We start from the raw sequence: 236,820 nt of genomic DNA, 5'->3' as shown, positions 1-236,820 counted from the left end.
GAGCAACCTCCGCATACCACACACCGAGGCGCTCAGCAGCACCATGTCGTCTGCATAACTAATGTTGTTAACACAAACTCCGTCTACATGGCACCCGACATGAGTGCTACTGAGCTCCTCGATGAGACCATTCACGTACAGGTTGAAAAGCGTTGGTGAGCTCAACCCTCCCTGCCTCACCCCACATTCCAACCTGTACTCGTCTGACAGCGCATTAGCCCATCTGACGCAGTTGACCTGGTTTCCGTACCAGTACCTTAATATACGTACAGTTTCCGGGGCTATACTGGTTTGTGATAATTTCCCCCACAGTTTATCATAAGAAACCAGGTCAAAAGCCCTGGAAAGGTGGAGGAAACATGCAATCACCGGGGTCTTTCTCCTGGTGTAATACCTGACAGTATGCTTCATACACAATATAGCAGACTCTGTTGACAAACGGGGTCGAAAGCCAAATTGGTTGTCGTGCAGTTTAACATGCTCAGATAGCTGTGTATTAAGCATACTGTCAAATATTTTCGCAATCACAGTCGCCAGAGATATCGGTCTGTAGTTGTTTTTGTCTGCTAAATCTCCGGTTTTGTTTTTAACTACAGGAACGACGATCGTACGCATCATGTCATTAGGCAAATATGAATGCCTAATACATAGCGTAAAAAACATAGCTAACACCCTAGACATGTGAGGACCAGCATTTTGGAGGTGCTCGATGCTGAGTCCGTCATGTCCCGGGGACTTGCCTCTACAGATTGATTTAATGACTTTGTCAATATCCTTGGCCGTAAACCCCGGGCCTGGACTTTCATTAGTGGCCTCAGACACAAGTCCCCCCACACACGACGCACCCAAGGGAGAAGCCTCAAAGAAAAGGTCCTTAAACAGGTTGGCAATACTCGTAGGCTCTGTTACGCCATCAACACTAACAGGGTGGCCAGCCACAGGCTTCATTTTACTTGCAGACTTCCAGAAACCACGAAAATCCTTTTTAGAGTACTGAGAGGTGATAATATCAAGTTTAATTTGGTTTTGATGATTTTGGTATCGGATTGGGTCGTCCCCTTACTTTTTGATAGATTCTTAAATTCGCCTCTTTTTTTCGTCACTTTCGTGACTTTCGTCGGTGACCTTGTCATATCTGTTCATATTTGTTGTTTATCTTTTTTTTCCTCTCATTCGTTATTCCTCCTATAGTCTTCGGTCTTCTAAGTTCGTAAGAATCTACCACTAAAAAGCACAGATTAGACAGCGAACTTGTCCACAGAAAATTATGTCGAATACTGAAAATGCAGGAAAAAGAAAAATAAAACAACTAATATGATCAAAGACGCAAAGACTACTGAACTATCTACAGTTTTTCAGAATTTACTAATTTAGTAAGTATACCTAATGTAGGTAACTAACTATAGATAATAATATTTTATTTTTGGTTTAATTTTTAATATACTTAGTTATAACTTATTAATAGATAATTATAATGTATTATTATAATAAAATTTAAAATGACATGTAATAGGAATTATTATCAATAAACGAATATGAATATGAGAATATGAATATGAAGAAAGTGACAAATGAGTAAAGGGTAATGAAATCAGAATGAGACGAATTTAAGAACTTAACAAAAACTCGAATGTGAAGATCAAGTGCGATATTATCAAAGAAATCAGGAACGCATGGACGAGTCCCACGACGCATCGGTACTATTGATAGTACAGAAATAATACATTGAAATTCTTAAGTCAGTATTTCTTCATAATATTGCTAAACATAGTTATTATTGAGTAAGCCTATCCCGGTTCGGAAATATTGACCCCTAAAGTTTATCAATTGCAATTCATCCTCTCATGTTGACCGAAACAGTTGGAACTGAACAATATCTTGGGCCATTCACAAAACCTTCTTACTCGACAACGATCCTGTGTCTTTTATAATTCGAACTCTAAATACGAAGCTATGTGTATAGCAGAGAAACGACTTTATACTGGTTATCAACAAACAGGCGTTTGTTGTTTCGCCGAAGTATCATCCCTGGTCCATCGTATCGAGATATAAAACTAACTGAGAGACTACGGACCCCGCATTGCATACTCGGACACCGAACGCTACAGAACAGTTCGATTTTATCTCTGAACATTATCTAAACGTAAACATGGCTCCAGTTAATGAAAAAGTGTTGAACGGCGCGGAATACGTTCCTGCGAAGAAAGCCCTGCCTGAACTCCATTCGGATAATGGCAATGGAAATAAGGCCAGGTAAGTGACATGTAATAGTTATTTGTTATACAAGGGGGCAAAGTTGTATTTTAACGCCGAGTATGGAATTGAAAAACGAGCACGTGAAAGGATCCTATAGTTGAACTACGAGCGAAGCGAGTGGTTCGAGAATAGAATCCTGAACTTAGCGAGTTTTTCAATCGTAAAATAGATTTGCACCCGTGTGTAATACAAAACTTTTCCTCTCACTATAGCAAAGAAACTACAACGCAAAAAATGCGTTTATCACTGCTTCCAGTAGTTCCACAGGTGGTAAATCATCTTTATTACTAGATTCACCTACTTTTATCAATTTTAAAGCAGTTAATTTGACTTTATTCAAGGTCAAATTACTTTACCCACTAGTGGATAAAATGCGTTTTTACCCGCTGGTATTAAAGGACAAAACACGTGTTTCCGAGCTAGTGAGGGGAAAACATATATATTGTTGTATATTACTATTTAAGTATGTTTATGTAAATCTATTTATATTCTCTTATATGTGTATGTTTATTCAATTTGTGTGTTGGAAATTAGAATAATTATGATTTTTTATTTCGAAGCACCTACTCTTTTTGATTATGTTTTTTATTTCCGCTACCCAAAGGTTGTCTGGTAGAGATCGCTCTTTAGCGATAAGACCGCCTGTTGTCTGCCTCTATTTATAATCATTTGTTTTGTCTCCACTGTATCTTTTGCTGAGGTGTGCCAATAAAGAGTATTCTATCTATCTATAATATCCTTAAGATATTCATCATGTCCAAAAAGTTGTAAGTTAGTGATTTACTGAGCGTAATAAGTACTGCCCAAGTAAATAAATAAAGAGGTTACATAAACAGGAATAAATATATATTTTTTGTTCTGGATCATGCCTGTGTGGTGACGGGTTAAGAATTTCACCACCCCCTTTCTTCCCGTGGGTGTCGTAGAAGGCGACTATGGGATATGGGTTAAATTGTGGCGTAGGCGAGAGGCTGGCAACCTGTCACTGCAATGTCACCATGCCAAGAGTGGCACTGAAGCTTTAGTAGTTTCATGTGTTCTGCCTACCCCTTTATGGGATACAGGCGTGATTGTATGTATGTATGTATGTTCTGGAACATTGTACTAACATGATAAAAAATAGTTTCATAAATCATAATGTCAACTAGGGTTAATTGGGCGCAATCACAAGAACACCATATCACACTTGTATCAACGAGACTTTAATGATTTTGAATGTTATCGATTTATTGGAGAATACTTATATAAGTTATACTTTTTTATTTAAATAAACACGTATGTAGTTACATACTGGAGACGCTATTTACAGGGTCAATACCTGTAAAGTGTGTTACCAACAAGTGGGCTTTTTTAAAGGATCGTAATCTTACATACTTAGTTATTTAATTTAAGCCAAAATTAAATTAAAAATTTTGACTTTATAAACTTTCTAACAAAATTTTTACTGGCAGCAGTGTACAGCACACACACTTGTCAAGTGAGGGCAATGACAGCTCATAAGTATGAGCGATGTGAGTAATGACAATTAAGAAGTGCACGCGTTACATTGAATGTTGGGATTTCGGAAAATTACCTTTTCTTTTCAGTTAATTTAAATAACTATGATTTGCTATTATGCGCAAACGATTGCTAAATGACTGTATTAATATTCGTTTTAATAAAGGTCCGGGTGATGGTAACACACTGTATAGTTCATACTGAGTAGTTATTTACTATGTTCTAGATTCACGTAATAAAATTTACTCCCCCTTAGTGCGTTTTCACATTATCCGATCCGATATCGGATGTCGGACCGATATCCCATACATTACAGGCGCCATCTTGGATTTTTTCCATTGAAATCCTTCCGACATCCGATATCGGATCGGATAATGTGAAAACGGACTTAGAATCTGTCAAAGTCAGAAAGAGCTGGATCCCATGGCAACAGTGGCTCAGTATGACCTATATACTATTCACACCGTAAATTATTGTAGGTAAATACCAATATGACATTTTAATATTTTTTTTGTTCACACTACTTTTTTCCATTTTTATTTGTAATTTTAATTTTATTATTTCTTTTGTAACGATCATTATACGAATAGTAATATAAGCTGAAATGTAAATTTTAATTGTGTGAAATTTGTATAAACGAGATAAATAAACTAAACTAAACTAAACTAAACTATAAACCTGTATAATATTCTTGAGACTAGTTATCAGTTTGTCATTATGTTATTTAACCAGTATGTTTGCACCGGCAACTTCAAATACTGCTTCGTTGCCCATGATTGCCGTAAAGCCATTGAAAATCTAATAAGAATGTTGATTTTATTACGTTAAAACATTTCAGTTAACAATTGAATGAGTTTTTCTAATACAGTTATTACATCTGTTACACGTGTAAGAACTGAATATTGGTCAAAGAGGATTTTTATATGTATGTATAAATAGATAGTAATATTGCCGGTTATAAAAATGACACCCTGTACTTTGCATGACGTTCACGCTGTAGTAATTCTGTATTCTAAATCTAATGGTAGAGGCTCTAGGGTAAGGGTAACAGTTAGAATGTAGATATTCTGCAGGGACCTTCATCCGGAAGGGTTGTCCCTAGCTTTTTGCCTTCATTTTACTCATTCCATGAAGTTTGAGCTTAACCCAATGGCAGGGCCACCAAATTACTGAGTGATTATTGAGTGATTATCACTCAAGCAGAAGCTTGTACTTAAATTTCACTTATCTTGAGATGCAAACCGGTCGTGTCGTAAACAACAATAAAAATCTTAAAATAAACGTAAAAAATAACTTGAACCTACCTAAATGTGTGCAGCGCACAAACTCGGCATCACTTTATTTTATATATTTATTTTACACACTCATAGCTAGCTCAGCCAGCTATTCACTTGTTACTTTTGTGTTAGTCACAATGTCACCAGAAGTAAAAGTCCCTTTGCGGGAGGAATTCCCTAAGATTGAAATCAAATCAAAATGACTTGGATTTCCCAAAATTACTTTTACAATTTAATCATATTTTATTGCCTTCATAAGCTCATGTGCTCATTATAATAGTTACCCTCCTAAGTGCAACTAATCCATATGTCCAAGGTCCCAATAAACAAGTTCATGACGCAATAAAATAGCAATATGACAAACTGAGTAAAACACTGTTAAACAACAGTTTTCCATAACTTAGGTATGCTCTTACTTCTAAATTAAATAAAACTGGTTTAGATAATACCAAAAGAAAAACTGGCAGCAATTTAGTACCAATACCCTCAAAGGAATCTGGTCAATCACGTATCAAGTTGTTAAGGCCAGTCTCGACGAGAAGGTTGTACGGAAGAAATAACAAAATGACCATAATCACGAGAAATAGCGCATAGTCAATACTAAGAACTTTAAAAGAATCAAGGTAAATAAATTTTAACTCTAGCTTGTGGAGGATAATGTCGAATATTAGACGGCTTGAAAGGAAGTAATAATTAGATACAAGTTTGTATGCCTAGGCTAGGCTCTATCAAGTTATAATGATATACATTGTATTAAATTAAAAAATTCAGATCATCAGAAACTTGAAACTCCACGTGTATGGTGTACTTACTATTTATCTTCTGCCAGTAGTTAGGTATACTATACATATACTCTTTTATGATGGCAATAATCATTAAATAATTTAATTGCAAAATAAGCCATGATGGAATTTTTAAATTGTTTTGAGAGACAGGATATTCCTAGGTACTTACTGCTAATTTGTTATTATAATTAATATGTAATAATTTGAAGAGTATTATTAATTATTAAGTACAATAAAGTCACGAATCGAAACCCACCATCAGTATAATTTAGGTACTACATAGTTAAGTTTCATATTGGAACATTATTGGTGTGTGGATTGTGGCTAAAATACTATAATACCTCACAAGAAAAAAAATGTACGTAAAACCAATAATACACCTTTCCACTTACCTTTCAGTCATGATTATCTGTTTCCATACAATCTTTGCGAGTGATCCTCTGTGTAATTTTCTTCTGTTTAGGTATAAGAGTGTGTTTGAACTATTCCTTACTGTAGGTACCGGTAGGTACCTTTACTAAATTACAAGTAGATGATTAATATAGACGTGTATGTTTGGTTCCAGTTCATACTCGTACGAGACCCTCGTGGAAACCGCCAACTTCCTGCTCTCCAGAACTTCGATACGTCCTCACATCGGGATCATATGCGGGTCTGGGTTGGGTGCGTATTGGAAAGAGGGTATTTATTCACAACTTTTTAGGCATGCTTTTTGCCATTTTAGTTTAATTAGTTTCTTATTCAACCTAAAAGTAACGAGTAGATTAGTATCTACCATTTTTCTGTAGATTCTAGTTACCAACGCATGTTGAATGAGTTCCCTGCCTTTTCGGTTCTATTAGAATTAAAAGGACGTTCAGTTCCAACTAAATCCTATTATAAAGCTTATGCTGTTACGGCTCTACCTGAAATAAGTTGCTACAGGTAAGTAGGTACCTACTAGTATATAGTTTCCTGGAACATAGTCCAATATCTGGTCTATAAAATATTTTAGTTAAGTAGATGTAAGGATCATTTAATTTTAGGCACTATTGTATTAGGATTTACCTGTAAAAATAGTTGCTGTATTTAATAAATAATAGTTATTTGTTATACAAGGGGGCAAAGTTGTATTTTAACGCCGAGTGTGGAATTGAAAAACGAGCAAGTGAAAGGATTCTATAGTTGAACCACGAGTAGAGATGGGTAGTGAGTAAATACTCAAGAGTAAATATCGAGTAAATACTCAGTATTTACTCAAAATACCCGTATTTACTCGTTTTTACTCAAATTGGTGGGTATAAACTATTTAGCGTGCTGAAATGGAAATACAAATTAGAAATATTGGTGTATTTTGTTATCGGCTACTAAGTTAAGTAATCAAATTTATATGAATTTTATTTTAAAGACGTGCTCTCCATACATGTAACTATTTTTCACAAAAATAAAATTCAGAAATTACCAGTGTGTTATACATCATCTGATAGGTCTTTAAAAATTAATTGAATGTTTCTAAAAAAGTTTTTTAATAATATGAACAGTTTTGGAATAAAACGATAATTAAGGCCGAAATAATGTTTATACCTTTATAACTTTCGAATTCGTTGTTAGAAAAATATCCAGAAACCGTCAAATTATTGTCCATATAATACAAAACACAAAACTTGTACTTTAAACGTAATCAGCTGAGCCATTTTTAGGGTTCCGTAGTCAACTAGGAACCCTTATAGTTTCGCCATGTCTGTCTGTCCGTCCGTCCGTCCGTCCGTCCGTCCGTCCGCGGATAATCTCAGTAACCGTAAGCACTAGAAAGCTGAAATTTGGCACAAATATGTATATCAATCACGCCAACAAAGTGCAATAATAAAAAATGGAAAAAAATGTTTTATTAGGGTACCCCCCCTACATGTAAAGTGGGGGCTGATATTTTTTTTCATTCCAACCCCAACGTGTGATATATTGTTGGATAGGTATTTAAAAATGAATAAGGGTTTACTCAGATCGTTTTTTGATAATATTAATATTTTCGGAAATAATCGCTCCTAAAGGAAAAAATAGTGCGTCCCCCCCCCTCTAACTTTTGAACCATATGTTTAAAAAATATGACAAAAATCACAAAAGTAGAACTTTATAAAGACTTTCTAGGAAAATTGTTTTGAACTTGATAGGTTCAGTAGTTTTTGAGAAAAATACGAAAAACTACGGAACCCTACACTGAGCGTGGCCCGACACGCTCTTGGCCGGTTTTTTTGAGTTTTCTTTAGAAAACCCTTAATAAAAGGTCGTAAGTGCCACATTAACAATCACTTCCGAACGTCATGCCGTTATCTAGAACATCAATTTAATTTAAGTCTCATACTTTTACTGTAAATACCAGCTTTTTTAAAACAAAACTGCTAACTAAACATTATCACTATTTTTTTCTCACAATGATTACCTCTTTTTCAACAAACTAAGACTCCCATAAGCTTCTAATAATATAAATATCATTTAAACATGTCCACACAGTTAAAATAAACACGACTAATTACTTAAATCTCATTTTTTAAATTATTTTTAGGTAACAGTTTCTACTCACCCAAATGATATATATACGAGTATTTACTCGGTGCTTTGAGTAAATTACGGGTAAATACTCAGTATTTACTCACCCCTACCCATCTCTAACCACGAGCGAAGCGAGTGGTTCGAGAATAGAATCCTGAACTTGCGAGTTTTTTAACACACGAGAAGTAAAATACATTTGCACCCGAGTGTAACACAAAACTTTTCCCCTCACTATAGCGAGGAAACTACAACGCAAAAAATGGGTTTATCACTGCTTCCAGTAGTTCCACAGGTGGTAAATCATCTTTATTACTAGATTCACCTACTTTTATCAATTTTACATCAGTTAATTTGACTTTATTCAAGGTCAAATTACTTTACCCACTAGTGGATAAAATGCGTTTTTACCCGCTGGTATTAAAGGACAAAACACGTTTCCGAGCTAGTGAGGGGAAAACAATAAAATTCTACAAACTAACATTTTTAAAACTAATCAAGCTACTGGGCAGTCGTTAGTTTTAACAATCGAACTACATATTAAGGTTTTATCGCCAATCTCAAGTCGGAAATATTGTACTTACCTACTGTCCATGTCACAAAAGGACCAACGAATTAAGCAAAACCAATGTTAGTGAGCAAACTAGTACGACACTCACTTTGCGGTTTTTAAATACTTATACTGCTCACTTAGCACGGGTCGTTTCGCAATTTTAGGTTTACACTTAAATAGTTATGCATATTCCCATTTCCAGGCTCATTAGCAGAACACATCGAAGACCCAGACAGTGTAGACTATGAGGAAATCCCTAACTTCCCAGTGAGCACAGTGGAGGGCCATCATGGCAGACTGGTGTTCGGCAAGATATCCGGCGTCCCCGTGGTCGCCATGCAAGGCAGATTCCACTATTATGAAGGATACCCTCTTTGGATGGTACGTAAATTATATTCAACTTCGCATTGCCTTTGGAGAGCGGCGTTAAAAAACGTCATAGTCTGTAATAATTTATTTGTCATAAAACGTTCAATATTTTTTTCCTTGAACTTGTTTAACCAATTACGTTCCAATTTGATATTTTGTCGTGGATCTTGCTTCTGTCTTGGTATTGGTATGATGTTAAATGTTAATTTAAGTTTTCTATAAATACCTAAATACGCTAGGGACTGTGTGTATTAAATTTTGGGTTGCGTCTTTTGTTCTTAAACACCGTAATTCTTGCATAAATTCTTACATATTTAACACAAGTTTATTCACCGCAGTGCCATAAAAAATTTATGGCAACCTAATTGCAATGGCAATTAAGATGCGGTAGTAGTATAATTGAATCAATTCAAAGGTTGAATGGAAAATATTGTGGCTGATGCAAACCAATGTCGACCCCCAACCGCGGGGTTATCAGTTGTTTTTACTGGCATCACAATGAGACGGTAAACATTATCGGAGAGATAACGCTCTTGCGTCAGTATATTTGGTTATTTTTTTCTTAAGCCAGCTGTTTAGAAAATGATGGATTGATTGCGTATCTGCGGAAATCCCATTACAAGTCTATTTTTCTTTAAGACGATACGATACAGGTCAATTCTCCACACAAACGCTCTCGACTATTTCCTCCCTGGGGCCCATTTCTCGAAAGGTACAAGCCTTGTATTACAAGTGTGTTTCCATGACAACCCATACGATTTGACAGTTCGCGCACTTGAAATACAAGGCTTGTACCTTTCGAGAAACGGGCCCCTGGTTTTTGAAGATAGAGAGCAATGATTTTTTCAACAGAGATTACAATTATTTTTATCTGTGCCGGACCGTTTTGATTTTTTTGCTATTTTTATTTTAAAAGACGCTAGAATCTATCAAAAATTTCTAAAAACGGCCTTTTTCAATATGGCTCAAAAAAAGGTGTGATACTCAAGATCGGTAACAATTAGCCAAAAAATCTAAACGGTCCGACACAGATTATTTCTTTGTTATTCAGATTCTCAAATTTCGTTCCGTTTAAATAAGTTTAGAAGGAGGAAACAGTCGAGAGCGGAACCTCGATTTTAAAGATTTTTCGCAATATCTTTTAACTGAGTTGTTCTTAATGGACATTTTTTTTGATAAATCTAGTTAATGACAGTAGTATATTTAAATGAAATTCCCAAATTGAAAGGGGGACTCCTTTCCATTTTACCATTTTCGCTCCCGTAGCGTCTTAAAAAATGGCCATGCACATTTTTCTTAAATACTTATAACCGTTTGTACAGGGTCAACATGACATGTAACTTACTGAACGTGTTTGTCTCAAATCACTAAGAAACGATAATTCTGTAACGATAAATGTATTATTTATGCTCGACAATCAATGTTGACTAGAAAGATAATGAGATTAATGAGAAATCGCAATAAACTTTAATCGGCGATGCGGAAGACGACGGAAAGTAACCACGCCAATAGATCGCTTTTAAAGAGTAGATTTAGCACATAGCAGTAACATAATAGATATACTTACATCAATAACTATACAACGATGTACTTTATTCCATTCTAGTGCTGCCTACCGGTCCGTGTGATGAAACTCCTGGGAGTGAAAACTCTGATCGCCACAAACGCCGCTGGCGGGCTGAACCCCAACTACAAAATCGGAGACCTCATGATTGTGAAAGACCACATCAACATGATGGGCTTCGCTGGCAATAACCCCCTGCACGGACCTAACGACGAGAGGTTTGGACCACGCTTCCCTCCGATGAACAAGGCGTACAACTTGGAATATAGGAAAATAGCCAAAGAAGTAAGTAAGATAACAAACAGTAACCCCCTCATTCATAAACGTACTCTAAAGTTATCAAGCCGATAAAGTTCGTTTGTCCTTTTCTATCACACATATATGTCGGAAAGGGACAAACGCACTTTATCGGCTTGATAATTTTAGAATACGTTTATGAATAAAGGGGTAAATCAACAATCGAAAGAACGTACGGAGCTTAGCAGTACATGTCATCTTCTTTAGCTGGCAAACATGAAAGTCACGACGATACAATCGATACACATACATGCCCCTCTGGCACGGATAAGAACCATTCCTTCGTGGTTGATGCAACCGCAAGTCCTAAGAGTAAGTTCGAGGTTATCGAGGGTTACTGCATCTGGCACACTTACATAACATAACACAACAGCTTAATATCTTCAATGCGTTACTATAGGTTCGGAAGACCGGTATCAGTTGCTACGTTGCTAGTGAATGATAAAACGTTCTGGAAATGAGATAAGGGCCATGACATGACCATTGATGAGACAAAATAAATTTTAGATAGAAATTCTTATCTATTCTACGTATTCCGTATTCGTTTTCACAACAAAGTAATGTTGTTAGATAAGTACGATTCGTGGCTATCATGCCGTTACTTTACTACTTATCTGGGACATGTACCTACTTAGATATACCTAGATAGACTTTCATAACACAAATTGTGCTGAACAAACTACGTTGTTGATTATAAATCTGTCTAATCTAGCTCCATACGGAATCCGGTTCCATACGGAATCTAAAATATTTTATGTAGGTATTTTTTTCTATATCTTATCTTATACTTTTAAACGAGCAATTCTTGTATATTTATTTATTTATTTATTTATATATATATTTATTTACACTGACGATCTCGGAAATCGCTCTAACGATTTCGCAGAAATTTGTTATGTGGGGGTTTTTGGGGGTGAAAAATCGGTCTAATTTATCCTTAGGTCCCGGAAAACGCGAATTTTCGAGTTTTCATGCGTTTTTCTTCGCGCGCCATCTCGTGTGCAGTAGTTGTACTGTTAAGACAGAATTCTTTCGGTCGATGTAAGTACTATTTATTGCAAACACTAGATGGCGACACAGGTCAAGGCTAAAACGAATAGAAAATACACTATTTGAGTTTTTGTGGCGAAATGCGCGCCATCTCGTGTGGAGTAGTTGTGTTGTTCATTTTTGAACTAGATGGCGACACATGTCAAGGATACAAAACAGAACCGAGCGAAGCTCGGTTGCCCTGATATTATTGATTTAAACTAACACGATATTAAATTAAATTAAAGCAGGACTTAATCGCGTAAAAATTACGTTTATTAACCCGACGTTTCGAACATGACATGACATTACGTCCGTGGTCACGTACGTGGTGGTGGTGGTATTTTTTTCTCTTAATAGTCATCTCAATCGTACTGCATTTTAAGTTAATCTAACTACTTATATATCTACTAATAAAAATTGAAGGTCGATCTAAAAGTACCTATGTAAGTAGGTTGCTGAGGTGTTCCAAATATAAGTATTAATAATTTCCTTTATTATACTTCTAGGTAGCGAAGGAACTTAACATAGACAACATCGTACGCGAGGGTGTGTACACCTGTCTCGGAGGACCTAACTTCGAAACTGTAGCGGAATTGAATATGTTGAAAATGGTGGGAGTCGACACTGTGGGCATGTCGACAGTACATGAGGTAATGGAATTGCATGTAAACATAACAAGTTCTTTGTCCCGATCAGAGGATACCCTGCTCTGCCACGAAAACCTATTTATGATTGAAATGACTTTAGGTCAGGATCTATATCTTGAAAATACACAATAGGGGTAGGCTCCTGTTTTCATCACTTTTATTTACTTTTAGCAGTACCTATAGTGTTCTCACTGATGGTCAAAGATTAGACCCGGTCCTGAACCGCTTTCAAACTTCGGTCTTGCTTCTATTCTGTACCTTAACTATATTCTGTCAAACAAGTCTGTCAGTAAATAAGAAATAAGAAAACTATAGGTATCCTTTTCTCTAGCACCCTAAAGAAAAGGATGCATATAGTTTTCTTTGTTCTTATTTACTGACAGACTTGGTTGACAGAGTATAGTTCCCTAATTGGCATAATCCGTATCACATAATGAATAAATCAACTTACCTATTACTCGATATTTTCCAGGTTATCATCGCCCGGCACTGCGACATGAAAGTATTCGGAATGTCGCTGGTGACCAACGAGTGTGTGACGTCCGAAGACGCAGCGGACGAAGCCAATCACGAAGAGGTTCTCGACGTCGGTCGCATGCGGCAGGAGATTCTTCGCAAATACGTTTCCAAACTAGTGGAGCGATTCGCCGCAGTTGATGGCTTAAATTGAGTCTCATCTTACCTCGATAAATATGTAACACCTCATGGTTCGACTGACTGACCAAACTTAGGCGATTTTCCAGCTTGAAAACGCTACGTGAATTGAGTGACGACATCGTCAATCTTCTGGTTTTATCAGAATAAATACTTAAGATTAAGTTCTTTCAAACCTGGCTGTGAATGTTAGCCAAAATGGCCAGAATATTAAACCTGCGGCACAAAATATGACAACAGTTCAATGTCTCTTGATATGAAATATAAGTTTATATCATCAGTTATTTGTTCAAAATATAAGTAAAATAGCAAAAACTACTTACTAGGTAGTATATAGCTAGTGGAAAGGCACGAGCATATTAGTTCAACGTGACTTCTACACGTGAGGTTCTGTATGCGCCATCCAATTGTCTTGTTATCAGATTGGGTCGTTGGGGTCAAAGCAACATATTGTGAACTGATTATTCTCATGTCACACTTGGCGATCAGACGATCACCTTGTAATGATAAAGGATGAAGGTATAAGAGATAACGAAATGTAAACTCGTATAAATATTTAGCTACAACTTAGGTAAAACTGAAACTTGAAATTACTTTTTTTTAATATATACCTATAATACTTAACAGATCAAATTAAAAATCATGACAGAACATTTTAGAATAATTATGGATGGTTAAGCGTTTCTATAGGTAGTGATTGTGCGGCAAAAAAGTACTAATTTAAGAAATATATATATAATATATTATGTGAAGTCCAAAGGCAAATGAATGTTAAAATGTTATACCTAGATTATTCTATTAGGGCATAAAATAATGTAAACAAAAAGTGAGGTACCTACCTTTTAAGAAAATGCCCATGATTTTTCAGACGACTCATTTAGTTTTGTACCTATGCCTTGGGTACATACATAAATAAAGTTGTATACTTATGCACATACATAAAGTTAATGGTTCTAATGAACTGGATTTTACTACTCATCTTAGTTAGGATTATAAAAGCTCGTAATGATAATTTAAACAGGTAGCATAAGTAAATCAATTATTAGATTTAAGGTTATGATCATATTTATTTTTAACTGTATACGTGATTTCAAATATGTAATAAATGTTTTAAGATGATATTGTTTGTATTTTACCCAGTTAATATAGCGAAAATAAATGCCTTTCCCTCAGGTGTGTGTGGCGTTTCATACCAAAACGGTATTTATCCTTCATCGACAGTAAGGAAGAATTTATTTTAGCAATATAAATGAAAACGTCCTTTAGCACTTGAAGCATAAGGACTCCCTATGCTAGCCACAAATATTTATTGCATTTAGATATTTTATTATATTATAGTACTACTTATTTAGATACCAATTATACTTGTAGCTTAAGTGTGTGTCTGTTTGTTTGTCCGTCCTTCACGGCAAAACGGAGCGACAAATTGCCGTGATTTTTTAAGTGGAGGTTGTTGAAGGGATGGAGAGTGACATAGGCTACTATTTGTCTCTTTCTAACGCGAGCGAAGCCGCGGGAAAAAGCTAGTCTATAATAATTTAATCTGCTAGACTTTTTATTTGAAAACTTATTTTAAAATCATACCTACCTACTGAAATTGCATCAAGAATTTTACTATTCTCTAACAAAAATAAGTAATTGAAAAATAAAAAAAAAATTGATAAGAAATAATAGAGCTCACGTATAAAATCTAACAAGGTACTTTAATTTCTTATTTAATTACATTATAATAAATTAAACTCTATAGAATATATTACCAAGTATTGAAAATATTGCACAGAAAACAAAATCGAAAGTACTTAGTAAATATACCTATGTTATTTTGTTTCGTTTGGTGGGATTTCCCATTCTCAATTAATGTAATGAGCTAATGAAGACATAATTCATGATATTCAAAGACGAGATGACTTAGGAAATGCAAATAAATAACAGACAAAAAAAACGTTTCTCGTATGGTTCACATTGGTTCACTGTACAGTGTACAGTCAAGTGCAAAAATACGTATCGAAATAATCGTCTCATAAATATGGTACTGCGCTCTTATTACACCGGACTAAGATGCTATAGGACATATTTTTGAGTAAGATGTGTACACCCATACTTTTACACTTGACTGTACTGTACAGAGTGTACAGTCAACCAATTGGAACCCTAGGCCACTCTAGAACCATGTTAAAATGACAAGCAGTAAGAGATTTCTTACAATCTGATTTATATTATATAGAACTGGTTCCAATTGGTTGACTGTACACAATCTTGGTGAGATGAATTTGAATCTAGCTTAAGACTAAATATCCAGTAAATAATTACTAATATTTTAAGCTGCCGGTAATTCTGAAAATGTACTCTATTACGAATAATTAAGGCTTATCTTCGGACTCTCTGAAGTAGGTATTCCAAATTACCCGAATCTTACATGATAAGTTTGAATTCCCTTGTAATAAGACATTTGAAGGCTTAATATGATATTGCTATTAAGAAATTAACAGGTACGTACGTTTTAAAAAGTCATTTTCATGATTTCCTGTATGTAGCCCTACCACAAAAGTGGCGCGACAATAATATTTATATCGTCCGCGAAACACAGAAAAAGGCGGATACCTACTCTAGCGCAACTTGCCTAGTCGAGTGAGTCCATACTTGAAGCGCTTGATGTATGGACACAGAGTATATAATAGTACAAGTACAGAAGGCCCACTGCTTTGATGTTCACGAAATGCCGCCTCTTTAAATACCTACAAAATTCTTACAAAGAAACGAGCCGCACGTGCGCGGCGTCCGGTGATAGGGTTATCTACCAATGGACTCAAACGAATTAATACTCACATAAAATATACTATTATATTCAAGTCTTGGGTACTTTCTAGGTACTTATATATACTGTATTTATATATTTTTGTTCAAGTTCCAACATCACAAGCCTTATTGAACTTTTCCGTGGGACTTAATCAGTAGTAGATCTGTGTAAGAATGTCATATGCCTCATATGGCATTTATTTTATTCAATATGTCTATTTAACTAAGTATTATTAGCTATTCCAAACGCGGACATCGCTTTAAAAAACCTCGCGACGTAAAATAACAATAGAAAGTGCGAACGTGCATTCCGTGAGAACGCACGCCACCCCTGAGTAGGCCGCGAACTCGCGGCCGCCAGGATGTACTTGTAGCGCGGCGATAGAATCGCGGAGTGAGCCGCCCCTGTAGGCCTAGCACATGATGGCCGCGGGAGTATGTCGCCGCGAGATAGACTACCCGTCCTTATGTCATTAATACAGTTAGAAGAAGACGTGGCATCTATCTCGCGGCGACATACTCCCGCGGCCATCATGTGCTAGGCCTACTGGTATGGACTCGCGCGCGACAGGGCAAGTTGTGCTAAAGGGTCTAGTCAACCTCGCGAGTGAGATACTGTCGCTTCTTCCCTAAACTTGTTATGTACTATAATAATAAATTACATAACATTCTTACTTGAAGATGCAATCTTGGTGTTACTGTATATGAGTATCCAAATCACACTTTCATTATTTTAGGTAGTCATAGAAGATCCTGTGTATTGTCCCTTATCTGGCATCATGGTTGTTCAGGGTTTATCTGAGTAGATATATAATTTCCGGCAACAGACAGTATGCTGGTCATTGATATATTTGAGATTTCAAGTCTGAAACACAAAATAGTACATTGTGCAACAAGGGGAGGAAGTTGAATATTACTAACGAGAGTAAGTTACTTAAGTCGCGACGGCTTGCCGGAGCGATTTAAAGACTCGAGTTAGTAATATTCATATTCCCCGAGTTACACACAATGTTTTTCATCACACTCGCAATGTAAAAAATATGTAAATAGATGTAAAAAAGTTAAGTACTGTACAAAAAAATTCATTATTCCCTTGGGAGAACGATTTTTCTATAACTCACGCTCCGCCTGCGTGCAATAGCACATTTAAAGTGCTGGTGTAATGAAAAAAAATTTAAATTAGGTACCTATTTTACAACAAAAGGATCCCTATACATTATAGTACCCATTAGTAATAGATATCCGGGTCCACACTGGCCGCACGCCTTGCGACGCAGTGCCTCGTGGCACGTAATTCGTAATTTTCGCATTTTCATTTGAACAAGGATTAAAAAGAAACGTAAATCATCACGATTCACGGCAATACATATGTGCTCTCGTGCAGAACTATTTTGAACAGCTAACCGCCATGCCATGTTTTCCCCGCGACATGTGCGGCCAATGTGGGTTAATCACGTAATTTTTGACATTGGGGACGTCACTACAAAAGCTTCAACACATACCTTCTCAATTTTCAGGCGCTTTGTTCCCTTAGGACTCTAAAGACTCTTCTTAGGAAACAGATGTGCGACCTCCTTGCACGCGTCATCCAGATTCTGGTACTTGTACTCGTATCCGAGTTCCAGGACTCTTTTGGGTGTGACATGCTGCCCTTTGGTCAGCAGCATGGCTCTCTCGGGGTTGAGCAGAACATTTAGAATTTTTTCTGGTACAGGAAAGAATGCTGGCCGGTTTAGAGCTTTGGCAAAAGACTGAAAAAAATATTAAGTTGTCATTTAAACTGGCAAGCATTTATGATGCATTAATTAAGTAAAAAAGTGGTTCTATTGTAAACTGTCAGTACCCTATTAGTTTTTTAATTAAATAGGGTAAATTGCCAATAACTGGCTCTCTCGAGAACTAGTCACTCACCTTGCACTAAAAATGAACTTTTCAGTACAGATGTTTTTTTTTTACGCACTAGTGTGAGAAGTTGTTCATTATACGTCAGGTCGAAACTTCGGAGGGCCACCTGTACTGAAAAACGTCGTACGATACACGTGCGAAAAGGAAATTCGTAACTCGTGTCGATTTAACCCACGTGGTCCGACCAGGTGTTATAACACCGCCTGTTCCTTTTTCAAATTTGAACTATATAAATACATATCTACAGCTCAATACAGAGTCAGCAAAAAAATAGTTTTAGGTGTATCTGGGTTTTAACCGAAGGGAGTGTTTTAAAAAACACTCCCTTCGGTCGTGTTTTAATTTATCGCCACTCGTTTCGAACTTCCTTTTTTATGCACTTGTATCGTAATGTACTATTGTATATTGGTATCAGAATTAATTTTAGCATAACATGGTCAGTTGTAGAGAGGTGGCCAGTTATCCAAATTTATTGGATGCTGGGTAGTTACTGGCAATTTACCTACTTCACTATAGTTAAATATGTAATTATTTTTCTTATCAGATGTTTTATCAGATTATGTCATTCATAGTATCTTACCGCTGTAAAATCCTGATTAGTAACAATGTGAGGAGATACACCATTTAGTATTCCATCAACTTTTTCATTTTCTATTGCAAATTTGATTATTCCTGTGAGATCGTCCACATGTATCCAAGGCAAGAACTGCTTGCCGGAGCCAATTCGCCCACCTAGGCCTAAGAAAAATGGCAGGATCATGTTCTTTATCATTCCACCTTCACGGCCAATCACTACACCGGATCTTATTATAACCTGAAAGTACAAAACAGCAACATAAAGTTTGAAAATTCAGGCTCATACTGAAAACTGTAGAGACAGTGAACTGTGCTCTCTCTCTCTCTCTCTTCAGCCTGATTTTACCCTTTAGGCGTCCTTCAACAACAGTCAACCGTGCTATTCTAGCTATTCATACTGTTCAGACAAGACAGTAATTGGTGTTGATCTTTGAATTTTTTTATGAATTATCAGTACTCACTTGATATGATATTACCAAAGTAGGAGGCAAAAAATGGATGGTGGCGCAAGGGGCCGAGAACAATGGTCATCACTGGAGGAGGCCTTCACCTTCACAGGAGGGGTTCTTACAGAATAACTTTATGATAATTAAATTTTGTAATGTAATTAATGTTAAGTACCAAAAAGTAAGAAATAAAAGGCTTTTTTATTTATTTTATTACTCACAAGTCTTACTGATGGGTCTACTTGGCTGGCAGCTCCTTCCCAGTCAATAGTTAATTTAGAAAAGAAGTCAGAGCCAGTGACCATGCTGCTTTCATCATATACATTATGTTCTGAAGGCTCGTATGCACCAACTCCGGTTACCACAACCAATACCTTAGGTTTAACCTCTGCTTTGTTTATGGCTTCTACTAGTGACTTAGTAGTAAAAACTCGAGAATTCTGTATATTTTGTTTAAACCTAAAAAGAACAGAACAAAATGTATATAATGTGTCAATGTCAACACGTTGTTTTGCTGTTTTGATGTAGTATAGACATGTGAGGTCTCAATAGTGTCTCAAAACGTTGAAAAATTAGAAAGTCCTGAAATATACATTACCTTAAAGGCTCTTTAATTATTATTGGTAAATCATTGTCCATCTTTGGAACTGTATCAAAAAGTTTATGACTCTTAACAAAACATACCCAGGCGTCCAGGCCTTCGTAAAGTCCATTAACTGTTGCCCCGCTAGGTTGACCACAGCATGCGTGCTCTCAGGCAAACCTCTCATCGCTATATCCGCCCAGCATACATTGTTTCTGCCCGGCATTCGAGAAACGTTTGTCACATCGTAACCGTGTCTTTTAATCAGATCGCCCAAACGTCTACCTATGAAGCCGGTGCCCCCACCTAAAAAATAACCAAAATAATGAACACCGCTCCTTCAGTTTCAGAGGGCAACAATAAAAATAAACTAACCGATTAAAACTTTCAAATTTGTCATTTTGGTATTACAAATTATGTAACGTAAGTAACACTTTAGTAACAGTAAACAGATTTTATATTCGCCTCTCTGGGTTTAGAGGAATCGACGTGATTGATATAAATAGACTAGATTAAATCGTTGGCCGGTATTTTATTTTTCATGTAACTGCATCAAAGAGCAGCTGATAAAAATAAGCTGAAGCAGATGACATCTGATTCTGATTTTTTTCAAATGTCAAACTGTGCAATGAACGTCCAGACAATGTACAGTCGTACTGTCAATTTCGAATGAATATTTGTTTCCAAACTTTCCAAAACATACAATTTTCCTCATGTATGCCTTGAAAAGTCGGTATTTTTTAACACAATAATATTATACTATATTATAATGTAAGACAAATATTTGATAAACGTGTTAAATCGTTCGATCCTGAAGTCGTGTGTTGCCTTGCATAGATGTACAATATTCTCAAAGGTGTCAATCACACGTCAAGTCAAACGTCACTTGTGACTTGCCGACTTGTTTGCTTGTTAAAATATTTAATATTTTCTCCAAAAGAATATAATTGAGGCATTTTCCTGATACGTCTTTCTAACATAATTATTGCTATGATATCACTATATGTGGAAAAAGGAGTTGCATACGTATGGAATGCAGAAGGTTTGTTAAATTAAGTGTTAACTATAATTTCCCTATGTTTACTATTTTAAATTGAAAAACTTAAAATATATTTTATGTGATCTCAGATTGGTTTACCCTTCGTACGCAACATAGAATATGCGGCGCACTTGTTGGAACTTTGCCTTCTTACCCTAGGCAAAACGATTTCTTAGGTGAGTGTGAAAAGAGTATTCAAATCCTCTATTTACTTGTAAATATATTGCTTGTACTCAATGTATGAACCTTTCCAGGTCTGCCAGTGGCTTTGATGTCGGAAGAAGCAGCATTGTTAGTAAATAAGGGCATTTGTGAATTATATGAACTTCCAAAAATTACATCCAAACCTGATAAAGCAAGCATACAAGATGCAAAAAGTATGGAAGAAAAGTAAGCGCCCATGCACCTTATTTCTTAGATTTATGGCTATATTGTTATCTTAAAAAATACCAAATTATTTTTTTTTTCTATGGGAAAATTTTATCTTTAAGTTATTTATTCCAGTAATGTTCAATCATTTTATTGAATTTGAACTGCATTTTCTTGGCTATATGTAAGTACCTAATTTGAATGCATTAATTATGAATTTGCAGAGTATTAGCAGAACAAACTGAAGCCTTAAGAAAGCGAAGAATTGAACAATTGTCACAGAAAATTGATATTATAGTTGCTGGGAAAAGGCAGAAACTGATTATGAAAAAAATGACAAGTATTATTTTGTGGATCAATATTATTTAATCAATTAGTTTATTATTTCAAAAGTTCATTTCATTTAGGCGTATCCAGAGTATTTTTTTAAATTGGATATTCCTAAAAATCATTCTATGTAACATGTAACATGAAAAATTTATGTTTGTAATTATCCATAACTTTTTCATTGTTCTTTTCTTTTGTAATTACCTCAATAAACTTGTTTTATGGTAATAGTATTTGTCATTTATTAAAACAAAATTTATTTTTGCAGTTACAGAAGAAAATTTGAATAAACAAGCATTATTGCAGGAGGAAATAGACAAACTACCTCCTTTGTTACCAGCTCATGTACTAGTGCATTTGCCAACACAGCACCATACAGATACAGGTGATTACTATTTATAATGGTCATTATTTAGAGATGTATAATAAACTAGCTTTTGCCCGCGGCTTGGCTCGCGTTAGAAAGAGACAAAAAGTAGCCTATGTCACTCTCCATCCCTTCAATTATCTCCACTTAAAAAAATGACGTCAATTCGTCGCTCCGTTTTGCCGTGAAGGGCGGACAAACAAACAGACACACACACTTTCCCATTTATAATAATATCTGGGCAACCGAGCTTCGCTCGGTTCTGTTTCGTATCCTTGACATGTGTCGCCATCTAGTTCAAAAATGAATAGTACCTACATCGAGCGAAAGAATTCTCAGCCTTAACAACACAACTACTCCACACGAGATGGCGCGCATTTCGCCACAAAAACTCAAATAGTGTATTTTCTATTCGTTTTAGCCTTGACCTGTGTCGCCATCTAGTGTTTGCAATAAATAGTACTTACATCGACCGAAAGAATTCTGTCTTAACAGTACAACTACTGCACACGAGATGGCGCGCGAAGAAAAACGCATGAAAACTCGAAAATTCGCGTTTTCCGGGACCTAAGGATAAGTTAGACCGATTTTTCACCCCCAAAAACCCCCACATTACAAATTTCTGCGAAATCGTTAGAGCGGTTTCCGAGATCGTCAGTGTAAATAAATATATATATAAATAAATAAATAAATAAATAAATATACAAGAATTGCTCGTTTAAAAGTATAAGATTAGTATGGATTGCACCTTACATTCTTTTGAAACAATGTATAAATGCTTAATTTGGTTGACTATGTCAAGGATTTGCTAAATAACAAATAAGCAGTATTTTATAATAAGTTTGTACAATCATAATAATGCTGCTTTGTATAATGAAATGATTAATACATAGATACATGAGCATTACAAGTATATGTTTTTTACTAGAAAAATAACTACGGACACTTCCCTTACAACAAAATTATATTCATCTAAAGATTAAAAATTTTTATTGGACATTAATAACATACATTTAGTAACAAAATTGTTTGTAATCAGCTGCATTAGTATAAACTGTGTCACAGCTATTTACGCCCACCTCGGAACATAGTGAATTCTGCAAATGATTACAGCTCAATGATAAAATAATTTTATTTATTTCAGAAAAAAACATAGTTGGCTTAGATGTTCTGTGTCCTAGCGTAGTGCAAGGAGATGGAGCTCTGCATTTCACTGTTTTTCTTGATCTTTGGGAAAAAGGGCATTACATTACAAGTGGCTCGAAGTTTGGATCAGATTATTTAGTTTATCCAGGTAAATATTTATGTCATGTTGTTTAAAATATAAAAAGGCTGGTTGAACTGCTATTGACAGTTTGATCTCTATGCCTATTCTACTGATAAAGTGAGTGTGCTATGTATAATATTGTTTTTTGTTTGTTCACAGGGGACCCTGTAAAATTTCATGCTATGTACATGGTTCGCTGTGTTAGGGATGATAAGGCCTCCTTTAGACCTATCAACCTAATTACATTTGGAAGATTATCAGTAGCTGTTAATAAAATTGCCCTATTAGCGTTTTGTAACCTATATGGACAAGTTCAATACCAAACTTTACAATGGCATGATAATACTAATTAAGTGAAATATCAATTTAAAGTGGTTTTATTTGTGTAATTTTTGTATTTATAAAATAAACAGAGATTGCAATGCAAGATACTTTCAAAACCTGACCAGAAATATATGACTATTGTCAAGAGGGCGCTGTTATTATAATGTATGCTATGACAGTTCAGTATAGTATGAAGAAAATAGTTCTAATTAAATTCCGCAATATGGCGCGTAGTTATATATTTCCATAGTATATTTCGGGCTTTACATTGGTTTGGACCTTTTAATTTTAAAAATTACCGCTATACACACTCGTACATTATGACTCCTACCGGACCGCATGAAATAGCAGCGTTTTTATTAAGGACTAAAGCTAGGAACACACTACGCGGACGTCCGTCGTGATGCGACCGCGGACGGGAATCTGGACAATGGAAATACACATGAAGCTAGGAACACACTACGCGGACGTCCGTCATGAATCGACCGCGGACGGGAATCTGGACAATGGAAATACACATAACCGTGCAAACTATCGGTCGACGGACGCGGACGTGGCCTTGAGCGCACGGACGTCCGATCGAAATCTGGCTCTCTGGATGTTTTGTTCCGTTCCGTGCAGACTGATAGGTCGCGGTCGCGGTCGTTTTACGACGGACGTCCGCGTAGTATGTTCCTAGCTTAAAGCTAGGAACACACTACGCGGACGTCCGTCGTAAATCGACCGCGGATGGGAATCTGGACAATGGAAATACACATAACCGTGCAAACTATCGGTCGACGGACGCGGACGTGGCCTTGAGCGCACGGACGTCCGATCGAAATCTGGCTCTCTGGATGTTTTGTTCCGTGCACACTGATAGGTCGCGGTCGCGGTCGTTTTACGACGGACGTCCGCGTAGTATGTTCCTAGCTTCAAACACGTTAAAAACCGGCAATTTGACAGTTATTTAGTGTTGTCAGCATAGTGTTCTTTTATATTTATTTTGAAAATCGAGTTCTTTGACCACTTCATTTTTATTCATTAATGTAACGCTTGGTTTTAATGTAATGTAAAGCTTACAGTTGGTTACCTTTGACTTGAGTATCAATCATTCAAAGCATTTTTGATTTTTGCAAGCAATAGCAAGAATAAGAAATGTAAACGTAGTGCGTAATTTCGCGATTTGGGTTTTAATCCACTGGCAACACCATCTGTTTTGCCGTCGACCGAGTTGAAACTGCTATCAAAAATATAATTTTCAGAATTTAGCAGTAGAAGGCAACAAATTTCGTTAATAAAATGGCAGATCCAGAATTAGAACAAATCAGACAACAGCGTTTAGCTCAGTTACAAGCTCAACATGGGGTATGTATTGTGATTTTTACTTTAATTGAGGTTAACTATTCGTAGTAACAACATTCCGTCGTGAAATATTTTGATATCGGTCCGATTTGTTTATTTTAAATGGAAATAATGGTTGGTTATTCCAGGGAACAGGCGATCCGAGCCAGGCTAAGCAGCAGGAGGAGAGAATGCAAGCTATGGAAGAAGCAAAACACACGATTCTTACACAAGCGCTTAGTCAAGATGCCCGGGCCAGATGTGAGTCAGAGTGAATATTTACAAAGAAATTAAAACTTGATTGTGCTTTTTACTTTAATATTTACTTCGTTAACACCGAAATTACGGGATTCAATACCGATTACTTCATGAAAATGTTGATATAATTACTATTGTGAGAAAGTGATTAGCCACAGAGATAGAGTATACATATGTGAAAATAGTGAGTACCTACCTGCTTACACTCAAATATGACAACATATGAATATACATTATTTTGTGAAGTTCAATCTATTATGTGGCACAATAATTATTAAGTTAGAAATGTTTGGCATCTGTTTTTATTTTTATATATTTTCAATTAATTCTAACTAGAGATATGATCATAGCCAATAGTTATGTTTTGAGGCAATAGTTTGCTAGGATTATAACAATTATTATTTTTACATAGCAAGTTAGCATTCATTTTTAAAATTTCAGTGAACACAATTAAACTAAGCAGACCAGAGAAAGGTGAGATGGTGGAAAACATGATCTGTAGAATGGCTCAAATGGGACAAGTACGCACCAAGATATCCGAGCAAGAACTGATCCAACTCCTTGAGTCAGTCAACCAGCAGATGGGGAAATCAGCTAGTACTGTTAAATTTGACAGGAGGCGGGCAGCACTTGATTCAGATGATGATTTGTAGCAGATTTGGCCTCGCTTAGTTATGTTTGTTTAGGTAGTTTAAAACAATGTAAACAAATAAAATCATCTTCAACTTGTAGTCTTAAGCATGAGTTCAATAATAAAAATTGGTAAATAGTTTTATCATCCCGTAGAAAATTTGCGCACTTTACTACTGATGAACAGAGATAGTTGGCCTGTTTACAGCAAAAATAATTGTTCTTGATTCATGGTGAGGTCAGAAAGAGTTGGTTTTGTTTGTTTACATTATTTTAACTGAGCAGGCTATAAAACTTTTGATTATTTTAATCACATATTACAATAATTAATATTGCCTTAAGTCTTGACAGAAGGATTAATAAAATAGTACAATAGATTTTATACAGCAAAGCTATATTCATATTATCAAATCTAGCAGTAGATGTACTACCTTGATATTTGTATATTTTTTACAGTGGGTATATCATGTATTTAAGCCATTAAACAAAAACATTGTATCATGTATGCTTCTACACCACACAAACATGGTTCATAAAGCTGCATCACACACTTTAGGTGATGCATTCTAAGAGGTATAAAAATACATTGTTAAGCCTTTCATTTTTAGTAGTCATCTCATCTAAAACAACTATGCTTTTAAATTATATTTTTCCTACTGAATCTATCAAACTTACATACACAAAACCCATACATTATAGTAGGTGATACTTGAGGAACTAAATTAATAAAACTAGTTGCATAACCATTTTGCTATAAGTATTTTTACCATGTGCCGCTAACATATATGCTAACGTTCATGTACCAATTATCTTATTAATTTTTATGCATCTCGCTCATAATGACATGCTGGTCGGATTGAGATCAGAAAGGAAATTATGTAACTAGTGGTAAGGCTATACGAAATTACAAACAGTCTTAACAAGAAATTGTATAATTTAAAATGTGGCAACACTGTACTGTTTTCCTTGAAAATTGGAGGACACTACATTGTTGAAACATTAATTTATACGATTTCTTGCGAGTGTATTTTGCAGTCACAACATTTTTAGTTAAATTTTGTTTGGATTCCTGTTAAAAATTATTGTAAAGAAAATTCGCTTTAATTCTTCGTTTAACTGTTTTTATTTAATAATAAAAGATCTTAATTGTAAATTACAATATCTTTTATTTTATACTTACCTACTTGAGTTGCTTAGCATTTCATGTGTTTCGTGTTTTTGTTTTTATTTCGGACGGTCTAGAACGCAATAATTATGCCTACAATATTTTTTCCGTTTTATCTTAGTTAACTTTAAAGCGATAACGACGGAGCCCGCTTCTGCTTCTCGGCTCCGCCTCGGCCGACAATTACATATTGAGATCTGAAACGTTTTTACTTTACAGGACCTAGATCAGACAGAATCTACTAAGTAATTTGAAAAAAATTTTTTTTTTTAAAACGACCGATTTTCATGAAACATGTCTTTCTAACACTCCCGCCTAACTCAGCTTTCAAACAAAAAAAAAACGAAACCTACACCGATTCATCCGTTCGGGAGCTACGATGCCACAGCAGACAGACAGATACGACAAACTTATTAGTAGTAGTTTTTGCGTCGGCGGGTAAAAAGCGACAGTTATAAAAAAGTGTCGCAAAAAATTTCTTGTTCGAACCGTTATCAAAGCTCTGTTTTAACGTCGTTATTAGGTAGTGATTCAATGCTCTTTGGTCGTTAAGGTTGACATTAACAACGCGCATGTGACACCTGGCGTTGCCGGACTCCATAGACTACAGTGACCGTTTACCATCAGGTACCCGTATGCTTGTTGGCCATCAACATACTTAGAAAGAAAGAAAGAATACTCTTTATTGGCTCAGCAAAAGATACAGAAAAGAAGATACAGTGGAGACAAAACAAATGATTATAATTTATAAATAGAGGCAGACAATTTTATTTATTTATTATTTATTTTATCTACCAGGAAACCTTTGGGTAGCGGAAATAAAAAAAACAATCAAACATTAAAAAATCATAATTATTCTAATTTCCAACACACAAATTGAATAAACATACATATAGTATAAAATTCTGCTCGCTGCATGGAAACGCACTTAAAATCACCTTGGTGATACAACAGGTGTCCAACCATGTGCGGTAATCGCTTATCAAGATTCTGTAAGATTATGTGTGATAATGTTATTAATTAATCTACAGTCGGGGCGAACTATCGCTAGGCTAAGCTGGCTAAGTCTACTCATGAAACCAAGGAAGATATATGTACGTGTGTTTAGTAAAACGTCCCAGATTGTCGCTTACCATAAATACGAGATTTACTTGTAGTTATCTTTAAATAATAAATAAATATTGGGGACACCTTACACAGATCAACTTAGCTCCTAACTAAGCAAAGCTTGTACTATGGGTGCTAGGCGACGATATACATACTTAAATAGATAAATACATACTTATGTACATAGAAAACATCCATGACAGGAACAAATATCTGTACTCATCACACAAATAAATGCCCTTACCGGGATTCGAACCCAGGACCGCGGCTTAGCAGGCAGGGTCACTACCGGCTGAGCCAGACCGGTCGTCAAAGAAACTGTCAATGCGGCTTTATAGCAATCGATAAAGTGGGACGTTTTACTAAATACACGGCCCACTTTTTTTTTTATTTAGGGGGGGAAAATGCGTTCCGCATACCACTCGGGTGCGAGGGGGGACCCGAGTGGTTATGTGGGACTCCCGTATTGGCTAATGAGGCCACGGTATACCCGCCACTAAAAACCCCCCCACATGCCACCTCGCCGCTTTGTTGGCGGGGTTACCGGAACACTTGCGCTCACAACGGCGATCCCGCCGGCGGCAGCCGCCCACGTGCAGCTCCTACGTGGATGCCCAACGGCCTTCCACAATGAGTGCGCCAGATGTCAGGGCGCACCTTCCTCCTCGGCCACTTATGGGTACAGTGACGGACCCCCTCGAGTCCGCCACAAAGAGGCCATGGGCGCCAGAAGAGTTCCGGCGCCCAGCGGTGGAAGTGGTCTTTGGTTCCACCGCTAACCAAGTCGGCCGCAAAGGATAGGGAGAGCGGCGCACCGTAATACCGGCACTCCTCTTCCCTTGCGGCCCCACCAATGCTGCTACAGCGGAGCGGCCCCGCCAAGGTCGCAGGGGGTAGGGAGAGTGGCGCACCGCTATACCATCACGCCTCTCCCCCTGCGATCCCACCTCGGCCGCCGAGGACAGGGAGAACGGCTCACCGCAATACCGACACTCCTCTTCCTCGACGGTCCTCCGCCAATGCGTCACAAGCGGGCTTATGAAGCCCACTTGGAGCACCCTCCTCGGGCCAGCTCGCCCAGCAACAAGCCGGCCCTGGTTGCCTCTTCGCTTCACCGTGGGTGACCAAGCCACGGTTACTAAGCCCCTCCACCACGACAAGGTGAGCAACCTGCGGGGGGAAATACACGGCCCACTTGCACCAACCACTTAACTCAGGGTTAGTGGGTTGTCAACTGTTAAATTCCATATAAAATGGCGGGTTAACTCTCGGGTTAACCCTCAATTTTCGTTGGTGCAAGTGGCCCATTAGGTATATAATTATCACTGTGCCCAACAGAGCATGGGCATTATGTATAATGCCCGGGCAAAATTCAGCTATTCGGTGTGGTATTATTACTTTGCCCAACAGAGGATGGGCATTATGTATAATGCCCGGGCAAAATTCAGCTATTCGATGTGTTATTATTACTTTGCCCAACAGAGGATGGGCATTATGTGTAATGCCCGGGCATTATGTATAGTGCCCGATTTATCACTTGGTCCATAACATATATACCGGGACTAATAATTTATCTCGTACAAAAAAGTATAGTGTACCTACCCCTGGAATATATGGGTCTTTTAGGGATAAAATTAAAATATCACCGTTTCGCAGCCTGGAAGTGGCATAAATCATATTATCCCCCAAATATTTTTGTGTTTTTAATTTGTTATGAGAAAAAATTACATATTTCTTTATTTTAATATCATGATATCACGTCAATAGTATTGAGTCAATACACATTAAAAAAAATTGTAGGCCTCATCAGTGTAGTTACAAATGGAGGTACGATGCTTATTAGTATGAACATAATTGTCATCCATCCATCCATCCATACTTAATATTATAAATGCGAAAGTAACTCTGTCTGTCTGTCTGTCTGTTACGCTTTCCCGCTTAAACCACGCAACCGATTTTGATGAAATTTGGAACAGACAATCTTTAGACCCTGAGACAGAACATAGGCTACTTTTTATTTCGAAAAAAAAGGGATGAAGGGGTTGAAAAAGAGGTTGAAAGTTTGTATGGGATTTCTTAATTTTAAAAGATAAAACCATGAAACTTTATATTTTAGCACTTGATAAAAAATCATTAAACATCTTGATAAGGTCGAACGCGATTAATTAACATTATTTTTACCTTTTTTCTTTTTTTTTTGTGTGTCGTGCGGTGGGAAATAAACATTAACTAAAAGCGGGTAGATTATATTTATTTGTCTACCCCGAACATTTATATAAATTAATATCGGGTAGTTTTGTGTTGTTTACATCTCCGGTGACATTTTGCTGGGACGTCAGTCTTCCGCGACCACGGCCAGTGCAATCTGGACGAAACGTTGGGAAAAAAGATAAAAATAATGTTAATTAATCGCGTTCGACCTGTATGTGACTTTAAATATGTGTACAAAGCGCGAGAACTTAAAGTGTTACCTTAATAAGGGATAGCGATAGGGATAGCGATAGCGATAGGGATAGCGATAGGGATAGCGATAGCGATAGCGTTAGCGATAGCGATAGGGATACGGATGCGGATAGCGATAGGGATAGCGATAGGGATAGCGATAGGGATAGCGATAGGGATAGCGATAGCCATAGCGATAGCGATAGCGATAGCGATAGGGATAGGGATATAGGGATACGGATACGGATTCGGATAATATGGGTATCGTTAGATACGGATAATCGGTCGGCGGTCTCTTACAATCAATGTGCTCTAAGACGATCGTTGTTTGCTTGCTTGAAGATTACGTTTGCGATAAGTATAAGCAAAATGTAAAAAATTGTAAGGGATAATAGAAAAAAGTACTTTTTACCCACCGATCATAGTGTCGAAATACGGGCTATGTGGGATGTTTATAAAGGTTTCCCCAGCGTATATAGAATTACCTACGCTGTGGTCGATGTGTAATATTTCTACAATCATTGCAAGCAAAAGTATTATGTGCAATCGAAATAATCGCAGATAAATATACCTACAGAGAAACCTAAGGATCCAAAAGAAAATCTTAATGAATACTTTTATTACGCGGGCGAAGCCGCGGGTAAAAGCTAGTCCTTTATAAATACAAATCGTCCTTGATGAAACAAAACTATTACGAGTATGTTACATGGAAACAGATTAATGATTATTTACGTCCCTACTGACGAGGACTGGTGGGAAGACTTCAGGGGATAGGGATGCGTGGAGGAATTTGAGGGAGGCCTTTGCCCAACAGTGCCCTTTGCCCAACTTTAATTCTCAAATCAAAATATTTGATAAAAAACAATTAGATTTTGATTTGTTCCCGGAGTTGTCAGTTATATCAGTTAATTAGATAATTAATTGACTACCACCTACTACGTATGTGACTATTTTGATAAAAAAACATCGTCAGTATGTTATTATATTTATTATCTTTTTTAATCTATTGCAATAACAACAATTCTGTTATTTAAGGGAACGTAGGTTTTATTCAGCAATTAAGTCTGTATAATGTGTTCACATAACATAGGCCGGTGAGCCCTAGGTATATGTTTAAAAATTCGAAAAGGCTATAATTAACCACAAAATATATAAAATAATAGGTACAAGTGCTATAACTTGAAAATAGATTAAGTAAATTGTGTAGTTTCTAGGGAGAAAATGTACTTAGTCCTAATAACTGTCCTAAGGCCACCAGGCCCCGTAGCCGAATGGCATTTCTGCGACGCGAAACGAAATCGAAACGCTGAAGAAAGGTAGTCTGGCTCTGTCGCGCCAATACGCAAGAGCGATGGAGATAGATAGCTACGAAAGAGATATTATCGTGAGCGTTTGTGCATTCGGCTACGCACACAGGCCTATCTCCACCGGTATAACTAGGTACGGCCAGAGAAAGGCGACCTTATCCTACCTCTAATATGCAATATTTTCTATGTAAACTTAGAAATGTAAACAGAATTACAGAATAATAATAGGTAGTATAGGTACTTATATATTATATTTGAGGTAATAGGTACTTACTACTTATTTGAGAAAAGATCCTACAAAACGGTAAGTAACTAATTATACATATGTTAATTAATTATAGCCAACTGCCAAGTGACCTATTCCCTGTAGTCTTACCGCATAGTTTTACCAGTTGAACCATTGGGAATTTTCTTCCCAATAGACTTACTGATTGTGAGACTTTGCTTTTTTGTACGTAACCAGACGCGACAACTGTTTGATGGAGCCCCGGGGCTCCTATTTAGAAATAGAAATATTTTTTATTCATGGCAAAATAATACAAAAAAAAGACACACATAAATACAGATTTACAGATCAACAACAGAGAATTATTTACACACATAACATCACAAAAAGGTAAGTAGGTACCTAGTGTACCTACACATAATTGCATAATTTATATTTGCATAATTTTCTAGATTGTTTGCCCTTCGGGCATCTATAGGTACCTAACAAACCTAACCTACCTATTGCCTAGCCCTTACTATCAGTAAGTACGAGGTGCGGTTAGGGTTTGAGATCCGGATATCCGGATATCCGAATTATCCGGATATCCGTTGAATTTGAGATCCGGATCCGAGGTCTCATAGGATCCGGATAATACGGATCCGTTAAATATGGGTATCTATTCACGCCAGAAAGAATTTTCGAATAAAATTTATGAATTATTTCCTGCATATTGTCGCCTAAAATGTTAATTTACATTTATTTCATTCAAATACTCCAGAATATCAAGCTAGGTTAGGTTTGGTACATTACGCCATGCGATGAATCCATAAAACTATATGGATTCATCGCATGGCGTAATGTACCAACTAAACTCCACTCCACTAAACATAAATCTTTTTGACCCTTTACACGTCTAATACGTGTAACACAATGATATTATATTATTTTATCTTTTTTTATACACCTGAAATTTCGCATGGATGTATTTATTGGCTGTGGTTATGGATAGACGCCCCAGTAAAACGGAGGTATTAGTGAACAACACTAAATTACCCTGCATTAGCTTATGTATGTTAAACAAACATATTGGCCTACTGTTTAATGTTATATGCTGTACTGTACAATGGGAGTGACATTAATTGTGTCTCTTAACTTCAAACTCGGTTAAATCCATTCTGCGTTTTTTGTATAATTATCCTTAAAACTGAATCGATTTACGCGAGTTTAAAGTTAAACGACACAATTGTATGTTAAAAGTTCGTCTAAAAAGTTTTGAAGCAAAAATAGACCGTATTTATGTCGTTTTGTCAGTTTAAATTATTTTATTTCGGTAACAGCAGCTTTGATTTGACGAAACCCCTATAAAAAGTGACCTTTTCAACACGGATCCGTTTTATCCGAAATATCCGGATATCCGGATCCGGCAAATCTTAAGATCCGAAATATCCGGATCCAAAAAATCGGCGGATCTTGCAAACCCTAGGTGCGGTCCAAATGTCTCCGGCCCGACAAATATGGCGGAAGAGTTTAAAAAAAGTATGGAATTCATTGTGTTCGTCATTTATTCCACTTTTTTGGTGTATAGTTTCTTTAGATGTCTGTTGGCTATAGGTTTTTTTACGGTGTTTAGTGCTAGGTTAGTGCCCAAACTTTTATCGTGCTTACAGCGAGATGAGTGAAAAACCGTGAGTTCATGAAACTTGAGACCAGCATAGACATCGCGTAGCGAGTTTTTTGAATGCAATTGCTACTGTAGATGAAACCATGGTTATGTAAGACGATACTCTGTACAAAAGAAAATTAATGGAGTGACAACGTCATGGTGAAAAGGCGCCTAGAACAACCTCTGTCACAAAATGCACGAAAAAAGATAAAGGCTACGGTATTCTAGGGTTGTCACGAAATTCTAACGATTTACATAAAAGAAGGGTAGACTACGGTAAATAGCAGATGCTACGCAATATTTTTTGTCCAATTACGATAGCAGATTATGCAGAATAGTCTTTAAAAACTTAGCAGAGGCACAAGGGCATCTCCGCGACAATTTCCCCGTTCACGCTGCTTCATTTTACAAGGTTGCTATGACGAAATGTGTTTTCAAAAATATTCGGCACCTACCTTATATTCGAGACGTGACCCCAAGTGATTATTATTTGTTCTAAAAACTTAAGGTAGACTGAAGTAGAAAAAAAAATCTTCGTTTGACGAAGTGACCCGAGCGGTTTAAGGCGATTTTGAGGACAAAAATCTTTATTATTTTTATTAGGTGATGGAGAAGCTTATAAAGAGATTTGAAAAGTGCGTTGTTACAGAGGAAGACTATATTAAAAAATAAAAATAAAATTGTAAAGATATGTAAGCCCTTTCTTTGTTAGGCCGGAAACTTTTGGACCGCACCTCGTATATTGGGAAGAAAATTCCCAATTCAACTGGTAAAACTACGCGGTAAGACTAGAGGGAATAGCCTTGCCAAGTATAGATGTCTAATATCGATTGCTTATAGAATAAATACGTACATCGTAATTGTCACCAATAATTGATCTAATACATACCTACCCCTTAACACTAATCTAAGCAAATCCTCATATCAGTTTAGCTGCCGTATAAAAACGGCAACTGGTTTACACAGGTGTCCATGATTTTTAAAATTGCGAGCATGTGGATAGGACTCCTACTATGCGCGGGCGCTGTGCTTGTGGCCAACGCCTCGCCCCACGCCGCCGATATAGAACAACTCATTGGAGATAAGAAGTTCATCGGTAGGATCTCGGATAACATTTCCGAAGATGCTAGAATGGATGTGGTAAGTGATTATAATCAATGTGTCCGATTTGAATCGTCAAATCTCTTTCGCCGCGATACCAGACGAAAACTTTATTGTGATTAATGATTAGGTACTTTCGTCACATACGATTCGATTCGATTTCGTCACGATTAACGCTTTTGATTTATAAAGTAGGTATATACCTAGGTACTATAGTGCATCTAATTGCCACATTGTGGAGCTTTTTTGAAATTGTTTTAAAGACCCTTACACAGCCGGGGCTATCGTGCGCGAGGAGTCATCATGAACCTTCTCAAAGTGCACAAAAGTTTATATTGTGTTCAACGCACGTCATTAGTTGATGTTTTTGGCAGTCAAATTTAAGCACGAGTCACTGTTTCAGCCTGACCTGGTCGCGAAGTACCGCTATCCCCTGGAAGTTCACAATGTCGTAACCAGGGACGGTTACATCCTCACCATGCATCGCATCCCTCACGGGCGCGACCAGAACAATAACCCGAACGTCAAGAAACCCGTTATCTTCCTGATGCATGGCCTGCTGTCTTCTTCTGCTGACTGGGTTTTGATGGGACCTGGTTGTGCGTTTGGTAAGGGCCTAACTTGAATCAGAACTTATGTAATGATTAGAGTTTGCATTATCCGACGGATTTTTAATATTCGAATAATTCGGATAATACAATTTTTATTATTCGAATATTCGAATAATTCGGATAATTTATTAAATGGAACAAAATTAATGTTACAGGTGCGTATAAGCGTGGAATTGATAACGGCTGAGATAGATGAGCGCCATAATGCAACATTTACCTACATTTTTATTTATTTTTTGCGTAAATCAGCAAACTGTAGAAATTAAAACACACCTAGCTCTCTATCTTTAGTTCTATGACTAGAATCTTGCAATCAGATAGTGAGCTGTCGATATAAGACAGTTAGTAGTAGTGATTAGTTAGGTGTTAGGTATAACGAGAAGTTTTTCTGACAACACCTTTACCTTGGAAATGGATGGTAGAGAGGATGGCTTGTGTAGAGTGGAACGTGAGACAACATCATTGGATATGATGATGGTTATAGGCGATACAGCGTTGTCATATTATCCGTTCCGATATCGGATATAGGAAGGATGTCAAAGGCAAAAATCAAAGATGGCGCCTTGAATGATTTCGAGAATGTATAGGAGTCGGTCCTTCGCTCGATCGGATCGGATACTCATCTTATCTTAAATCTGCGGGGCCCTTCCGGATACACTTCGACCCATCGGGATCTTTTGTGCAATTACCCCCTTAGATCTTAAGATCCTTCAGCTATTCAGGATCTTCTCGACCATCTCCACGTATCGGATGATGAGGCTCATGGGTAGCTCTCTGATGTCCTTTGGTACTAGGTAGCCTGCTCCAAAGTTCTTCATTCTTTGTCTGGCGAGGGCGTGACATTCACACATTAGATGTCTGACGGTCTCTTCCTCTTCGCCGCACATGCGACAATCTGTGTAGTCAGCGTGTCCCATCTTGGCCAACATTCCTTTGATCCCGTAATGGCCTGTGAACACCCCCGTTATAATTTGGAGTTGTCTTTTGCCTAGCTTTCCTAGCTTTTTGCTCCATCCAGATTCTACCTTCCGCATAAAGAGCTTTGAATGCTTCAGACCTACCAGGGGATCCCACTCTTTTTGGTGATTAGCCTTTGTATGGTCCTTCATAGCCGTTTTAATGGTTCCTTATGAAGCCTTCGTGCCCCGGTATCCATACCAGTTGCATCTTGTTTTGCCTTCCAAGCTTGTTAAGAGCTTGGATGCCGTTTAATACCAGTCAAGAGTCACCTCTGGGCGATGTGAAGGCTTTGAGTGCCGCCTGACTGTCGCTGAGTATATAGATATCCTTTCCTTGGGTTTGTCTAACTATATTCTTATGTACACAGGTAATTATTGCGTATGTCTCGGCTTAAAAGACAGTGGCATAATTGCCCATGCTGATACTACCACTGTAGTCACTAGTCATTTGCATAAATGCCTACGCCCATACCAGATGCCATCTTAGACCGGATCGGATACTTAATATAAAAAGTTGAAAACTCTTTTCGTAGGCTCTAAACAAAAGCGTCCTGGTTAGGGTCTTAGAACAGGAATAAGCAACTGAGCATAGGTACTCGTTCAAAACAGAATAACCAAAAAAAAGAAGACCAATTAGTCGAAGACACTTCCTATCCAGGTGTGGATCATTTTAGACCTTAGTTGCACAGTGGCTGGTACCAAAGTACCAATGGAAGGGGAGAGGCGATAAATAAGTATTGTACCACCAACATAAAATATACAAGACATAAAATTTAAAAAAATGAAGAAGGAGGAGGTACAAAGGCGAACTTATTTAAATATTCAAATCCGAAACGCCTCAAATTGCTCGGCAGCAATTTGATGGGTTTTAGTTTCCAAGCTGATCAGTAGATCGACTAAGATTTCAAAGTATAAGTAGTAATAAGACCGATTTTTGTGTATGAATGTAACTAAGGACTTAAAAGGAAAATGCCTTATATTTCTTAGTGAAGTGGAGGGAATTCTGGCGTACTAAATTGCCATGGAACTGATAACAGCTAAATTCGGAGTGAGGCGCTAAATTTCAATTTCAAAAAAACAAGGGACCAGGAAATCTAGGTATAAATCTCCCTTATTAAGTACGGTTTTACAGATAACTTCACGTTAGCTATTAGCAGTAATGAAAGTAGGTTGGGGTAACGTTTTCATACTATAAAATAATACTTGAACGTTTTTCTGTTTTTTTAAATCATCCAATTAATCGAATATTTGATAAGAACTGAGTGCGTGGGGTGAGGCATTCTGCTTACTTCTTGTCCACGAATGCTTTCTTTGTTTTGTAAATATTAGTTTGATTTTGAAGATAAATAGGTGTTGACTTGTTAGCAATAACATTGTCCGTATTAAGAATTGATCGAAATTGGTTTCAGTGACGTCTATCTATTAAATATATTACTTATAAATAAAAAATAATGTTTATAGAAATTATCCGTTTATCCGGATAATTTCACTTGGATTATTCGAATATTTTCGGATAAAAATATTGGCGGATATTCGAATAATTCGGATATTCGAATATCCGGATTGCAAACCCTAGTAATGATAAGTTCAGCATTTTCACCGATTGGTTATCCTATATAACTATACGTGCTTCTGAAATTTAGCATCAGAATAAGCTAAATCTGCATGACTTAGCTTGACAATCACGTTGTTCTATTGAAGTATGTGCTAAGACTGACTATTATGGTCAATCACGAGAGCGACATAGTTTATCGTTATGGTAAATTGATAATTATAATTGTATGCATCAGTTCTAGGGTTTGAGATCCGGATATCCGGATATCCGAATTATCCGGATATCCGTCGAATTTGAGATCCGGATCCGAGGACTCATAGGATCCGGATAATACGGATAATACGGATCCGTTAAATATGGCCATCGATCCACACCAGAAAGAGTTTTCGAATAAAACTTATGAATTATTTCGTGTATTTTGTAGCTTAAAATGTTTATTCACTTTTATTTCATTCAAATACTACAAAATATCAAGCTGTTAGGTTAGGTACATTACGCTATGCGAAGAATCTATGAAACTAATATGTATTAAGTACTTAATGTTTCTTAAGTTTTAATGTTTCGACGACCGGTCTGGCGCAGTCGGTAGTGACCCTGCCTGCTGCGCCGCGGTCCCGGGTTCGAATCCCGGTAAGGGCATTTATTTGTGTGATGAGCATAGATATTTGTTCCTGAGTCATGGATGTTTTCTATGTATATAAGTATTTATATATTATATATATCGTTGTCTGAGTACCCATAACACAAGCCTTCTTGAGCTTACCGTGGGCCTCAGTCAATCTGTGTAAGAATGTCCTATAATATTTATTTATTTATTTATTTATTAAGTAAACGAAATGAACAGTAAACCATCGTTTTTAAAACTGCCGTCGTTAGTCGTTACTAACTGGATGCGTCCCGACAGGAATAACGATAAATTATTAATTTTGTATATAAGCAGAAACGAATGAAATGGATGCTTTTAAGCTTAAAGAGAAATTAATTACTTTTATAAAAATGTTATAGGCTGAATCCAAAGCAACTTTTTTTTTATGAGATGGGAGGCTAACTAACAGGCAGGTAGCCCGATGGTAAGCGATCACTCCCGCCCATGGACTCCCGAAACGCCAGAAGGATTGCAGGTGCCTTGCCAGCCTTTAAGCTGGGAGTGCTGTACGCTCTTTTCTTGAAGGTCGTATTGCTCCGGAAATACCGCTGGCGACAATTCATTCCACAGTATTTTGGAACCACTCAGCCGATTTCTATTAGTTTTATATACATAATAATGGAAGATTGTTCTAATACAGCCGGATTTAATGAGCTACGAGTATTAAAGGTTCAGGAAGTAGGCATTGAAGCGTAATTTCATGAAATTGGTACATGATAACTAAATATGTGTGACATATTTTACAAGTGTAATACTTTTTGTGTAGTTACATATTGACACTCCCTCGTCCAACGATTATTTTAACTTTTTTTCCTACTTCTGCATGGATGTATTGGCTGTGGTTACAGAAGATTGACGTCCCAGTAAATATGGAGGTATTAGTGAACACTAAATTACCCTGTTATCTTATGTTAAACAAAAATATTGGCCTACTTTTTAATGTTATATGCTGTAAAATGAGAGTGACATTAATTATGTTTAAAAAGTTTGTCTAAAAAGTATATTTATATATACTATATTTATATTTATACGACATAAATATACTATATTTATGTCGTTTTGTGAGTTAAAATTATTTTATTTCAGTAACAGCAGCTTTGATTTGACGAAACCCCTATAAAAAGCTAACTTTTCAACTCGGATCCGTTTTATCCGAAATATCCGGATATCCGGATCCGTCATATTTTAAGATCCGAAATATCCGGATCCGAAAAATCGGCGGATATTGCAAACCCTAATCAGTTCAGTCAGATGTTGCATTAGGTAAGTAAATTTTTCCGTTGTTCCTTTACCAAAAAATTAATAATTAATATTGCTATTTCTCAGGGTATATCCTGGCTGAAGCCGGTTATGACGTCTGGATGGGCAACGCCCGTGGCAATTACTACTCCCGGCAGCACCTCCGTCTGCGCCCTGATGCCCTGTTAAATACCGACTTCTGGGAATTCTCATGGGATGAAATAGGAAATATCGACTTGCCCATCATGATCGATTATACCTTAAAAACCACTGGCCAGGAGAGGCTTCACTATATCGGACATTCCCAAGGAACTACTGCGTTCTTCGTTATGGCTTCGCTCCGGCCAGAGTATAATCAGAAAATTATTTCCATGCACGCTATGGCCCCGGTAGCGTACTTGGCAAATAGTGCAAGTTTGCTGCTAAGAGCTATTGCTCAGTTCTCAAGCCCTCTTGATGTAAGTTTATAGTTATTTTATAGTCAAGCAGTTGTATTAGTAGAGAAACAGACTAATCCAACACTGAGAGAAATTTGCATTGTGAATTTAACAAGTTCGACTTGTTGCGGGTTTATCCATTTGAAACAAAAGTAGGTATTTTAGTATGCGGAATAAAGCACAATATTGATGATACAAGTCGAATTTATTCGAACAACAAGATCAAACTCGTTAAAAGATATTTGATTGAATCAGGCAAACATCTTTAAAACAATATGTGTCATATTGTTTTTATAAAATCCACTTGTTGATTCAAATATATTGTTGATTCAACTGACGAGTAACTTGTAGAATGTACTACTTACACTTAACAAAATCGAACTTGTTGTTTGATCCAAAGAGCACGTAGGCGCTATTTTAACCGAAAAGCTTGTTGAACGAACATGAAAACTGGTTGTTTTTTTCTCTCAGTGAAGTATTTATAATGGCCCTCCCACACTGCAGGCTGTTATATAACGTTATATAACACGCCGTGACAGGGACAGCGCGCCATCGTGAGTGTGGGAGCACCATTATTAAATCATTACGGCTTAGTTTCTAAAGTTCGAGTCAACCGCTGATGGAGTAGTGGCCAAGCGGTAAGAGCTGTCTGCTCTTACTTGGATGGTTCGCCGGTTCGAACCTCGGCTTCTGCTAATAAGATTTCAGAAGTAAAATTTTATATTTGCCAGCCGCCTTTGGCAAAGAATAACATCATGAGGTAAACGTAACAACTGGCGGCCAATTCTTGGGATTGGTGGGCCCATGAGCCGCAAAGAGCTGGGATAACGTAAGGAAGATTATGAGTTTTCAAAGTTCGTTACCAATCTTATAATTTTTCAGAGCCTGGCTCGCCTTATCGGTATGGGTGAATTCCTGCCTAACAATGCGATCATGACTTGGGCCGGCCACGCGCTGTGCATGGATGAGGTCTCTATCCAGCAGATCTGCAGCAACATCTTGTTCCTCGTTGGAGGCTGGAACGAGGCTCAACATAATAGGGTAAGTACCCATAGTTATATTTCGTTTTAAAGAACTTGCTGACAATGCTGACGTCATATTTTTTAGGCACATTTAATCTTTAGTATAGATTTCTAACTCTCCCCATGAAGCCAGACCTGATATATGTATATAACTAATTTGATACGATACCTATCTAGATTGTAGGTACTAGCCAATCGAACAAAATATGACTCATTCTGTAAAGCTGCCTTTTCACTTACCAAAGAGAATCGAGTATTATAGAGAGTTACTGTCAAAGTAAAATGTGTAATCACGTGCATAGACTGCCATCTCTCGACGCAGGCTTGAAACTTTTGAACCTCAGTTTTGACAATTTGGCCCATATTGTTAGCTTGACATATGTTAAAATGTCAAATATTAATATTAGCGCCATCTAGCCGAGCGTTCCCCAAAGGTGTAACGTCATCTAGGCCACCGTACCTTTTTTTCTAGGGCTTCGAGGTACGTTTTTTTCTTAGACTTTATCAGTCTATACGGAGTTACATATATTATGTCGTTGCACTTACAAATAGTGCGATAGGGACGGCCTGATGTTTTATATCGTTTATCACGCGACCATCATGATTGCCTGCCAGACACCTGCCAGAACACTAAGTGAAAACGCAGCTTTACCTACATGTCCATAAGTTCGATGTAGGTATTGTGATTTGATAAAAATGCTTATAAAATACTTTTAAGTTATTGTAATGTTGAAAACCCATCATGAAATGGATTGGGATTTTATCACTACCTATAATATTCATTTTCGTTTCAGACAATGCTTCCAGTCAAGCTCGGTCACACTCCCGCAGGTGCTTCCGTAAGGCAATTCGTTCATTACGGTCAAAGTATAGCAGACAAGACATTCAAGCGTTTCGACCACGGCAGATTGAAGAACAGGAGAGTATACGGAAGCTACAGGGCGCCTGCTTATGACCTGTCCAAGATCACAGTACCGGTGTTCCTCCACTACTCCGCTTCTGATCCGTTGGCGCACGTCAACGATGTCGATAGGCTCTTTAGGGAACTCGGCAGACCTGTAGGAAAGTTTCGGATCAGTGACCGCAGCTTTAGCCATTTGGACTTCTTGTGGGGAGTCGATGCGAAGCCACTCCTATTTGATCGAATTATAAACCTTGTCCAGGCTATGGATGTGAATGGTTTCGATGACGTTTCGGATCTGAGGATTTAGTAAAACATTTACGACGTCTGGCAATTGATAAACTTGGCATGGAAATAAATAAATGATTTTTAACGTAGGTAGTACCTAATCCATGACGGTGATTTGTGATACATATTTTGTTCAGATATTTATTTATCGAAATCAAGTAGGTACCTATTACTTGATCGTGATCAATGGTAAGTGGGGATAGAAAGGATCTGAAAATGGGTATTACTTGAATCAGTTAATTACAGGACTGATTCATTATCATAATATTCCGATCATTAGTTACTTACATTATCCTCTTTATAGAATAAATTATCTATGTAGGTATGCTTAGCAGAATCATTGTTATGTGCAATAGTTACCTATGTTATTAAAGTTGACTTCAGTATTTGTGTGCTCTTATTATTATTTAACCCTAGATTAATTTAGAATGTTAATTTATCGTCTCTAGCTAGTTAGCTCTATTAGGTATATAGCTACCTTACTCTTACCTACAGTATACAGCGTGTGTATTCCATACGGGCGAATATCTTAATAACGATTAGTATCGGACCTAAAGAGCCTGACTACATGTTTTTTTTTTAAATAGATGAGAATTTTCTTTTCATACATAATAATTCAGCACGCAATGTATTACGTCCACACCAATTAGCGTACCTCCTAAACGTCATTACGACATGACGTTTATGTCATGTAAAATTAAGTTGGACGGCGTACATTGCTGCTTGGTCAGACTAAAGAAATTAGTTACTCTTAATTAATAACACTTTTTAACAAAATTATTATCCTATACGATTCGTATAATCAGATACTATAACATCATACATTATTCGCCCGTATGGAATCCACACGCTGTATAAGTAGGTCATAGCCCTCGTAGCAAATCTTATTACACATTCGTAAGGTTTTCAATTCGATCCGGAATAAGTAACGTGTTAAAAGCATAGGTGCCCAATAATCAATCAAATAATTTTTAAGAAAAAAAAACCGCCTTCCTTTGGGGTTCTGGTGATAAACACTTTCAAATGTTGGATTATGTTATCAATTCGTCTGTATATTTTTTAATGTTTGTTATTCGATATCTCCGCCATTTCTGAACCAATTTTGAAATCTGGATGATTCTGAAGTACTTACAGATGAGAATGATTATCAGAACGGAACTCTAACCAGGGGCGGCTCACTCTTCATCAGCAGTTCCACTGCACCAAATGTCACTGTTCTGGACGTAAGTGCATGCTGTTCTTATAAAAATACCAAAGTCACTATAAGTGTGCCGTTCAGATTTGAGGAGTTCCGTTCTGACCATCATCAGCAGTTCCACTGCACCAAATGTCACTGTTCTGGACGTAAGTGCATGCTGTTCTTATAAAAATACCAAAGTCACTATAAGTGTGCCGTTCAGATTTGAGGAGTTCCATTCTGACCATCATCAGGAGTTCCACTGCACCAAATGTCACTGTTCTGTACGTAAATGTATGCTGTTCCTTTAAAAACACAAAAATCACCACTTTCAGATTTGAGGAGTTCTCTTGATTTCTCCAGGATCCCATCATCAGAACTGGGTTCTGAGAAAAATGAGACCAATCTGTATGCATATATATTCAATCAAAAAAAAATTTTTCAAAATCGGTCCAGTAACGACGGAGATATCGAGGAACAAACATTAAAAAAAAAAAAAAACAGACGAATTGAAAACATAATCCAACATTTGAAAGTATTTATCACCAGAACCCCAAAGGAAGGCGGTTAAAAAAGGAAATAAGGATTCAGTCGTAAATTATTAGGTTGGTATACTTGCTATTGCTAATTATAGTATTACGTAGTACCTGCGTCTATTTAATAGTACATATCTAAAGGTCAATTAAATAAAATATAATATAATACATTGTTTGGGCCGGAACCCAAACAGTAAATAAAACAGTTTTAATTTTAAATATTTACCATTTTTAATGGATTTTTTTACAATAGGTTCCGGTTCCAGTCTAGGAAACGTAGTTGTTCAGCGGGGCGTCTTCAGGTTGGCTGTCCTGGATAGTGTTGCCATGTCATGGCGTTAACTTACGTATATGCATATGTAGTTTTTTAAATCTAGATATCGTTTTAATACCTTACTTTGATCCTAAATATTAATAAAAGGTCCCAGTAGATGTACACACATTTTGGGAGCAAAGGCGGTATACTCGACGTACCTACAGCTTGGCAAAAAAAAAGAGTACAAATAAAAAATGGCAACATCGTAGTCCTTTCGTTTTCTCACATTGGCTTAAAGGTCTCGTAACCAGGCCATAAAATCCTAAAAAAAAAGTTTTCTCACACAAATTGCTTTGAAAAGGACGATTCTACAATGTTGCCACTTTTGTATTTCTACTCTTTTTTGCCAGACTGTAGAGTCAGCCCACGATATGTTTGCAACAATTTTGACAGCCTCACCGGTGCAACAGGTATTTTAAACATCAAACTTCAATGAAATGATGATGTTTACTTAACCCTTACAGAGGCAGAGCTATCAAAATCGTTGCAAACTTATCGTGGACTGACTCGAGAAAGAACCCACCATTGATTACAAAAGCTCTACCAGGGGCCCGTTTCTCGAAAGGTACAAGCCTTGTATTACAAGTGTGCGAACTGTCAAATAGTACCTATGGGTTGTCATGGAAACACACTTGTAATACAAGGCTTGTACCTTTCGAGAAACGGGCCCCAGGGGCCCATTTCTCAAAACTGAAAGTTACAAGTTACAAGCGGAAGTCTCTTTCCAACTTGTCATATTATTCAATATTATTATTAGACATTGACTATCGTTTGTAAATTGTAACTTGCAGCTTCGAGAAATGGGCCCCAGACCAGTACCAGCAAGCTTATAGGTAGGTGGATCAGACAGTGGTGAAGAGGCGTTTTTCGGATTTAATACACAGATTTAATAAGTAAATTCATTCCAATACGTAAATTAACAGTAGACATTGACTATGAATTTTTATCGGCCTTATTCTTACCTAAGTACCTAGTTGAATACCTCTCAGATATGTACCTAAATAGTCATAAAACATTTAGAGAGAGGTTGAAAAAACTGGTTGCCGGTTTGAATTTCCTAACTTTCGGAATGATGATTATTATAATAATTCTACAACGCATTTTTTACCAGAGCCTGGTACACCAAAGTTTGAGCTATGCCATAGGGATGACGACTACATAAAAAAACCGGCCAAGAGCGTGTCGGGCCACGCTCAGTGTAGGGTTCCGTAGTTTTCCTTATTTTTCTCAAAAACTACTAAACCTATCAAGTTCAAAACAATTTTCCTAGAAAGTCTTTATAGAGTTCTACTTTTGTGATTTTTTTCATAATTTTTAAATATATGGTTCAAAAGTTAGAGGGGGGGGACGCACTTTTTTTTCCTTTAGGAGCGATTATTTCCGAAACTATTAATATTATCAAAAAACGATCTTAGTAAACCCTTATTCATTTTTCAATACCTATCCAACAATATGTCACACGTTGGGGTTGGAATGAAAAAAAATATCAGCCCCCACTTTACATGTTGGGGGGGGTACCCTAATAAAACATTTTTTTCCATTTTTTATTTTTGCACTTTACAGATATACAGATATACAGAATTTATTGGTAAATAAGTACATTTACAAGTCATAAATTTCATTAAAACAATAAAGATTATTATTAACAACAATATGTTAGGTATTAAGTTAGGATTATGGATCAATGATCATTTTTCATAGACAATATAAATTCGTCAATTGAATAAAAAGCCTTTTCGATAAGCAACGATTTAAGCTTTTTGTTAAAAATTGTGTCACTTTTTGATTCCTTTATGTTAGTCGGTATTAAGTTATAAAGTGTTGGTCCCATGACTTTGAGTGACTTTCGTGACTTAGCAAGCCGGCACTTTGGAGCGAACAATATAGGCGACCTGCGGGCTGGCCGACTGCGGTTACATGCACTGGATTTGTACAAATGTATATTTGTTCTGCAATACATACACGCGGTTAGTATATACATACATGGCAGAGTTAATATTTTGTGCTTTTTAAATAAACCTTGTGCAGGATAGTCAGCGGGTTTGCCGTCAATTATGCGAAGGGCGCGTTTTTGCATTTTGAGCAGTCTATCGCGGTCAGCAGCAGTAGCCCAAAGGTCAACACCTGGAGAAAGTATGGCGTGAAAATATGCGTAATATGCAATTTTCAAGTTCTCAATGGATAAACTGGGTGCTATTCGAGATAACGCAAAACAGGCTGATGCCAGTCTGTCGCAGGTGGACTGTATGTGTGGGGCCCACGTTAGTCCTGAGTCGATTTGGTATCCTAGGTATTTTACGGTGTCAACCTGTGGGATTTGGGTGTCGTTTACTATAATGTCGAGTTTATTCGTATTAGTATGTTTCAGTTGAAAATGGATAATATTTGTTTTATCGAGATTAATTAACATACCATTAGCAGTGAACCACTTTTCCACCAAACTTGCCGCGTGGCAGAGTTTGGATTGTAAATTGTTGAAAGTATCCGCCTGCACAATAATACAGGTGTCATCTGCGAATATAATGTATTCCAAGTCAGGGCATGCCGCAGTGATGTCATTTATGAGGATCAAAAACAAGTTATTACCAGCTATTGAGCCCTGGGGTACTGCGCAGTTCCCTGTGGATTCCAAATCAGACTTAGAGTTTAAAACGTAAGTGCTCTGTTTCCGGTTTTTTAGGAAAGATGAAACAGTGTCGTGAAATGTACCCGCTATTCCATACTGTGACAGTTTTGTTAGAAGGAGCGAGTGGTCAATCATCTCGAAGGCACGGGACAGGTCACAGAATATGGCTGCGACCTGCCGCGCGTCCTCGAGATGACCGAGCACCCGCGTCACTACGTCACGAGCCGCGTCCGTGGTCGACCGACCTGGCCGGTAGGCATATTGTTGGTTATTCAAAAGCCTGTTGGAGGTAAAATGCTGCATCAGTCTGTTACTTAATAGTCTCTCGAACACTTTTGAAATAACGGGTACCAGCGATATCGGTCGATAAGACTTTAGCGAGTTCAAATCACCCTTACCCTTGTAGACTGGTTGCACTTTTATTAATTTTAAAATGTTAGGATAAACACCCGCACTGACGCATTCGTTAAATAAGAAAAGTAACAAAGATACAACCACCGGTGGTAAACAATCAAGAATATACGTCGACATATCGTTTATATCCTTTGAGGTTTTACGTTTGATTTTTTTAAAAGTGTCAATCATTTCACTTATTGTGAACGGGTTATTCACAAAGGCTGGGGCTGGTTTACCCAAATAAGTGTTTAAGAACTCTAAAGCAGTATGAGTGCACGGTTGAACATTACTTACGTTAGGGTGGGCATAGTAGGTATTGAGGCGCGCGGCGGCCGAGGCCGCCCGTGCGCTTGCGCAGTTACCCTCCGACCCGCTCACGAGTATGTCGATTGCGCGATTGCCTTTGTTATTGTTATTGCATGTTTCATCGGATATTATTCGCCAGATGCTTCTACTCATGTTTTCGCCGCTTTTCGATATCTTTCTATTTATGTAGTCACTACGTACGCTTTTTAAAAGGGCCCAATACTGTAGTTCTAATCTATGAAGTTGGGAAAGTGACTCAACATCATAAGGATTGTGAGAAAGTTTAATCTTAAGTTTACGTATATTATTACGTTTAAGTTTTACTAGATCATTGATCCAAACATCATTAGACATTCTTGCAGGGTGGTACTTAACAGGAAAGTTTAATTCAAAATAGTGCTTTAAAACATTCAACAACAATTCCATTCTTCCACTAGGGCAGTTACTTTTCGAGAAAATAGAATCCCAATCATATAAATCAAGACAACGAGTGAAATTACGTTTGTTACAGTCAGAAAACTTTCTTTTTAAGACATGACATTTTGGTGGGACCTTTTTATTAATATTTATAGCTACTTTTATAGATAAGTGATCGGATAAGTGAATGTCATTACAATGTACCTCCGCTATATCACGTTTAGGTATGTTAGAGTATGCGTGATCAATGCAAGTTTTAGACGAGTTTGTTATCCTTGTCGGTACGCTAACTAGACTTTTAAAACCGTTTGCCTTTATCGTGTCAATTAGATTTTTACTATTGTTACAATTTATCAATAAATCAATGTTTATGTCACCAAGTATTATAACATTATTATTCTTAATTAAATTTAAATTCAAAATTTCGTTCAATTTAGACAAATACAACATTATATCACCGCTCGGTGGTCTATATATACATGTTATAATGAGGTCAAGGTCGATGCACTCAATTCCGCACGCTTCGAATTGCATTTCAACTGACAAGTCTGCTACTTCCTTGCGCTCCATTGTGAGGATCTCCGGTCTTGTATATATACAAACTCCTCCTCCTATTCGTGAGGGCCGGCAGTAGTGGGTTTGTAGCTGGTAGTTGAGTATGTTTACTGATGTAATTTGATTTGATTCGAGCCAGTGTTCAGATAAGCACAATATATCTATATTTTTAAGTAACTGTAGCTCACTTTCCAGTTTATAGGTTTTATTTGCAAGGCGATTCATGTTCAAATGTAGTAAGTTAACCTGTTTTTTGCTAGGGTTGGTTTTGGCTGGACGTGTAGTTGTTTGAGGGAGACCGGGTCTCCCGGGGGCGGAGAAACGGCTGCCATTCCGAGATGCTGGTGTTTATCGGCCAAACCGATGTCACAAGAAATTTATCAAAAACAGCTGATGGGATACCGATTTTAAAAGAATTGTAACTGTCACGTTTGGACTGTATTTGCTCCACGGTATATTCTGCTTCATTATGGATAGTTTTTAAATGATTAATAACACTATCAGGTGTTGAGTTCTTATTAAAATAACATCCGTGTAGGTACCTATAGACAATTACTCCTTCCAAGGACGTATCCGTTGCGGTTCCTTTTATCAACAAAGTAGATTTGCGGTTTTTTCGGCGATTTTTACGGGTAGTAGCCGTCTCCCAGTCATTATCAATCGTTTCAGGCGATAATGATGATTTCGTATCAGTTGCTACAATGGTAGTTGGCATAGTAGGTTCTAATGATTTTAAGTTATTTTTGCAGTCAATTACACTCGTAATTTTATTCGTATCATTATCCATAGGTGCGGTGGGTACTGTTCGCAGCGGGTCGTGTTTCGCTGGCAGGCTGGTTATCTTCGCCCGTGTCGTTGGTTTAGACAGAGAAGCTATTTTCTCTTTTGTTCGCACGGCAGTCGCCCGCTTCGCGCGGGTTGGTGCGTGCGAGGAAGCAGGACGGCTGGTCGGTGTTGACGCGTCGGAATCCGAAGCAATCGACGGTGTCAGCGGCGCAGGCACAGTTTTTGGTTGACCTTTGTTTACCGGTTTAGATGGGCCATCTTGGTTTTTCGTTGAGATATCGGATTTTAATTCACATAAATCACTGTTTAACTTGTCAAGTTTTATAAACATTTCATTTAATTTTAGCTCTATTGGTTTAAGTACACTCGCGAGTATTGTTTTTAGTTGTTCACTGTTGTTAGTGGACATTTTGTAATATTAATTCGAGGACGACAATAGCGCGTTATGTTGGTCTAACCGCCCGCAGACCGCGACTTTGTTGGCGTGATTAATATACATATTGGTACCAAATTTCAGCTTTATAGTGCTAACGGTTACTGAGATTATCCGCGGACGGACGGACGGACGGACGGACGGACGGACGGACGGACGGACGGACGGACGGACAGACAGACATGGCGAAACTATAAGGGTTCCTAGTTGACTACGGAACCCTAAAAATTGGTTGTCTGTAAAGTCGGTTTACGGACGGTAGTTTAACGTGATAACGTCAAACATTACAGTAGTATAGACAGGGGCGGTCAGAGTATAGCAAAAGGGGCCCGATTCTGGGACTTTTTTTACGTTTTTTTATTTATTTATTTATTAAAAATACACAAAAGTTAACAGTATTTCACCAAAGCACTTATGTGGTAATATAATTATGTACATGTTAAATTGACATAAATAAAAGCAAACACACTTAAAAGTTAAACTATGGTTATTACATTAATCACCTAAGGAGTGTAGAGTCTATGAACCTTAAGAGTTTTCTGTAAAAACACACCAACACTATCAGCAAATATGTCAATATCGTCTGTCTCCAACATGATGCGGTTAAGAGCAGCTCGGGCTCGAGCGGTGCGCCGGCCGCCGCGAACAGGCGCCGCCGCCGCCGCGCCGGCACCGCGCCCGGCATGCCAACCACCACATTCGCTCTTGGCACTTGCAGCCCCATTCTCTCAAGCACGGATGCGTCATCTACTCTATGGTGAAACAGTTGGCGGTAATGCATAATATGCAGCAGTTTCCGTCTGGTTTCTAGAGTTTGAAGACCAACCATTCCTGTTACGAATAGAGATGGATACATATATGGGTAATATCCGTACAGTCGTTTGTAAATGTGCCTACAGAACTTCCTCTGCACTCTTTCTAGTGATTTGCCAATAACTTTTGGGAATACTGGTGTGAGTAGATAGATAAAAAACCTTTAACACAATTATCAAAAGTGAATACTTTACAATCTTTCCTCAAAGCTCTTCGCTCCATCCATTTACCGCAATGATGGCAATGTTTGCCAAAGCAGACCAGATTTGGCTATGAAAAAACATACGTATATATAAGGTCCTAATTTATTAGTTGCAGATATTTTAGCACATGATACTTTACATTAAAATAATTAACTTTAAATATAAATTAAGAAATCTTTTCATGTAACTTTTTTGATTTCATTTTCCTAACAAAAAAATTTATTATAATTTCGTCTAAAAAAAATCATCATGTGCATTATCACATGTCACAATAACACTGTCTGTCATGTCAACAATTGTTTGTTGTAAATGTCGTAAAGGTTCGGCGGGAAAACTGCACATGTCATTGAAGTGGCCAGTTACAGTTAAGTGGTACGTAAAAGAGGAACTAGAATCTGTTCAATGAGTTTTCATTTAATAATCACATAAACAGGGTGTTTTTACGTAGCAAATTTGTTTTTCCGTTTTCTCCAAAAAACATCGTAAAAGCTATAATGTTTCACGGTTTAATATACTCCAGAGACCGAGTACTATCAGCTGTAAAAATATCTGCATCTAATAAATTAGGACCTTATATATTATAATCCTTAAAAAATATATGTTTTACTATAATAGAAAGTAATATTGCAAATACTTACAATTTTTGGCATTGTATGACCATTTCAATTTTCAAATAAAACCTTAGACCTATATATAGGGACCCGACATGTTGTTCTATGCCATAGATTTATATATATTAAGCTAGATTGAGTTGTTAAGCCAAAAACTTTTACTAGTCTGACAAGAACGCCTTTCTGCACCGGTGATAAAGTTCAATTTAGTATGGCAAAAAAGTGTGAGCTCAGTCCCTATTGTACCATGTTTAGCGGCCCAAATGTCATTGTCAGTGAGTTCCAAAGACAGGGGACAGCGGAATCACGTTTTTTGCCATACTAAATTGAACCTTATTACTGAGACAAAAAGGTGACCGTTTTCGCTATTCTGAACCATCGAAAACGGTCCACATGAGAGGGCATTGTTTGGGCTGGTGTCCCTCTCGCACGTGTGGCCAGTGTTAATGAGCCATAATAGTAGTATATATATATATATATATATATATTACCTGACTTTATAACTTCTTATATTATTTTAGTGTTATTTTAAAACTAGGGTTTCGATATATTTCAAAGAATTGGAAAATAATTACAATGTAATTATTTTGATGCCAATAAATCAAAGATTTGTATAATTAAAAACGACGTTCACTGAATAATGTTGACATTGTCAGTAAGTGCGAGAGGGACACCAGCCCAAACAATGACCTCTCATGTGGACACACTTTTTGACCTAACTACACAATCTAGTTTAATAATTCTAAATCTATGATGAGTTCAGACGGGATATGTTCTGTAAAAAGTCGTATAAATTAAAATAATTAATTTTGTAAAGCTGAGTTTAGACATGCAAGTTATTGCTGCAAGTTTTGAGACAGAAGTATATGCTAGAAAGAGATGCAGATATTTGCCACTCACTCTTACCTATAGTTGCGTCTCAAAACTTGCAGCAATAATTTGCTGGTCTAAACTCAGCTTAACGAGAACAACACACGGGCGCGCCACCTGTCCCAGCTGTGGTGCTTTACTCAGGCCACACGCTATAACCATACCGAGCGCATCGATCAGCCGCTTAGTTCCAACGCGCGCCAATAGATGGCGCTAAAGCTATATTGCGAAACGGGACAATGACGTCATCTTTTTCGTGCATGCTGCCCGTAGTAACGAGTTATTAGACGTTATCACGTCAAAAAATGGCATTCTGTTTACGCCGTGTCTTGCGTGGGCGACGGTCGCGCGACCGTCGCCATCGCGTCTCATACTTCCATATCGATAAGGTTTGATTTCGTATGCGTCGCATCGCCGTCGCGCGACCATCGCGCGGCCGTCCCCCACGCAAGCCACGGCGTTAGTCCGTCAGTTAGATCGTCAAAAATACTGAACACATATTTTTCGCTTTTTCTAATTAATGAAAAAATACAAAGATATAGAGCATCAAAGTTCCGGAGTGGGGCTAGTGACGTCACTTCTAAGTAAAAAATGTACCTATGCGTGACGTCACGCGATACTTCAACGCACTGTACCGTCGTCATTTTTCGTTTTTCGTTTACGAGAATAAAGAAAAAATACGTGTCTAAAATATTTGATAATCTAACTGACGGACTAATTTTTTTTTAGTCGTCTCGCCTATTAGGTAGGTACATGCATTTGAAAATAAGTACCATGACGTAATCCAGCTTTTTCGGAATTAATCCTCCGATCCTCCTCAAAACATTTTGTTTGGATCTAAAGAAAACAATACAACAGTGTTTGGGGATTTTCACGGAGTGAGCAGCCGGGACTTGTGGGAGTTGGGACAGAAACGGAGAGAGTTGGGCAACTAAAGGGATGATTTTGGTAGGTATTACGTACGACCGGGGAGTGTGGGAATGAGTTGGGGTTTGTTGGCAAGGGTTTTAACTTGGAACGAAAGATAGATAGGTATAATAGATAAGTATCTAAATGAATCATATAAAATATTACTATGATGCTCGGCGTAAAAGTACATTTATTTTCACCACCCCAACTGGTAAAGGCTTTCTTTGATATTCGAAAACAGATAGCAAAATTGCATTTTATCCACAAGAGTGCAAAGTAATTTCATGCAAATTTTAACTTCATGTCTGTTGGCTCGCAGGTTTGCTCGTTGTAGTAGTGAGGTGAAGGTAACGCTTTTTAAAGCGTACTGCACCTCGCTGTACAGGCCCCGTAGCCGAATGGCATTTCTCCGACGCCAAACGAAAGCGATACGCCGCTGGCTCTGTCGCGCCAATACGCAAGCGCGATAGAGATAGATATCTACTAGCGCTTCGTTTCGTGAGCGTTTCGTGAGCGATTGTGCCATTCGGCTAGCCACCCAGTACACACAGAAGGCGTACAATGAATGCTCTCCGCGTCCAGTCCAGTATAATAACGCGTTCAGTCAGAGCGGTGTTGGGGTTACCCCGATACTGTAGCGCCTCGGGAATGTTTGCGGTCTGCGGAGGCCCGCACGGCCTGTTTCCACACCACCATGCGATTGCGCGCCGCTGCAGCGCGTGAGGGCCAGCTCTAACACTGTCTTGGCGATGATTGCTGGCCGTCTTGACTGCCCGTACATAGTCCACTGTTGTAACAGGCATGTACGGACTGGATTGGACTTTTTTTTTGATGTAAATATAAATTGTTTTTCATTTAATTTAATTTAATTTTTAATTGGTTAATTTTATGTTTTAATGTTAATTTAATGTTTAATTTATTATTTTTTATGTTTAAATGTTAATTTAATTTAACATAATTTTAATTATAATTTTGATTTTAATTTTAATATTTATTTATAAACATGTAATCAAACTATACGAGCAATAATTGTCTTGAAAGAAATGATTTTTATTTATTTATTTAAGCGGGTTGGTAGATTTTACTTGTAAATGATAATTTTTTGAATCATAAATAATGAATTATTTGATGGATTTGATTTAGTTTGATGTTTATAGTCAGTATTTTGTTCGTGTTGGTGTGGTGAAAAAGTTTGTGTTTCACTCGGTGGCAAAGTTTGTTTAACCTTCGTGCCTTGAAACCCTCGCAACGCTCAAGATTCCACTTTTTGAACCACTCGCTACGCTCGCGGTTCAATATTGGAATCTTTCGCTTGCTCGGGTATCGATATTTTTGTGTGGTTTTAAAGGTGCTAAATGCATATGTAACATACATATTGGTATGCAAATAAAGATCAATTCTATTTTAAGCATTCTTAAAATAATTACCGATTTGGAATCCAATGGTGGACAGTCACAGTAGTTGTCATGGGTGTCGTTAAAATATAGGTTTTCGAGGGTAGTTACTGAATTCAAAATTGATAACCAATTTAGAATCCAAACCAAATGACATTCATGATAACCTAAACAAAAAGTCGGTTAAGTAGTCGGAAAAATATGTCTTATTCCAAAATAAAAGTTTAATATCGTGACTGTGATTAAGCAATATCTAACACATCTATCATAATGATCAATTATAATAATTGCTATCTTATTTGCGAAAATTGTATCTTTATCTGATACCTATAACAGTATAAATGCTGTGATTTGTTGAATTATGTAGAACTTCCGCGTTACCATGTGGGGTAAAGTTTTCGTGTTGTGTGTGGCGGTGGTAAGCGCCGCTGCAAGCCGCTTGCCCAATGCCGATGAGTTAGAGCTGCTTCTTAAATCTAGTGAATTTGGTTTAAGACATTCTGATAATATCCTTGAAGATGCTCGTTTGGATGTGGTGAGTTTTGGACTTGGATTCATTAAATAGGAGATTCTTTCTCTACCTTGATTTATTAGTTATTCGTATCACGTATTAAATATGTATATGCTTGTAATAGTTGCGATAAATACTTAAACAATCATTAAATCAAGTTCAGGTTTATATTTGGTACTTTTAACTTTTATAACTTTTTTTAGACCTTCCTAGATTGCCTAGTTTATACTAATATTAATCCCGATTCTGTCGATCTGTTTTAGCCCGGACTTATTGAAAAATATGGATATCCCTTGGAAATCCATACAGTCACGACTAGCGATGGCTACATCCTGAATATGCATCGTATTCCGCACGGTCGGGATCGGAACACGGACCCTAGTGTTAAGAAGCCGGTTGTTTTCTTGATGCATGGGCTGCTTTCATCTTCGGCTGATTGGGTATTGATGGGACCTGGCACTGCCTTTGGTAAGTAGTTGGTAGGTGTTTTTGCTAATTTAGGTTAAATTATTTAGGTATTGTTTTTCTTCATCCCAATGTGTGACATACTGTGTCCCAGTATAAAAATACAAGATGTAAAAAGAAAATCAATTAGCGGTTATGTCGGATTCTCAGACGATTTCCGATGTACTATTCACCTACAATACGACCGTTATCGGTCAAGATCATACAAACTCTTACTTTGAAAGAAGAACTTTAAAAATTCAGTCCCAATACTCCCAATAGTAAAGTTTTTAGTGCTGAAAGTCTCTCCCAGAAATCCTCAATTGACGTTTAAATACATTAACAATATTTATTGCAATTTAAAACTGTTCCTAGATCATTAGATCGAGTTTACTTAATTACCAGTTTGTTCCAGGTTACCTTTTGGCTGAAGCCGGTTACGATGTCTGGATGGGCAACGCCCGTGGAAACACATATTCGCGCCGGCATATTAGGCTTCGCCCCGATGCCATATTCAACACGGATTTCTGGGATTTCTCTTGGGATGAAATTGGAAACATTGACTGCCCTGCCATGATCGACTACATACTAGCACTCACTGGCAACGACAGACTTCACTACATTGGCCACTCCCAAGGAACTACTTCTTTCTTCGTTATGGGTTCTCTTCGGCCAGATTACAACGATAAGATCATATCCATGCACGCCTTAGCACCGTCTGCGTATTTCGCCAACAGCCAAAATCTCTTATTGAGAGCGATTGCTCAATTTACCAATCCACTAGATGTAAGTCAAATTTCCTTTCTTTATTTTACTGTGTGTTCTATTTTGGATTTTTTGGCCATTATGACAACGCCTTATTTATCATATTTCAGAGTCTGGCTCGTATTATCGGTTTGGGTGAATTCATGCCCAATAATGTCATTATGGCATGGGCTGGTCAGGCCCTGTGCATGGATGAAGTGATTTTCCAACCGATTTGCTCCAACATTTTGTTCCTATTGGGTGGGTGGAATGAATGAAGCCCAGCATAATGCGGTAAGACTTGAATCCCTATTTACAGTACTATTTATTGTACTATTGTGTTCAACTGGTTTAAAAAAGGCACACTTAATAGCTGTGCTAATTATCTGTTTGCCAGTATCATAGTTACGATTACGAACGAACGAGTTACGAGTTACGAGTTAGTTACGATTTATGTAATCGGTCAATGGTATCTTCAGAAGTTTAAATTGCCTCAATATCTAAGTACTAAACGAATGCATAACGTTTTTTACATAAATTTTCTTCACGACAAACAAAACAAAATCTAAGGAGTTGCGGGCGAGAGATCAGAGTATACGTATGTTAAGTCTTAACCCATTTTATTCCAGACAATGTTTCCAGTGAAGCTAGCCCACACTCCTGCGGGAGCTTCTACGAGGCAGTTAGTACATTACGGTCAAAGTGTGAAAGACAAAACGTTCAAGCGTTTTGACCACGGTTCGTTAAAAAATAGGAGACTTTACGGCAGCTACAGAGCACCTGCGTACAATCTTCGAAGAATTACAGCCCCGGTCTTTATTCACTACTCTACCTCGGACCCGTTGGCACATGTTAACGATGTTCAAAGACTGTTTAATGAACTTGGCAGACCCGTAGGCATCTTCCGGATTCCTGATCCCAATTTCAGCCATCTTGACTTTATTTGGGGAATAGATGCCAAAACTCATGTATATGACCGAGTTATAAATTTGCTACAATCCATGGATATACACGGTTAACGACAAGCTTCCGGGCGATTTTACAATCGTTTAGGAAAACGACGGTGAATTCAAAATCTTTTTGAGTGGTCAAGGTTCCACCTTTTAGAGTTTACCGTTATTTTCTTCTAGGTTAACTTTCATGTTGAAGGTTGATGATTCGCCAATTCCAGAGATGTGTTGGATTTAATAAATACTTATTGTTGATTTACAATGCTATTTTTTATCAAGTGCTGTTAAGATAACAGTACACATATTGTAAGATTTGTAAATACATTTTTAAATCCTGATCATTATCTTAGGTACTCACTGTTGCTCTTGATTGCACTGCACCTTACGTCCCTGGCCCCGTAGCCGAATGGCATTTCTACGACGCGAAACGTCACCGAAACGCCGCCGAAATGTAGTCTTCTCTGTCATGCTAATACTTCGATAGAGATAGATAGCTACGAAAGATATGTTATCGTGAGCGTTTGTGCATTAGGCAACGCACATTGGTTTTATTTCACGGATACAAGAATCAATGTGTTGCCCATTCTGAAACGTGACCCAGACTAAATCCAAAAATATGATAAGTACTAAGTATTTATGGCAAATTGAGAGCTTGTTTAAGAAAGATAGGATATTTTTTATCTTTAAAGTAGGTACTTGGTAGTAGTAGTAGTAGTAGGTAGTAAGTACCTAAAACACTTTTTTCTACTCGTCGACTGTAATCTGTCAATTAGGACACCACAGACTAAACTATAAGTGCTAACTTTTCAGTGTTGGATGGATACTCTATGGCAGTTCCGACTCAACTATAATGATATATGTTATTACAAACAATTGGTTGCTAGGTAATTCGATGTTGATACAAAGGTGAATGACGCTATTAACATTAATTTTAACTTGCATGAATGATGATATTTCCGTCCATTGATGATGATGATGATGACTCGTAGAAAAAGTATTGTATACAATAGTGATATAACTAAGCTTTTCACTCTCGTACTATTAGGCCACTCAGCAAGCTTCGTGAATCGTGGCCTAAACATGGTTCTCGACTGAAAAGCTTTGCATTATATGACGATTGTATAAAATACTATTTAATTACATAAAGTACACAGAATTTATAATTTCTTTTTTTTTAAAGGCTGTACAGTGAGTACACAAGGTACAGTGAGTACACGTGATACCTAGAAACGATAAAATAAAACTTAGAATTACTTATAATAATAAAATAGGTAATGTAGTCTCAATAAAATTGATTAAAGTATACTAAACTAGATAATCAGAATATTACCACTGGCTAGAGCCAGTGCGTGAATGGGAGTTAAGGCACTGGTCCCACCGCGAGCTAGTAAATATGAGCTATCGGCTATAAAAACGAACAAAAGATACACAGAACAACAGAAACACAAAAAACACAGAAAAACACAGAAAATATACACTTCTGTGTACTTGTGTGTACTGTGTTCTTCGGGTTAACCCTCCATTTTCGTTGGTGCAAGTGGCCCTTAATCTTATATCTATCTGACTTGTATTCGTCTACTATGATATCACTACAAAGATATCTTAAAGTTTAATGCACTTTAATAGTCATTAACTTAGGTATAAAAGGAATAACTTTTAGTCTAGACCTATTTATCGCCATGATTACATTGATTGTAGTCTTGTTTTGTGGAACTGCAGTGTTGGTTGATGCGGCTCTTGGGCGATCACCACACGCTGATGAAATTGAACAGCTATTTCAAAGACCTGTCAACGCGAGGATATCCAACAGCATTCTTATTGATGCTGTTTTAGATGTGGTGAGTAAAATATACCTTCATTTTATAGGGATAAATTAAAAACAAGTCCCACCCACTTGAACCCTGGAGGAAAGACTGGACTTGCGTTTCTGTGGTTATGGGTTGAAGTTCCATCCAAGACAGGTTATTCCACTTTTAATTTACTTACCTTACAGTTTAATAGCATCGTCTGATGAATTTATCCTACAGAACCCTTTTTACAACTAGGCGTGTATCTCACTGCCTCATTTTCATTTGTGTCTTTGTCTAATTTTCAGCCACTATTGGTCAGAAAGTATAGATATCCTCTGGAAGTGCACCACGTGAGAACCACCGATGGCTACATTCTGGGCATGCACCGCATCCCCCATGGCCGAGGCAGGAACAATGGCGCTGACTTAGACAGACCCGTGGTGTTTCTGATGCACGGCCTACTGTCGTCTTCGGCTGATTGGGTTTTGATGGGACCTGGCAGTGCATTTGGTAAGTCTAAATGTGACTTTCCATGCCTAAAGAGTTCTTACGCATCGAGTGCAATAAGGTCTTTTACATACATAATTCCGATAGAAATCCCAAATGAAAAGGTCCTAATTGGCACATGAGCATAAAGCCCAAAGGAAATCGTCTAAATGTCGATGTTTTGACTAGGTCAGTTAGCTGAAAAGTCCCGATTCTTCTCGTTGCGTCACATACTTTACCTAATGCTGAGGGTCGTGATTCTCTCGTCTTCTTCGTGAGCCACCTTATTGGACTGCGAGTACTGCGACGTCTCGGACTCTTTCCGTTTACGCGGACTGTACCATTTATCCATAACAACAAATAAAAGTGCTTTGTTAATGTCGATTCGATATTAATCCTATTGCAAAAACTCACTATCGATGGCATGAAGGACAGATTAATTAATTTAGGTAGGTATTAGTACGAGTAATAGAAGTATGATTATGATTAATGATAAGGATAACTTTCATAGGGGGTAGTATGATCCACTATGACATACTTAGCGTGTTTGAGCTTGGCCGCATATTCAGCGGCTTACTCAAATCTAAGGAGAGGAAGTGTAAAAGTGCCTACTGTAACCTGTACATACCTAATCTACGAGTACAATAGTTCGCTCCGAACGGAGAACTAGCATTTGTCGAAAACTATCTCGTAGGTTTTGATTTCCAATTCCATCATAACAGCGATACCTATTTATATTATATACACGTTAAATACCCAATTTTTTGCTTACCCATCATAACTGACGCAACGACAGTCCATCTATTTATAAATCCTATCAGTCTCGATTAATAACATCGAACAACCCACCGGATGTGCCCCTTGCCAGCCGTATTAAATGAAATGTAAAAACTTCGCTGCGTGTGACTTGCTTTCGACTAACTCCTATAATTTTATTATGGTTTCAGCTTACGTATTAGCCGACCAAGGTTACGATGTTTGGATGGGCAATGCTCGGGGTAACTACTACTCAAGAAACCACACCATACTTAACCCAGACACTGTTCCACTATTTTGGAATTTCTCTTGGGATGAGATAGGGAACATTGATTTACCTACAATGATTACGTACGTGCTCAGGCACACCGGGAAAGAAAGACTTCACTACATCGGCCATTCCCAGGGCACCACGGCTTTCTTCGTCATGGGTTCTTTGCGACCTGAATATAATGAAAAAATCATATCAATGCATGCTTTGGCTCCAGTCGCGTACATGGCTCATAGCGGAAGCCACTTAATAAAATCTATTAGTGAACTATCGAATCCACTTTACGTAAGTAAACACTATAAAGTACCTACCTATATCATAAAAAAATCTATAGGGCATTTAAATAAATATGACTCTTTTGATTCTAGACTCTTACACGTATGGTTGGTATCGGCGAATTCTTGCCCAATCATAAATTGGTGACATGGGCAGGACAAGTGCTGTGCAGAGAGAAAGCGATATCTCAACCAATGTGTAGCAATATATTGTTCCTCTTGGGTGGATGGAATGAAGATCAACATAATGCGGTAAGATTTTCCATGCTAAATAGTACCTAAAGTATTCTCATCTGCGCACGCCCCCTGAAGGTCCGGAACTTTATTGTTCCGTGATGAGAAAGACAAAGTACCTACATTATAATATTTGTAATAAAGGGAATTGTTACAGACTATGGTGCCAGTAAAATTGGGTCACACCCCAGCGGGAGCTTCCGTGAAACAATTCGCTCACTACGGTCAAAGTATGTCAGAGGGGCAGTTCAGACGCTTTGACCACGGATCACTATTAGGCAACATATTACTTTACGGTACCCCGCAGCCCCCTCGTTACGACCTGTCTAAAGTAACCAGTCCCGTTTTTCTCCACTATTCCCCGTCCGACGCCCTTGCGGACGTTAGGGACGTAGACAGGCTGTTCGCGGAACTGGGAAGGCCAGTGGGGAAATTCAGGATTCCGGATGATCGTTTCGGACATCTTGATTTTATTTGGGGCATCGATGCGAATAAGATCGTTTATGAGAGAGTTATAAACCTTCTTCGGGCTATGGATGTGCATGGTTAATAACAGTTAACGAGATCCGTTGATTACATTTTGGGTCTTCTTGGTAAGTTGGTAGGTATTATTCAGGTAGTGATCATACTATGCTCAAAAGGGCCACTGTACGAATCTTTGTATAAGGAGGCAAGTGTCATTATCAATACTCTGACTTTGCTACTTGGTTCCCATAAACACAAGCGTTGCTATATTTGATGATTTTTATCGAGTACTAATAAAATGAGTAGACAAACATCAAAATGCTGAATAGAAATTTTCAAATAAGTAATCAGAAATATTTAATCACGTATATTTGTTATCTGATATTGATATTATACATGTACCTATTGTAGTTTTGCTACTGGTGTTTTTCACAAGAACAAATAATTTGCTGATTAGCTGTTAGATATGATATCAAATCACTGCTGTAAAATATAAACAGTCGATTTTTTTCCGATTATCATTTGATAATGTTTCAAGATTAATTTATAAGTACTTACCAAAGAATAAGCTGAAATTAAAAAAAAAAATGTTTCATTTAGGTACGTAGTAGTAGTTTACGTAAATCAGACGTTGAGTAAGAAACATTTTGGCTTGTAATTGGGTTGAACTGAACTAGATCTTACATATTTTGAAATCTCAGATTGTGTGATTAACATAATTTTTCAGCAAAGGACATATAAGCCATTTTACAATTTAATATGGTATATGTTTCGGATACAAAAACACAACTACTAATACGTAGGTACCTACCCAACCTTTGATTGAACAGGTTCCTACTGTTCCTAGTTCAAGTAAAGCAAGTTCGTGCATCTGCTTTAATGTATTCTGATTGAACTTCGTCGAAACCTTATCTGCTGCTCAGATAATTGGTATCTCCTGTAAATAACGCACGGACTTATAAATAAAATTACTCTAACCTCGAGTTACTTATTTGGATACTATATTTTATGCTCCATTGTGGGGTTGTGTTCGTTCCCTTAAATGCATTTTTTTATTCGTATAATAAATGGCTTCCTTCTACCAGGCCAATGTCAAGGGATACATACCTAGATGTATAAAATAGTATTTTCTCAAACATGGTATGAAATATTAATGTTATGTGTAGTTATGTGCCTTATAATTGGCAGCGAAGTATGACGTTGCAGGTGCGGCTAGGACGATTGATAGATAATGGAATTTCATACAAACCTTGCAGGCCAAGGCCGGCAAAGTCTTCTTTTTTAATTTCCAAACACAGATAATTGTGACATAACATCCAGGTATTTAGCCAATTAAAAAAAAACTATAAGGGGCTTTATAGACGTGCCGACTGCAACTGGTACGGGCCCTAGACAATATTTGATTTTGGGTGCGTTTTCATACAGAAAAAAAAATTTTCGTTTTTTTTGAATTTTTTTTAACTTTTTGTTTTTTTATAAGCGTATACGGGGCATCAAAGGGGAACGAAAATTCGATTATTTTTGCGCTACGACGCACTGTTTAGGAGATACAGCCATCCAAAGTTACTATTTTCAGTAGACTTTATTTATTTCATACCATGTTTGAGAAAAGCACTATACATACCTCGGCGGGAAATGGGGTTGCCCGCCTCAGACCTATCCGTCTATATGTCTTCGGCCGGCAACCCCCTTTGTCCCGGCCTCTGTAGTAATGTACTATTAAGCTTCTTCAAACGAGGCCTTCGCGATGCACTGGAGAATAGCTGGAAACATAAAACATAGTGATTCAATGCTCTTTGGCTGGAAAGAGACCACGAACTGCCGAGTGATGTCCGTAGAATTGGTTATTCGCATCTCCAAACGAATTCTTGATTAACTGCACCCTTTGTGTAGGCTATTCATTGCATAAATATCCTATCAAAATTAATACATTAAGCAGCAAATGCAAAAAATATATTTGGAGGGCGATCCGCCATGTTTCATGGATCAATCGAAAATCCCTACAAACCTACAAACTACTTTAATATTTATGACATTGACACTGACACTTGTCTATGACAGCGGCAAGAAAGGAAACATTCTGTACGCGCTGTAATATGTGATTGCAAAAGAAGAAAAGATCGCTGCAAAATTAGTACCTACCTATTAGAAATCGTGCATTGCAAGACTCGCTCTTTCTTAGTTCCAAATAAGGGCTATCGTCACAATGAGGAATAATCGTGGCAAGATAAAGAAATTTATTTCGCCAATAAACAAACAACTAAATTAATCAAGATGTAACTACAACCTTCACCATGGACTCAACTAGTACAAATTCACATGAGGTAATGACCTCCAATTTAAAGCAAATAATCAACCACAAAGGAAAATCCTTCATACGGGAAGTGCTTTTGGCGGATGCAAATGTACCATACAAATTGACTGTAGACCGAAGTAAAAACAAACTGTTTTTCTGCATAAATGCCGACGACTTCTCTGACCAAAGTTTCCATTTAGTAATGTTAGATCTTGAGACAGGGTCGCCGTGGGTCATCCCAGGAATACGCAATGGGTTTGCGAGCGCTGTAGACCCCGCCACCGGTATCGTGTATCTGGGAGGAAGCAATGGCATCTTCAAATACAATTACAATACCTTAGCTGCTCAAGGTCCCGTGCTCAACAGAGTCGATGTCTTCGATATGTTCTTCAAGAATGAACTCTACTTCGTTGATACAGCAACGCAGGCTTTATCTATTCTCAGAAATTGTAGAAAGGTTCTTGTCAAAGCTCTAAAAGGCTACTTGATTCAGCATTTCGTAATAGATGCCAAAGATGATTTCTATTTCACTAATTCAACTGGTCTTTATGTTATAAATCACGGAAGTCAAGCTGCTACTTTTATTCCGTATAGCGATACCATGAACTTCAGGGGGGCGGCCGTGGATACTGAGGGACGCGCACATTTCATCACTGAAGATGGCGTTTATCAGATCGACAAAAATTCCAATCACCTGCAGAAATGGTTATCTGTTCGGAACGGATATGGAATAGCATTCGATAAAAATAATAATATTATTTATAGCGATGAGCGATCTGTTAATAAAATTTATCCTTTAGAAACTACTAACGACCCCTTTAGTGACGATTATAATTGACAATAAAACCACGCAGGAATGCCTAAATATTCGTTTTATTTGCTTACCTAATCGTGAAAACTAAATTTTAAGTAACTAAGCACAAAGTTATCTCACTGATTTAGTTTTCAGTTTTTATGATTGGCATAAACTGTGATAATGTGTTGACAATGTTGGAAGAGTTAATTTTAACGATATCGGTCCAATATGGATACTATTCTCATACTCTATCGAATAAGATGATAAAGTAATCTACTCGTAGGTTTGAGGTCCTGATAGAAAACCATCTAATAGTTCTATGTTTTAGGTACAAAGGGGAAAAGCTGTTGTTTAACTGCACGCGCCATTATTGATACCCGAGCAAGCAAAAGATTCCAATATTGAACTGCGAGCGTAGTGAGTGGTTTTAAAGTGGAATCTTGAGCGTTTCAAAGCATGGAGGTCAAACCAATTTTGCCACCAAGTGAAACATAACATTTTTCACCGCACTAACACAAGGAAAACAAACTTCAAACTATATCAAATTCGTCAATTCGTTCAACATTCATTATGCTAATTTATTTTTTATAAATGGTGAATTGTACAAGTCATCATCGGCAACAATAGCCTTTTTTGGACATCAAGGAAAAAAATCTATGAGATTACTTTGCACTCTTAAGGATAAAATGCAACTTTGTTATCCGTTTTGGAAGAATTAAGAACAGGTGCTCTGGTAAAAGTTTACCAGTTAGTATGCTGATTAATTATTTTAATTGTTATTCATGAAGTAAGGTAGTAAAAATAAGAGGACGTTCATATAACCCGGCAACCTTCAAACCAAGGGTGAACAGGCATCTTCTGGGCGAGCTCACTCCATCGTAGGCCACGTCTTTGCCTTCGGCTAGTCCGTGGTCAAGAGTAAGCCCATTCATAATAAAAAAAAGTCTTAGCACAGATATAAAAATTTATATATATGAGCACCTTGGAGCGCGCCTTGGCTGCTTTCATAAAATTTGAAGGGACTCAAATGAAAATAAATTGCTTTAAGTTTTACAAAACTTTGCCTAATGCCTAAAGTGCCTACGTTTCTTTGTACGTTAATGCGACTATTATTATCATCGGCCAAGCGGGGGTCTTTTAGCTGACAAGGCGCTCATTTTGCTAATTTTTTAATAAACAATACGCCAACGTTTATGATAAATTTCACTCAGATGTTGTTGTTATTTGGGTGAATCAACTTTTTCTTGCTTTTTGCAAGAATTGCCCATGGTTCGTTCTCAAAAAAGTGGCACCGTCAGGGTAAAGTGAATGAAAAAACCGGCCAAGAGCGTGTCGGGCCACGCTCAGTGTAGGGTTCCGTAGTTTTCCGTATTTTTCTCAAAAACTACTGAACCTATCAAGTTCAAAACAATTTTCCTAGAAAGTCTTTATAAAGTTGTACTTTTGTGATTTTTTTCATATTTTTTAAACATATGGTTCAAGAGTTAGAGGGGGGGGGACGCACTTTTTTTTCCTTTAGGAGCGGTTATTTCCGAAAATATTAATATTATCAAAAAACGGTCTTAGTAAACCCTTATTCATTTTTAAATACCTATCCAACAATATATCACACGTTGGGGTTGGAATGAAAAAAAAAAAATCAGCCCCCACTTTACATGTAGGGGGGGTACCAAAATAAAACATTTTTTTTCATTTTTTATTTTTGCACTTTGTTGGCGTGATTGATATACATATTGGTACCAAATTTCAGCTTTCTAGTGCTTACGGTTACTGAGATTATCCGCGGACGGACGGACGGACGGACGGACGGACGGACGGATGGACAGACAGACATGGCGAAACTATAAGGGTTCCTAGTTGACTACGGAACCCTAAAAAATGAAAATGGTTTTTTGTACCTTTTTGGATTTAAATATGTTTTTGGGTGCATCAATGATACGGAATTTGCAGGAGGGAACGAAATAGTCGTAAAAACGTAGAACTTATAGCGAGTTGAAATTTTAGACATACAGGAGAAAGTGAATAGACAGGGTAGCAGGGAAAACGTGGCAGGATAAAGAGAGTTTGAATAAAAAAACAAGTTTACCACTAATAATTCAACGTATATCGACTATTATGATTTCGTTGGGATTCAATTTTTTTTCTTTAAGTAGAAACAAAAGCAAAAAAAAGTGTTTTTTTAAACAATATCCATTATTTTTTATTCAAAACAGTTGAAGTACAGTAAGTGATATCTGATTATTATTTTCAGTCACGATGCCTGCAGTGTTTGACTGGTAGAGAATGCCTTAAGGCATTATGTACACCATTTTGTACTTTTTTATGTGCAATAAAGAATAAATAAATAAGTACCTACAATCACAGTCTTGTAAAACAACAAAGCACATATCATGATTCACAATGTGAGTTGTACTTGTGCATGTAATGCCTGCAATGGCTGCCCCAGTGGAAGAGTTGGTTCGTCTCCTTGATGTCTCCTTGGTAATAGATGTCGAGATAATGAGGTCAGTATTTAAAATGAGGGCCACTCTAGGGCCGGACGGTGTGCCTTTTGGCTCTTTAAACATCTTGGAAGTAGATTACGTGGCCACATTGACGACTGCCTCCGAGAGGGTATAAATTCTCGTTGGAAGGTAGGCAGACTGTGCCTTTCGAAAAAAGGGTAGTCCAGCTGACTGTCCCTTAGGATACCGTCCCATTGCCCTCCTAGATGAAACTGGCACGATGTTGAGCGCATCATCGTAAGTCTCATCTACTGCTGTGCACGCATTTTGAAAGACACGTGCCCAAACATCAGAGATCGGGTTCTGGGAGGAGCGATAGACGCAATTGATGCGCTGCATAAATACAGCGGTCTGGTAGCAGAGAAAAGGCAGGGAGCTATCGCAGTATCTCTTGACATTGCCAATTACTTCGGCTTTCTTCCTTATGTGGTAATAAAATAGGCGCATTGCTTCCACGATGCGCCTTTCTATTTGAAGATCATCATTCACCATAGGGCATTACCTTGCAGATAGAATATTGCTCAATGAATCAGGAGGAAGATGCCTAGAAAGACGAATGGAGTGTGGTGTTCCTACCGGCTGCGCCATATAAACGTATAGGGACAGGTCAATGAGACTACGTGCTCAAATCAAGACTGACTTCTTTATTCTTCTTCTTACCCACATGCATATTCATAATAATCATAACCTACCCACAGTTTTCCACAGGGGTCGGTACTGGGCGCCTGCTCTGGAGCATTGGCTTTGACTTGGCTATCAGAGTAGTCCAACTTCTCCGCATGATCACCATTTGTTATGCCGATGACACAATAGTAGCCGTGAGGGGAAGAAAGTACCAGGATAATAAGGAGAGCCACAGTGGCAACTGAGCTCACAGTTAGGCGCATTAATTTGTTTGGGCTTGCGGTGTTACTTGCCACGACCGATGACGTGGTTTTCGAAGGAAAGGTTGGCTTCTGCCCGAAGAAAGTGATTGCTGCCGACCTAGCCAAAATGATAATCGTTGACGCTATACGCCGATCGAAATGCCATCTGGTTCTGTAATGCCTATATGCAAGAGCGATAGGGATGTTGCCTTGCCTATTGGCGGTGAGGCGGTCCCTCTTACGCCCCAAATTAAGTACTTGGGCTTAAATTCAAACCAAAATTGGTACTCCGAGGAACATTTTATCAAATTGGTTCCTAGCCTCGTCGGGACTGCTTCGGCGCTGAGCAGACTATTGCCCAATATCGAAGGACCCAATGCCCCATATCGGCGCTTATATGCGAACGTCATCCGCAGCGTGTATACAAAATTTCGGCTCAGTCGGTTGAATATTTCTGCTTCAAATTGGGTTGCAAGATTTGACCTCAACATACATACAAACATACATACATACATTGCAAGTTAGTAAAAACCATGTCAAAATAGCTTTTTCCCCTCACTAGCTCGGAAACACGTGTTTTGTCCTTTAATACCAGCGGGTAAAAACGCATTTTATCCACTAGTGGGTAAAGTAATTTGACCTTGAATAAAGTCAAATTAACTGCTTTAAAATTGATAAACGGAGGTGAATCTAGTAATAAAGATGATTTTATCACCTGTGGAACTACTGGAAGCAGTGATAAACGCATTTCTTGCGTTGTAGTTTCCTCGCTATAGTGAGGGGAAAAGTTTTGTGTTACACTCGGGTGCAAATATATTTTACTTCTCGTGTGTTAAAAAACTCGCAAGTTCAGGATTCTATTCTCGAACCACTCGCTTCGCTCGTGGTTCAACTATAGAATCCTTTCACTTGCTCGTTTTTCAATTCCACACTCGGCGTTAAAATACAACTTTGCCCCCTTGTATAACAAATAACTATTTTTTTACTTGTGTTTCTTTATCCTGTCAACAGTCACTTTACCCTGCAGAGTGATGGCAGGATAAAGTTACACAGGGTGTAGTGAAAATCCGATTAACTAGATATTATCTCCGAAACTGTTGATAATACAACTGTCATAATTTTAATATACATAGTTATACTTCAATACAACATTAAAATGTTATTGGTAAAAAAACTGCCGTATTAATATTTTAAAATAATCATGCCAGAATAAAGTGGACATACCTGTTACAAACTCCGAACGTCACACTTTGAAAACTTCTAACCACAAGACCGCAGCACCTCACACACAAACCTTTACACCGGTGGCTAGAACCATACTGGCTACGTGTTTTACGTATATTAGGGCCTCAATAAGACTTTCTTTGTGTGAGTGAGGTGCAATACCGCGGACGCACAGGATATGGAGAAAATATCGCTGGACAAACTTTGAAGGTGAAAATTAGTGTTCAAAAGTAATCGAAACATCCCGTGCAACGTATATTTAAGAATATAGTAATCTATTCTCTACAAAAAACGATATTGTATTATCATAAAACTGCAATTTAATAATCTATAGAGCGAAAACTTGAGCAGTGTCGCGTTGTGACAAGGCAGGGTACAGTAGAAAACGGTCTTCTTTATTTTTTTTTTACAAAAGTATTATATTTATAGAAAAAATATGTGTTGGCCTCGATGTGTCACGTTAATGCCTACTTATGAAAATTTTAATTATATGTGAAAATTATATATTTCGCATACTTTCTATTCAAAAACGTGATGGCAGGGTACGATGCCACTATTTTGAGAATTACCCCCAAACTTATTATTAGCTCTACTTTTGTGAGTTTTAACCTGGCCATCGTGAATAAAGATCCTTATTTTTATTTTACATTAAGGGAATAATTAAAAAAAAAACCATTTACAATTAAATCTATATGTGACCCGGTGGAAGAAACACTTTTTTCATACAAAAGTGAGGGACAGCTATGTCCACTGGGTCAGTGCTCGAAATAAAGTAATAAAATAGCAAATCCTATAAAAACATGATGTATTGCATAGCTTGTGTATCTGTTTTTAATATAATAAGTATAAACTAATTACACTAAATACAAATTAAATTTTCTGACCACATGTAGTCGAAGTATGCGTAATTTTGCTGGCAAAGAAAAGTTGATTCACCCATTTGCTATATCGTTCACCACACCAGCTCATAAAAGAAATGCACTTTATTCTCCAAAGATACATTACTTACATCGTAAAAATCTAACAAGCATTAAAAAAACTCTACGAATCCTAGTACCAAATTGTAGGCGTCTGGACGCATTAGCCAAGATGCCAATCGTTTAAGCCGTAAGCGAAAACCTTATTCCACGGAAAAGAGGCTTAATATAATAAAAAAAAAAAATACTGTTTATTTCAGTCATTTTTATAGAATTTTACAAACAAAACTCCTAATCTATTATTATTTAGATTCTAATTGAGTTATTCTAGTTGAATTACTTTAGCTCGTCTGGTGACGGGTTAAGAATTTCACCACTTCCTTTCCAATTCCTTTCTTCCCATGGTTGTCATTGGCGTAAGCGAGAGGCTGGCAACCTGTCACTGCAATGTTACAATTTCCTTTTTTTTTCAACCCCTTCATTTCCAAGTGTGGCACTAAAACTTGAATATTTATGACTCACATGAGTAATATCTTGCTACCCCATGGAGTCTACATTAGTGTACCATTTATTCTTCAATTTAAATATAATCGTGGTGTCATGAAATCTAGTAATTATTTATACGCATTTTCTTAATGTGAAGGTTATGAAAATCGGGCGTTGAACTTGTGATAATCAGATAGTTAGCAATTGCGTAGAAATTATTTTCAGATTCAAAGCATTTTAACGTGTACCTATCAAAATAAACCAACCCAAAATTAACTTACCTAAATACCTATTTGTTGAGAATTTTTTTGAGGTGTAACATTTACACCCTACCATGTTATTATTCATTTGCAATAGTACCTGCTATACTTGATGCGATTTAAGATCGCTGGTTCCTAACTATTACATAAGCAAAAAAAGACATTATTAACAAATTATTTTGATATCGAATTAATTCATTTCCTATCCTTACAAGTACAAATAATAAAGGTAGACTATACGTGATTGTGAACCCACCCCGCAAGATGAATGTATTTCTGCCCAATAATACAACCGACCGTTATGATTACCTGTGGCCTTCAGTCACAAAGAAAGCTCTCCAGAAAGGGTTTGCATTTTGTTCAGAGAATCGAATGGTACTTTTTTGTGCTATGTTCGCCTGTTTTCTATTTACAATAACGCGGCCGCATCTCAACAGGGCACGTAGCCGAATGGCACAAACGCTCACGAAACAAAACGCTCTCGTAGATATCTATCTCTATCACTCTTGTGTATTTGCCCGACGAGCCAGACTACCTTTCGCGGCGTTTAGTTTTCGTTTCGCTTCGCAGAAATGCCATTCGGCTACGGCACCAGGGATAGCACTTGAACGTCTCGTTAAGAAACGGCACACGTGTTCGGCGAATATAAAATAAAGCTAATAAAATTCGCATCTGGGAGCGATTTGGTTTACGAAAATTACCTACGAACGTGGGGCCTAGATGTGATCCTGTGGGCTATGCTACAGTGAGATACAGTTACAGCAGGTAGTGGTCATTTCTCAAAAAATTGGCACTGCCATTCATGTTAGAACTTTTTTTAACATGAGTCCTAATAAGGAGAAGGGGGAGTAGAATGGATATACAAGTGTTGGAAGCTTAGTAACTTATATACAAATTGTACAATTGACATAATTATATTAATTATCTAAATGTAATTGAAATTTAATTTGTTATGTGGCCGCACTCTCTAAAGCACACTTTTTATGTGATGGCGCGATAGCATCCGTTACATTCGTAATATTACCGATTAAAATAGGAGACCTAATAAAGTAAAATATTCATACATGGGTATGATTCCATTATAGTTTCATCAAGTTTAGAAATAGGTCCTTAGACGAAATGACCTAGAATTAGCCGTGCCATTAAAGCTAATCCGCTTAGTATTTTATGTAGAAATTAGATAAAGGTTTTGGAATAAAACTCTTATTCATTGAGGGAACGTCTTACAATAAATAGGTCGGGTACAGAATAGACGACATTTTGTATTTCACTATTTTTATCAAGCGCCACTAAGCTCATTGTACCTTGTCTTTGTTGCAGTGAGCCTTAATATGTTTTCACAAAGCTCATGATAAAGCCTACATCTTTCCCACGGTAAACCTACGCAAACAACAAACACCTAGAGGCGAATTTTGTATTTATCGGTTATGAATTAGGCTTGAATTTCAAATGATTAGATAGAGCCAGTCAAAGTCAAAGGCTGTTTGAAGCCGATGGCGAAGAGGGCTTTAATAACTCGTGTATGTAATTCTTTTGCCGCCCATGATATACACAATGTTTTTCATCACACTTCGCGAAGTAATAACCAAATTTGGTCGTGGAAGGCCCCACCTAGGTATTCACCTTACCTCCCTAGGGCGGTAAAATAGCTCGTTATGTATCAGTATGCAGGCATGTAATAACACCGTCTACGAGCGAGTGTGATGAAAATTACTTTAACCATGAAACACATTTTTTCTCTTCGTCGACTGTAATCTGTCAATTAGGACACCACAGACTAAACTATAAGTGCTAACTTTTCAGTGTTGGATACTCTATGGCAGTTCCAACTCAACTATAATAATCTCATTATAGTTGACTTTTAGTTAACTGTAATAATTTCAAAAATAAAATTTCATACAATTTCTATACTAATTTGCGATACCTGGCAAATTTTTCTGCATTTGAAACACATTTTTTTTTATCTGTCGCGTTATCGGCCAATCAGAGACGGTTATTACAAACAATTGGTTGCTAGGTAATTCGATGTTGATACAACGGTGAACGACGCTATTAACATTCATTTTAACTTGCGTGAATGATGATATTTCTGTCCATTGATGATGAAGCTGATGACTCGTAGAAAAAGTATTGTATACAATAGTGATATAATTAAGCTTTTCACTCTCGTACCTTACTATTAGGCCACTCAGCAAGCTTCGTGGCCTAAACATGGTACTCGACTGAAAAGCTTTGTATTATATCACGATTGTATAATAGTATTTTATACAATCGTGATATAATACAAAATATAGTACGGTACGAGAGTCTTCTTCTTCTTCAGGTGCCATATCCTCTTCGGATGTCGGCTACCACAGTTCGGAACTCCTCTCTATTTGCAGTTTTTCTGCCTAGCATGGCAGCGTCTATTCCCGTCCAGCTCCTAAGGTTATCCATCCAGGTTATTTTTCTTTTTCCTCTGCCCCTTTTGCCTTCGATTTTTCCTTCTATTATACCTTTAACAATTTTGTATTGATGAGAGTGAAAAGCTTAATTATATCACTATTGTATACAATACTTTTTCTACGAGTCATCATCTTCATCATCAATGGACGGAAATATCATCATTCATGCAAGTTAAAATTAATGTTAATAGAGTCGTTCACCGTTGTATCAGGTATCAACATCGAATTACCTAGCAACCAATTGTTTGTAATAACCGTCTCTGATTGGCCGATAACGCGACAGATAAAAAAAAAATATGTTTCAGATGCAGGAAAATTTGCCAGGTATCGCAAATTAGTATAGAAATTGTATGAAGTTCTATTTTTGAAATTATTACAGTTAACTAAAGTCAACTATAATGAGCTTATTATAATTGAGTCGGAACTGCCATAGAGTATCCAACACTGAAAAGTTAGCACTTATAGTTTAGTCTCTGGTGTCCTAATTGAAAGATTACAGTCGACAAGTAGAAAAAATACTATTTCACATGATCAATGCAACCATCAAAAGACGTTAAAATGAAACAATTTCTGTTTTCGCCGTTAAATTTAGCAAACAGGAATTTTATTTATTTACGAGTAGACACGTAAATTGTATCTCTATCTGAATCTGAGGGGCATTGTCGTTTAAACTTTTAATAGGATTGCTAAATTCGGACTTTGTGTAAATGAAGTCATTTATTTCTCCGTATTGTTTTGGTCGTTAACTAATTCCATGGCGTATTGTTTTGTAATAAACAGGGAAATAAAGAAATAAGTTGGCGCTAAGAGGAAATGTTGAGGTTCGGTAAGCGCGAAAAAATCGCGAGAGAAGAATTTAAATTCGAATATAATAAGGTAGTACTTAAGAAATTTAATATTCATGAAATAAAACTATGGAAACGGATTATATCGCGTATAATGAATTTACAATTCATCCCGACGTTTGAACACTTTACAGAATTCGTGGTCAACGGGTGACAATATTATATTGACGGGGGTAATATTGCTTTCCTTATAATTGTACATTGAGGCTGATACCAACTCAGGTTCTACTTTTATTTCAGCTACCGTATATATATTCCAATAATTCCACTTTTAGCAATTAAGGGGTGGAAAGAAAACTAAATTGTGTCATGACATTACCAAGACTGCTTGTCAGCCTTTTGCATACGCGACTATTGTAGATGCCCATATCCCTCATGGGTTTAAATCTCGGTAAGGGCATTTATTTCTGTATCAAGGATATTTTCTAATAATTAATTGCATGTTATGAGTGTATTATTCTCAGAGACTATACTAGTCTTCTTGCGGTTTCCCTAAGAGTTCTTATAATATTTATTTACTTATGTTATGAAATTGACAGCAAGTTAATTTTGCAATAACAAATTCTAAGATGGAAATGGCGGGCTGACCTAGACTAGGCACATAATTAGAAGTTGAGGAAATCAAGGAGTGAGACCTTTGCCTCGCAGCAGGGAGACACCCCAACAGGCTAGTAAAAAAAATGCTTTCTAAGCAAATTTGTGTGTTAAACTTTGTTTTATTTGCATACTAACGATACGAAAAAGATAGCGTAATAGATAGCGTAGCTAGGTAATATAGACGGCAGCTACTTGTGGTTGTAAGAACCCCGAAATGAGGGTAGCTGATTAGAATTCAGTGCGAGTCTACCCCGCTTTCCTTGCCCCTTTTGGAACTTATTAACACGTTTTGGTAGCTCTTTTATCGTATGTTGCCAACATTAACATTACTAAGTAAGTTAATGTAGAAGTGCGGCACTTAAAATATCTATAAATAAACATACCTATTTACAAATACGATATGGGCTGTGACCAAATTAGTCACGGATATTTTAAGGGTCGTTAATTAACATCAGAAGTATTAACTTTCAGTAGAAATTAAAACAAAATTTTCATGATTTTTTTGTTTTCATTTTCTTAACAAAAAAAAAAATTCAATTTATTTTCTAAATAACAGTAGCTGTAATGTAATTGCCTGTCAAGATGTTTAACACTGTCTCTCATGTCACGTTGACAGGGTCTTTTAGATATCTCATTTAATTATTTAATTAACAGGGTGTTTTAACATAGCACATTTGTTTCCTAGTTTTCTCCAAAAAAACATACCAAGACCTATGATGTTTCATACATTAATTTACTCCTGGAGCGGAGTACTACATACATAATTTGGTAACACCTTATAATATAAATAAATAAATACATATACAAGAAAAAAAACTGTTCGGATTTCATAAAGTTTAGGTAAGTACCTATTCGAATCCAATTTCAAAAGTATCATAACTTTCTAACTCGTAATCTCCAGTTGTTTCTTAAAATATAAAAAAAGAAGTAAAACAACAGTCTAAAAAATTTCAGTATTATATTACTTAAATGCATTAAGTAGGTACTATAATTTGAAATGTAACTGAAGTATACATACCTACGTAGGCACTCATGCCTGCTGATGGGTCTCCATATGACTCAAAACATAGTGCACAGTCACGATATAATAACGTGACGTGACTACATTCGTTTATTTAAATATTTCAATATGTATATCTCAGGAAAGATTAATGTCTATTATAGGTACATACTACATTATCGAGGAATATATTAAATTAAATTAAAAATTAAAAAATTCAAAATTATTTATTTTTAGATAACCAAGATCCATATATTGTTAGTTAAACAGAACACTTAAAAACTATATTAGTAAATTACCTAACTAAAAATACCTAAAATTACATTTTCTTTGGCCTTGAGACATGTAGGTCGGTATATCGGCGAAGAATATCCGAATCCCACCTCTCTGCTATCATTCTCAGAATACTATTTGCGCTCGCCCTCATCCGTAACGACCGTAACACCACTGATGCCGTCTACTTCCGCACTATGGCATAAAAGTCATCTACACTAGCATCGGCAAACATTCCAGAGGCGCTACAGAATCTAGGAAGCCCAAACAGCATTCTGAAAATGTTATTATATTGGATACGCAGGGTGTTATAGGTCTTCAGCCTGAAACTGGCCGACAGGCCGCACGTATAGAAACTCTGACAATAAGCTCGAAATAAAGTTAGTTTCACTTGAGCACTACAGCGTGCGAACCTGTGCGCCTGTATTCTAAGACGTCAAAACTCTTGCTAGGAGCTCTAATGCTCTTATGCTCATAACCACTATGGTCTACCTACTTGTATTTTTATGATAATAGCGCCATTGCTCTGCAGGAGACTTGTCGCTAGTGACCCAATAATTCCAATATAGGTAATAACAAAAAAATATCAATAAGAAGGCATTGGCCTTCTTTGTTCATTCATTCAATATTAAACTTATTGTTCCAGATTTGTAAGTTCACATTTTTGACACATTTGTTAACCGACTTCAAAAAAAGGAGGAGGTTCTCAATTCGACTGAATTTTTTTTTTGAAGTATGTTGCGATGTGGCTAAGACGTATCGTTTGCCAAATCTAACGATTAATTTCGAGTTGGTTGAATCGATTAGGCCCTATGTACAAGGAGCCTTAAACAAATATACGATTTCTACCAACTTAATGAAATGTCATTTGAATCGAAATGACAGACTCTGCCACAGCACTAGTTTAAAAATAAAAATGAATGATAAATGACATAATAAGTAAATCCTGCCGGTCTATCATGCTTCCAATTTTATCACTTATCCACGCGGATAAGACAACTGTCACTCTCACACTGACATACTTGCCAAAGCGTGACGGATGCTTTATCCACGTGGATAAGTGATAAAATTGGAAGCATGATACGCCGGCTGGGTGATAAATTAATATCGTAAAATACTCACTAACGAAAATCCGCAAAAATGTAACATGTGTTAGATTTAAAGATCGTTATCAGCGTGCTGTATCGGTGGCAGCGTATGGTTGACAAAAAAACAAATACACAAGTATTTAAAACATTATATGGGCCATTTTTTTCAAAGTTGTCCACCCCACTTATTTTGTAACATGGGTATTTTTTACGCGATTAATACTCAGAATCGCAAGCTCTTTCGATCCTGATAAAAGAAAAAAAAATGTCCCAAGATATCCATACATTTTTTCGAACCTTCCATTCCGTTACCGCCATACAAAATGTATGAAAAAAGGGTAACGGAATGGAAAAAAAATCTGGGGACACTTTTTTTCTCCTATTAGAATTGAAAGAGCTCGCGATTCTAAGTGAAAACCACATACAAATTTCCAAATCCAAAAAAAAGTGGGGTGGACAACTTTGAAAATAAAAATGGCCCATATACTTAACAAATTATGAAATATATACATATTTATAATTACTTATCTAAATTACATTGAATAAATAACTAAAGTTTGTTCAACAGATTTGGCTTCGCGCATTACTTTTGACTTGAACTACTTGAATAACAATTCTAAATAGTCGTATCTAGAGTGCATTTGATTATTTGGATTAAAATAATATTATACACTTCGCGTAATGTATTTTTACGACATAATTTGACGTATTTTGTTTTAAAAATATACAGTTGGTTGGAAAAAGCTTTGTACAGTCACGTGTAAAAATATAGGTGTACACATCTTACTCAAAAATATGTCCTATAGCATCTTAGTCCGGTGTAATAAGACCGTAGTACCATAATGGATGGTGATAAGCAATAATGTGTCAACCCACAAAAACTAAAAAAATGAGATTTTAATGCCATGTTATAGCTGGATTTTTAAACTTCTATTTGCAAAAATGACCTTTTCATTTTGAAAATTTTTACTATCCCAAAAGTAAAAAAATAGGTTAACACAAATCCTATATCGTGTGTTGCCTGTTTTGCATTAATGTGTCAAGAATCTTAACTTATTATAGTAATTGGCAGAAGACATATTTAAATTACAATAATGTGTTATGAGGGTTGACTCAACGATTTTTTTACACTTGACTCATTCTTGCAAAACGCAAAAAATGACATAGTTACCCACTATGAGACTTGAATGATTATTGCAAAATGATATTTTATTCGTTGTTTTATGCTACGACCCGTGTTATAAAACATAAGTCATTATTGTTAAATTATATTCGGGTCATAAATTGTTCGTTTTTGGTGTAAGTACCATGACACTATATTGTAAAATATAACTGTTCATATTAATTTATGTTTGAATAAGTTATGACTTAGTCCATTAGTATATTTTTGCACATGAATAGTAAATTCAGTACGAAATTGAACATTTTAAGTCATGAATATACATATTCGTTATTATAATTTGCAAACATTTTTTACAAGTACGTGTTTATATAAAAATCTAATATAAGCTACTATTTTTTTATAATTACTAATTACATTAAGACGTATTAATGTATGCATAAAAATATTGTTTGATTTTTGAATACTTACTGAATGGTAGTTTATTATTTTGTTAAAGATATTTTATGTTTTGTTCTTGTACAAGTCATGAGTTATTCATAATTTAAATGACTTAGTCTATTTCTTAGCGTAAAAAAATATTTTGTTGTATATTTTAGATAAGTAGTTTGTTTTTTAAAAGATGATTATTTGATTTTTGTAACGATTTTTTGTTGAAAAAGCACAGATAATTTAAATATGTGTCTAGAAATGATCATTACTCTAATAGTTAATTTATAGTATTTTATTCAACAGGCGTTTAAAGGAGGTCAAGAAATATGAGTGGCGTACTTTCCACGAGTATTTTGGAGTCAGTTAAACACCATTGCATACAATACTTTTACAACGACCATGCACTTAGTTTTTAATAGTTTTTTTAAATAATTCTCGCGAAATTCACACTGTTTCCTGTATTGCAAAGGTTTGCACTGTCAGCTCAGCTGCCCAAAGCCTTCCCGCGCACGCACGCAGTATCGTTAATGCAATGCGTTGCCATGATTACAGAACCAAACAATGCGTTTTCAGTTTTTTCGATACGCACAATCCTGTAAATGACGGATAACAGTTCGGGAGTAGAAAAATCATTAAAAGTTTTGATTAATAAATAATGTATTGATTCCTACATGACGACCGGTCTGGCGCAGTCGGTAGTGACCCTGCCTGCTACGCCGCGGTCCCGGGTTCGAATCCCGGTAAGGGCATTTATTTGTGTGATGAGCACAGATATTTGTTCCTGAGTCATGGATGTTTTCTATGTATATAAGTATTTATATATTATATATATCGTTGCCTAAGTACCCACAACACAAGCCTTCTTGAGCTTACCGTGGGTCTCAGTCAATCTGTGTAAGAATGTCCTATAATATTTATTATTATTTTATTATTTATACCTAATAACATAAGTGACCATGACTGATATGTTACTTAACACTTATAAAGTTAAAAATATGCATAGGTAGAGTATTTTACAATAACAATTTATGTGCTTTAACATGTTTATTTAAGACTCATAGATATTTTTAAACAATTAGCAAAAGTGGGTTAAGTATCATAACACAGTCTTGAAAAAGTTTGACGTCGTCGAACAATTCGCAATAAAAGAAAAGGGCATTATTTCGTCAAATTGAAGTTTGTTTTGAAATTAAGCTACAATAATCACTACTACTGAACGTATTATAGCTGAAAAACACAACAATCTATATAAAAAACAATTTTTTTTATGAGAAACACAAAAAAATGAGAAAAAATCTTTAGACGCCATTTTCTCAAAATGGTTGGCGTGTGGGTTGACACATTATTGCTTATCACCATCCATTTATGAGACGATTATTTCGATACGTATTTTTGCACTTGACTGTACCGTAGAGGTGTAATCCTAAGAAGGAAAGCATTTATTTTGTAGTTAAGAACAAAGTGAATATGTATTTAAAGTATAATTGTAAGTATTTGTTTTTTTTGCCAACCGTACCATTTGCCACGAAAAGTGCACCTTGATAACGATCTTTAGACTTAGATTATGTTTAAAGTAAGCGAAATATTGTTTTTAAGTACTTGATTTTTAGGGTTCCGTAGTCAACTAGGAACCCTTATAGTTTCGCCATGTCTGTCTGTCCGTCCGTCCGTCCGTCCGTCCGTCCGCGGATAATCTCAGTAACCGTAAGCACTAGAAAGCTGAAATTTTGTACCAATATGTATATCAATCACGCCAACAAAGTGCAAAAATAAAAAATGGAAAAAAATGTTTTATTAGGGTACCCCCTACATGTAAAGTGGGGGCTGATATTTTTTTACATTCCAACCCCAACGTGTGATATATTGTTGGATAGGTATTTAAAAATGAATAAGGGTTTACTAAGATCGTTTTTTGATAATATTAATATTTTCGGAAATAATCGCTTCTAAAGGAAAAAAATGCGTCCCCCCCCTCTAACTTTTGAACCATATGATTAAAAAATATGAAAAAACTCATAAAAGTAGAACTTTATAAAGACTTTCTAGGAAAATTGTTTTGAACTTGATAGGTTCAGTAGTTTTTGAGAAAAATACGAAAAACTACGGAACCCTACACTGAGCGTGGCCCGACACGCTCTTGGCCGGTTTTTTAAATATTATTACAGGATTTTATTTAAAATTTCATTAGGTTGAGCGAGTTTACGTTTTGTGGTCGCTGTCATGTGTCAAAAAGAGGTTCTTACAAATCTGGGACAATAATGGCACAACTTACTCTTCAACTTACTTTAACATGAATCTAGCGCTACTGCAGCACGATTAAATTAAACAATAAAATTAAGCTACGACGATGGTATAAATAAGTAGTAGGTAGGTAAACGAATTTCCTACTCAGCAGGGTTACAATTACCAATTGAATAACAAGAGATCATATTAATTTCATCATTGACCATATTTAAATTTCATTCCTACGTATTTGCACACGTTAAAATGTTACCCAATCATCTTTCAAAATATAAATATGATCACTCATCCGAATATCGCCGACCCGTGTAACTTAATCAGAAATTGGTATTACATTACTAGGCGAGACAATGTCTCCGAAGAACTGTATAACTTTGCTCTCTGATTAGGCAAAGTTGGTAAAGATTTCTAGATCAGGCTATACTGTTCAGCCTGAGTCCGCCAGGATACCGCCGCGAATAATATAATCCTCTATGACGATCACAGCCTAACAATCTAATTTGTCTGCCTTTTGCCTTGCTCTGTGCCTACGGACGTAACGTCTTTATACGTAGATAAAAGGTAAAGAACGCAAGGTCGGACGTGTTTTGATCTTGCTTGATGTAAATGGAGACAATATTGTGCGGATTATAGTTAAACATATCTGGTGGGTACGTCTATATGACACAAACAAAACAGAGCCCAGGCCCCGTAGCCGAATGGCATTTCTCCGACGCCAAACGAAAGCGATACGCCGCTGGCTCTGTCGTGCCAATACGCAAGCGCGATAGAGATAGATATCTACTAGCGCTTCGTTTCGTGAGCGTTTCGTGAGTGATTGTGCCATTCGGCTAGCCACCCTGGCTACATGTTGTTGTTGGCGTCATATTCTTAAGGTATTGTACCTATGTTTTTTTAACCAATATTTTGCGTGTTGAAAATAATCAGGTACCTACGACTACTAAGTAGGTAACTTCTTTTCTTCAACTTAGCGTTTTCCGAGCCCCATGCCAGGGTCTGCTTTCCGATTCTTTCTCAAGTGCGATATTTTTTTCTTTCAAGACCAACGCCGAAAAAAACAAAAAAAAAAACAAAAAAAATATAATACAAATATGTATAAGAAGTATAATAAGTAGAAAGACACGATAAGGTTTACTTTAAAATCGTTAAAATTCATATAAAAAACTTTCTACGTATCATTTGTTCGTAATATTTACATGTAAATGCGGACCCCGAAACAAATAACTGATGAAAACTCAAGGTGTTCTTTTTATACACTCGAGATTAATAAACATTGATGTTTATAACTAATAATTACAAAAAAAAATCTATCTAGAAAACGTTAATCTAAAAAAACCGACCAAGAGCGTGTCGGGCCACGCTCAGAGTAGGGTTCCGTAGTTTTCCGTATTTTTCTCAAAAACTACTGAACCTATCAAGTTCAAAACAATTTTCCTAGAAAGTCTTTATAAAGTTCTACTTTTGTGATTTTTTTTTCATATTTTTTAATCATATGGTTCAAAACTTTAGGAGATATGATAGATTTTCAGATATAGATTTTCCTTTAGGAGCGATTATTTCCGAAAATATTAATATTATTTAAAAACGATCTTAGTAAACCCTTATTCATTTTTAAATACCTATCCAACAATATACCACACGTTGGGTTTGGAATGAAAAAAAATATCAGCCCCCACTTTACATGTAGGGGGGGTAACCTACTAAAACATTTTTTTCCATTTTTTTTGCACTTTGTTGGCGTGATTGATATACATATTGGTACCAAATTTCAGCTTTCTAGTGCTAACGGTTACTGAGATTATCCGCGGACGGACGGACGGACGGACGGACGGACGGACGGACGGACGGACGGACGGACGGACGGACGGACGGACGGACGGACGGACGGACAGACAGACATGGCGAAACTATAAGGGTTCCTAGTTGACTACGGAACCCTAAAAAAGAAATCTACCAAAGATAACATAGCCACACATAATTTTACTTTTTAAGTTACCTTTTTATTTTACCTCAGCTGTTTCAAAATCAAGAAGTTGTAAGTCCTCACGCATTTCGAGGGTGAAAACATATTGCAGTTGCAAACATTGCTGTTGACCCCGACGGGACATCCTGCCCCAATTAAGCGATGATCCGCATAATACAGGGTAAACAATATGAGGCGCTTATAAATGTGGGACGTGTTGCTCCAAAGATTATTCATCTCACTCAACAAAGCCCGTAACATGAGTTTTATTTATGCGTTTTTAATAGTATTACTCAATAGCATACAAATTTTTATTTAAAGTCACACACGCGATTAATTAACTTTATTTTACCTTTTTTCCGCGACCACGGCCAGTGCAACCTGGCCGAAACATTGGAAAAAAGATAATGTTTAATTAATCGCGTTATACCTGTGTGTGACTTAAAATATGTGTACAAAGAGCGAGAACTTAGTGTTATAAAAACTTATGTAATAAATTACTTATTTGGTTTCAGTTTGGAGGCGATGTTCTTACTCTCGATACAAATAAACTTATATAATTTTCAGTGCGTTCAGTGACGTTTACGGTATCGAGTAACGTCTTAAACACCCATAGTGGACATACTTATATTACTTATTCCTTACTTCGACGAGCCGAGAAGTCGTAATTCCTCACATAGCTCGTAAAAGTTTGAAGAGAAACATATTGCAGTTGCAAACATTCGAGTTGACCGCGACGGGACATCCTGACCCAATTAAGCGATGATCCACATAATACAGGGTAAACAATATGAGGCACTTTATAAATATGGGACGTGCTCGGGAAGTGGCGGAGCGGTTTGTACTGTTTGTAGCCATTGTTCGTAAGTGAGATTATTCATCTCTCTCAGTTCCTTTACCATGAGCTTGTGATCAAGGAAAATTAACTTACGTAATTTTTGGAACTCCCGAACGGATGAACCGATTTAGACTTAGTTTTTTTTTGTTTGAAAGCGGAATTAGTCGGGAGTGTTATTAGCCATGTTTCATGAAAATCGGTCCACTACGTCGGAGTTTTTTTTCAAAAAAAATTTTTTTCTCCATAAATTGTACAATAAATGTCCGTTTGTGTGACGTTATCGCCGTAAACTCTTAGTAGCCAAATTACAGAAAATGGTTTTGTACATATGTTTCTTAAATATTATTTATTTAATTAAATATTGTGTTGCCTTGTAAAAAGGCTAAAAAGCACTGTGTCACATGGTAGCAAAACAATTTCCACCTTAGGCGTGGTTTTAGTAGAAGCCGTTGCTTCATTCAGGATTCAATGTACGCCATTGCTGTAAATACGCCGTTTTGATGCTTTGTGACACAATCTACTATATCTTGATTTCCATTCCATCAATAGGTAAATGGGCCTGCCTGCCTACACAATGAATGATTGTTATTCTCTTTTTGTACTCGTCAGTTCGAAACACTTTTTTACTTGATACCGATTTGTTATCATTATTCTTTTCGAGAGTAAAATAAATGGTTCGCGGCGTCGCAGGGACCGCCAGCTACAATACATCTTACGACTTTGAAAGTCAAAATATCTAAATAACAACTCGGTGAAGGACACTTAGTCTTGATCATCAAAGTTCAACTATTATAAAATCGATATTTTAGGCCCTAGCTATACATATTATTAAAGAAAATGGGAAATAAGTTTTTAAAGCTATCTACAAGTATGTTTAGATATCAGAATAATAGTTATTTGTTATACAAGGGAGCAAAGTTGTATTTTAACCAAGTGTGGAATTGCAACACGAACTAGCGAATAGATTCTAGGGTTGAACTACGAGAAGCGAGTAGTTCAAAATTAGAATCATGAGCGTAGAGAGTGTTGCAATACACACGAGGTAAAATAACTTTGCATCTCGTGTGTAACACATAACTTTTCACCTCACTAAAGCGAGGAAACACGCAATAAAAACAACTGGAACATAATTGCACAGAAATAATAGTTAATTTGCGTTTGTTACAATTTCCACGATGCACCGACCGACACCACAAAAGTTTCAAATTAAGAATCAAGAAGAAAAATCTATTTGGGTGCGTTCCGTTTCACGCGTTTTGAGATTGCAAGGTGCGTTCTGAATAAGTACAATGGAAGAGTCAATTAAATACAATTTCTTGTACGATTTCAAGTGTTTTATGGTAAAGTCATGTTATAAAATTGTTTGAATTTTATGTTTTTAGTCGGATACAATTCGATATGAAATTATTTTTACGTTCGCATCACATGATTTGTTGAGACAATTTAAGCACAGGGAGAAAATTGTCCTGTCTGGGACATGCCTTTACAAGAAATTATATTTAAAAAAGTAACTAAATGACACGTTCGGATTTCAAATATTCTTTGCACTCTTGTGGATAAAATGCGATTTTGCTATCTGTTTTTACAGAATAAAAAAGTCCTTTTCGAGCTAGTGAGGTGAAAAAACACAAATTAGTGAAACAACGTTCATCCATAGAGTTTATTTAAAGCCAGGAACACAAGTGTTGACAATAGTTTACAGTAGGTACATACATCACGGCAAATTATATCACAAATGGGTTAACAATTTCCCTGATCATTTACAGGAAGTCTAAAACATGTTTCTGGGATTACAAAGTATAGCAAAGTATATTTATTAGTATATTAATGATTTATTTTGTATGATAGGGAGAAGTTATGCATACAAGGTTTACGTTCATTATAAAAATATGTGGCAAGAATAAACAATGAACAATGTAATTACAAGCTAAATCAATCAAATCGCTCAGTCAATCTGTGTAAGAATCCTATAATATATTTTATTTATTTATTTATTTATTTAAATAAAAGCTTGCCTTGTTAGTATGTTAGTTTGGGTCAAAACGTAGAAGCTAAATTTGACCCACTTCCCGGTTTCTGATTGATCTGAAACTTTGCACACATATGTAAATCACATTACAATGCAATATTATGGTATCATGGAGCTGATCTGATGATGGAGCAGAAAGGTGGTCATAGGAACTCTATTATGAAACGTATCCCCATCGAGTAAGGGGTTCTTAGAAACGCCTCGGAAAGCAGCAGATGACTGTTGAAAGAAAGGTACAGTCGGTGATAAAACCTTGTTCCAAAAATGACATTTTTGAAAAAAAAACTTATACTGAAGTAATTAACTGAAAATGTACACTGTTCCATATCTCGTCGTTGTATCCCTTATGTGCAACTACAGCTTTAAAGAAAAAAAATGTCTATCGGTATTTAGATTGGTAAAATTTATTTACTAGGAAAATATAGGTACTTATTTTCAGTTAATTCCTGGTTTTCTGTACCCACGGGGTGGGCATCTACATTCTATACAACGTCTATTACCATTTTTACATTTTTATTTGTTTCTATAGCATTTCTGAACTTTCTTTCACAAGGTATTTCCTTGTGAACGTAATGGTGATACTCGTGTTCTTGTATGCACAACTTTTCCCCGATAAAAGTATTTACGCCATTCGCATAACGAGCCTATTATAACTTCCAACCTTTTCAACCAGACCCTTTAAACATTGGGCCAGGAGTACAAAAAATCTTACTCATGTACTTTACAAGCTTAGTTCACTGTGAGGGGAAAATTTGATCCAAAATATGTTTGCTCAATGTAAAAGAATGTCCCTTCAAAAAGCCTATTTTTAAATAATTGACTCATGGAATGGTCTTGATTTTATTGAAAAGTTGTAAAATTTTGATTTAATAATACGTTTTCTGATTCTTACAAAGATACAAATGTGTGATTAAAAGCTCAGTGATATGGTTGTTGGTTGTTTGGATATGTCGACTTTCCAATGCCTTACTTGGTATCGTATTGGCACGATATAACCATGAAAAACGCGTTCATGACTGGTTTATAAAAATTGTCTTGAAATGTCTGTATTTCTTGTTATTTCAAACTCAGCATTAAATTATCTCGAAGTAAGAAAATATTGGATAATATACCTACCCTTTTTAATATAATTAGGTAAGTATTACAGCTAAGCACATATATTAGGTAACACATTTTCTACACACTGAGTAGTCTGACACGATATAGATCCATGTGAATGTGACGTAAAACTATTCCATTGTTTAATAGTAAGTATATGTAATAATATGTATAATCAATATGAATTATTATCTATGTTACAGTACACATCAATACACTTTCTTCTATAATAACAATAGGTATACTTGTATACATACGCAATAAACAATTTACACATATAAAATTTTGAATATCTTCATACAATAATTTTATTACACTAACGATGAAAATCAGTCGTCAAGACAATGTAAATAATCATTTTATAGATTACGATGACGGATACATATTTACGTGTGACACAAAGCTCTTTTTGCGTGGATTATGTGGAGATGTTTATTTTTATATAAATAAGCTTCATAAAAATTTAAGAATGGTTCGTTTAGGAGTAAAAGTGCGTAATAAAATAGATATTTTAAGTGACCAAATATGGAAGGAAGCCTCACTTATGTTTATCAAGCTCAGTGCAGTTTGTGTATAATAACATGATGTGCCTCTAGTGGTGTAGATGTACATATTAAAGCAGGTGTATATAAAAAAACTGAGTGTGAAATGTCTACGACGAGTCTTAAAGTACTTGGTCAGGAATTCTAATAGAGACTACGACTAGGGACATAAGCTCCGAGGGTGCATACTAATTATAGGTACACGTACACAATAAAATTCTCTCGTGAATGAAGAATTACACAGTCTTTGTAGTATATAATACATTAATACTGATGCGCTCGACATCTCTGTATACCTAATACTCAGGTTAGGAATGGAATAACAATGTGGTAAAGAAAAATATTTTTTTGGCAAATATATGGGGCAATCGTTACAACGCATACTTTGAAGTAAAAGCGCAGATTACCTATCATTTTTAACTTGATTTTAAAGCAACCACTATTATATACATATATAATTAAAGTATCAACATTTGTCATAAGTAGTAAAAGTTTTCAAATATCAAGCTGCAAATCAAATATTCGAAATCAGTTAACTAGACGTAGTAAAATACAACCCACCATTTGTTTCCCCTAATCTATAAATATTTATATAAATAAATAAATTTGATTTCATAAGTATTGAAAATTTGTAAAATATTCTTAATATATTGTCGACATTATAATGGACGTTGTGCGTCAATAGAAATTTCAATAAAATTAACTTCATTTAGTAAATAACAAAATAATGTTGACATTGTTTTTATATTATTTTACTGTTCTGCAAATCGTAACTTTTGTTTTTTGACGAAATCTATAGCAACTTTGTCCGTGGTACGCGACTCCAAAATTTGTAATATAGGATGATCTGTAAAAACCAACAACACACATATTAACATAATATATTCACTAAAAATAAATAATAACGTTATATCTCAAGTTCAAGCTATTATAACTCAAGTACTCAAGAAGGTGCAATCCTGACTGCAAGATAATTTGATTTAATCGGAAGAGTTTTTAGATTTCTGTGCCAGACCTAAGTTTATTGTATGAAATGTTTTTTATGCCACACTAGATTTTATGGAAAAACCAAGCTTCCCTTCGGCTTTCCAGAAGCTTCAATAACTTTCGAGCAAAATTTCAGGCACGTGGTAAAATATTCCTAAGTTTGTAAATGTTAATTTGGAATATTTACATCTTGTGGCATCCTGGAATAGCGCTGTATATTTTTGAAGGAACTGTTACCACATTTTTATGAGTTGAAAGAAAGTTGCTCACTGCAACATTTCAATATTGAATTGATTTTCTATTCACATAAAAAATACCTTTTAGAAAGAAAATATTTTACAATAGATCGGGGTGTGCTTCTAATTTAAATATTCGTTTTATTACCCAATGTCACAGTTGTATTTTATCCTCTTTTGACTTTAGGTTTAACTAAATTGGACACGTGAATGTGTCCAATTTAGCTAAATCTAAAATCTAAAGTAAAATAAGATCATTGCTAATGTTGCAGGTATTACATATCTTATTTTGTCGATAAAACCCAATCAACTAGGTACTTACTTCTATCATGTAGATGCCTGAGCGGCAACTCAATAGATCGCAGTGGGTCAGGGGGAGCGTTACAATTGACACCAGGGATCCTCGACAGCGGTACATAGGCTCGGAAGACCGGTAGGACTCCAGCGAGACCCCGAACTCGAAACACGCATCTATTATCTCTCACTGTTTACAATATTCAAAGAAAATGTACTTACTTCTATCATGTAGTTGCATGAGCGGCAGTTCAATAGGTCGTAGCGGGTCAGGCGGGGCGTTACAATTGACGCCAGGGATCCTTGACAGTGATACATAGGCTTCTCCGGCGAAATCGTCGGCGGTGAGCACGTCCCGGTCCCAAACGGACAGCGCGAGAGCGGCCTTGGGAGACCGGCAGGACTCCAGCGAGACCGCAAACTCGAAACACTCGTCCCATATTGGATTCAGCGTTTTCTGCGACATTCAATTGTATGTTATTTGATACTAGGGGAAATATTCTTGTAGATACAGGGTAAGTAGCTGATGGCGACGAAACGTTTTTGAAACAAAAACACATGTCAATCGCCGCGTAATAGTCACGTCATACTACAGTATTATGTATTGTGCGGTTGCCGCTCTAGAAAAAAATAATTTTGCGACCAACCAATTATTAAATAATCGTTACCATTAATAATATAGAACATTGCAAGTAATTTAGAATAGCACCAGATTTATTTATATAATTTGCGTTAACGAAATTCGTGCTCTATTTATTTGTTTGTCCAATATCAAAATGGATTGAAACTCTAAGTTTAAATTGGTATTCGGAGTTATTAATCCATAAGCCGCTAGTGTTGAATTTAATTAGATTTCGTAGAAAACATTTTAGATCGGTATCAATAAAGTTTGAAAAGACATTACATAGTATGACTAACCTTTTGAACATTAGTAACTTGTTCGTGCGTTTTTGGGAAAAGTCGTTTGGGCACCAGTTCTAATACGACGAACGGGTCACTCAAGCCGTTGGGATCCAGTGGTATGACGTCACGGGCTGAGAGCACTTCCACAGACAGCGAGTCGTGATTAAAGTATACCCTGCCAAATGAAAACCCCATTTAGTAAGTAACTTAATCATTCCTTTCGATGTAATTTACACCATTTTCCAGGCCCGGATCTAGGGAGGAGCGAGCCTTGCCCCCAGCGCCTAGTCCAAGAGGGGCGCCAAATTCGAATTTCGTCAAATCCGAAGGACACATTAGACATTTTTTAGTTTTTGCCCCCCATAGAAAAAGTCTAGATTCGGCCACTTTTACGCCAATTTCACGTGGAATAGAGCCTATCGCGTTGGCGCGGCCTTGTTGGTATTGCAGAAAGTGCGAAAAGGACGCACCGACACCATCGTTCATATCACGCTACCGTGCTGACACCACTGTATTTCTTTTCCATCGTAGGGTTATAAAACGAAAGAAATTCAACCATATTTCCTACACTACTAATTCCATTTTTTGTTGTAGGTATGTAATTATGTATAATAAGATTTAGGAGGAAAAATAAATGCCATTCCACGAGTCTTGGTCAATAAGGAAGGAATTTAAAAGGTTAATCTTCTTAATGAAGGCTTAGGCTTCAGCACGGGGATAAAACATTAATTTATTAAATAAGTAAGATAATCAGGACGTACCTGACTAATATCGATCCATAAGGCGATGGTAATGGCGTCCGAATTTGCTCAGCTAGTCTGTCCGCGAGCCAGAGCTCGAGTAACTCATCAGTCGGAGCCTGATGGTACTGCATCCTCTGTTCCACTCGTCCCCAATCCGAGTTGTGGACTTCTGACATCGGTAAACCTATGGAATTGATAGAAAACTTTGTTGAACAAACATTGAGCGTGACAGAGTTTTGTCCAAAGAAGTACAAAGTATTTTTGCTTTTTACCCATCCTCACTGAAGGCGTCACATTTAATTGTATTTTTTTTTAAACTTCACTGAGATATTAAGAATTTGAATTCTGACGCGAAACTAGGTTCGTGATAGTCATAAATATATTTAGATTCTTTAGACGCCATATTGCCACAATTAAATGACAATTAAATAAATTAATAGGAGAATAGTTCACCTTTTCCTTCAGCACGGAAAAACTCTGTTAACAGATCTAACGCTTCACGCAGTCTAGAATGGTACACCCTCGGTCTTTCAGCACCACCGGCGTCAGCTTGAGAAGACACCTCCTCTAGCACGGCGCTCCAGCAGCCAGCTAGGGCTTCAACGCACGCGGTAGCAGCCACCTGTTCACTTGTTCAGTGATGGTATGGCATCACAACAGTCTCTCATATATCGAATTGCAGAAATAGCTCACCTTTTCCTTCCGCGTGGAAAAACTCTGCTAGCAAATCCAACGCTTCTCGCAATCTCGAATGGTAGACCCTCGGTCTTTCAGCACCGCCAGCGTCAGCCTGAGAAGACACCTCCTTGAGCACGGCGCTCCAGCAGCCGGCCAGCGCTCGGATGAACGCCCGTGGTAGCAGCCATGTGTTCAGTGATGACAGATGCTGGTCCAGGAACTCCAAGAGTGGGGTTATGGCCTGTTAGAAAGAGATTCATTTCTGTAAATATTGTTCTCGGATAACCCAAAGGTGACATTAAGAGTTGTAGATAGAAATATCTGGTGAATAGGGCAGTACCTGATGGTTCAATTGTCTCGGATGTCAAGCTTAACGCTAACATACTAACATACTGTACCTTAGAATTGGTCAAAGTCGCCTAGTCTTACAAAGATGATATATAGAAGAGAAATGTCGACGGCTTCCGCTGTGACGGGGTGGCCTAGGGGTTCATGGCGTTAGCCCGGATTGCTAAAGACGCCGGTTCGAATCCGGCCTTCGCCACTGGTGGTGTCCGTCATTTTTTTCTTTAATAGATATGACATCTTATTTCGATTTATAATTTATATATAGTAGAGTGACTACTTAAAAACACAAATCAAAATACTTGTTAATAGTTATTTGTTATACAAGGGGGCACAGTTGTATTTTAACGCCGAGTGTGGAATTGAAAAACGAGCAAGTGAAAGGATTCTATAGTTGAACCACGAGCGAAGCGAGTGGTTCGAGAATAGAATCCTGAACTTGCGAGTTTTTTAACACACGAGAAGTAAAATACATTTGCACCCGAGTGTAACACAAAACTTTTCCCCTCACTATAGCGAGGAAACTACAACGCAAAAAATGCGTTTATCACTGCTTCCAGTAGTTCTGCAGGTGGTAAATCATCTTTATTACTAGATTCACCTACTTTTATTAATTTTAAAGCAGTTAATTTGACTTTATTCAAGGTCAAATTACTTTACCCACTAGTGGATAAAATGCGTTTTTACCCGCTGGTATTAAAGGACAAAACACGTGTTTCTGAGCTAGTGAGGGGAAAAATAATTTGCCACGGCGATGTTACGGCCATCACAGGGGCGGGGATATGATAAGTAAGTACCAAACTACCTTCGTAATTAATTACAGTGCCGAAAACATAATTAATTTCCGGGATGTATAAACAAACAGGCAACTAAAATAAAGCACATAAAGTTAAAGTTTGAATTACCTGAGGCGTGGGCAGAGTATCCGGTGACCAGGCGAGGTGGAAGACCGCCTTGCGGAGCGGCGGGCGGGCGCGTGTCGCGAGCGGGGCCGCTGCGCGAGCCGCGCGGGCGTCCAGCGTGCCGAGCGCCCCGCGCACTAGCTGACGCGCGCTTTCGTCGTTCGCCCTTAACATTAGATGACATTACATCAAACACAATATAAAAAAAAACCTAACCTAAGGTACCGCCAGGAGCGGGGCAGGGTCCAACCTGCCGGTGGTCAGGCCCCGTAGCCGAATGGCATTTCTCCGACGCCAAACGAAAGCGATACGCCGCTGGCTCTATCGCGCCAATACGCAAGCGCGATAGAGATAGATATCTACTAGCGCTTCGTTTCGTGAGCGTTTCGTGAGCGATTGTGCCATTCGGCTAGCCACCCAGATCTGCAGAGCGAGGAATCGACGTACTACTAATATGCGGGCCGTGTTCAAGATTACCGTTTTCTGCACTTGACCCCAGATCCATGTATCTATCTAGGCCGTTTACTGAAACTTGTCCATAGTCTGGACCCCACAGGATGGCGAAACAGACGAAAACCAAAACAGATATTACGAATGACATAAGAATCTGTATAGACTGGCGGGAATATGCATAGATAGGATTAAATGGCGACAAAGAAGGAAGCTTTAACCCGGCATCAGGGCGCTCGTATAGCCTAGAGAAAAAAAAACAAGACAATAACAATAACAATAAAATAAAGTAATTAACTGGAGGTAATTCTAGAAAAAGTCACAATATAGTTTTATTTTTCAGAGTTAATTGAATTCAATTCCAAGAATATATTAATATAAATCAATTGAAAATGGTTGGAATTAATAATGCCGTATGTATACACCCTGTTTTTATTGAATTCCGTTAACTTTAAGGGAAGGTTCTTTAGATCAAATACAATTACTTTCTCAAAGAAACTAGCGTCCTAACTCTTACGGTTATAGAGTTATTAAAAAAATAAAGATAATTACTGAACACGTGTGTGACAGCCTTTACCAATTCCTAATGTCATTTGTTTTGACATGTGCCGTCAATCACTTGACACTAACTTCAATGTTAATGTTAAGGGTCTCTCACACTAATAAATTCATTTATTATGTATGAAAATGACGAAAATTTTTTTTTGTGAATTTAACTTAAAGTGATATACAGGGTGGTTCCTGATAATGAACCTAGCTACGTGTCGAATTTAACGGAAAACAAAAAAAAACACGGTGTATACATATAATACACATATGTCACAATATTATCAGCAGCTTCACAGTTTAAGATTCATTCATTTTCAAAATTATTACCTGCAATGTAATATTTCGGAATGGAGTGATGAAATATAAATGCCTGATTTAATACCATTTGGAGCCGCCGAAAACAAATCACTATTTATAAGTATGTACTAATATATTACTTCGGTCAAAGACCTATATAACTTCGTAAAGACCGATAAAGTCTAAGAAAAAAACGTACCCCAAAACCATACAGAAAAAGGTACGGTGAGCTAGATGGCGATACACCTTTGGGGTACGCTCGGCTAGATGGCGCTAATATCAATATTTGACATTTTAAAACATATCAAGCTAAGAATATGGGCCAAATTGTCAAAACTGAGATTCAAAAGTTTTAAGCTTGTGTCGAGAGATGGCAGTCTATGCACTGTGATTACATATTTTACTTTGACAGTCATTCTCTATATACTCGATCCTCTTTGCTTCGGTAGAAGCACTGGACGATTTGTAATATAATACCAATTAAATCCCGCCTGAAAGTTTATTTATAAATCACGTGCCTACGAGTAAATGAACGTTAATTCAGCGTTATCAAGGTAAATTATTTGTTTGAGATATAACATAACCCTTTATCAAAACATTAAATAAATATCATATACAAAGAAAAAGTGACCAAAGCCTCCAGTGCTCCGAGCTGGAATCGAACCAGCGTACTCCGCTTACCGGGCGAATGCCAGAACCACTCGGCTAGAACATAATAGTAGTGTTACTACTTAAAATAACAAGTTAAAATATTTTCTATGAAAGTAATTTAATTTGTTCTTAGAGGATAACCCTTTATCCTTTAAATTTATCAGAAAAAATATTTTTAAATCTTAAAGCCATGCCTACGCTTGACCTTTCTTTGATAAACCAGTCTTAACGTTTGTAAACACAATTTGCCTTGTTTTGACGGCCTAGCCGAGTTGACAATCGAATCGAACAACGAATAGAAATCTCTCGATATTATTATATATATTATAAATATATTATATATTATAGGACATTCTTACACTGATTGACTGAGGCCCACGGTAAGCTCAAGAAGGCTTGTGTTGTGGGTACTCAGACAACGATATATATAATATATAAATACTTATATACAAAGAAAACATCCATGACTCAGGAATAAATATCTGTGCTCATCACACAAATAAATGCCCTTACTGGCATTCGAACCCGGGACCGCGGCGTAGAAGGCAGAAAAAAATAAAATGCCAAGACTTGACAGATTTGACGATTATTGCTATCAAATTCAGTTCAAAGTTGGCTTGCAAACGACTATTAGTGCGTTTTTACATTATCGGACCGTTATTCTATACATTTAAGCCGCCATCTTTGATTTTTGCATTTGAAATCCTTCAGACATCCGATATCAGATCGGATAATGCGCACTTATGCGGATGAAAACGCACTTATAATAGAGGTACTACAAGAGCTTTTCAATGGCGCAAGAAATTGCATGCGAATTTCATTACATAACGGTATTTGATTAGCGTGTTGAATCATGTAACCTCAACAGCTCGGAATGTAACTAAAATCGCATGCCACATCGAGCGCCGTGTAAATGGGCCCTAATGCCGTGAACACTATAAGCTCCACTTCACATAAGCGCACTTGCACTTCGCACTTACACGTGTTCATCGTCGTACTCGGCTAACGAGCGGCGCACGTACCCAAGTTGTTCACTATTGTGCATATCTCCTCCGTCGTTTTAAATTAAATATTTTGATATTACAAAGTGTAGGATGTGTTATTTTAAACGTCACAACTTTCATTTATTTGAGTTGCTATACAAACTCACTTTGAATTGCTAAATTATATATAACGCCCGTAAAACTAAACTCGACTCCACTTATAAGCGCAGCACTTGCGCTTCGCACTGTCTCTCTCCTGATCGGGCGACTCCATTCAACTCGCGTTGCTACGTAGCAATTAGGTATTGTGACTAGGACAGTCTTGTTCATAAATATGCCTACATTTCTTCAGTCTAACTCGTTACAATAAGGGGAAAAATGTACCCATATTTATGAACTCGACGCGCACGCAAAGGAATGGCACGTTGTACAGTCCCTCTGCGTGCGCTACCACAGATGAGAAGAATGAATTTTGACAACCCTAAATAATCAAAGGTCAATTTGACCCTGAATTGCCGTCAAACGGTTTTGTTAGGCAATGTCTTTTGTGTACGTAAATAGTATTAATTATTCTGTGTTGGCACTTACATGTGTTCATCGTCGTACTCGGCTAACGAGCGGCGCACGTACTCCAAGTTGTTCACGATTGTACATATCTCCTCCGTCGTTTTGTTTTGACCTGCATACAAATTATCCTTGTAATACACAACTTCGTTAAAAGGGGAACATTCTCATACAAACTCAGTTTTCTTTTCCCTCCCTGGATATTGAAAATGTGGAAAATCTTTTTATACAATTTCATGTGTTCGGCAAAATCGGTTTTTCGCTTCCAAGTTTTACAAGTAAAAATAGAATTGAAAAACCAAACCATAGCTGGGCGTTTTCCAAAATAAATATCGAATTTCACCAGATCTGGACGAGTCTGGGCTCATTCTTCTCAGAATCACGAGCTGATTCGATCCTGACGATAAAAAAATGTGTCCTATTTTTTTCCTTTTACGTCAGTGCGTGACGTTTTGGAAACGCCAATTTTGTATGGAAAATTTGGGACACATTTTATCGTCGGGATCGAATCAGGGGGCCGATTTTTGAATCTCGACCACTCGATTTCGTGAAATTCGTTCAATAATATCTCCACTACTAGCGATTTCAATTCTACTAACAGAATCGAAAACGAGTTTTCAAATTACTAGCCGTCCTTTTCAAAAATAGCATTACGTCGTAACGGCGAATTCGTGCGTTCGAAATTCAAAAATCGATCCCCTGCTCGTGATTTTGAGAAGAATGAGCCCAAACACGTCCAGATCTGGTGAAATTCGATATTCGAGATTTGACTTATTTTGGAAAACGCCCAGCTACGATTTCTAAGAAGAAGGCTACTTCTTTTCCTAATCCCATATACTCAGTATTTAAACAAATCTGAAAACTTTGAGCTTTATTGTGTATGTAGATGAAAACCCGCTAAAAGGTTGGACATTTAATTTTACTTTAATATAAGCGCTTCAGAAGAATCGTGTCACGACATAAAGGTATGTACATAAAATAACGTAAAAATATTTCCAAATAATAATGTTAATATCCAAGCAGGAAAATGAGAACTAGCGTTTGCATGGAAAGCCGGTTTTGGTTCGTCGTTCGTCCCTTTTTGTCTTAACATTATCTCTTGAGGTTTATACCAACTAAGCGCGACTCCTTAGAGGTTTAAAATGTAAAATAAATCCGCGAGCAAAGCTACGGTTAACTTGAATAAATCTTTATTTTTCTGCCTTAGTAATGAAGAAGTTCTAGTTATGCAAAAGTTTGTGCTTTTATTCATTTCTACTTTATTCGTTGAAAAGGCGAGAACGACATTAATAAGTCACGTATTTTGAGTGATTTAATTACAATAATTTAAAAAAAATGCAGATTGTTCTAGTAGATACCTAATTACAGATCTTAGTAAATATCTGTATATATGTGTATCACTATTATCTGGGATATTGTAACGTAGTACATTTTCTTGGTCGTAATTAATATTTTTTATAAATCTAAAATCGAAATTTCTTTGATTTTATTCTGTTTCAAATCCTGATTGGTGCAAAAATACTTGCATCCACACATGTATGCACTTTTCTGCATAATCTGTGCACGGGTTGCCAGATAGCTAAAAATAACGCGTTGTGCTGAGAACGCCAAATTATCACCTTGGGTGCCTTTACTGGTAAATAAACTTAAAGCTCCGGCTGTACAAAATTAAGGACACAAGTGATAATAATAGAAAAAAAATACGGAAACTGAAAATAATTAAAAACGGTGTCGAAATAAGCTTGCTAGGGGAAGTATATGGTGGAGATAAATAATTTAAGATTGTCTTTATTTTATAACATTTATTTATAAAGAGTATATTCTTGCCAAAGTGTTGTTAAATTGGTTCTTAATTTACTTACTGCGCTAACTGTGTGAAAACTGACCTATAATTCTCTTGTTCGACACCAATGAAATGTACAGAGCTCAGCGGGAAGCTAGGTCGCTTAAAAAGGTTCAAAGTAAATTTTCACACAAGTTATCTTAATTTTTAACTAGAAATTATACTACTAAAATACCTAGGTACCAGTTCTCAAAAATATTTTCTTGCTCTAAATTACTGACTTTATGAATTGAATCTAACTAAATTGCAGCTGACGCAGATACCCTGACCATTAGAAGGATAAATCGGACCGACCTCTAAAATGGCGAACCTTCGGGAAAGCAGTGGAACGTGTCACAGGACCTCCCGGGCATGTTGGCAGCTCTGCGGTGACTTGTCAACCCGGAACGCGTGCCACGTGGACACCGAGGCAAATGCGGCAGCGGCAGGCCATCCTCCAGCTAACAAGACCCAAAACGTGCGCCGGTCACAACGATTTCAAAGAAGGACTTCCATAGTAGTATAAGATTTGAAGATTCAATATTTCAAATCAAATTATAATAATCATAATTAATGATCATATATCTTAATTTAAATTTAATTTAAATCCCGGCTCCTGAAAGCGACATAAGAATACATTAGTCTAATGCTCTCAAGACCAGCATGACAAAATAGAAGACAATCTGATTAATTAGCTCACCGCTGAAGGTCAAAGATATTTCCTAGCGGAGCGCTCCCAATCCCACAGCAGAAGACAGATCATCCCTGTGAATAACCAAGCACATGGTTAGGAACAAACCCATAACGTTTCACGCCATTATGGAGATGATCTGAACAATTCAAATACTCACTCAATTTTGAGGATTATTGCAGTCCTCCTGCTTCCACCGTTTTGACCACCATGAGGTTGGTCTTATGGAGAAAGTGCGTGCGCACCCGAAAGGGTCAAAAAAGGAAATGGACCACCCATGATCGTTAACCTATTTGCATATCGAGCATCAAGGACATAGGGTGACAAACCCAGGAAGACATAATATATCGAATTAATATATTATATTTATTTGAGACTCCATCAGAGTCATGAAAGATTTACTATGATGTACATAGCAAGATTGTCACTCCAGACAGGCCTCTTATTTAGAGTATTTATATTACAGCATTTTGTTATGTATTTAAGATAATTTTCTGCATTATTTCTATATAATTATATTAATTTAATTTATCAAAATGTACTGGAGTAACAATTAAAAATCTCATACAACGCGTTATTTTTAGCTATCTGGCAACCCGTGCACAGATTATGAAGAAAAGTGCATACATGTGTGGATGCAAGTATTTTTGCACCAATCAGGATTTGAAACAGAATAAAATCAAAGAAATTTCGATTTTAGATTTATAAAAAATATTAATTACGACCAAGAAAATGTACTACGTTACAATATATGATGTATTATACTCATACTTACTATGCTTGAAGATACTAACAATTCTTGGGATATTTTTTTTCCCACTACATACATAGTAGAATCCACTGTATGGTATTAGACTTCAGGAAAAGTAATAAATAACATATACCCAATTCGAATTTTTGAGTCTGCCATATTAGATCATATCGTATCGTTTTGATGTATCTTAATGTCCTAATCGTACCGTTGGAATGCTCCACGATTTTTCGCTTGCCCAGTAACGACTATATACACAACTTGTACAATTTGTATAACCTATCTTGAGTTGTAATATCATTGGCTGTAAGCGCGAATTGTAAATTTACTTCTACCAGATGCCTACAAAAGTAATATCTGAAACATACACAATTACACACGCCCAGGATACAGTTATGATAAAACCACGCGCCACACGTGTGTCGTAAAACAGGCATAATTTTTACATTTTGTATGATATACCTCTTTGTTATTCTGTGAACTAAGTAATGAAGGCACCTATCTCATTCCATTTAATTAAGTTACGGGCCCATTGTACTTTATTTGACTAATGTTATGAATTCTTGTGATAATATGAGACATGAATTATGCTATTGCCGACCTGCCTGCAAGAGTGGAGCTGCTTACCACAAATGTATCTGCGTGTTAGTTTTATGTACATTTTACAGGCAGTCATTAGATTATTTTGACTTCATAAGATTTAACATAGAAAAGTTCACAAAATTAAGACAGCACGAATGGTAAGTAAATCCTTAGCAAATATAATCTTCATACATTTAGGTACTATTTCGACTAAACCATGTGTGTATTTGCTGTTGCGGTTGGCACGTTGGTGGCTAGCTGCCGCAAATGGAGTGAAAGGCATGTTGATAGCATTACAAAGCAGTTTGCTGAGACGTTGGAGTTTGCGGCCGGCCTAATCGTGTGTAGGTTATGTTATTACGGTCGCACTTAGTAGTACAGTCATTTGCAATTGTATATTACACTTTTAAGGCAGCAAACATAACATATTATGTGACGATTTGTGCACAAAATTATATATGTACGTCCATTATATACGGTAAAATAAAAAGGACCGTTCAAACTTTGCATAGTAACTTTTGAGGACATAATGAACTAGATTTACTGTGGGACTAATGCTGAAAACGCCAAAATACAGCTCATTTCTATGGAACAGCCAATTTTCTTTTCGTGATTTCAGCATTGGTCCCATTTAATAAAAGTTGTTCATTACTTTCGTGAGTTTGAAATGCAACACCAGAAAATCGGTAATCGCTAAGTCCACGATTGTTGCTGCTGCTTTTGCCTCATTTCTTAACTTCTCAACGCACGTTGCAGATTTAAAAAAAATCTAACAGCGTCTCAAAAAGTAAACAATTAAACATCCACCGAAAATGACACAGAATCACCAATTACGGTTGAAGGATACGGTTACGGTTAAACATTCTTTCAAAATGAGAGTTTTGAATGATTCACGGTTATTTTCATTAGACTTATAATGACCGGGATTTAGACGTTTCCGTGTTTTACGTGATCATGATGCATGCAACTGCGTCGAAATATCGGGAGCTCGACAAAAATCAAAATTGTAATCATAATCATGGTCTATATCCTGGTCAATATAAAAGTCTATTATTTCAAAAGTCAAATATTTCTATTTCCAGTTCACTTACCGTGATTGTCATAGTAGCCTTGGTCCGCAAGTGCGCCGTGCACCAAGTCGGCATAATGCAAGGCAGTGGCGCACGCCGCTTCCAGAAGTCGCATGCCGCCGCCCGCCGTGCCTTCCTCTACCGAACCGATCCCTCGCCACACCAACCGCATGTAGTATAAGCTGCCAAACACAAACTTCATATGGGAAAGTGTACATGTCTGTTTGTTTGTCCGTCTTTCACGGCAAAACGGAGCGATGAATTGGCGTGATTTCTTAAGCAGAGATAGCTGAAGGGATGGAGAGTGACATAGGCTTCTTTTTGTCTCTTTCGAACCCCCCACTTCCCAAAAATGGGGATTGGAAATTAGTATGGAGCATTCCACAACTTTCGTCGCGGGCAAAAGCTAATTTCATATATACCATATATCAAGAAAACACGTCTACTTAGCGTGCCCGAAATCAGACCAAACGTCAAGGTCCGTCCCTACTCAGCTTTCGCGTCAATTTTTGCAGGTTTCTTTTTTTTGTAGAGCAACACAACAATTATAAACACTATTTCCTGTTACAGGCCCCGTAGCCTAATGGCACTTCTGCAACGCGAAACGCCACCGAAATGCCGCAGAAATGTAGTCTGGCTCTGTCGCGCCAATACGCAAGAGCGATAGAGATAGATAGCTACGAAAGAGATATTATCGTGAGCGTTTCGTGAGCGTTTGTGCATTCGGCTACGCACACAGGTAAGTAACAAAACATTGATAGTGCAGAATATGACACGCTCAGCTCGTAAGAATTAAGGTAACTAAGTTCATACTTATATAAATAGATTAACTTATTTCTTTTACCTAAATATTATGTGCTGCCAAACATAAAAGGGTAATACAATTAAATCGAACCTAGAGCCGAGTAATGTGATTTTACGTCAAAGGTTGGGAAGGTCATGTGAGAAACTTAACCTTTCGTATGCCTTGTCGCGTTTACGTCACAGTCAAATTGAAATTGCGATTTACGATTTCAATATTTTCAACAGCAATTTATTATTCATGAGTACGATTTAAAAAAAAAACACACACACGGGTCGAACGCGATAAAATAACATTTTTATTACCTTTTATCCAACGTTTCGGCCAGCACGGGAAGCATGGTCGCGCGATAGACGATAAAATATCAGGCCGTCCCTATCGCACTTACAAATAGCGCGATAGGGACGGCCTGCTATTTTATCGTCTATCGCGCGATCATGCTTCCCGTGCAGGTTGCACTAGCCGTGGTCGCGGAAGACGGAAAAATGTTATATTATTACGTCCGACCCAAGTGTGTATTTAAAAAATGCATACGAATCGTTAAGCAATTTATTCACCTAATATGTTGGCACCATTCTTCACCTAGTGTTTCACTCGAGCCTCGAGCCTCATTCTCACAGAAAAGATCACAAGATCCCACCGGTGATGCTCATAGTCACACCAAGAAGAGTACGTGATGAAAGAATTATGTCTATGTAAGCGGTAACATCTTTATTTCTCCACGCAACCCATGTGCAAAGTGTACATGAATATCTATAATTTAATTCTTATTGCAAATAAATAACGCACGAGGATATCCATTCCTTATGCTTTAGGTATCTTATAATAATAGCCTGTAACATATAAGACGATTCCAGGTCAATAGTAGTAAGATAATTGGCTATTAGGACAGCATCCGGCACAATTGGATGCAACATAATATTGTGCTTAATATTATACATATGATACATTTATCATATGTTATTCATATGTTATAAATTATAAGAACCTTAATATTATAACTTGTAATATTAAGGTTCTTCTATTTCTTGCGTTATCATGACATTTTGCTCATGTGAGTTTTGTTTGCCTTGGAAATTAATCCCAGTAGTTGGAGTAGACACTAGTTTTACGAAAGCGATTAATATTACCATCTGAGCTTCTAACCCAGAAGACTGCTTAGCTAAGTTCTTTTAGGATTTATTCCACCTTATTTGAGAAAAAAAACGTCATATTGTAAATAAATAAATACTTAAATAAATATTATAAGACATTAATTATTACACAGATTGACTGAGTCCCACGGTAAGCTCAAGAAGGCTTGTGTTGTGGGTACCTAGCAGACAACGATATATATATATAATATAAATATTTATATACATAGAAAACATCCATTACTCAGGAAAAAATATCTGTGCTCATCACACAAATAAATGCCCTTACCGGGATTCAAACCCGGGACCGCGGCTCAACAGGTAGCGTCACTACCCGCTAGGCCAGACCGGTCGTCAAATTGAACTGTAGAAATACTCGAAAGAAATTACAGCATATAACAAATCTATTGTTGGAAAAGCACCCTGTGCTAAATATAAATTTAACGTCAGGTTATTTATTGTATGTAATTAGTAAAATGGTTATTGGAGTAAAATAATATCTTGGCTGTATTCTAAACGGCCGCAGCTTTTACGGGTTACTGTTTAAGTAATATTGATGAGTAGAATAAATCGTTCTGCCAGACGACTTGGAAAATTCGAGGTTTTCCATTTGAAAAGTCTCCTTAGGCTGTATGTGTAATAAGGATATTAAATTCCTCCTTAGAAAGGTCCGTAAATTCTGATGAGCCTTATGTGCTGGAAATTCACATTTATTTATGAGTTTAATATCCTATGATAAATGCCGAAGGCAAGTAAATACCCGTGCTTCGTTTAATTATTAAACGCCATAATACCTACCACATAATACTCTTATATGGAAGGTGACCCTCACCCCAGGTTCTTGTAACCATAAAGAATATTTCAAGTCTAAATCTTTTTGCTTTTAATTAAATGAATTTATTCAAATACACAAAACTTATTAGATGTAAAAAGTTTCAGCATTTTCTCCTGTATTAACAGGAGAAAAATGCTATCACTGAATGCATGAAATTGAATACGACAAAGAACTAAGCAGCGTTATGTCATTTTCCCTACATTAAGTTGATCACGTGCGTTCAACGATGCGTCCGCGTAAAGCAACCGCACGCTTAAAGGATTCCGATAAAGCATAGATTCAAATAAAGTTATTGAAACGAAACACAATACTCTTATCGGATAGTGGTTGGTTCCTAGTAACCAAATAATAGCATTTCTACAAGCGCGGGATGAATCTGGTTGTGTCAGTTCGAATACAGCAGGTATTGTTTTTATTCCGCGATCCGCAATATTGAATTTTAGTCGTTTGTTTGCGATGAAACTGTCGATACTGTCAGGGAAATTTTGGAGTTGAAATGTTATATCATGTTACTTAGATTGGCATTGCAGAGAGCAAACGAAATATGTTTCTGACATGTGTTTATTAAATTTTATTTCTGGTATACAATACCTATTCAATGAATATGTAAGGTATTTTTTTACGAATAGTGTTTTGTGTATCATGACTGGCAGGCAAAAATGCTTACAGTTTTCAAACCACATCATTTATTCCTTGGTAAGTTTAACATATACGCTCGAAAGTTGATTGTGAGACTAAAACGTCTCGGTTCTCAGTAGATAAAGTTTTATATACTTCACTAAATTTAATATGTACATTTCGTCTATCTTAGGACAGTTGCGTTGCTATTCGTTTGCAACATAAAAATAAATATCTTAAAATAGGCAATTTGTTTTCAAAAATAAGTACTAATGTTTATATGACTTAAAAGTTTGCAACTTGTAATTTACACCCTTTTCTTAGCAATGTATATTACTTGATGCCTTTTTGTAGGGGCAATCGAGGCTTTCTTTAATTTGCTAAAAAGGGTCAAACATGGTCATTAAAATATCTTCCTAACTTCTCTAACGTCACGTGTGTAAAGATCAGAGCTAAGTATACCAAAGCTTGGGCGAATCAATCGTATAAATTGCAGGCCATTGTCCATAAAACGTGACCGTGTACAATATGAAGACTAAACAAGCAGAGATAAAGCTGGGTTCTCACCAGGCGGCGGTGTCCACAGACGACGTGCTGTGCTTCACAATGTGCTCGCCCTCCACCATGCGGTCTGGAACAACGTTATAGGATCAAATGGACGTCGGCAGGAAAAACTGAAATATACATACTCTTATTACATGTTCAACATAACTATAAACCTAAAATACAGTCGGACTTCCACAGATCATATCTGAGATCGTTTTAGACGCCTTTATTTTAAAGCCAATTAAGTTTTTCTTATGGATGAACAAGGAATATTAAACGTAGGAGTAAATGAAAACTGATAGAATGAAAATATCTCCACGTGCAATGAACGGTCGGCGTAGCTCAAAGACGGTGCCTTAGCACCGTCTTAGCCCCCCTAAGCCTTGAGGCCCTTAGGCCTCGACGTGCCCTACGCTACACCGTAGGCTGAAGCATTGTGTGTGTCTCGGCAAATTTGTTTGCATATTGTTTCTTTTAGAAACCCGTAATTTAATTAAATTTTTAGTTTAAAAGATATTTGAATTCCGATATTCTTCATCACACAGCGCACTTGCTCGTATATACTGATACATAAAGAACATAAGTTGTATTACTGCCCACGGGCATAACAGCTTTTTTTAAAATTCATTATGCCGACGTGCGTACGAGTAACAACGGCGTTCGTAGCTCACCCACGGTGCTACGGGCCTCCACGTGCCCCGCGCTACGCCGTAGGCCCTATCTCGGCAGCTTTGTTTATATATAGCTTTTCCGGAAACCCACGGTTTAATTTAACTCAAAGCCTGAAGCAAAATTAGCTTGGGCATTTTTTTTCAAAGTGGTCCACCCCACTTTTTTTGGATTTGGACATTTTTATGTGGTCTCCACTCAGAATCACGAGCTCTTTCAATCCTAATAGGAGAAAAAATGTGTCACAAGGTTTTTCCCCATTCCGTTACCATTTTTTCATACATTTTGTATGGCGGTAACAGAATGGAAGGTTTGAAAAATTTATGGAAATCATGGGACATTTTCAAATGTTACAAAAAAATACAACTTTGAAAAAAAAAATGGCCCAGCTATAATAGTCATAATGTCATGTCAGCATCGAAAGTAAAGTTTCTTCAAACAATCGCATTGGGTAATTTTTAACACGGACATATCCGATCCATCTCGTATGTAGATCAAATCTTTCTCAATTGATGGTCTCGTCTGAAGATCAGCGCTTGCTGAGATACGAGTAAGACCATTTTGTCACAGTATAATAAAGAGTACCTACTATCGTACAGCATGGCCACTCCCGCTCCCCGCTGAAAGTACCGCCCACCTCCTCTCGGTTACCTCACAGTTACCACCTGTCAGAAAGGCGAGCAGTCGACCTCTCATATTTCACTCATACAAGCATAGGTAGTACGCCTTCACCTACACGAGCTTAGACTGTGTGCTAGGAACGCGTCACTTTCATATTAAGTAATATATAAACTGATTTCAGTGAAAGTTTGAATTGGGCTGTCAGAGTCTAAATATAGACAGTAACCATTAGTGAGAATAATAATTTATATTAATGGCACTAAATATAATTAATAACCACGCAATTTACTTATCAAAACTTTTATCTTGCTACTAATTTATAGCCTCAAAACATAAAATTATCAAGTCAGTTGGAAGTTGGAAATTACATTAGAACGATCATTTCTTGCGATAATATCGTCTACATGTACGGCCAATTACGGACGAAATGAACGGTAACTCAATAAATAATTGAGCTGATATATGTCTCACTGCTAGGTACAGTCGAGTTCATAAAATGTCTCTTATAGAGGTATTTAAAAAAAACATGTAGTTAGGCTCCTTAGGTCCAATCGTTATTATGTTATTAAGATATACGCCATTGCGCCCGTATGAAATACACACGCTGTATATCTATGAACTCGAGTGTACCCATAGGCTTCCTCACATGCGTGAGCTAAATAACGCATTCAAATAAAATTTTGATAGCAGTGTTTGTTCGCATAGACCTTTTATAATCGACTCACGTGACATGATTCTGATCGACATATAATACTCGTAATTATGAATAAATTTACAAACGGCTAGATAAACACTATTAGTACAAAACCCTTTTACGGCGTGTTATTAGTCTCAATTAACTACTTCGCTCTTTGGTACCTATACACGACTATAATTATGTATGTATAAGAGTTTAGGAGTTAATAGTCTCGGAGCACAAAAGAGGATTTCTGTAGTGACTAAAATGCGACAGATTAAGATACAAGTGATAGCCTGCTACCCTGTGGAATCTACCTTAGTCCGTTTTCACATTATCCGATCCGATATTGGAAGGATTACAATGGAAAAAAATCCTGTAATGTATGGGAAATCGGTCCTGTAATGTCACACTATTACACTATATACATCGGGTTGGCTCGCCAATACACACCGCACGTCCGTGCTCCATCGCACTCGGACACCGACTGCCATATGTACTCGAGACACCTATACACTACATCCCTTTCTTGTTTTAATTTTTTTTTTATAAATATTTAAATAATAGGTCAATTTAGTTTTAATTCAAATACTTGCCATGCTGTGCCGTGTATCTTTTTTTTTCTTTTTAATGAACTACGTTTCTTCTAATTGTCTGCCCACTTTCGTCATTCCTAACTTGATCATCTCCGTCTTTACCACTTAGTACTGTATGTGAAGTAGTTATAATTAGGGATTAATTTTCTATCTTTAGTCATATGTTTAGGACATTCCGGTCTGAGGGTTGACTCAGAGCGGACGCTGCACCACCACCTGCAGTGTATACTCAAACATACTTGTGTGTTTTATTAACTACAATTCCTAGATGTCAGTCTCACTCCTTCTTCTTTAAATCTGTTACCTTTTTCAATTCAGACTGTTTTGAAAACTAGATTAGTACATTTTTTTTTTTTATATACATATATGATTGTTTTTTTTTTCTTTCTTCAATAGCATACAATATAATTGTACAATGCAAGCATCGCACATTTCTCGCGTCAGCATTAAAATTAATATAATTATGACTTGATTAGAATTGCTTTGCATTGCTTGATTGCATTTGCATGCATTTAGTTATGTTTTATTGCAAATAAATAATGATTGATTGATTGATCGCTGTATTTGCGATTACGCTATACATCGATTTATGCATTAGTTTATGTTTATACGTGCTCCTAGCTAGTACTCAGTATACCTTGGTTATCAATAAATTTATAAGTGTATCAAAAATCAGTGTTTCTATCAAGACTACCATCAACCATCAAGAATCATATCATCTAAGGTGTACGGCTCGTACAATAATATTTCACTAATTTCATACCTTTTCATGATTTACATTATTATTATTTTTTTTTTTAATAGGTCGCTTGTCAGGCGTCTAATGTATATTAGGTAATTATTGATGATAACATTGATAACTGATTGTATCGGCCCTATAATTCATTATATGCACCTATTATTGCTAGTAACTAGTAAATAGTACATATAAGTATTTAGTTATAGAACCTAATGTATCTGGAGCCTCGTCTGCCGACAAACCATACTCTGGTTTGGCAGAAGATAAATTTAGTTGTAGGTTTAGTTTTTGAATAAACATTTATTTCATTTTATTTCATTTTTCATTTCATCTAATGCAATTCATAATACTTACGGATATTATAATGTTTAGTTAGATCTACTCATAAATTTAATTATAAATTGCAGTGCATAGTTATTAAAACTTTTACTGTCTACTGTTTTTTTTTCTGGATCGAAAGGGCTCGTGATTCATTGCATTGTAATACATAGAGATACTATATAGAACATGCATTAAAATCCTATTCAGGGTCACGTATCCACTTTATCGTTTTATTGATTTTGTTTCATCATGATCAGCTTTCTTTCTCGTAGATACTTTGTACCACACAAAGTAATCAACGATTAATTTTCTAAAATAGATAGCTGTTCATATACTATTTAAGAAGTGCTTACCCAATTGACCCAATTATACTAACATCCGATTTATATCTACACAGTATGTATATATTTTAGATAACACTTTTCTTTTAAAGTATTTTATCAACATCTTTTTTTTATTATTATTATCTCTTTATCTATCTTAAGATCTTAGCTCTTAGGCTAGGCTATTTTATAATATGATTATTAAAGAAATTACAAAACCACTAGTCACACCCGATGGAAGGTGAAGATATAGTCGAAGATGGAGCTCACCGATTCAGTAATACTTAGCATATATTATTCACTTTTATCTTAAAGAGACCGAGGTCGTATTTTTCTGGGAACATCTATGGTGGGAGTGCATTCCATTCCTTTGATAAAATATTATCTAAATTATTACCCAAATATTATCTCCTTCATTTACTTTCTTTGCGCTGTTAACCGAACAAATCAGCATGCCCATTTACAAGGCATCAAGTCATACTGAAATTGACCGGAGTAACAGGAGTAACAGAATACTTATACAGCTCACCGAACTACGAGGTAACTACCTCGTAGTAGGTAAGCACAGTGTTTCTCCCCAGGTACCACGATTTGAATTTGTTTTTGCAGCTGTGTCTTTAAATTCCTTCAGGAGATGTTATAATTATCTTGACAGACTCAGCGTTTATTTATGTGTCACACGGAGAGAAAAACAACTAGATTTAATGTTCGTTCAATATTTCTATTTTTTTTTTGTTAAAATTGCGCCTACGTGTTCTTTCATTCCAACTACAAGTTTGATGTTGTTAAGTGTAGTTACACTTGTAAAAGCACATGTCACATATTGATTTAAACATATGTTTGGCTGATTCAATAAAATATATTTTAACAAGTTTGACCTTGTTGTTTGGTTCGTACAAATTCGACTTGTATCATCAATATTGTGATTTATTCCCTTTACTAAAATACTATTGTTTCAAACAGATAAACACGCAACAAGACGAGTTTGTTAGATTCACAAGGCAAATTTCTCTCAGTTGTACCCTTAACTTCACATCCGTCTATCAATCCATTTATATATAGAATAGAATCATGTTCCCTAACTTCTAAATAATGTGCATTGTAAGTAGTTAGGTACCTAGATAATTGACGTGAAGCATTGAAATCTGTGATTATTTAACATTTTACAATCACTACAGACAAAGCTGATTCAGCCGCTGATTGTTGTCCTTTTGTTCATTTTCTTGACCAGACGAAATAAGGTCACTAGTGAGATTTATTTTATAAATTTACAAACTTAAGTTACTAGTTCGCTTGGAAAATCTTATACAAATTTAATATGTATTCACGAAAGAGAGACCACATTTCAATATCCTCCCGTGAAATTACGCAAACAAGTTCAGCATTTTTATTTCTTATTTTTTTTTTCTATATTAGTTAAATAGAGGCTCACAGATCCATTAGTTTATTTGTTTTAACTGGACACCTGACTTGTATGAGATTCACCTACATGAATCTCTGCAGTATGTACCTATTACCCTAACTGATAACGAGTACCTTCAGTACCAATATATTTTTATAATGATTTTCAACTGACGTAGATTGTCTTTGAAAATCTATCATAGATCAACTTAAATAGGCATGTCTTTCTCTTGAGGTCACCCATACTGACAAAGCCTTGTTGACGGTAAGCAGAGTTAGCAACTTCTTTTTTTTTCCGCGTTGTTGAAATGTATCAAGCGTTCGCTTAATTTTATTCAATTCAGCTGCACCACTACGTGTTTTTTTTATATACAATGCAATGTCAAACCAATGAACTGTCTTTATTTATTTTTTTTTCACTCTTTTCACTCTGATTGACGTTAGCGGCATCTAGGTATATAAAGAGTGCTCTTTTCCAGCGCTACCACCGAACTCCTACTGATGTAGGATCACCTTCGCTGTCAAATGCCTCCAACGACAATTAAGAAGCCATACTGGACTTTCTTGGGGCAACCTGTACCCAATCAATTTAATGATTCTAACTAACACAAGTCAAAATATATTATATTGAAAATATTTCAACTTATGCTATCTCAAAGTACTCAGTCATTGTACTTGAGTGTTTTACTGGGGTAGTTGTCTCAGACTCTCAGGCACTGGATGCCTTGGTATTTTTTTCTTTCATATGTGTAATTTATTTCGGTTTCAATTTAATGATATTTATTGACCGACGTCAATCTACTATTATGACAATTGAAGGCTCAGATAGCCTTTATCATCTGATCTAAGCGTCATTTAAGCGCACGTTCAACCAGTATAACCGTAATTTACTTCGTGTTTAGGTTATTATCATTAAGCTCATATTTGCAACAATTCAATGTTCAGTTTTTTTTTTTTTTAATTGCTGTTTAACTATGTTTACAACAATTTAATGACCAGATAAATATATCTGCCTTAACCAAGGTAAGTATTTGTTTTTTTTTTCATTTATTTTACATGACAATTAAATGTCCAGATTCAGTAATCTGCTGGTTCCACATATATCTATATTTATCCTCGTAAGGCTAAAGTCATGTCAAATTAATGACCAGATACATTTTATCTGCTTTGAATGAGCCGTGCACACTGTACAGGTCAGGTCATTGTTATTCTGTTACCAGTAGGTTTTTTTTCCATGACAATTTAATGTCCAGATTCGGTAATCTGCTGTATTAACTAGCTTAATAACCAGAATTTCTGTTATCCAATTCACACACATGACAATTGAATGTCCAGATTCTGTAATCTGCTGTTTCCAAATTCGCAATTTAATGCCTTATTTTCAGCCACAAATGGCATAAAATTTCATAGTATTTAGATGCCATTTAAATGGTCGATACTAAACAATACAATTGAATGTACAGAGTGCACCTCCATGTGCTGTTTCCAAATTCGCAATTTAATGCCTTATTTTCAGCCACAAATGGCATAAAATTTCATAGTACTTAGGTGCCAATTAAATGTTCGATACAATTGAATGTACAGAGTTGCATATCCTTTTAATGCCTCTTTTTTTTCTGCCGACTTTACTGACAAAGTAATTTAATACTTAAATGGATTTCTTTATTTATTATAAGTAGGTCTATTTAGCACTTAATGTGAACCCATCTAGTTTTCTGGTTTTTTAAGTAATTAAATACTCAGATAAAACTGCTCGAAATCGGCGTTAGGAATGTCGTATTACGTAAAATTACGTAAGTCAATCCGCGACAAGAGTATTAGTCACGATTTTATGGCATGTTCAATCAATTCAAAAGATTCACGTTCAAGTGATAATCTATCTCTAAATAAGTGTTACTTTCCCGACATATGCATAGATCCTTTCATTTGCAGCTGTAGTTCAAATAACCACTTAATGAAGTCGTGACTTACGTTACTTTTACGTAAATTCACCCCTGTAAGGAAGTATACTTAGGTAAGTATTTATCTAGTTTGTTTTGGTTTTCACCTTACTCTCAAACATCGACTAATGCTACCATAGGACATTTAAGTGTGATGGTTGTACAACATTTTATCATTCAAGTAAATGCCTTATTTAGGTAAATAGCTTAACCATTCATAAATTTAGCAACATCACATAATTTTGTGTATTAAACCAACCAACAGGTAGATGGTAACTTCACTAATTAAAAATAAATATAATTTCTTTTGGTTGGACGGAAATTATTGTAATGATTCCGGGCTGTGATTTATGTAAATAATAAATCCATTTTATAAACCCACTACACATAAACTCAAATAACATTTTGGTACCTAAAAACATTTGGCAATCTAGGTAGGTAACCAAACCGTTTACTAGGTAGGTAGGAGCCACACACCGACACCTGTATGTATAGGCATGACAATCTAGGAAGGCTGGCCGTATGTTGTCAATTGCCTCAAACATTTTATTAATTGCATCGTTCGGTTACCTGCTTAAGGTTTATATTCGCACGGTTGAAAGAAATAACATTTCATTTATTTTTATTTGGTTTTGACTTAATTCTTGAAAAACTGCCGTTATAATCATTTCGCTTTGTAGTATTTAATGAACACTTTCATTTAGCTTCATTACGTTCCGAAACTACTAAGAATGCCAGTAATTTAAAACGGCAGGTAACCAAACCTGTTTACAAAAAGATAACGGTGCATCATGGCGCATCGTTACTCGATTTTATAGGTTATGTTACTTATGTTTCTATCCCATCTTTTCCGAATACTAGATTCACGTGGTAAGTACTTGCTTTTATCCTCGTCGCCACTTGTAATGTCACGCTATTACACTATATACATCGGGTTGGCTCGCCAATACACACCGCACGTCCGTGCTCCATCGCACTCGGACACCGACTGCCATATGTACTCGAGACACCTATACACTACAGGTCCTACATCCGATATCGGATCGGTTGATGTGAAAACGCACTTAGGCACTATTAGCTGTCTAAGTTGAGCTCTTTCTTGGTGGGGTTCCACGAATAATTAATAAGATTGTGTTACTTTCGTCCGATTGTGTTACTTTCGTCCAAATCAATGCTTTAATTTATGCTGCTATCAAAATTGTGCTATTATTAAATCTGACAATTATTTTATGGTACATAAATGTGTGCAAGGAATTGTCAAATGAAGTAACACAAAAACTATATCATTAACTTTCCCTTTTCCACCAACCTACCACCAACATTTAAAACGATCTGTATATGTGAAACCTTTCAGACTCACTGGAAACGAACATTTTATATACCTAACCTTTGTTTTCCTATCGTCTATATTTTAATAACTATAGGTTTTTACGACTCTCAAGTAACTACACATTTACCACGGCGGTCTCCTCAGCTATGATGCTACAATTCTAATTCGAGGCTGTTTTGCCTCGTTGCTATCAATAGACTCACGTACCGGCCTAATTGAGATGGATGCATGCCCGCAGACAGCTAGCTAATTAAATCCGTGTCGCTTCCGATTACGACAGATCGCAAACTTAGTTTACATTCCGACCTTACCACATCAATCTTAGTTACAATAAAAAAAAAATAATAATAAATATTGGGGACACCTTACACAGATCAACTTAGCCCCAAACTAAGCAAAGCTTGTACTATGGATGCTAAGGGACGATATACATACTTAAATAGATAAATATATACTTACATACATAGAAAACATCCATGACTCAGGAACAAATATCTGTGCTCATCACACAAATAAATGCCCTTACCGGGATTCGAACCCAGGACCGCAGACAGGGTCACTACCGACTGAGCCAGGCCGGTCGTCAATACCAATTAATAATTTGAATTACCATTTACCATTATTATATGATATGCTAAAACACATATTATTACCTATCTAAAATAACACTAATGGAGAAATGGTCAAGAAAGCTCACTACTAGCGTTGACATATTGCTAAAGAAACCATAGCTTACCAGTTCGCTAGACGATCAGTCTGTCAGTTATTCGCTACTTTTGCGATTAACTGAGAGGGTGATATCGTCTGGAAAATTGGTGATCCGGCTGTAACTACCTCCCATTTAGGTAATTTAATATATTTTATTTATTCTATTAACGTATGAAACAAATAGTATTGCGATACATGAAGTCATAAATAATTGACAATATCGTTTCATTATATTAATTTATTCTCTTGCGTCTATATGAACCGAATTCGATACCATAAACCGAAGACAAGGAATAACTACTGCGTCTTAGGCCTGATTTAGACGGCGTGCGAACTCGCATGCGATTTTAGTTACATTGCGGGCTGTTGAGGTTACATACAATTTTGGACAGCCATCAAACACCGCAATGTAAGAAAACTCGTATGCGAGTTCTCGTACCGTCTAAATGGCTAAAGGCCTTATAAGTCTACCCGGATACTAAATATTCGTTCTTAAAGTTCTATCCTATTTTTGTCTTTTATCTTAGAATCTGAATAAACATGTAGAATCTAAATAATATTGTGAGTTTCTCCACACTCACGTCATAACAGCATTGTTAGCATAGCCAAGGTAATATCCCCGTCGCCGCTTGTTTGAAATGAAATAAGCTAAACTCCTGTCACGCAAAAATGCTAATATCTCGGCTTTATTGTGTGGGGAACCCTCTTTGTGTTGGTAATCGAGAAGACTTCGCGTTCCGTATTTTTAGGGAATCTTTAAAAAACAACGGAAAGTTTTGGATTTCGGCGTTTTATCTAGGCGCTATTCAGTTTATAGGCTTATTTAGTCTTACTCACAATTTCGTTTTCGTTTTTTATAATTTATAACATCATAATTGCTAAAAGTGGCACTGAAACGCTCTGTCGATCCCTTTTGCTAATACAGACTTATGCAGCAGGCAAAAAATAAGTCGATAGCAACGATAATTATTAACTGCGTTGAGTGCTAATAAGTTTTTAATAAGAAAACCCCATGTTTTCAAACAGGATGCTCTGTATAATTAAAACTTTGTTAAATTATTACAGACATATCCAAAGAGCTTTATGTGTTTGCTCTACAGCCAAGATTTAATTTCATATTATAATAAATTTAATTTCATGTTCGTGATACCGACCGAACTAATATAGGAAATTGTATTTGACTAGCAATTTGTAGAATAGCTACTGTGTGTTAAATACATGAATTATGAACTTAACTGTTGTTCATAATATCATGGACAACTATTAGTTTCAGTTATTAATTTAGTCACTGTGGAATTCATGGGTAATGTCATCGTAATTTAATGTACAAATAAATTAAGTTTATGAAGCACATTTGCAAAATAATTAGGTATAATGCGAATGAAATATATAGCCAAATACACTAAAGTGCTAAATTGTCCCAGTAACAAATTTGATGGGCTATTGTTATGCATTAAACATGTACACATACATTCGATCGACATCAGATTCTCCACGTTTTACTTATGTAAATACTATTGAGACACTTTTGCACTTAACTGTATATTTTCTCAACATTTCTATATTTCTTGGTAGCCAATAATTCTTGACCAATGGCAGTTGTACAACTACGCCTCAACACACTTCGTTTAATTTTGTAACTTATAAGTACGCATTAAAGCTTGTTTTTCTACTTAACATAGGGCTACGCGTGTTGGTCCGAAAAACCTTCGTGTTGGTGTATCGTTTAGATTACGATGCTTATCTAAATGCTTACCCAACCATTGGGTGTGAACCTTGGACCTTATTCTCTTTTACGGAACTGTCCGTTCGAAATTATATCGAAATTTTCTAAAATTTTACAGCTTACAGCCCCCTAGCCATAGGCATTTCTGCGACGCGAAACGCCACCGAAAAGCCGCAGAAATGTAGTCTGGCTCTGTCGCGCCAATACGCAAGAGCGATAGATAGCTACGAAAGACATATTTATCGTGAGCGTTTCGTGAGCGTTTGGGCGTTCGGTTACGCACACAGATAAGATAGTTGAATGGGCCAAAATTAATTCACCCTAATAGTAGCAAGGTGTTAGAGTAACATCACTTCAACACGACCCGTCCGTAACTACCTTTTATTTTATTTTTATTTATTTAAACTTTATTGCACAAATTTACAAAAAAAAAGTACAAATTGCGGACTTAACGCCTTGAGGCATTCTCTACCAGTCAACCATTTTTATAGGAAGATTCTTTGCTATAAGTACGATTAGTACTACTACTAGTACCTAGTAGGTACTGCGAGTATTATTTATTCTGTAGCTCGATCATAAAATAAATTCGTTGACACCGAGCGCGATACACTGCTCTATTGAATTGGTTTTTAACAGTTGTTTCTGAAAATGGTCACTAGAGCTCTAAACTCTGACCAACAGGCCCCGTAGCCGAATGGCATTTCTCCGACGCCAAACGAAAGCGATACGCCGCTGGCTCTGTCGCGCCAATACGCAAGCGCGATAGAGATAGATATCTACTAGCGCTTCGTTTCGTGAGCGTTTCGTGAGCGATTGTGCCATTCGGCTAGCCACCCAGTTTAGAAAACACTATTTCGTTTACCATAATACTTTACAATTTCTTGGAAAGCAACCTTATCTATTCGTGTTTCGGAAATGGTTGGATAACAATCCGCTACGCTGCTTATTCATACGATTACGATCGAAGGAAAACTTATTCGTATTTGATCAAATAAAAGTTTACTATAATATTAGGTAAACAAAAATACTGTTAACAATGCTGCCACGAAGTGGTCATTTGTACTATCAGCTGCAAAAGCTCATGGAGAAATTATGAATGAATTCATTCATTGATTAATTCGCCATGCACTTTTGCAGCTGATATTACCTATAGCCGGTCAAATAAGTTTGACACTAGAAAAAGGCGCGAACATTTTTTTCAATTGGCGCTTTCCTGTGAGTTTCCTGTGGATTAGAGGTTGACATGACATAACAGACTTTACACATTTTATTGAATCAGATGACATTAAAAAGCGCTGGTGGCCTAGCGGTAAGAGCGTGCGACTTTCGATCCGGAGGTCGCGGGTTCGAACCTGGCTCGTACCAATGAGTTTTTCTGAACTTATGTGCGAAATGTCATTTGATATATTTTGCCAGTCGCTTTTCGGTGAAGGAAAACATCGTGAGGAAACCGGACTAGTTAATTCCAATAAGGCCTAGTAACCTTTCGGGTTGGAAGGTCAGATGGCAGTAGCTTTCGTAAAACTAGCGCCTATGCCAAATCTTGGGATTAGTTGTCAAAGCGGATCCCAGGCTCCCATGAGCCGTGGCAAATGCCGGGATAACGCAAGGAGGATGATGATGATGAGATGACATTAAACTTTATAAATGAAAACCTACAATTCCTCATATTTAATGAACAAGAGGCTTCAAAATGTCTTAATACGTTGTCGTAATTTTGCCTCTCAGACTTATGCGTTGTTTCATCACCCCGAAACACGCTTTGAATAGCAATAAACCTAAAAAAAGTCATATAACATGAATTACATGAAACAGGGTTCGTCTTCTTTTAGAAATAAAAGATAATTCTTTTGGAACATTTCATTTGGTTATAGCTATCTTCAAATCTTAAGGGACGAACCCATACAAATGGGAAGGAAATTGTAATTACTTATTTACCTACTGATCCAGTTTTGTGTATCTTTTCTTTTCTTTTAAGTAACTCTATGGCTCTTGTTTATTGTTAAAATGTACCAGTCATTAAAAAGTGATGATATAGGTACCTATACTTGTTTTGTAGAACAAACATGGGTGTTTAATATAATTTCATTAATGTCAGGATTTCAGATTTCCTACAAGCATTAAACAACATACACGAATGTAGCTTAAAAGTTTCAAGACACTTTTGAGTTTTAGCGTTACAGTAATCTAAGCTATTTATAGGTACAGTATCACTCATCCTTAGTAAAGTTATAATGATAAAATGTTTCTATTATATTCTATTATTTAACTTCAGTATATTATGTTGTCTGACTTTTCAATTTGTTTGCAAACATTTCTTAAATATAATTTGTAACTTGCATTATCTATTTCAGATTAGGTACACTTATGGATACGTAATTTCGTTTTGTAAATGACAGTCTAAATTAATTGATCTGATAGAAGTAGGTACATATTATATCTTATTTTGTAGAGTTTGAAACGTTTTCAAAAAAAAACTCTAAACTTGTAGTAGATAAATCATATTTACAAAATCCTACAGCAGCACTTAGATTGTTAAACAAAATATTTATCTAAACCAAAACATAAACAATATTATTTTTCCAAGTTAATCTATATTAATGAGTCAAGTCACCTGTTATCCAAAACAATAGCGCCAGTTAATTAGAGTCAGTCACCGCTGGCGGGCCCCTAGCCCCCTAGCCCTGTAGCCCCCTTGCCTTGTAGCCCCCTAGCCCCCTAGCCCGAGTCCCGGGGCCCGCCATGGCTTATCGGCCAAAATTACAAACGCTATAACCTTGCATTTAATAGGTTGAACAGCGACGCAATCAGAAACTAACTGAAATTGAAATCAGTCTGTATTTGCAATTACTTTTGAAGTAAATAATGTAAATAATCTTTTGCAGATATATCGGACTAGCCGGGGCGTTCAAAAATACTTGAACATGCCCTAACATCTTGGCAATAGACGCCTAGGTACGTAGCCAAATGGCACAAACGCTCACGAAACGCTCACGGAACGAAACGCTCGTAGATATCTATCTCTATCGCTCGTGAGTATTGGCGCGACAGAGCCAGACTACCTTTCGCGGCGTTTCGTTTTCGTTTCGCGTCGCAGAAATGCCATTCGGCTACGGCACCATTCAGATATTTGTGAGCACCTTGACCGCACCGATATAACTGGCGACTGTACTGTGAGGCTGTGCTTTAAACAACGTACTTCGAATCAACATTTGACTTTTACTGCGAAAGGGTTCTACAGTGGCCTAGGATTCAGATTGATTGACTGTACATAGCGCTCGAGCTTGACAAAATTTATGAACAAATTGCCGCACATCGCGTCACGCGCCGCTTATACAAACCTATCCATAGTCTGTTGCTAGAGGGAACTGTAGATAAAAATAGCCGCAAAAGTGAAAGTTTAAAAGAGCACATAAAAAGTAACGGTCGCAACACAGGGGTCGAGTTTAATTATTCCAAGGTCACCTATATTACCCTCTACTGAGCCGCTATCATGAGTTGTTGACATTTTCAAATACGTTACTCGATAGCGAAAACGTTACGGAAAACGATATTAATTGTATAGTGAATGTAAGAAACAGCTTTCCGAAATTGTTACCTACTTACTCGTACTAAAATCTACATGACCTACAGTTTTGTAACATTTAAGCTATCTCTTTAACTTTTTAAAAGGCCTTCGTAGTTTGAAGGGATCAATACGGGAATAAGTACGTAAGAAAAATTCAGTGTTCATACCATTACGTATGAAGTCACCCAAAAACCGAAAATTCTTTTGAAATCCCACAGGCTGTATTCTAGAACGTCAAATGTGACGTTCTAAAGTAAAACGTACCCTATGCACATTGTTGGTTACCATAAAGACGAAATTGACTCCTATTACACGAATCACCTGTAAGAGGCATTTTTGCGAAAAAATATTCAAAAAATATTTTTTCTAAAATAGGTAAATTTAATGTTTTTCCTACTCAGAATCACGAGCCCTTCCGATCCTACCAGGTAAAAAAGCGTCTCAAATTTAATTTTTCCACTTCGTTACTATTGTTAAAACACTTTGTACAGCGGAAAAAGTGGAAAGTATGCAAAATAATAGAAAATTATGGGACCATTTTTTTGTCCCTTGTTTTTTGCCCTAGATCGAAAGGGCTCGTGATTCTGAGCAGGGGACAGATTTTTGAATCTCGAACGCATGAATTCGCCGTTCGAAAGTCTGTGGAAAACGACGTAATACTACGATTTTCAAACAACGAATTCATGCGTTCCTAGGAAAAACATAAAATTACGGTAGGTATACCTTAGAAAAAATATTTTTGCTGATTGTTCTCGCGAAAATGCCCAAGAGCGACCCCATTCTCATCAATCGTGCCTAAAGTGACCATGTGGCATCTTTTTCTTAAGAAAGGCACAAAAACTCACGCTAAAAATACAGTCAATGGCAATAATACCTTATCCTTCCGCAAAGTCTTCTTCTTCTCGTGTCGATGGTTTCTTTCTTCTTTTTTTTTCTTCCGCAAAGTAACTGACACGATCTTATCTATAGTAATAAGAACGTGCCAGTGCCACATATTTTTGCGGCCTTCGAAGAGTAACATATTATTGTTGGTGACTGCAGTACAGATGGTAATTAATTGGTTGTTTAATCACTCACCGAGCTCGACGGCCGCACGCACCCGCTGCAGCGCCATCGTTTTGGTCACGGCCAGCCAGCGATCGATCAGCGGCTCGAACCACCTGCGGACAACGCACTGTTTACTATTGCTGGGACTTAGACGGTTTTAATATTCATATTAATTTATATGGGAAAGAATGGGAAAGTGTGTGTGTCTGTTTGTTTGTCCGTCTTTCACGGCAAAACGCAGCAACGAATTGACGTGATTTTTAAAGTGGATATAGTTGAAGGGATGGAGAGTGACATAGGCTACTTTTTGTCTCTTACTAACGCGAGCAAAGCCGCGGGCAAAAGCTACTTACTACATAAATCAATCAGTCGTTATGTCATTAACTTAATAAAAGGTAAAATACCTCTATTACGGAATTTATTTACCCGGAGTTTCATGTGCCAAATTTTCATTTGATCAAACTCAGGTTGAAAAACGCGTTAAAGTAAAAGTAAATTTGGAAAACGAAACACGGCGAAGATTTTCCAAACTTTGCAAACTAATTGTAGTGTAAAAGTAAAAGTAATTATAGTGTAAAATAGTTCTCAAAAGTCATAAACATAACGGTCGAACGTCACCCAGTCATTTACAGGCAACGTTCAAAAAATAAATTCGATGCGCTTCGCTTTATTTTGTTTTGGAAATGTACGAGTATTTTTTACCCAGGTTTTTCATCACGTAGATGAAAACTACAATTCCCAGCGCTCCACGTCTGTGAAAATTTATTACAGTTGTAATATTCTTAACTGTAGTGTTTTTACATACATATTGTTAACACAGGTAATATATATCCATAAATCCATGTCATATGTTGTAAGGCGTCTAAGACATAGGTAGACGTGTAGCTAAATAAAAACGAATGTTCTTTATTATAAAATACAATTATACAATGTAGTCATACTTATAGAATTAATTTATTTTATAATAGAAGGTGAGTAGTACTAAAATTATAAATTGTTTCGCTACATCAATTTACATTAATAAATTGCAATCTGGAATTTATAAATAGTTACGCTACATCAATTTACATTATGAACTTCAATCAGCATTTGAAACGTGTAAGTATTATTAAATCTTCCCGTCAATTCGAAATGCAGCGGAGCAGTTCTATTTGCAAGACAACAGATCTCGTAATTATAGACTTTATACAACGTACGAGTAGCATGCACAAGTTGTCTAATTAAACCAAACTAATTGGCTTCTAACTTTTCCACCCCAATGCTCTCTCGTTGCATTTCAAAAGGGTTTAATGAAAAGCTGTTTAGAGAATGGAACAACGTATTCTTCAATAGAGCTTCTACTAAGAGTTTTCACGTTTTATTACGGAAAATTGCATTCATTGTATGGAGAAAATGAACTACGCTTCCAAACTGTTATAAATAAATAAATAAATAAATATTGGGGACACCTAACGCCAGTAAATGATATTTTTAACAGAGCGCGACTCATTAACCAAATTACAAAATAAACGAGATGAGGAAAAGCCTGTTTTGTGAAATGATGGAAGTAATTCCAGTGATTTGTAGGAAAATATGAATATAGAAAATTATAAAGACGGCATTGAAAGGTTTGTTATAATTGTAGGTAATAAACTAAATTCTATGTTATTGTGATTTTATAAATCTGTGACATTAAATTACACTCGTTTGGAAAGCAGAAATCAATTTGAAATTAAGGGTATTGTTTATTATTTCAAAAGTAAACAAATTTATGTGTTTGAGGTTCACCACTGCTTTTCCCCCTGTGGGTATCGACTATCGATCATACCTACAAGTAGTCTGGGATATACTTTCAAATTGTGGTGAGGATGTTAGGCTAGAAACCTTTCACTGCAACATCACAATTTCGTCTCGTGGCACTGTAGCGTTCTTGTGTAGTTATTAAGGTGGCTCGCTTTCCATACAAAAAACATCTACCATTTATTTAGTCACCGCACACTACAACTAAATAAAAATATGCGCATACATCTACTATACATTATCCATCGTCGCAGTATTGAACGAAATACATTGTTTCATACAGAAATGAATTTTTTATTAATTTTACGAAAATGTGCGTGCCAAATTTTGTGTACAGACACAGAGCCGTCATATTTCGCGCATTTTTAGTTGACATTGTCATCAGTGACACTTGGCTCTTGACAAGTAATTATTTAAAGATATTGGTTTACTTAACTCAAGCAGACTCAGAAATAATGACGCATTTTGTCAATAAAGATACATATCGTGTATTTCGACACTGCTAATGTAAATCGAAATGGCGTCTCGGTCAAATGCATTGACTATGAAGCAGGAGATCTCGAGTTCCATTCCGGAGTCTTTTTTAATCATTTGAACTTTTTTTGGATTTATTAAGTTTTTTTTATATTTTTTAATAGAATAAATATTCTATTAAAAAAGACTCTTACTATATTTCTTTCCTATTTTTTATTTTCATACAAAAATACAATACAATCTTTATTATGCCTTTGTTGATAAAATAAAATATTACACGTCAGGTCAGGTACATAGGTCATACTGTGGGCATAGTATTAGTAATGTGCTGACTTCCTTACATTTACTGAGCTAGTTGACCTATGTTATTGTTGTGTGAATGTTTTTCTTCAACAACTAAATCCATACTAATATTATAAATGCGAAAGTAACTCTGTCTGTCTGTCTGTCTGTCTGTCTGTAAACCACGCAACCGATTTTGATGAAATTTGGAACAGACAATCTTTAGACCCTGAGACAGAACATAGGCTACTTTTTATTTCGAAAAAAACGGGATGAAGGGGTTGAAAAAGAGGTTGAAAGTTTGTATGGGATTTCTTAATTTTAAATGATAAAACCATGAAACTTTATATTTTAGCACTTGATAAGAAATCATTAAACATATATTTAAAGTCACATACAGGTCGAACGCGATTAATTAACATTATTTTTACCTTTAAAATAAACATGGTGGGAAATAAACATTAACTAAAAGCGGGTAGATTATATTTATTTGTCTACCCCGAACATTTATATAAATTAATATCGGGTAGTTTTGTGTTGTTTACATCTCCGGTGACATTTTGCTGGGACGTCAGTCTTCCGCGACCACGGCCAGTGCAACCTGGCCGAAACGTTGGGAAAAAAGGTAAAGATAATGTTAATTAATCGCGTTCGACCTGTATGTGACTTTAAATACGAGTATGTGTACAAAGCGCGAGAACTTAAAGTGTTATCTTGATAAGGGATAGGGATAGGGATAGCGATAGGTATAGCGATAGGGATAGCGATAGGGATAGCGATAGGGATAGCGATAGGGATAGCGATAGGGATAGCGATAGGTATGGCGATAGGGATAGCGATAGCGATAGCGTTAGCGATAGCGATAGGGATAGCGATAGGGATACGGATATGGATAATATGGGTATCATTAGAGGGATACGCATAATCGGTCGGCGGTCTCTTACAATCAATGTGCTCTAAGACGATAGTTGTTTGCTTGCTTGAAGATTACGTTTGCGATAAGTATAAGCAAAATGTAAAAAATTGTAAGGGATAATAGAAAAAAGTTCTTTTTATCCACCGATCATAGTGTCGAAATACGGGCTATGTGGGATGTTTATAAAGGTTTCCCCAGCGTATATAGAATTACCTATGCTGTGGTCGATGTGTAATATTTCTACAATCATTTCAAGCAAAAGTATTATGTGCAATCGAAATAATCGCAGATAAATATACCTACAGAGAAACCTACGGATCCAAATGAAAATCTTAATGAATACTTTTATTACGCGGGCGAAGCCGCGGGTAAAAGCTAGTAGTTATATATATGAATATGTATGTAGGTATGTGGGTAGCTTTTGCACATTGTAATTTTTCCTCAGTCACCCGTTGAGCTCAGAGACCTCGAATGCTGTAGTGTTCGAAACGTCGGGATGAATTGTAAATTCATTATACACGATTTAATCCGTTTTCATAGTTTTTATTTCATGAGTAACTATCGCGGTAACTGAAGACAATATCTGGCCGTCCCTATAATCGCACTTACTAATAGTGCGACAGGGACGGCCTGATATTTTATCGTCTATCGCGCGACCATGCTACCCGTGCTGTACTAGCTTTTGCCCGCGGCTTCGCTTGCGTTAGAAAGAGACAAAAGTAGCATATGTCACTCCATCCCTTCAACTATCTCCACTTAAAAAACATGTCAATCCGTCGCTCCGTTTGGCCGTGAAAGACGGACAAACAAACAAACACACATTATCTTTGGTGAAACAACGAATTCTTCCACTTCAGATTATAGAGTAACCAGCTTTTCCCATTTATAATAAACTAGGTTTTGACCGCGGCTTCGCTCGCGTAAGACAGACAAAAGGTAGCCTATGTCACTCTCCATCCCTTCAACTAAATCCCCTTAAATAATCACGTCAATTCGTCGCTCCGGTTTTGCCGTGAAAGACGGACAAACAAACAGACACACACCCTTTCTTATTTGTAATTTTAGTATGGATTTGACATTATTATTTATATTTAAGGTGGCTCGCCTAGGTTACCCGAAGCTCAGGCTGCGTTAGATGGCGTTAATCTGCAAATTACCGGTCTTATTTTTTTTTGTGGAGTCGTACAGGCATTTATATACTTTCAATTATGCTTCGCGAACATTTAATATTAAAATTGACGTATTACAACATACATTCAACTTCTCATTGTAACGTTAATCCCCTTAATGTAGATAAATTTACTATTTTACACTATTTTTAAGTACCACTCACACATACAAACTGTTTTTGTATTCCTTCTATATTCCCTCTTCACGCGGCGACAGCTTGTTTAAATAGCCTTGCGGTAAATACGTGTTTATCGCATGATTTGCATGGAAGTACTGGGTTCGAATCCAGGACTTTTTCTCTTTTTTTTTTTAATACTACGTCGGTGGCAAACAAGCATACGGTCCGCCTGATGGAAAGCGGTCACCGTAACCTATGGACGCCTGCAACTCAAAGAGTGTCGCATGCGCGTTGCCGCCCCATTAGAAACTTGTACACTCCCCTTTGCTGTGTGTGCACAGCAAAAAGGAGTGTACAAGTTCAAAGGAGGGTTTGGGTTGCCGACGACTCAAAGGACAATAGACGGAACAAATTAGTTCCGTAAGTCCTCCCGTCGTCAGCACCCCGCACCCTCGTTGAGCTCTGGCAGCCTTACTCACCGGCAGGAACACAACACTATGAGACACTATTTTTTGTTTTATTATTATACATAAATGTATATGTACTCGTACAGTAGTTACTGAGCGTTTTCCACAAAAAATATTAAAAACCTATTCTCTTACATGATACATGATAATAATTTTTGGGTTCGTCGAACTCAGAATTTCTATCATAATTATCCTAATCTGATATTTTAAAAAATTCCAAAAAGTATAGATAAATTTTAGTTTGAAGTACGATTCGAATGATTTTTTTTTAATTGTTTATTTTCGATGGAGCAAGGGTATTCAAATCGCTTTTGAAATCTTAAATTAGTAAATGAAAATGCAATAGTTAACTGAGTATCGTAGTGCTTTAAAAACTCAAGTGGACTATTTTTATCTAAGGAGTAATTTCGAGAATAATATCATCCTATATGCAGCGTGACGTCAAATTTATGTCAGCGGCATGAAAGTTACGGGCCCTGCAAATAAGAAAGGGTGTGTGTCTGTTTGTTTGTCCGTCTTTCACGGCAAAACCGGAGGGACGAATTGACGTGATTATTTAAGGGGATTTAGTTGAAGGGATGGAGAGTGACATAGGCTACCTTTTGTCTCTTTCTTACGCGAGCGAAGCCGCGGTCAAAACCTAGTTTATTATAAATGGGAAAAGCTGGTTACTCTATAATCTGAAGTGGAAGAATTCGTTGTTTCACCAAAGATAATGTGTGTTTGTTTGTTTGTTTGTCCGTCTTTCACGGCCAAACGGAGCGACGGATTGACATGTTTTTTAAGTGGAGATAGTTGAAGGGATGGAGAGTGACATATGCTACTTTTGTCTCTTTCTGACGAAGCCGCGGCCAAAAGCTAGTACAGCACGGGTAGCATGGTCGCGCGATAGACGATAAAATATCAGGCCGTCCCTGTCGCACTATTAGTAAGTGCGATTATAGGGACGGCCAGATGTTTTATCATTTATCGCGCGACCATAATTGCCTGCCTGGACCAGATTATATTGATGATAATTATTATTTGTAACCATTTAGTTAATATTGTCTTCAGTTACCGCGATAGTTACTCATGAAATAAAAACTATGAAAACGGATTAAATCGTGTATAATGAATTTACAATTCATCCCGACGTTTCGAACACTACAGCGTTCGTGGTCTCTGAGCTCAACGGGTGACTGAGGAAAAATTACAATGTGCAAAAGCTACCTACATACATATTCATATATATAACTATTTAGTTGTTGAAGAAAAACATTCACACAACAATAACATAGGTCAACTAGCTCAGTAAATGTAAGGAAGTCAGCACATTACTAATACTATGCCCACACTATGACCTATGTACCTGACCTGGCGTATAATATTTTATTTTATCAACAAAGGCATAATAAAGATTGTATTGTATTTTTGTATGAAAATAAAAAATAGGAAAGAAATATAGTAAGAGTCTTTTTTATAGAATATTTATTCTATTAAAAAATATAAAAAAACTTAATAAATCCAAAAAAAGTTCACATGATTAAAAAAGACTCCGGAATGGAACTCGAGATCTTCTGCTTCATAGTCAATGCGTTTGACCGAGACGCCATTTAGATTTACACTAGCAGTGTCGAAATACACGATATGTATCTTTATTGACAAAATGCGTCATTATTTCTGAGTCTGCTTGAGTTAAGTAAACCAATATCTTTAAATAATTACTTGTCAAGAGCCAAGTGTCACTGATGACAATGTCAACTAAAAATGCGCGAAATATGACGGCTCTGTGTCTGTACACAAAATTTGGCACGCACATTTTCGTAAAATTAATAAAAAATTCACATGGATTTGTCCATGATTTCTGTATGAAACAATGTATTTCGTTCAATACTGCGACGATGGATAATGTATAGTAGATGTATGCGCATATTTTTATTTAGTTGTAGTGTGCGGTGACTAAATAAATGGTAGATGTTTTTTGTATGGAAAGAGAGCCACCTTAAATAATTATATACGTTCAGCCTAATTTCGTCGGTAACAGCGTGTTATGTAATGGCGTCGTTGGTGAACAGTCGCCTGTCACGCCGTGAAACTGCGTTCGAATCCCGGGATTCTATAAACTTTTTGTATTTTTTTTGGATATAAATTTCGTATATTTTATTGACCGAGCAAGAATGGAGAGCCGAATAGGTATCAATTTTATCTTCGAGAACATATTGATTTTTTTATTGTCATTTTGATTTTCTATTTATTAAGTTGAGATATAAAACACAACTTTTAATACCCTCGCTAAATATAATATATTCTCGAAATTACTCCTTAGATAAAAAAAGTCCACTTGAGTTTTTAAAGCACTACGATACTCAGTTAACTATTGCATTTTCATTTACTAATTTAAGATTTCAAAAGCGATTTGAATACCCTTGCTCCATCTAAAATAAACAATTAGAAAAAAAAATCATTCGAATCGTACTTTAGAAACTAAAATTTATCTATACTTTTTGGAATTTTTTAAAATATCAGATTAGGATAATTATGTTAGAAATTCTGAGTTCGACGAACCCAAAAATTATTACCATGTAAGAGAATAGGTTTTTAATCTTTTTTGTGGAAAACGCTCAGTAACTACTGTACGAGTACTGTATACATTTATGTATAATAATTAAACAAAAAATAGTGTCTCATAGTGTTGTGTTCCTGTCGGTGAGTAAGGCTGCCAGAGCTCAACGAGGGTGCGGGGTGCTGACGACGGGAGGACTTACGGAACTAATTTGTTCCGTCTATTGTCCTTTGAGTCGTCGGCAACCCAAACCCTCCTTTGAACTTGTACACTCCTTTTTGTTGTGCACACACAGCAAAGGGGAGTGTACAAGTTTCTAATGGGACGGCAACGCGCATGCGACACTCTTTGAGTTGCAGGCGTCCATAGGTTACGGTGACCGCTTTCCATCAGGCGGACCGTATGCTTGTTTGCCACCGACGTAGTATTAAAAAAAAAGAGAGAAAAAGTCCTTGATTCGAACCCAGTACTTCCATGCAAATCATGCGATGGCACGTATTTACCGCAAGGCTATTTAAACAAGCTGTCGCCGCGTGAAATTATCGACTAGAAGGAATACAAAAACACTGTTTGTATGTGTGAGTGGTGCTTAAAAATAGTGTAAAATAGTAAATTTATCTACATTAAGGGGATTAACGTTACAATGAGAAGTTGAATGTATGTTGTAATACGTAAATTTTAATATTAAATGTTCGCGAAGCATAATTGAAAGTATATAAATGCCTGTACGACTCCACAAAAAAAATAAGACCGGTAATTTGCAGATTAACGCCATCTAACGCAGCCTGAGCTTCGGGTAACCTAGGCGAGCCACCTTAATAATGCTACGTAAATAAATGGTACAAATGTCGTGGGAAATGTTTTTCTTTTGTATTTTCACAGAAACTCACGAACTTCTCATGCTATTTCAGTTAGTCTCAGTACAAAGTTGTTGACCAAATTAATACCTTATATACGAACGTTTCCGAGCGTGGAGTCCCTCCGCGGGGAAGAAGTGAAACTTCGTAACATAACCTCAAAAACATTCTGTCAAGTGACTGTTACGTTTTTGCGTTTAATTACTTCCATCTTTTTACTTTTTTAAATATTTTACATTGCTAATTGCTCAAATTATTGAAAAACCAAACATAAATTCATTCTGCACTCGATCTCAATATAAAACACACACATTCAAAACTACTATTCCACCATTCAAAACCATTCTGTCACTGAGTGAGTAAGTGAGTGAGTGACTTTAACGCAACGTAACACTGACTGAGTGTTACGCGCTATCAGTTGGAAGTCGCACTAAAAGTTTCAATTCAATAACAATAACTACGCACTACATGTAGTGCGTAGTTATTGTTATTACAGAAAAACGTTTACTCGGAAAAACCTTATTCGAAAATCATCTAAGTGACAATTCAACTGAAAGTCGGGATGTTTGATATGAAAGTATACAACATGCATACCATACCGATCTAAAAATAATAGGTATCACATTTAAAACAATATTTGATTCAATTACAGTGACTAAATTCCGACGTTAAGGCGTAGACTAAGTTGGGTAACTAAAGTGATGATTTGAATTCGTCACTTTCGTGAGCAAGTCATTTTTATTTTTTTTAATGAACGTGCAATGTTTATGTCAAGTTCATTGCTACCTGACTGATTGCAATCGATGGTTCCTAAATCATGTTATAACTGTAATTTCTATTATATATGTAAAAGGCTTAAAATATGATTAAGTGTTATTTTTCGTGGTCATCATGGTCACTTTCGTTACCACCAAATATAGTTTTTTGAGTTTTTTTTACATAAATAATTATTTTTGATCTCTAACACCATTAAAACTTTCATTTGTATATCTGACTACATCCATAATAAACAAAAAACTAATCAAAAAGAGAATTTTTGTTTTTGAACATTTTTAGAACCCCTTGAAATAATGACCCACATCTGTAACAAAGGCATCGGTAGGTAGGTATTTATCTTTGATCTAGTAACCTATAATATATCTGTTTGCTATATTTAACAGCGGGCCCACACTAAGTGAGTCAGATTTAGAGTACTAGCGTAAAATGCCAACCCTATTTTAAATGGAGTTTAAATAAAACATAGAGTGCAATTTTTGATGTAGTTGCCCTTTTAAACTTAACTTGATAAATAAAATATTTATGGAAAATATGTTTACATGATTTTAAGTCTTGCCTCACGTTTCACTTTGATAGCGAAAAACAGTCTTCATAGGAATCTGTAAAGTAATGTGGGTTAAGATTAAAGGTTTTTTCCTGAAATGGATGTTCCGTATAGTGAAGCACTACGAGCGGCTTCAAACTTCCCCCACCTTACCTTAAATATTTTTATTAATGTTAATTACAGAATAATTACGAAAAAGCGATTTAGCGCAAGTCTTAGGGCCCCTTGCATCAACCACAGTTAACAGATAAATCAAAGTCACGCAGCAGAATTCTATCATACAAAAAAATTTGCAAACACTAAATTCGGTAACATACGGTTTGATGCAACCGATCCTTAATGTAGGTACGAGTATGTATACATAGGTAAAGTCAGACGACGCACGAACTCACATGCGGTTTTATTCATGTTACGGACTGTTGAGGTTAGATACAATTCAGCGCACCAATCAAATGCCGCAATGTATGAAACTCCCATGAGTCTCCTGCACTGTGTAAATTGGCCCTTAATTATTGCGCCAGACAGGCAAGAACAAGTTCAGGTACAGGCCGCTTAATGTAGGGCTTACACGAACGCAAACAGCTTAAGCACGTCGTAAGCCCTCTGTTTTTCTCAACGGAATATTTCAGCGAGACTGTTGGTAGTTCCATTACAGTGTTTGCTTGTCTACTTACTCAGCCGTGCGTTAATATTCTTGGACATTATTTAGTCCTGATTAAGATACAGATACTAAACACTGTTTCTAACTAAATTTGTCATTTACGTAACTAGTACAGACTAAGTATAAGTGTCATTCAGACAAAGAAACTAAGATATCTAAATCTATTGACAGAAAATTCTTGGTGCTTTGGTCCCCGTAATCCTAAGATCGCTCTTTAAGCCCTCAAACCGAGTAGGTAAGCATCTCACCTCCTATTAGCTGCCGCTAATCTATGAAAAGCCTTTTTAATTGGTCTGATGTCTGTAGAACCTGTAGAGTGCTCAATTTGCACGGAGGTTTAAAAAATTAGCAAAATACTTATACTGTTTCAATGTAACATAGACGTAGGTACTTTGTTTCGTTTATTATTTATTGGACCGTTAACGCAATATTTTTGCACGCGTGAATAAATAAAATGATGCTATATTTGGCTTTGTGTGAATATTTGCGAAGACATTTTTTTAACACCATGTTCTATATGGGTAACACTTTTCTTTTTTTTTTTACCAGTTGTTGTTATGTTGACTGGCATGCTCGACCGCCCAGGGTGGCTAGCCGAATGGCACAATCGCTCACGAAACGCTCACGAAACGAAGCGCTAGTAGATATCTATCTCTATCGCGCTTGCGTATTGGCGCGACAGAGCCAGCGGCGTATCGCTTTCGTTTGGCGTCGGAGAAATGCCATTCGGCTACGGGGCCTGGATTCCTTCCATATATTGTCCTATATGGGCATATTGATCTGAAATGTATCGGACCAGCTGGAAGGCCAACCAAGGATTGTAAAGAGTGTTATCCTTTTTCACAGCTCTCGCACCGCTGCCAGCACTTGGAATGGTAACTTCTTCGTTGACAAAACTCACAATTAGCGTATTATTAGAGAGATAAGTGTCCAGCAGTTGAGCGGGAGCGTCGCATGAATATGATGTACGGCCAACACAGTCCTCGCACCTGTCACTGCTGGTAACAATGTTACTTAGTTATACTCTAGTTACTTACAGATATGCATCCAGCAATTGAGCAGGAGCGTCGTGTGGATGTGACGGGTGAATAGGCGGCGCGGGCGCCGCTGCGGCGCACAGCTCTCGCACAGCCGCTAGCACTTCGAAGGGCAACGTCTTCGCTGACACCACGCATACTAAAAACATCGAATAATGTAGGAAAACTAAAGTTCGAGAACTAAATTGTTATGCTGTTTTTTATAGAGAAATATTATTGGTGAAAGTGTTTTTGAATGAGTTCGTTAGACCGCTTATATCTTCATGACACTAAATCCATACATACTAATATTTTATGGGAAAGTGTGTGTGTCTGTTTGTTTATCCGCCTTTCACGGCAAAAACGGAGCGACGACTTGATGTGATTGTTTAAGTAGAGATAGTTGAAGGGACGGAGAGTGACATAGGCTACTTTTTGTCTCTTTATAACGCGAGCGAAGCCGCGGGAAAAAGCAAGTTTTACATAATTTGATACGGCTAAGTAGTTCAAATTTACTTTACTAGAGTACAAATTATAACTATTAGAGACAGATAATATAAACCAATTTATGTGAAAGTAAAATGTTTGTCTATGGGCTAATAAAAGCTAACATGCCATACCTCCATTTCCCTGTTCATCATATATTTCCTCCTCAGCCACGCCGCACCAGCCCTCGTTTACCCACAGCTCCACGCACTGCCTCACATCTTCAGACAGCTACAGCAAAAGACAAGCAAAGTAGTTACTTTGTTACATTTTTATCGAGAAATCACGGAAAGGTCGTCTTTTGTTTTCCTTGTTCGAACAAGTGCGTAATCTGCCGATTGACAATTCCATAAGGGTCCGTCAATCATTGGCTAAGGCAACACGAGCGGAGAGTTTATTGGAAAAGAAAAGGCGAAGATTATCTCGCACTATTCTTATTATTCACTGTATTATTACATATTGTACTTCGTTTGCTTAAGGAGATTTCACTCGTACTTTCATGCCATTAAATATTAGATTTGGAAAATCTGCAAGTCATCGTAAATTACATAAAATAGTCATTAGTCTTAGTCTGATATGACTATTACCTATCAATTTCAAATGTATTTATTGTGAGCCCATTAAAAATCTCTATACACTATTATATTTCTTTGCTTATTATTATTATTAATGAAAAAATGATAAATGAATTTTCACATAATATTTGCATTTCTGTAATTCAGCATTAGGTTCACATAAGTGAAAACTCAAATAGTCCATTAATATGTAGATACTCAAATATGAATATTGAAGTATACAGCGTGTGGATTCCATACGGGCGAATAATGTACCCAGTTATATTATCTGATGGTACGAATCGTATAGGATAATCATTTTTTTTTTAAAGTGTTATTAATTAAGAGTAATTAATTTTCGAAATCTGGCCAAGCACCAATGTACACCATCCAATTAATTTGACATGACGTTCATGTCGTTTGTCGTAATGACGTTTAGGTAGGTACGCTAATTGATGTGGACATAATACACTGCGTGCTGAATTATTATGTATGAAAAAATATATCTCATCTATTAAAAAAAAATCATGTAGTTGGGTTCCTTAGATCCGATACTAATCGTCATTAAGATATTCGCCCGTATGGAATACACACGCTGTATATTAATGGACCGTATTAAACAATGATCAACGTAGAACATTAATGGGGTCAATTATAGACCTGTCTCATAGAAGTAAGCGAATTCAAATGAGGTAAGTATAAAAGAATCACTTACCATTTTATCAATCTGTGTGAAGACCACGTTGAAGTAGGGGACATTGTTGGTTCTAAAGAGGAAAAAACAGTATTACAAAGGGTGTGACGGGATAGCCTTGATAAAACTCCCTAGAGCTTCAAACTTGGGCTTGTGTTTTTGGAGTTTGAAAGTACAGCGATGCCTTATAAAGTTATAAAAATATAGTATGTATGAACAACTTTTCCATCCTTTGCTACCCCCCGAAGACTCTCTCTCAGCGTTTGGAGACTCACTGCGTTTAATTAACTCTAAAATTCCTATTTTTCTAAATCGTATTTATTTACATAACGTAGTCATCTATAGATAGATAGATAAAAACTTTATTGCATAAAAATATCATGACAAAAAAAAATTAAGAACTATTAGAATATAACTTAGGTCTACAGAACTAATTCCTAGCTTACTATTTAACTTTTTTTTTCTATTAGAGTGTGGAAGGAAGTAACGGGAGAGGAAAACCGAGGAAAAGGTGGATGGATTGTGTGAGAGATGATATGAAGCGAAAGCAAGTGAATGATGAGATGACGGCTGATAGGGAGGTATAGAAGCGGAAGACATGCTGCGCCGACCCCAAATGAATGGGATAAGGGCAGGCGAATGATGAGTAAAGATCGTTATCAGCATGCTGTATTGGTGGCAAAGTATGGTTGGCAAAAAAACAAATACACAAGTATTTAAAACATTATATATACTTAACAAATTATGAAATATATACATATTTATAATTACTTATCGAAATTACATTGAATAAATAACTAAAATTTGTCAACAGATTTGGCTGTCAGTCGTTCACGTCGATTAGATAAAATCATTTTAAATAACTAAATGACCTTTCTACGTTGACAGAAGTTATAAGAAGGTTGTTATAAAATCTGGGTATTGTGTCAAAAACATTCTGTGAATGAAGATACTGGGATTATTCGTGCACTTTATTGACTCCTCCGCGCTCGTCTTACTTCGTGCACTACTTTTGACTTCAACTACTTGAATAACAATTCTAGATAGTCGTATTTAGAGTGCATTTGAATATTTGGATTAAAATAATAATTATACACTTCGCGTAATGTATTCTTATGACATAATTAATATCATTTGACGTAGGTATATTATTTTAAAAATATATAGTTGGTCGGAAAAGGCTTTGTACCGTAAAGGTGTACCTAATCCTAAGAAGGTAAGTATTTATTTTGTAGTTAAGAACAAAATGAATATTTAAATGTATGTATTTGTTTTCTTTTTGCCAACCGTACCATTTGCCACGAAAAGTGCAGCTTGATAACGATCTTTAATGATGAGTCATCTATCTTTATCTCTCTTCCGCATTCGTGCCAGACATACAGTTGCGTATTATATAGATGCGCACTCTAGTGCTTGTTTCATTTTCGAATAACTGACTAGCCAATATCGTTCGGTATTTTTTTACTGATTTCGAAGCCCCTTTAAAGAAAGTAGGTACAGAGTGAAATAAAAAGGACCGTTATGGTTCAAACTATGCATAGTGACTTTTAAGGTCATAATTTATTGGTCAATGCTGAAATCACCAAAAAAAAATTGGCAGTTCCATAAAAATGAGCGGCATCATGACAGTTGGAATGTATGGAACAATCAAATTGTTTTTTTGCGATTTCAGCTATGGTCCCATAATAAAAGTTGTTAATTATGATCTCAAAAGTCACTATCTCACTATGCAAAGTTTGACCGGTCCTTTTCATGTCTTTTTTTTATATTTTTTATTATAAATGGGCTTACTCTTGACCACAGACTAGCCAAAGGCAAAGACGTGGCCTACGATGGAGCTCGCCCAGAAGATGCCTGTTCACTCTTGATTTGAAGGTTGCCGGGTTATATGAGCTCGGAAATATATATATATATATATATATATCACCGTGTATAATACGTATGCATAAGAATATATACAAGGAGCTCGCGAGGAACCCAAATAACTTTAACAGCGTATTCTTGGTCACATTTTAAGACTAAAATGTCATAATATATAAACTTTTCTAGATTTCGTCTAATTTCAGAGTTATTGCCAATTAAAAAAAAACATTTCCGTATTGTTACTCAGTAAAAAAGGTCTTCTTAACGGCGCTGATGCGCAATTGTGGAGCATAGTCTCACAGTCGTCATTGATAGATGTCAAAATGTGACAAGAAAATCTTCAAAAAAAATTGGTTTTTAGAAAAAGAAATTAAAAACTCATTTTAATTGCCAACTTTATGGATAAAATTTAATTTTATGTGAAAATACGTCCAAAAAAGTAAAAAAAAAACAAAAAAAAATTTTTTTGGCGACAAAAATTTTCAAATTTACTTTTTTTTCTTTTGGCCTCAGAAACGCGTGGTTCAAGTTATGCGGTATGCGTGGTTCCTCGCGAGCACCTAGTATAGCCTTACGTCTCAAACAGCGGATGGTAGTAGGTGAGTCCCTGCTGCAAGTCGATCTGGACGAGCGTGATCAAGTTCACCAAATCCTCGCCTCGCTCGGATTCCGTGTCCTGCGCACACAACGCCTCGTACCACTCGGAGGTTCCTTTACGTAGCGACCCGACAATCTCGCTCCTAAAACAAAACAAACTTCTTGAGATGATATTTATCTAACTAATGAAGTTATTTGTACAAGAATTGGTTTTGAAAAAAAGCTGTGTGTCTTGTAATTTTTTTTCAGAAAAATAAACACAATAACAAGTTTATTTCTTAACATTTACGTCTCTATTTATTGCTTATTATATACTGAAGGAAAAGTGTCCAAATACGCTTTTCATAGACATAGATAAGTATTAAGTAACTTTATATGTACTTTTTATCTAGGCTACCAAATTTTCAAGTCATCAGTAAGATCATGTTGTTCAATCAACTTTATTTTTTAAAAAACGCCTACAAAGTATAGTTACCATAATTAAAACTGGAACATGACGGTTTTAAATGTAAAATATGTACTATAAAAGTATTGAAGACTGTATTCAAGTAAAACAAGTTTAGATATAGCAATATAACTCTTTAAATTCTTACGTTTTATTAATTGTTTTCTTATAAGGTACAGCGGGGCAAATCTCGACTGGGGGGCCATTGTAACTGATTCATTTTTTCCATTATTACACTATGATGTTGAGTTCTACATGTAGGTATTTATCCACTGAACACGCCTACCATATATAAACGGTGGACACTCTATACTAATGCAAACATTCTAAAACATGGAAAAAATGGACCCGTTACAGTCGAGATATGCCCCGCTGTACCTTAGGTATATAATATGTGCACAATTTAAATGTAAACTGGAATGGAAATGTAGCGGCACGAACTCGTATTTGGTATGGAATATTTCCATGCTATTCAGAATAACAAACACGCCGTAAAATGAACAATAAACCCAATTTGATGGCCCGACATGAAGAACGCGCGATATTCAGTTCCCGAATACACAATTGAGATTAATTATCCTTGTAAACGCATCATTAGGCGATCGAGTCGAGTTAATAGCGGGATAAACAATCTCCTAATTATGTCTACCAATGATAATCATAATGTTACTGTTCTACAACTGGTATTGTCAATCATTTAGCAAAATATAATGGCATCAGGTATCCTACCCTTGTCCTGCCCAATGAGATTTATAAAGTACGGTCAACCAATTGGAACCCTAGGCCACTGTAGAACTATGTCATAGTGACGTTATAAATCAGATTGTAGGAAATCTCTTTCTGCTTGTCATTTTGACATGGTTGTAGAGTGGCCTAGGGTTCCAATTGGTTGACTGTACATATCTATATACTCGTAAATGTCCTATGCAAAAACTAGCTATATTATTGTTTTACTTACTACTTATGTAATTATTTGGTTTAAATTTACAGCCGGATAAACACTTTTTCAGTACAGATGGCGTTTTTTTTACGCACTAGAGCGAGAAGTGGTTCATTATATGCCAGGTTGAAACTTCGGAGGGCCATCTATACTGGAGAACGTCGTACGATACACGTGCGAAAAGGAAATTCGTAACTTGTGTCGATTTAAAACACTCCCTTCGGTCGTGTTTTAATTTATCGCCACTTGTTTCGAACTTCCTTTTTTACGCACTTGTATCGTAATGTACTATTTCAGTACAAATGGTATTTTTTTTACGCACTAGTGCGAGAAGTGGTTCATTATATGCCAGGTCGAAACTTCGGAGTGCTATCTGTACTGAAAAACGTCGTACGATACACGTGCGAAAAGGACATTCGTAACTCGTGTCGCTTTCCGCTCCCTTCCTCGCTCGCTCGCTCCCTTCGGTCGTGTTTTAATTTGTCGCCACTCGTTTCGAACGTCCTTTTTTACGCACTTGTATCGTAATGTACTATTTCATGACACTTGCACAGTAAACGTGCAGTTGAACGGAGGCGGAGCGGGAATTATAGAAAAATCATTCTACCCCGGGCTAATGAAATCTAAAGTAGAGGTTTTTTTTCTTTTTACATATACTTATTTTTTTTAAGTCAAATTTCGACGGCTTGCGTCGAGATTTGACTTAATTACTCTCGTTTGCAATATTTAACTTCCGCCCAACCTGAATGAAACATAGCAAAACTACAACGGGTTCTGTTTACTGTTCAACCCTAACAAGGAAAAATTTGACATGTGTAACATCCCTTATAAACTTAAGTGCGCTTCTAACTAGGATCAATTTCATGGCGTTGTTGACTTAACGAAGTCTGTAAAGTTAAATTCAGATGAAATTATTGAATAAGGATAATAGGTAACCTTCATTTACCTCAATTTGACCATGTGTTTCCCCGATCTTAAGTTCATTTACAACCACGCTGCTCGCTGCCATGACATTAAAACGTTGTTACCGACCAGCGATCACTTGTAACAAACCACCTTAGGTGCAAAACAAACCGGCTAAAGCAGGTGATACGGGCTGAAGAGGGAAAGAGTGCAAACTGGCAAATCATTGCGGGACAGGGTACTTAGCCGAATGACACAAACGCTCACGAAACGAAACGCTTGTAGATATCTATCTCTATCGCTCTTGCGTATTGGCAAGACAGAGCCAGACTACCTTTCGCGGCGTTTTGTTTTCGTTTCGCGTCGCAGAAATGCCATTCGGCTACGGCACCAGATAACGTCCATCCGAATGACATATTAGCTTGGAAACGGGGAAAGTCGTTTCACATTTTCATGTGAACAGGTAATTTGTTTTTTGGTTTTATTATCAACCTACCTGTCATAAGACATAATTAATTAATGTCAATATTTAATGTTCATGTTTAGACGTTTGATATTTAAATTTTTTTGTAACTTGCTTTCAAGAGAAGGGATTTTATTTAACTGTATTCAATATTTTTCACCACACCAACTGGTAACGACTTACTTTGCTATTCGAAAACAGATAGCAAAATTGCATTCTATCCACAAGAGTGCAAAGTAATTTCATACAATTTTAACTTGATATCTTAAGCTGGCTGTTAGAATTTACCTATAAATGATGATTTTGATTCATAAATATTGAATAAAGTGATGGATTTCATTTAGTTTAATGTTTTATAGTCAATATTTTGTTCGTGTTGGTGTGGTGAAAAAATTTGTGTTTCACTCGGATGGCAAAGTTTGTTTAACCTTTGTGCCTTGAAACCCTCGTAACGCTCAAGATTCCACTTTTTGCCCCCTTGTAAAACAAATAACTATTTACGTGACTTAAAGTGGGACTTAAAATACTTAGATTCATACCAAGCTAAGGGATACTATTCTAAAGGTCGAACTTGTATGAAATTATGACTTAAACCATGCAAAGGTTATCTTATCAAAACCGCTCAACTAAGCTTGGTATGATCCTAGTAGAAAATGAATGAAGCCTACTTTTTAACCGCCGCCTCAAATCTCAAGGAAAGGTTCTCATATCAATTCGTCTGTATGTTTTTTTTTAATATTTGTTCCACTATATATCTCTGTCGTTACTGGACCGATTTAAAAAAAAACTTTTTTTTGATTGAATATATATGCATACAGATTGGTAACACGTACGGAACAGTTACATTTGGTACAGTGGAACTGCTAATGAAGATCAGAACGGAACTCCTTAAATCTGAACGGCACGCTTATAATGACTTTGGTATTTTTATAAGAACAGCTTGCGTTTACGTTCAGAACAGTGTCATTTGGTGTAGTGGAACTTCTGATGATAATCAGAACGGAACTCCTCAAATCTGAACGGCACGCTTATAGTGACTTTCGTATTTTTATAAGAACAGCATGCATTTAAGTTCAGAACAGTGACATTTATTTGTTCTCTTTGTTATGCTTACATATTGACTTTTGAAGTCTTGTCAAGCTTCGAATTTTGTCAAGTTCGATTTCTTATAATTGGATTTCGGATTCACGAGGAATTGAGGAAACTCCTCAAACCTTAACGGTATACGTATATTCACTTATGTTTCCATCAAATAATCAAAGATTTACATTAAAAACAGTTTTAAAAAATACCTACACATTTCTACATAATCCAACATTCGCAAGTACCTTTCACCAGAATCCCAAAAGCGGCGGTTTTTAGGGTTCCGTAGTCAACTAGGAACCCTTATAGTTTTGCCATGTCTGTCTGTCCGTCCGTCCGTCCGTCCGTCCGTCCGTCCGCGGATAATCTCGACTCAGTAACCGTAAGCACTAGAAAGCTGAAATTTGGTACCAATATGTATATCAATCACGCCAACAAAGTGCAAAAATAAAAAATGGAAAAAAATGTTTTATTAAGGTACCCCCCCTACATGTAAAGTGGGGGCTGATATTTTTTTTCATTCCAAACCCAACGTGTGATATATTGTTGGATAGGTATTTTAAAATGAATAAGGGTTTATTAAGATCGTTTTTTGATAATATTAATATTTTCGGAAATAATCGCTCCTAAAGGAAAAAAGAGTGCGTCCCCCGTCCCCCCCCTCTAACTTTTGAACCATATGTTTAAAAAATATGAAAAAAATCACAAAAGTAGAACTTTATAGACTTTCTAGGAAAATTGTTTTGAACTTGATAGGTTCAGTAGTTTTTGAGAAAAATACGAAAAACTACGGAACCCTACACTGAGCGTGGCCCGACACGCTCTTGGCCGGTTTTATTTTTCTTAAAAATTATTCAGTAGATAACTGTCACATTTTGGATCATGGAAACAATTTTATATGGAAAATATCTAGCTGAATTTTATTGACTTTCATGTCCACATGTTAAGCCTACCTCAGATCGATTTAAAGCAGCGAATAGCGTTTAAAACTTTTAGCAAACTGCTAGCCTTTCCAAACATTTTCTCCATGTGAAAGCATTCTCTTTTGGGACAATCGCGGTCCAGTTCAAATTCAATAACTGGGTAGGAACAAAGGGAAATAATTTCCGGGCAAAAACTATTTTACGTCTAATGCCGGATGAGAATCGGTTCTATCTACATCTCTATGTTAAGTAATAAAGGGTAAATTATATACATACCATTTGTTTTAAACTATAGGTAATACTTGGCATCGTGTGTACATTACGACTAAGTACATTAAATTAAATAAGTATCCCGATGTCGGATGTCGGAAGGATTTCAAAGGGAAAAGTCAAAGATGGCGTCCTTAATGTATAGGATATCGGTCCTACATCCGATGTCCGATCGGATAATGTGAAAACGCACTTAAACTTTCGTGAGACACATTCAAATATTTCAAAATTGTACTAAATAATACTTATATCGCGTTTAGCTACTGTTTCGAGTCATATGGAGACCCATCATTACGGCCCAGCCACGACATTGGTCTAAGCGCGGCAGCGGCGAGCGGTAGCCATATGTGCGAATGAAAAGTCCCATCGCTGTGTCTCGCTTCAATGTATGGCCGCCGCTCGCCGCTGTCGCGCTTAGACCAATGTCGTGGCTGAGCTCTTAGGCTCGCATTCGTATACTCGTAGCGGCTAAACTCCGTGAACGGAAATGACCATTTATTCACAAGAAAATTATGTCCTTCCCGTAACCATATTATTTATTTATTTATTTTATTAGTTAGGAAAACTTACAGCTAAAGTTACAATATGGCTTATAACATAAAAACAATGAGCCAATAACAAGTTTCCACAGATAGAAAAAGACGCTATTAAGATGATATTATGGTAAGTGAAGATGATATCATAGTATGTATGATACGAAAAGATACTGCAAGTTAATATATTCGACCGTTATGCACAGAGTATGAAGACTTACGTAGACAAGGATGTAAATAAATGACCTACTTAAGTATTTACATATTTAGAACTCATCACGTAAAAAAATGCCCTTACCGAAACTCGCGCCCAGGACAATAGGCTTCATTGGCAGGATCACTACCCACTAGTCCAGACTGGTCGTTATATAATTACATTATGGATTACCTGATGGGCAGCTCCGGATGAAAATGAGGATTGTCTCATTTTTCTAAATTTTCACGCAGTCTAAGCCGTTTCTTCGCGTTCATTTTCCCAATATGAATCTCATTCTATTAAATATAATGCAATGAAAGGCACGACTTGGCATGATATTGGGTTGATGGAATATTCATATTTTTGAGAGCCGCAATAAACCAAGTGTCAAAGGCGTCACGCGAGAATAATCTCGTTGTGTATGTTGTGTAAAAAATTTCATTTCCCGTTGCACGCAGCCCGTATATTTGAGCCTCTGTACAGAAATATTTTCAAGGTATTGTGTTCCAATTTATTGTTCACATATTGTTTGGCAGTAAACAAATATGTGTTTGGTATTTGACAAAACTATCCGGCATCAGTACCTACGCCATAATATGTATAGGTAAATGAAATAACGGGAATATAATACCTAGACTGAAATTGCCAAGTGATTTAGAGTCTAGTTCGGATATTTAGAATAGACTATACGTTGTACTTTTGGCTGTTGAAAAAAGTGTAAACAAACCCGAGTTACCCGAGCTGTCAAATTTGAGGGTTGTTTATTAGTAGGTAACGTATGGTTCCTGATTTTTTTTCCTTATTTAGAAATAATTGAGCTCATTACTATTTTCCATTTCATTCCACTAACGTGTAATTTCGTTTAATTTGACGAAACATAATACACACCTTCACGATTACAAACATATCTTCATTACATTTAATCAATATTATTCTTTTCTTCAGGGAATCATCTACCAAAGAGTACCCAATTTTGCAGAGGTTTTTTTATTTTCGGAAGGTGCTCACTCAATCCACACACACACCAAACGTCGACTAATAAAGTGTCGTTAAAAGTCATTCTGACAGTGACATTGACAGCCACAAATTCGTACACATTTTGTTACCGTAACGAGTGCACACGACGACTACATTTTGTTATTGTATCAATACGGTCGCATTGTTTGCCGACGTTACCACGCGTTATGTCACATTTGACAGTTAGTTACTGATTTGAAGATTTTGCGACTGAAATGGTTGTATGGGAAGCCTGTTAATATTTGAGTTACACAGAGCAACTTTTACTATGGGACCAACACCCAAAACGCGAAATAAAAATTTACTCTCCCATAGGAAATACTTACTACTTAACACTTTCGCTACCAAGAACCCGACTGTCGGGCACACCGCTCGTAGAAGCGTAGCCGATTACATGGGGAAACCCGTATGTAGCGAAAATGTCGTAGCGCCGCGTAGAGCCCGGTTTCGAAAGTGTTAAACTAAATATCTATAGACACACAGTCCCGAACAAAAAAGTCGAAAAAAATGGCCTCAAATGACATACATATAGGTGACTTACTATAAAATAAAACTACCTATGAAACTGTCAGACGATATTTTCGTGATTTCGGGGTTGATCCCATAGTAAACGTTTCTCAGTATCACCTGGACATTTACGGGTTACAATAAATGGTTTTCGTTAGTTTACATACTGTATATTAAATTCAAGCTTCTAACAATGGTGCATCATAACAAAAAAAGTCTTAACTCAATCGTCGTCGTCATTATTTTCGTTAATTTTATGAACGTTTTCAGAAATTCAGACCCACGATTCGGTCAATTGTTAACAAAAAGTTAACTCGCTGTCAGTTTTGCAACGACAAATTAAGCAGGAACATGGTTTTTGGACCTAAAAGTTATCCCATAAGCCGTATTATTTTAGGCCAAGGGTGTATTGTGTGATAAATATATCGCCTCCTTATATTTTCATCTTCATCTGTACCGTAGTTCGGCTTCAATTTACGCTGATGAATCCGCAGCAGGGGAGTAACGGCGCTGGTAAACAATACCAAGCTAGATTGTATTGCAGACCTAATCTCTTGGGGAAATAACGTTGATATAATAACTATAAGTAAACGAATACGCCCCAATTCAATCAACTGAGAACGAAGTTCTTGCGGCCAGTTTAGTATGATATCTACTCGCAACACATTCTTTGTTATTTACTCACTAACGTTTCTCCTTTATTGTGAAAACGGTTTATTTAGGCGTAGCTTCTGTGAGAACGTGTTTTTAATAATTGAAACTTATTTTCTGGAAAGCTTAGGTTGACTAAAAATATCCTAAGATCCTAACTAACTAATAATACCTCTAGAGTGTGATTATATGTCTGATTTTTGTCGAGCGTCCGATAGTCTATATGCCGGTCAACATAAGTCTAATAAAATTAAACTAACCGTGAATCATTCAAAACTCTTATCGCTAAACATGTAGGTATTTGTATCGTATGCAGAAGTGATCTTAGAACCGTGAGATCTTTTGAAATACCTACCTCTCTTGGAAGACAAAAAAAGACATGTTACAGAATAATTCGTACCTACCAAATTAAAGTATCAAGATGAATTTATTTTCCGTCCATTCCTCTCCGCTCCGCTATTACACACCCTGTGAGTAAATATACCGGCAAAAAGGCGAGGGCATTTTGGCAAGAAAAATTACGCATGACGTAAGTGTATTTTAAGTAAATTTCTCAAAGCACACTTTATATATTCTATGTGAAATTTTTAAAATACCGACGAGTTGGGTACAATTTTGTTGACAAATCTTCTGTTTTATCATTGATAAACAGAGCGTCTTCAAGGGCCGATATTGCAAAATCTGTGCAATATTAAAAAGTGGAGGAAAATCTGGGCTTACCTTATTTCCTTATTAAAGGGACAGCACCGCCAGAAGGCCTTCATCTGCGATAGCTGGCTGAGGCACCGTAGAAGGAACTCCAGCCTGCAAATGTATGCAAAGTTAATTAAGGTGAAATACCCCATAATGGACGGTGATGCCATTCTGGACAAAAAAACACAAATCCTTAAAAATAAGTATCTAAAATACGTTTCTAAAAACTGATGGCTATGTACCATAAACTAGAGTTGTAGTGCTGTTTCATTTTGAAGTTTCAATTAATTCGGTTATTTCTGAAGGATTTGGCGACAAGATAAAATTCATCAGTTTACTGAAAAAAATATCAAGACGAATTCTTAGTAATGCTGTTAAGAGAGTTGAGTTCATGCATAAAATAATTAAAAAATAATACTCGGTGTAAACTTGAATGCGTTTTACTTACTGCATTAAGCATGAGATAAGGTATAAAACATACTAGTTTGTTGCTCCAAAGATATAAAAAAATGGCGTTATTTTGCGAGTGTTCATTACTGGAACCGAAAAACTGCCTACCTACTATGATGGACAAGGAACAATTTACAAAACCAAAATTTACAAGAAACAATCCTATGTTAAAATAACTCAAACTTATGGTATTTATGGTATATAAAATTGACTCATTGAGTATCAGTTGACTTTAAAAGTAAAATTTTAAACTTATTTCACTGTCCATAATGGGGGATCCATTACTGGAGAACTGCCGTCCATAATTGGAGAAAAAACACCTAGTTTTAATTTGTTAAGTATGAAGAAACTAATAGGAGTATCCATTCTGCAATACGCTTGAAATGTAAAAGAAGGATAGGACATTCAAGATTTAACACGCTTAGCGGTAGAAGTTTTACATTTATGAGTGAAATATCAAAAACAAGCGAAATTTTTTCTTAAACTGTCCATGATTGGGTCCGTTACCTTACAACCGCACAAAAAAGTTATATTTATTCATACAATTTTTTTAATATAAATGCAAATACGTTCCATACTGCGCTTCATCTGAAGGTGAAATTTCAGATAGCATTTTCAATATTTGTAGTATTTTGAGCTTTAACTACCATGTCTAAATTTGTGTAAGTACCTAGTTCTTCTTTATTCAGTCATCTACTCACTGAAGTGAACTTACAATTTGATTTAACCTTCATTGCACAATATACCTAAGACAGTACAAAATAAATGGTGTAATTAATGTCTTACGCCGTACATATCAAAAGACAAAAGGTACTAAATATACCTATACTATTAATTTTATCTGTACCTACTGTATTTCACATAGGTAATACAGGCATTTAAAAAACATAAAACTAACTAAAACTCAATTGAAGTTGAGTAATGAGTTGCTTCATCGAAACTTTATACGTCCAATAGTCTGGCGTTTCGCCCCCAAAATAAGACGAGATCATATTTTTGGTTTGTAAAGTTAAATAGGTACATAACTATCAAATTACGTTTCATCAGAGGTCCAAAGTTTCCAACCTTACATCTAATTATAGACCTCACAACCACAGTCCATACTAGGTACTTCAAGTTTGTACACGTGTCGAACCCTAGACGTGTATATACGTCTTCCTATGGTTCTCTCTATTGTGTCTGGCGTAGCATTCACAAACGGCTTAAAAATAATCTTGTATGAAAGGAAAAGTTTTTATTAAGATATAATAAGTTACTAACACAAAACCTGTAGGTAAGTACCTATGACATTAAACAAAGTCCAAGCCTATACAGAAATATACGTGTAAATAATGTCTATTGATCTCTACAACCCACACCTCAACTTGTGTAATATTCGACTTTGATTCTTCAAAGACAGTGAGGATCAAACAATTTTTAAGCTCATGAGACTTTTTCACAAATTATATTCGTGAGATCCTCTACTTTGACTTTGCTTCCTAGTGACTTTAAGGTAAAAGTTGTAGCAATTTTACTATTAATAATAACAGTTATTGCCCCAACGAAAACGCTCCAAGTATTCGCCAACAAGTCCCTGAGGTCATCCTTCGCGTTTTCTGGCCAAACACTATCCGAAATCAAGACCTGTGGAGTATATGCCAGCAAACACCCATTGACGAGGAAATCGCGACACGAAAATGGAGATGGATTGGACACACTCTTCGGAGAGGGGAAAGAAATAATGCGAGCATTGCTCTCGACTGGAAACCGCAGAATGCAAGCCGTGGCCCCGGCGTGGCGTCCACTCATAGAAGCGGTCCGTCGAAAATGAGCTACGAGCGGCTGGTTTGAGCTGGAGCGAGGCCACAAAGGGTCGCTGATGATAGGAAGGCGTTGTGAAGGCCCTTTGCACCTCTGGGGTGCCTTAGGACTACAAAAACATGGTGGAGAGTAACTATTGGTATCTAATAAATAAAGGTACCTAACCGATAACCTACTATAAATTAATTGATTAGGATTTTACTATAAATGTCACTATTTTTAGAAATTTATAAAATAAACGTTCTATATAACCTTCTTGGTCCCAAAAACGCCTCTCACAGACAAGTGACGAATCGTTCATCATATCGTAGTAACAGTGCGGATCTCCATCGGTCTTCCTTATAACTGCGACAGAGAGGATTCATACTCGCAAGCAGCGGAATGTCAACGATTGGCAACTTGTCTACACGAATGATGACTTGTAATGTAATCATGACTACAGGCTAACAAGGCTCGAACAATGGCGTTATAATTAACACATGTGTTCAAATTTAGGTATAAAATTTACTGACTCACTTTCCAAGAAAGTTTCAAAACAGAACCTCTACTATTAAGAGTGAGTTTTTGACGTTTTATAGTAAGTTACTCACGTCACAGAAAGTTCTACTTGTACTTATGACGAAAGTAAGCAGCGCCTCCAAATGGTTATTTTACTATCGAGTAACGCATTCTAAACTATTGATAACTCGTGGTAGGGGCTCAAAACATGACATTGACAAATTTTTAACACACTTTGCCCTCACCACAAAACTCCAAGCAAGTATCCTTTTACGTGGCCCTTTTATGGAACAATTACTCTCCAAAATTTGACATTATTAATGAAAAACCGCTTTATACGCGCTTGTTTATTAAAGATGGAAGGAGACTACCACTATGAATCCGGATTTTCATACAAACGTTGTCCTGATTTTCCTCTATGGATATTAAAATTATTCGAAACTTTTTCATCTGTTTGATGTATATTTTATTTATCGTAGCTATGCTTATTAATGTCGATGTTATTTAACATTTGATTATTATAACAGTTGGAACGGATTTCTGATTTTGTACAACTTAGTTATTGCTAGGAGCGCACTCAAATACTTACAAAAAAATACATCGAATTGTATAAAATGTTTTCCATAACGTCAATATCCAGGGAGGAAAATTAGGACTACATTTGTGTGGAGACTTAATCGTCCCCTATCCTCTTAAATCACAAGGGACGGTTCATATTTCCTGCTACGTATACTCAGGATATTTACATGAGACAAACAACTCATGTTTTAAGTTGGTTACCGGCGTCATTAATGAATTAAAAATGATGCTTATGACTTGAGTGTCATGGTTTTGTAGACAGGACACAATTTTGCTGCACTAAAATTGTTAGAAAATTTACAATTTTAGATAATTAATCACAAACTACAGCTAATCAAAATGAAAGTAGTAAAGTAGTTGTCTTACTAATCAAAATTTCAATAACTAATTATGTATCGCAACATATTAGCACTGACATCACAATGAACGTTGAAATTAGTCTCGCACCAAGCGCACATTCAAGTCTTATTTTCTGAAAGTCCTTTCACTGAAAGATAAAATATCTTTCAATTGAACCTGTAAGTTTCACAAAGTTTCCCTGCAGCTGACTGAATTATTAGTTATCTGGTCTTATAATTGAGAAAGTTAATTAGTTAAATCAACTTAGACTTGGCAGGAGCGTAATAATAGAAATCTCGTGGAATTAACGGATAGCACAGATAATTAGTTATTGTCAAGGAGTTATCTTTAGAACTTCATTTCCATATGATTTTCTGTCTATATAATCTTCAATAGTAACACTCAATATATTAGCAAAGCTAGAGATTATATTTATTATAGAAGCTAGATTTGGATAAAGAATTTGAGACTCCATTTATGTGCAAAAGTAGGACGGTAACACTCAATATATTAGCAAAGCTAGAGATAATATATTCATTATAGAAGCTAGATTTGGACAAAGAATTTGAGACTCCATTTATGTGCAAAAGTAGGACGGTAACACTCAATATATTAGCAAAGCTAGAGATAATATATTCATTATAGAAGCTAGATTTGGACAAAGAATTTGAGACTCCATTTATGTGCAAAAGTAGGACGGTAACACTCAATATATTAGCAAAGCTAGAGATAATATATTCATTATAGAAGCTAGATTTGGACAAAGAATTTGAGACTCCATTTATGTGCAAAAGTAGGACGAAATGCTAACATGGACATTACATAATTAATAATTATTTATATAAGGGCCACTTGCACTAACAAAAATGGAGGGTTAACCCGGGAGTTAACCCACCATTTTATATGGAATTTGACAGATGACAGCCCACTAACCCTGAATTAAGTGATTGGTGCAAGTGGGCCTAAATGTATCAATCATGTAAACGAGTGGAACAAACATTTTTTAAACCTAAAACGTCACTGTTGACACTAACAACTCAGTATCGTATCGGAAACACACAAATAAGCAGTGTTGTGAACTTCCTAATAACTAATTAAAAGCGACACTCGCTAAATAGATTTTAGCTAGATTTGTAGGCCTAGCACATGATTGTCTCGAGAGTATGTCGCCGCGAGATAGACTACCTGTCCTTATGTCATTAATACAATTAGACAAAGACGTGTCATCTATCTCGCGGCGACATACTCTCGAGACAATCATGTGCTAGCCCTATTGGAGTTTGATCACTACCCGAAGTGGCGAGTCAAGCGTTCCTCGTCCTGCGAAGCGTATCAAGCAGGTTCTAACTCGGTTAGGGTCTTGGAAACGTTAGTAGCTAGTATTTGTACTTAACACTAACTCGTTAAGATTCTATTTGTATTGTCTACTAACTAGTTTAAACTCTTAACAAGTTACAGGTTGTAAACATCGCAGTACAATCGCAGCTGCATGCGAGTCAACGCCCTGTTTCTCCGTAGAGGGATAAACTAGGATAGAAGCATTCTAACTAGGATAGAAGCTTACAAGTTTGCGTAGAATTTCACCACCCCCTTTCTTCCCGTGGGTGTCGTAGAAAGTGATTGTGGGATATGGGTTAAATTGTGGTATAGGCGAGCGGCTGGCAACCTGTCACTGCAATGTCACAGTTTCGTTTTCTTTCAACCCCTTATTTGCCAAGAGTGGCACTGAAACTTGAGTAGTTTCATGTGCTCTGCCTACCCCTTATATGGGATACCTACAGGCGTGATTGTATGTATGTATGATTGTATGTAAGTTTGCGTATTTGCACACATTCACTTGCACATACTTTAATGGATGTAGCACAGGGTGAAAATCGCGATATAGTCGCAGCTGATGTATGCTCATTGTACAATCTCTCCGTCAGCAAGCCAGCGAACTTCGCCTCTCCAGGCACACAGGCGTTCGCTGTTTTTCAGGCGTTGTGTGTCCTAACTCACACAGAATGCTGTATTCTTGTATCGTTATTTGTATCACATAGGTACTCACTTGTTAAATTGACTGATGGTGTAGTACAGTCTACAGGTCCCGATGCAGTCGTAATTGGCGTAGAGTTGGTTCTAAAACTGTCTGAAGCTGGCAGTGAGGCAACACCCCTAATCGCGAGGATAATCATGCTAGCTTAGACAGTAAGCACATAATAGAGATTCCGATGCAGTCGTAGCTATCTCATCGTTCGTCCTACAAACTCTTCAAAAGTAGTTAGCAAAATAACGGTCCTCATCCTGCACGAGGTGAAATGGAGAATAGAGATTTGTACACTCACTTGTTAAGACTCTGGTGGTGTAGCACAGGGTAGAGGTCTCGATGCAGCCGTAACTGATGCAGAGCGCGTTCCACAAATTCTCCGAAGCAGTCGGCGAGCCAGCGTTCCTCGTCCCTAGAGGCGCAAGAGCCGCCTGCGCCGGGGCATGCTTCGGCTCGTAGGGGCATCCCCTCTGACGCACACCAAGTACGCTCCAGTTCCGTTAGGAGCTTATACATGTATCTGTTAAGAAAAAATCTGAATGAATAATTTCACAAGCAGGAACGTTTGAATGTCAAGGTTGAGCTAAAAAATAAAGTGGAGAAATTGCTACCTTGAACCGAGGACGTGAGTTCAAGACATATTTTTCCGCTTAGAAAAATAGTGAACTAGATTTGTCTTTGAAATCGACTAACCTAAGAATAATAATGTGGCGGTTGGATAACATATTTAGGAACCTCCGATAAAGATAAGAAAAGAGGAGATGCTACATTCCGTGTAAGACAAGAAAATAAGTAGGTAGGTATCTTCTTACGTGGGATCTAGTGGTAGTAGTGGTACATCACTGTTGAGCCTGCAAGCGGCAGCGACACAGGTCGCCCTCCCCACATCGCAGGGCATTCCTTATCGGCGCGTGGTGAACGAGCCACGGCTAACGAGCTAGTAGTACTACGAATAGGCGCTCACGTAGCCTCCGTTGAGCGAGTAAATACGTATCTCCTTACTTGGGATCTAATGGTACGTCGCTGTTGAGCCTGCAAACTGCAGCAAAGCGCGCTATCGCCGCCTGCAGCGTGCTCAAGTCTCTTTGAACAGCATGCTGGTGCACCAGCGTCTGCGCCGCACCGCACAGCTCGCCCTCCCACATCGCAGGGCATTCCCTATCGGCGCCGCTCGCAGATTCCACCACGTTGACCAGTAGCACTCCGCATAGGCGCTCATGTACCCTGCATTGAGCGGGTGAGAGCGTAGTAAATAAGTATCTCCTTACTTGGGATCTAGTGGTACATCGCTGTTGAGCCTGCAAGCGGCAGCGAAGCGCGCTATCGCCGCCTGCAGCGTGCTCATGTCGCTCTGAACAGCGTGCTGGTGCAGCAGCGTCTGCGCCGCGCCGCACAGCTCGCCCTCCCACATCGCAGGGCATTCGCTCTCGGCGCCGCTTGGCCCGCCGCTCGCAGAGTCCACTTCGTTGGCCAGTAGCACTCCGAATAGGCGCTCGTGTTGGCGAACCTGTTTAAAAATATAAAGGATAAATCGGGGGTGATTCAAAATCCGAAGAAATCTTATACACAACAAGTAGGTACCGTGTTGCAATTTCTGGGCTGTAGATTTTATTTAACGTTGTGGTTATGCTATGGAATCTATTAAATATTCAGTATGATTTAATGTACAGACAATATGATCCTGGCCATAATGATCTGACTATAAGCCGGGGTTGCCGAAGGGCGCTGTATGGTGAAATTATCTTGGTCCCAATGCGCCCTCACGAACGGCAGAGGAGGAAATGCCGAAGTGGGTTTAGTGGGTAGAGCCACAGAGCCAAGTTCACTTAGACAGGAGAGGGGAAATAAAACTCTCTAAAAAAATACAGACAACAAGAAACATTTATTTGGCTTCCTACGTATCTAATTGATAGATAGTATCCACAGCTACCTACGATTTCGGTATAAGAATCACAATAGGTCAAAGGCTAATTGAACTGAAGCCATGTGACTGACAGAAGGCAAGATGATTGTCTCATACGTTGCTACATTTCCAGGGGGTTTTTGTAACTTTTCCTTTACACTTGCTTACTTGTGCGAACGACTCATATAAGTATTAGGTTATAAGTGATAGGTATATTATCATGTCATTTGCGTTCATTATTATATAAATATCCAATATGTTGCAATATGATAAAGTTAAACCGATCAAATTGACTGTAAAGTTTGCGAGTGGCGCTTGAGATAAGAAACCTATATTTAAAGCGGGAGTGAAAAAGTCCCTACCTCGGGAGGCGCTGTTACGAAGTCTCACCTTTATAAATTAAAGATGAAATTATTTTCTTAGTTTCTTGTATCCCCGAACTAAAAGTAACGTTTTAATTTTGCTACCTTTGTGCGTATTTATTCCTCGATTATGGTAAACAAGTTAGCATACAATTTGACAGCTTGAGATGTAAAATATTATTATTACGATTAAAGTTCCCAAATTGGATGTTTCCATCAATGTAATTTTATGTATAAAGTTTCATGAAAAATGTTATTCAAATTAATTTCCAGATTTAATTTTCCTAAAAGCGGAGCAGGTGGCTGAGAAATTCGATCTACGAGTAATCTTACTACGAAGCTCTTTCAAGAACTCGCAAACGTTTTAGAATCAAATGAATGAAAGGAGATTCAGAACGTGCTAGAGGATGTTAAAGCGGTGACATGTGATTTACTTCTAAGATGAACGAGCATGAAAAAGATCATCCACTCAATTTAAAAAGGAAGAAATAACAACGACCGTAAACCCTGAATAATGGAAGGGGATGTGAAAACTTGTGGAGCGAAAAAAGCCGTGTCATTGAGTCTTGCCGTGGGAGAATTGTGGGTAGGATATATGCGTATAGTATACTGTACACTAGGTATGAGTGCGGGACTAAATTGGATTTATCTTGGACAAAGAAGTACGTATTAGGTATTGGAAAATCGTTCATCTCATTCAAGTGATTACACGACACTAAACAATTAAGACGTTTTATCTAATAAATGGATATGAATCGTATTAAATACCATATACGAATTGATCACTGGATCAGACGTGTAAAACGTATTTATAGTACTAGAATGGTCATATTTTTAGGTAGTTTATAAGATTATGAAACACCTAAACTTGTCATGAGGTTACATGCGAAGGTAATATTAGCTGAAAAATTGCATGGAGAAATTATGAATGAATTCATTGATAAATTCATCATGCACTTTTGCAGCTGATAGTACTTAAATATCGTTGCCTGAGTAGGTACCCACAGCATTTTTAAGTTTTTTGAGCACCCACCTTCTGGTAGTCGTTTTTTATCATCGTTATCTAAAAATCTAGGTAGGTATTACTGAGAAATGTGCCTTACAATCTGTAAAATAAAAAGCAATAATCAAAAGTGGTTGGGAAGACAAAGTGCATGTAACACTGTAGTTGCAGGCGATCATAGTTTATGGTTGGAAACTACTTACAATCAGACCGTATGCTTGTGTGCCACAGACGTTACTACGTATATGATTTGACTGCCCGTATAAATCTAGCAATTTGCGCGACAAAGCCAACCTTGAGGAAATGAACATGATCCGGCAAGGCGGGAGCTTCCCAAACACGCTTAATTAAAGCCTACCTACACTTTGTTGGAGCCTTTGGACGTTTTAATGAAGGCAGCTCAAGACTTAACTGTCAAAGTTATTTTTAAATTATGTTACTTAAAAGGCATTGCCTTTATATTCAGGCCCTGTCCTCACTGTTTTAATACAATTTATTGAACAACCTATGTGGGGAACTACATATTTATACATTTTGTAAAAAGATGAACAAAACCAGACAACGAGTAAAACAAACTTTACCGTCCGTCTGTTTTCCACGTCTATGTTTTTTTATCTATTAATAAAAATTATGCAAAATATACATCAATTTCACCAAACGATCTGTATTGTTAGGCAGACAAGTTTTTTGAAAATTTCAAATTGCAGGGAGAGTTGATGGGTCTCTATTGCTTCCCATAAAATTTTAAGTTATAATGTATCGTTTGTCTACATTTTCGTTAGTCATAATTTGGATGTTCTCAGAAACACGTAACTTTTCGGGATTGCCATAAAACAAACCTAACCTAACCTAACCTATCTATAAAATGACCTAAACGAAAATCTTGAAAAGTTAACCGTTTCAGAATTATGATTAACTAGATGTGCCCGCGCGGCTTCGCTCGCGCAAGTGATCGATATCCTAACACTTTCACTGTCCTTGCTCCCAATGTGGAATCACGATTAGCCTCAATTTCAATTAGGGAACGCAATCGGTAGGTATATAGTTTGTATGAAAATAACTTGTTATTTACCGGTTTCTCGGTAATTCCCTTACAACTATTTACCTGTTTACATGCCCTAATTTCAATGCCATATCACCCATAACAGTAGGGTACACTTTTCAGTTAAGAACCGTGAACGTGTTTAAATATCGTTTAATTATATACTCTCAAGTATCGTTGCCTTCAGCATTCAATCCTGTCAGGGCTTAAAACTGTAATACCTCTTTAACCTTTGTAACTTAGTTTGGACTCAATAAATGATATGATTTGAAAAAGAAAAGGTACTTTTTTATCCACATTATTTATTTAAAACCTTTATGCACAACAATCAGCCTTAAGTATATGCATCATTACTTAATAGGAATATTCTTTATCTTCATAAAGTAATCTGTTTAGCTATACCGTAACCTCGGCGTGCTTCAGCCCTTGAAGGTTACATTGTCTACCCCAAAAAATTAACCATGTATAAATATTTTACTTTGGGAGCAAATATTCGTTCTTTTTAATTAAAAAAATATTTGAGTATTAAATAAGGTGCATTATGGTAATTCCGAATGGCAGAAATGCTCTGGTAATTCCGAAAGGGGAATCTTGATATGCTGGAAATAATGGTGATTTTTACGCGACTTTCGTAATTACCCTAATGCACCTTACCTCGAACACTTCTTTTGAAGTAAATTCGCTCTTTAATAAACCAATTATATACATACTAAATATCTCAGTGTAAATCTCATTTTTGGCAAACACTTATCAAAATTTTGGCAAAAACTAATCACTTATTTATTCTTAAATTGAGATGGTTGACTCAGTCTTAATAATAGGTAAATTTACGACAACTGGGCTGTTCTACGTTGCTGAGCGAGAACTCTTCAATAAATGAGGTTTCAGATAGATCGCTTAAGCCCATTTGCTGTCTCAAGCCCGCATGTTTCACAATTCATGAAACCATCTGTAAAACAGTGTTAATTATTATCGCAATTATTATAGAACAATCTAAGTATACTGTTATAGAGTCACAGCACATGATTGGTTGTAATTCAACTGCTTGATGCGGTTCCCCGACCGCGGGTATTCAGTAGGTACTTTAGAAACAGGCGTTTTGAGCCATACACCCTTAAGCCACCTAACATACTTAGACCCAATTCCAAGAATAACGCTTACTTTGGATAGTAATGTCAAATTACTATGGACTTTTGACATTATTATCCGAGTAAACGTTATTCTTAGAATAAAAGTTTGGTAAAACGTAGCCTTAGCGCAGGATTACCTAATGTTATACTATCACATTCGACTCATCGTGATGCGACATAATATATATTTCGTTATCTAGCAATAATGAGGTTTTTGCACGATGGGTATGTGCCGCAAAGAAGTAAAATAGTACATTTATTTTTAACAAGCAGAAACGTCTGCTAACGATTCTAAACATTTTTATATTAAAGGAAAAAATGGAACTGGAAATGGATAGACGTCACCCCAAGACGTGTGTACATAAGGAAAGGCATGGAAAGATTTGCGATGTCCGGCGTGGCTTCCGTAGCTCAATTGGTTAAGAGCCTTGCACGGATTGCAAAATGATGCGGGTTCAAGTCCCGCCGGAAGCGTAATTTTCTCCATTTTTTCCTTTAATATAAAAATGTTTAAAATAGTACATTTTCGTTATAAGTGCGCTTGTGGCAAAATGTCTCGGGACTCGTGAAATAATGACATTCTCATTCTCGCGCGTGTGACGAACGACGTTTCTTAATACAGTTGCGAAAAAACACTACTACAACCTTAGACTAAATATACTACAACGAAATAAAACGATAAACAATTCGAACTCCCAATTTTCGCATTGACATTAACGTATGTATTTTTGACAATTCAAGCTTTGAAGCTATTAAACTTGCGTTCGTATTTTTGATTTTGCTATCCATCCAACACAATTTATTTATTTCATTGTGTGCCATAAAAACAAACATTTACGATTTGGGACGATTGTTTAATATATATGTCGCAGTAAGATAGATAAAGCCGTTATATAGTTATAACCCTAGGTATATAATTATATGTCGTAACATAGTTAAATGAAAGCGATTTATTGCTATCTTACTAGGAATATAACTATAATACGTTACTAGTTTAGTCAAATAGTTATATGACTGGATTCAGTTTAGTGAAATGATTGTAGACAGGAGTGCGGCGGTGCGGCGGAGGTATAGTTATAACCCTAGGGATATAATTATATGCGTTAAACAAACAAACCACAGTGAAGAATTGTTTAGGGCAAGAATTCGTTAATTATTTCCAATTCAATGTACTTATTCTCTCTAAACACACAGACGGATGGACAGAGTCGCGACATAAGGGTTCCTTTTGATTTTTTTTTGGTATAGAACTATAAAGAACCGGGACACCCGGTTCCAGTCCCACTTAGAGACGTATTATAATTATATCCCTAGACTAAGTTTAATCCAGTGATATAATTATATAACTAAACTAGTACCGTATTATAATTATATTCCTAGTAAGATGGTTATGAATCGCTTTTGTTTAGCTATGTTACGGCATATAATTATATCCCTAGGGTTATAACTATACCTCTGCCGCACCGCCACACTCCTGCCTACAATCATTTCACTAGACTGAATCCAGTCATATAACTATTTGACTAAACTAGTAACGTATTATAGTTATATTCCTAGTAAGATAGCAATTAATCGCTTTCGTTTAACTATGTTACGACGTATAATTATATTCCTAGGGTAATAACTATATAACGGTTTTATCTATCTTACTGCGACATATATACCTTCATTTTAATTCAATCGACCATTGAAGTATTGCAAATAATATAAAATAATTATGACAAATTGCTTAACATATTAAGGTTTTTGAACGTACTTGCATTAAGTTGGTGACATTTGGTAAGACACGAAAGACCGAGTAAGTGCCGATTGGATCCCGAAGATAGCCGAGTGCCGAAGTCTTGAAATAGTAAAGTTTATGAAATTTTCGTTAGCTAATTGTAAAATAAATACGCAGCGTAAGCGGCAATTTTCATATACATTTTCTATTCCTATATTTAGACAGTAGATTTAAATAGTTTTCTATTACGATTCTTGCGTTGTATCCGAGAAACGTGGTCCAAAAGTTCTTAAAATTTGTAAGGCGCCATCTCGTTTCTTCCCTCGTTTTTTATCCCTTTCTGGTTTTTCGTTCTACCTCGAAGTATTGCAAATAACATAAAATAATTATGACAAATTGCTTAACATATTAAGGTTTTTGAACGTACTTGCATTAAGTTGGTGACATTTGGTAAGACACGAAAGACCGAGTAAGTGCCGATTGGATCCCGAAGATAGCCGAGTGCCGAAGTCTTGAAATGGTAAAGTTTATGAAATTTTCGTTAGCTAATTGTAAAATAAATACGCAGCGTAAGCGGCAATTTTCATATACATTTTCTATTCCTATATTTAGACAATAGATTTAAATAGTTTTCTATTACGATTCTTGCGTTGTATCCGAGAAACGTGGTCCAAAAGTTCTTAAAATTTGTAAGGCGCCATCTCGTTTCTTCCCTCGTTTTTTATCCCTTTCTGGTTTTTCGTTTTTATATAAGTAGATGATAATCTGTCAAACATTACATTATGACTTTCAATCATACTGTCAAATAAAGGGATCGGTTGGGAGATGGCAGCTTTTCTTGCCCATAGCTCTTTAATTTACCAGTTTTTAAACGCACGACAACTGTTTATACGCTCTAAGTTTTTAATAATGTGTAAAGAATTTCTGCGTCGTGAATAATATGTCTATAGCACCATCGCAAATTAACCTAATCATAGTAAACGCTAAATTGCACTCCTTTACTTTAATTTCCTCTGCTATTAGTTCAGTTTGACTTGTATATCGCTTACCTTGTCTGTCTATGCCTTAAGAACTTAGTCGTAACTAACCAAAATTTAATCAGAGTTCCAAGAGAGCCATAAATCGCGGCATTAGTCGGACACAACGCGGTTTTATTTATGCAGTCCAGTTGTAACCATTGACTTAGCTACAATGTTAAGACGTGTCTTAAGGGTGCCAAGGATAGGAACTAGCATAATGGTAGTTATTCGATATGTGAAGATTTGACAGTCGTGTCAGTGTCTTCAGATAGCCCACTGGTGCTGCTCGATTTTCGTTCGACTTTCTTTTAAAATTGTGTGAAGGGACTCTTTCGCTTTACAGGTGTGGAATCTGTGTCTGATCGAATCCTATCCTCGTACGGAGGCCTATATTGATCGTTTAGGAGATGAATGTGTCAGGTGATTTCATTGATGAACACACGACTGTCAGTCAATCGGGCAGTCTAAAGCAAATAAACGAATAATCGCGCGTGATAGGAACTTTTCATCCTCATTTAACTGTACGAAGTTTAAGTTCTATCCACAACATTGTATACACCGTGTTTCACTTAACACTAAAAACCTGAAAACCGTTTGTTCAGAATCGAGAGTAGAATCGATTGAGCTATATCTTGATGGGGGTAATATTTTTTGTTTTAATTTGTATTATTAGTTATTTTTTACGTGCCCATTCTACTAATTCGTAATACAACATTGTGCATATCACATTGCTTGAGGTTGTATACCTTTTTCAGTATTTAGAGGTATTAATAATGGCTGGTTACGTGGACGATTATTTTTTCCGCTACGAATTTGACGTTGTGTGTCAGTTTACTTTTAATGTTTATCATAAGTCATAACAAATTGAACTCCTACCAAATTACAACCTTGTCATTTTTAATGTAAGGTTTAAATTTGCTTACTGCGATTACCTGTCCAATTTGAAGTTTATTGTGACAAAGCTTAAGTGCTTTACAGTGACATAGCTGTCTATTGTTAAACCTTATGTCGTTGCAGTAACGTACACAAATAAATAGTTTGAAGGTTTATGATGGTAGCTAGCAATTATTTTATTGAGTGTAGAGTTAAAAGTCGAGTAGAGCTGTACAGAAAATGAAAAATTCAATTTAAAAAAATAATAATCATCAGATTAAAAGATGAACACTCTAGACACGTTTGAAAAAATAAAAATCAGTTGGGGTGTCTGAGATTTTGAGTGGTACCGGAAACACGGTGTATGTATAATTTGAACTTTCGGTCAAAAGTCAAAGTCATTCGTCTCAATCATTGCGCCATTTCATTGGTGAATGTCGTGTAAGAATTTCGGTCAGAATATGAATGGGATTCGGCATGTCCAACATAAAATTAATCTAACCATTCGGATGGATTCGGGTAAAAACCGGGTAGATAGGTATTTACCGGGTAAATACCCAGGTGGTTAGATTGGGTCTTTAGCCACGACCCATCTCTAAATGGACCCATCTTTATTTCTAGAGTCTTTGGCTATAATGCGTAAACCAACTAATAGGCCCCTACGAAAAGCTCAATAAAACGGTTTATGTCCAGTGCAATGGCTCAGCAGATTACCAATATCGGCCCGATACTCAGTAATCCTTACTTTATTACCACAGCACCGCTATATTACCTACGCACTATGGCCATTAGGCCCCAGCAATGACGTTACTGGATATTAAGAGATCATTACTTTATTAAGAGGATAGGGACGGGTTTTCCCTTACGCATTATACTCATTTTCCTCCGTAGATATTCAAATTATGGAAAATATTTTCACGTCACTCGTATTTGATGTGTTATAACTATGGGTGGCTATGGTATTATGAGACTTGGGAGCATTTAAAAAAAAGTTTAAATACAGTTTTTCAATAAGTAAAAACGGGATAAAACTGATGTAATGGCATAGCTATATTTAAAATACATCAACTAATGTAAAAATATTTACTACTATGTCGATATACGGTGAGCAAAATAAGGAAAACGTTTGAATCGATTCCAGAGTGATTTTCCCGTATCGTCTTAAGAGATCATTTGGCGTTATTCGTATCGAGTGGCCGGAATTGTGAAATAACACTAAAGGCAGTGGCAAGAAAATCATTAAATCAAATAAAGCTCCGAATCTATTATTCCATTCGGGCGGAAAAGTACGTTTCCTTTTTCATTTTCGCTTGACGTCGCAATATTCAGTGGCCTCCGTATCACTGCGTCGCGCACATGTCGTGTCAACTTAGTCAACTTAGTCAACATCATTTGAGTGGCAAAATTAATAAAGGTATAACTGTTTAGGCGGTTCCATTCTACGCGTTAATAGCTAAGATCATATTTGTACCTTGATGACCACTGGTTAGTAGTGCTACTGCATGACCGTTTTCTCTGTATTATATAATACTTAGGTAGCAATCAATGTCGCTTTTGTCAAATATAAGGTTAAATTTAAGTCTTAGTATAGGGTTGTTAATTAGTTCCGATCACAATGCTGTCCCTAAAACTACGGTCATACCTCCTAGTGGGAATTGTGTTAGGATACTTAGGATGTATGCTACAAGTAAGATTTTATAACTTGTCTGTAAATATTATTGGTCTGTATCTGTTTTTTCCCCAATAAAGAAAAATAAAATAAAAAAATAAGAGCGGTACTGAAAGTTGAGCAGTTTCATGTGCTATACCTACCCCTTGTTGTTATTTATTTATCGTATGGCATTTTTACGTCTGACTGGATTTCAATTACATCAATTAGTGTTTGGATTCAGTAAGCACTGCGAGGTCCTGGAGGACAGTGTAGTTGCCAAGTACGTTGCTCCGTTAAGTGCGCGTTAATTACAAAAAATATTGCATGTTATGTGTATATTATATTCGTTATATAATATGTACTGGACCAAGCGTTAATTAACTCTACGAAAAATAAAGATATAAAAATAAAAAATAAGGATTTATACAATGAAAATTTGCTTTTCAGCTGTTGTTGACGTTTGCAATAACCACGATCACAAAACAATCAACATCAGAGCCGGGCGGAAAAATTGGCTAACGAACAAAATGTAAGTAAACAATCATCAAAATAAGAATATTGCGCAAAAAAATGTCGGACTACTTAGCGTCTCGCGATCGAAGTAACGATATGACAGCAATAGCAGCTGCTCGGCACACACAAAAGCACAAACAAACAAACAAACATTGGCGCAAATAACGCAAATTACAGATATAAATAGTGCGAAAAGATTTGCCTTCGTATTGTTACGGAAACGTACGAACGACGTTGTTGTTATCTTGTTAAAAGACTAGTCTTGAAGACTTTTAAACCTTTAAGACGCAAACCTTGAAGGTTCAAGCTTTGAAGACTGAAGCGTTAAAGGTTAGAGCTCAAAAACGGTTCAGATCATAACCTTAACGACTTTAGCTTTTTAGGTTTCATAGAGAGCTCTAGCCCCCGAACCTCGAAGGCCTGAGTCAAGCGTTACGGCCCAGCCACGACATTGGTCTAAGGGCGGCAGCGGCGAGCGGCAGCCATACGTGCGAATGAAAAGTCCCATCGCTGTGTCTCGCTTCAATGAATGGCCGCCGCTCGCCGCTGTCGCGCTTAGACCAATGTCGTGGCTGAGATCAAATAAGGAGCGTTATAGGCAGAAAGTATTTTTGTGTATTTATTTTTGGGTGCGTATCGATCGATATAACTTTTTTTGATATATTTTTAGTCGTTATAACGACCATTTGATATAATTATTAAATCATATAACAACAAATAATATACTAACAAATTGTATAATTCTTATTTAATATAATGATCATTTTTTCGAAAAACATTTATTATAACATACTTTTAGTATAATGCTTATTTCCGATAATAAATAAATTGTATAACACAAATTAATTATTTCTAAAGCACAGTTAGAATAAAAAAAATTGTACAATAAATTAGATCCATTATTTACCAGAAAAGTAGATTAACTTAGAACTGCGACCCCTACACACAACGCGCTGCTACCAGAAAAATAGGTTAGGTTAGGTTAGAACTGTGACCCTTAAACACATCTATTGTCAGAAAAGTAGGTTAGGTTAGGTTAGAACTGTGATCTTAAAAAAAAAGAATAAAATTAATTCATGAAATGTTTTAGTTTGCTAGTTATATTATACTAGTCGTATATCAATAAATAGTTATACCATATAGCGGTTATTATAAATAATTGTTATACGGAATAATGATTATACAAAATAAAAGTAGATCTTTTGTGGTTATACCAAATGTTAATTATATCAAATGAATGATTATATCCTTTAAAAATATACCAAATGTTGTTATATCAAGTGTTACTATACCAAAAAAAGTTATACCAAACATTACACACCCTTTATTTTTAACCCTTAATTTGACGGTGTCCGGTGTGGTAGTTTTTAGGGTTCCGTACACAAAGGATAAACACGCGACTCTATTACTAAGACTATTACGTTAAAAGTCCATCCGTTGTATCCGGCTGTATCTCATTATGAATTTCTCAACTTGTTATTATAACTTTAGTTAAGGGGAGGGGCACTGTTTATCCTAAACCACAGGTTCGCCTACTTAGGAAACAGACCTTCTGATCTACTTTTAAGAACCAATTTGTACAAGTTTTTGTTCATTAAATAATTAAAAAAAAATATATATCTCAGGATACTAAAAAGTACGAAATCCTCAGTGGGCGAGTCCTGTTTTTTATTTCTGGTGACCTCAGGCTTAAAAGCTTTTAAGACTTAAAAGCCACAAGCCTTATAGACTTAAACCTTCAAGGCTTAGGAGGCTTTAAAGCTTGAGGCCTAAAGACTCGAGGTTTCTGTGCTCGTAAGCACCAACGCGACTTATTGAGGCTTATAATATGGTCGATGCTTTAAGGTTCGAGGCTTCAAGACTCAGAAGTCGTGACTCGAGTCTTGTAGTTTACGCCTCGAAGCTTAAATTCACAACACTAACGAACATGTGAAACATGTCATGCTATCAGTCAGTCTCAAAACAAGATGTACTGACATTGACTGAACTACCATGACAAATATGAACGTTTCCGGAAAAATACGAAGGAAACACTTTTCGCGCTACATCTGTACAGGGTGGCTAGCCGAATGGCACAATCGCTCACGAAACGCTCACGAAACGAAGCGCTAGTAGATATCTATCTCTATCGCGCTTGCGTATTGGCGCGACAGAGCCAGCGGCGTATCGCTTTCGTTTGGCGTCGGAGAAATGCCATTCGGCTACGGGGCCTGGGTGGCTAGCCGAATGGCACAATCGCTCACGAAACGCTCACGAAACGAAGCGCTAGTAGATATCTATCTCTATCGCGCTTGCGTATTGGCGCGACAGAGCCAGCGGCGTATCGCTTTCGTTTGGCGTCGGAGAAATGCCATTCGGCTACGGGGCCTGTTGTGGAACAGTCTTGGTAGCTATTTTTCATAACGCTGAATGCCGCCGTTCAAAAGAAACTAGTGTGAAGTGACATTTAGGCATTGACAAGGGCAACGCGACGTGGGAGGTCTGGAAATGCGTGACGGGGTGTCCGTCACGGGACATCACAGAAATATAATAAAGGTTACAATATATAAGTTGTCTGCAAATTAAAGTGACAACGCATAGTAATTGAAGCAAACAATTGTTCAAGCACTTGTTGTCATCGTCTTGTCTGCCCGCCTCTCGCAACAAAAAGTGCTACGAGCGCGCCTCCAGCTTGAACCTTGTCTCTTGATAACAACAGCTAGTACTTATTGGGACGCACCTGTTGCCAGTTGTCATCATCATGTCTGCCTGCCTCCCGCGCCGACAGCCACAGCCGCAGCCTGATGCGTCCCTGCACCGAGGAGCGTTGCGAGCGTGCCTCCAGCTTGTACCACGCCTCCACGCCCGTCGACGGGATCTCGCGAAGCGGAATGTTCACGCATCCTGCACAAACAATATCTCATTGACTGTCTTTCATAAAACATTGCCTGCCTATTGTTCACTGAGCCGCATTTAAAGAATAATACTTTTCTGCTTCATAAAATAAAGTTAGCAATGAATTCAATTGTAAGGTTAATGGTATTTGTGAAGTCAGTCTTAGCTTAGCTGTCCAAGTGTCTGGACTTTATGGAATGTTCACGCATCTTGCACACACAATAATAAATCTCATTGACTGTCTTTCATAGCACGTTGCCTATCTATTGTTCAGTGAGCCGTGTCATCGAGTTCTCTGCTTTCTTTGTGTTATAACTTATAAAACTGTAATGTTAATGGAATTTGTTTAGTCTGTTTCCACTTAATTTTTAACTGGGCAAATGACAAATGTTTTCCGGTTTTATAGTTGACTTACACCTGGTTTAAAGTGTAAGCCTAAGTGCGATATCGGATGTCCGAAGGATTTCAAAGGCAAAAATCAAAGATGGCGGCTTAAATGTATGGGATATCGGTCCTACATCCGATATCGGATCGGATAATGTGAAAACGCACTAAGTGTTACCAGAAAATGTAGGGCATTAAAACTATAACTAAAACCACAGAAACTGTTACAAAAACTATATAAATATTCCGCGATGCAACGACGCAAAACGCGATGTTACAAAATGCATGTAACATAAACATAACACTTGCAAGTAAAACACTGTAAGTATACATAGATTACAGACACAGACTGTATTCCTAAACCACAAATGTCGATTTATGTCAAAACAATTCAATGCACAGTCCAACTCTCATTCACCTGTAGCTGACTGATTTCCATTCGAAATGAATATCAAACAGGCCCTCGGCAAATAAATATTGAATTTTCTCTCGCACCTATCAATCTTGTTACCTACATCCAATTTTTGACGTGAATTCCTATTTTAGATGCAAGAAGATTTCGAAAAAGCGACGTACCGTAAAGTTTTGACATTCATACCTAAATGTTGCAATCTCACTAGAATATTTTGAGGATAAAGTACTTCACCTGTTGCAGCGAAATACCTTGCACGGTATTAATATTCAGGGAACTTTGAGAGTTAACTCCACGGAGATTGTAAGAATAAACAAACTAGCTGCTTTTTACTGATACTGGGGTAATATCGTATTGTGAGCATAACTTAACTCCTGCATTTAATCTGAAATAAAGAGACGTGTCAGTAAAATAACAATATAGTCGTTTTAAAATTCACAACTCTTCAATATGGCAACAATTTTGCGCTTATGTATCACCCAAATCAAAGAACTGTTTCATTGAACCAGCCAGTTCTTATATTTATGTAGTTTTAAATAGTATTTATAACGTCATTACCATCCTAAAGCACATTATAGAGGTGATTTATTTAGCGTAGGAGTTTTTGTTTATTTAGTGAGTGAATGTTTCATTGTTTACCTACTCACCTTGTTGAAAAAGAAAATGGAAACCGAATGGTAAACAAATACTTCAACCTTATTTAAATAACAAAAAATACGAAAATAGGTTTATACGTCAACACAAATAAACAGCAAAAACAGGAAATAGGGGAATAACAATGGGATGGTAAAATTGATTTAGATTTTTTCATGTTCTATTGTACTTAGGAGTAGGTGCGACTTAAATTAGGTGGGTGTTCAACTGTTCATAAGACATTTTTGTTTAGAAGTGCCGTATATTTGGTACTAGCTTTTGCCCGCGGCTTCGCTCGCATTAGAAAGAGACAAAAAGTAGCCTATGTCACCCTCCATCCCTTCAACTATCTCCACTTAAAAAATCACGTCAAATTGTCTCGGCGTCTAGCCGTGAAAGACGGACAAACAAACAGACACACACACACTTTCCCATTCATAATATTAGTATGTATAATGGTTCTCCCAGGCTCCCGTGACTCGTGCCAGATGCCGGGATAACGAAAGGATGATGATGAGTACCCACTTCTAAATACTCCACTTATTTTTTTTTCTTCTATACGAAATTGCTCCGTCTGTGGCAGTCAGGCCTAGTGCCGTACCCGAATGGCATTTCTGCGACGCGAAATGAAAACGAAACGTCGCGAAAGGTAGTCTGGCTCTGTCGCGCCAATACGCAAGAGCGATAGAGATAGATATCTACCAGCGTTTCGTTTCGTGAGCGTTTGTGCCACTCGGCTACGTACCCTGTTATTACCACAGTTTATCGCCCATTATCCTCATTAGAAAGTCTTTCATTTGAAGATCTACGAGTAGTAGTGCGTTTACTTATTACCAATGTAAGTGTCAACTTAGTTGCCGAGATAACATCACAGTCGAAACGGAGTTATTTGTGATAGCCCGGGGGAGTACTTTCGGAGCTCTCCGATATCGGCCCAATGAAACTTGCGACAGTTTTTGGTCCAATATGTTTGATGTTATCTAACACAAGATTAAGAAGCTACTTTTGGGAAGCTATTTTCGGGAATATCAGTGTTATAAACATAAAGGGAAGTAATGACATAGTTCATTAAGATCCAGGGCGATTTTTCCGATTTTGAATTGGTACTTTTTTATTTCTACAAGAGTTCATCCCAGTCCCATCCCGAGTCCCATCTATGCAAGGGTTAAAATATTTCTACATATTATGTCGTCATAAAAAGCGCTGGTAGCCTAGCGGTAAGTACGTGCGACTTTCGTTCCAGAGGTCGCGGGTTCGAACCCCGTGGCTCTCACCAATGACTTTTTCGGAATTTATGTGCGAAATTTCATTTGATATTTGCCAGTCGCTTTTCGGTGAAACATCGTGGACCAATTCCAATAAGGTCTAGTTTACCCTTCGGGTTGGAAGGTAAGGAAAAACTAGTGCCTACGCTAAATCTTGGGAACAGTCAAAGCGGACCCCAGGCTCCCATGAGCCGTGGCAAATGCCGGGATAACGCAAGGAGGATGATGATATGTCGTCATAAAAACACACCTAAAAACGATTCGATCAATGAAACAATTCACAATATTAAATGGTGTACCCATCGTGCAAAAACCAATCGCACTATAAAGCTTGCGGCTCGGGAAGTCCTTTGATAAAATTAATTAAACGGAAAACATACAACAATGCGGCTCCTTTATTTATATTTTTCATTTGAGATAAAAAACATATTTTTATAGAAATATTTATTTTGACTAAGCTTGAATTAAGTAGATTAATTAAATGTTGTTATTGGTACATAATAAACAATAACAGGAGTTCAATAGTGACCAATGTCTAACAATTACCATGATAAAATATTTATAAAGAGTTCGAAGCTTAACTATCGATGTCTGTCGGTTGACTTCAAGTTAGAATTTAACAATAGCATTTATGTTATTACCTTGATGTCATATATGGGAATAAGTAATGCCAAGCTGCAAAATAAACCAATCACAGTAGGTACTATTTATTGTAAATTAAAGCGAATTCTCGAAGCTCCTATGAATGTTTCCGAAAATCATTGGCTCGTGTCGAAATCGAATTTAGGAGAAAAATGCGAGCCAATGTCGATCGCGACTGAAAAAGGGCAGGCCTAGCGGAGCGAAGTAATGCTCGCTGAAAAAATATGTAAATTGTTATCATGGTGGTCGAGCATCATTAATTTACATTGTTGAGTACGCCCATTCGGATAGCTTGTTACGTTAAATGTAACTATTAGTTTATTTCTCACTTTCAGAGGCGACAGCCGGCCTACCATGCTTCCAATTTTATCACTTATCCACGTGGATAAGACATCTGTCACTCTCACACTGACATACTTGCTAAAGCGTGACAGACGTCTTATCCACGTGGATAAGTGATAAAATTAGAAGCATGATACGCCGGCAGGTCTTTGCTGTACCTACTCTACCCAAGTCTACAAAAACTAGAACCAAAATTACCCTGGCGTCTAAAAATATGAACTGATCGAGGCGGAAATTTCTGTCGAGATTGACTACAAACGAATTTGAATGAGCAATTAACAAAATTAAGGCATTGTTTCAAAAGTCATTGTTATCCTCTAAATTGAAACGTTGAATGAAATAAGTACCTCCATTTTTCATTCACCATTTTATTTTTTTAATAAATATCGAGCTACAGTTTCTAAGAGGTACTGTGTATAAAATTGGGTTCACACGAAATCGTTAACGAAATAGTTGTTTTTCAGTTGACAGGCTCTGAGTAAGGTGTGACATTTAATTCGCTTGGGTTTTCCCATATCGTACGGGGGTTCAGTCAAACGTTTCAAAAAGTTGTGTCTTCAGGAAAATTCTAAATACTTAAGAAATTTTGGTAAGCAAAATTTTTTTACTGGATTTCTGAGTGGACCTGTTTCTCAAAAACATCGTAGAAGGAAAAGTAGAAGGAAAGAGGGGAAGAGAAAGACCTAGGAGAAACTATTTCACCCAAATTAAAGAAAAGGTTCAGGTCATGTCGTATCAGAAGGTGAAGGAGTTGCCAGAAGACCACACGAGTTGGAGATTGCTCCACCGACAAGAGCACAGCTCTTAAGTTAGAAGAAGAAGATGTAAATCCAATAAAGTACTAAGCAATAAATTTGTTTTTTATTATGCAGAAACGTCTGCGAGCCATATTACATATTTTTAAATTAAAGGAAAAATTGAAAAATTCACACCTCCGGCAGGACTCGAACCTGCGACCTCTGGCCTTATGGCCCCGGCAAAGCCAAAGGTCGCAGGTTCGAGTCCTGCCGGAGGTGTGAATTTTTCCATTTTTCCTTTAATTTAAAAATATGTACTAAGCAATATCTCAGATCCCTTGTAATTGTCGACCGAAGCGAAACCGAGGCCAAAAAACTTAGGCTGAGATTTTCTTATTTACTGCCCAAGGTGTTGTACGGCCCAAGGATTTTTCTGCCGGGAAGCGGTAACTTCGTTTAGCGCAGCGTCTTGAAATTTGATGCTTTCCGGTCGGAGGACAGAAAACGAAATTTTGGTAAATTTTATTATTATTTATCTTCACAGAAGCGGATTGTTTGTGTTTCCTATGTTTACAGTTACCTACAGTACCTACGTGTTCCCAACTTTTATATCGAAAAGGAAATGTCGCTGCACATACGTTGTTAGACCTAAAACAGTTGCAACAAATGTGACGTTCACAATATTGAAACTACTTAGCTTTTATATGAGGGCGCCACTGTGCGGTAGAGCGGTTGAACTTTGAAAGCTCCCACGATTATTATTTATTTTAAATAGTTAAACACATATTTTCTATATAATTTTATTAACAAATTAATAATTACGCTATTTACAAACCGAGTGACGATAACATTATTAGAAAAATGGCACCAACGATGGCGAAACAAGTGACAAAGGCAGCGGCCGTTACGAGGTTAGTGGAAGAGGTTTCAAATCTCAAAGATCAACTAGCAGAAATGAAAAATGAAATTGTGCAGTGTAATAGTGTAATAAGTCAACAAAATAGGCTACTTACATATCAAACCAGGTGCATACAAAAAATCCTGAGCACTATTACTAACACTGATGTAGAACTTCCACTGACTAATTCAAACGACCAACACGAACTGCTCAATGAATCTGGCCCTGAAGGACTCATTTTTGCCGAAAATGACGTACTGTTAGACACCAGTCGCCAAGATCACATACAGACACCAGTAACACCCGCGAAGCAGTCTGTGGTCACCGCCGATGTAACCCCGGAAGCCAAGAGCCCCGTGCTGCCATCCTTGGCGTCAGGACAGTCCACCCCGGTACAGCCCGGCACTTCCAATCAGCCTGAGGCGCGTCGACTCCGACCACGGCGTGGCCCCGCTGCATCAGGTGAGGATAAGCCCAGCACAAAAAGGCAGGCTGACATCGCTCCAACTACTCTCCTCCCCAGCGCCGCCCCTGCAGCAAATCCTGAGCCATCGTCATCAGCTCCGGCACAGCCCACTGTTCCAGCTCCACTGACTTCCAGCACCTGCAGCCTGCGTGCGGCGGGACCCCGCGTGGTCAGCCTTCACGTCTACAACCTTAGCGAGGCTACCACCACGGAGGATGTAGTCCGCCACGTCCAGGCCCAGATGGGCATCGCGTCACCGGTTTGCCAGCAGCTGGTGGTCACTCGTGGCAATTATACGTCGTTCCGTCTAGATGTGCCAGCCAACAAAGTGAAAGCTGCCAGGGATGCTGCCAATTGGCCGACGGGGGTTGGAGTACGGTACTTTAACATCGTACAGCCAAAAAACGCCAATGTGCAACGCGCCAGTACTGTGATGCGGTAACAAGTCAATTTACAGTTATTCACCAAAATGTTCGATCGATCTGTGGTAAAACATCGTTATTAGAACTATTATGCTGCGATCAAAACCCAGATGTACTTGGATTAAGTGAAATTTGGTGTCGAAAAAGTGATTTAAAATGCGTTCGTTTAAGTGGGTACACGCTCGCGAACGACTACTGCCGCGCTCGCGCAAACGCGCACGGTGGGGTAGCTCTTTTTTTACGCGACGATGTTCACTTTATACCTCGCAGTGACCTTCACAATATTTGTGTCCCATACCATATTGAATTTACTGCTGTTGAAATACCATGTTACCGTTTGATTATTATTGTATTATATAGGACATGTAATGGCGACTTTGACATCTATTTAGAAAAAATGGAAATGTTATTGAATAAGCTTACTGACGAAAATAAAAAGTTCCTCATAGTCGGAGATCAAAATGTGGATTATTTATCTGACAACAGTTCGAAACGGCAGGTTGACGATATACTTGCTTGTTTTGGATGTATGAATACTGTAACATTCCCTACTCGAGTAACTGACGATAGCGCGTCATCCATTGATTGTGGATTAGCGAACCACGCACGCGACTGCCTAACTGTATCGCCAGTGGACACTGTCATAAGCGATCATAGCGCGCAGCGGTATGTGTTTACTTTGAAAAGTGAGGTTCAAAAGTCCAAAGCAAGTGAACGCCGATTATTTAATACTGAATCTATTTATTCATTTTATACTGACATATCTTATTATAATTTTAATTTTATATATGATGATAATATTGACATTAATTCTAAATTTGACAAATTATTTAATATATTGACATATTATATAGATTTACATTTTCCTGTTAAACAATTAAGGTCCAAAAAGAAATCACCTGTTCCGTGGGCGACTGACGAGCTGTTTGGATACATGCAAAAACACCGCGATCTGCACGCACTACGACGTCAATATCCGCACAATACTATCATATCGGACTGCATAGATCATTACGCGAAACTTATCAAGTCTGAGACGCTCCGCGCTAGACAAAATCACATTGAAACCAGACTAGCGGAAACAATGAATCCCTCAAAAGAGTTGTGGAAGATTGTGAATGAGGAGATAGGTAAACAATCTACCTCTCAGTCGGTCTGCATAAAAAATAAAGACAATGGTGCATATATGTCCCATGCGGACATTCCAAATGCTTTTAACTCGCACTTTTTAAACATCGCCAAAATACATGCAGTAAGCAACGATGAGCACCTATCCAAGCAGTACGTCAGTGGGCACTTGGGCAACACTGATATACCGTCCTTCGCATTCCCTATTGTTACTCGTGACCTTCTGGATAAAACCATAAAGTCAATGTTAAGGACCAGTACCACTGTAGACGTATATGACATATCTTTAAATATATTAATAAGTATCTGGCCTATTCTATCTGACATATTAATAGTTTTAGTTAATGACATGTTTCAAATTGGAATATATCCGAATGTACTTAAAAATACACGTGTGTGTCCGGTCTATAAAGGAAAGGGTGACAAGAGTGATGTAAACAATTACAGGCCTATAACTATAGTACCTACAGTATCAAAAATTGTTGAGTCAATTTTGTCGTCTTCCTTAATGTCGTACCTGGAACATAATGCATTGCTGACCGATAACCAGTATGCCTACAGACAAAAACGCTCCACTACTACAGCAGCACACAAAATCGTTGACTGCATTTTGACTGGATTAGATGATAAGTACAAGATGGCTGCCATACTGTGCGATTTGTCTAAGGCTTTCGACATCATTAGTCATAAACTACTTTTAAATAAATTAACAATGTATGGCATAAATGGTTCCGCACATAAATTGCTTGCATCATTCTTGTCTGACCGTCAACAAGTAGTTAAGATGCCACTAAATGGCCAGAGGCATGTTTCAGAGACTGGCTACATTAATTTAGGCATTCCTCAAGGGTCGGCGGCCGGAAATACGCTATTTTTATTGTTTGTGAATGACTTACCCTCTGCCATCACAAATGGACTCTCAGTGTTATTTGCAGACGACACCACTGTAGTTGTTAAGGCAAAAACACACGCGCAGTTGGCCGAGGGAATAAATGAAGCTTGTGACCAATTACAGACATGGTTTTCATCAAATGGCCTACTGTTAAACATAACAAAATCCAATATCATGATGTTCTCGGGCCGCAACACCACGGTACCGCCATGTATCAGTAGCTGCCCAATGCCGTTATGTAACGAAGTAAAGTTTCTGGGTTTTGTACTTGACTCGAATCTGAATTGGAAGTGCCATGTCGATCAGCTTTGTAATAGGTTGAGTAGTTCTATATTTGCGTTGAAAAAACTACAACCTTTGATATCAAGGAAGTCGCTTAAAAACGTCTATTTTTCACACTTTCACTCCTTGATGTCATACGGTACACTGATTTGGGGAAATTCAACAGATGCCAAGAGAGTATTGATTCTCCAAAAACGTGCCATCCGTTTACTGGCTGGGGTTGAACAAAGGTGCCACTGCAAAGAACTCTTTAAAAAGTATTCCATAATGACGCACTTTTCCCTATACATATTTCAAGTTTTGATGTTCGTAAGAAGAAACTTGTCTACGTTCAAACGTGTCGAAGTTATAGGCAAACAGATAAGATCGACGGGAAGACTGCGAACAGTGCCGCGTCGCATGGCACTTTCATGCAAGAATCCACGAGTGATAGGCCCTACCTATTACGAACGCCTACCCGCCGAATTAAGAACTGAAATCTCTGACGAAGCATTTGAACTTCAACTGAGGAACTTTTTATTGAAAAATCCATTATATTCGGTAGATGAATATATGGAATTAAAATTGTAATAATTTACCTGACATTTTGAACTATTATTATTACCAATTGCTCATAATTTCATTTTAATATGACGATCATTATGAGATACCTAACTATTAGACTTTTAATTTGACTTGTGCTATATTATTTATTTAGTTTTTAATGACGGTGGTTTTGAAAACCACATTTACAAATTGTTAATTTAATAATTTCTATTGTTTTTGAGTATTATTGACGTTATATTATTGTATCTTTGCATGCCAAATTATTATAATTGACGATCATAATGTAAATTCATATAGGTTAACGTAGAATAATTTATACTGTAATTTACCATTATGAAATAAATAAACTAAACTAAACTAAACTAAACTTTAAAGTCAGGGTAAAAGCGTTCTCGATATTTTTAGCCGTTTTGCCCGCTTCGATGAGTCAGATAATATCTGAGGGCGAACCGCGAACCACGATCGATGTGTTTCCTCACTGTGGCACTTATGATTTCATACGTAAGTATAACAAGGAGGGAATACGTCAAATGTAGTTTGTGGTAGGCCCTTTGATGTCGACGATACAGTTAGCGCTACGAGTAGAAAACCATGGTTGTACTTTATTGTACTTAATAACGCGATTGTGAATCAACGGTTTGTGTGTGTTAGCGAAAAATATACACCTACTTGCGTCATAGTAACTAAATAATGTAATTAATATTTAGGTTATAAGGGTTGATCGTCCCAGCCTGCGTTAAAGCAGTCTGGATAAAAATCTTACCTTAAACAATTCAATTTTAGCATAATAATTAATGAAATTAATTTCCATTAGCAGGCTACGTTTATTTTTGATATTATGAATTAATTATGATACATCAACAGTTTATACTAGTATGCTTTACTTTAAAGTTTATACATAAAAGCAAAATTAATTTGTCTACTTCAGCGTTACAATTTACCATTTATAATTGGATGAGTATATTTAAAAAAAAAATCCTATCCATTTAATAGTCGTTTCGCAATACCCGGTAAGAATATTGAGCTTTTACTATACTTACTTGAGATTTTATTGATTGACTTTATAACATTACTTATGTAACTACATAAGAGTATTTGCCAAATTGACTTTTAAAAATTAAAACTGCGTGAAAAACGTCGCTTCATTAACACTTTAGGTAGCTACGAGAATATTATTTATAAACACGTAAAATCCACAGCCGCCATCACGTTTGCCAATTACTGAACTGTAAACACGGGAGGTAAATAGGCATAGGTAAACCATATTTATTTTTCATGTGTCGATTGAGGGCTAAGGGTACATAGCCAAAGTCACAACCGCTTACACTTCGTAAGAGTATCGTAGCCTAGCCTAGCTCTTGCTATTGCCTTTCTGTAGTTGGCCAGGCTAGACTGCGCGTACATTTCGAACGAAACCGACCCAACAGTGATTTGTTTCAGCGTTAGGTCGATTTTGATCGCCACGTTGCGTCAATGCTTGTCACTTCGGCTAGGCAGGTGCGAATATTTAATCTATCTACGTCCGCCCTGCGAAAACCTCGGGAACAGAAAATTACTGGCACAGGTGTTTGTTACACCCTGTTCACACGAGCGGTAAATCTGATACAGTGGCTATAACAACATTAGTACCTACTTGGACAACTCAAATAAGCCGTGGTGTGCGGTAGGAAAGTTCTCAAGTATCATGTGGGAGTGGGAATTATGCTTTTCCAACCGTCCATAAAATAGGTGTTTCGCATTACTCCGAGGAACTTTACGCCTACTTGATGTGATGATGTCTAAACGAATAAGTTTTGAAGCGCCAAGTAATGGAAAACAATCAGTAGGTAAGTAATATTGTGTCGCAAGGTAACGAACTAATAAGTCAGAGATATTCGTAAGTATTCATGATTACTTTTCTAACAAGCTATTAATTAGTTCTAATTAAGAATAACTTTGATAAGTATTTCACTAATATAATTCCAAATTTGATGTACATACATAAGTGAGCTACAATATTTAATACTTCTTCTATGCTTGTCCCTTTTCCCAGTTCATCTGGGGTCGGGTCTCCTTGTATTTCTGCGCCAGCACTCTGCACTATATGTCATGGCATTAACCGACTCCCTAGAAAATACTCTTTACTGCCCGGACGCGCGACGCGCTCTGAAATCGTGCACCTCTCGCGTATAAGTGGAAGGTGCCGGACGAAACGTCGTCTATATCGCAACTATAATTATAAACCTAACCACAAAATTAAAATTTTGAGAAAACCACCGACCGCGACATAGTAGACCGATTTTCATTAAACATGGCTAAGAACCAACGAACACTCCCGACTAACTCAGCTTTCAGACAAAAAAACTAAATCTAAATCGATTCATCCGTTCGAGAGCTACGATGCACACAGACAGAGAGACAAACAGACAGACAGACAGAAAGACAGATAGACAGACAGACACGTCAAACTTATAACACCCCGTCGTTTTTACGTCGGGGGTTAAAAACAAACGAATAAATTACCTAAGAAGTCATCCTGGCTGCCCTGCCTCGCGCTCTGGCAGACCTGCTTAAAGAACCGGCCGAGCCCGCGGACGCCGCGCACCTCGTTGAGCCGGGACACCGCGTCCAGGACTGAGCTCTCGTCGTCGTGGTCCCAGATGTCCAGGTGCAGGACGTCTGATGAGACGTCGTCTATGTCACTACGAACAAATTTAACATTAATAAAAGGGCAAGTTCTGCCATGTAATTAGGAATAATGTAACTTGTTTATAATAGGAAAGCATTGGCGATATGACATTGATTTGCTGTTTTACATGTTAAGGACCTCGGAGCATAACCTGAGGCCGATATCGAAAGAAAATGGGAACCGTTGAGCGACACGCCCCTTCGCACAGAACGGCGGTACCAACATCTTATTCGGTTTTTGCATTTATTAATCAAAATCCTTAAAGTACCAAGTACCAAGATGTAATGTATAGGTACATAAGCTGTTAAAGAAAAGTGCTAAGCGAATAGTATTCTAACATTTCTAACTGTTCATGAATAGTGCAGCACACTGGTATTTTGTTTTTCACCAAACATGTGCCGCTAGCTTTACTCGTGGAGCTCGACATTGGCCCCCGGGCATCGCAGGTACGGTGTAAACGGCATGTAAAATTAAAACGTTTCGGGATTTCGAGGGCTCTTAAAACGGGTTGTGAGTACAGTTTAGTGCTGATATAAGTATTTCAGAAAATTTCTACCATTAATAAACATTTTAGTTTAAGTGCCTATAAGTGAAAAATGGCATACGAATCCCGATCTGAATTTAATATTTTAAAGTGCAGAAGAGAAGCATAAAGTCTTCAGACATCTAATACTTACATACAATATTTTATTAAAGTCACCCTAGCCCCGCCCCTCTCTCCATTCGAATTTTTATGCTAAGTTAGCACCTAAATAATGTACATGAATAGTGTACCACACTGGCATTTTTCCCGCCAGCACACATGTGCCGCTAGCTTTACTCGTGGAGCCCGACATCGGCCCCCCGGGCATCGCAGGTACGGTGTAAACGGCATGTAAAATTAAAACGCCGCAACAGCAACCCCGGGATTTCCCGGAGTTTCTAAAACGGGTTGTTAGTTTAGTTTAGTGCTATAGAAACGTAAATTTGACGCGATTAAGTCCCGTTTTAATTTAATTATAGGTATAATACAATCCATACTAATATTATAAGTGGGAAAGTGTGTGTGTCTGTTTGTTTGTCCGTCTTTCACGGCAAAACGAAGTTACGAATAGGCGAGACGACTAAAAAAAACTAATTAGTCCGTCAATTAGATTATCGAAGAATATTAGACACGTATTTTTTATTTTTTCTCGTAAACTAAAAATGACGACGGTAGTGCGTTGAAGTTTCGTGTGACGTCACGCCTAGGTATAATTTTTACTTAGTATTGACGTCACAAACCCCCACTCCGGAACTTTGATGCTCTATATTACCACAGAATATATAATAGTACAAGTACAGAAGGCCCACTACTTTGATGTTCACGAAATGCCGCCTTTATAAATGCCTACTTAATTCTAACAAAGAAACGAGCCACACGTGCGCAGCGTCGGAGGATAGGGTTGCCTATAGATTAAAACGAATGAATACTCAGATAAAATGTTATACTATATTATATTTAAGTCTTAGGTACTTTCTAGGTATATATACAGTATTTATATATTTTTGTTTAATCCCTAACATCACAAGACTTATTGAACTTTTACGTGGGCCTTAATCATTAGTAGATGTGTAAAATTGTCTTATTTATTCATGATGACATTTAACTAAGCATTATTAGCCATTCCACACGCCGACATCGCATATAAACCTTAATAAAAACTCGCGACGTAAAGTAACAATAAAAAGTGCGAACGTGCGTTCCGTGAGAACGCGCGCCACCCCTGCCTAGGCCGCGAACTCGCGGCCGCCAGCATGTACTTGTAGCGCGGCGATAGAATCGCAGAGTGAGCCGCCCCTGATATTACTGAGGTACAAGTAACCTTCTAATAGTTCTAATGGTAAAGGTAATAGAATACGACAAGCCATGCATGTGAAGTTCACAATGCACATCCATTAGAGACAACAATACACTGACATAATGAGCTTTAAAGGACTACCTTTTATAAGGATCAAGTTAAAAGCCCGAGAAATCTGATAACATAATAGATTCAGAACTTTCAGCTAGGTTGATAATTGAAGTGTACTAAGTTTTGTACATTTTACTAAATACCATTAAGATAGGATTAACATCGGATTAGTTAACGTTAAAACCTGGTTTCACCTAGGCTACAGATTTTCTAGGTAGGTACATTTGTAATATTTGCCTTATTTATGAGTCAAACCGAGGATCCGGCAGACCTCGCCGGCGATAGCGGGATAACTTGGACTCCTTTTTGAAAGACTGGCCAGCCGGCGTATCATGCTTCAAATTTTATCACTTATCCACGTGGATAAGACATCTGTCACTCTCACACTGACATACTGGCCAAAGCGTGACGGATACTTTATCCACGTGGATAAATGATAAAATTGGAAGCATAATACGCCGGCAGCTGTAGCTCAAGATCGAGAAGAGTGGAAGAAGAAAGAGGCGTTTGCAAAGAAGTGGGACACAATAGGCTCATTATAATAATAATATTTTGAATTCTAAATTCGTTATAGTACCTATTGGTATAGTAATCCTCTTGGACTAAGCAAAGGTGTGTTAGATGTGTTTCTTTTTGTGTCGTTTTTTTTAATTCTTGATAGTAGATACGCATAGTAAGTAAATAAAATCTCCTTTATGTATTTACGAAGAAAAAAATTACCAGTCCGCTATAAGAACTTCACAGGTATAAAATTATAAATACCTATTAATTTCGTCGACAAAAATATATTTTTTTAATGCTCTTATGTTATTAAATATTGAAAAGAGGCCAAAACCGAGTGGGTAAGGCTTCTGAGAAGCGGATCTGGAAGTAACGCTCAACTTGAAGCGAACACTAGAAGCAAACATTTTAACGGTGATAGAGAATTTAATAATTTAATGTAGTCAACTGTAAGTGATATGAAAATACGCAATTTAAAGTTATGATTCCACCTAGGCGATGCCCTGATGTATTGCGTGGGCAGCCGGCCCAAGCTTTTGCGCTACTGACGATGACTACCGTCTCGAAATATGAAGGTAAGGCGGATGATGTGCAATTTTTTTCAATGGTGACAGAGTATGTGCAACCGACTCTAAGTGATATAAAAACAACACTTCAAATTTAAAGCTCTCATTCCATTTAGGCGACAGCGTATGCGGCCTCATGCTGGTAGCCTCAGGGCTATCTCGCGGGTATCGCGCTGTATCTCGCGGGTATCGCGCTGTATCTCGCGGGTAGCCTGCCCAAACTGTCGCGTTGCTGGCGTCCGTCGCGCCGTTTGAAGCTGAGTCGGAAGCCGTGCTCAAAAACATTTAACCGGTGACTGCTAGTACGGCCCAACAACCGACCCTAAGTGATATAAAACTGCACTTACAATTTAAAGCTCTCATTCCATTTAGGGGACAGCGTATGTGGCCTCACGCTGGTAGCCCTGATGTATCTCGCAGGCAGCCTGCCCAAGCTGTCGCGCTGCTGGCGTCCGTCCCGCCGTTTGAAGCTGAGTCGGAAGCCGTGCTTGCGGCCCTCGTCCTCGGACGCGCGCGGGGACGCCGGCAGGGACGCCGGTTGGATACCCAGCATGCAGTACGGGTCGCTGAACCCTGCACATTGTGGAAACTAATTAATATGACGTAATAAAAATACGAATAGATATTTAGGACATTTTAAATATTTATGGCATGACAGGGTGACATGGCAACGCTCAAATATCCCTTTGGTTTAATCAACTTTAATACTACCTACCTAGTTTATGAGAATGTTACAAAATAAAAGGCATTAATGCACGGTACGATTGTGAATTTACGAATGAAATGAGTTTTAAAATATAGCTTTACATATATAGGTTTATAAATAAATAATAAATAAATATTATAGGACATTCTTACACAGATTGACTGAGGCCCACGGTAAGCTCAAGAAGGCTTGTGTTGTGGGTACTCAGACAACGATATATATAATATATAAATACTTATATACATAGAAAACATCCATGACTCAGGAACAAATATCTGTGCTCATCACACAAATAAATGCCCTTACCGGGATTCGAACCCGGGACCGCGGCGTAGCAGGCAGGTTCACTACCGACTGCGCCAGACCGGTCGTCAATTTTATTTATCGTCGTCGGTCGGTCGGTCGTTTATCTACATATCATAACTTTCAACAGAACAAACTAATTTCATACTCACAAACTAACGACAAATAAAACGTCAACGTTTTACCGGGTCGGTATACATAACAATATGTACCTATGTATTTTTTACTGAGGGTTAAATAAATATGACGTGACCAGTACCAATTACCTATGATGTTTTCGCCTTGAAATTACGTTACCTTACGGTACTGTAGATAGAATAGTCAATAAATCAATTTTGATAATTACCCCAAACTCGAGCCACGCACTCCAGTAACTAACGAAACTTTGTATAGTAATTAAATGATGTTATAATCGCTAGCCTTGAACTTTAATGTGGGTACTTTGGTTATCCTTCGCATAAACATGAACATTGCACGTGTTCACTCTGGGCCTCGGTCCTAATACTAAAACAATACCGAGGGTGCCCCAGGCTTGCTTTTCTCTAATCTTTGCTTTAAACAAAACAAATCTGATCGTAGCTGTAGATATTCGGGATGCTTGTATCATCAATTCATCATTCTAATTTAAATAATTATGGTAAACGTATTTGAGTCATTTATTGACTTTATTGTATAAAGTATCCGGTGACCAAAAAAGTTCGTGCGGTTTTTATGATAAATATCAAAGTCTTGTAGATTTATTTACAAAACAATTTATTCATTTATATAAGCACCCTCGCATTCTACAATTCTTTTCCAACGAAATACTAGTTTATTTATCCCGTCCTCGTAAAAGCTTTTACTTTTCGAAGCAAAAAACTTGGCAACCTCCTCTTCGATATCAACTTGATTTCGATTTTTTTTATTTGTCATATGATTATTTAAAGCCAAGAAAAGGTGATAATCCGTTGGAGACATGTCAGGAGAATATGAAGGATGAGGTAGTAACTCCCATTTTAAAACCTTGATTTTTTCCAGAGTGAGCTTGGCAACGTGTGGCCTAGCGTTGTCTTGTAAGAATATTACTTTCTTCCGGTTAACTAGTCCAGGCTGTTTCTGAAGTAAATTTTTGTGTACACGATCGAGCTGCATCGAGTAGACTTCGGCAGTAATTGATTGACCCTCGGGAAGAAACTCGTAGTGTATTATACCAGCAGCGGTCCACCACACACAAAGCATGATCTTCTGGCAATGAATTGGAGTCTTCGATGTATGTGGTACTGGTTGGTTTGGGGACAACCAGTGATGGGTTCGTTTTGTGTTATAGTACACAATCCATTTTTCATCAGCTGTAAGTAAACAGTCCAAAAACGGCTCGGTTTTATAGCGCGAAAGCATTGCTGAACAAACTAATACTCGATGAAACCTGTGTTCGTCTGATAATTCATGAGGGACCCATCTACTTAGCTTCCATGACTTACCTAACTCATGTAAGTGCAAACGAATTGTTTCGTCACTAACACCAAACATTTGCGAAAGTTCCTGACAAGTTAATTTTGAGTCATTTTCTATGACAGCCTGTAATTCTTTATTGTCAATAACAGAGGGTCTTCCCGAACGAGGTAAATCTTCAAGCGACTCGTCACCAGACAAGGACCTTTGAAACCACTTTTGTGCAGTGCGTTCTGATACTGCATTTTCACCGAATGCCGTACATATTTTACGAGACGCTTCTTCAGATTTGGTGCCGAGTTTAAATTCGTGAACCAAGCAAGCCCGAATCACACAAGAATTGACAGACATTTTGGTCAAAAATAAGTTGGTTACGAAAAGCGTATTAACAAGAGGGAGTGCCTCAATAAACTGACGAGTTTGTGCACGTTATGTTGATACTAAATGCTGGGAGCTAGAAATCGTAAACAGGTCAAAACATGTCTTTGTAGCGAGCGACGACTAAAACCGCACGAACTTTTTTGGTCACCGGATATCTGGTAGATTATTAGCATTAAGTATTCTTAGACAAAAAATACTGGAGTTTTTTTTATTTAACAACCGCATAACCGTAAATTCGAAAAGGAAAATAGGATGATTATTTCATTTTACATCTGTATTTTGCGGGAGTCCGTCAATGTCAAAAAGTAGAAAATCGCAAAATTGGTAGTTTTCTACGTCTGGTTTTAGTCTCAGTATATACTTATTGATAAGAACAGTACTTGTTTTAAATAGCGCGTCTTCTTATCTACAAAATCAGTAGTTGACATCAAGGAAAAGTTACTCCCTGAATTAATTATGAGTGTTTTCCTGACGCTCGTTTAAGAAAACCCGCAAATAGTGGTCACGTCTGAGTGAGCTCAGCTCAATTCTGTATGCTTTAGACTGCTAGAATTGATGTCGTCGCGTTATTTATATCCTAAACTAAAAATTCAGTAGTTTACATGTGTATTATTATGCTACTAAAATACAGTAAATGGAAGTTAAACGAAATCAATTTCTGTCTGAAAATACTTCGAATCAAATGGCAATTACTTCGAAAACTTTTTAGGCAAACAAAAGGCTTTCTTGATAATTATAAACTTTAAGTATGTGTATGCAAAATAGTGTGTAATATAAATCAGGAAACACTTCCAATTTTAGATATATACTTACTTAAAATTGTAAGAGCTTCAGGTGGTAGCCGGAATGGAAACACGTTTTACAGCTGGATTCGGTTTATTTTTAACAATAATTAGCAAATGCGTTGTTTTTCATTCTCCATATTAAAAATCAAGACCTTGACATAGGCGTTTTGTTGTTCATTACTCTTAAGAAGCGTTTTTCTCTATGGTTAACTATACTATGATATGTTACTTTGGGAAGTTATAATACAAATCATATACTATATTTTAGAACAATGTTTATAATAGTGTTTGTATTTACTTTTATAAAACATTTAAACAATAACAACAATATGATAATTCTTTAGGAGCATTGCATGTGTTTTAATGACAAAGAGCTATATATGAATGTGTCTCACTTTACGACTTCTGAGAATATAAATTGTAGGCTGTCAAACCTGCAACTACACCAATCTTTGATACTTATAGTCTATAATTTAACAAAGATCTAACAGTCGGCCTTCCTGATAAAAATTTGTTTGTCCCTAAACAAAACACGAAATGTTAAATAATTATCAGTAGATACTGACCTTATGGATTTAGTTTCACAAATATTAAACAACTTCCACATGACTTAAGAATGTAATCATAACCCTAACCAGACACAATTCCAAATTCGATAATAATTAGTAATATTGTACTGTAGACTTCACTAATGGTTCCAGCCATCCACCGACTTCTAGCTTCAGCTGCACCGTGGACTTCACCAGTTCACAATTGATCTGGCCACCCAGCGGCTAACAGCTTAACTACACCGTGGACTTCACCAGAAACCATAAACTACATATCAAATTAATAACATTAATATTACTTTGCATTTACATCTGATCACCCAACGACTTCCAGCTCCAGCTGCACCGTGGACTTCACCAGTTCACAATTGATCTGGCCACCCAACGACTTCCAGCCTTTACTGCACCGTGGACTTCACCAGAATGTCATATAGAGTAGCACATAGCAATAACACTTTTCTTTTATATTAATAATATCACCTTTTACAACTATAAAATATACCTAAGTATCACATTTGAACACATTTAAAATTCACAATATTCAACTGAATAGAACTTTTACAATTAAAGTCAACAAGTTAAATAACTTTATCACAACAATTATTTTTTATCATTATCACTATCAGTCTCAGAACTGGCATTTTGTATATGTGCACTGATCCAGGGTTGGATCTGATCAACTGCCCACACATTACAGTAATTCTTTTTACCTATAGTTGACCCAGGAATACTAGACACTTCATACCTATCATTTTCAAGAACTTTAGTTACTCGATAGGGACCTGAAAACAGAGGTAAGAGTTTTTTACTTTGGCCTTCACTTTGTGTGACTTGTTTCCTTATTTTGACTAGATCACCTACAGCATATGTATTTGGTTCTTTACGAATCTTGTCAAACCTTTTCTTTTGTTGTTCTTGATCTTTCTGTATATGCTTGCTCATATCTACCCTACCTCCTTCAATATCGTTACTTTGCGTTCTAGTATTTTCAAACACATCCACAAACATATTCTCACCGCCATGAAACATATTTTGTCCAAAAAGAGCCTCTGCTGGAGTCCTGCCAATACCCTTATTTAAAGTATTGTTAAGACCCCATTGAATCTTACCTAGTTCTATATCCCATTTGTTCTCACCATGAACCTCTGTATACGCACAAAGCGAACCTAACACAGTGCGATTGTATCGCTCGACCTGCCCATTAGCACGAGGTGACGCGACAGCGTTTAATATGTGCTTTATATTTTCCTTTGCACAAAACTTTCTAAATTCTTCAGAGGTGAAGGAAGTGCCTCTGTCTGATATCAGCCTTTTAGGGAAACAAAAGGTTGTGAATATGTCCTGCAAGGCGATAATAGTAGGTGTCGATTTGAGATTACGTAAGGGTTTCAGGAAACAATATTTAGTAAATCCGTCAACGACCAAAAGTAAATAGCAATACCCGCGTGTACTTTTTACAAATGGGCCTAAATGATCTATGTGCACTGTATGGAAAGGTTTTTCAACTTTGGGGATAGGATGAAGATATCCCTCTTTTTTTCCTGATGGAGCTTTTCCATAAGCACACGCAACACAAGATTTCACATATTTTGACACGAACCTTTTCATTTTCGGAAACCAAAAGTCCTTTTTAATTTTTGATAATGTTTTTTCCACAGAAAAGTGACCTATTTCATCATGGTTTTGTTTACATATTTGCCACCGAGCTCCTTTTGGGACTACCCATTTCAATTCATTGTCACCAACCTTCCTATATAGTTTGTTATCTTTGACGATGAAGTTTTGCTTAATGTCAACAATGTCATTATATTTTTCATCTTCTAAAACTTCACGAATGTGACAGATTTTCGGATCTGTTAATTGTAAACTTAAAAGCCAATCCTCGGTAGAAATAAACAAAACTCGAGGAACCTCGCATGAACCGTCAGAAGAAGGATCCATGTCAATAGGATTTCGACTAAGTGCATCGACATGAGCCATTGAATGATTAGGTCGATAGATGATGTCACAATCATACTCTTGAAGAGTTAGCCACCAACGAGCTATACGTGGCAAGATATCACGCTTTGAAAATGTTGCTCTTAACGCATTGCAATCCGTGACTATAGTAAATTTAGTCCCAAGAAGATAAACTCTGAACCTACTTAGTGATGTTACCACAGCTAGTGTTTCGAGGTCATAGGCATGAAATTTTTGTTCATCTATTGTAGTTTTTCTGCTGTAATATGCTACTGGTTTAAAAGAAGAGTCATCAGATTCCTTTTGAAACAAAATTCCTGCCAATCCGCTTTTACTAGCATCTGTGTGTAACTGAGTCTCACTTTTTGGATTATAAATGGCCAAAATTGGTCGTTCTATTAGCTTCTTTTTTAATGCGTTAAAGGCATCATTTTGAAGTGCAGACCACATCCACGCACAATCTTTTTTTGTCAAATCTGTCAGCGGTTTAGCTATCAATGAAAAGTCTTTTATGAATTTCCTGAAATAACTAGCTAAACCTATAAACTGTCGAACTTCGTGAACATTTTGAGGGGTTGGAAAATTTTCTACTGCCTGAATTTTGGATTTGCCTGGTCTGACACCCTCACTAGAGATTTCGTAACCTAGATACTCTATAGTCGTTTGAAAGAAGGAGCATTTCTTTATATTTAATGTGAAATTAGCTTCGTCCATTAGTTCAAATGTGGACTCCAGTTTATCGATTCCCTCCTCAAAATTTTTTGAAACTATTATGACATCATCCATGTATGCTATTGCTGGTTTGTTACCAAGTCTACTGCTAGTACCAGGCAGCGCTAACGCTTTGGACATAGTCCGTTGGAAAACGGATGGCGCGTTGGCTAGGCCAAAGGGCATTCTTTTAAACTGAAAGAGTCCGTCAGGAGTAACAAATGCTGTTAAATGTCTACAGTCAGGTTTAATAGGTATCTGATAGTATCCGCTAACCAGATCCAAGGTACAAAAATATCGACTACCACTTAATTGATCGATTTGATCTTCGATGAGTGGTAATGGATAATGGTCCTTTACAGTACGTTTGTTCAAGGCTCGGTAATCAACACAAAGACGGTGCCCACCCGTTTTTTTTGACACTAATAATATGGGGCTTGCATAATCTGAAATAGATTCTTCGACAATATCGTTTTGAATGAGTTCATTAACTATGGTTTGTACTGTTTCACGTTGTGCGCAGCTCAACCTATATGGTCTGTATACTACCGGAGTATTGTCAACAAGCTTGATATCCATTTCAGTTAAATTTGTACAACCTAATTCAGAAAGGTTCTGAGCAAAGGTACCACGGTATTTCTTTATAAGATCATGAAGTTGATTTATTTGTGTGTCATCTAGATCCGTATTAACATTTATTTCATCGCGTTCGATCTGTTTGGAATCAACTCTGACTCTGCAACACTTTACAATCTCAGTATCTTTTGGCATCTCACTTTTACATAACTCAGCTCGAGCCAAAAGAGACCCTTTCTTCACAGGAAAAGTTTTAGTGGTAGGAGTTATTAATATATTGCATTGATTGTTAAGTACTTTATAAACACCCTCATGTATGTAATATTCACTCCCCGGGCCGTTATAACGATAACGCCCTGACACAAATAAATCACCTTCTGTCAGATCCTGTGTATGACATTTGAGGTTACCAGTCTCATTCAATGTAATGTCATCATTTGCATACAACTTTACGACGCAATTTATTTCATGATCAATCTTGGAGAAGTCTGATGGAATATCACGATTTAATAATTCCAGGGATGTGCTGGATTTTATGATTAACACATGTGGTAATTCCGTAAAATCGTGTCCAACTAAAATGGGTACATGTAACTGACTTAAAGGCACCACATAAGCCGTAATTAATGCTTCAACTTGATTAATTCTTAATAAGATCTTAGTTTTACCAGTTAGTGTTAGCCGGGACTCATCAACCCATTTTAAACTCGGTATGCAATCTTTTTCAACAACCAGATTGTGTGAGTCAACAAAGTCTTCTCTTATTAGTGTACATTCACTGCCTAAATCAATAAAACACAGAGTACCGCTAGTAGAATTGTTAATGTGTGCTAATTTATAATATTTGGAACTACTATGAGAAGGGTTTGTCGACTCGACTGCACACACACGCTTGTCTGTATTTGTAGCATTTTTTGTATTTTTACCTAAAAAACAATCTTCAGTTTTATGACCAATTTTACTGCATTTTTCACATTTAATCAATGTCTTTGGACAGTTTACTACTATATGCCCAGGCTCTTTGCAATTGAAACATCTCGACTTCTTTTTACACTGACTTGCATGGTGACCTACTAGGTTACAAGATGTACATGGAACGTTATTATTACTAGTCGGAACAGATTTATTTTTGAACAACCTTGACTCTTTACTATCACGATTCATTTCTTTCAAATACTTTAACAACTGTTCGGGTTGTGTAAACCTAGCTGAAGTAGCACTAGCCCGAATGGTCCTATCGTCAAGTCCATGAATCAAACAATCTACAGCCTTCTTATTTGTAATTTCACATGCATTTAATAAAGCCATTTTCGAATAGTAATAATCATCTAATGTTTCAGTTGCCTTGAGCCTTCTGTCCAACATTTCACTCAATAAAGAACCATAATTTACATCAGATGGGAATGCGTTTTTTAATTGTTGTTGCCACTCTGGCCAAGTATAATTTACTGTTAATAAAGTCTCATACCAAAGCTTAGCATGTCCCACTAACCTGGGCAATGCATAAAAGGAAGTTTGCCTATCAGACCAACCATAAATCAGTGCACATTCATTAACCTTAGAAATCCACGTTTCTATTTTATGACTTTTTATAGCAGGGTTAAATTCAGGCACTATATTTTTATCACATTGAATTTTGTTTTGTTCAGGTTTAATATATCTACTCATAAAGTTCATAAAATCTTGAAAAGTAAACTGACCTGATGCATTCGGCACACTTTGCTCTGCAATGTTACTTGTATTATCCTGAACAGCTTGGTCCTGGTGTTCGGATATACTAACTGGCCACGCTGGTACAATAGGCCCCGCTGATGCACAACTTTCCACAAGCTGCATTGTGTGACCTGTAGTTGATGATTGCATACCTGACCCAACCCCCATGCCTGTATGCATTGATGTTTCCTCTGGATATGTATATTGCACTACCGATGTGGCTTGTCTAGGCATAGATGTGTCATCTATCGTGTGACTCTGACAGAGTTCTGTCCTTAATTCAGGTCCTGTAGTGTAGCTGCAGTTATTAGTTGATGTCAACTGAACATTTCTAGCATCTCGTTGCTCCAAACTTGGCGTTGTCACTTCTCTAACATGTGTATCTTCTCTATGAACCTGCACTTGAACAGTTGCACGTCTGGGAGGACTTCGAGTAGGCGTGTGTGAAGATTTCAAGCTTTGGTGCCTTTGGGGTGTCTCACATCTATTCCTGATATCACTATTTCTTCGATGGTGTGGCGTGTTTTTACGAAACCTCTTGCTCCTATATACATCTGTTGATGAATCCGTATCGGAACTAGTTAAATATCTTTTGCGAGAATTTCGACTTTCCGAAGTATTCCTCCGATACCTTTTAGATGTAGTCCGCTGGCGCGAACGACTTCTTCGCGAGAAAGGCACATTTTCATTGGTATTGGAGATCTCAGACCTAGATCTGGTGCGACGATGCTCACGATGACGCCGCTTACGATCTCGTTTTTTCTTCATTCTTTTTAATGTCCTGACCACTTCTGATAAGAGCTTCAGGTGGTAGCCGGAATGGAAACACGTTTTACAGCTGGATTCGGTTTATTTTTAACAATAATTAGCAAATGCGTTGTTTTTCATTCTCCATATTAAAAATCAAGACCTTGACATAGGCGTTTTGTTGTTCATTACTCTTAAGAAGCGTTTTTCTCTATGGTTAACTATACTATGATATGTTACTTTGGGAAGTTATAATACAAATCATATACTATATTTTAGAACAATGTTTATAATAGTGTTTGTATTTACTTTTATAAAACATTTAAACAATAACAACAATATGATAATTCTTTAGGAGCATTGCATGTGTTTTAATGACAAAGAGCTATATATGAATGTGTCTCACTTTACGACTTCTGAGAATATAAATTGTAGGCTGTCAAACCTGCAACTACACCAATCTTTGATACTTATAGTCTATAATTTAACAAAGATCTAACAATTGTAACTAAAATGCGGTTGGCTGCGGTCGGCATCTTGATAAATTTGAATATGTACGACCGTCTTTTAGTTTTAAAATAATGTTATTCTATAAGCTACATAACTGGACTACAGAATTATTACCTTTTCATATTTTTCCTCACAAAGAGAACGAATAAAATCAATGTTGAATATAAACTTTCGTAAATTTTCCATACAAACGTCAAAACTGCGAACAGATTCTATGGACTCAGACGCTCGATCGAGCTCGTTCAGAGCAGACGTGTCGCCAAATTTGCTCCAATGACATTTGTTTTTGACAATAGAAGTCATATACGGATACAAAAAGATTGCCAGTGCTATGAATGTGTTCAAAAGTAATAAGGTAAATAAATATTGTGACGTGTGAAAGAGTCTCGATTTAAAATTGTCTTTTTTTGTTGTTTACGACTTATTATTGTTGAGAAATTAAAAAATATATGTTACTTTGATAGAATTATAAGCAATTTAGGTATTTTTTTGTCTTCTAAACTTTATTAAAATGAAAAAGTTTTAAAATTAATTTTAACTCGTTGGACTTTATTTTCATTATACTGGTCACACTATTTAGTGTGTCAGTGTATGCGTGACACATTTTCTTCCGCGAAGAGACATTCAGTGTGGCGTATGAAAAAACTAACAGAATTAATCATTATAATTATATTCTATAAACGATTATTTACGTAAATGGCGATTTTATTAATTGTTCTGCCATTCTCTTATCACAAAATTGTTCTGTCAAGTAGTAATAAATGCTTTCGTTTGATATTTTTTTTTAATTGATGTTTAATTGTTTAGATTTTCTGTTCGAGTAATTATTTTATATCATATATCTCTGCTTTGACAGACATGCATTAAAAAAGTAATGCATTAAATAAGTGTATTACATTTTTCTTATGTTCAATATATTTTTTAAATGGTGTTTGCACACGATGCACGTAACCTTAGATTCAGACAACTTTAACTAAATTTCGAAAATTATTATTTTAATTCATGCGGAATAGGCTTTATAATTAGAATAAACGAAGCACTTTTTTTAGACCAGAGTTATACTCTGTCAAACAAGTCTGTCAAAATGTATTCTGGCCAACAAGTCTGTCAGTAAATAAGAACAAAGAAAACTATAGGTATCCTTTTCTCTAGCACCCTAAAGAAAAGGACGCATATAGTTTTCTTTGTTCTTATTTACTGACAGACTTGTTGGACAGAATACATTTTGATTTTATATGGTGTTTGCACAAATAAATTTTGAAAAATAATCGGAGTGAATTCGTGTGATATGGTAACACTAGATTGACACTGTTCGCAGTCTAAACACGCGGCAGCGTGTCAAGCCAAGTTCAAGTAACCGAACTGGCAGACAGCATCGTGTGATTCGTGTGTAATATTACACGAACCATTTGGAGCCTCTTTGGGCGCCCTCACAACTCAAAAACTATTTCACATAAACGTCTTAAATTTGGCTCTTATATTGATATTTGCGACATACATAATTATTATGTGCATTATATAACATTAGGTGAATATAAAGGAAACAATCTGATATTTTTTTATAACTTTAGTTCTACTAAAAAAACTTTTTCACTTAACTGGTTCTATTAGGACATTTTACTTATACTTTGTGCCTGTAACGGGTCCATATCGGGTCGCATACCTATGTTTTAGTTATATCTTCCAATCGCATACCAACTTGCGGCATAGTCATCAGTGCGCACTGCGAATACATATGGAAAATCATATTTTTTTAGCCCTAGTAATTGGTTTCATACTCAATAGATGTCATTTGGAAAATGCATGTGCGCGCTACTGTTTCAATATTCCATCGAGAGCCCACGTGACTCCCTTCCTTAATCAGCATAATTTACTCAAAATGCTGCATCGTCGTAAGCTTCATTTGGCTTGTCTACTCTTCGGAGTCTTGAAGTATAAATCGCCTGCATAAGCTTCGCGACCGCCGTCAATGTTGAATCCATTTGCTGACGCCACGCCACGCTTCGGCAGCTTTCTGAGGAAGTTATAAATACCAAAGTTCGAAGTGTTGGAATAACATTCCGCCGCCCTTGAGGAATCTGCAAAGTATTCACACTTTCAAAACAAAGCTTATAGAATACTTGCACAGCCACCAACTTAACCAGGAAACCTGTATACATGACACAAGTTGCCTGTAGATTACCTATATAATATATAAATACTTATATACATAGAAAACATCCATGACTCAGGAACAAATATCTGTGTTCATCACACAAATAAATGCCCTTACCGGGATTCGAAACCGGGACCGCGGCGCAGCAGGCAGGGTCACTACCAACTGCCCTATGTAGCTATGCTGCTCCTATGTAGTTAAATGTATAATTTTGTGTAATTTGATAAAAATCCATTTTAGTTTTGCAAGAATTTCACCACCTCCTTTCTTCCCGTGTGTGTTGTAGAAGTCGACTGTGGGATACGGGTTAAATTGTGGCGTAGGCGAGAGGCTGGCAACCTGTCACTGAAATGTCACAATTTTCGTTGTCTTTCAACCCCTTTTTGCCTTGGCACTGAAATTTGAGTAGCACTGAAATTTGAGCAGAGTGGCACTGAAATTTGAGTAGTTCATGTGCTCTGCCTACCCCTTTATGGGATACAGGCGTGATTTGCAGTTCTTTCGACTTGTTTTATTTGTCACGTTAATGCACGTAGCGTAGCATTACACTGTGGCGCAGCACGGGAAGCATGGTCGCGCGATAAATGATAAAACATCTGGCCGTCCCTATCGCACTTACTAATAGTGCGATAGGGACGGCCTGATATTTTATCGTCTATCGCGCGACCATGCTTCCCGTGCTGGTTGCAATAGCTGGTTTAATGTTCAGCCAAGCGGTGTCTGACCCGATATGATGGTACGATACAAGTGGTAATATTTTTAATACCAGTTTTAGGTTAAAAAGCCTGTAGTACTAGTATAATTTGTGTTTTTTTTTTTTATATAATGTAACTTGCTTCTATAATCTATATGCTTCTGTAATTTTCTATAATGTATGTTTTCTATAATTTTTGTGATCTATCGTGATTGTTTCACCGGATGGTCTGATCGGAAGATTAGACCATTTCGTAGCATCGTCTTCTTGTTTACGTCTTCTTATTTGTAACGTTTATTTTGTGTGTGTGTGTGTTAACGAATGAATGCATAAGAAATGATATTTTATGTTATCAATTGTTATAAAAAAAATTGAGGACTGGCCATTGAACTTGGCACCCTTTAGATCTCAATGATTTTGTCGTTTACGTCAACATTGTCAACAACCAAGGCATACTTATATAATATTGAACTTGGCTCACATTTCACATTAATGTTTTTGATGGGATTGTAACGTTACAACTGATCTTCAGTAAAACTATAGACCTGTCTTAAGTTCCTCTATGAGGGTCACTGACCTCTTCCAATAAATTGCGGTAGTGTGCGAAAAGTATGTTGGTGAGTGTGACGTGCGTTAGTGTGTGTAAATGGGGTAATTTGACAGATACTGAATTTTTACCCATCGAACCGGCCTCTTAAAAACGGTTTGTTAAATTCTTAGCGAGTAATTGAATAATAATACGAGTAGATCTTTGTAAGATTTTCAACTTTGTAACATTTTATAAAACTCTTGTAACTAAGTTTCGTTAAACAAACTAAATCTACTTTCTTTCATCTTTTACAAAATATGCAAATCAAATGTGATTTATGGTAAAAGCTACTTATATTACACTTTAGGGTGTGTCTTATCTTACGATTTTCAGAATTAAATAACAGATAACTTCCTAAACAGACTTCCATTTCATTGCTTCCATTACTGTAAAGAGAAATAAAATTTAATTGTGAGCGAAATTGTAGGCAGACTATAACAAAACATACCCGTATTCTACTTAAAGCAACTGTCATGAATTTTCCATATTTTAACAAAAATATGATTTTAAAGTGGAAAATCAAAGTTAACACGATACAACCTGATTCTGAAATGTTGTCGGAAATTGTATTACATGCGCTGGAGCGAGGTAAATAAATATTAATATGCACCGGGAAACCGCTTATTTTATGAATTATAAAAGTGGTTTACAGAAGCCTTGCTGCATTTTAATAAATATTTACTAGTAGTTCCTTGATATTTATACTTGACAACTAGCTCAACCCTTAAATCAACCTTAAATGCATAGTGATGTATAGGTATATACATCATGCATTTTTCACTCTATTGACAGCACGTCAAAATGCAAATTTGAATAAATTTGAGAATCTGAATAACAATGAAATAATCTATGTCGGACCGTTTAGCTTCTTTGGTTAATTGTTACCAATCTTGAGTATCTTAACTTAACTATAAAACTATAAGTTTTCTTTCGCCCACGAGGTAAACATCAAGTAAAGCCCTCAAAGCTCTAGTTTGAATTTCCAAAGAACAAAAAGAACAGCCGACGTCTACATATTTATAATTTACGAATATGATGTGAGGCTGCGGTGCGCGAGGAAAAGGCAGGATGCGCCACAGATCATTTACCCACTGGTCGAGGAATGTATTAACACAAACACTTTTGTGTTTTGCCCGACCATTGATGAACCTACTAGTAGATGCTATCGCTTCCATAAGATGACATCAGCTTGAAAATGTAAATGAAAATTATTTATTTTATAAAAAATCAACATTGCTAAATACATAGTTGTCGAGTCCTCCTAGTGGGTACGAAGTACTTGTATCAGGAGACCTCGCTCTTCCAGAATTACAGTTTATAATCTTTTACTATAGGAAGTTAATGGTACATTTGTTATTTCTAATATACTATTGAGATGAACAGGTAAGTGGTAAGTGTGTGTGTGTGTGTGTGTGTGTGTGTGTGTGTGTGTGTGTGTGTGTGTGTGTGTGTGTGTGTGTGTGTGTGTGTGTGTGTGTGTGTGTGTGTGTGTGTGTGTGTGTGTTCAATTTTATTGGTTATTTACTAATCAAATCCTCAGTAGCTTTGTAGTCAAGCTCACCTAGCCAATTAGTTATTGTTTTTTTGCAATCATATCTATTTAGGGGGTATACAGGGTGGGGCCTGTAACAAAAGAAAAAAATTAAACTGTAGGCTATACTCCTTAAACTGACCAACATTTGTTCAGTGACTTTTAAAAATTATGAAGTCTTTAATTTTTTTATTTTTCATACAAAATAAATATTAGCTTCAATGTACGCCATTATTGTTGTCATTGACGTTGTCTGTCACACTTTAGACTTAACAGAATTCGCAATACATTACCTCTTAGAAAAAACTTTCAATGGTAATAAAAATCAAAATACAAGTTATTTATAAAAGTCGCTGAACAAATGTTGATCAGTATAAGGAGAATAGCTTACAGTTTAATTTTTTGCTTTTGTTACAGGCCCCACTCTGTATATTAATTTCCTTATTTATCTTATTGTATATAATAGCAGACTGTACCTCAAATTGCCTTCTCTGAAATGCTGAATTGCATCTAGGTAGAGATATAACTCTGTGATTCCTTCTTTGTGTTAGCAAAGTAGGATTAAATGGTGTAGACCTATAGAGTTTTAATATTGCAGAGGTAATGTACAATTTGCGCATACTTAAAGCTTTACTATGAGCATACAGTTCTTTAGTGGGGTACCTTAGTGGTTTAAAATACATTGTTTCATCAGCTTCCATGTAACTATTTACTAAATTTATGTGTCTAGACTGTCTAGTTACTTATATTTAAGAATTTATGTTTAAAGTGGTTTCGAAAAAATAATCAAAATTTGAAAAATATATCACGGGATTTTCTACTTTTACAGAGAAAAAAAGTATTCCCATTGAAATTGGTAGAATCGACATCGACTTCCGATCGAAAGAGCTCATGTTTCTGAGATATTAATATAAATAAATCAAAGTGTAATAGGTACACAAGTTTGGGGTACAACCTTAATTACGCCCATAATTTTGGGATGTTGAAGCGCTAACTTTGTCACTGTTCCATTATGTCAATATCCAGGTAAGATAACGAGAACTAAGTGAGCGTGGAGAATTGGAGATTCTAGCTAAACGTCCTTTTTCCTCTTAATAAGAAGCAAATAAAAACTATTGCGGAGTCTCTTGCGCAGTAACCTATGCCCAGCACGTAACCGACCCCTGGCTGGGCCGTAGAGTGGAAAACTTTGTAAAGATCACTCCACCCATACATCCTACCCAACTTCAATGGAAATAGAGGAACGGTTTCCTTTTCTTTCCTGCGACGAACCTGCATGGAATTGTAATTCTGTATCGGATTCTTCTTTAAAATATGTAAATATATTCTAATTTTATATGCAAAACTTCAAAGGAGTAGGTAAAAGTGAAGTACTAGAATTCTGTAAAGAAACTACAGTATTCAAATAAAGTATATGCGATCAAAGCAAATCAGATTGCGATATGCGCTTTTATCTTAATGATGACGATTGACAAAAGCTGAATGATATACGTATTTTAATTTCGAAAGCAAACATTCTCTGTAAGTGGGCATATAATTTTATTCCGATAATTATAAAAATGGTACTCGTGTACAATAAAGTCAAATTAATTGATAACGACGTAGAAATTAAAGAATTGTGACATTTTGTTATCTTGTTTTTGACAGGCAAACATTTTTTGGATTTCAAATGTCAGTAGACACTCGAACACATTATCTATTTCAAGATTCAATGTAACCAAGCATATAATAAATCAATGCTTGTGTGCTGTATTTCCAAAGTCTCCTTTAAGGGTTGAATAGGCTGTTAATGTCAGTGTTTCTACAAAAGCTGTGTCAGAAAGACTTAGGTATAATGTCACTTTAAAGGTATTGGAAAAAAAATTCACTCATATACACGTGTTTCCCGCAAAACCTAGTTAGAAATTAGGAACAGCTACCCTGATCTATCATAGTTAGGGATGCACATCCTGTCCGCTGAAAGCCGTCCGTGCTGTCTATCTATTTGCATCTAAATGAACAACGCGGGAGCCTCGTCCCAGCCTTCACGTTTCCGTTTTACACACGTTAACGTCCATAACGGAAAAAGATTAAAATAGATACTCGTGTTGCTGTTCGGTGCTTTTAACGTAAGTAAAATTTTAGGAAACATTTTTAGCAAGGATGTGCGAGGAAAATGGAACAGTATTTGTGATAGACGTTTTAGAAAATTAATTGGATTGGTGCGACCCGAGTGACTCGCTTATTATAATGCACACAAATTTATTATTCTAGGCGTTTTGACTTTCAGTGAATTATAAAACAAATGTAAATGATGTAAAAGTGACTTACCGTTAGCATCTTTCGCCTCTAATCCATCAGCTTCAATAACCGTGCAGCCTAGTACAACTGTGGGTGGTCGCTCGCTGCCCGCAGCCATGATAGTCCGAGCGTGCACCTCGGGCGCGACCCGAGTGACTCATTTATTTAGAATACACGCAAAATAATTCTTCTGGGCGTTTTACTTTAAGTGATTATAAAACAAATGTAAATGATGTAAAAGTGACTAACCGTTAGCATCTTTGGCCTCTAACCCATCAGCTTCGATGACCGTGCAGCCCAGCACGACTGTGGGTGGACGTTCGCTGCCTGCCGCCATGATAGCCCGAGCGTGGACCTCGGGCGCGACCCTGAACGCGCGCCGAGCGTACTCGATCATGTCCTCCTTGTAGGCCGCGAACTGCCCGTCCGGCGCCGGCGCCCCCACGGCGTTCTCGATGCAATATAATACCTGCAACAAATGTTTATGTTCAGCTGTCAAATAGAAACAATAGGCGAGAATCAGGCAGGCAATCATGGTCGCGCGATAAACGATAAAACATCAGGCCGTCCCTATCGCACTTACGAATAGTGCGATAGGGAGGGCCTGGTGTTTTATCATTTATCGCTTGACCATACTTGCCTGCCAGGTTTCAATAGGTTACTATCTATACTTATAGATATTTCAACACTACGTAAAATATATTGAGTTAGTAGTGGTAGTCTACTTGGTCATTATTTTGGTTTAAAACAAACCCCCCTTTAAGTCAAATCGTGCATGTTTTTTTTATATTTGGCGCAGTCGGTAGGATTAAGAACCAAAGCTCCCAAAGGAAATTAGACTTGCAATCAACAATAAACGCAATAAAGCTTTTATGTTTTGACATTTTTTAAAGTGCTCTTACTTTTAAACTACTTAACTAGATTGTCCCAATATTATTTCTTTGCTTATGAGAAAAGTTTCTTTAGTTTAGGTATTTTTCTAGCTACGTTTTAAAATAAAGCGCTCTTATACACCCGCATAAAGCCCCTACCAAGAGCCAAGTACAATATCACAAGCCCCTCACAGAAAGTTCAATACCACTCGCCCGGTAACCACTCCACTCGCTCCGTTAAGCCTAAGCCCCATTCTAGTTAGCGTTAAAGTAAAACCGGCGACAAATACGCGACGGCTGCCCCAGATGTAAGCAATATCTGGTTCTATTCTGTAGTGAACATTTGTATGCCTCATTACATCGAGATAAGGTCAACAATTAACGTTTTTTGTTGCTGTAATAGGTACTTAGTACTTATATCTTACTAAGTAAGTTGTCGTTAACCCTGCCAACGCTAACGGTCCCCTGGCACGCGAGTCCTAGTCCCACCTCGTCCTTCTAAGCACACATTCCTTTACGTCGCCATTTTTTCATTAGCGAGCTACCTCAAGCTTTGCCTGTATTGTTTTTTACACCCGCCTAAGGTTAGATCAGGTGAGATGTGTTTCATAAAGCTGATGCACGTGACACATAGGGATCGTTGTATGTGGAATACCTGTCTCGTCTGAAAGAATAAATAAAATAAATAAATATTGGGGACACCTTACACAGATCAACTTAGCCCCAAACTAGACAAAGCTTGTACTATGGATGCTAAGCGACGATATACATACTTAAATAGATAAATACATACTTATATACGTAGAAAATATCCATGACTCAGGAACAAATATCTGTGCTCATCACACAAATAAATGCCCTTACCGGGATTCGAACCCAGGACCGCGGCTTAGCAGGCAGAGCGGCTTAGAGTCGATTTTTTCTAGTTTGTATAACAATAGGAACATAATCTTTATCTAGCTAATATTTACAATTATTTATTTATGTCTACGCCGTCTAAAAATCAAAGCAGGTAATTTTAATTATAATAACTAAACTTGACGTTAGAGTCATACATACATACCAAAGTTGGGAACGTTTTTGATAACGAAGATTGTGAAAGTTTAATCCCATTGTTATAATTTAATAGAAGTTTGACTTTCAACTTTGCAGCCAACTCAGTTTGATCTCTTACTGTATATTTACATAATACTTCTGAATACCTTTAGTTATATACCTTTATATGTAGTTATGCTCATGATGAGACAGTTGTACTGAGACGCGTGAATGACTGGAAGGTGTTTGTGTTTAGATGCTTTAGAAAATTTTGTTACTGCCAACGTTATGTTTGTGTGTGTTATAAGGAAAATGAATGAATATGTGAGTCACACGGGTCGCGCCTTTTTGTGAGAAAAATAAAAAGGCGCGACCCGAGTCCCGAAAGAGAGACCTCTTTTAGACCTTTTGAGTTTCAGCGATCGAAAAAGCCATTATAACTGACTAACCGTTAAAATCTTTGGCCTCCGAACCATCTGTTTCAATAATCACGCATCCTAGTACAACTGTACTACTGTGACTGTACTGAGTATTGGCGTAGATTAACCTTTATGTTATACCTCTGTGTAAAGATGCTCATGCTCCTTGTGCGACAGTTGTGCTGACACACTGGGTAGGCCAAGCTCGTGCGGCGCAGGCGGCGGCCGCTCGGCCCGCGCCTCCGCAAGCCGGAGCGCCGCCAGACGACGGTTCTCCTGCCGCCACGATAGGGCCGTGAACGCCTCGAAGTATGAACCGTCCGTTTCTTTGACCCTGCACAAAATGCATAGAAATGAGTGTCGAAAATTCAACCACTGTAAATAAACCAAGTTTCAAATGGGTCAGCAACGCGCATGTGACACCCCTTGAGTTGCAGGTGTCCATAGGTTACGGTGACCGCTTTCCATCAGGCGAACCGTATACCTGTTTGCCACCGACGTCGTATAAAAAAAACACAAATCGAAGATACCAACTTAAACTGTTCGATTTTATAAGTTACAAGGTGCTGTTTGCTGTTTGATTATGATTATAATTAAATTTCAATTTAAAATTCGGGTCAGAATGAATTGTCAATGTGTTTTCTGTATCAAAACTTCAGCATGAACGTCTACTCATATAACTGCACAGAAACAACGACTCGATTTGAACTCATATTCGATATGGATCTCAGTCAAAAATATCGTCTTTCTTGATACTTAAATAAAACTTCAATTTTGACACCAACTCGCAGTAACATTTTACTCACATCTTTGAACCTTTGTTCGAATATGGCAATAAGTTCAGAGTAAGTTAATTGATTTACTCAATAAACTATTGAATAAAAAGTTAAATGAGGATACTCTGAAGTTGTACTTGTCAGATTTATATGCCTTGTTAAAGAACGACATTTATTTGTTCAGTAAACGATATAAAAGTTCGATCAGCGATGAACTTTTAACTAGAAAAAGTTTTATACAGTATCATTATCGGTGCAAATACGAAAAAATATAACGGATATTTTATTTAAAATAACATGAAGCGCCATCGACTTATGACAAATACCTATTATATAGTACCTACTCTATAATAAATTTACTTATTTTAACTTAGGTACATGTTAAAATCTAAAATTATATAAAAATGTTAATTAGTCATTATCTTAATTACTTTTAATTAATTAACAACTGTAAATGTAACACACGGTGGGCTGCAAGATACAGGCCTAGCCTAGTTTGCAGTCCACCGGATAATGCCTGCGTGTAAAACTTTGTGTTTTTATTTAATTAATAAATTTACTTACTTACTTTACTTACTATTAAATAATGCGACTCAATGTGACATGAAAATGAAAAGAGTGGATTTGCTTTTGCCGCAGTGAGATGGATGTTATTATATTTTATTACGATGCGCATTTTTGTGCGTAGCGTGACCTTGATGCTCGGCTGTTTTTGTTGTTGTTGGGATGTTGTGTGAGTTATTATTGTCGGCTTGTTTTGCTTTGCTTTTCACTACAACATAGTATAAAACAAAGTCGCTTTTTCTGTCCCTATGTCCCTATGTATGCTTAAATCTTTAAAACTACGCAACGGATTTTGATGCGGTTTTTTTTAATAGATAGAGTGATTGTAGAGGAAGGTTTACATGTAGATATAGTACCCGTGCGAAGCCGGGGCGGGTCGCTAGTATAATTATATTACCTTTGTATAAAGTAGCTCCAGCTCATGACAAGTAGGTACAGTCTGAACAAAAAGAATAGAAATTCAAAAGTGGCAACATCGTAGTGTCGTCCCATTTTCTCACACATTGATTTGAAAGGGATGACACTAGAATGTTGCCACTCTTTAATTTCTATTCTTTTTGGTCAGACTGTAATACATGTGGTACACGTCAAAGTAACTTATCTTTTGTGTGTGCCGATAGTGTGACAGATTCGTGTGTCTGCCGTCTACCATTGCGTAATTGAATTGAATTAATTGTAATTAATAACATAACTCCAAAGTCATAATATACATCACCTTTTATGAAAGGTTAACGTCAACACCCAAACGGCTGGCAAGTAAGTACTCGACCTACTCGCATGGAGCTTTGGGTATCATATTACAAAATAACAAACTATAACACTAAGTTCTCGCCTACACATTTTTTGAGACACACACGGGTCAAACGCGATAAAATAACATTATTTTATCGCGTACCTTTTACCCAACGTTAACCGTTACGTTTTTCGGCTAGTGCAACCTGGCAGAAACGTTGGGTAAAAAGTAATAATGTTATTTTATCGCGTTCGACCCATGTGTCTCAAAAAATGTATAACTAACTATGTTTACGTTTAGTATCTGCTCGATACAATAATCGTCTTAACCTCGATACTATATTCTAGATTACCTGTATCCCACAGGTTCAAAGCTGATATTGCCTGTATGCAGAGCCTAGGTTTAATTATGTTACAGCCTGCTTTGTGGTTTACCGTATTTCCGTCTCTGGTCCCGGTTAGCAAGTAAATTTCATTGATCCAGAACTATTAAATTACTTGATACTCTCTCTAACTTGCCTTCAACCCGTTTTGACTAAGTGCTTTTTCACATTATCCGATCCGATATCGGATGTAGGACCGATATCCCATATGTGACGTTATCTGGGTAAAGGGACCTTATTGTCGATGGCGCTTTACGACGTTATGAGCGACGTTCGTGTACAAATACGACACATATACTAGTATTTAGGCAGCCACCTTGATTTTTGCCTTTAAAATCCTTCCTACATCCGATATCGGATCAGATAATGTGAAAACGCAACAACGCGTAACATTGATAATGTTGTTTTCCTCGCATATAAATGCGAATAGGTTTTCCTTCGTATTTTTCCGGAGCGCCCTTGAGTAACAGGAGTCGGGGATTCGCTATAAAATAACTATAAAACACTGAAAAATATCCTGGCAATTGCAATCAACTGGGAAAGCGCTTCATACCAGTCACGAAGTGGCGGAGGTCGCATGTGGTGCACGTTGTTTTCTCTGTGCATAATATATGCGCTGCCCCGGCACGTACAGTTGTGTAGACAAGAGTAAAAAGGCCCTCGTATGGAGTTGTGTTCTGTTTCCAGCACGGAGGGAACTTTGGGAGGCGTGCGCGGAGCCGATGCCAACACCTAGAGGTCCTTTTGGGTTTATAATTAGTATAGACATTATTTTAAGGGCCTCGAAATAACAATATTCTAAAGCCTGTTTTTCAACGAGACTTATAAACCTATAGCTGTATATTACTTTCGGGAAACTCTTGGGTCGACTCGTTCGTTTTTCGTCACGTTCCAGATTTGTCCGATTCTGCTTTCGTCAGCCATTCTTCAGTCGTGAACTTAGTCTGCCATCATTATCGTCTTTGAACATAATGAGTTGTTGGCCTTTTTCTTATTTCGACTCATTCGTTTTTCGTCATATTCTAAGTTGTTACCGACCTAAAACTGCGAAAAAAACACGAAAACCATCGATTTAACAGCGAACATGCCGAAAGAAGATTAAGACGAGTGAAGAACAAGACGGATTAAGATAAATATGAACAACGAAATTGACCGTAGTTGAGAAAGACCAGGCGGAAGGCTTGGGTGGTTACCGATCCGCCGACGTAGAGATGTGCGTGTCCTGTCGTTGCTGTACAACGTACTCTATAACCCCTGTTCGCCAACTTACCTATCTGAGAGATTTAACTATCTGGCTGAAGGCAGTGAACACCGCTTACGTTCAAGCACTAATCTTACGCTTGCCATTCCGACAAATAATACACGTACGTATGCAAAGTCTTTCACGGTGCGCGCGGTGAAATTGTGGAATGAACTGCCCCGGTCTCTCAAACAGTCTCAGTCTGTGGCATCACTCAAGACTAATTTGAAGAAGCTTTGGCTTTCCAACCAAGCGTGATCTGGTTATGTGTATTCCTTCTGAACCTACTCCTATTTGAGAAGTACATATTTCTTGCGATATTCATATTTATGTATATATATATTTATATATCGTATTTTATTTGTGTATTCGTGTATGTAGTTTATTTCATAATATTATTTAGTATTTATGTAGTTTATTTACTTGTGGACATTATTTTGGTTTATTTCTGACCTTTATTGTACTTCTGTAAGTTTGTCTATCTTGCCTACTTTAATGTTCCTCTCATCTAATCTAAGGTTAGCTGGAAGAGATCCCTTATAGGGATAAGTTCGCCTTTGTACCTCTGTTCCTGTAAACTGTATATGAATCTGTTGTACACAATAAAGTGATTACTACTACTACTACTACTACTAAGACCATCGACGATCGTGACGAATAAAGAATGGCTGACGAAAGCAGAATCGGACAAATTTAGAAACGTGACGAAAAACGAACGAGAAGACCCAAGAGTATTTATACCTTACATTCATAGTTTAGGTAAGTCTGTATTTGTTTGGCTTGGAGTACTCTGCTTTAATATAAATTGACTGGTTGTGTTTGCATTGTTTCCTGTTAACCGTTAACATGTTTTGAGAAGTGAATATTTAACTCCTTGTGAAACTCGGCGTAAATACTTGTAAGTACGAGTAAAAATTATACTCAAGTTTTTAACTCTTATAGAAATAAAAGAGATCCAAAATTGAAAAATTGGTCTGCGTCTTAAGAGTTATTTAAACGTGGAAAAAAAAATTTGAGAACATTAGGCCGAGGATTCCCTTGTTTACTGACACATAACTGTAGTTTTTCTTGTTCCTACATATTTATTAGAAACAATCCAACTAACATCACGAGCAAATTAGTATCGGCTTAATCTAATCTACTTACTCTAAACATCTTTCCCCAGGTGTATAAAAGGTGAAAGCAACTTCTGATTTTCATTTATGATGAATCACATAAGTTTCTTGATTAAGTGAGAAAAGTTACATATGTATAACTTAAGGTAAAGACTTTAGTGCCGTATAGCCGTGCATTTCTTCTACCAATATTTGCTCTGCCGGCACAGGTTTTCGCTATTTCCCAGTGAAGGACTCCGGACGTGGCAATCAATACGAAGGGATTCGCAGCCAATGAAACTTCGGTAATATGCGTCGAGGAAAGTAGAGGTTCGCTATTTGCCAACGTTGCCGCCCGATTATCATCACCACGTTACTGCAAAGGTTACTGCAAAGTTACTGTAAAGATATAAGGCAGTTACTGGGCGTATCAAGGAGAGATATTCAGATAATGTAATTTGCTTTTGATGAAAGGGCACGGAGACGGATGCTGCCTTTCCGTATAAAAATATTAACATATAGGTAGTGCGATATAGGTATTATCTATATCATAAGTAAGTCGAAAATTCGTGAAGTGACTGATAGAAAAGACGATTTTGCGCAGACATGTCTTTACCATCACGGAACAATGGTGTTCCGGACCTTTGTGTTGGAAAAATCAGCATGCTTTGTAAACCAAAGAAAATGTTCGGTAACCACATAAACGCACATAGAACATAATTTAAATGTTTGAATAAATAGTCAGATGAATGTTCTAGTGCGTTGGGAATTCATTCTTGTTTCGATCCTACTACTATTAACATCCTAAATTGTATCAGTGTCTTCCGTTCTCCGTTAATGTAATAAACCATCTTCATAACCAAGTCATCGTTTCCTTCTATCACTTTGGTAGGCGTGCGAGGGGCCGAAGCCAACGAGTAGAGACCCTTTTGACACGTAAGGGGTACACCGAGCGGATGTTGCCCGTATCATGGGACACACGCAGAGGCAGCATCCGCCAGGGTGACATTGTTTCTTGTTATGTAGATTTTTCGCCGAGAATCAATTTTAAAATTAATATGCCTCCTTCGTGTTTGTAATATTTTTTATAGGTTTCAGTATGACCTTCACAAATACAGTAACTGTGACCCATTACTTCTAACTTATGTCCCATAGCAAAACGTACATTAACTTAATAACCTTTACAATAGTACCCATAGTTAATGTGTAATAGCTCTTTAGTAATTAACCGGGCGCCGTATGGTCGCGCACAGTATAAGTAACAATAAATACATGTAGGTATAGTCCATTTCAAATACGAAGGCCCGATGGCACTTGAGACGGTCAATTAGCGTTAACAATAGGATTAGTGATAACAAAAGTTACCTGATTGCACCGACAAAAAGATTGCACCGACGCGTGCCAATTTGAAGTGGGCCTAATTAGATAACAAAAGGCAAACATTATGAGCCCTATTGTTAAGTTTCGAGTGCCATCGGGCCTTCGTATTTGAAATGGACTATACAATAATTGTACTTATTATACGTTTACTACCTTACTTTTCATAACAATATATGTAGGTACTGTAAGAGGTTTCACATACGGAATGAAACCTTTTACAGCATTTTTGTTTGCTGACTGGCAGTCCCCGATTTAAATTACGAATAATAGATAAAACGTCAAGGAGAACGAACACTTGAAGGGGGCATTCAGATAGAAGCAGCGATTGAGAGTGAACGCTTGTTATTTAGCTCCTATTAAAAATATAAAAAGATATTGAATCAAAGTGTGGTTTAAATGTATGGATGCCCTTCACCTATAGCGACTCTCTGACATGGTGGAGGCGCGGGGTAGCTGGCGGTCATATGCAACCCCCACTTCGTCGTCATCACCAACATGCAGCACACTACAGCTGCAGCAATCTTCATGAGCCGTTTGGGCTCCACTTCACTTCGCAACCGGCGCGGCGGGAAGATTGGCGGCCATGAGAAGCCCCCACTTCAACGCCACCGCCAACAAGAATCGGCATCTTCAAAATATTTAATTGTGTAATTGTGTAAAATAAATGTTATGCCTTTTTTTTTAGATTGGCGGCCATGATAAGCCCCCACTTCAACACGCCACCGCCATGAAAATAAATGTAAAATAAATGTTTTGCCTTGTTTTTTTTTTTTTTTGTAGATCTTCAACGCCACCGCCAACAAGAATCGGCATCTTCAAAATATTTAATTGTGTAATTATGTAAAATAAATGTTTTGCCTTGTTTTTTACTTGAAGTTAGGTGAATTTGGTAACAGCTGTCATGGCCACAGACAATTAGCTGTCAGAAAGTTCAAAAAAGGGTCTAATCGATGGGCAGGGGTTAGGTTTTTGCTATTGGTTTTCCTAACCATAGTCCATATCTGACTAATTTGCGAGGACCTTGGCTATAGTCCAACTATCCAAATTTTGGCGGTCTCAGCCGTGGACTAGGCAACCACGCAAATAGTGTTAGATGTTGGCTACCTTGAATAAGGCTGTCACTATTGGGTGATAGGAGTGTTTTTTTGTGTGTGTAGGGGGGCCTAGCTTAGGTAGGGCCAACCGGTAGTCAGGGTAGATTAGGATAGGGTGTAGTATTGTGAACAATGGCTGCTTCTAACATAAGGGGGAGGGATATGTAAGAGGTTTCACATACGGAATGAAACCTTTTACAGCATTTTTGTTTGCTGACTGGCAGTCCCCGATTTAAATTACGAATAATAGATAAAACGTCAAGGAGAACGAACACTTGAATGGGGCATTCAGATAGAAGCAGCGATTGAGAGTGAACACTTGTTATTTAGCTCCTAAAAATATAAAAAGATATTGAATCAAAGTGTGGTTTAAATGTATGGATGCCCTTCACCTATAGGCCGACTCTCTTACAGTACAAATATGTATAATATCCCCAATCAATGTCAATATCTCCGCTCAGGCGATACCTCGCCCATAACGAAGGTGCTTCAAATTGCAGTCCCATAGCTCGTTAAGAGAGACATATTCTCGGACCCTTAGTCCGTTTTCACATTATCCGATCCGATATCGGATGTTGGAATCATTTCAATGGAAAAATCCAAGATGGCGCCTGTAATGTATGGGATATCGGTCCGACATTCGATATCGGATCGGATAATGTGAAAACGCATTTAGGGCCAGTTGCATCAACCACCTTTGACAGACACATCATAGTCACGCAGTAGAAGTCAATGGAACTTCCCATATAATACAATTTTACGAACGCTTTAACGGTGACAGGTGGTTTGATGCAACCGGCCCTTAGTTTGTCAAACTCACCGATGTCATAGCCTACACATTAACTACATTTCTTTACCTACATATTTCTGTCCATGGAAAACTAGTAAGTAAATCAAATAAGATGTTCGCGCGGAGAGGTAGCTTGCTATAGACAAATTGATTTAGATTTAGATTTAGATTTCTTTATTTCATGATAAAAATTGCACTATAAATTTGTTACATGCCAAAGTTCTGTTTATCTTCTCATCATGATCGTCAAAAATTACATTATGAATTGAAAATAATAAAATGAATAGTTTCTCCCAATAAGGATCGTCATTTACAAAGAGACACAAAGCACAATAAAATTAACAAATGAAATAAAATCCGAAGTCAGTGTAATCAAATGCATGCTATCACAAATTCAATTCCATGTACTCATTTACAGAGTACAGAGGGTTATCTAACAAAAGGTTTCTCAATTTGCGCTTAAATGCTTCGTCACATGGCTCATTCCTAAGATCGGCAGGTAAGTGTTCGAAGTAAGTAGGGCCAATGACACGCGGGTTCTTTCTTGAAAGTGCCATGCGACGGGGGACTGTTCTCAGACGGCCTGTAGCTCGAAGCTGTTTGCCCGGACAGGCAACGCGAGCAAATTGAGATATATTTTTCCTAACAAATACCAGTATATCCAACATATATTGTGAGTAGTGCGTCATTATACGTTCAGAAATAAAGAGCTCTCTGCAAGGGTGCCTGTCTCTTACATAGGGTTTGAGATCCGGATATCCGGATATCCGTATTATCCGGATATCCGTTGAATTTGAGATCCGGATCCGAGGTCTCATAGGATCCGGATAAAACGGATAATACAGATCCGTTAAATATCCACGCCAGAAAGAATTTTCGTATGAAATTGATGAATTATTTCCTGTATTTTGTCGCCTAAAATGTTTATTCACATTTATTTAATTCAAATACTCCAGAATATCAAGCTAGGTTAGGTTTGGTACATTACGCCATGCGATGAATCCGTAAAACTATATGTTAACAAACTAAATAAAATGAACAGTAAATCATTGTTTTTAAAACTGCTTTCGTTTCTAACTGGATGCATCCCGCAGGAATAACGATAAGTTATTATTTTTCTATAAAGCAGAAACGATTGCCATGGATGTTTTTAAGCTTAATGATGAATTAGAGATCATGGAAGTAATTAATATAATTATATACGTAATTATTTTAATTATAAGCTGAATCCAGATCCATTTTTTTTTGTATTTAATAAGATGGGAGGCAAACTAGCAGACAGATCACCTGATGGTAAGCGATCGCTCCCGCTTATGGACACCCAAAACACCAGAAGGATTGGAGGTGCGCTGCCAGCCTTAGAGCTTCACTGAAAAGCGACTGACAAATATCAAATGACATTTCGCACATAAGCTCAGAAAAACAATTGAAAATGGTACATGATAACTAAATATGTGTAACATATTTTACGGGTCTAATACGTGTAATGCAATAAAATTATATTATTTTACCTTTTTTCCTATATCTGCAATTTCGCATGGATGTATTTATTAGCTGTGGTTACGGATAGACGCCTCAGTAAAACGGAAGTATTAGTGAACAACACTAAATTACCCTGCATTAGCTTATGTATGTTAAACAAAAATATTGGCCTACTGTTTAATGTTATATGCTGTACTGTACAATGGGAGTGATATTAATTGTGTCGCTTAACTTCGAACTCGAGTAAATCCATTCTGCTTTTTTTTGTATAATCATCCTTAAAACCGAATCGATTTACGCGAGTTTGAAGTTAAACGACACAATTGTATGTTAAAAGTTCGTCTAAAAAGTGAATGAAGCAATAATAGACTATATTTATGTCGTTTTGTGAGTTTAAATTATTTTATTTCAGTAACAGCAGCTTTGATTTGACGAAACCCTTATAAAAAGTGACCTTTTCAACACGGATCCGTTTTATCCGAAATATTCGGATATCCGGATCCGGCAAATCTTAAGATCCGAAATATCCGGATCCGAAAAATCGGCGGATCTTGCAAACCCTACTCTTACACCAGCAAGTATACGTATTGCGCGTTTCTGCATTATAAGTACTCTTATTTTATCTGATGAGTTTCCCCAGAGCAGTGACCCGTATGCCATGATAGAGTGGAAATGCGCAAAGTACACCTGCTTTAAGGCTTCTGCGGAGATAAGATTGTGCTTTATTCTTTACTTCCAATGAATACAATGTAAACAAGTGGTCATTAAATATAGGTACATACACTATACACCTACAGGCCACTTGTGTGCACTACATATAAACCGGTAACGATACCTCGCCCATAAAACCAAGATGTTTCGGATTGCAGTCCCGTGTCCCGTACATATCCTTAGCCGGCACATACTCCCGGACCCTTTGGTCATAATTCTCCGTTCTTGTGGACTGCACGTCACTACACTACGCGCGTTCCTTTATTGAAACATACTCCATGTCCATGTTTCGTTTCATTATGTCTACAGAGTGTAACAAAAATAATGGTGATCCGTTTAAGGGCATACTCAGTATCGTATTCTTATCAGGAAAAAGTAGAAGAAAATTTTTTTTTCGCTAAAAAATTTTTCACTTTTGTATGAGCCGGGCCGCGCGAATCGGTCGAATCTCCATACAAAGATAAAAAAATATTTTGCGAAAAAAAATTTTTATCCTACTTTTTCCTGATGAGAATACGATACTGAATACGCCCTTAAACGGATCACCACCATTTTTGTTACACCCTGTATATAAATTGCTGAAGTGAAACCCGAAATGAACAGATTTTTGAAGAAAAAAAAAAACCAGCCAAGTGCGAATCGGACTCGCCCACCGAGGATTCCGTATCCATACAAACTTTCAACAGTTAAAATAATCGCATGTTTCTTAATATAACTTTAAAGACGTGACTAGAAGTATAGGTATAGCGCCATCTCTCGGTGAATTTACTAACTAATTTGCGCGACCTGTATGGTATGTTGGTTTTTCAAGGATAATTATTTACAATGTTAACCGATTTCGACAATTTATATCTGCAAGGGTGATTAAATTAAAAGTTAAAATCTGAAAATTTTTTTTTTCATTAAAAACAAAGTTTCCAAGATACAGACACGACTTTATTTTTCCTGTAATATTTAAGGGGGGGGGGGGGGTATTTTTTTTTACATTTTCCTTCGTAATTCTTTTTCTTTCCACTACAAAAAAAATATAAAAAATAGTTTTGATATGTACAGTTTCTAACGATATCCCACTTGACCTAGTAACTTGACATTTACAGTTTGCCCCCCTTTCATTTTGGCCATTTTCTATAATTAATATTATTAAATTAAAAAAAAAGAATACTTTCAACTTGTAGAGGTTAACAAAGTTCATAACTATTCCAAATTTCAAGTCGATAGCATAAGTAGTTCTCGAGATATTTAGAAATGTCACAGACAGACAGACGGACATAGCGTCGCCATAAGGGTTCCTTTTGTACCTTTTTGGTACGGAACCCTAAAAAACTATTTATCATGCACGTACATAAAAAAAATCCTAGATTCTGTTTTTAAATGTAACTTATTTGTCATTTTGAGGCTTTTTTATATTTGTTTCGAGTAAATACCTATTATTCGATCGAAAAGACAAATAGTTACTTATTATGCTAGTTATTAAGAGGGCTTTCGTGTTAAAAATAGTGAAATCGCAACCGAGCGCTCGATCATACCGTGTGTGGTATCAAATTAAAGGGCTTTGCGAGTAGTTTATAAATATATATCACATATAGGACTTTTTCTACTTGGTCTAACAAAATATGAGAAAATGTCCAAAAGTGGTAATAATTGTACCGGTGAAGGCTCGTTTTCAAAAAATTGGCAAAAATCAATAATAGCAATTTATAATCACTAAGGCAAAACAGCAATTTAAGTAAACGTTGCAGATTAATTTAGTACAAAACTTACTTCGATTTGATGTAGATTTTCAAAGAAATTGTCACTTAATTTTAGGTAATTTCTGAAAAAAATTGAATTCGCCTTAGGCTAGTTTACTCTTTTTCAAAAACTTAAAATAAAAATCTAGTCTGAAATGATTGTGGTACATGATATACGAATTATAAATTTACCCGTTTTAATATTCAAAATTGTCCAAATTTTACAAATAAGATCGACTGATTCAGCTCTATACGTGCGTTTTTCTAAACGTGCATTAGAGAAAAATTCATAATTAATTTAGTGAGTTACTTTTCAAAAATCCAGTCTTATAAAAATCAAGATAATAAGATGCTCTAACTGGAACTTGAATTAAATAAATCTATTGGATAACAGAAAGTGTAGTATTTCACCGACTAAAACTATCAATTTTACATTCTTTTGACGTTTTTTTTGAAAGCAGCCTTAACAAATAATTGCGAGCAGCACTACTGAAAACGTTATTCTTAGCACATATTTCGTCTTGTCCAATTAATGCGTCAAATCAATTTTATTCATCACGCCGTTCCCTCTGATGTGTGCTCTGATTGTCACTCATTCCTGCCCAACTTTCTAAAAACCCTTTTATAGTGCTAACAGCGAATAAACTTACGGGCAGTCGGGCAGTCTCCGCTGGCTATAAAACTTACAAGTTACAACCCAAGGGTTTACAGGGTATTATTAGGTACAAGCACATTGTCAACCCTATACATAGAAGGTTAGGTAGGTAGGGACACAGTGTGGATAGCCCAAGGGACAAAATTATCTCCCGTCAGCACAATACTCTGTTTATTAATAATCTAGTGCATCCGATATAGTACATACTAGAGTGGGACAAGGGGCGGGCAACCGGGAATCCTGAGGGTCGCGGGCACGGGGTTGGAGCAACAGGTCGCCTGGTTAGCCAGCAAGTTGTTTTGTTTAATCGAGCTAAATCCGCATGCTTATGCCTTCTTGAGTAGTATTAAATCAAGCTGAGCTGGACTAAGTTTGGTTTCAATCATGCTACGTCTAAGTTTTCTTCACTTTTCTTAATTCCAAGTTTGCACAAAGGGCTATCTAATGATTCTCCGACAAATTTTTAGCCGATTATTGATTCGCCGACAACCCGTGTATGAGAAACTTAACTAACAACGTAAAATTATACTTCGTAATTTCTCTGCACGTGCCAGATAGGCACCCATCTACATACATCTACATTTGAAAATTAAAGATTCCACTAATGTTAAAGAGTTCAGTAACAATTTGAAGACATATTTAATGGATAGACCTTACTATAACTTGGACGAATACTTTGGCAAAATATTTGATTGACATAGATAATTTTATTTTAATTTTTATTGTTTTAAACTATTGAATTGAATTAATGTGACAAATTGTATCAATTTTTGTATTGTAATTTTATCATATCTATGTTCTAATTTTTATTCTTATTCATCATTTTATCGCATCGTTTTAAATTTTACACTATGAATTGTTTAATGTTATAATGTGAATTTTATTAATACCTTTTTGAGATGAATATTCCTACATACCTAATTGGTTTAGTTTAGCTTAAGATTCTATTGATACTGTGTATCCACTACTGCATGGATTTGTCCTTATTTGCAATAAAGATTTGAGTATTGAGTATTGAGTATTGATACATAAATTAACTTATATTCTAAGAAACCAATTCACGAAGTACTCGTGCATTATTAGAGCCTACAAGACGCGCTATTATACAAAGTTAACAATCTAATTTAATGATAACACTAGGGAAAATTTTGCAGGTCAGATGCATTTTAAAATATTAAGTAGTAGTAGGTAAGGTATAATTTGTGCTTTGGTGTAAAATGTAATTTGCTATATGTTTTCTATAATTTTTGTTACCTGTCGAGATTGTTTCACCGGCTGGTCTGATCGGAAGATCAGCCCTCGAAGTCGCCAGCAATATGCTGAGATTAGACCATTTCGTAGCACTTCCTTCTTGTTTATATCTGCTTATTTGTAACATGTTTCTTTTTTCTGTGCATGTGTTAACGAATAAATGCCTTCTATTCTATATTCTATTAATATGTAGGTTAGGTTTATTGAAATATAAAATGTACGTGTAGGGTTTGTTTTGTCAAAGTATAAGTTCAAACTTTGACACTACAAGTATGGCGGCCAGGGCTTATTGAATGTTATCCTTATCAACGTCAGTAAATAAGCAAACTGTATCAAGCCCTAACAAATTGAATTTCCCTTGTGCAGGAGATGGGCCTCGCAATCCTTAATTGCTCCTATTAGGAGTACCTACACGGCGAGGCAATCACCCTGTCCCGTGGAGGAAGCGAACATCACCTACCTACGTATGACTAAATGTGCTGTTTTCATGCAGAAGGTACCACTGGCTGAAACATTTGTGATTATTACACATAACCTTTAATCATTTTAAGAAAAAAAAAGCGCTGCCTTTGGGGTTCTGGTGAAAGCTACTTGCGAATGTTGAATTATGTAGAAATATGAAGAATGTAGGTATTTTTTAAAACTACTTTTAATGCTTTAATTATTTGATGGCAACACAAATGAATATACGTATACCGTTAAGGTTTGAGGAGTTTCCTCAATCCCTCATGAATCCGATTATAAGAAATCGAAGCTTGACAAAATATGTCTTAAAAACTCAATATGCTTAACAAACATAACAAATCTCATAACAAATACGAGTAAATGTCACTGTTCTGAACTTAAATGCATGCTGTTCTTATAAAAATACCAAAGTCACTATAAAGTGTGCCGTTCAGATTTAAGGAGTTCCGTTCTGATCTTCATCAGCAGTTCCACTGCACCAGAAGTCACTGTTCTGGACGTAAGTGCATGCTGTTCTTATAAAAATACCAAAGTTACTATAAGTGTACCGTTCAGATTTGAGGAGTTCCGTTCTGACCATCATCAGCAGTTCCACTGCACCAAATGTCACTGTTCCGTACGTAACTTCATGCTGTTCCTTTAAAAACACAAAAATCACCATATGTATGCCTTTCAGATTTGAGGAGTTCCCTCGATTTCTGCAGGATCCCATCATCAGAACTGGGTTCTGAGAAAAATGGAACTAATCTGTATGGATATACATTCATTAATTATTTTTTTTCAAAATCAGTCCAGTAACGACGGAGATATCGTGGAACAAACATTAAAAAAAAAAAAACATACAGACGAATTGAAAACCACCTTCCTTGAGAGATTTGAGGCGGCGGTTAAAAAGTAGTGCGCAAAGTTCGAGTTTATAATCAAGACCTGGCGGGCTAGCATAGCTTGTGTTCACGCGCGAGACTCCATACATTTAGCGCGACTTGAAGTATGAATTCGCACGCGACAATACATGAATTTCTCTTTATGTAAAAAGAGAACATACACAAGAAATTGCACAAAGGTCTGGTATTATACGCCTAATCAACTGGATTAATTGAAATTTAAATAAGTATTGCAGATTTTTAGAAATTATTATTTTAATGAATTTTATGACCCGGGTATAGGCAAACTTTAAGATTTTTTTATAAAAAAACTAGAAGCCGTAGCACCCTCGGAGTTTTAGTCTACTATTCAAAACCTTCTTAACTGTAGAATTATGCAATAAAAACAAGGTGAGACAAAATTGGGGTTTTTAACACACTGTGGAGCGCTAACCGCAGTTGTGCTAAACTGCCAAGTGCGGATAAATTTAATAACTTGCCATACCACTAGCACTGGAGTTTAGATCGAAATGCCGTGAGTTCAAGTCTCGTCTAAGGCAAACATTTTCCACTTTTATTTTTATTTCAAGTGTGGATAGTTCCGAAAACTCACCTGGCTGCCAGAAGACATTGATGCCTTTTCCGAGAACACGGGTACAACGCTATCACCAAAACGTTGCAGAGTGAAACTACTTTCAAAATGTAATTATACGTGATTAATGCCCATCTTTAAAGATGGGTAACAGGTTAACTTAAAAGTTAACCTGTTAGAGCATCATTTTGCTTAAGATACAATGACACCTTTTACTTGATAACGACACAAAGGTATCTTTGGTCGTTTACACACGGTGACTACCTATCTGCAGAGGTGAAATTACGTTGTTGCGATTCAGTTGTTACAATCACACTGTAGATACAGGTAACATTCAAAATGGTTGTTGTTATAGCGCTATATTTATTCATACATTTCAAAAGGTACTAAAAGCACATAATTGTATGTGTAAATGCTCATAATGATTTTCTAATACGCAGATTAGCTGCGACAGTTATATTTAATTAGGGTACTTGGGCTCCTTCGTTAAATTTTGAAGGGGCAAGGGGCATGCAACAGTTAGTAACTACGTTGATCGATATATTACTACTTTGCAGCTATAGGTACCATTACCAAATATTATAAAACATAGCAGAGTCATAATGGTATCATGCGTGCATAGTCATAATATTGCTTGTGCTTCACACATCTTGTCAACACAGAATTAAACAACATGGAATATCTGCGTATCTTGTAATAAAGGACCGGAAATTACTTCATCAACGCAAGAATTGCTAAGGTAACGCCACGCAGATGTAAGGGACCATCCACACTCATAAGACGGATGTCTTGCGGCGCGCAACGGACGTCTCCGCCACGCCGCCTGAATGTAAGAATGTAGCGCGCGCCGCGCCGCCTGGGAGCGCGTCTTACGTCCTTCCTATACAAAATGTACTGAGGAGACGTTTTTTGAATTACATTCAGGCGGCGTGGCGGAGACGTCCGTTGCGCGCCGCGAGACACGCGACGCCTAAGTGGGGACGCTGCCTAAAATGGGAATAAAAGTTGCAATCGGGCCCGGCTTTAATCAAATATTCTATTCGGCCAAATGAAACCCCGTTGATAAATCGGGCCATCTACGCAGACGCGAGACCGCCTGCTATTTCACCGACTTTGTTTATTGATGCCCATTACCCAATGCTCAGGTCTGAATTAAATAAAGTTAATTTAAACCGAACGACGACGATATTGCTAGGTTAGTGCTGCGACTAGACTTAACGAGATATTTATTTTCAGAAATGCGGCAGGACTTCATACCTACGTATATACGCGCGCAATTTTTTTTTTTTGGCGCATTGAAACAACCATAGAATGTGTGTAGATAATAATATAAAAACCGGCCAAGAGCGTGTCGGGCCACGCTCAGTGTAGGGTTCCGTAGTTTTCCGTATTTTTCTCAAAAACTACTGAACCTGTTGGATTTGCCATTATAATGTTTAATAATTGTAACATTTTAAGGTACGTTTCTCTCAAACATTTAAATTTATGGCAATAATGTCGGTAGACAAAGAAACCGGGTCGGTCTGGCAAGTTTACCTGGACTGGTTATAAAAGGGACTGCTCGTCGGCGAGCAGTCACTTTTAGTTCTACCAGCGCCACGAACAGAGATAAGTACCTTAATCTGATTATATAATAATAATAATTGTCTGAATTAGTTTATGAAATTATTTGAAGTACCTTAATCTGATTATTTAATAAATACCTGAATTAATTTATAAATTTATTCAATGAAAATTGTCTGAATTAATTTATGAAATGGATTAATGAAAATGTAATTAAAAAGTTAATGTTTTAGTGTTTCGTTATAAACAACTCTACAACCCTGTTTATGTCTGATTATTTAATAATAATTACCCGTATTTAACTATGAAAATTAATTAATGAAAACTACCTGAATAAATTGATGAAACTGACTAATGAAATTGTAATTAAAAATAAGCATATTTTACTATTTCATTATACGTAACTTAATAGTAACCATGTTTATGATTTTACTCCCTTGTTGAATATTTGATGTGTTTCTAACGAGTAAATATATAATTGGTGTCATTGATTTATAACCAACGCAGTTTTATTATGTCCCATATTTGCCAATTGAATTACATATTTAAATTTATCCCAAAAACAAATTTAATTAGGATCGCTTAAATGGAGAATACAAATAAATGTTTACAATTATTTTATCATAATATTAGTCACTTCAGGTCATATGACATTTGGGTAAAGCTAATTTGTTCTTTGGAAGTTAGTTATTTCATCATATTAGTAGTCACTACAGGTCATATGACATTTGAGTAAAGCTAATTTGTTCCTTGGAAGTTAGTTACCTTTCTTGAAGTAAAAACGTTGATTATTATTTTAGACAAAAGGCTGCATATTATACCCCTTTAACATACTCGGTCGCATAATTGAATTGATATGATCTCTCATACAAGTATAAAATAAAAACGTTTCATTATATAACCAAAATGATAAATTCAGAAGTGGGATACGTTTTACCTAGCCATCTTTTAACACTGTGAATTATTTCAGAGATAACGGATTGAAATCTGCTGACCAACTTTCATACCACCATTCGGAGTGAAGTTTCTTCGGGCTGCCGATACCACAACATTGTGCTTCCTACATTTGGTCCTACTAACAGCGATGATGGGGCTGCACGGCCGACGCATGGTGCACCGATTTCGGGACCTTCTGAAAACCTGAATGGACTGGCGTTGTTATGATCATTAAAGTCGGTAAGGCCCTGAGGGCTCTGCATTACCATGTTTAAAAATCTTGCTTTGAAGAAATATTGTTGTACCCACTGTGTTATAAACTGATTTTGTTTACTTATTACGGAACTGCAGTTAATCGAGCTAGTTATTGAAAGAGCTAGTGTTATGATTATGACATCTTGAATAAATAAATTACCTCTTATTAGATCATGTTGTTTAAAAGAAAAACAGTTAAATCCTGAAGAAAGGGTATAAAAGTCAGAACTGAACAATACAGGTTTAGAACAATACTGGTTTAGTTTCTTCCTTTGGGAATAAATTATATTTTGTTAGTGACATAATTCGGTAAACAAGTTCTTGTTGTAAAGATTGTATTACGACACTACTGATCCGGAGTGATCCTATAACTGCAAAACAATATTTTGATTTTCGTATTGATATAGGGTCTAAATCTCTGTATTGACCAACGTTTATTTTATTTTCCAAAAAATATTTTTAGCTATTTCTCTTGAGAAACACTAATTTGAAAATCACTAATATATTTTTTTTGTTTATGTATTTAGCAAAGTGGCAGTTTTCACTTAATAAATAAAAATTTGATACTAATAAGTGACTCAAGATCGATATTTTCAAACAAATATGTACGTTTCAAAAATCGTTTTTATTTTTTTTTAATACTCGCTTTTCAATTGTCCAATATTTGTTTTCGCTTACATTTTATAATGATTGTTCTCCACTTTGACCAGAATGAGACCTAAGTGGATTGCCATTATAATGAGATACAGAAAAATTGGCAATCGATATGTGATTTACTTTAGGTGGTTTCGTTGTTTATTTAACTATACTATACCAAAAACAAACAAATTAGTAAGTAATTAAACCTGCCTACCTACAAAAATGTCAAATTTAAAAGTAGTATATTAGTGTTTTCTTCAGATAGTGTCATGGCTTCAAAGTGAAAGTTATTGGTTTATTTAAATACAGTAGTTCAGTTACATACTTACCTACATCGTAAAAAAAAAATAGACACAAAACTTGCTACTATAAATGCTGTGCTTATTCTAAGAAACGCTTAAACGTTTGTATCCCGCACTAACGTATTTCAAAATTATTTCACCAATTGCGGACCAATAAAATTTACTTTTAGTACCCAACAGTAATGTTACACACACATCCCTATTGGTTTAAATTCAATTAACATTTTCGAAGTTGCTGTTACTTCGGACAAATTACTGATCTGATAAATGATAAATCTATTTATCATCATTGCGAGTATGTTTACAATTTTGTCTTCTCTTTTCGTTGAGAAGTAACGATTAAGAAAGTGTCTGAGATTTTAATTCTACTTTCACGTTTGTGTGTCTGTTATCGCATATCTTAGGCTCCAAAACGAATAAAGTTTTATTTATCTATTTGAACTTTATTGCACAAATTAACAATAACAAGTACAAATGGCGAACTTAACGCCTTAAGTCATTTTCTATCAGTCAACCATTGGGCAAAACAGAGATAGTCTGGTGGACGCCATTATAAAGCCAGTATGAGATTTTAATGATTAAATACAAGTTGATTCTATTATAAAATAAACATATATAGATACAATAAATGAACTTACATACATATTAATATATACGTAGATAAATAAATGGACCTAGTGCAAATAAAGGCTTACGCAACTTGCTTTATAAAGAGAGTTTACTCTGTGCTTGCCTGGTTTTCGAGTTTGGGTAGATTATTATCTACAAAGAATTTTTATTGATTTCCGTTAATATTTGGGGACGGTTCTTTAGGTAAATTACAATTAATTTCTGTAAGAAAATATTGTCTTTTCTCTTACTGTTATCGAGTTATTCAGGGAATGAATTTAGTGGCTCAGTAAGCGTAGTAATAAAGGCTGCCTTTGTAATTCCTTATCATTATTTATTGTTACATGTGTCGTCATTTACTTGAGACTGACTTTATTGTTTCTACGGGTCTCTCACATGATTAAAAAATTTATAATGTATGAAAACGGTTAAAAAAAACCTTTTTTCTAATTTAATAAGTGATTTGCCGGGTGGTTCCTGATAGGGATCCTGGCAACTGTCAAATTTAACAAAAAGAAAAAGTGTTTTCATATCAGCGGGTTCGTTTATACGAACCAAATTAATTTTATTACTTATGTAATAATAGAAAGTCATTATTAAAAAAAGGAAAGCAGAAAAAAATAAGATTAATAAATTAAATTATGAACAATAATACAAATCTCACAGAACAAGATTCTGCAAAAAAAAAAAGGTCACTAGGTAGGTACTTATTCATCTTTCATGCTGAGTAGAGCACCTACGGAAAATAGTGTGAATAGATTCAAATAAATAAGATTCTTTGGGAAAAGGGACCATTTTCAAAATATAACTGTATAAATAAGTGGGCGATTCTATATGCTTCTTTTCCTGATTATTCGTCACGTTTATGCTTTACTTCTCAAGATAGCTCATTACATAGTTAATATGTGATACTGTAATGTTTAATAAATATATTAGGTATACTATTTACTGAAAACTGTTGCTGATAAAGCGATATTTACCATGTAATAAGCTACGAATAAGGGAAGATGAGTTTTCAGTTTGTACGGCATTTGCATCTTACATGACATGCCCTTCATAAAATATTATGTCGTTAGGTCAGACTGGCCGAGCTGTTTGGAAGATATAATAATATTCACACTTGTTGATTGATCGTGAAGTAATCAGAAATAAATATATAGCTCGATTAATTGAAGTCCTAGGATATTGTATCTTTTTACAGTACAGTACAAAGATAAAAACATTTTGTGATAAAACTTGATGAAAGATATACCTATCGATGATGCTATATCTGTAAAGAAAATGTAAAATAGTATACAAAATGGTAAATGGCCATATTAAGTGCTGATTATCTTAAAGCATTCCGCAAAAAAAAACTGGCTATATTTATTGTGTACTTGCTATACTGTTACATTAATTTAAGGTTACAATAAATAACTGAAAAAAAAGGTAGCTTTTTGCCGATTGCTTTAAGTCCGGATTAGCCGTGTTGGATATATACATATGTAATAAAATGTGTAATATATATTATATACTATGTATAATTGACAACGTTTCAAAATTTTCAGTGTCCCTAAGTCGAAAACCATTTCGAGATATAATATTAATATAATTTTTTTTCCCGTATTTTTATGATAACAAAAATCTTAAAAAATAGTTTAATGGGGAAGTGACCTCAATAGCTGATTTAGAGCTGTCACTATAACAAAAGAAACTTCCAGTTAGGAAGTCACTTGAGTTTGACAGTGACACTTGACAGTCAGACATACCGGACTGTTTAAGCTGAATGTTAAAACTTTTTTTTTTTTTTTTTTTTTTTGGAAATTATTTTGTCGTTTTCTTAAGTGTATGAATCAACACATGTGAAGTCATAAAGCTGTGTCTTCTTAAGCTCTTTCTACTCGAAGTAGTAATAAGGGACTTTCTCATTAAAATAGCAGTTTTTGGAAAAATAAAAAAAATACGTGTATCTTTTAGTATTGAGTTCTTTCAAACCAAACAATAAAAAGTAGTACTCAAAAATATGAAATGTTGTCAATTGTATATATACTGCTGGTCGGTTATGTGTCTGATGATTGCTTGACGTCATGGTGCAGCAGGTGACGGAGCTTTCATGCCAGGGCACATAGCTACAAAAATACTGTTGGTCGGTTGTGTGTCTGATGATTGCTCGACGTCATGTCGCAACAGGTGACGGAGCTTTCATGCCAGGGCCCACAGCTACAAAAATACTGTTGGTCGGTTGTGTGTCTGATGATTGCTCGACGTCATGTCGCAACAGGTGACGGAGCTTTCATGCCAGGGCCCACAGCTACAAAAATACTGTTGGTCGGTTGTGTGTCTGATGATTGCTCGACGTCATGTCGCAACAGGTGACGGAGCTTTCATGCCAGGGCCCACAGCTACAAAAATACTGTTGGTCGGTTGTGTGTCTGATGATTGCTCGACGTCATGTCGCAACAGGTGACGGAGCTTTCATGCCAAGGCCCACAGCTACAAAAATACTGTTGGTCGGTTGTGTGTCTGATGATTGCTCGACGTCATGTCGCAACAGGTGACGGAGCTTTCATGCCAGGGCCCATAGCTACAAAATACTGTTGGTCGGTTGTGTGTCTGATGATTGCTCGACGTCATGTCGCAACAGGTGACGGAGCTTTCATGCCAGGGCCCACAGCTACAAAAAAATGCTGGTCGGTCACAAGTCTGATGTTTGCCTGGCTTCACGGGCAGCAGGTGATGGGGCTTACATGACAAGGCTTGTGGCTACTTAATATAAGAGTAAGATTAAGATGTATAACTATGTAAATACTTTTGTACTTCGAGATCGAAGTACTTGTCAGTATGGCCGTGTTGGATTTGCCATTATAATGTTTAATAATTGTAACATTTTAAGGTACGTTTCTCTCAAACATTTAAATTTATGGCAATAATGTCGGTAGACAAAGAAACCGGGTCGGTCTGGCAAGTTTACCTGGACTGGTTATAAAAGGGACTGCTCGTCGGCGAGCAGTCACTTTTAGTTCTACCAGCGCCACGAACAGAGATAAGTACCTTAATCTGATTATATAATAATAATAATTGTCTGAATTAGTTTATGAAATTATTTGAAGTACCTTAATCTGATTATTTAATAAATACCTGAATTAATTTATAAATTTATTCAATGAAAATTGTCTGAATTAATTTATGAAATGGATTAATGAAAATGTAATTAAAAAGTTAATGTTTTAGTGTTTCGTTATAAACAACTCTACAACCCTGTTTATGTCTGATTATTTAATAATAATTACCCGTATTTAACTATGAAAATTAATTAATGAAAACTACCTGAATAAATTGATGAAACTGACTAATGAAATTGTAATTAAAAATAAGCATATTTTACTATTTCATTATACGTAACTTAATAGTAACCATGTTTATGATTTTACTCCCTTGTTGAATATTTGATGTGTTTCTAACGAGTAAATATATAATTGGTGTCATTGATTTATAACCAACGCAGTTTTATTATGTCCCATATTTGCCAATTGAATTACATATTTAAATTTATCCCAAAAACAAATTTAATTAGGATCGCTTAAATGGAGAATACAAATAAATGTTTACAATTATTTTATCATAATATTAGTCACTTCAGGTCATATGACATTTGGGTAAAGCTAATTTGTTCTTTGGAAGTTAGTTATTTCATCATATTAGTAGTCACTACAGGTCATATGACATTTGAGTAAAGCTAATTTGTTCCTTGGAAGTTAGTTACCTTTCTTGAAGTAAAAACGTTGATTATTATTTTAGACAAAAGGCTGCATATTATACCCCTTTAACATACTCGGTCGCATAATTGAATTGATATGATCTCTCATACAAGTATAAAATAAAAACGTTTCATTATATAACCAAAATGATAAAACAATCAAGTTCAAAACAATTTTCCTAGAAAGTCTTTATAAAGTTCTACTTTAGTGATTTTTTCCATATTTTTTAAAAATATGGTTCAAAAGTTAGAGGGGGGGGGACGCCCTTTTTTTTCCTTTAGGAGCGATTATTTCCGAAAGTATTAATATTATCAAAAAACAATCTTAGTAAACCCTTATTCATTTTTAAATACCTATCCAACAATATATCACACGTTGGGATTGAAATAAAAAAAAATATCAGGCCCCACTTTACATGTAGGGGGGGGGGGGTACCCTAAAAAAACATTTTTTTCCATTTTTTATTTTTGCACTTTGTTGGCGTGATTGATATACATATTGGTACCAAATTTCAGCTTTCTAGTGCTAACGGTTATTGATATTATCCGCGGACGGACGGACGGACGGACGGACGGACGGATAGACAGACGGACGGACAGACAGACATGGCGAAACTATAAGGGTTCCTAGTTGACTACGGAACCCTAAAAACGAAAACACTTTAAAGTACCTTGAAATTTGAGAAGTATGTGTAGATTTCTTTAAAATATTGTTTTTTTTTATTGACATACTGAATAAAAAGGCTAAGTATAAAAATATCTATAATTTATTAGAAGAGTAAGAAATATTACTTCAATCTCTTAAAACTCTTCAGAGTCTAGCCGCCTCAAGCACTCGATCATATCTGATGAAGGGTCTCCATATGACTCGAATCATGTCTCCAATCGCGATATGTATATTAACGTAAGTACATGCGTATATTTAAAATGTCTCACGAATGTTTAACGTCCATAATATTGCCTAGTATCTGGCAATGTTATCAAACAAGCTTACTAAATCGACAAAACGTGTTACGAGCGACTTTCGGTTAATTAATCCAGATTAAACGAGTCTGTATTGTAGTTCGATTAGGAGATCTGCGCTCAAGAGGAACTCGTGGTTGCGTGGATATATTTAACGCCGGTGGTGGCTGAACTGGGGCGGCCTTGATAAAGTCCCGGGCCCTCAGTCGCAGATCTAATAATGGCATTTATAATACACACCTCTTATAGTTATACCTATAGTTGCCTGTAATAGGAGCTATCAATTACGTAGGCCGTAAAAATAAAACCTCCAATTTATAAATTGCTCTTGACCAATTGATCTACGGAAGCGTACTAACTTCATCCATTTTATCCTCTATTAATATTTTTAATGCCTCTCGCAGACGTATTTATTTGTTTAAAAATTGTGGTTAGCTTGACATTCAATGCAAAACAGCTCCTGTTATTCCATCAGCAAAGATAGGCCAGATGCTACTGGGAAAGATCCGCTTCTCATCACTTAGGTACGTCATTTCCAACTAGTAATTACTAACATACATCACAATTCATATTTTCATATACCTACTATATGGGTCAGATATATCGGCGTGACATATTTGTTTAAACTTTCCTTTTTGACGCTATACACGTCCGATCCAGGCAGGTAAGTATGGTCGCGCGATAAATGATAAAACATCTGGCCGTCCCTATCGCACTTACTAATAGTGCGATAGGGACGGCCTGATATTTTATCGTCTATCGCGTGACCATGCTACCCGTGCAGGATGTAAGGTGGGCGTATCAATAGATAATTTGTGACGTATCTTAAAGTTCCAATCGGGGATAATCTGTACCGCGGTAGCATGGACTTGCCACTGATTTGCAATTCCCTTCCCTCGGAACACGTTAATATCCTTTGGCTCTGCAACTTCTCGATACCGTTATTTATCTTGATTACCTTTGTTTTGCCGTTGACGGACAAAATGAATTTATCGCTGCTGCGGTTTCTACGGTATTAAATAAAAAGTTATATTATCCGGCGACAATAAATCTTATAAGCAACTTATCAAGACCACCTGCAAATAGTATACCAGCCTGCAAAATCCATGATATTTTTCAAATGAAATGAAATATTTAAGATTTTTATTTTTGTTTAATTCGTGGTTTAAGATGTTTATTCGTGGATCAATGAATAAATTAATCTTCCTACTTATTGCTTCCTTTGGTTTTTAAGTCCGTTAAAATGCCGTTTTCCCTAGGATGTAAAATCTAGGTACGTACTTAAAAGTCGTCGGCCCAGTCTTCTTTTGACTAAGAGCCCAAGGTCACAATCGACAAAACGCAAAGGCGGCAACAGTTATACAAGAGCAGGCAACTTACCCAGAATTCACTGAGCTGTCTACTTCGGGCCACGAAAGCCGCCTCTTGCAGAAGGCCATGGTGGGCTTCTCTGGCGGCGGAGGCTGGCGGGGCACTCGCAGCGAGCCGCCTCGGCGCACCGGCGCCGCCGGGGCCAGACAGTCCAAAGTGCGACGCCGCGTACTCAGCGCCGAGGCACCCTCCGTTGGCACCACGCGGGGAAAACCTGTGCAGAAACAAATCTTATACTTTTAAACGAGCAATTCTTGTATATTTATTTATTTATTTATTTATTTATTTATTTATATATATATTTATTTACACTGACGATCTCGGAAACCGCTCTAACGATTTCGCAGAAATTTGTTATGTGGGGGTTTTTGGGGGTGAAAAATCGGTCTAACTTATACTTAGGTCCCGGAAAACGCGAATTTTCGAGTTTTCATGCGTTTTTCTTCGCGCGCCATCTCGTGTGCAGTAGTTGTACTGTTAAGACAGAATTCTTTCGGTCGATGTAAGTACTATTTATTGCAAACACTAGATGGCGACACAGGTCAAGGCTAAAACGAATAGAAAATACACTATTTGAGTTTTTGTGGCGAAATGCGCGCCATCTCGTGTGCAGTAGTTGTGTTGTTAAGGCTGAGAATTCTTTCGCTCGATGTAGGTACTATTCATTTTTGAACTAGATGGCGACACATGTCAAGGATACGAAACAGAACCGAGCGAAGCTCGGTTGCCCAGATATTTACAACTTAATTTAAGAAAGAAGAAGGCAAGTCCAGAGAGATAGTGTTTGCGGGGCGATCTAACATACACCTTCAAATCTTCATAATTAGGTAGGTAAGGTTCATATGAAGTCGCTGTCTTACATAAAATCAATTTGCAACGAAAAACATGTGTTTTAGAATAAAAATCTAGTTGAACTTCCACAATAATCTCCTAGTAAAGAATAATCCCGGTCATATACTCTGTCAACCAAGTCTGTCAGTAAATAAGAATAAAGAAAACTATATTCATCCTTTTCTTTAGGGTGCTAGAGAAAAGGTTACCTATAGTTTTCTTAGTTCTTATTTACTGACAGACTTGTTTGACAGAATATATATGTTATTTGACCAAACATCATCGTTCGGTGTCCAGTGGAATGGAATGGCACCCATCTTTGGTTGATGAGTTCGCATTACACGCGCGATTGGTCGCAACCAGTTTCGTTGGACTGCACGATTGACTCGCATTCATGTGTTCAGCAGTAAGAATTCACTTCTATTCTTGGTTTAGTACGGCCCGTCTTTACGAAGTAATATGTGGCATTCGGTGCATGAAGGTTTCTTGTGGTTTGAGTAAAAGAAAGAACCATTTTATCAAAATTTAAGTTGGAGTTTTGGATGACTTTATTGCAATTGTAGCATAAGGCACGAAAAGCAATGTACCTACCTATATTTATATTTATTATAATCCTGGAAGTCAACGAACTTTCAGAACTTACAGTTTCTAGTAATCATACAATTACACTCGAGAATAACTTTTGTAGACGTAATAATTCAAACTGTCAAGTTGAGTAGGGCACGTCAAGTCGAAATGAATAGTCCCTTTCGGCTCATCTTTGTATAAAGTTCCACAAGCTCGTCACTTCGTGAACAAAACACTTTGGAATAATATTAGAATCGTATTTGTACATTACTGTCAGATAACCGATTGCTTTGAAAATATGAAGTACTTACTTAAGTATATAATTATGAGTAAGTATCCTTTGTATGTTGACTTTTGTCACGGACTTGTGTTACGTTCCTGCGTTTCATATTTCTTAGAACGAGAATATCTAACTTTATTATTGTATTTACATGCACGTGTTGTTGGTGACAAAAATCTGCTGTCAAATTGGTAAAGATAAATCCAGATAATCTCCATATGTCTCCTTGTATGTCTCCATCAAGATTTGACATTTTGTCTACATTGTCTGTAGCAATGCAGATTTTCATAGTGAATAGAATAAAAACTATTTGTACCTATTCATATGTTATTTTTGTCATTTGTTGGTTTTCTGTCAATATTATTTACGTCTATGTGGATGTGGATACGGATGCACTTTATATATTGACCAAGTTAAACTGGCGGTCACGGAATAGACGACATATATCAAATAATGAGAGCCTATAAAGCTGCTAAAGCTGCACACTGCAATGAAGTCAGTAAGTCTTACAGCCATTCCTGTGATCTGTGACTAACACATTAAATTACATACCCGTTAAATCATCGCTTCCTATTTTCAAGACACTTTCGCCATCACGGCAATTGCAAAGTTTTTTTTCTCAAACATGCAATGAAATATTGTCTTTACGTTCCTTAAAATGGGCTGGGAAGTATCGCTTTTTGGGCGCAACAACTCGAGAGGACTGTAAAGGGATTTCGTATTATTTTTTAGGCCTAGGCCTGCAAAGCAACTTTTTTTTATAAAATATTGTCCTTTAGAGCATTTTTTTTTATTTCATTGTATGTTTGAGAAAAGCACTATACATGCCTCGGCGTGAAAACGGATTCCCGGCCTCGTATCCCTATCCGGCCTCGCTCGCACGCTCGCTCGGCCGTATATACCCACTTGGCCGGAAATCCTCATTTTCCTGGCCTCTGATGTAATGTACTATTGTTGACCGGAAAACATTCGTCACTCGAAGCGATACGAATACGAATACACGGCCTAGTCCTATGCTGGGATCCCTTTCTTTCCCATAAACTTATTGTTCATAATTTCGTTAGTCAGTAGTTGTTACTCATATATTTTGTGGTCATAAACATCACTAGTCATAATTTTTGTTACGAATAATGTTTAATGGTTCTAACAATAACAAACCATAATATTGGATATCATAATCTCAAAAGTCATAAAGGGATCATCCACATATTACGTCACACCAAATTTCAGGTTTTTGGACCCCTCCCCCCCCCCCAGATTTTTATACATAAAATATTATTTATGACTTCAGAACAAAAAGTAACCCTATTCCTCAGCTAGGTTGTTAGTTACCTTTGATTCCTTAGAGCGGAAATAGGAGCCCCGAGTAGCGGAGCTCCGTCCACTCATCGGTGGAACTAAATTGTTTTAAAAATAACCCTTTACCTCGTGTAGATTCGTTAGTTTCCTTTTGTACCTTAGAGCGGAAATAGGAAGCCCGCGTAGCGGTGCTCCGTCGACTTATTGACGGAACAAAATTGTTTCAAAAAGCAACCCTTTGCCTCGTGTAGTTAGTTTCATTAGTTTCCTTTTGCTAGTTATCTTTTGTCCTTAAAAGCGGATATAGAAGTTGTCGACGTCAGCTCCTTGACGAGACCAATTGGTTTAATAGGTGCCATGAAAGTTTAATAAATACTGAGGAAGTTAGTAAGCCAAATTATAACTTACGAAAATGCGGACGAAAAAACATTGCAACATTTTTTATGGGAAACGATAGGGATCCCATTGAATGCTATTAGTGAAGAAACACATGGTTATTAATAATTATGACTATGAAATATAAATAATTATGAAAATCCTTAGAACAATTATTCCTAATAAGTTTATTTCCTTCAACATTATGGATTTTTACAACTATGGACTTTGATTATTATGTCTAATAAATTTTATGACTAACAATAATTATGACTTTCAAAAATCGGAACTACAATTTCTGACGTTTAATTTTATGACTAGTGATAATATGACTAAGAAAAATTATGACGCAAAACGTTATGGATAGTAAAAATCGGACTTAAAAAATTATGGGAACCAATAGAGACCCTCCTATGCTACATATTTCCATATTTTTTACAATGACCGTAAATCATTTTATTCTTCAGACTGTTCTGGACACTGCAATGCAAGTGGGACTACATCAAGGTGATGGAGGCTAAGAGGATCACCAAGTCACCAACTATATAGAAAGTAAGTACCTACAGTAAGTAAGTACCAGCTTTCTCCGATTCATGAATGGTGGCGAAAAGAAATGGGAAAACGGCTGCTAACACTTCAAGTAGGTAAGGTAGCCGCGGGCAGGGCCGTTTCCTCGGAGAGTCGCTGGCAAAATAGTGGTGCGTAAGGCATTGACAGCAGCAGCGTTAGTTCTGCCATACTCTGGGTCAGTACGTTGAGACTTACCTTTCAATAGTAGCCGAGGATCCGAGCCGTAGCGCGCTATTAGCGGCAGGGTAGCTACCATGCCAGTTACCACACTAATCTAGCCATGTACCATGTATCAGTGACGTTACGTAACTGGCTTACCCCTCATAGTAGCCATATTAGGGGGCTTGGACGGTGGCTGTGCTATCTCCTAGGCCCAAGGCGCGGTGACAAAGCTAGTCCTGCCTCACCAGCCACGTAGTCGCTCAGTAAAGTCAGTAAGGTGACTTACCCCTCATAGTAACCGTGGAGAGCTGCGGCGGCGGCTGTGCCGTCTCCTTAGCCGAGCGGTGACAACGCCAGCCCGGCCACGCTGTCCACCACGCCTTCCAAATACTGGCCCAGTGGCATCAGTAAGCTGACTTACCCCTCATAGTAGCCGTGGAGGGCTGCGGTGGCAGCTGTGCTGTCTCCTCAGCCGAGCGGTGACGCGACGGCGGCGCGCGACGCGGCGACAACGCCAGCCCCGCCACACTGTCCGCCACGCCCGCCACATACTGGCCCAGTGACGTCAGGAAACTCATCGCCACTATATCACTACACTACACGATGTAACGTATCACTCATTTGCTAGCGCGCTAGCTTAATCGTATTAATCACTATTTGGCACTGGTTTAACCGTTTTTACAGCACATTGTCAGTTCATTTGTAAGTTTATCTGAAACAAAAGCAAAGGAATGTTAATTGAATTTCGCATCAGACAAACCAAACGACAATTATCAAAAATACCTAAGCATACACTTTAACTCTTGATAATCATCATCCTTCTTGCGTTATCCCCGCATTTGCCACGGCTCATGGGAGCCTGGGGTGTACTTTTGACAACGAATCCCAAGATTTGGCATAGGCAATAGGTAGTTTTTACGAAAGCGACTGCCATCTGACTTTAAATCTTGATAATATAGGCTTTTATTTTAAAACTCATATTAAACTTAAATTATCAACTAAATTTTCGTTTAAATCAACATAAAAGGCACCCAGTTCCGAAAAAAACATAATTCAGTAATTCAAGTGAATATTTAGGTCATGTTTTGCTCGTGGCATGATTATTGATTAGGAAACATATCAAATCAGCTAAATAAGGGCTTAAGGAGATAGAAGGTTATTACAAAACATAACGTAAAATGTACCTATGTCAGACCAGCGATTATCCAAGGACCTTGACCCAATTTCGAAAATCCAACTGATGATTTCAAATTGTGTTAGGTAGCATCCCTCATAATGTACAAAGCGAAATTTGTAACTTGATTTTGGCATCAAGATTTCATAATGCCGACGGCGCTAGATTGCGATAACATTTTTTCTGCAAACAGCAGTCATAATCTTTATACATAATAGAGGCTAAAATCCACACAGCCAAGTGTTTTTCATATGTGCATATTTAACTAAATTGAATTGTAATTTAAATATTTATGAAACTCAAGTGAATCTAGTATTTTTCTCTTTAATATAAATTTCAATATTTAGCTAAGAAAGATTGGCAAATATTTACCTAATGATGGTTCGTACCCTGCGCTGGGTCACCCTTATCACCAGCATCAATAGCATCATGTCATTTCATCAATAATCGGATACATATGTATGTGATACCACTGTGTTTAAAAATAGTTCACTGAGACTGCTTTAAATACAATCTCCTGTTATACAATATTAAAATAAAATAAAGTTATGATACGATATACTCGGGATATTAGGTGAGGAAATAGATTGATATTTAGGTATATTACTAGTTCTATCTTTTAACTAGTTCTATGCGTTTATTGTAAATTACGAGTATAATTACACTAATTACTTGATTTCACATCTAGTTATAATTATCAATATTTTTAAAATTAGGCTCTTATTATTCTTTTAATTTTCATGACGCCGTTGTTCCTTTCTTCATAACTCACACAAAGTCAGGAATGCGGGCTATTAAAATTAAGGGTCGGAGTTGAAATAGCCGCAATATTTTTTCTCATAAGTTGAAGTTATAAACATTTTATGGTCGCAGGGAAATTATTACGAAAAATGTCTCCGTCGTTTTTTGTTTACCAAACTCAGGCGAGAAATTATAATTAAATTAAATGGACTATGTTGGGGGTGCGAGGCGGGAAACTAATGACTCACTTCCTATTCGGCAAATAATTGATTTTTGTATTACTTTATTAAGTGTAGGTACACGTTTCGTCTCTGTTCGATCTTGATAAAATATGGTTATAATTTTGTTTTTTATCCACTACCATCAGTAGCTTAAGATTTAAAGTATTATAATATTATTCGCTACTAGGTAGAGTAAGTCCGTTTTCACATTATCCAATCCGATATCGGATGTCGTAAGGAATTCAATGGAAAAAATCCAAGATGGCGTCTGTAATGTATGGGATATCGGTCCGACATCCTATATCGAATCGGATCATGTGAAAACTCACTAGTCACGGAAAATGTATGTATTGGGTTGGTAAGAAAGTAATGAGCGAATCATAACCAATATTGTAATTTTTATTTAATTTATTATTTTAATCATTTATCACAAATATAACGGCCTTCGTTATCTACTACTTGTCTCCATCGTTCTGGTAAAGAATGAATAGCATCGGCGAAGAAGTTCTTAGGTTTAGATTCAAAAAACTCGGCTATGTACTGTCGTAGATGGGCTTGATCATCGAACTTTTTTTCATTCAAGGCATTGCTTAGCGATCTGAACAATGCGTAATCCGTAGGTGCCAAGTCTGGAGAGTACGGTGGATGAGGTATCACTTTCCAACCTAGCTCCAATAGCTTTAGCCGAGTCACTTTTGCAATGTGTGGGCGAGCATTGTCGTGTAAGAAAAAAACTTTAGCATGCTGTGGACGATTCTGACAGATTTTTTGGTTTAAATTTTCAAGCTGATTACAGTATACTGATGCGGTAACAGTCATTCCACTTTAGAGATGGGTAGTGAGTAAATACTCAAGAGTAAATATCGAGTAAATACTCAGTATTTACTCAAAATACCCGTATTTACTCGTTTTTACTCAAATTGATGGGTATAAACTATTTCGCGTGCTGAAATGGAAATACAAATTAGAAATATTGGTGTATTTTGTTATCGACTACTAAGTTAAGTAATCAAATTTATATTAATTTTATTTTAAAGACGTGCTCTCCATACATGTAACTATTTTTCACAAAAATAAAATTCAGAAATTACCAGTGTGTTATACATCATCTGATAGGTCTTTAAAAATTAATTGAATGTTTCTAAAAAAGTTTTTTAATAATATGAACAGTTTTGGAATAAAACGATAATTATGGCCGAAATAATGTTTATACCTTTATAACTTTCGAATTCGTTGTTGGAAAAATATCCAGAAACCGTCAAATTATTGGCCATATAATACAAAACACAAAACTAGTACTTTAAACGTCACCAGCTGAGCCATTTTTGAGTTTTCTTTAGAAAACCCTTAATAAAAGGTCGTAAGTGCCACATTAACAATCACTTCCGAACGTCATGCCGTTATCTAGAACATCAATTTCATTGAAGTCTCATACTTTTACTGTAAATACCTGCTTTCTTAAAACAAAACTGCTAACTAAACATTATCACTATTTTTTTCTCACAAAGATTACCTTTTTTTCGACAAACTAAGACTCCCATAAGCTTTCTAATAATATAAATCTCATTTAAACATGTCCACACAGTTAAAATAAACACGACTAAGTACTTAAATCTCATTTTTTAAATTATTTTTAGGTAACAGTTTATACTCACCCAAATGAGTAAATACGAGTATTTACTCGGTGCTTTGAGTAAATTACGGGTAAATACTCAGTATTTACTCACCCCTACCCATCTCTATTCCACTTGGTAGGAGTTCCCAGTGAATAATACCATGAATATCCCACCAAACGGACAGCATAACTTTTTTCGGGTGAGGCTCTGTTTTTGGTGCCTCTATTCCTTTTTCGTTTGGAGTTAGCCACTGACGTTTGCGTGTGTGATTTATATATAAGACCCATTTTTCATCTCCAGTGATAAAATGGTCCAACCAGTTGAATGTGCGGCGAAAAGACAGAAGTTGTATGCAGATATCGGCACGGCGGTTTAGTTGATCTCTATCAAGTTCGTGCGGTATCCAAACACTGTATTTGTAGCTTTTTCCCAACTCGTGTAAATGTGTTTCTATGGTGACATGAGAGCAGCCTAACTAGGTAGCAAGAGTACGACTCGTTAGCCTCGGATCTCCTTCAATTAAGGTTTTTAATTTGGCTACATCAATCTTCACCGGTCGACCAGACTTAGGTTGATCTGATAATGAAAAGTCGGCACTACGAAACCGCTGGAACCATCGTTTCGCCGTGGCCTCAGGCACAACTTCAGGAGCAACACGCTGACATATATTACGCACTGCTTCGGCGGCTGAATGGCCAGACTGAAATTCATATAGTAAGCAATGCCTTACATGCACTTTTAATTCGTCCATTTTCTTCCTTATATTAGCTCGGCGACAGCTAGTGAATGACTGACGAGAAACTGTGCGACTCGCCCTTTATATACTTTCGACCATAGAAGATTCTAAAACTCTCTCAAAAATTTTATTTGGAATTCAATCGATCGCTCATTACTTTCTTACCAACCCAATAATTTTTAAAATCTAATGTTCTATTAAGTATAACCATTAGGGGATCTATTCACTTTCTGCGTAAAATAAATGTAATATTTTGTACCATATAGGTACGCTATCAACCTCTGTAAATGCATAGCCTAAGGCCCGTAGACAGGATGTTCACGTTCCATATACTTCATCGAACGACTATGTATCTCTCTCTGTTTCGAATTAGTAAATAAGAGAAATAACTACGATGCGCTTCGCAACGTGAATAATTGACCTCTTGTCTACACAGGATATACACAGGTATCTACGCATACAGTATTTTTTCCATTCAATGAAAATATCCAGGGTCGCAATTAAGTCGCGAAGCGTTTTTCCTCTTTTTCTTATTTAAAAATTAACAAACTGAGTTATCCTTGCATTCTTTTACCCATATCTGTTACGTAAATAAACGTATTCCATTAGTTAATCATAGGACGCCGAGGACGCGGCGGAAAACAGTCGGTTACCGCCAAATTGGTGCTCTGAATAAATCATACAAAGAATTCCTCAATCTCATCAGACACAACAAATGTTGTCGATTATTATGAATTTACGGAGTCTGCGCCTATTTATACTTAATGTATATGATTAGGTATAAATTAAAACTCGTCATTATTTTCTCTTGATTTGAATATTCTTCAGGAAACCCTGAAACGAACAATCTAACCAACGAGCGCGCAACGTTAAACCGCCATTGTTCCAGAAATATCGCCCTCAGAAATAATCCTCACAGACAACCGGAAAGTCCGGAAACTAAGGTGGGGTATGATGAATTGAAAACGATAGTGAAGCTGACCCATGTCACACTATATAACAGAAGTCCAACAAGCTCTGTCTTTCAGTACACGTGACAAAACAGTATTGATTCCTTTTCTTTCAAGCTCACCTTTTAAAATCGGGGTATACTCTTGGGTCGACACGTTCGTTTTTCGTCAAGTTCCTAAATTTGTCCGATTCTGCTTTCGTCAGCCAATTTCTTTATTTGTCACGATCATCGATGGTCTTTCTCAACTACAGTCAATTTCGTTGTTCATCTTTATCTTAATCCGTCTCGTTCTTTACTCGTCATAATCTTCTTTCGGCATGTTCGCTGTTAAATCTATGTTTTTCGTGTTTTTTCGTAGTAGTTGGTACCGACCAACTTAGAAATCTTAGAATATGACCAAATACGAAATGACGAAAAACGATTCATTCGAAATAAGAAAAAGGCCAACAACTCATTATGGTCAAAGACGATAATGACTGCAGACTAAGTTGACCAATGAAGAATGGCTGACGAAAGCAGAATCGGACAAATTTAGGAACGTGACGAAAAACGAACGTGTCGACCCAAGAGTATACCAAAATCGGGACATTGTTGCCAAATAACCTTCTATGTTGATTCCTTTTTGTGTGCGATATATTGAGTTGTTTTCACATTGGCTTGTTTTATATGTATAGGAGCGCTTGCAGAATCACTTTAGAGCTTAGTGATATAGCTTTTAACACATAACACGAATAATAACAAATTTTCGTTTCTATCTTAAGTAATATGTGTAGTATCTACTAGGTTTTTAGTATTTTTATCAATATATTACGAACTTGTAATAGATCATTCAGTATATTATTTTTGTGAACCCCTTCTCTAGATTTATTTAGGTACATTTTTACGGCAGAATAAAACATAAAAATGAAACAAGTCTCTTTAAAAAAGATACCCCATTTTACTGCTTATTGCGGTTCAGATACTACCCTATAAAGGTGGTATATAAGTACATATATGAAATTGATCAAGTGCTTACTTAGTTATAAAATCTCATCACATCCATGAAATTGAATAGCATGCCATGCATATTAAATCAGTCATACATATAACGCACTTAATTGACGTCACCTGACACAACTGGTGCCGTAGCCGAATGGCATTTCTGCGACGCCAAACGAAAACGAAACGCCGCGAAAGATATTCCGGCTCTGTCGCGCCAATACGCAAGAGCGATAGAGATAGATATCTACTAGCGTTTCGTTTCGTGAGCGTTTGTGCCATTCGGCTACGCATCCTGAGCTGCGATTTGAACTGTAAAGACGTATTTGAACGTCAACTATTATTATATCTCTAGATATGCCAATGTATCATCAGGTATATGAATGTCAAATGTGACGTTTTTTATGGAAGAAACGTAAAAAATATTCATACAGGAACATGTCCGTTCTCATATCATTTATATAGCCTATATTTGATGAATAAAACAAACTTATCTGTAAACTTAAACAAACTTATGAATTCTTATTGTAGATGTCACCTTTGTTTTCATGAATGTATTTTTTTTTACAGTAAGTATCCTAACTAATTGTTAATATAATTCATATCCTCGAGTTTGTAATACTGCGCAGTCAGTCAAGGAATCCTGACTGTCAGTTTCAAACAGCCAGATACTTTAAAACAATGGAAATAATTACTTCTCAGAACAGTTCTAGCGGAATAAATTTGGAGGAGAA

At 36.9% G+C, this 236,820-nt stretch overlaps 9 protein-coding genes across 10 annotated transcripts; 7 read left to right on the top strand and 2 right to left on the bottom strand.

Moving 5' to 3' along the window:
- Positions 1-2,073: 2,073 nt before the first annotated feature.
- Positions 2,074-14,573, top strand: LOC125232237 (purine nucleoside phosphorylase-like). 2 transcript variants are annotated; one of them, XM_048137885.1, is made up of 6 exons: positions 2,074-2,253; positions 6,381-6,478; positions 9,094-9,272; positions 10,867-11,109; positions 12,660-12,803; positions 13,273-14,573. In XM_048137885.1, exons 1-6 carry the CDS (start codon positions 2,150-2,152, stop codon positions 13,468-13,470), a joined length of 966 nt encoding a protein of 321 aa, XP_047993842.1. In that variant the 5' UTR covers positions 2,074-2,149; the 3' UTR covers positions 13,471-14,573. The 2 variants fall into 2 exon arrangements, with proteins under 2 accessions (XP_047993842.1, XP_047993841.1); XM_048137884.1 differs by having other exon boundaries at positions 6,381-6,496.
- A 2,231-nt stretch (positions 14,574-16,804) lies between these two features.
- Positions 16,805-20,359, bottom strand: LOC125231844 (epimerase family protein SDR39U1). The gene is made up of 6 exons (XM_048137423.1): positions 20,136-20,359; positions 19,862-20,066; positions 19,399-19,636; positions 18,736-18,969; positions 17,753-18,001; positions 16,805-17,115 (listed from the first exon to the last, which is right to left on the bottom strand). The coding sequence occupies exons 1-5, from the start codon at positions 20,158-20,160 to the stop codon at positions 17,789-17,791; spliced, it is 915 nt and encodes a 304-aa protein (XP_047993380.1). The 5' UTR covers positions 20,161-20,359; the 3' UTR covers positions 16,805-17,115; positions 17,753-17,788.
- A 284-nt stretch (positions 20,360-20,643) lies between these two features.
- Positions 20,644-23,494, top strand: LOC125232019 (tRNA-splicing endonuclease subunit Sen34). Its single transcript, XM_048137628.1, has 7 exons — positions 20,644-20,802; positions 20,889-20,975; positions 21,054-21,189; positions 21,393-21,508; positions 21,764-21,880; positions 23,007-23,156; positions 23,289-23,494. Exons 1-7 carry the CDS (start codon positions 20,751-20,753, stop codon positions 23,480-23,482), a joined length of 852 nt encoding a protein of 283 aa, XP_047993585.1. The 5' UTR covers positions 20,644-20,750; the 3' UTR covers positions 23,483-23,494.
- A 1,137-nt stretch (positions 23,495-24,631) lies between these two features.
- LOC125231731 (programmed cell death protein 5) lies at positions 24,632-26,820 on the top strand. Its single transcript, XM_048137290.1, has 3 exons — positions 24,632-24,800; positions 24,926-25,037; positions 25,476-26,820. Exons 1-3 carry the CDS (start codon positions 24,735-24,737, stop codon positions 25,685-25,687), a joined length of 390 nt encoding a protein of 129 aa, XP_047993247.1. The 5' UTR covers positions 24,632-24,734; the 3' UTR covers positions 25,688-26,820.
- Positions 26,821-34,528: 7,708 nt separating this feature from the next.
- On the top strand, positions 34,529-42,703 carry LOC125232103 (lipase 3-like). The gene is made up of 5 exons (XM_048137718.1): positions 34,529-34,696; positions 35,061-35,265; positions 39,755-40,125; positions 40,987-41,145; positions 41,921-42,703. The coding sequence occupies exons 1-5, from the start codon at positions 34,529-34,531 to the stop codon at positions 42,335-42,337; spliced, it is 1,320 nt and encodes a 439-aa protein (XP_047993675.1). The 3' UTR covers positions 42,338-42,703.
- An 11,178-nt stretch (positions 42,704-53,881) lies between these two features.
- On the top strand, positions 53,882-57,574 carry LOC125231741 (lipase 3-like). Its single transcript, XM_048137304.1, is given in 7 exon segments — positions 53,882-54,102; positions 55,031-55,198; positions 55,438-55,642; positions 56,034-56,404; positions 56,494-56,634; positions 56,636-56,656; positions 56,992-57,574. Coding segments are annotated over 7 exon segments (1,380 nt in total). The 5' UTR covers positions 53,882-54,018; the 3' UTR covers positions 57,382-57,574.
- Positions 57,575-58,976: 1,402 nt separating this feature from the next.
- Positions 58,977-61,999, top strand: LOC125232164 (lipase 3-like). Its single transcript, XM_048137793.1, has 5 exons — positions 58,977-59,150; positions 59,408-59,612; positions 60,536-60,900; positions 60,984-61,142; positions 61,282-61,999. The coding sequence occupies exons 1-5, from the start codon at positions 58,992-58,994 to the stop codon at positions 61,672-61,674; spliced, it is 1,281 nt and encodes a 426-aa protein (XP_047993750.1). The 5' UTR covers positions 58,977-58,991; the 3' UTR covers positions 61,675-61,999.
- A 1,190-nt stretch (positions 62,000-63,189) lies between these two features.
- LOC125232163 (ommochrome-binding protein-like) lies at positions 63,190-64,753 on the top strand. Its single transcript, XM_048137792.1, has one exon. The coding sequence runs from the start codon at positions 63,884-63,886 to the stop codon at positions 64,721-64,723; it is 840 nt and encodes a 279-aa protein (XP_047993749.1). The 5' UTR covers positions 63,190-63,883; the 3' UTR covers positions 64,724-64,753.
- Positions 64,754-85,989: 21,236 nt separating this feature from the next.
- Positions 85,990-230,356, bottom strand: LOC125231643 (BAI1-associated protein 3). The gene is made up of 24 exons (XM_048137125.1): positions 230,090-230,356; positions 225,594-225,798; positions 199,550-199,742; positions 197,332-197,551; positions 179,811-180,036; positions 176,300-176,478; positions 164,594-164,757; positions 151,927-152,165; positions 150,957-151,178; positions 144,994-145,077; positions 136,321-136,485; positions 133,904-133,955; positions 132,769-132,865; positions 132,170-132,308; positions 120,576-120,658; positions 104,902-104,965; positions 100,968-101,128; positions 96,055-96,145; positions 92,540-92,702; positions 91,305-91,530; positions 90,630-90,795; positions 89,884-90,043; positions 89,188-89,422; positions 85,990-88,295 (listed from the first exon to the last, which is right to left on the bottom strand). Exons 1-24 carry the CDS (start codon positions 230,244-230,246, stop codon positions 88,201-88,203), a joined length of 3,786 nt encoding a protein of 1,261 aa, XP_047993082.1. The 5' UTR covers positions 230,247-230,356; the 3' UTR covers positions 85,990-88,200.
- Between the last annotated feature and the right edge of the window lie 6,464 nt (positions 230,357-236,820).

The sequence above is a fragment of the Leguminivora glycinivorella genome, chromosome 12 (assembly GCF_023078275.1).
Source record: "Leguminivora glycinivorella isolate SPB_JAAS2020 chromosome 12, LegGlyc_1.1, whole genome shotgun sequence".
Classification (NCBI taxonomy): Eukaryota; Metazoa; Arthropoda; class Insecta; order Lepidoptera; family Tortricidae; genus Leguminivora; species Leguminivora glycinivorella.
This window is presented reverse-complemented; position numbering and strand designations above follow the sequence as displayed.

Excerpts from the sequence above, each read along its gene's own strand:
- LOC125231731 (XM_048137290.1), top strand. The coding sequence starts at position 24,735 with ATGGCAGATCCAGAATTAGAACAAATCAGACAACAGCGTTTAGCTCAG. Across the intron at positions 24,801-24,925 it reads AGTTACAAGCTCAACATGGG|GGAACAGGCGATCCGAGCCA; the intron begins GTATGTATTGTG and ends TGGTTATTCCAG. Across the intron at positions 25,038-25,475 it reads TCAAGATGCCCGGGCCAGAT|TGAACACAATTAAACTAAGC; the intron begins GTGAGTCAGAGT and ends TTAAAATTTCAG.
- LOC125232163 (XM_048137792.1), top strand. The coding sequence starts at position 63,884 with ATGGACTCAACTAGTACAAATTCACATGAGGTAATGACCTCCAATTTA.
- LOC125232019 (XM_048137628.1), top strand. The coding sequence starts at position 20,751 with ATGATATCACTATATGTGGAAAAAGGAGTTGCATACGTATGGAATGCA. Across the intron at positions 21,509-21,763 it reads GATTATGAAAAAAATGACAA|TTACAGAAGAAAATTTGAAT; the intron begins GTATTATTTTGT and ends TTATTTTTGCAG. Across the intron at positions 21,881-23,006 it reads ACAGCACCATACAGATACAG|AAAAAAACATAGTTGGCTTA; the intron begins GTGATTACTATT and ends TATTTATTTCAG.
- LOC125232164 (XM_048137793.1), top strand. The coding sequence starts at position 58,992 with ATGATTACATTGATTGTAGTCTTGTTTTGTGGAACTGCAGTGTTGGTT. Across the intron at positions 59,613-60,535 it reads GGGACCTGGCAGTGCATTTG|CTTACGTATTAGCCGACCAA; the intron begins GTAAGTCTAAAT and ends TTATGGTTTCAG. Across the intron at positions 61,143-61,281 it reads ATGAAGATCAACATAATGCG|ACTATGGTGCCAGTAAAATT; the intron begins GTAAGATTTTCC and ends GAATTGTTACAG.
- LOC125231844 (XM_048137423.1), bottom strand. The coding sequence starts at position 20,160 with ATGACAAATTTGAAAGTTTTAATCG. Across the intron at positions 20,067-20,135 it reads AAATTTGAAAGTTTTAATCG|GTGGGGGCACCGGCTTCATA; the intron begins GTTAGTTTATTT and ends GTTATTTTTTAG. Across the intron at positions 18,002-18,735 it reads CTAATCAGGATTTTACAGCG|TCTTTTGCCAAAGCTCTAAA; the intron begins GTAAGATACTAT and ends TATTTTTTTCAG.
- LOC125231643 (XM_048137125.1), bottom strand. The coding sequence starts at position 230,246 with ATGAGTTTCCTGACGTCACTGGGCCAGTATGTGGCGGGCGTGGCGGAC. Across the intron at positions 197,552-199,549 it reads ATGAGCATCTTTACACAGAG|GTATTATATTGCATCGAGAA; the intron begins GTATAACATAAA and ends CATTTGTTGCAG. Across the intron at positions 104,966-120,575 it reads GCGTGCGGCCGTCGAGCTCG|ACCGCATGGTGGAGGGCGAG; the intron begins GTGAGTGATTAA and ends ACGTTGTTCCAG.
- LOC125232237 (XM_048137884.1), top strand. The coding sequence starts at position 2,150 with ATGGCTCCAGTTAATGAAAAAGTGTTGAACGGCGCGGAATACGTTCCT. Across the intron at positions 11,110-12,659 it reads ATAGGAAAATAGCCAAAGAA|GTAGCGAAGGAACTTAACAT; the intron begins GTAAGTAAGATA and ends TTATACTTCTAG. Across the intron at positions 12,804-13,272 it reads GCATGTCGACAGTACATGAG|GTTATCATCGCCCGGCACTG; the intron begins GTAATGGAATTG and ends GATATTTTCCAG.
- LOC125232103 (XM_048137718.1), top strand. The coding sequence starts at position 34,529 with ATGATTTTTAAAATTGCGAGCATGTGGATAGGACTCCTACTATGCGCG. Across the intron at positions 34,697-35,060 it reads AAGATGCTAGAATGGATGTG|CCTGACCTGGTCGCGAAGTA; the intron begins GTAAGTGATTAT and ends TCACTGTTTCAG. Across the intron at positions 41,146-41,920 it reads ACGAGGCTCAACATAATAGG|ACAATGCTTCCAGTCAAGCT; the intron begins GTAAGTACCCAT and ends TTTTCGTTTCAG.